General features: G+C 41.8%; 1 protein-coding gene across 2 annotated transcripts; it reads left to right on the forward strand.

Moving 5' to 3' along the window:
• The first annotated feature begins 113,186 nt into the window (after positions 1–113,186).
• On the forward strand, positions 113,187–242,995 carry CDH6 (cadherin 6). Of its 2 annotated transcripts, XM_050939951.1 has the most exons (12): positions 113,187–113,443; positions 165,087–165,440; positions 201,778–202,072; positions 204,533–204,652; positions 213,694–213,861; positions 215,501–215,688; positions 217,851–218,104; positions 224,181–224,317; positions 231,165–231,286; positions 232,152–232,269; positions 232,364–232,615; positions 236,539–242,995. In XM_050939951.1, the coding sequence occupies exons 2-12, from the start codon at positions 165,210–165,212 to the stop codon at positions 237,027–237,029; spliced, it is 2,376 nt and encodes a 791-aa protein (XP_050795908.1). In that variant the 5' UTR covers positions 113,187–113,443; positions 165,087–165,209; the 3' UTR covers positions 237,030–242,995. The 2 variants fall into 2 exon arrangements, with proteins under 2 accessions (XP_050795908.1, XP_050795909.1); XM_050939952.1 differs by lacking the exons at positions 113,187–113,443; positions 165,087–165,440 and adding an exon at positions 175,391–175,557.
• Positions 242,996–243,793: the final 798 nt, after the last annotated feature.

Consider the following 243,793-nt stretch of genomic DNA (forward strand, 5'->3'; position numbering starts at 1 on the left):
TTAAATAAATAAAAATCTGATTAAAAAAAGATGATTACATTTCCCCTTTGAAATTATAGTATCTATCTGTTGCAGATGTTTGTATCAGGAGACTAATTGACAAGTCATTTCTATATTCCTCTTGTCAAGCTACAATCTTCTAATATGATGACTCATGCATTCAGAGGCACTGAGTACAGGAAAAAAATACCCAAATTTGAAATTTGACCTTTCTATCAGAGATCACCCAAAGATCATCTATTTCAATTAGATTTCTATTGCCCTTGCAGCTCAAGTACAAGAGAGTATGAGACCTTAAATATGATTTCTGAGGTCATCAATTCTATTTATCAATGTTTAGATGCAAAAATTGCGACTGGTGAGTGAATGTGCCTGAAGCACTGCCTTAATAGCCACATCTGTTCAAACAAAGGATGATATCAACTATCATTACCATTTACTTGTATATCTATTTTGATGTATAACATGTGCCTGTCCCAGGGTCTAGGTGCATGCATATTTCAGTCTTGAAAACATATACATAAAAATTAAAATTTTAATCACTCCCAACCCGATAAGATTAAAAACATTCTAACTCACTCATTCTGATCAACTCATTTTTTCATGAAAATGTACTGACCTTGCAGTAGGCTATGAAAGTGAACCAACTTTGTTTTACCAACCTATGTGTGGGTTATGTGCCATAACAGCCAGAGATCAGTCATATGATAGTGTGAAGGGTGATTCTCTGACAGCCATTGTCACACCATCATAAGAGGGACAAGAAGAGCACAAAGACATCATCCTCTCTTCTTACTGCTTGCCCATATGGGAGTGCATCTCATAACTTCCAACCCACCAATGCTCAGATGTAGGACACGGTGTGAAACAGAGGGACAATGTAAGTCAACAGGTTTATATCCATTTACACACTATCTGAATTTGATTCAAGGACATCAAATGACATATATAAATGAGATATGTCAAGAAAGCCAAATTAACTCCTGCTGTAACTCCTTTGGCACCAGAGTGACTTCTAGCTCAGAGAAGCATAGCAGAGTTCCTACTGAATTGGTCATTGTTTGGCTTCCTTTTGATTTACTGCTTATGGAGTACAAGGCTCCTGGTTTGCATCTTACTTAGGCTACATCTGCACTTGGAACTAGGCATGTGATTCCCAGCTCAAGCAGACATGCTCATGATAGCTCTCATCTGAGCTAGTGCACTAAAAAGAACAGTATAGCCACAGTAACATGGGCAGCAGCAGCAACAGCCCTGGCTACCACCCAGAGTAAGTACCCATTGGGTCCAGGTGTTTTTGTATTCAGAACAACTAGCCAATGCTGCCACTATCTGTGCTACTGTGGCTACACTACTAGTGCACTAGTTTGATGAGAGCTAGCATGAGTATGTCTACTTAAATTGAGAACCACACCTCAAATGATAGATAACCCCTTCATCACATTTCCGTCTGAAGTGTACACAGTGAACAAGATTTGGATTTTACACAAGAATAGATTAGAGCAACTCTATCCAAACCTATGGAGTTACGTGGGTTCTACACCAATGTTGGAGAGATCAGAATCCAGCTACCAGATAATGGATTTTATTGACTTGTTACATCTACTCTTTTGTCGAGGTCAGTGAGCAGACACAGAATCTGACTTATGAAAAGATGGGGGATTAATGTATGTAGTGTCAACAGAATTTTCTATCACCTCGGTGCTATGATTCAGCATTAGTAGTGTAACTAGTGTAAGACTTGTGTGAGAAAGGAGAGTTTATGTAAAGAGGAGGGACATCCTTCATGGAGTAGAATGGTTGAGTGGGATCATAATTGGTGGAGTTGGGGCCTAAGTCTGCTGTCATTGACAATAAGGGGACCTGATTCTCCATCATTTACATCACTGCAATTCTACATCATTCTAACTCTATTGATAGAAGTGAAGTTACTCCTGATTTACATTAATGTAAGAAGAAAATGAGTATCCCATTGACTCCCTGGAAGATATGATCAGGCCCTCATTGCCATCAGCTTACATGTGCAGGTATACGGTTCTCAATCAAAGGCAAATTGCCAAGGTTTTCTGTACCATTTCATCAGTGGTTGGCTAATACTGTCTGTAATACTAAGTTAACTAACACCTGGTTCCACTTTTGGGAGCATGAGTCTGCTCAGGAAACCCAGAAGTTGCTTTTGCTCTGGAATGATTATTTCTTCCTTGCCTAAATATTAAATATTCTGCACTGAGATATGTATTTTCATCTGTTTTCTTTATACAACTGGGAGAAACTAGTAAAAAAACTTTTCTGGCAGATTTAATAATTTACACATTTTTACTACTAAAAGGTTTTTGGTTTTTTTTTGTATTCAAACTAAATTAATCATAACAAGCAACAATTGATCTAATAACTGCAATTTTGTGACTCTCTTCATTTCATTGCAGTTTGTTTAATAAAATACAAAGGTTTGCCCTAGCCTTGATAGAGAGTAAAGTTCTGTTCCCAAAGCATTTTTTTCTTCTAAAATATGGTTTCTTAGAATTTTAAGACTATTGAACATGCTTAAGAACTAAAAAAAAGCCAGCTTTTTAGGTCAACATTTTAAAGAGTGATTAGTAATTCTGAGCGCCTCAGTTTTTGGACTGCCAATTTAAGACACTCTTCTGATGACCCATGCTCAGCATTTTCTGAAAATCATACCCTTTTAAGGTGTCTCAAGTTGGACTGTAAAAAATAGAGACATACAAAATCATTAATCGCTTTTGAAAATCTTTGCCATAATGAGTGAGGAGTTCTGAAAATAATCAGGTAAAAGCACTGGTTTAAACCAGAAATACCTTGTACGGGTACTCTGCAAACTTTCCAAAATAGTTCAAATATGCTTATGGGAAAATTGCATAGAAAATAATAGAGATTAAACTAAATGGATTCTATAGAAATTACACTAAAAGCATCTTTCATTTAATGACAGGTTTCAGAGTGGTAGCTATGTTAGTCTGTATCAGCAAAAACAACGAGGAGTCCTTGTGGCACCTTAGAGACTAACAAATTCATTTGTGCATAAGTTTTCATAAGTTTTAGCCCATGAAAGCTTATGCCCAAATAAATGTGTTAGTCTTTAAGGCGCCACAAGGATTTCTCATTGTTTTTGTCATTTAATGGACTTTTTTTATATAGAACCATCCTATAGAATATTATAGCAGAGATTCAATTTTCTGTTAAATTCCAGAAGATGTTTCATAAAACATATAGATACCCCTTATTGAATGTTTCTATACATTACCATACTGTAAAGAATAATGCAAAAATGTTTCCCTGCTGTAGCTGTCAGCTGGGTAGAACTTTTAAAACAACAGTAATTCTGTGATGTGCAATAAATCACCAAGTTCATTTCTACTGGGGACATAAGATAAAATTTGGACTCAAGCCTTCAGAGATGAACAACTAACACACCAGTCCTATGGTTTTCTAATCCTGCGTACCCTATCCTGCTATTTTTTTTCAGCTAGCTCTGTACTGGCAGGGGGGTTAAAAATAATTACATTATTACTACATCCTAAAACAGTAGCTATTAATGGAAATATATTTTTCCCCTATAAATCAATGGAGAATAATTTAAAATGCTCAGAAAAGCAGCTCTAATCTGGTCTATATCCCACTATCAGCTAGCTTTGTAAGGTCTTGTTTTATGCTGTCCCCCCATCCTGCCTTTCAGCTGACTATATCTCTGTTCACTCCCTTTGTGGATAAATGATTGCTAGCTATAATCTGCAGTAAAGCTGTTACATCTGTACCACATGCATTGCTTTATTCCAGGTCAACTTTCACCTCCTGGGCATTGCGAAGACTAGATGTGTTGTCCCTGAACTTCTGTGCTTTTCAATTCATCATCTCAGGATCAGTTACAAGGTTTGCCTTTACAGTGCTGGATCTAGTGCTTCTCTGTGTCCCTGGTGACCTGCAGAAGGAGCACACACCTGATGAGAAAGTAAAAATGAGAGGAACAGCTTGAATAATGTTGAAGGAGCAACTAATACACACGCAAAAAAAAAGGAGGAGAGAGAAATAAAAATTGCTAAATTATCGAAAGTGTGATAAGGAACAGATATGATAACACAATCTCCTCCCTCTCCTTTAACTTCTCCTTCTCAAATTTCCTTCTCACATATCTACTTACACAAATCTTTTCTTACAAACGTCAACACCTGAAACCTGGATTCTGCCCTCCTTTGCCCAGGTATTTCAAGCTGGAGCTGTGATTTTTGGGCCCCCCTATTTCCCCTACCTAGCCCCAGCAGCAAAAGCATAGAGCCTGCATCATTCATGTGGAATATAAACGGTGGAGAGGAAAAGAAGACAATCATCTTCTGTGTAGCCATAGGGTCTCAGTTTTTGTTTTGGGGGTGTTGAAGGAAAAGCATAATGAGTTAAGTCATTTGAGAAGGGGATTGTGATTTATCATTTCATTCATTGTATTGTAAGATTATTACTATCATTATCATACTAGTCTACTCTTAGCCCCTTTCTTAAGAGAAATCTAAAAGCACTTGAAAAAATATTAATTAAGCTTCACAAAAAGCTTAGAAGGTAAGTAAGCACTATTATCCCCATTTTACAGAAGAGTAATGAAATGGCACAGAGAGGTTTCTACATAGGAAAATACTCCCACTTATTTCATACACATGGGTAATTCACCAGATATTTTAAGGGCTGTTAGATGAGGGCCAAAGTTTCCATCACATAAAAAATGTGAATCCCCATCCTTCTGTACGAAGGATGCATACCAGTAAAACACTACTACACTGACCCAACAATGTGATCCACTCGGGCAGACTCTTACACCTGTACAGAGTTCCACTGAAGTCAATGGAGTTCTTTAAAAGGTCATAGATCAGAGTGAAAATTTAAGGACTACCTTTTCAGCAAATGCCTTGCAAGGTAAATGCAGGTATTAAGAATTTTCCGGATTGTGACCTTACTGTTGTTTCATGTGTATATCTATTTTTAAAACAGCCATTACTGGAGTTAAGCCCCTTTATATAGAGAAATGGAAGTTTCAAAAGATTTGGGTGAGTAACCCGACACTTGAGTGCCATTTTTTGGTCATTTTGAGTTTGTACTGAAGTACCACAGCCTGTCACAACCTACCTATGTTTCAATCATTATTGAAATGCCTCTGATCTGCCCATGACACTAGCCTCCACTGCCCACTTGTTACATTTTCAAACAAGCACCTTTGTGCTTTCTTGCATGCTACCCTTCATGGTTGGGAGGAGCTCCCTATAAAATACACAAAACTAGCACACTATTCACCTTCAAATCTAAAACTCTTCTTTGCTTGACAATAGCTAGGCTGCTAGTGTGCTGAGACCACTTCCGATTATGCTGACCAGTATCATCTCATCATTTCCTTGTATTCTCCCATCAGTCCGTATCCATTTGCTGTCTCTTGTCTTGCACTTAGATTGTAAGCTCTTTGAGGCAGGGGGTTGTCTTTTTCATCTGTGTTTGTACAGACCCTGGCACAATTGGGTCCATGGCTATGGCTACAGGGCACTATCTCAATTCAAATAATTGATAGATTTAATAAGCAAATTTGTCAGTCTCTTTAAATAAATTGAATTACATAATCTTAAAAATCATAGATCCTCTGGTTTTGGTCACTTGCACAAAGTAACCCAGCAAGTAGTGGCAATTCCGAGATTAGAATGAAAGAGTCTTGATTCCCGCATTGCTGCTGTACGTGCTGTCTCGAACGCACTTATATTTATGGTCAACAGAAGTCTTTTACATGAGTTTTGGTTGTTTTTTTTTGCTATGGATATTTAATCAAATTACTGTAATCATCAACTAATAACTGTAAATCATAGGCACGATCTTTCCAACTCTTTACTTAGGTGAGTAGTCCCAATGAAATCAGTGTGCAGCACAAGTCAAGTGTGTAAGGATTTGCAAGCTTAGTCCTCTCTACCTATTGCTAAAGTCTGTTGTCTGGTTTATTCAGAGCTGTAGTGAGAATTTTCACTATTGCCAATCCCCAACCTTCAAAAATCATGAGTCAGGCCTCAAAAAAGATGACACTGAATTAAAAGAATAAGATATTATAAAAATAATAAATTTGTGGTTTGTTTCTCTTGTCTTTTGGTATCTGAGCCTTCACATGTACTCGGGTCATGTTTTCATGCTTTTCTCCCAACTTTTTATTTAAAACTTAAAGCTAAGATTCTCATGAAAACTACTTGTCTCCAGAATCTGAGGATCGAAGGAAAACATCAAATATCACAAGAGAGCAATAAAATCACAACAGTTGACAACACCGATTTTTCGCAAGACTGATACCATGAGCAATATCAAACTAACATGTTTCCATAAAAGATCCATTACCCATCAATGCATTAGACTGTTTGTTTTAAGGCTAGTTTTGAGAGAGCTGTTACAGTTTAATTCAAAGAAAAATGTATCCTGGAACCATTTAGAAGCAAAAGTTTTTTGACGCACACAAAAATTGACACACAAAATGCTTTACAGATTTTTTAATTTGTTGCAATTAAAATACTGGTGCCTTAAATAGGATTCCAGTTTTGTTTCCAACCCATCCACAACCTTTCCCCTCATATTTTTTCTATTAAACAAGCTAATGAAGTAGCAGGTAATTGTGATAGCTACCCTAGAGCTCTCTTACTTTCTCTAAAAGTAATACTAATAATAAAAAAAAACAGGTCCACAAAGCATATTATCTTTTCAAATCAAAAGACTTTAGGGTATGTGGGAAGCATGAGACTCTGCAAAGTTTGAATGAGATGAACCGTTGGCAAGCTTTCAAACTTATTTGCAGAAAAGGACCTCTTTTGTAAAAGTCTCCCCAGGAGTAAGACAGTTAGGCACCTGCCAGTCGCCTGCAGTGGCACCATCCCACTGTGATGTTAATGAGATGAACGAGAGCACTACCGAGAGCTGCAATAATTACAGGGTGAAGAGCTTGTCTTTTCCTGGACCTCCTCTCTGGGCTGCCTGTTCTTTAAAGCAGGGTCTTTTGTAATACTAATTACAAATGTTAATTAAACATTTCTTTGGAATTTTGCCCTCCATTAATAGGTCAGATAAACAGGGAATAGCAATGACAGACACAAGTCATTAGCAGCTGTTTGAGAAAAATACAGTTTATTTGCTCCCTTGTAATTTTTCTTCCTGCTTTGAGATATTAAACTGATACTCCAAGCACTGAAGCATAGTGTTTGCTTTTTTGAATACAATAAAATACCAATAGTTTCAAATATAATGAGAATATACAGCTAGATATTACCATTTTACTTACATTGAAAAGGCCTTACTCTGCAAGGTATACCATTAATTTCAGTAGAACTACTTGAATAAGGCCAGATTCTGTCTCCCTTAGTCAAGCTGAGTAATTCCTATTACATATATCTTTCCACTGATTTCATTATTATATCAAATGAGAAATGTTAGCAGAATCTGGCCCATAGTAAGGTACTATTCAGCATGAGGAAGGGTAATAAAATCATGTCTTTATTTATTATTAATTATACTATTAGCGGGCCTAATCTGTTTGTATGCACTCCTTAGTCTAAACCATTCATTTCAATAATAGTTTTGTCTGCCTAAGAATCAATTTCAAGATTTGCCCCATAATTATTAGCCATGGACATACCTAATTAGGGCATACTAAGAACCGACTCAGACCAACTGATGAATCTGCAATGAGTTTTGATAGAATCAGAAGATCACCCCAACCTCTCTTTCTACCTTCACTTTAGAAGGAAAGTCACAACACAGCAAACAGGCAGACCTGCCATTTCTGAAACACTCCAATAAGCCCCATAAATCTTACCAACTGCCCCTGGCCCTAACACTAAAGAAAAAAGAAAACAAAATTTCCACTAATTGCAAACCCCATCACATGTGGCAGCCCCTCTATACTAGCACAACCTCTGTAGAAATGAAATCTCACCAGCCTTTTGAAGGGCAAAGTTTCCGTTCAGTAGGACCCAGAAAGTAAACTAACAGACCTGCTTCCTCCTGAAGTTGCCACCCCAGCTGAAGGGTAAAATACACTGGCCAATTCTAAGGGTAGAAATGGGGAGAGGTCTAACCAGTCTCACTCTGAAGACTACCACAGGAGGAAGGTGCAAATGGTTACCAAACCTCTACTCAGAGATCCTGCTGTCTTGCTGGAAGTTTATTCATGCTAAACTTATCCCTGACATCTTTTGTGGTTCACCCATCTCTAATTCTTTAGCTCCTGGTTCAATCTCCTTTGACTCTTGATCATTATTACTCAGAGGTGCCCACATCTTTCAGGATTCTAACATAAATAGGCCATTTGTGGTGTAAATGTGAACCTTAAGTGGAAGACTCAGAGATTTTAAGCCCAGAGGGATCATTTTGATAATCTAGCTCAATTTCCTACATAACAGAGACCTTAGAACTTAATTCAGGACTTTCTGTATCAGGCCATATCTTCTGGATGAAATAGAGTATATCTTTTAAGACAAACACCCAAACTTGACTTAAAGACATCAAATGATGGAGACTCCACTACATTCCTTAGGAAGATTCTGCAATGATTTATTACCCCAGCTATGAAAATGTGCACTTTATTTCCAGTATGAATTTATCTAGCTTCAGCATCCAGCCACTGGATCATGTTATGCTTTGTCTTCTAGATTAAGGAGTTCTTCTTTACCGGAAATGTTACCCCTGTAGGTATTTCTAGACCAGGACTGGGTCACTTTTTAACCTTCTCTTTGATATGCTAAATAGATTAAAAGAACAGAGGTACTTGTGGCACCTTAGAGACTAACAAATTTATTTCAGCATAAGCTTTCGTGGGCTACAGCTCACTTTTTCTTAAGTCTCACACAGTGAGAGGATGAGCCTCCTGAGACAGGGCAAGAGTTATTACTGCACTCAGATTCCCCCAACTGTTATAGTAAAGTTCTATACCATTTAACAGAAAATGATAATTTTCTTGTAGGTTTTTCAAACCATCCTATAAAATACAATAAAGCATTATATTTTATATAAAGAATTCTATACGATTTAAAAAAAAAAAGAAACAAGCCCAAGTGCAGTGGGGCTCTATTGTTTTTCCCCAGATGACTTCTGCAGAGCAACGCCAATGTACACCAGATGAGAATCCAGCTCCATTAACTTAGGAAGAGATATAAACCCACCTCTAATTTATAAGGGTTTAGAAGAAACTTTACCTGCCAGTTAGCTATGCTATTATTGCCTATGGGGCATTCCTCCACAGCATCTGGCACAGCAGTCGGCTAGATGTACCACTAGTCTGATCTGGTATGGCAATTCTCATTTGCTATCACTAGAAAAGGTTTCATTCTTCAATGAATTCTATAGATTTTTAAGAATAATGTATACAGCCTCTATAGGTTTCATCCCTATTAAATTTTACAAGACTTTACAATAAGGGGAGGCCACAGCAGGGAACCTAAGGCAGTTTTATAGGAGTGCTGGGAGAGTCGCTGAATCAACACATCTGCTCATGTCACCCCATCCTCTCATGTGGGTATGTGCCTGACCTCCAGCAGAGCAGGGCTTGCAGGAAACCTGCTCCGCTATAACCCCTCCTTCCACCAAACAGACACTCTGTGGCTGGAGACTAACAGCCTGGCTTGCAACCTAGCCTAAAAGCTTTGTTATGTTCATACCAGCCTCCAGTTATGTCAACATTATTCTAATGAGCCTCAATCTTCAAACTGACTGAACCATCGCACTGGGATAGAGCTTTGAATACAACATTTTGGACCAGCCGCAGTTCATCTAGTCCAATTCTGTTTTCATCATTCTGGCCTTTAGAAGTTATTTGAGAGGAAAATACTTTTGTTCTCACTGTTTCCAAATGCTGTCTCTGCTTCTCTAATTCCAGCACCGGTCTAATGTAGAAGAAATTTACTCCGCTTACAAATGTCTACGTGTTCCTGTGGGTACATAAATTGAAGAGGCAGACAGATACATAGGTTTAAGAAGCAAGCACTGCACATGTACTCAGTGCTTTTTTATAGACCTTTTTAGTGCACACACTTACTGTGAATGCATGGTTTATTGTGTCAATGGTCTGTGGATAATACTCCCTATATACCTATTGGCATGATAAATTATAATGACTTTATATAATAAAGTTAAAACCCTATCACAAATGCAAAAAAGCAAGGAAATTTTATCCCTAATACATCCCTGTTGTGTCTAAATTGGAGCTATGTACACCCATCATTTAAAAAAAATGTGACATGAATGTAAAACTTTTGAACATCTTGTGCATTCTGAAACTTCTCCAGCTTTCAACAGATTTGGCCTATTTTCCATCATTTCACAATAATTTGGGGAAAATGTTATCCTTGATCTCATTGACAACTATTCTGTATTCCAATGAGTTGAATAACATGTTGGGGGAAAAAATCTAGTTTGGTTGCTTATACCGTTGATCAACATGTTAATAACAGAAGAATGTCAGCTCATGTACCACCAGTTAACCCTACAGTGTCATGCATGTGACACTGACACTCATAAAGGAGTTACGTTCCAGCTTTTGGAAGCTGCTAGGATCAGTGGCATGCTTTAATATACCTCAGCCAAGAAGAGTTTTTGTTTGTTTTGTTTTCTGAATAGGAAATGCTTCTAGCTATGTTTCATTGGCTTACTGATTGTCAGCAGGACTGGGAATCAGGAGAAAAGGCTCTACCACAGATTTCTTTTGAAACACTGAACAAGTCACCTGGGCCAATATTTTGCAAACTGTTCTTGAATATTTCATTTTCTAGGTGCTGGACCACTTGAGCCTGACTTTCAGAGATGCTGACCATAATTCCAGCTGGTAGACAGCAGAACTGCAAGTGCTCAGTGCCTCTGAAAATCAAGTCCCAATGTCTCTTAAATTTATCTTCTCCTCAATGTATTCAGCATGAATTAGGATATCAGAATCTGGTCCTATTCTGGTATTTTTCATACTCACCTCTGGAATCTTTAATTATTGCTCCAAAAATGTTTCTCACCAGTATGTATCTTACCCCTTCCAACACAAGAAAAGGTAAGAAACATTTGCATTTTATTAACTGGCTCTGAAGGTATGAGGCAAGATTTTCCTGACCTAAAGGGAAAAGTTTTCAAATTGTTGAAAAGGAAATCAACTGAGAGACTACTACTGCCTTTAGCAGGGAATAAATGACTAAATTATCAGTGATCAGGTGGACAAAAGAAAATCTAGTAACAGAAATGGATGGGATTTCTGACACCACCATGCTACAATGGGAGCTTCTGAATCACCATACATAGTATCATACTATTTATCTATTTTGAACGGATCAAGTACAACTGGCTGTATAAAATAAAATGATGTCAGTGCTGCAAGAATATGTGATGCCAGCATTGGCTTCTTGGAAGTGCCATTACTAGAGGTGGTTGAGAATTTGTTTAACAAAATGTTTTTTCATCAAAAAATGCCAATTTGTCAAAACTAAAAATTTCTGATGAATTTTTCAATTTGGAAAAATGTAGATTTTTTTTAATTGTCAAATTGTTTTGTTCCAACATTTTTTAAATGAAAAATTCCAGTTTTCTGGTGCAAAATGACTTTTCAATCTGAAACATAAGATAATTATAGTTTAAAAATTAAAATACGAAATTGTAGAAATCAAAACATTTCAAAATTATCAAAATGAAACTTTTTTGTTGACCTGAAATGATTTTTTTTTCACATTCTTTTTTTCAAGATGTTGATTTTTCATCTCAATTCAGAAAGGGAAATTTTTTCAATATCTCAGAAATGTTCACAAGGTAAGAAAACAGCTTCCCACAATGATCTACTCTATGGCTATTGAGAATGTTGGTAATGTGCATTTTTAAGCACTTGTGGTATGATGCCTGGGAAGAATTTCAAGAACTTTCACATAGGAAGCAATGGGCATCCTGAGATTTTTGGCATAGTTGCAAATATGAATTTTACAATCTGAACAAACAAACAGCTCTGGCTGCAAGCAGAGAGTGATGTTTTCTTGGTACTGTCACTGAAATGTAAGATACCACAATACAAAATAAAAGTAACTTCTCTTTATAGACTGGAAAAAATAGACCAATATTACTATTTCTGGCTGTGAAACTAAAGCTGTGAAAACGTCATTCTTTCCAATGACTGTGCTTTGCTGCGTGACTCCCACTGTATTAGCAGCTGTCCCGTACTTAGGGCCCACTTGTGTCCATAAGACCTGTGCTGGTGCACTGGAGAACTACCCAAGTGCAGCTAGCATCCCAGCCTCAAAGAAACACAATGCAACCAGAGTCTCTGAAGTGCACACTAAGACTAGATCCATGGCTATACATCTCAAGGGGATTGTCATAAACAGATAGCTAAGGGTTAATGTCTCTTTCACCTGAAGCACCTGACCAGAGGACCAATCAGGAAACCGGATTTTTTCAACTTTGGGTGGAGGGAATTGAGTGTCTAAGGTCTTTGTTTTCTGGCTGCCTGCTTTCTCTGAGCTCTGGAGAAGTAGTTCTACTTTCTAGTCTTCTGTTTCTAAGTGTAAGGACAAAGAAATCAGATAGTAAGTTATATGGTTTCTTTTCTTTGGTATTTGCATGAATATAAGTGCTGGAGTGCTTTGATTTGTATTCTTTTTGAATAAGGCTGTTTATTCAATATTCTCTTAAGAAATTGCCCTGTATTGTGTCATCTTAATACAGAGAGACTATTTGTATTTTTTTTCTTTCTTTTTTTATATAAAGCTTTCTTTTAAGACCTGTTGGAGTTTTTCTTTACTGCAGGGAAATTGAGTCTGTACTCACCAGGGAATTGGTGGGAGGAAGAAATCAGGGGAGATCTGTGTGTGTTGAAGTGGCTAGCCTGATTTTGCATTCCCTCTGGGTGAAGAGGAAAGTACTTTTTGTTTCCAGGATTGGGAACAGAGAGGGAGATTCACTCTGTTTGGATTCACAGAGCTTGTGTCTGTGTATCTCTCCAGGAGCACCTGGAGGGGGGAAGGGAAAAAGGATTATTTCCCTTTGTTGTGAGACTCAAGGGATTTGGGTCTTGGGGTCCCCAGGGGAGGTTTTTCAGGGGGACCAGAGTGCCCCAAAACACTCTAATTTTTTGGGTGGTGGCAGCAGGTACCAGGTCCAAGCTGGTAACTAAGCTTGGAGGTTTTCATGCTAACCCCCATATTTTGGACGCTAAGGTCCAAATCTGGGACCTAGGTTATTACAGGGATGCAGGGTTGTCAAAGGTCATTCCACAAGGTTGCCCTGTTAGTTGGAGGATGGATGCCGCAATTACCTCATATGTCATTCTCTGGGCAGCAACAATCCCACGGCTGTGCCTCTTGGTGTGTCCACTCCCTTCCAAGGGATATAAAGCAGTTCAAACAAAATGGATATTCTTCCACGGCCCTCAAAAGGCCAGGCCCTCTTCCTTGTGCTGGGGCTTTCAACAGATCAGCCTGTTTTCTTCCTCAGAGGGGTCAGGCTGGTGGCATTCACACACTTACTTCAGTTAGTGCCACCAGCTGGGGAGCTCTGGGCCCTAGCTCTGCTTCCTTCCAAGTACCACCCTTATTGCACTGAGCTCCTCCTTGCACTGAGCTCAGGCCTGGCAAGTCTCACAGGGCTGATTGTGACCACAGGAGTTCCTTAACTCCTGTTTTCCTGGTGGGTGGTAGGGGAGGTCACCTGGCCCACCAAAATGGGGCATTTATTTCCACCACTAAAAGAGATTGCTGGCTGGTACAGGAGGAGGTCAGGTCATGGCTCCGTCTATTTCCAGCTTCTTTACTGGATGGCTAGTAGCACCAACTCGGTACAGCTTTCATACTCAGAGAAGTGCAAAGAAGGACCACAGTTATGTCCTCATGGAGAATCCAAGTGGGATCCTTGTGCCATGCCCTCTTCTGCAAATCCACACAGTGGTTGGGCAGATCATGTTCCACAGGAAGGTTGTGGGAAATCTTTATAACTTAAGCAGTACACACTGGGAAGTATAATTGGCTGGTTTGCGACAGTGGTCAGTGCTGGAAATAGAAAAGGAATTAGCTAACTTCGTAGTGGAAAAGAATGAGATAGGGAAATTGTACAATCTTCTGAGAAAATGTAATGCTCTGTTCTTGTTATTCAGTGATAAATTACACCATCAGATATGCAAAATCACTTCTGAAAAAGAACCTTTCATCATGAAAATGCAAGTTTACATTTTCATAATTGACTCACGTTGTAGAACTTTTGTATAAACCATGATATAGACTCTCAAGTTACTGCATGGCAAAGGCACCAAATTCAATATACAGAAAAAAGTATGATGCATCATCATTCAAAATAGATGTTACCAAAGCACGTGCACAGGAATATCCATATGTGGATATGATCTGCTCCTCCCACAACACACAGTCACATACCACCAACAGTTACTAAGGGGTGTTTTTAAAGATACGATTCCATATTTAATATTGTAGTTGTATTAGAAGCACGGGGTGATTCATCAACCACCATTCATGTAAAAAGAAGCAAAAGAAATGACAAAGATTAGAAAACAATCTGTTCTTCATAATAGATCTGATTCTGCTCCCACTGAAGTCATTGGCAAAACTCTCATTTTCATCAATGTGAACAGGATCAGTTCAAATAGGGAATTGTAAAGGGGCTGAGGAAATTGCTGATTTTATGTGCCATTCTTATGTGAAATTCAGCTAGCAAAGCCATTTCATTCTTTGATCACAGCTCATCAACTTAGGACTGCAAAAAAGTCTCTGAACCTATGTTCAGCTCTGCCAGTCTCATTCAGAAGGGACACAATTGGGTCCTATCCCGCTCTGGAGGGATTTTTTTCCCTATAGAGCTGCAGACTGCAATCACTGCCACAGAGGCTTAAGATCACCATTCAAGTGCCCTCAACAACCCTTTTGGGCTAAAATCCATTGTACATTTAAAAAACGTGATTTTACTGTGATCTCCTTGCCAGTGGGTGATATGGATCTTCAGCTCCTGAATAATAACTCTAGCCTTTAATTCACCTTTTCAGAAAATGAATTCAATGCTAGTGAAAACTATCAAATCCATATCTTGGGAAACTAAAGTCAATTTATTTCTAGACCAGATACAATATGGAATGAGGCAGTGCAAGCTCCTCAAACATTGTACTGCCAGTAGCCTTTAAAATTGACCAGTCGGGTTGTCTCTAGAGGGGAGTGAAGGTTTCAAGTCACCATCTAAATTCAGTTCTGGGGATCTCTCTTTTGAAACTGGGATTAGAAGAGTAAGCTCATGCCAAATAGCCTGGGGAGTTTTGTGTGTGATGTGAACACTTGTGCCCTATGAACTGGACTGAGTTCACCTTATTAATTTTCTGAACATATCTATAGGTTCATTTTTCTTCAGTATTTCTATCCATCAATCTCAGAAAGCCCTCTCTCTCTCTGTGACAATGTCCATAACCCTAAGGCAGGCAGTAAAGCATCTCTACCACGCCAGTGCCTCCCAGCATTGAATGCAAGAGTTACAATAGGAATATACTTGGCCCAGTGTTCCTTTAAATCATCCCATATGGCCTATCTCTTGCATTTAGAATACATTATGAGCCAGATCTTCATCTGATGTAAATCAATGTGCCCAAAGAAATTCATTTCTGTGTGCATATTCCAATGATTTTGTGCACCATTATTTTCCTCTCCCATGAGCAATAATTTTATCTGTTAAAGTATTTTTAAGAGAGACAAGATGAGGAAGTAATATGTTTTATTGGACTGACTTCTGCTGGGGAGAGAGATAAGCTTTCGAGCTACACAGAGCTCTCAGTTCATAGGGCACAACAATCCACATCACACAAATCTCCCCATGCTATTTGGCGTGAATTTACTCATCTAGTCACAATTTCAGCAGAGAGGAAGGACTGAATTTAGATGGCGACTTGAGCCTGCAGTTACCTCTGGAGGCAACCCTGATGGTCACTTTTGAAGCCTAGTGGCAGTGCAATGTTTGGGGAAGCTCACACTATCTCAGTCCATACTGCACTTGGTCTAGAAATAAATGTACTTTAGTTTCCCAAGACATGGATTTGATCGTTTTCACTAGTATTGAATTAATTTTCTGAAAAAGGTGCATTAATGGCTCTGTGTAGCTCGAAAGCTTCTCTCTTTCACTAACAGAAGTTGGTCCAATGAAAGATATTACTTCATCCAGCTTGTCTCTCAAATATCCAGGGACCAACAACACTGCAAAAAATATTTTTAACATAAATAGCTTAAAATACACACTGTTTAATCTGATCTTCAAGTAAGTATGATTGCAAATGATGAAGGAAAATATTTCATTTCAACAGCCATGGAAGAAAGAAAAAACAAAAGAAAATAAACATTAGAAGCTTTGTAAACACTATTAGGAAAGGCTGAAAACAACCAAAGATATTTGATGTCAAAGGCACCAAGTTCAACATACAGAAAAAAGGATAATGTATTAGAAGACCGAATAAAAGACAGCGGCAAATGAGAAGTAACAGCTGACAGAGAAAATGGAATTAGAGAAATTCACTGGGTAAGAGAAATGAGGATTTTTAGAGGGTTTGATATACGTAGTATTATGTCAGGGCTCTAAACACATTTGTAACAGCTTTAAAGATGCCAGGACATTACTGATGTTTATTTCATCTCAGAATATTTATCAATCTTAAACCCTTAAGACTCACCTTCCCCACCTCAACATATAGGCTTTTGATTCCCTACAGATCCTCAATCTATCAAAGAGAAAATAGTTTCAGTCTCCCTGCCACCAGCTCCAAGCAACTCCTGGAGGATTATCAGCGGAGTCCACTAATGTCAAAATATGTCACATGGTCTTTGAGGTAGCCATAACATGAGTCTCTGTACAGTTGGCAGAGGGGCTGATTTGGCAGCATCTGATTTCACAGAACTTGAAAACCTTACATCTCAATCAGGTTCTGCCACTGCTGAGACACGCAGCCTCCTCACTCAGCATCTGCAGAGCAAGGCTCTTAAGACAAACAGTGCCGTTCATAGGCAACTGCCAATCAGCTATGCTAAAGATTGTTTCTAACTATTCCTAACCCAAACACATATAGAGTGTGATATCATTTTAAGCAGTAACTGCTTTAATGTTTCCATGAAAACAGTTTTGGAGGAAAAAACATACTGAGTTGAGAAACAATGAAAACAGATTAATCCAGGCTATCTGAGGCCACACTATGTTTATCATTATTTACATAACCTTTAGCTTTTAACAAGTAGTTATCAATGGTGGTGGCTATTCAGTGGCCTATGTGAAAGGAGTTGAGTGGGTCTCCGTCCATTTTCCAGTGTGCAAATGTGAACATTCCATATCAGCATGTGTGTATTTTTAATCACGGGCTGGATTGTATGCAGGGGCGGGGAGGTACTAGCATAAATAGCAACCCTGTCTGTGTCCTTCATTTTGGGAGCTGGCTGAATTGCAGCCCACGTAGATATTTGTGCAAAGGCTAGAACCACTAGCCACCCTGCAGGAAGTTGCAGACAAGATGAGGCCATAGCCTTTCTCCACTACACTGACTGCCCCCATTTAAGAGATTGCAAAACAACTACACTTCCCTGTACTTCTTAGAGTTCAAGCAGACATGGTGCCTTCTTGAGGCACATTGGCTCTTATAGCTTCTGCTGGCTAAGTACAGCTCTTCACCATCCCAACACAGGGCAGTGGCGATAAGACATAGTGTCATACTATTATCATTAATAATACTCTTATCTCTAATGCAAAAAGCCACAACCACAACTGGCACTAATTCACACCACTGTTTTCTGTCTCAGATGACAGGCCAAGGGCAATGGAGACTGAACTATAATCTAACCCCCCTTCCCACCCACAATGATCTCTTCAGCTCAAGATTTAGGCACAGTGTTGGGCAGTGTGATAAGTTTCCCTGTTACTCTCTGTGCTAGGTGTACTGTGTGGAAAGGAGACTTCACTCTCTAGGGCTATTGATCCAGTACTTTTCAACAGCACTAAGTTCTCTCTCTCTCTCTCTTTCTCTCACAGACAGAAACACACAGAGAGATAACAGAAATGTGTTGTTTTGAATTTTAACCAATTGTTCCACAGCTCACAACAGCAGTGGGTGTCATTCTTAATGGCACAGGAAGAGAAGTCAGGACAAATCTTTGTCCTATTGGTCCCATGGCAGACCGACGAAAGAAGAAGCTGTTCTCTCTTTTTCATTCATTCATTTATTTATTTCTTGCTTTCTCTGATCAGCTTGACTGGCAGACTAGAGGATAATCCTATTCACAGTTAATATGCAGTAACAGGATTGAGGAAAACTGACTTAAGCAGCTTTCATGTGAGTCAGGATACATCAATATCATATTTAAAGATATACTTTCTGTTCTCCTGAGCAAAGATAAATGACTTGACATCAGGCTTTAAAAAGAAAACCCCTTGGAGACATGGCTACTTAATTATTTGACTGAGCGACACAGTTTTCTCCCACAGACCATGTTTGCTTTCTTTACAGGTGATGGAGCGGTGTGAGGCAGTCAGTGAAAATGCTTTTCTTCCCTTACAAAATGTAGTATACAATAGGAGCTTGATTTGCCGAGATGCTGATCATCAAAAGCTCCAATTGAAGTCAATGAGAGCCTGTGAGTGCTCAGCACGTCAGAAAATGAGGCCACCATAAGTGTCTATTTTCCAGGCAGCCCATTATCATTGACATCTGGTGACAGAAATGGAATCACTCATACTATGGGGACCAGCAGATTTGTGTCACTTCACGGGCACATGGCACAGGGATGGCTATTTCACCATCTTGGATTTTTAACACAGATATGATTCTCTCTGATAATTGTGGGCAATGAGGGTTCTTTGTTTTCACAGTAATAACATTAACAAACTCCAACAAGCTCAAACCTTTCAGTCCTGGATTGCCTGTATGATGTTGGAACTGAGGGATTTCTTTCTTTCTTTCGTTTCTTTACAGTTTTAAAACAAATTTTAACAATTTTTAAAAAGAAAATAGGAGAAAACAATGCAGGCTTTAATAAAGCAAATTACATTTCCAGTCCAGTTTATGAATGGCCTTAGCAAGCTTTTCAGGAATCTTAATATCAATCTTGCATAGCTTGACTATAAAAAAATTCATATTGGACATTTGCTTTGACTTTGATCCCAGTGTTGTAAGACCAAATTCAGCCCTGGCAGAAGCAAATGCAACTCCATTGGCTTCAGAAGTGTTAAAACTACTTATATCGGGGTTGCATTTTGCTCTTAGGCACTTTGCTTCTAGAAGTTATATTGGCACATTATAATAGAAGTCAATTGGTAACATTGGATGCAAATCTAAGAGTCAGGTAATTTTACTGGAGAATCATTAAGCATATCAATGTTGTTAGAGGATAGACAATATGGACCTGATCTGTCTTCTGTTGAAGTCAGTGGGAGGTTTTCCACTGACTTCAGTGGAAACTGGATCAGCCTGCAGGAAATTTGTGGTGTGAATAATCACTAGCCACCTGACCAGGATGGCTATCCACACTCTGCCTCCCTCCTCAACTTTGTAATCTGAGCTACAGATTTTTTTTGTAGTACCATAGTACCTGGAGCCTGAACAATCATGGACCAGGACCCTTTTGTGCTAGGTGTTGAAATTAACACTCTAAGATCATCCTCCTGTAAAACAAAACAAAACAAACTTGGGAAAGGATCAATTTATACATTTTTAACAATTATCAGTGACTATTTAGGGGAAAACAAGCTTTATTTTATATATTATATATATAGCAAAAATGACATATAACATTTTCCTTATTGGGTGATATTCTGGTTCCTTTGAAGTCAATGGCGAAACTCCTACTAATGTCAATGACACCAGGATTTCACATCTAATTTCCTGATAATACCACAGTATTCAATATAACTATTTGCATGTGCCCTTATTCTGTTAACTACAAGGAGCCAGATTTTGACCCCATGCTCACATTTCTGTAGACTCTTACTCACATTGAGTAGTCCCACTGAATTCAATGGGAGTATTTGTAGAAAAGATACTATTCAGCATGAATAACGGTAGTAAACTATCCCGAAGGAAAGAATTTTTCAGAGCTTTGATACTTTTGATGCACAATCTTCTAATACTAGCTTCAGAATGTTAACAATGTTCAATCAGAAAGTTTTTTTTTCCTTAGTTGCTGGATTTTATTTAACCAAATGAGATTATATCTAATAACAATTTGCTAGAAACATTAATAACATTTCCAAATTGGGTGATGTGAAACTTGCCTTTATATTTCCAAATAAACAAAACCTTCAGGTTATAATAATCCGCATGGACTTCAGCAAAGGTCCCTGTTTGGCTGCAAACTTAACAGGAAACAGAATACTTTCATAAGAAAAGGACTTTCAGTTACTTTCATTCCCCTTTGTTGCAATGTGTGGCAAAGGCTGAAGTTTGAGGCAATCTCAGAACTGTCTAGTGCAATTTACAAATTAAACAACTTTTTGCTTTGCAAAGTCTTTTGATGGGGTTGTTCAGGTCGGAATGGAAGGTCAGCTGTCAAGAAGAGTCTGAGATTTCTGTGTTGCACTATATGGTGGATCGAACACAGTGTTGGCATTGCAAGCTATCATTTTAAGGGTGTGACTTCATCTGAGCAGGGAGGTGTGATTCCCAGTTCTCACAGATGTACCTAGGCTAACTGCTCGAGCTAGCACCTAAAAATATCAGTGTTTCTGCAGCAGCACAGGCAGCTGCTTGGGCTAGCCACCCTGAGTACAATCCTGCCTGACTCCCTGGCTACATGCTTGGGTGGCTAGCCCAATCGTCACACGCGCCAGCATAGACACACAGCTATTTTTAGGTGCTAGCTCAACCAGAGTATAGGTATGTCTTCATGATCTTGGAATTACATCTCCCAGCTCAATGTAGACTTTGTGGGGAGGGGTTCTGAGTTTTACTTGCAGGCTTCTGTAGGGAAGAGTCAGCCCAAAAAGAGACAGCCTAGAACAAGGTGGGTGAATTGTGGCTCTCAGCCTTAGGGAGCAACCTGCTTGTGTCTCTCTGTTTTAGGGAGTTTTGTATGTTGTCATTCTGAAGTCTAAGAAAATAAAAGATTAGAACTGTATGGTCTCTGATCTTCTAACCTCACAAGATCACCTCTCTCTTCAAGTGGTCTGAGAGCAGAATTCAGAGTCCTGCTCATTAATCGCTAGGATGGCCACCACTTCAGAAATTATTCCATAACCTAAGATATCTTCAGCTTAAATGTTCCTTTTTTTAACTTTATCCCTTTTCTTAATACTTTAACTTGTAAATCATGTTGCACAATTTAGAGATTACTTTAAACTTCAATCTTTTCCACAGCGTGTAGCAAAAGTGAAGGAAAGAATTAAGAGTCCTGATCATTATTAGTACTTCTTGAAAGTATCCTGTCATATGTTATGGTTTTGGCTGGACATTACTCTGAATAATACTCTCTTTATTATGATTAATAAGTCCACTGCCTCATTTGTGAATAGAGCCTTCCAGCATTTGTAGATTTATGGCCCATCTTACCCATTGCTTTGTCATATATATTTGCCTCATCACTTTGTACATATTTGCTATGTTGTATTGTACATTTTTAATTCTTTCACTCTTTCTTCTTAGGTCAATTCCTCCAGTCCCTGATCATTTGGAGGAGTTTTTGAACCTCCTTCAATTTGTCAATGGTTTTCTGGTAATGAAGTGCACAGCTCTGAGAGTGGTATTCCAGAATATTGCATCAGACATGAGTTTTGTTAGCTGGGGGTAGGTGGTTTACCCTGTTTACTAACAATGTAAAAACACATCTATATGCCACTAGGCAAAGGATAGTCTGAGTCTGTTTTTTGTCATATAGTATATGTACTGTAGCAGTACTGAACATATTGAAATTTATCATGTGATAACTGAGAAGTAAACTTATCACTCTTGAGAGGCATATCTGCTAGTGGTTAAGGCGGATACACTTACTGAATGGTAAATTCCAATCCTTAGTCAGTGTCAACACTGCATATTCAGTTTACCCAACATCCAATCTTTAAATCTGCCCTTTTGGTAAAAATCCTCCAAGAGTTGTAGCTGCTACTATATGTTGAAAAACTATCCTTTTAGAGGAGGCTCATAAAGGTACATGCAAAATATAAAGTAGAAAAAAAAGAACAGATTCTTTAGTTACTCTCCCTGTTTTTATGTTAGAACCTATGGATAATTCAGTGTTGCCAACTCCCACAATTTTAGTGCTAGTCTCACAATAATTAGTGTCTTTCTTAAAGCCCCAGTTCCCAGAATCAAGTGATTATGAGAGAATCTCAGCTTTCTTTTTAAACAAGTTTCTAGCCCTCATGGTTGTGAAGAAAGGCTGAAAAATTTGCTTCCTAAGAGCACTCTGAAAGCTCAGAAACCAGAAGACAAACAAAAAGAATCTAAAATGAATTTTTAAGCCAGTTTTATGATTTTTTGAGGCCTGACTCGTTATTTTTGAATGCTTGGGGTAGAGAATACGGAAATATAAACACATGTTGCTGTAAATGGGTGGAGTCCTCATCCCACTCTAAAGAAAAACACCAATCATTCCAAAAGATACCATCCTTGGGGCCTGATTTATTGATAGAAAGGCACTTCTGGAATAACTATATGAAACACTAGCCTAAAGATTACTCTTTAGTGTTGGCTGCTTCTATGATTTCTTCTTTCAGGATCTATCTTTCCCAAACCCTAGCTCTGTCTGCCAGAGGCCTACTTCTGCTTTCTCTGCATTGGTAATGAGCCAGCTGCACCCCAGGGTCACCAAAATCCATTGAACAAGGCAGAGTGTCAGAGGCAAACATGGCCTGTCTGTTACAATTGCCTACCCATAATAAAGTATCATCCCATTACATTTGTTTTTTAAGGCTGAAAAATAAATGCATCTTCCTATCTACAGCCTGCAGTTTAATGCAAATATGTATGCATTGCTGTGGTCCACTTTTGCAGAAATTGGTCATAAGTTGGACCCCTTCTACCAGAATGCAGTAACAATACTCAATGTGCTCAGGCTGTGTCTTTCTAATGAGTCCTTTTAACTGATGTGGTACGACGGTGATTTGCAAGTTTACTCTTTCTGATGGACATCTAGAGACATGCAAGAAGTCAGAGTTCTGGCCCCAATGCCTTTGGGCTTTACAATAAGAGCTCTGGCACCACTAATGTAATGGAAATTATGCTAGTACAATGAGAACTTTAGCTTTGTGGTGCCTGCTGCTAAATTTAGACAAGGCCCCCCGATGTAAATGAGACCTCTATTTTCTATTCTCTATGGACTGCTGTTGAGTAACTGCATTGCCTTAAAATAAGGATTATTATCCTCTTTGGTCAGACAGCAGGTGAAGCAATACAGCTTTCCCACTGCTGTGGATATTCAAATTCATTTTCATGAATACAAGCTATACATGTTCAAAGGGAGGAAAAACTGCTGCTAATTAGAACTTGCTAAAGATTTAACTTTATATGAAAAAAATGATTTGCCTCATCATTTTATGCTTTTATACGAGCTCATCAATCATACAACTGTGCTGCAGAACCCTGCTTCCTGAGACAGAGAGGGACTGAGAAATAAAACAAATTCTCGCACCAGTACAAAAGCACATTTCTGGTCCATATATATTAGCAAGATAACGTCTTTCACTGTTTCCTTATTAGGCAGGTTGCAGCACTAAAGTGTTATTCATGAAGCTATGCATAATGATAAAAGCAATCTACCTGACAATATTATGGGTAAGTAAATGTGGAAACAGAGTGGGGAAAGTATTTCCTTGCTTTATGATGCAAAAAAATTATTTTCAGCCTATTGGTCCCTGAAAGACAGATGGTTCTAATGTGGAAAGTTCCACTATACAGCACATTCTATTAGATCAAAGTGTAGCTTGAACCACCTGAATTTTTAAGGCCACTCTGGCTCCCATTTCAGCTGGGTTACTACAAATGCTGCCAAGTTTTGGCCAAGTACAGCCAAGAGGAATGAGATGTCACATAGAAAATTGGGAAAAAGGTGATCTCTGCATTCCCAAAGATGTCTGACGCGGATAATATTTTGCTTTATTCCTCTTTAACTTTGCAGCTACATTCGCAAGCTACATTCTGAATTATTAGGGAATTTAAAGACAACATGGCTTGGATAGATTTGGAAGAAGGCAAAGAAAAATCTATTTTTTACTCCTAACTTCTATGCAGTCTAATGAATGGATATGATCTAATAACCTTTTAGAGCTAGAGGAAAAATAATAAAGCACTGTTGCTGGCTCCTGAATAGGATTCATTTTCAACCTACTTGAATGTTTGTCAGTGCAATAAGCAATGTTCTAGAAACTGGCATGCTTTTCAGTTATAAAAGAGACATACCTGACGTTTCTTCTCTTTTTTTTGGAAGGGCTGATATCAGTCTGATTGGCAGACTCGGTTGTACAATTTAGAGTATCTGTGCCATCTCTCCTACAACATAAGATACTTTTTATGTCAGTTCAGGATAAGGTAGATACTTGTAAAAGACTAAAGTAACATTAATTTTTTTAAAGATAATTAGGAGTTATGATTAACAATAAATCATTTATATTAATACAAACAATGCTTCTCTGTGTCTCTCTATTTCTCTTCCCAAAATAACAATTATGTATGATAATAGCTTGTAAACGGTGTTGGAATTTGTTGTTGGGATTTGTTTTTTGTCTTTGCTTGTTCCAGGTTATCACTGGTTTAACCAGAATTATGGAATTTATAATAGTCATTACAAACATTCCTAACATCCTTCCTTAGGGCCAGATCATCCCTTCCTGCGGTAAAACCTGTGGGAGAAAATCTCTGCAAGTATCTCCTTGTGGAAATCCACCCACATTGTACAATCAAAGTGCAGATTCTGGCATCCATCCCTTGGGGACAAGGCTCTAGAGCCTGCCTGCTTCCACATCTGGTGGATCCCAGATATCCAAGGAAGGTCAAGGACATCCAAGTAGAAACTTTGGCCCAGGCTCTGGTTCCCTGCAATCTTGAAATACTGCATCCATCTCTGGCAACGAGGTTCCAGCTGTCTATTGCTGTCCTCTTGGGGATGTCCTTGAAAATATAAAATCACCCAGGGCTTCATTATGTTCTACAGGGACTCTGCATTTTGCCAGAAAGGAGATAACAGACAGCTTTCCTAGCCCTACTGCTGTTCTGTCCACTCCTTCTTCAGGCCCACTGAATTTTTTTCCTCCCCCTGGCAAGGCCCTGCATGCACAGAGAGGCTTCTGGAGGCAATAGTGTAGGTAGTGGATGAGTGGAAGACAGTACTGCATATGCAAGTCAGCTCTCCTTCCTCACAGAAGTGGGGAGATCCAGGTGTGAGAATCATCTTCACAATTTTTCAGGGGGGGGGTGATCGGAGCGTGAAATTTGCTCATTCATTTCTTCTTGTTTTCAAGATGAGTTTGTATGAGCAAGATCTGAGTAAGGCCTAAAAGCTACTGGTGTTTTTAACTCATTTTATTTCTTCTGCAATTGAAATGCTGAGGTGGGTGCTCTATACACAAACCCAATTACTGTTTGATTTACCTGCTTATTTCATCATTTCAGTTTGTTTCTCATTAGTAATTTAAATGGAGCCTAATGACTGTGAAAAAGAGAATGATCCATTTTTCACTTCCCTTCCAAGTGGGCAGGTCTTGGAATTATTTCTCATCATTAAGTAAAAAAAAAACATTGTATATTCAGCTGGCATGACAATGACACAGGATCTCCCCACAGCTGCTTCAAAGGCAGCTAGAAATTGAAAACCTTTCAGTGTGGGAAACAAGAGTCAATACTGTAATGTTAATGGGAGTGAGGTGGGTAAATCCCCAAAGCTTGAGATAAGAATATGCCTTATTCAGCATCAAATTAATAGCCAACATTTTGCTGCTTTCCCATGGCAACAATGAAATAATGGCACAGGAGTGCAGAACAATCTTGTAAGACAGATTGTGAGTTGGGGACCAGGACGATGAGTATATTAGGGGCAAACAACAATTTACATTTTAAATTCACTCCAATGTGAGATTGGCACAGAGATCAAGGAGAAAATGTAACCTATGTAGCAATAATCAATACTCATTATCGAAATGTATAGAGGTCATTCCTAGATGTCCCTCATGCACTACTCTTTCCTTCAGGGTGAGACCAAGTATAGTAATGGAGAATTCCTCAAGGAATGAGCTGTTGACTTAATGATGGCCATTAATTGCAGGCCCTATATTCCCAACAGACTGTGCATAATTGAGGCCAGGGAATTAAATGATTTACTACAAAACTTGCTTCAAAAGATCAAGGAAAACCTACTTAGCATACCTCATAGTGAGTCACTTCTAAAAGAACACACTGTGATATGATCTGCAGAAGATAGAACAAATGAAAAATAGGGATAGGTTTATGGAAGCATAAACAGCCAGGGAAAACACAATTTAATACTCAAAATGCTACATAATTTACTATTTATTGGTGGCATAGGAAAAAGGAAATTACTTTTCCAACTGTGTGCTATATAAGTTACATTATGTACATTTTTTGCCTTGTGTTGCCTAGTGGATAGATCACCAAACTGGTTGCTCAGGACAACTAGGTTCTACTCCTGGCTCTGCTACTGGCTTCCTGGTTGACCTGGGTAAGTCACTTCAATGCCCCATGCCTCAGTTGCTCTATCTTTAAAATGGAGGTAATGATACTAATCTCCTTAGTAAAGTGCTTTGAGGTCTTCCAATGAAAAGGGCTATGTACGAGCCAGTTATTATTATTATTATTGATTCCACCAAAGGGAGATAATTATGGAGCTTTGAGTTTGAATGGCATGTGCCACTGATTATTTTTAAGCAGAATTGCCCACTAAAACAATATGCCCTTGAATTTAGGGTGAAATTCTGACTCTATTGATGTTAATGATAAAATTTCCATTGTCTTAAATGGGGCCAGGATTTCACCCTGAATATCCATACTCCTTCACTCCTAATTCAGTTTTCATTAGACTCAAAATACGTTTCATGCTTCTGTAGTAACTTCGAGTGGTTCCTCCTGGCCAGCCTCAGAGAGAGGCCGCTAGGCCTCACTATGCCACCTAGCTATCAGTAGTCAATTGGCAGGAGATCAGCAAGATATAGTATCAATTAATGGTCTAGGGCCCTGGCCCTCTGGCATGGGGCTGGGTAACCAGCAATCTGTCACCTAAACTCCCTTGCTTGGACAGACAGCAAACATAATCAGAGTCTAGCCCTCTGGGTGGGGCAGAGCAGTCTTTAGCACAGCTCCCTGCCTCGGGCAGACCGTAAACAAACGGTCAGGTGGGTAGGCTTTGGGCTCAGGTGGGTAGGCTTCCCTTCAGGGTGGGATGAGCAGCAGGAAGCAAGGGGGACCAGGCCCACCCTACTTCACTGAGTCCTAGCCCAGGGCTCTAACAGTGGTGAGTGATCCAACCACTGGGTCAGTGGGGATCCCACTGACTCAACTCCCAATTACGCAACCAGACTAATGTCTGGTTGCCCTGTGCCACTTCCTACCCCATTCTGGTCATAGAGCTCCATCGTTCATGGGCCCTCTGTCTCCTTGGGGTACTTGGTGGACAGAAGTCCCAGAGGCTCCTCTGGATATTTGGCAGATGGCAGTTGCAGCAGCTCTTCCCTGGTGTCGGTCTCTGTCATGGGTCTAGCATTGTATCACTTGGTCCCCAGTCTAGTAGCAAGGCCGAAGCGTCTGCCTCCTTCCCTGGCATTCACCCAACTGAGCAGGAGGCCCTGTCTCTTATACTTCCTGTCCCACCCCTCTGCTTCCAATGCTGGCCTGGTTTCCCCCACCTAGAGGTGGGGAGTGGCTCCTCTGGACCAGACTTGGAAGGAGGCCACTCCTCCTCACTACAGCTTTTTAGCCAAACAGGGTAATTATCAGGAGAAAATATCCATGTGTAGAATCTTTATAGGCACAATGCTTATTAAAAGGACCTAGTATAAAATGGGAGCAAATACCTGTAAGATGGTGCTATGTGTATCTTACAAACAGGAGAGCATCTTACAGGTTGACATAAAGATTTAAATGTACTGGCCTGGCCAAAACAAATCAATCACAATTGTATAATTCATGACCAGAGCAAGTTGATCATAAATGTATGATTTAAAAGAGCCATCATACCATAGTGATGATCACCAGTAAAAAACCCTAGATAAGAAGACAGATGAAGGGGGCAGAGGGAAAGATATGAAAAGAATAGGATTGAAGATTATAGAGGGGGGAGAATGGTTCTTCCACTGTTAACTGGAATCTCCCAGTAATGTCATAAGTATGAGATTTTTATCAGTGCAAAAATCTTGAGAATTTTGCTTGGTGCTTGTTTTTACCCATCATATGGAGTCCAGCATCTTTCCCTATACAACTAGTGATACATTCTGCTAACCTCACATACACCAATAAAGTCCATTTCTTGCTGGTGGGTTGTGCAAACAGAACTGGAGGCAGAGTTTGACCTCTCATCTTCTCTGATGAGTAACTGTGGGGAGTAACACTGATAGCAGGTCTGGTTTACCCCAGAGGTCTTAATCTGGGATAAATACTTTAGTCAGGGAGTGTGTAGGGGGGTTTTTTTTTAAATCAAAATAGTGATAATGGTAAAACCCAACAATGTGCACACAGTTATATTAATACAAAGATGCCTTGCATTGGTACAGCTTATTCCCCTTCCTGCACTCGTACACTTGCCCAGGGGGGATTATATCACTATAACAACACCATTTTAGCTAAAACAGTAAAATCTGTAAGTTTAGACAAGCCCCGAGTGGCATATGGTAGTTCAGAGACTGTGGCACTGTCACTATTTTTTTTATTTAGATGAGTATAAGTGTAAACACTAAACAATCACCCCAAAATCCGCTCATCTTGTTGATACATAAATAAAAAATGCCCTTGGGTATTATTAACTCATGCATCCTTGACATTAAATTCTGTCTTTGTTCACCAATGTAACAAATTGCAAGAGCACTCCTTTTAAAAAACACCTGTGCTTTATATGACTGATACATAAATTTAAAATAAAATTCATACAGTTTTCATCATCCTGTTTGTTTATTCACAAGTAATTTCTTAGTTATAGTTTCACAAAGAGTGCATGATTTTTTAAGAGACAAAAATATAAAACATCCTGACTTCTGTGACTTAAGTTTGTCACCTTCTACAAAGCTCATACACAGCATGATGATAGATTGATATGAAACTTATGAAATGATTCACTTTGTAAATGCCTTCAACACACTGTTTTCATATTTAAAGTGCCATAATCTGGTATAAAGTGCTGTTGCAGACATGTCAGGCCCAGGATATTAAAGAGACAAGGCGGATGAGGTAATACATTTTATTAGAACAACTTCTGTTGATGAAAAAGACAAACTTTTGAGCTACACCGAACTCTTCTTCAGAAGAGCTGAAGAATCGTTCTATGTAGCTTGAAAGCTTGACTCTTTCACCAAAGTTAGTCCAATAAAATATATTACCTTACCCACCTTGTATCCCTAATAATCAGGTACAAGCAGGTGGTAGGTATCTGTTATTATCAATCTAGCCATAATAACAAGTTAGGATTTGGCTAAATATCTGTATCATGATAACACATTTACATTTTACCTTCCCTGCCACACCTTCGAAATTTCATTATCCTCTTGTTTCCAGGAACCATCCTAAGTCTTTCAGACAGATAAAAAAGCAGTTAAGGGAGCGCAACATGCTTAATAGCTTCCTCCTGCCGCCTGTGCCCTTTTCTGCTCAGCCCTCTGCATCCAGTATCCTTTTAGAATCAAAATAATGTTGCTGTAATAACAGCACTATACAGCAATGTGTCTCAAAATCTGCTATGCTACTTGGACTAATAGGTAGTTTTTCCTCTACCTCAAATATAACAGTCACTTTTTCTCAATTATTTCATTCTGTAAGCAAATCTATTTGCCTTATCTCTCATTCCTTCTGAAACCCTTAACTGACCTACGGCAAGGAACCCAGTAGTGTTAGCACATAGTAAACATGTATTTATTCCTCTGAGGCTTGTATTAAAGAGTTTTTAAAGACAAGTGAGGATCTTAACCTTTTTATTTATCCAAGCTCTTGAAAATCTCACCTTCCTTTGACTTTAATCTGGTAAACCCCTGATGTTAGCTGTTAACCCGCTTGTATTTATCAAACACTGAAAATCCACTTTACTTCAGAGATGCTGTAAGAATCCACTCAGTCTTCTTGGGCTTCTGAGAAAGGGGAAAAAAGGGTTTATTGAACCAATTTTCCATAAACACATCCATTACGCTTGAATTGTTTCCTGTTACTGCAGGATATTTGTGCAAGTTACTGCTTGAAACAGTGTGTTGTAAACACAATGGTGTTTATGGAGTAGGAAATCCCAAGACCAACCATGATGAAAAGGTGTAGTTTCAAGAAAAATGGAGGTGTGATTTAGCTGACAACTGGTTATTTCTTTGACTTTTCCCTCTTTATATGCCATCAATTGCTGGGATCATTTTTGATTCTCTTTATTTTCTAAGGGCATTTTACTATTTGCATTATAGAGTTGTCTCAGCCTCCCCTCTGTGGGCCATATTCTGACACCTGTACACATATTGAGCAGCTCCTTAGTTCATGAATAGTCCTGTTGAGCTCAGTGGGAGACGAGTAAGTGTAGCTGACTTTAGCTCTTTGTACTTTGTTCTGCAGTGGCGTTTCTTCTCTGTCTATGACGCAGGAACATAGAATTGGAGGAATTACCTTTGTTCCACCTACTTTGGAATCTTCTCCAAATCAGTACACAGAGTTAGATTCTTCTGAGGAGAAGGAAACCACACGTGGAGATGACTGAGTCTCACAGGACATCTTTTTTCTTTTATATGTCTTATCTTCTAAATTGTAAGTTCCCAAAAGAAGGATTGTCTTGATTACCTGAGCATGTTTTCTACATTTTATAAATGACAATCACCCTGCAACAACTAGTACAAAGTGAATCTCGCAGACCTATGGGGTCTGTTAGCAGTGGACTACCCCTCATGGTTCTCAAGCCCCAGTTCTCATTTCTGTAATCTTCTGTCTGCTACTATCCCTACAATCTTTCCTGCAACATAGGGAAGCACTTCCAAGGGCCTTTTGGAGCATCCCAATTTCCTTCCTCTTTTATGGTCTTTCATAGACTTCAGTGGAGCCAGAAAGAAACTAGTCCTTCTCCACAGAAGCAACAAGAGAGAGAAGACCCCTCTTTCCTGACTCCCAGCCATTAAAACACTAAGGATAATAAGATTCTCATTCAGTTGCTAGGGATTCCTTATAGGATACCTGTGGCAGGAGGTAGTGAGTGAGCTGTACAAACAGCATTGACCAAAGACTTGTGCTGAGGCTTAAAGGCTTAGCCAAAACCACTCTAATTGTTGGTATCTATGGGGAGGTTAATGGATATAGGTGGGAACTCTGTGTTTTAGGGTAATGAAAGAAGAAAAATTTGCAATGAGAGATGGGACCTTGTTAATTACCGGCAAAGGAAGGGCTGTAGCACACTTCTGCTGGTCTCCACTTCATCACCTACATCTCTCAGACTTTGTCTACATTAGGAATTTTCCTGGACACCAGCAATTGTTACCCAGCCACTGACTGTCCTGGTGCAAAGCCTAAATATGGAAAGGGAGCTTACTCTTGCTTGAAGTCACAACTTGCCTTGTCTGCTAGGGGTTTGCATTGGTGAAGCAGTGACTAGTCATCAAAAACTGAGGTCATCAAGTGTAGGGGGATGTCAACCAAGCAACATCAAAATGTAATGTGTCTCCTTCCTTCTTTGCGATTCATTCATGTACAATATTTTTTCACTCATTACAAGACAAAGGTGCCCCTCAAGGGAACCCCAAATCAATTCATTTGACCCCACACAGAGTCAGTAGTATGTGTAGAGTTTTAGGGTTACTAGGGGTGGCTGTCCAAATATCCAAAGAATGGTCTCATAAAGATCCAGGAGAGTGTGAATGAAATGTATTTCTGCCAGACCACCAGGAAAGGTATATTTTATACAAAAAAGGTAGGAAAAGATATTTCGGGTCAAAGGGAAATGATAATTGCTAATCTTTTCAAAAGTCCTTCTCCAGGTTCCAGAAAGAGAACTTGATTCTCTCCCAGTGTTCAAAGCACCCTTGCTGGGCTGGATCAACAGAGGATCACAGTTTGAAGTTGAAATGAGAGATGGCATGTCTGCTGCTCTTTGAAGCATGGAATAAGAAGTAGCAGCATTTAAGAAGCTTGGAAAGGACTTTTTTAAAATACATACTTTTTGCAGAAAAAAATGGTTGAAGTTGTATGAAAACTGGAAAAAGATATTGAGTTCAATGCTACATTTTAACACTGACTTCTTCTTCCTTCATTATCCCTCCAACCCAGTAAGGAGAATCTAGGACTGGACTGCTTGAGGATTTAAATAAATTACGACACTGATCACTGTGTTTTTACCATTTGTTAATAAGAGACAATGATAAAATGTTAGTCTTTCAAAAAATGTATTAATAAAATATGAGCCCACTTCTGACCTCATTTAGACCTTGATCCAGCAGAACACTTGAGTGCACTCTTAATTTGAACATACAAGTAGTTTAATGGATTTCAAACTAGTTTAAAGTTAAGCACATGCTTAAGTTCTTTGCTGGATCAAAGCTTTATAATGATTGATACCTGTGTAACTATAGTGTATTAATTTCATTTGGAGGCCCCTAGTTCTTGTGCTATGAGAAAGAGTAAATAACACTTCCTTATTTAGTTTATCCACACCAATCATGATTTTATAGAGCTCAATCATAACCCTCCTTAGTCATCTCTTTTCCAAGATGAAAAGTCCAAGTCTTACTAATCTCCGCATATGGCAGCTGTTCCATATCCCTAATAATTTTTGTTGCCCTTCTCTGTGCCTTTTCCAATTTTCATATATCTTTTTGAGACACTGTGACCAGAACTGTGCACAGTATTCAAGGTGTGGGCGTACCATGGATTTATATAGAGGCAATATGATATGTTCTGTCTTATTATCTATTCCTTTCTTAATGATTCCCAACATTCTGTTCACTTTTTTGACTGCCACTCCACATTGAGTGGGTGTTTTCAGAGAACTATCCACAATGACACCAAGACCTCTTTCTTGAGTGGCAACAGCTAATTTAGACCTCAGCATTTTATATATATATAGTTGGGATTATGTTTTCCAATGTGCATTACTTTACATTTATCAACACTGAATTTCATCTGCCATTTTGTTGCCCAGTCACCCAGTTTTGTGAGATTCCTTTGGAGCTCTTCACAGTCTGCCTGAGACTTAACTATCTTGAGTAGTTTTGTATCATCTGCAAATTTTACCACCTCACTGTTGACCCCTTTTTCCAGATAATTTATGAATATGTTAAATAGGACTGGCCCCAGTACAGACCCCTGGGGGATGCCACTATTTACCTCTCTCCATTCTGAAAACTGACCATTTATTTCTACCCTTTGTTTCCTATCTTCTAACCAGTTACCAATCCATGCAAGAACTTTCCCTCTTATCCCATGACTGCTTACTTTGCTTAAGAGCCATTATTGTGGGACCTTGTCAAAGGCTTTCTGAAAATCTAAATACACTATATCCACTGGGTCCTCTTTGTCCACATGCTTGTTGACCCCCTTAAAAAATTCTAGTAGATTAGTGTCATGATTTCCCTTTACAAAAATCATGTTGATTATTCCCCAACAAATTATGTGAATCTATGTGTCTGACACTTTTGTTCTTTACTATAGTTTCAGCCAGTTTGCCTGGTTCTGAAGTCAGGCTTACCAGCCTGTAATTGCCGGGGTCACCTCTGTAGCCATTTTTAAAAATTGGCATCACATTAGCTATCCTCATTTGGTTCAGAAGCTGATTTAAATGATAGGTTACAAACCACAGTTAGTAGTCCTGCAATTTCACATTTGAGTTCCTTCAGAACTCTCGGGAGAATACTATCTGTTCCTGGTAAACAGAAAGGCATTATACTCACAAATGGGCATCAATATTAAATTATTAAAATTATAATAAATACAAATATGCCTAACTCTCACTCACAGTGATGTAAATAGGAGTAACTACCTTGAAGTCAATGGAGTTATGTCATTCAAAACTGGGATGAGAGAAGAATCAAGCCCAACAAGGACAAATATTTATTGAGGGCCATGTTAAAAATCCCTCTTCAGCAGATAACATGGACTGAGCTATTACCTTCCATAAAATCTTGAGGCCAAATTCCACCCTCAGTTACACTGTGGAAATTGATGCAGTGGCATGGATATTTGTGAAGGGAGAATTTCCTCCTGTTTCTATAATAAATGTTTCCATTTGCTGTCATAGCTGTGTAACTCTCACCATGGAGGGCTTACATGTTACTGCTGTCTGCATTATTTATGACTTATTATGAATATATAGAGGACTTCAATTTGCAACATTAGTGAGCCCTTAGCTTCAGACCCAACTCCCCCGCACCACCACAAACAAAACAACCCACCATCGGCATTCTCAATATGATCTTCTAATCTGTACAAGAGTGGGGAGAAGGGTCAAAATGGCTTTGTTCTAGCAGTTCTCCTCACAAAGAACTGCATAGAAGAACATCTTTGTCCTTGCCTTCTAAGCTGAACTCCACTGCATCACATCATAATACTGAAGGATTTACTGGAAAGGCATATGATTTTAATGAGAACAATCGGCCTCAATCCATGTCAAACAAGAACACAATGTGAAATTGCCTCCACTAGGATTCAAAAGCCTGTTACAAAAAAACAAAACCAAAAAAAAAGTGTTGGTACATTATTTTAAAATCAAACACAGTGATCATCCATTTGTACTGACTTAGTTGTTTTCTATTTCTTTTGCTGCATTTCATTGTATGTTATAGTTAGACTTGAAAGAATTAGAGTTTTATCATTTCAACAGATAGCATTGATGTTTATTAAGATTTTTTAAATTTGTATCTATTTACATTTTCACAGTTGTGCAAAATTATGGGTTTTACATATTTGTTTTGATTGGTATCTATTTACATTTTCATAGCTGCAGGAAATCATGGGGAGGATCTGACAATGGGGAGTTGGACAATAATTATTTAATGACAGTAGATGTTGAGATTCAAAATGTTAAAGCATTAAAATACAAACTGGCAACATCACATTTCAAAATATACAAAGTAAATATCCTTACAGGGGGAGGGATAGCTCAGTAGTTTGAGCATTGGCCTGTTAAACCCAGGGTTGTGAGTTCAATCCTTGAGGGGGCCATTTGGGGAACTGGGGTAAAAATCTGGGGATTGGTCATGCTTTGAGCAGGGGGTTGGACTAGATGACCTTCTGAGGTTCCTTCTAATCCTATGATTAAACCAAATTCTAACAGTTTCTCAAGCAACATTTTTTTAACTTTGCTTGTCTGTACATCTTAATTATGATCAATGGAAATATCTTTTCATCAGTTTGTGTGTGAATGGTGATATCAGCATTTACAGACAAATATTTAATCCTTCCAAGCCTACTCCCACTAATGAGTATTTCAGGGTCCCCTCCATGCACATCCCTTTAGCCTTTTAAAGGGGAATTCTGTTATGGGGCAAGACCATCGTTTGTTCTATTTCCCTGCATACAGGGACCAAGGGAAGTAAAGTGCTACCCACCTCACGAGAACAACACAGGGAGAAGAGCAGTTTCCATGGAAACGCACAGACGCACTGGCACTGGGAGTGCAGGAGTAAAAGAATAGGCAAAGCCTTGACCTTGTGCCACACTGCGTATCACCATCTAATGTGCCCGAAAGCAGAATGGAGCCAACGTGGATGGGGAGGTAATCTGCTACTGGTTTGGACCAATAACTGATTATCTCCCTACACGAGCAACAGGGAAAGACCAAGAAAGGAATTGTGCCTTCAATTCACAATTTCCTCTCTGGGCTACTGGGACACCACAGCTGGACACTCGTACTAAATCAGGATGGATTGCATTGGTACAGCTAGCCCACAGTGAGGGACCATTGAATCAGGATTTTTGCTGATAACAGTTTTAAAAACTGTCAATTAAAGCTGGTTCTGAATTCCTCAAGGGTCACCAGACCTTTCTCTTCTATGATTACAGTGAGCTCAACCTGCTCAGCACTGACAGTTTTTACACTGGGGCTTGATCCAAAGCCTCTTTCCATTAACTTCAGTGGGCTTGGGATCAGGCCCTATAATTTTTATTGAGATGGGTTAAATTGCCTGAACTAAACTCCTACACTAAAACTTGTCTTTTAGTTGATACCGTGTGAAAATAGTGGCATTGTTTTAATGTCAATGACAGCCAATAATAGGAATTGCCATTCTGGATCCGACCAATGGACTATATAGGCAAGAATCTCATCTCAGATAGCAGCCAGTGCCCGATGCTTCAGAAGAAGGTGTAAAAAATCCTATTGCAGACAATTATGCACTGACATCCCACTGCGGAACATCTTCTAAACCCCAGGCAGTAAATGACTGGCTTATGTTCTTGAAGCATGAGTGCTGATTTCCCTTATGAATCTTTACTCTAGCTAGGGGAACTGAAGGTATTTTTATTAGTTAAATGTAAGGTCAAATCTCTTTTTCAGTGCTACTCAGTCATTGCCTGTGTTGTAAGCTCTTTTACACTGCAAGCTTTTTGGTGCAGGGATTGCACCTTCTTTTATGTTTAGAATATATCTAGCAGGTGGGGAAGTACTGCTGGAAAGACAACAACAACACAAGGTATCTAGCAGCAGCATGGTATAAAGGTTAATTCTGTGTTATGTAAGAATTTTTTTTCTTTTTATGAGTATTCAGTGTATTGATTTGTTATCTCTTTGGGTCTCATCTTGTTCTTGAACATGAAAAAGGGAAAATATCACACAGGAAAACCTTGGCTTCATGTGGGATTTCCAGCCTTCTTGGGAAGCAGAAATCTGAGGACATAGATGGAAAATCTAAAAGTCTTGAGAGGCAGTGCCATTACCACTGAGAAATCTCTTTCCATCTTTCACAAGGGCTGTCCAGAGGGAATTTGCAGGATTGGTCCTATTAGGAAGATATTTGAGTTTGCATTAGATTGGTTAAAGCAAGCACAGTCAGAACCCTGCGTCCTTCAAGCTACAAACAGCAAGATTATTTTCAGCACACACAGTAACTCTGGAAATCTCAGGAGCTGATTAACTCATTGATAATGTCCCAGGCTGACTCGTCAATGTCAGTTATACATATCCTGGTAGCTCAATCAAATGTCTAGGGCTTTCTTATGAAGTCCAGCACTTCATAAAAATGTTGGTGAGCGCAGATAGTAAAAATTAGTCTGTAGCAAATGCATTAAGTATTTTGAGCAGAAGACATATAACGATGTAGTTTGAGACCTTGGTTGTAATGCAGTTTTTCTATTCTTTTAGAAAAAATCATGGAAATTAGAGATCAAAAGAAAACTTACATCTTCTACTCCATCCTTCAACCTATGCAGGATTGTTCCATATTGTATTTATAACCTAAAACACACGCACACACACACATAGTTTTAAACAATTCAGGCAATGGATTTCTACAATGCCTCTTTGGAAGCTATTCTACAGACTAATAGATCTACTGTTTAATTTTTTTCTTGATATTCAGCCTAAATGTTCCTTTATCTAATTTTATTCCAGTACTACTGGTTACATCTTCTTTACTACACTAAATAATTCCTCACCCTCCTTGGTGTTTACATCCTTATGTACATGGTTATCCTAACTCATTTTAAATACCTGGCACCAATCCCTACAGCAACTCTCTACATAGTCCCCCAACTCAGTATATTGTAATTTATTTATATACATTGGCCGTTGTGAATCGTGGGTGACTCAACACTGTTTCATAGAGTGAGAACTGGTTAACTTCAACTGGAATTAGTTTAATAGCAAGATGCTGTGCGATATTTACAAATGTTTCACAAAAGATCATATATTTTGCACCCACTACATTCCCTTCATGCTCTAATTCTGAAATTCCATCCAAGAAAGATATCAACTTTGGCTGGCATGATTTATTCCTCATTATTTCTGTAAGATCAGAAACTATAAAATGTAAAGCTGGTTTCAGTTTTCTGTTGGGAATCTTTTTGTACCTTTCAGGTATGCGTTCTGCTTCTTCACAAACTCAACTCAGTTTTAAACAAGAGATTCCTGAGAAAACTAATCCAAGCGTGACTAAAGCGTGACTAAATCCTTGTCCCTGATACATCTCAAGCCTGGTTAAAAATTAGACTTCCCTTAGTAGTTCCAGAGACAGAGAAAAGTCATGTCATAGCATGGGGTAGTACATCTTATATTGGTTTTAACTGATTCCTTAATTAAGTTTCCCTTTTGTGTTTCACAGCATGTAGTTTGTTTGGAAGGTATGGGGGTTGCTTTTTCTTGTTTAAAAGAAGTCTGCCTTAAAGGACCAAATTTTATTGATGTCACTGGGAGTCTAGCCTAGTGAAGGATTGAGCAAGGATGGCAGGATATGGCCCTAAGTCAACTTGGATATTCCACTGAACATGGTAGAGAAAATAACAAAAGCTATGAATCAGAAATTAGAAAGATCTACATCCATTGTTGGAATTCTGCCAAGGCCCACCAGGGTTGATGCTAAGTAAATCAAGCAGAAGCCCTGATACTTCTAATGATGTTATGTTGCACTGAACAATAGTGCCCTTCTTCCCTATCCCAATGAAGTCCCAGCACTGTGTGCCTCTAGTATCACACTGATTAGAGAGCAGGGACAGTATCAAATTCCAGGGATTAGTGTCTGCAGATTAGACACTCAGATGGCTTGAAAATATGCTTTATCAGTCATTAGAAAAACATCCACAACTTTGATCCTTTGGTTTTATTATGGAGTCCTGTTTCTTTTGGCATATGCTTGTGGTATCAGATGGCACAATACTGATGAACGTTCAAAGGCCATATACTGTCACTTGCACTTTGCAAGCCATGAACAAAAACCCAAATGGCTTGTGATGCATTTTAGGCTTGATGCACTTGCAAGCTGAACCTGCAGGTTTCTTGGCTCGATCACATGTTAATTGAGAAAATATATGTTACTAGGCTTTGAAAGGCTGCCTCTGTAGTGGTGGAAGGACCGGAGGAGTGTGTAGGGGTTCCTTCCCCTTTCCCTTCTTCAGTTTAAAAAATGCCTGTAACATAGTAAGCAGTCATTAACAGAGACCACATTCATCATCTTTAGAAATGAGCTAATGCTGGCTTAGCAAAGCTGCTGTTGATGTTTTACCACCACTTTCTGCTGTCAGTAAAATTTGATGAAGAAAAGATCTAACAAACAGGCAAAGGTCAGTGGATTATTCAGCGTCAAGCTTTGCATTACAGCATGTGAAGAAAGGATTAGAGAAGTACTTTTTAGTTATAGAGAACTCAGAGCTCTGGATTAAAGCGCAAAAGAGCTGGCAGGAAGGATTCTGCAGCTATAGAATTTACTGGTAACCTGTCCCTAGAGTTTTAATTTCAATACAGAATATTTTTATTCCCTTGTTTACCATTGGTGGTGCTATTGGATTAGCATGACCACCAGGCTGTGACTATTTATACCCAAATTAGGCAAATTATGTGTTTAATAGGGAAAAAGTTACATGGCTGCTGATTATTAGAAAGGGTTTATCACTTTGAACCCTGCTCCTTCTGTGCATCTCTACTAAGTTTAAAAGATCATGGGGTGGAGGGGACCCTCCTTTTTGCTTAAAACCATCTACTGAGAATGTCTGTCCATTATCTGCCACAGCAAGAGCTTCATGTGGAAAGCAAAAATAATTTTGATATAGTAAGTATGTCTACACTGGGCTAACATTTTGTTGGTTTGGAAAATAGAGACCAAATGTTCAGCTTGTGTAAATCACCATAACACCACTCACAAATTTATTCTGGTTTAAATTGACTACAGAACAGAGGTAACTGATAGACAGGAAAGGGATCCTACCAAAAAGACAACATGCATCCTTTAGAATTTTCTTTCTGCTTCACTTCCCTGCTTTGCTACTGTATTTTTTCAAATATCTCCTTTTCATACACCCATCTAGCTATCTCAAAGTAATTGCTGTTTGCTTCCAATACATTAGACTTGGATTGGTGGAGACTAGAATAAGATTTCAGTTTATGGGCTGTGATCTGGATCTCTTCTTGGCTGAAGGAAGATAGCTCTACTAGAACTTCCTGCCCCCATTCAAACTGAAGAGGGACTGTCACGGATGGACAATTGAGTAGTGTCTTTTTAATGATCTTTCCATTGATGCAACTGATTCAATAGACTCTGTCCGATGCTACCATCTTGCTTCTTTGCTGGACAAGCTGGTGTCACCTTCCCCTGCAAACACTACAAAGTTGAATAAAGGTTGCAAAGATCATAACTGGTGTCACCCTACTCTACACTGGCTGCCTAAGTTGACCACCAGGATTCCTTATCTTTCTTACAGAATGACTTGATAAAGTTCCAAGGTTGAACCTATTCAGCCTTTGCTTTTGCTCTCAACAAATGTGGGGGTCTTTGAAGACTAAAATTGTAGTCTCGTCTTTTACTTAGCTCCAACTGCTGAAGCATTTCTTCACTGATCCATGGTTGATGTTTGAAGGACTCACCCATCACGTTTGGGTCCTCACCCAGCACTGAGCTGACACTGGTCAGCACTGATGACTTGAAACAGCAATATTCCTTTATCCAAGGAAGTGAGACTTCAATCTGTAATGCTTTAATGGCCTTAAGTAGTTCAGAACAGAAAGCTGTTGAATACCTTGTTTTTAATAAGAGCTTTTGTTTGGAACAGACTAATTTCAAACCATTACCTCGCTGTCTTCTAAGTCGGAGGTGCATTTTTGTCAGCAGAAGCTGATGGTCACTGTCAAACTCATACATCAGAGACCACTGACCACCAACCATTGTTAATCAGGACTTGATCAATAACAGCCCTAGTGAAACCGTCTGGGTTATACAAGGTCTGCTTGTGAATCTTTGAGTGATAGAAGAGCGATTCAGTGATCACCATGTAATTGGCAGCTGCAAATTCCAGCTGTCACTGCCCATTCCTGTTCTTTTTGCCCCATACCAAACTTCCAGAAAGTACTTGCTCAGGATTCTCTGTCATGTTAGTGGCAGATATAGGACATGATTTCCTATCTCCACAGGAGTTCAGTATGGCTGTGTTCTGTCACTACTGTTGTTCAGTATTGGCATAGATTGGTTGATTTATAAGCTTGAGGAGGTGGCTGTCAGTGGCATTGAACTGAATATCATTCTGCTTTGACATCATGACATTGTCTTGTTGGCTCAGTTTGGTGAATTGCTACACCTGAGGGCCAATCTGGTCAGGCAAGAAGCTGCACATATTGATCTGGTTATTAATCAACATAAAACAGTCCCTGGCCATTACCATCGAGCAGCCTCCAGCTCCAGATTACAAACAGCTATAATTAAAAACAACTGGCTTAGTCCGTCCAGGTGGGATACTGAACAGGTGGCACCTGTCAAATATTTTGGCAGTGTCATAGATGATACTGGAGGTAGCTTGAAAGATGTGGACACTCATATAGCAGCAGCTGCTGCCATGTTTCAGGCCTTTCAGCATCCTCTGTAGGGATATCTTCACATCAAACTTTCTGCGAAGCTGCAGATCTATAGAACCACAGTTATACCAAGTTCGGAAATGAGAATATTCAAAGCTGAACTGAGAAGCTGCCTCTTTCAGCACTGGTTCGGTGTCAGTGGCTTTCTTGGTATGGCTATATTATTAGAATGGAAGGCCAACATATTCCAAAGCATGTGTACCAAGCAATGCCACTACATGGCTGGTGATCACATGAGGATGAAAAGTTTTGGTGGAATGACAAGATTTCCAGAGATGGATATAAACTAAATATATAACAAATCCACCTTATGCACCTAGCCTAAGACTGACACAGCTGGCGTTTGGTGCTTAATTTGCAAGGAGGTCATATCCCTTTGTGATTTGCCATGATGATGATGATGATGATGATGATGAAGCAGCAGCAACTAGAATGGAATAAGGAGCCAATCTCACCTGTGCACCTTGCATGAAAAGTAGCAACATTTGCAATGCAGGTACCATCTCCAAAATGTGCTCAGTGACAGGATGAAGTCCTGCTCCTGCTCTGTCTACGCAGACTGTTTGGAGACCTTCAGTTGTTAAATGCCACCATGTAGTTTATTTACATTGCTCTTTCCACCATCTTTACTGATCCATACACCACAGCATTTACAAGTGTTCCTTCTCAGACTTCTGCAAAGAAGAAGAGGAAAGGGCACTCTTGGTTGTAGCTTCACAAGCCTGCCTCTCCCTCCAGCACTTCCTTCCTGTCCCTTCTTCTACATTCTGTGCTAATGACTAATTAGCGCTTTAGTCTTTCCCAGACCATTCTAATTTGCTGATTAGGCACAGTCAGCCCCTCCCCAGGGGGAATTAATTGGTGGTTATATGATCAGAATGATCAGCCATTGATTCCCGGCATTCTGTAACACTCCTCCCATGGGAGCATCTCATTGGAAGGAAATGGAGGCGGGTGGAACTATGATTCTGCCCCTCTGCACCAGCCATTAGAGCTGGCTGGCCACATGGAATGGGAGTATGCCGCAGTATTTAAAGGGGCACAGCAGATTGCGCTTCCCCAGTACACCATGTCACTCCTGGAGCCATTCTGCACTAATACATACTACATGCACAATCTATCCTGAAGTTCACAACAAGCCTCACATATGTTTATAATCCAGAAAATAGTCTGCCCTTTCCTCATTTTCAGAATATGCCCTTTCCCTACACAGGTTTGTGCCCCTCGTTGTCAGGAGCGGCTTCAGGGTTTTTGGCGCCCTAGGTGCAGGGCCGGCTCGCCTGTCCTGCAGCTCCGCTGGACCTCCCGCAGGCATTCCTGCAGATGGTCCGCTGGTCCCACGTCTCTGGTGGACCTGCCGCAGGCGTGCCTGCGGATGCTCCACCAGAGCCGCTGGACCAGCGGACCCTCTGCGGGAGGTCCACCGGAGCAGTCTGCCGCCCTCCCAAATCCTGGCACCCTAGGTGACCGCCTAGGTCGCCTAAATGGAAGCGCCGGCCCTGCTCGTTGTGAGCAGAATATCTCATGCTAATCCACTCAATCTTTTCTGGAATGAATGGTTTTGATTCAGTCACCTCAGCATAAGGAAAATAAGCGGTTAACCTCAATCTAAGCTTTTCTTGATACAAGTTCCTTAAAATCAAATATCACCATAATTATTTCATACTACAACAAACCTAAGGCAATAATATTGTATATATTCTATAGCAACAATATTTCATATTCCTCTTAAAATCCTCCATTGATATATCTTTTTTCCAAAAACTTACAGCCATTCCATGAGTTGATAGCTTCCAAGATCTTTCATCATAAGCTCCTAGGGGCCAAATAATGCTCTCAAATATTTGTCTGCTTCTCCACTGGTGTCAATAAATTGCAACTGCATCCCACAGAATGATTTGTATGCATCACAGAGCAGAATTTGGCTCTAACATTCCTTTCCAGATACATGGCTTTATTTTGCATAAGGTGATTTTGCTATTTCAGTTTGTTGCCCCCATCATTTATATTTTACATCTGATTAAGCTAAATTTTGATTTACTGGTCCTTCACCAAAACATTCAAATCTCTTTGAATCTAATTGCATTGTTCTTCATTGTTTCCCAGAGCAGCAGAGTTGCTATCATCAACAAACTGGCATCTCAGCTGAAGAGTTCAGAGCCAAACTTCTCCAGAGTCTCACAATAGATGCCAACTATGATATTTACTTCTAGATTAGAACTTGTCCAAAGTTCGATTGATAGGATCCAGGATTATGATTTTGGTCCGTCTTTACGGATACTATTTTGAAAACTTTAAGGGTCCTTTTAATTTTGTTTTTCTCTCTACAATTAACATTAACCTATACCACAAGGTAGGTTGTTTACTCTTCTATCATAGAGCTCGTTTCTGAACTATGATTCTAAGTTGTCATGCTCCTATGCTCAGAAACTTGATCCACTTATAAAGAACTTTAAAATAATGGGACGGAAGGATAATAACTGTTAAGACATCAAAAAATCTATCTTTCTTTCTTCCAAAACCTGTAGCTGCATGCTAGCTTTACCAGGTGGTTTATCTTAAAGAGGGCAGGCTTTCCCATTTTTATCTGCAAACTAGTTTACTCCTGAGATTATTTTACTAAAGGTCAGGGTGCTTGACTTAACTTGCTCTCCATTCATTCTCTTCCAAAAAGGCAGAATCAAAATCATTGTTAAACAAATCTGCCCTATCCCTGTTTCTATTCCCCACTATCATTCTTATTGGACCACATCTCTCTTGTCCCTTCTATCTGCTGTGAATATATTCAGTGAATCTTTATTTTTTAATTATTTAACACATCTAACAGGATGCCTATCCCTGGCTGTTAGAACCCTAAGAAAATTGTAAAGGTCTGATAGAGCCTTTACACTCAGCCCGCAATTAAGGATAACACATAATTTCCGTACCCCAGTATCAGCCAGGAATTTCTCTCCTGTTTCCCTCTTGCTCAAAGGGAAGTAAGTTACAGCTTTTTTTGGAAAGATGCAGCTTACCTTCCCCTTGCTCCTGGCTAGCTATTCTGTCCAGAGGGGGCAAAGCTAAGTCTCTGCTTGCTCCCCAATCCATAGTAATTTCTCTATAGCCATTTGTTTACTGGAAGGGAGTGTCCATAAAGCAAGAGCTATCCTGCATACACGATCTGGACTTCCATTCTGTGTAGGATGAGCAAGGTAATTGTTTAGTTGAGTAAAACATGGGCATACTTTAGCCCTATGAGTATAATCTAGAATAAAATAAAATAAAATAATTGAACATTATTCTTTGCAATACAAAGGTAAAACCACCTTTTAACTTACCGCTTCTTATTTCTCTATATCACTCTGTCCTCCTCCTTTGTCAGTTGATTATTCTGTAGTTTAAAGAAGCATCTGTTTAATACTTTGTGCCAATTTTGTTCTGACTTTGCCCCCAATGGCCTTTAACCCATGTAGATTTAATCAGGGTGCATTTTCATTGCAGTCTGTCTGATGGGATCTTAGGTGACTCTCATTTGTATTACAGTAGATTTCTTATACTCAGAAAGAATCCTCATCAAAATTCCTCAAAGCATGGTTCCTCAATATCAGCTTTGCTAACCTCAAATACCTGTGTTTTCTCCTCAAGTACTCACTGGTTTTTCCAACAGCTTTCTATTCGAATATTAGGGTGATCCGTAGATCCTAGCTTCTCTCCATGCTTAGCCTGAATTATCATACTTGGCGAGGTTTCCCAGGGTTAGGTCCAAAATAGCTTGTGACAATGCAAGCTAGCAAACAGCATAAAAATGCAATCTTGCCCTAAACCTATAAAGCATGTCCCCCTTGTTAAGTTGTGCAGTTATTATCCTAATCAATATCTAAGTAATTAAAATCCCCCATGATCAATTTTCCAGCCTTCCTACAGGACTCTCTAATTTAAAAAAGCATTTCCTGATCTCCTTTCTCTGCCCTGATTTCTGTAGCAACATCCAAGAATCACCTATTCTATTTTTACTATCCTTGGCTGTGTCAGCTAATATATTTCTAAAATTTCTCTCCACAGACTTAATAATATCACCTACCAATACCATCACATCCCTGTTTGATTCTGCTTACTCTTCACTAAATGCAGTATTGTGGTAGTAAGTCCCCAGTCATTTTCCCAATTCAGTCATGTCTCTGTTATTTCAATAATACAAACCTTATCTTTGAAACAATGTAGCTCACAGTCAGCAATTTTAGGCCCCAATCCTGCTCCAATTCTTTGGGCCATATTCTTCTCTCAGGAACACCACTTTAACTAGAGTTGGGCCAAAATTTTTAGAGGAATACTTTATTCATTCAAAAAACACAGTATTGAGAGACCTAAAACTATTAATAAATTTGACACAAATTTACCAAATAGTTTTGGCCAATTTGGGGGGATTTGAGGAGCTAGATTCCTGGGGGCATTTGGGCACCATTCACAAAGGAGGAGTCTCTCTCTCTTTCTCTGACCCATTGATTATTCAGATATCTTACACAAAGTGGAACCACTTCAGCAGGAAAAACTGGGGCTTAAGTTCCTGTTCCGGGGCCGGATTTTTAACTTGGGTCTTCTACGTACCATGTAGGTGCCCTAATCCAGTGGACTAAAAGTTATAAAATCTTATTCTACCTCTTCTTCTTACCTAACCCTTTTTAAATGCCAGCAAGAAACTCAATGTTTTGTCTGACCCAAAATGGACTTTTTTCAATTCAGCAAAAATTCCAAAACATTTCAGATTCAGTGCAGGTTGAACCAATTTTTTTCCCCCCTGATTTTTCGTAACTTCCAACAAAACAAACAATTTACCCAGCTCTAATTGTGACCCCTTTGACTAACCTAGTACCCAGTAAGTGCAGATTTTCAGCTTTTCTTTCTGATCTCTCTTTGATTAACTTTCTAGTGTTCCTAGCCAGTGGTTATATTAACTAAGGACATAATTGCTTAACTAATAATTTAAATAAAGGCAAAGGAACTTTCTGTCTATGGGCCATATTCTCTTCTCATTCTATGTACATCCATTGAAGTTAATTGGAATTTTGTTCAAACATCAAGGGTAGATGTTTTAGAGGTCAGTCTGTTTTAGAGGTCAGTCTTTGCTGCACCACACTTCCCTTCTGAATCAGAGCTGGCTGTAGGCACCAGCAAAGCAAGTATGTGCTTGGGGAGGCACATTTCCAGGCGCAGCATTCCAGTTGTCAGCCAGGCTAGACAGCATGTCACGCAGCAGCAGAGAAGGCAGGGCCAGTAGGCCATCCAGCAGCCAGAGCATGGCCAGTGAGAGCAGCACGGAGGCTCGGGAGTGCATGGGCTAGGAGTGCGGCAGCAAGCGCACAATGGCCAAGTAGCACTCGAAAGCTGAGACATCCTAGGCAGAAGGCGGAGGTGAACATGTTGAGCAGCACCAGGTAGCTGCTGAGCTTGCACAGCACCGAGCCAAAAGGCCAGTGGAAGCACAGTGCCATGCGGGCGGCCCACAGCGGCAGTGTCACCACTCCCGCCACTCCCTCACCCCCTGTGGCATGCCAGAGACCAACCCCTGGCTGCTGCTTTGCCAGCCCAGCCCGCCAGGGTCCGGGCTGTCCGGGCCAGGGTCCTGCCCTTCACCCCAGGCACAGCCCTGTCCAGAATCCCAACCCCTGACCCAGGCACATCATTTCTCCCCCGATTTCCAGAGTACCCCCACCTCCTGCCTCCCAGAGCAGAGCGAAGCTTGAAGAGATACAGAAAGGGAACAAGGGGGGCTCCTGTTTGCTTGGGTTGGGGAGTGAGTGGAATCGCTTCAGACCCTACACCGGGGGAGTCATGGACCGGTGGCAGAGGGAGAGTGAGAGTGAGCCCCATTCAGTGCCGATGGAACAATGCACCCCAGCAATAACAACATACATCCACAGACACACTCACAGCAGCAACAGCAGGCACATACACACTGCAGCAACAACAGTACACACACACACAGAGTGGGCACACACACTAACGTCAGTGCACATACCCACACCAACAATAATAGCATGCTCTGCTCACACACACACTGCCACAGGAATCTCACACACACACACACATTCTTTAGATTGACACTCTGTCTCTCATATACACACACACAGACACATTCTGCTACGGGGAGGTCTTACATACACAGCCTTGGGAAACCACATACCTACACACAACACAAATGCTCATAACACACCCACACACAACACATATCCTCATATTCCCCCCTTACTACCCAAACACAGCACCATACTCTGATAGCCCTGCACAATATAACACACACACACACACACACACACACACAGATCATAACACATTCATCTCCCAACACAACCAAACAAATCCACCCTTCACAGCTCAACCACTCATTCCCTCACACACATTTATGAGAAACTGGGCACACCAGAAGACACTAACATTTTTCATTGTAGTGTATAGTTGAACCCATATTGTTTGTAATTGTGATTTTTGTTAAAATTAAATGAGGACTCTAGTAGGAAATTGTTTTATTTCACTAAGTACAAATTCTCTGTTTTCATTTTTTTTTAATTTTAAACAGTCAAAAGAACCAACCAATCAACCAACCAACCAACCAAAACATTGCAAAGTGCAAACGTGTAAAAGACAAAAAAAAAAGGGATGTGTGTGGGGCGGAATGTTTTGCTTGGGGTGGCAAAAACCCTAGAGCTGGCCCTGTTCCGAAAGGATTACAGTTGTTAAACAATCTATGCCCTCTGACCGTTACCAAATGTTCTCATAAATGGGGATAGTAGTACTTATTTATCTATTCTCAATAATTTAAAGAACTGAAAATGTTTGTATATAAAAATGTACTATATTTCTGTCTTCTCCTACCTCACTTCTCTTCTTAGACTGCTTAGAGCTGTTCAGGACTGGGACTGTGTTTTGGTATGTGTATGTACAGTGCCCACTACAAGGGGGTCCTAATCCAAAGGGGGCCCTCTGAGTACTGCTGAAATAAAATACAATAAAACATAGATACATAAATGCATATTCACCCACAGACTCCTGCTTCTGAAATCATAACTTCTACCAACCACTGAGACCATACACTGCTAGAAAATATAAATGTATGATTCCTTTCTTCTCATTTTCTGGGCAAGCTTCCCTTCGAATATCTCTGATCTCCTTTCTGTTAAATTATTTATATCAACTTGTACAACTGCAACAGAACTCTCCTTCGTTCTCCTGACTAACATACAAACTAATTCAGTAATACTACCGAATTTACTTTTTCTGGACACCCTTTTAGTTTCACACTCGGAGTCAGGGCTCCTATTCTCACTTTGATTGAAGTCAATGACAAAACTCCCTTTGAATTCAGTGAGCCAGGATCAGCCTTAATCATCCTCCCTGATTGCCAGGAAATGATTTTGTTTCCCCTTTTTTTGATTGCTGTTGTGGTGGTTTGGAGATTTTAAGAGTCAGATCCTCAGCTAGTGGAAATCAGTATAGCTCCATTGAGGTATGTTGATTCAGACCAGCTGAGGAACTGTCCCTTCAAATTTTTTGGTAAAGTGCTCCTCCCTTTTTTAAGCAATGGAAAATCAGAATCAGTCACTTAAGTGTCCATATTCTTAATCAGATTTGCCTGTGAAGTTGATTTAATACACCATGCACATCACTGCAGCAAGAATAGCAGCGGGAGTACTCACAAATGGGATTTTCAAAGGACCCTAAATGAGCTAAGTTCTCATCTTCCCTTGAATTTCAATAGATGTTTTGCCATTGACTTCAATGTGGCCAGGATTTCACCCCATATGTTCAAATTTCAGTTCATTTTTATTTTAAAAATTATGAATTCACCAGAGTGCCTAAAAACTCTTTAGCTGGAGACCCAATGAAATTGAACTACCATAGAGCTTTGATTAAACACCAGACTTTGCCATTTTAGAGCACTGAATATTATTTGGCTCCTTGGGAAGTGACCCAGTTAAGTAACATTTTCCCTTAACTATACCCTGATTAAGCAAAGTGCCCTGTATCTGTAAGAAATTGCACAGACTTCCAGTTGTGCCCTTGGCTCAGACTTACACCGAGAACTAGAACAATGACTATTCATGAAACAGAACATCAGGTTTGCTACCGAAAATGTTCCACTCTACCTCATAGGTCCCTCATGCACTGTCCTGCATTGTACAATATTTCCTGTTAGCCTGTTACATTCAATAACTAGAACTTATGGAGCAATGGGCCTTATTATTCTAGTCATCCTTTTACCTCACTTTTTTTTGCCCTTACATGGTCTCTTCACTGTTGTTCAGTTTCCTCCCTCCCCTTTTCAGTCATCCCAGTTCAGTCATCCATGATGTGTTTCCAGTGCACTCATCTGCCAATTTACATGGCAGCTCTGGCATTTCCCCTGCCCAGGGATTAAAACACATGTCAGCAGTGAAACTCTCATCTTAAATCATCTTCTGAAAACACCATAGCCATTCAGGTCCCACATCATTGTATAGTACTCTGCCTGAACTAACAGCCACAAACAAGGAGTCTCTTACCTCATCAGCCCCAACAATCACTAAACATCAGCAGTTACGGTGATGAGCCATTTAGAAATAGCTATCAAGAAATATGCAACCTAGTGTAACCTGTTGGCTCATTACTGGGTACTTTCAATGCACCCTGGCTAAACTGGAGGGAAAGGACTTAGCCAGTGGAGCAAGCTGTAACACATTTCAACATCTTGCCTGTATGTGGCCCCATAATGACCAGTGAACAGGAAAAGTATATAATAACTTGAAGTCAAAGGGCAGGAGGGTCAGGAGGGAGCCAGAACCTACATGGGAGCAGAAGCAACACCCTAGAAGTTGGCTTTGGAGGGAAGGCTGGGTAGCAGACAACCTAAGGGGCAGGATTTATTAACTTTATTGTGCCTAGGGGATTTACAGCCTTTATTTCTGAAGCCCTAGTAAAATAATCCGGCATTGCTAGAGTATATGATTATTTGTGGGGCCCCACCAGGGGCTAGAACCTATGTAACCTGGTGCTTAGACAAACTACAGTACATGCCTGCAAGATTGTGATATATGGCACTCTCTACTAGACATCAGAGGGAACTGGGATCTCTCTTTCTCTCTGGGTATGTCTACATTGCCTTTAGGCCCATGACAGCAGACTAAGATTCATGGGGCTCTGGCTAAGGGGCTGTTTAATTGCAGTATAGACATTCCAGTTCAGGTTGGAGCCCAAGCTCTATGACCCTGTGAAGTGAGAGTCTGTGAATGGAACAGCCCAAGCCCAAACATCTACACCACAATTAAACAGCCCTGAGCCCAAGTCAGCTGGCATCGGCTAGCTGCAGGTGTCTAATTGCAGTGTAAATATACTTACTCTGTCTCCCTCTCTCTCTCTTTGTCTGTCTCACAGACACACACAGAGCGAGACACACAAAATGTGAAAATTTTCAGGAAAAAATGAACTTTTGTTTCCTGGCCAGTCCTACTATTGACCCACCTCTCTTGGCTAGACAGCCAATATCTGGAAGGCATCAACAGCCAAGCAGGGATGAGTGAGATCTAGTCATGCTGGTGCAAGCACTCTACCCAGTTTCCCCTTTCTCAGTATCCTACAAACTCATAGACATTAAGGCCAGAAGGGACCATTGTGATCATCTAGTCTGACTTCTTGCACATTGCAGGCCATGGAACTTCACCCACCCACTTCCATAATAGACCTATAACTTCTGGCTGAGTTACTGAAGCCCTCAAATATTCATTTGAATACTTCAAATTACAGAGAATCCACCATTTACTCTAGATTAAAACATCAAAGAACCCATACCCTGTGTTGCAGAGGAAGACAAACAGTCCACTCTTTTGTCTCTGCCAATCTGACCTGGGAGGAAATTCCTTCCTTACCACAAATATGGTGATCAGTTAAACCCTGAACATGTGAGTGAGATCTGCCAGCCAGACAGATGATAAAGAATTCTCTGTAGTAACTCAGAGCCCTTGCCACCTAGTGTCCCATCTCCAGCCTTTGGAGATATTTGCTAATAGATTGTGGCTATGCCATATGCCACTGTTGGCAGTGTCATCCTACCACCCATTTCATAAACGTATCAAACTGAGCCTTAAAACAAGTTACACGTTTTGACCCCATTTCTCCCCTTGGAAGGAAGTTCCAGAGTTTCCTCTGATGGTTAGAAATCTTTGTCTGATGTTAAGCCTAAACGTATTGGTGGTCAGTTTTTACCCATTTGTTCTTGTGCCAGCATTGGTCCTTAACTGAAATAACTCCTCTTCCTCCCTGGTGTTTATCCCTCTGATTATCTCTATCTATAGAGAGCAATCATACAGCCCCCAGCCTTCATTTTGTTAAGCGAAACAAGCTAAGCTCCTTAAGTCTTCTCTCATAAGGCAAGTTCTCCATTCCTCTGATCATCCTAATAGACCTTCCCTGCACCTGTTTCAGTTTAAATTCATTTTTCTTAAACATGGGAGACCAGAACTGCATCCAGTATTCCAGATGAGGTCTCACCAGTGCCTTGTATAATCTAATAATACTTCCCTATCTTTACTGGAAATACTTTGCCTGATGCATCCTAGGATACTTTTTTTGGGGCCACATCAGATTGGTTGCTAATAGTCATCATGGGATCAACCAATACTCTCAGAACTTTCCCCTCCTTTTTGACTTCCAACTGATACATCCCCAGTTTACAGAAAGAATTCTTGTTGTTAGTCCCTAAGTGTATAACCTTGCACTTTGCAATATTCAATTTCATCCTATTTCTATTACTCCAGTTTTCAAGGTCGTCCAAATCTTCTCCTATGATATTCTGGTCCTCATTCATATTGACAATATCTCCCAATTTTAAGTCGTCCACAAATATTATTAACACATTCCCACATTTTTGTGCAGAGGTCATGAATGAAAATATTTAAGAAGACTACTCCCAAGACCAATCCTTGAGGAACTCCGCTAGCATCCTCCTTCCAGCTTGAGAGTTCACCTTTAAGCATGATCCACTATAGTCTCCTCTTTAACCAGTTTCTTATCCACTGACAGGGCACTCACTTCTTGAGTGCCTTCTATCGGCTGGGCATGATGCTACAATCTTTTCCCTGCTCCTGGCATTCCCTCTATGTTGCCAGCCTTGCTAGGCAGGTCTTCAGAGGTGCAGCCCTCCAGACAAGTCACACACACAAATGGATGAACCCTTTCTGGGGTAGCAAACAGTTCAACAAGCTGTTAGCCCTCACCAGGGTCTTCAGCCTCCTCTCTGGATCCTTTAAGTCCTGCCCTTCAATCAGGCTTCCCAATATAATTAAGGGCAAAGTAATGGGCCTGTAGTTCCACAGATCATGTTTTTCCCTTTCTTAAATATAGGTATTGTATTAGCAATTCTCCAGTCACAGGGAATGACCCCTGAGTTTATAGATTCATTAAAAATCCCCACTATTGGGTTTGCAATTTCATACATCAATTGTTTTAACATACTTGGATTTAGATCATCTGAGCCCCCTGATTTGGTCCTATTAAACCGTTTGAATTTGGCTTCCATCTGAGATATGGTAATTTCTACTTCCATATCTTTGTTCCCATTAGCCATCCTGCCACTGCTCCCAACTTCATCATTATCCTTATTAAAAAATGAGGTCTAGTATTCATTTAGATGATGAGCCATACCTACATTATCTTTATTCTCTACCCCATCCTCAGTGCTTACTGGTCTCATCTCTTTTTTCTGTGTTTTCTTTTTATTTATATGACTAAAGAATCTTTTACTATTGGTTTTAATTTCCTTTGTGAGGTCCAGTTCTGCTTGGGTTTTGTCAATTCTCACTTTTTCCCTATACTTTCCGACCTCCACAAGGTAGCTTTCCTTACTGGTCCATCTCTTCTTCCATTCCTTGTCAGCTTTCTGTTTTCTTTTAATAATTTGTTTGAGATGCTTGTTCATCAAGTTTCATCTGCAACCCTTCCCTATGAATTTTTCCCCTTGCTTGGGATGCAGGATTCAGATGGTTTCTGCAACTTTGATCTAAAGTATTTTCAAGTCTCTTCCACGTTCAGATTAGGGTTGCCAGATGTCCGGTTTTCAGCCAGAACGCCCGGTTGAAAAGAGGCCCTAGCGGCTCCGGTCAGCACCACTGACCGGGCCATTTAAAGCTCCCTGTCTGCCATGGCTCTGCGTGGCTCCCGGAAACAGCAGTATGCGTTCCCTCTGGCTCCTATGCATACGGCAGCCAGGGGGCTCCACACATTGTCCTGGCCCCAAGCGCCAGCTCTGAAGCTCCCAATGGCCGGAACTGCGGCCAATGGGAGCTGCAGGGTGGCGCCTGTGGTTGGGGCAGCATGTAGAGCCACCTGGCCACGTGTCTGTGTAGGAGCCAGAGGAGGGACATGCTGCTGCTTCCAGGATCTGCTTGAGGTAAGTGCCACCCAGAGCCTGCACCTCTGACACTCCCCTGCTCCCCATCCCCATGCCCAAGCCCTGATTCCCCCTCCCAACCTCTGAACCCCTCAGTTCCAACCCAGAGCACCCTCCTACACCCCAAACCCCTCATCCTCAGCCCCAACCCAGAGTCTGCACCCCCAGCCAGAGCCCTCACCCCCCCCACACACACACACTCCCTCCTGCCCCAGCCTGGAGCCCCCTCCTACACCCTGAAATCCCCATTTCTGACCCCACCCCAGAGACTGTACCCCCAGCCCTCACCTCCCAGCATTCCAACCTTCTGCCCCACTCTGAGCCCCTTCCTGCACCATGAACCCCCCATCCTCAGCCCCACTCCACAGCCCTCACTCCAGCATCCCAACCTTCTGCCTGAGCCCTCACCCCCTCCCACACCCCAACCCAAAATGAGCCAGCCTGGTGAAAATGAGCGAGTGAGTGAGAGTGGGGAGAGCAAGCAACAGAAGGAGGGGGGATGGAGTGAGAACAGGAGGGGCCTCCGAGGAGAGGCGGGGCAGGGGCGGGGCAATGGTGTTCAATTTTGTGTGAGTAGAAAGTTGGCAACTCTAATTCAGATCTTTGAGTTCTTCCGTCCAGTCCACTCCCCTGACCTATTCCCTGATTTTTTTTTTTTTTTGCCTTTTTCAAATCAAGGGCCCTATGTTTCTTTATGTTTCTCCTAAAATGGATGTCAAGGAGAGGCTTCATTCCTTGCCTTAACCCTCCACACTAGGACTCTCTAGCCATGGGAGGGAAGTGGGATCACATTCTCTAAGAGTCTCTGCTGCCTAATGTACTCAGGCGCCATCTAGCAGCTGGGATAAGATGATAGTCAGGAAAACCATGTCACAGATATTTTCAAAATAAAATGGTAGAGGCTATAGCTACCTTCGAAACTGTGAAAGTGTGAATAGAAATGTGTATATATTACTTTAGTATATATCTATATTATATGTATTCATTTGTTTAAAAATAGGGATTGGTGAGGAAACCCTTCTAATGATAGGTTGGAGAAGAACCCTTCCTGGCTTACTTCTGTGAAGGAAGCCAAAGTGTCTCTTCCTATTTGTTAAAAGCGCCATGGGAAGATATATAATTCAATATGTGATATACTAATTTCCAAACTGAAAATTCCTTTGATTCACCCTCCAAAAAATAACTTGTGGCAGCAGTTCATTACATTAAGATACCGCTGTCCTCCTAACACTCTGCATCTGTCAGTAGGGGTACATTTGCTTGAACAAATGCCTCTAGTGGAATTTTGCTTGGACCAGCTCATTTCTATGGTGATTAGAGGTAACTGGTGCCCATCATACTGTGTTGCATTATTAATGCATCAGCTGCAATTCAGTTGAAGAGAAGAGGAGGGATAAGATTGTTATAATATTGCAGAAGGGAGAGAAGGGTAATGTTTTTAATGCCCAAGAAAAACCATTTGTTTGTCTGATCTCTTTCTTCCTTTGCTGGCAGTAAGTCTTTGCAATCAGGTTCAGAGAGATTATATTTTTAACTCAGTTCAAAAATAAAATAGAAGAACTGAGCTATCAGAGGAGTTCCAGGGCAGAGAAACACCTTGCAATTACTTTGGTTTAGAGGCATTAACTCTGCTGACATGGTGTTTCCTGATGTCTTTGTCTTTCAATCATGAAAGTCATTCTCAGGTTTCAGGCATTTTCAGTTTTAAGTGGAAAGACACGGCTACATGAAAACAAATGTGCATTCACAGATACAGCAGAGGCATTTTTTCAGGAGCTCAGATTTTTATATGGAAGTTTTGCCTGCAAGGGGACTACAGACATGGGCTCTTGAAGGCCAAATATCAGTTCACAGAATAAAGCACAATGATTAAGTTCACAAAGCCAGAATTGCAGTTTGCAAATTCTCATCTCTTTAAACAATAAGGGGTTTCCATTCTACTGTACTATAATGGAATTTCACTGTAAGGGTATGGCTACACTTAAAATTTCAAAGCTCTGCCACGGCAGCACTCCCGCAGCGCTGCCGCAGCAGTGCTTTGAAGTGTGAGTGTGGTCGGAGCACCAGCGCTGGGAGAGAGCTCTCCCAGCGCTGCATGTAAACCACATCCTCTACGGGTGTAGCTTGCAGTGCTGAGAGCCGCGCTCCCAGCACTGTGGCACTAATTACACTGAGGCTTTACATAGCTGTATCTTGCAGCACTCAGGGGGGCGTATTTTCACACCCCTGAGTGTGAAAGTTGCAGCGCTATAAAGTGCCAGTGTAGCCAAGGCCTAAGTGAAACTTACAATCTACCTACCTCTTGCTTATAGTTTAAATAGGTGAGCATTTTATGGGGAAGTAAGTGCCTGATCCTACAAGATTGCAGAGCTTTCTGAGAAGTGCTGAGTGCCCTCAGTCACTGGAACACCATTGCGAGTCGAGAGTGCTCAGTAACTGCCAGCAGTTGCTCAACACCTCACAGGATTAGCGCCTTTATGGAGGTGAGAAAATTGAATCCCTGCCTCCAGCCCAGAGGGAGACTTCAGCACAACTCCTCCACACCAGCACATCCAGCGTTAATGAACCCCATCTCCACGGCATCTTTGCTCATGCCCCCTGATCCAGCAAACACTGACATATCGTACCAAATCTGCTTACTTAAATCAATGGGAGTCCTGAGCAAGGGAAGCAGAATTTGCCTCATATTTGCTGTGATGCAACAGGCTTGTCAATGACTAGGCCACTGGTGTGCAGAGGCCACTGCATCTCATTCTGACCAATATCATATCATTGTTTTCTTGTATTCTACCATCAGTCTGTATCTATCTGTTGTCTCTTGTCTCATACTTAGATTGTCGGAGCAGGGGCCATCTTTTTGTTCTCTGTTTGTACAGTGCCTAGCACAATGGGATCCTGGTCCATAACTAGGTCTTCTATGTGCCACAATAATAAAAAATATATATAGCTCATAATATATATGTATATAGGTCATAATCCAATTCATATCCATGTCACACTTTACTTTTTGTATTGCACTTGTAAAATATATAATCATTCAGCTGTATACAAACATATATGTTTTCCCATAGAGCTTTCCATTGTTTTAAAAATAATAGCAAAGTAAGCAGACAAAAATAATGTATTCTGTTTCAAAATAGAAACTTGGCATATGAATAGCATAAAGGGTAGATGACATAGTATAGTTTGCAAGGCCCATGCCAGTTAAACAGGGAATGCACAAAAGGCAGATTCTGTAAGATTTTCTGGAGTATGGGTGATGTTTGGAAAAAAGTTAGGAAGTCTGAGTAAATCCTTTAGTCAAGTAGAAGCAAAGTCCCAGGCTCATCTGGTGAGTGAAATAAAGATTTGACTACTTTAAGACTCAGTCATTTCTCCCAGGAAGTAATTGGCAGATTCAATTTTGAGTTTGACACCAAGACTTCCAATTCTCAAGAGAGAAACTGTGAGTTTGGGTAACTCATTTTATGAAGTTAGATAACTGGATTCCAATCATGTATAATTTAACGTTGTTTCAGTTTGGTATTCCTGTTCTTCACTGTTGATTCTTTTAGTGATTTATTTAAATATTCTCTCCAAAATGAATTGATTCTTCATTTCTGATTTTTCTATGCAGCCTTTTATCAGTGTTAGATGCTAAATAACTTTTCGTAGACATTTTCCCTTAACTGATGGAAGCTGTTTTATTTGATCTAAATTATGATTAGTAATATAAAAAAGGTGAGAGACAAGTCTTAGATGAGTTCCCGCCCCGCCCCGCCCCGCCACGCTCAGTTCCCCTCCTTCTTCCACTGGTCAACTAGTTGCAGTGTTGCAATTTAGCTGTTTTCCAACTCCCCCTGTAAATTTCCCCCTCTAATTTCAATTCCTGGGGAAAACACTGATGATTATCTCTGAATCATGTTACTCAATAGCTAAAGAGGGATCTGGGGAGACAACTTTATTCCTAACTAACTTTAATCACTTAAAATAAGAGTGTATTTGGTGATAGCAAAAGCCTCAGTTATTTTCTATCTTTTAGCAGATCAACCAAATTGCACCGTGTGACTGGATGTTCAGACAGAGACCAAAGCTCATCATAGCATAATATTAAATAAATTCTAAACATTTATAAATAATTTTGAAATCATACCAAAGAGACATTACTGTAGGTCAAAATTTGACTTAACTAAAGTCAGAATAACTGGGTGGAGCAAATGTTTATGAGATTTCCAAACTCCCATTGAAACAATGGAAGTTAGAGCCCAGGCCATTTGGAAAGTCCCATGGGGCACCTATCTTCATCTTTAGGCACCTAAATATCTTTAAAAACCTGGACCTAGCTCTCTCTTATAAATAGGACTTAGTCCCTTAGTCTCAGAGGCATGTTAGAGTAATTTTCAAAGTGAATACAAGTTAGAATGAGTTACATCCTTAAATATCACCATTGAATTTGGAAACAAATATGTAGTTTTATTTAAAGAGTTGGTCTATTATCAACAAGGACTATGTAAACATTTTCTTGCTAAACAGTTCTGCTCTCTGTGTAGATTCCATTTTATTCTACATAGGTTCTTAGAATATGCTCATCACCATAGTATGTGAGCCCCTTCCAGTAGTGGATTAAGTAATGTTACTAATATATATCATATGCTTGTTCTCTCATACTCTTCCTACAGGGAGAAGCATGTGCAGTTTTGGAATTTTATATTATATACATATACACACAGGCAGCAGTGTGACTGAGTAAGTGAGTGAGTGTGTTATAGAAGGCAAGGTCAAATAAATGCACCTTACACTTACAATAGAAGGTGGATTCTGAATCATATCTGCCAAATCTAAATAAATTTCAGTACTTTTTACTCCCATTAGCTCTGAAGTGCCAACATAGCTAAGTAAGAGTGAGGTGGATTATATTTAATCCTGTATATCAACAGAATTTGTGTGCTAAATTTCAGTCAGTCAGTTACACTGGCAGATAACTGGTTTGCACAGGTGTCTCTGAGGGCATAGAATGAAGAATCTTTATTAGTGCTGCTGATACCTAAGAAGAAAAAAACCAGCTTGACTCTCAGATCACAGGATAAATTTACAGGTCTGGCAAAACACAGCATCATTTTTGCTTGAACAGTAAGAATATTTGATGTGTAAATTATTGTGAAACAACAAACATAGAACCTCATGATGAGTGTCTACAGTTACTTTTTAAGAGTGAAGCAGCACTTCAATCACAAGGAAACTAAACAAACAAAAACAAATAAATGATTCCCAAAATAAATCAAAGTTTTGTGCCAGCTCTGCAGAATCTGTTAGCACAGTACCAATGGACAAGAAAAAGACAAGACAATAAACTGAAGATATGGCAATTGTTAAACAAGCATGCCGAGCATTGTTCATTTCAAAACATAGAAAAAACCATCAGTATTTGCAAATGAAAAAAAAAACAGAAATGAAAAGTATTTTCTTCCTTATTATTATAATTTTTAGAGTTTCTGCCAGCATGGAAACAACAGAAAGTAAATAGTGTTATAAAAAATTATTTGACATTTTTCCCCTCAAACTTATCCACTCTATAGAAAGATAACTTCCAGAAGTATTACTATATTGTGTAACTTTTGAACCAGGATAACTACCATTAATAAGAATGAGACACACAAAGAAATAGCATATTCAAGCTTGAAGATATTCTAGTTTGTTCCTGTTCTCGAAGTTCTTTAAGACAACATGTAATTTAGTAATGTGTATCTACTTGGTAAACTTTAGCTCCTGGACAAAGTTAATCCAACTTGATCTATTTTTTAAAGATATCTAATGCGAAAGATAACTGAAGTGTATAGCCTTTAGTTCTGTCTTTTCACAACCTTGAAGGGTCCATTTTGATACTACCACCAGTTTAATCTTCAAGAATCTATATACCTTTGTTTGGGAGGCTTTTATTGGTGTGTAGAAACTTATTCTGTGGTTGAAAGTTGTAATAGGAATTCAGACCTGCCATGTTTTAAGGAACCAATATTTATGCAATGTAGGCAGAAGGACATCACAGGGCAGCTAAGCATATACAGTTGTATGCTGGGTGTGTTGAGACAAAGTGGTTAGGATACCAACCGGCCACCTCTGTAGATGCCTCCAATTTTTCTGAAAAAGTCTCCTAAGTGTCTCTGTTTGTGTGCACCCCCGCTACCTAAGACATTGGGCTTAATTCCAAAGCCCTAGCAGGATACAAAAAATAGACATTTCCCCACCTAGTTCATCTGCAGGACCCAAGCTTGCAGATGCATTTAGAGTCCCTCTTCATTCCCTAGAGTAGGGAGGCTGACACCCGAGTCTCCCATCTCCCAGGTGAATTCCCTAACCAGCAGACTACAGAGAAATTCTCACTCTGTCTGGCCAAATGACCATTTAAGTATTTTATATAATGTAAAATAATTTCAATTAGAGAGAGACACCCCCAGCTACTATATAGCCCCATGGTTAGGGCACTCAGCTGGGCGGTGGCAGACCTGGATTCATGGATTCCAAGGCCCAGAGATGGTGATGGTGGTCATCTAGTCTGACCTCCTGTACAACACAGGCCATAAAACAGTGGTGGGCAATCTGCTGTATGCAGCTCAACAGGGTAATCTGCTGGCAGGATGCCAGATAGTGTGTTTACATTTACATGTCTGCCCACAGCTTCCAGTGACCTCGGTTCACCATTCCCAGCCAATGGGCAATGCTTCCCACAGCTCCCAGTGGCCGGGAATGGTGAACCATGGCCACTGGGAGCTGTGGGCAGCCATGCAAATGTAAACACACTGTCTGATGGCCTTCCAGTGGATTACCCTGTTGGGCCACGTGTGGGCCATGAGCCACAGGTTGCCCACTACTGCCATAGAACTTCCTCAAAAGTAACTACTAGAGCTGATCTTTTAGAAAGACATGGAGAATCCATTGCTACCCTTGGTAAATTGTTCCAATGGTTAATTATTCTCACTGTTAAATATGTATGCCTTGTGAATTCCACTGTGTGGAAAGTTAAGGATCGCAATGCTGAATCTAAGTCCTCTTTGCAGCTCTAGACTTTAGGCTCCCTGTGCCTAAATTCCCATGTGTAAAACAGGGATAACAACACTTCTCTACCTCACAGGGATGTTGTGGGAGTAAACACATTACAGATTGTGAGCTGCTTAGATACTACACTGCGGGGGGGGCGGGGGGGCGGGGAGAAGCACATAAATACTGTAGCTACTAGCACTCTGTATGGGGGGAATTTTGTCCCTTAAAGATTTTACCTGGTACAAAATTCTAGCTATTCTTGGGTACAAGCTGACTCAGGCATACTTTGATCAGCTCTTTAAGATACTGTACATCTTCGTTAACAGTCATGAAAACTTTGGAAATTATTTACATTGGGCTGTTTTAAAAATATTTGTAACAATCAGAATTCACATGAGCAATCAGCCTTCTTTGTAGTATGGCTTTTTTATTTTTGTCTTATAAAAGCAAATAACTCGTGTATTCAGGCATTTATTTATGGAGAAGAAACTAAGTGAATGTCACACACACACACACACACACACACACACACAAAGAAAAACCCAAACCGTGGTCTCTGTCCTTGTCTGTATCCAAGCTTTGGTCACTACAGCTCAAGAGGAAGGCTGGGCAAAGGTAACTTGAAACCATTTTCAGGGTTCACCAGCAAATGGTGTCCCCTTGGCCTTGCTTCTTTTTCCCTTGTCACAATCCCTACATTGGTCCTTTGGCATCACAGGATTTACTTCCACAAAGGGAATCCTCCACTGGTGATTTAAGATGGGTTTAAGGCTTCTCTGCACTGCCAGAGTAGCATAAAGCTGTTTTATAAGAATTTAAGATGTAGCCCTTAACCTTAGATCCTTCCATAACTTCTCCTCCAGGGAATATATTTTCCCCTTCTCTATATATTTTGCATTATCATTTGTTAATTTTATTATGACATATTATTCTCCTGGGTCTTGAGCTTCCCTCACCCTAGGACTTTCATCTGTAAATTAATGAGGGCATGTTAGAGAGTAAGAGAGTACTCAGCATCAATAGGGTTGGCAGCACTGGGCCATGAGTTTGGATCCAAATCTGCAATCCTTGTGTACCCAAGTATCAGGGGGAATCTTTTGCATTCTTTATGCTCCCAAAACACATTCTCATGTCAATGGGAATTTTGAGTTCTGCAGTGAAATTTATCCCTGTGCAAAAGGTCCAGCATGCACCACTTAAATCCCATGTAAACCCTGATTTCAGTTGGGTTTAGGCCTCAGACTAGGCTTCTGCACTGGGAGAATTTCTAGAGGGATGCATTTATTTGATTCTCTGGGTATCTGGAAAATATAATCTAAAGAAAAATACATTTGCCCACAATTAAGCTTATTTCTCCTACTTTCACAAATCCAAATTTCCATCTGTAATATCACAACTTTGAATCATATCTTGGAGGGAGTTGCTCCTGCATGTGCAACTGGTTTTTATTTGTTAATTTTTAACCTTGTAATTGTTTTAAGATGAGTAGACTGTTTTTATAGGAGTGTCTTTATCCCATGAAGGGCTTATTTCCTTTGTTCCACATCTTTGTCTGTCTTCCTATGGCTGTTTGCTTTATTTAAACCTCCCAATTTCCCCAAAGACTTGCTGAACACTGAACTTTTTGGGGCAGTTTCACACCTGCTATAAATTAACCAAAGTCTATTGATTTCACCCGTTTATACCAGAGACCTGTCTTCAGTAGGTTAACATACAAAAAATAAATGGACATAGTAGGTTTGGCTTATCAGGCAAATAAATACTCCATGCTGTGATTTCCCTGAGTAGCAAATACGATATTTTCAATCAAATGTGAGTGTTAAAAATGACCTAATACCGTGTAGCAAAATACTGAAGGTAATCAGTTATTATTTCCTGAGATGGATGCAATCTGCTGTTCTCTAGCTTCCCTACTAATATCCAGACAAATAATGATGCGATTTAAGATCATAAAACTTGTAGTTCAATTGCGGCAATTTATGTTCCTGTAAAGTGATATAAGCCTGAGTTGCCCAGTTTTTTGGCTGCATATTGTAAAGGATTTTTTCATCTCAAAGGCCAGAGCAATTTACACAATTTTACTTTCAAATTTGTTTTAAGTGAAAAATCTTTGTTTCGCAGAAAGATGTTGAGATTTGCCTCAATCACAACCTGCTTGTTTCATAACTTGAATTTATGTGTATGGAAATGGAAATATTTGTTCAACAGCTAGATTTCTTTCAGAATGACACAACTCAAAGACAAATCATAAGAAGGTATAATACAACCATCAATATGTTTCAATTCCCAAGTAGGAACACTAAGCAACCTCTTGCTCTAACCTTCTCTCCTTCTTCACTGAATGTAATGTTTTCAGATTCTGTTAGGAGTGTGTCTAATTCATTTTTCCAGCTTAGTAAGACTCGCCCCCAAGTCATTTCCTATTTGCTGTCTTGCTGTGAGAGGAGCCACATTCTCTGTGAGAAGTCACTTTGGTTCTAGTGATTATCTCTGGTGAATGAGCATGCTCAGACCTGGTGCTGCAGTCAATGGATTGAAAGGATGCCTGCTCATGCTGGGAATATAGCTTAACAGTATGTTAATATACACACAGGGAATGTGTCATGCAAACAAAGGCACACAGCCCTGAGGCTACAAAACACAGATTCAAAGGCAGTAATAAACTTTGAAAAAAATATACGTTATAATTTAAGGAACGACTTTGTTATAAATGTGCCTCCATTTGCAGTGGGAAGAGTTAGCACTGAGATGCACTATCATTTTCCCTTGCGCTTGCTTTGATAAGTATTACAGTTAGACAGATGGATTAAAGGGACTAAGTCCGTTCTCACTTTTTGGTGAAACAGTTTACAGCACAAGGCATATTTCCTACTAGGCTATTAATTACATTCCATTAAATTCTTTAAAATGTGGGTGATTGAAAGCAAACCTTTGCTGTTTTCCTGCAAGAGACCTTCTGTTTATAGGGTTGCTATTGCAGCTAATGCTAAAATTGAAACTTGTCTCTCAACTACAGTACTTTAAAACTATTTTACAAACACATTTGTTCTAACTGCACTTCTGTGCAGTACCAACATCCTGTTACACTCCCACAAATAAAACAAAAGTAGAAGCAGGCACTAATCTTACAAAAGGATAAAATGTTACCCTTCCACTTACATAATACATATACACATTCCCCTTCTCCCACAATGATCCACTCCTAGACACTTAGAGAGAAATATAAAGCCTCTAAATTTAATATATCACAATAATGCAAGAGAAAGTATAAGGAGCTAAACAAAAAAAATGATGCTGGAATGATAAGAAATATCCACAGACTAACTCGAGACTGTTCTGAAATCAGGAATAGAAAACACAGCAAGATGCAGCATTTACTCTCTCACACACACCCTTTTGTTTTCATTATTTGCATAATTAATTAGGATTGGGGAAGGAAAAATAAAGTTACATTTTACACATTTATTTAGTTCTGAAAAGCAATCAACATCTATAATAGCCTCTTGGTTCTGAAGTTTAACATAAGCTTGTGTGAGTGAAGGAGCAATTGTTTTTGCTCTTTAGAAAAAATGGAATTTAGAACAAAATAATCCATGGGTTTGAGGTCAACAGCAGTTTTTGAAACCAGCTCGTGGTCCCAGTAGCAAGTAATAGACTTGAGAGCTTAGTGGCAATTAAACATTAAATAGCTTGTATTTTTCAGTTTAGAAATGTGTCATTTACCAGCCATTCACATGGTATGAAATACAACAAAAGTAAATAAAAAGCCAACATGACCGCATGCATTAAGACCCTAATTCAAAGCACAGTAAATTTGATGGGATCTTTCCATTGACTTCTATGGGCTTTGGATCAAGCCCTAAAGACAATATACAGTGGTGGCAGGAAGTGGGCCTTCTGAAGAAACTCTATGTTGCTCACACTGGTGGGCATATTTTTACATCAAGGTGTTTTACAGTAAGCACGTTTTACTCCACTCAGTGATGCAGACACCTTTGCATCCCCTAAGGAGGAGGACTTGTTGTCAGCTGCAAAACAAGGCACAAAAGTTTGATTTTGGACCAAGAGTTAGCATGTCCCTATTCTGGCCTCCTTCTTCCCTGTTCACTACTATCCAGCAGCTGATGTGCACAATGCAGAAGATCCTCAGCTGGTGCAAATTGACATCAGCTGAGGGCCTGCCCCAGCGTAAGAGGTGCGAAACAAGACAGTCCAGTCGAGAAGTTGGAGTAATAGGCACTGTGCAGCTCTGAGCTCACCCCGGGGAAACCCCCAGTGGACATAGTTGGACACTGCAGTAGCATCTCATCCAATTAACAAATCACTTTATGGGAGGGAATGCTTGCCCTAAAACAGTCATACAAAACATCAATGCAATGGATAGTTAAATCTGGATACATGAGCACAGTGTGTGGGTGCGTTGCCTCCAGGGCACAGTAACAAGGAGAAAATTTTAATGTGTGCTGGGAGTTGCTGGGACGCAAAATCAGTTGATTTTACACATGCATATTCCTAAGTGTTTTGCTTGGGTGATAAAGTGCACTGAACCACTGGTACCAATTTACATGCATTGGTTGGGGCAATCAAACCTACTGAGCTCCACCCTCTGTGTTTCCTATGGGGCACTTCACAGCTATGCCAGCAGTGTCATCCTACAGTAAATGACTTACCATACTGAAAAGCAGGTCTGTGATAATTCCTCTCGGTTCATTGACATGCTGCAGCTTGCAGCAGAGAGCCGTAACCACTACTGCATAGTACTGCACTGCAAAAGGTCAGGCATATTGTATTGCTGGGATATATATAATTCAGTGTTTGGAGATGTTCCAATAATCTGATGCAGAAAGCAAGAATGGGGCACAAGGCTGCTGTGTGGGCAAAGGCGAAGATTCTGTGTGCTGCTTCTGGAAGCTGCAGCTCAGAACTCCCAGCCCAGGGATAATAAAGGAAAGGTGATTGTAATCTCCCTTTGCTCCCTCCTGATTCCAGATTGCTCCAGTAGCAACCATGGCCCTCCAAAATAATTTTGGCAACTTGATATGGGGGTGGCAGCTCTAAGGGCATCTGCACCATTGATCCTGCCTATAATATTATTGCTACAGGCCCACTCCTTCCAACCCCTGTTCTTGGGTTTGTGGTGAGAGAGGAGAGGTCATAAGCAATCTATAGGAATTCTTCCATAGCTGGCTCTGGGGCTGTTCCAGCCCTTTATAAGGTCCTGTTGCAGTTTATAGAAGACACAAAGGTAGTATCTCTCTCTAAGTCTTTAAAAGCCTTTTATAGCCTCAGGCACACAAGACCTTGCCCATTACATATGCTTGGCCCATGTTTTCACTGTGTGACGTGTAGCGAGCACTGTCTAGGATCTCTCTTTGTGGAACAATCTTTCAGGTTATCCTTTGGCAAGCTGCCAAGTTCTATGTAGCTCCTTGAGTGACATTTTTCAAGGATGCTGGAAAGTGAAATGAACATGCTTTTGATCCAGCCTGTCTCCTCTTCTGGTAGTAATGTATTAATGATAATGCATGACACATCTATACCACCTTCCATCCAAGGTGCCCTGTGATAGAGGGGGCGGACAACTCTCCCTAATGTATGGACAGAGAAAGTGAGGCACGGAAAGGGTGCATATGATAGGCCTACAAGCCACTTCTCCTCACAGCCAGGAATCAGAGGGTTGAAAACTCAGGCCACATACTTAGGAGTCCTTACTCTCAAAATGGATTAAGTTGCTATGTGTAGGTATCCAAGTTTGAAAATGTCAGCCTTTCTCAGTGCAATGCTAGGTAAGACAATTACCAAGAGGCAAGTTCTGTGTTTTAAATAAATACCAAGGCCATGAGAGAGAGACCTGTAAATGCAGCCCCAAATATTTTTTGAACATAGGCAAAGCAGCTCTGTGTACAACTTCTTCACGGTCCTCTGCCTCACCTCAGTATAATCCCCGCACTGAGTTGTACATTAGTCAAAAGGCAGAGAAGGCTACAAGTTCTACCACACCTACAGCAGCACAGATCAGCCAGTGTTTTCAGTTAAATCATTACTTATTTACTTTTATTCCCGAAGCAGCATCTGGTCCTTAATCTCCGAAGCAGAGGGAGCCATTTTCACAGAGCGCAGTGACTGCATGCCAAGGAAACGTTTCCAGAGCTTCGTGAGCTGACCATATGCTACATCTTTCCCCAGCTGGAGTAAAGCCATGCAGTCATCACTTAGTTCTTAACCAGTATGGGTGAAAAAAAGTAAAGATGAATGGGAAATCACTGCGTCGTGTGTGTCAGCGTTGAGGAGAGGGGGAATCAACATGCAGTGTGTCTGTGTAATGAGTGAGAGAGAGGATTACACAGGTAAGAACACTCCAAAAAATAAGGATCTTTGTTAGGGTTTCCAAAGAACCCATAACCACCTGGAATCAGGTTGGGGCTGTAGTTGAATGTCAATGAATGTCTGAATTGAAGGGAGACACACCAACTTGAGGGATAGCTCAGTGGTTTGAGCATCAGCCTGCTAAACCCAGGGTAGTAAATTCAATCCTTGAGGGGGCTATTTGGGGAACTGGGGTAAAAATCTGGGAATTGGTCCTGCTTTGAGCAGAGGGTTGGACTAGATGACCTCCTGAGGTCCCTTCCAACCCTAATATTCTATGAGTCCTTCCAAAGGTTTAATTACTTAAGCAAACCTCAGACCACATTTAAATAAAAGTGACCAAATGATGGGGGGGGCAAAATATAGAGAAAAATTTAATTGAACGATGGGGGAAAAAATTAAGAATAAACTGGCATTATTCATTCCTCACTAGAGCTGTGTGAACAATGAACAAAATATTCTTGGATAATTTATCATGTGGTGGGGAAAACAAATCCATCAAACAAATCAGTCATAAATATTATTTTACTAGTTCATTTCCCATTGGTGGGACAGCAGTGGGGGTCTAGCTAATGGGAAGATGCCTGTGAGGAAGGTGATGAGTAGAGTTGTACAGACACCAGGCTGTGGGATTCCCCTCACCATTGCCTAAGAGATTATTAGAGCAGATGGGTCTGAGATGCAAAATTTGAATCTGGATGCAGATCTTAACCTTCTCAGTATTAAGAGATATCTGGCTACGGGGTTTGATTTGAGCCCATCTCTGGTCTTGATAAGGGAGAAACAATGCCGTCTGCCTCTATGCCCTTATGCTGGCCTTCTGACTCTGGTGGCCCCCACTATCAGCTCTTGAGTCTAAAGAAGGTGCTAGTTGGCCAGTGGCCCCAGCTCATTCTTTAGCACTAGATGTAGCTACCCAATGCAATGGGTGCACTTGACTAAACTCTTCTTGTTATGGTCAAGGGGGTCACCAACCACCCAGAGTAGCACCTTCTACCCCGGCACTCAGCCCAGCATGGAGCGCAAGCCTTAGGCGGGGGCGGGGGGAGAGGGTGTAGAGTGAGCCCCACCCCACCCTGCAGCAGCTCCTGTCCCATGGGGGTGGGCCCAGCTATCCGCTGCAGGCATTGCCTCCATGATGACAGAAGGGCATTCAGGCCAAATTTCAGAGACTGGCGTTGTGGGGCTGCAGTGCAACTCAGTCTGCAGCTTTTGTGGGGGTTGATGATTTCTGTGGAGGCAACAGAACCCATCAACCCCACCCCCAAAGCCACCACTGCTAGCACAGAAGTAGGGTCAGCCTCAAACTCCATAGACTCCTGCAATAAATTGGAACAATCCTAGTTTTTTGGGTTGGGGAGGATTAATTATGATGGTGGAGGGGGGGGGGTTAAGGAGTGATTTTCACTCTCGAAGTAAGTTTTCAGGAGTTGTCCAGAGTCAGTCTTGCAAACAGACACTGAAGGATCTCGTTTGTGTGCCCCACATGAGTCACCCCTGCTTTCTAGCCATTTTTTCTGGGGGATGTTTGAGAGTAAGGTGTGCTCCTAGAGAAATGGTATTAGAATCTAAAGAGAGCTGCTTTCCTTGTACTGTAGCAGATAGTTAATACAATAGCAAAGTAGTGTGACTGTGGTGATATTTACTAGGGAGCAGGCTACTTTCCAGGGCTCAAATTATCAGCACAATTTCACTGCTGCCTCCAGAAAGAGATATGTAATGCTGTTGAATTAGGAGTTTAAAACAGAGGGAAGTGTATGTATTAAATATATATTTACACAAGAAAAATCCCTTTATGAAATACATGTGATGGAATTCCATTGCTTAAATTCCTTAGTTTGAAATGTTACAGGTGCGCAATAAACCATCCAGTGTTCAATCCTCCTCTCTCTATCCTCTGTTTGCTTGATTAGGTATGAATTTTGCATGCAATTAAAGTTGTGCCTATAGCTGCTCATCCTTATCATTACCATGACTAAAACATACCTGATCCAAGTAGAATGACCCGATTCAGGCTGGTGTTTGCAGAGCAACATGATTTTAATGAAATAAAAGGCACATCCTACTATGCCCGGTTTGAGAACACCACCTACCCTGTCGCCATTACAGACAGAGACAGAAATATATCAAAGCCACCTAGGCACTTGAAAGGGAATAGGAAATAAAAGGGATGTGTCCAAGCAGTGCTGGTGGCAGGTGTCGGAAAGTGAACATCAGCAGGATCAAATAGAAGAGTTTTTCTCTGTTGCTTCTTGAAAGGAAATTAAAAAAAAATCCGAGACCCTTACATTTTGATTAAATACAAAAGTAAGTTAGATTAAGGGAACACTCAAGAAGAACCTGGTACCAATACATGGGGATTCAGACTTTGGATCACTCACCTCCTAATACAATACAAAGGCACAGTGCTCAGCTTTACACATCTGTCCTGGTATGCTCCAGTGCTTCTCTCGGGACTGCTGAATAAGTTCATAGGTGGGCCGGGGGAATGGCAAATGGGTTTAAGATTCTTAGGATGCATCTTGAAAGCATCTTGTCTGGTAAATGGCCTTTACTTTCACCTGCCCCAGTACAATCCTTTACAATGATCTACCAAGCAAAAAGCAGAGGCTGTATGCCACAGAGATAAAGCCCATTGGAGGATAGGATGGAAGAGATAGGGGTCTCATCTAATCTTTTAGCATAGCACCTTTACCAGTCTGCCTTTGCTTTCAAAGAACTGTTTTAGCCCCACTTTGGTTAGTGAACAGGATGAAGGCTCAGGAAATCTGGGTTCATTTCTCTGTTCTGCCACTTACTTCCTAGGTGACCTTTGGGAAGTCACTTTCGCTCTGCGTGTACTGTATGCAGGGCTGATAGTTCCTAACTTGTTAATGTTTGAAGTTACAGTCTTAATCATGTTCTTTTATTATAGTTTTGTGTGCGCAATTTCCTAGGTTTTTAAAAAAGCAAAATGAAAATATGGTAATTTCATCCCATGGCCTCACATTTACACCCACATGGGTCATCAACTTGATTGGAACTTTTAGATCAAGCCCACAGACTCTGTCCCGTACCCTAAGTATGACATCATCTACCCTGTCCTCCCCAACCTGTCCTTGCCCCAGTCCTGTCTCTTCCCCACCTCTTGCTACTCATCCCAGCCTCATTCTCCACTCCTACTCAGTCCCAGTCTCCATTCCTCAGGATTCTCATCAAAGTCTCAGTCTCCTTCACCAGCAAGTCCTAGCCTCACCCCTTCCGGACTCTCTGTCCCCTCTACTCCCAACCCTAGTCTCTTAACACAGCCATTCCCTGTTCCCCCAGATTCTTTCCCCCTGTCTCCTTTGCCCAACCAGTCCTAGATCCACCCTCCCCAACTCATCAGTGGATCTCTCTTTCTTCCCCACTCTGGCCTCTAGTTTTCTCCCCAGCCCTGTGTCCATGTTCCCCATCCCCAATGTCTCCCAATCCTTATCTCCATTTCCAGAATCCTCATTCAATCTCAGTGCTCCCCTCCCCACTCTTTCATCCTCCACTTTCTTGTCTTAGGGCTTGTTTACACTACCAAGTTTTGTTGACAAAACTTATGTCGACACCCAAATGTCGACAAAACAAAAATTGCCAAAGAGTGTTCACATTTGCTCCCTCTGTCAACAGATATGTTCACACTGGGGACATCATCATCACAGGGTGAACAATGCACTGTGGGTATGTATGCCACAGTGCAGTGTTGTGAGAAGGAAGAGCTGATTGCTGTGCATCTTGGGATTCTCTCTGAGTTCTCCCACAGCCCCCTCAGCTGCTAAGAGCAGCATCATGAGTAGCTCTGTGAGCTCTCCATAGTGAGGAATGGCAAAGCAGTACAATAGTCTATCCCCCTGCCCCTGCAACAACAGTCTGCCTGCTGCTGTGTTCCTAGTGCAGGGCAGAACAGGAGCATTCCAATGATTTGCTCTTTGTTGTTCCCCAAAGGGAGCAGCACACAGATACTTCCTGGACTTTGAAAGGAGAGGGGCGCACCCCTTTAGGGCCGCAGAGATCAAAACACTGAGCAGAGCAATCAGGGCAGGCATTGTGGGATACTGGCGGAAGCCAGTTCTGTGGACAAAACAATCAGCAGCGTCTATAGTGGCTCTTTGTTGACAATAAAGGGAGGGGAAAAGACAAAAGTCTCTCGTAGGGGTGGAAGTTTTTTGTTGCCAAAATTGGGAGTTTTTTGCGACAAAAGTCCTACTGTAGTGTGAACACTCGTTCTGTTTTGTCACCAAAAAGCAGTCTTTTAGCGACAAAATGTGCCAGTGTAGACAAGTCCTTAGTCTTTTTGGACAGAGAGTACCAGTTCTCCCCTTGCACCCTAGCTAATCTTCAGATCTGTCTCCCATCTTCCACCCCATTCCTTATCAATCCTAGTATTCCCCCTGCCCAACTCCTTATCTAATCTTAGTCACACACCCGCACACTCCAGTCTACTGGCTCCCAGTCCTCTCCTCCCCTCTCCCTTGGCTCACAGCCTCAGTGTTCTTTCCCAGTCAATCCCACTCTCCCCTCCCCACCCAAACTCCCAGTTACAGTTTGCCTCTCTCCCGCCAGCAGCCTTCAGTCCTGATTTCTCCACCACCATCCCAAGCCTCCCTGTCTGAATCTAGCCCTCCTCTGTCCCTCAGATCTGACTTCTATTCTATCCTCTCCTCTGCATTCAGTTCTGGCAACTTCCGCCTCCACGTTGCATGGGCCCAGCAGAGGAGTCATGGAGAGTACAGAACAGCCCATCTCCCTGCTCTCATTTCAAGGGCTTGTACCTGCATACAGAATATCCTGCAGCAGCCCAGAGCTGCAATTGCAGAGAAAGTCTAGCTCAGCCTTGCTCAATATAGACAAATGTTGTGAGGAATTTAGCTGCTAAAATTTAAGGCACTTCTACTGAGCACATACAAACTAATTTTTTCAGTGCTTATCACTTGCCCAAATTTGGGTGGATTTTATCAGGAAAAAGGCACAACACCACCCCCTGCCAAATTTTAAGTCCCTCCTGCTCCAAAACCTGGGGAGGGCTACAAAGAAAAGGTTGCACAAATTTTATTAGCATGGTAAATCAATGTATTTTTCCCTAGCCTTGTTCTGAAAATGGCTGACCCATTTTGACTGAATGTTTCCAAAAATATTCAGCCTGAATCAGACACCTGGCATATAGAATTTCAGCCTAAGTGTTAAAATTTGGTCAAATTTATAAGCAAGTGAGAACAGGATGTTATAACTGGAAATGTCAGGCAATCATAATAACAGGAGGTGCTACCGTCTATAACACACACTCACCAAAGGTGGTGTAATATGGGTCTTGGGGTGTGAACCAAAGCCTGTTGAATGGGGAAAAAACTCATCTTGATTTAAATGGGCTTTGTATAAGGCCCTTCTGAGTGCTTGTTGAGGGGAAAAAAAGGGGGAGTGAAATGTGAAGGATCCCTTTAAAAATAATAATGTAAGTGTCCTCATTGTGCTTTGCTTTACTGAGGTCAGCTGTGTAAATGAGATCAGAATCTGATCCTCTGGATTTGAACATAAGAAAGTTTAGATGCAAGGTCTCCCATGTAGGCTACTATAATACTTGGTTTAATTTTCCATGGACATTTGTGTGATTAAATTTATTGGCCTGATTGTTTGACGGATGTGAATTTAAAAAGGGCATGCACACGATTTTAAAAGTGTAGGTACAGGTATTTATGCACAATTTAACCAAGCAGGAAAAAGAAACGGCACCATGTGATTTAACTGACCAATCAGAACTAGATTCCTCAGCTGAAACAGCAAATAAAATAGCAAATATTCAGGGAGAAGCATTCTTGATCAAATTCTAGATTTAAAATTGCTGCAAAAAGTATCTAACAATTTCAAATACTTTCACAAGCAAAAACTCATTAGATAAATTATTAGTTTCATATTATTCACTTAGATCTATTATTGATAACACCATTTTTCCTGGCCTGTTTAGTATTTTTTGTTGTTTTACATTGTTTGTTTTATGATCTTTTTAATTATTGTTGTCTATTTATTATAGTAATTGCATTTTAATTGTCTTTGGAGCACTCTGATTGCTTTGCCAGGGAGGCACTAAATAAATAAAATCATTATTACTATAATAAACATAATAAATAATAATGGTTATTTCACCATTTATGATTAGTAGGAAAAAAACCAGTATTTCCTGGAGGTTAGAATGGGGCAGGTAGGAACCAAGATGCCATGGTTCTAATTCCACCTCTGCCACTGATTACATCTGTGACCTTGAACAAGTCACTTATAGTCTCTCTGTGACTAAGTTTATTCATCTGTGAAAGGATTATCATAATGTTTACCTACATCACAAGGGTAGCAGGAGAATTAGCTAATGTTCATAAAGCATTTTGATCTCCTCAGATGAAAGATGCTATATAATTACAAAAATAAAATTCTTAATCTTTTAGATTATTAATGATACAACAGAGACACTATTACAATTTCCCAGGCCAGTGGGTGCTACTGTAGATATTGTTTGGTTGGTTTAGAATCTACAACTGTTACATTTAACTGTGCTTACACAGCAAGTAGACTAGTTTTCACTAGATGCATGTGTATTACCATTAACAGGAGACATGCAAACACAATCGAAGGAAAACAGATTCCCAGGTTTCCATGCTAATTATAATTAAGGAAAAAGTTTTTTCGGTCCATGTGATGTGTAACCCTCACTGATTTGTAACACTCTGCTCTTCAAAATACTTCCCCTTCTCACCACAAGATTCCTAAAGGCAAAAATTATTGCTGTGCAGTAATGACATAAAAATGCACTGAACACCAAAACTAGGATAACAGTTCTAAGTTTTTAAATCAAAGCCACTTTGAAAGTTATAGAAGCAGAAAATAAACTTTGAAAATGCCAGTTCTCTTTTTTTGTAGTTGTTATTGGAAATTTTGTCATTTAAAAATATCCTGACCCGATTTAAACTAAATGTAAAATTAGGGGTATTTTTTGGCACTGAAGCCCTGTGCCAAGCTTTAAACAAGACTATTTTTTTGTTAATAGCTCATTAGAAACTTGTAAAAACTGGAGGTTATTTTAATACCAGCTCCTTAACTCTTGTGGCATTAGCAAGCACTACTAGCCATGCATTACAATCCTTACTCCACCTGCTGTCACAAATAGACTGCCCTAAACTGGTGTAATTGAGGCAGCACTCCTCTGTATGCTCACTATCTACAAGCCAGTACAGTGCTCTTGTCTAAGCCACCAGACTTTGGTGCAAGGATGAACTACCTAGAAATGACAGTCAAATTCTAAACTATTCATATCACAGGGTGGTTGGGCCCCCGTAAATGGAGTAGGTACCTCTCTCCTGTTCCAGTATGGTCAATTATAAGAACATAAGAATGGCCATAGTGGATCAGACTATGGTCCATCTAGCCCAGTATCCTGTCTACTGACAGAAACCAGTACCAAATGCTTCAGCACAAGTGAACAGAATAGGGCAATTTATTGAATGATTCATCCCTGTCATCCAGTCCCAGCTTTGGAAAGTCAGAGCTTTAGGAACACCCATAGCATGGGCTTGAATCCCTAGCCATTGCTGGATCTATCCTCTATGAATTTATCTAATTACTTTTTAACCCACTTATACTTTGATCTTCACAACAAACCCTGGCAATGCATTCCACAGATTGACTGTGCATTGTGTAAAGAAATACTTTCTTATATTTGTTTTAAACATGCTGCCTATTAATTTCATCAGATGACCTCTGGTTCTTGTGTTATATGAAGGGGTAAATAACACTTCCTTATTCACTTTCACCACACCAATCGTGATTTTATAGACCCCATCATATCCCACTGTGGCTGTCTCTTTTCTAGGATGAAGAGTCCCAGTCTTTTTAATCTCTCCTCATACAGAAGCTGTTCCACACTCCTGATCATTGTTGTTGTGTTCCTTTTCCAATTTTAATCTATCTTTTTTTCGAGATGGGGTAAGCAGAACTTCACATAGTGTTCAAGGTATGGGCATACCATGGATTTATATAGTGGCAATATGATATTTTCTGTCGTATTATCTATCCCTTTCCTAATGGTTCGTAACATTCTGCTAGCTTTTTTGACTGCCACTGCACAGTGAGCAGGTATTTTCAGACAATTATCCAAAATGACTCCAAAATCTCTTTCTTAAGTGGTCACAGCTAATTAGATCCCATATTTTGTATGTATTGTGGGGATTATGTTTTCCAGCGCACATTATTTTGCACTTATCAGCGTTGAATTTCATCTGCCATTTTCTTGACTAGCCACCCAATTCTGTGAGACCTCTTTGTAACTCTTTGCAGTCAGCTTTGGACTTAACTAAGTTGAGTAATTTTGTATTGTCTGCTAACTTTGCCACTGCCCTGATTACTCCCTATCATAACCTTAGTCCCAGATTTGGACCTTAGCGTCCAAAATATGGGGGTTAGCATGAAAACCTCCAAGCTTAGTTACCAGCTTGGACCTGGTACTTGCTGCCACCACCCAAAAAATTAGAGTGTTTTGGGGCACTCTGGTCCCCCTGAAAAACCTTCCCTGGGGACCCCAAGACCCAAATCCCTTGAGTCTCACAACCAAGGGAAATAATCCTTTTTCCCTTCCCCCCTCCAGGTGCTCCTGGAGAGATACACAGACACAAGCTCTGTGAATCCAAACAGAGTGATTCCCCTTCTCTGTTTCCAGTCCTGGAAACAAAAAGTACTTTCCTATTCCCCCAGAGGGAATGCAAAATCAGGCTAGCAAATCCAACACCCAGATCTCCCCGATTTCTTCCTCCCACCAATTCCCTGGTGAGTACAGACTCAATTTCCCTGAAGTAAAGAAAACTCCAACCGGTCTTAAAAGAAAGCTTTATATAAAAAGAAAGAAAAATACATACAAATGGGCTCTCTGTATTAAGATGATACAATACAGGGTCGATTGCTTAAAAGAATATTGAATAAACAGCCTTATTCAAAAAGAATACAAATCAAAGCACTCCAGCACTTATATTCATGCAAATACCAAAGAAAAGAAACCATATAACTTACTATCTGATCTCTTTGTCCTTACACTTAGAAACAGAAGACTAGAAAGTAGAAACTGCTTCTCCAAAGCTCAGAGAAAGCAGGCAGGCAGACAAAAGACTCAGACACCCAATTCCCTCCACCCAAAGTTGAAAAAATCCGGTTTCCTGATTGGTCCTCTGGTCAGGTGCTTCAGGTGAAAGAGACATTAACCCTTAGCTATCTGTTTATGACACTCCCATTTTCAGATCATTTATGAATTTGTTGAACAGCATAGGTCCCAGTACAGATTCTATTTACCTCTTTCCGTTATGAAAACCATTTATTCGCTCCCTTTGTTTCCTATTTTTTAGCCAGTTACTGATATTAGAGGAATTTCCCTCTTAGCCCATGACTGCTTACTTTGTTTAACAGTCTTTGGTGAGGGACCTTGTTAAAAGTTTTTGAAAGTCCAAGTACATATATCCACTGGATCTCCCTTGTCCATGTGCTTCTTGACCCCCTCAAAGAATTCTAATAGATTGGTGAGGCATGATTTCCCTTTTCAAAGCCATGTTGACTCCTCTTCAACATATCACATTCATCAATGTGTCTGATAATTCTGTTCTTTACTATAGTTTTAATCAATTTGCCTGGTATGGAAGTTACTCATGCCAGCCTATAATTGCCATCATTGCCTCTGGAGACTTATTTAAAAAATCAGCCATCGTTATCCTCCATTTAGAGACTGATTTAAGCAATAGATTATACATCATAGTTAATAGTTCTTCAATTTCATATTTGAGTTCCTTCAGAACTCTTGGGGAAATACTATCTGGTCCTGGTGACTTATCACTGTTCAATTTATTCCAAAACCTCCTCTCCTGACACCTCAATATGGGACAGTTGCTCAGATTTGTCAGCTTGAAAAAAAAGGCTCAGATGTGGGACTCTCCCTCACATCCTTTACAGTGAAGACTGATGCAAAAAATTCATCTAGCTTCTCCACAAAAGCTTTGTCTTCCCTGAGTGCTCTTTAGCACCTTGTTCATCTAGTGGCCCCATTGAGTGTTTGGCAGGCTTCCTGCTTCTGACAGACTTAAAAACCAACAGCAACATTTTTGTGTGTCTTTTGCTAGTTACTTTTCAAATTCTCTTCTGGCCTGCCTAATTATGCTTTTACCAGAATTTGACTTATCAGAGTCTATGTTGCTTTCTATCTATACTCTTCATTTGGATTTGCCTTCCAATTTTAAAGGATCTCTTTTTGTGTCTAACTACCTCTGCTGCCCTGCTTTTTAGTCACGGTGGCTAGGAAGTCAGTGGAGGTGCTATCCAGCTCACCTTCCTGAGCCTGAAAGCCAAGGCCAGAGAAGGATAGACAGGGATGAAGGCTAAGAGTAGCAGAAAGGTATGCTTGCTGACTCTCAGAACCAGAGGGCCAGGGCACCACAAGGGATGCTGCAGTTGCACTGGAGAGCTGGAGCACAGTATATGATGCTAGGGCTGCTCTTGATGCATTGCCTGCATTATAGTGTTAGGATTTGTTATGTGTACTGGGTTTTCTTCTGTAATAAATTAACCCCATTATATCATGATAGGTGGAACTAAAGTCAGAAGGCTCATGTTCTCTGAAGGATTGTTATTGATATGACACAAGGACAAGATGGAACATGAGGAGTTGGAAGCAACTCAACCACATGGCAGAGCATGTAAACCACAGGGTTTAATAAAGTTCCATATGGTTAACATAACCTGCATTCAGCATCTTTCTTTGTGAATGAATCATGATGGCAGCAATTGAGTTGTGAGTTCTCTGCAGTGCAGCAGCTGGCAGCATGAGCCGTAGAACTTGGATCTGAAGACCCCCAGGTCCCTGCATTTTCAAGACACAAGCATAGTCCAGCAATGGACCTGGTGGAAAGAGAAGTTTGAGTTGTACACAGATCTGGCAGCGCAGAGGAGGATGACGACAACAGCAGCAGAATAAAACTGTTATTTTACCTTATTTGGGAACAAGGTAGAGAAATCTGCACCCTTCTGAAGCTCCCCACTGCCTCAAGCCTCACAGCAATCCTAGAATGCTGGGAACCTATTGCTCATAAAAACAGAATGAACTTGTGGAGTGACACATTTTTTTCACAAAAGACCAATCTGAAGAGAAGGGCATAGACCTTATACTTCCTTATGCACACTGGCTGCTGCATGCAATTTTGGGGACTCAACAGATTCCCTGGTATGGTAAAGGATAGTCTGTGGCACTTGAGATCAAGATATCACATTAGACAGATGCTTAAACATGAGGTGTGCAGAGGAAGCCTCAAGAGAAAGGATGAAAGTCCTCGAAAGCACAACACTTCCAGAAGTAAATGCAGTGAGACAACTGCAAAGGAGTGCAAGTGGCCAGGGTTCCCTACCCATAGTGAGTTGCATTTTCTATGGGAGACAGGATAAGCCCCACACTAGGACAGCAGTGCAAAGGATGTAGCAAGCTGATTGATTTTAGCAGTGTGTGCAAGAATAGAAGAAGCTCTCAGAAAGATCCAGTTAGTCTTGCACAAGAAGGGGATGGCACATCAGAAAGTGGTGATGATCATGACTCTGAACGTAAGTCTGTGAGCATATCAGGTTCAGGCTGTTGGGACAGGAAAGCAACAAGGGGCAATACCAACCTCAATGTATGTAAAAATGTTAATAGGGAAACACAACATGCAATTTCAGCAGAAAACTCTCCTGCAATGATTCTTCAGAGTGAATAGGAGTCAAATATGCCCATTACAAAAAGCAGTTGCAATCTAATAAAGTACAATGAGTGCATAATGTAGCCTGTGGGAAAATGTGATCTCCTAGTAACTAACTTGAAAAAGTAAACATACCAACTGAAGTTTGTGGTGCTGGATGGTAAGCACCACAGACCCCTCTTAGGGAGCACAGCCACATAAGCCCTGGATGTGATCATGGCTCAGCATCAGAATTTTATCGCTGCAGGGCAAGAAGCAAAATGGGGAGTCCTATGGACTCAGGAAACAATTTTAAAATCATCAAAGGATGTTTTCAAAGGTGATGGGTGCCTGGAAGGAAAGCTGGGATTGGAAGTAGACACAACAGTGGAATCTGTGTGCTTACCATGAAGGAAAATTCAGTGGAACTACACATTCCAGGTGTAAGGATAGTGAAAATATGCAGGGGAGGTGGAGTATCATGGAATCATAGAGGTCAGTACAACCTGGAAGAGCAACATGGTGATGATAAAGAAGCCACTAGGCAAATTACACATCTGCATAGACCAGAGGTGAAAGGAAGCCGGTACGGTACGGTAAGGTGTACCAGCAAAAGCCGGTATGCCGTGCCAGACCGGACCAGCTTCCCCATGTTGGTGATTTGCCAGCCCCCTGATTGCCTCTCAAGCCCTGTTTCCGAAGCCTCTGGCCCTTTAAATGGCCTTCGGAGCCCTGCCACCACTACCCCAGGGCTCTAGCAGCCAGGCTCGGGCAATGATTTAAAGGGCCTGGAGCTCTGCTGCAGTAGCGACAGCCAGAGCCCTAGGTCCTTTAAATCACCCCTGATCCCGGGGATCCCAGCCACCTCTGTAAATCCAGGGGTGATTTAAAGGCCTTGGGGCTCCCAGCCACAGCCCCTGGGCCTTTAAACCTTGATTTACAGGGCCCGGTATTTAAAGACCCCGCCTCTTCCAGTTGAGGCCATGCCTCTTCTGGTTGAGGTCATGCCCCCTGCTCAGGACTCTGGCATACCGGTAAGTCCTTTAAGTTACTTTCACCCCTGGCATAGACCAAAACCTACTGAAAAGGCTTTGAAAAGATGCCACTATGCACTGCCCACAACTCTTAACATATTGCCAGAACTCTCCAGAACCAGAATCTTTACAGTCTTTGATGTAATGAATGGATTTTGGCACATAAGCCTGGATAAAAAGTCCAACACACTTTGCAACACCATTTGGTTGCAACAGATGGCTGTATATGTTAATGGGCACAAGACCAGCACTCAGAAGACTCACCCAAGTGCTATATGGACTGTCTGAGATGAAAATAATTGCAGATGATATCCTAATTGTATGAGAGGAGAGTTATGATACAGAAGCTGAACAAAACCATGATAACAAACTACATCAATGCAGGAACAAGAACTTAAAATTTAACCCAGAAAAAATGCAACCCAAACTGTGTGAAGTATCATATATTGGACATCTGCTCTCAGTATAGAGGGACTGAAAGCAAATTCAGACAAGAGCAAGGCAGTTAGAGACATACCAGTTACATTGGATGTGAAAAGGGTATAGCATTTCATAGAAATGGTACATTTTCTGTCCAAGTCTGGTCCACACTTGGTGGCTATAGCAGAATGCATATGTCAGCTCAGAAGCCAGGATGCTGAGTGGGACTGGGTGGGTTCCCAACAGCAAGCATTTGACATACTGAAACAAATGATAATGGCTGCCTGCTCCTGCAGTACTACCAGCCAGGAGAGCCACTCACATGCTAATGTGATGAACTTGAGGAAGGACTGGGTGTAGCTCTTTTGCAAGAGCAGCTGGATGCCAGCAGAACCTTGTCAGAGACTGAACAGGCGTACACCCAAATAGAAAAGGAGCTTCTGTCTGTGGTATTTGGAGTGGAGCAATTCCATCAGTAGACCTGTGGCCCCACCAATAGTGCAGTTAGACCACAACTCCTGAGAGAGAATCATGACAAAATCTCTTCTTAGTTCTCTAAAGAGATTGCAGTGCATGTTGATATGACTATAGCAAGTCCATGTGAAGATCAGATATCGTTCAGGGTGATTATTGGTGTTAGCTGATACCCTGAGCAGGGCACATATACCCAACATCAGCAAGCTGGAGGAAGGGGATCAGAACACTAAATTCATTAACATGTGCACTATCTCCCAGAATGAAGCAGGTGTACATCAAAGGGGCGATGGAAAAGGACATCCAACTATAAGCAGTCAAGAGAGTGATACTAGCAGGGTTACCAAAAGATAAAATCCAAGTACAGATAGGAGCAGAAAAATGTATTCAAATTGAAGATGAACTGGATATGGAGACTGGAATCAGATTTTGAGGACAGAGGGCTATTGTCCCCGCCTCATTATATAAGCATGTCATGTGAAAAATACATGCCTCATAACTAAACATTGCAGGTGTCTTTAATGGGCTGAAGAATGTGTTCATTGGCCAGGGAATGAGTTCACAACTGTGCTTTTTGATAGAAAGATGTGAGACTTGCCAGTTGTGTGATAAAATTGCCAGCAAAGACTCTTACCACATGAGCTGTGGCCCTCCCCCAGCCATGGAAAAAGGGTGGGAATGGATTTATTTACCTCCAACGAAAAGCAGTACTAGATTAGCGGACTACTATTAAAATTGTTGGGAGATGATGCCCTGCTTGATACAAGAAGCAAGTTAGTGATTAGCAAACTGAAAGACCACTTTGCAAGAAATGGCATTCCAAACCCTGCATTCACCCACAACAGATCCAGTTTGCCTTGGAAGCATTCAAGGAATTTGTATGCAAATGTGTGTTTGGCCATCAGATCTCCTCCCCAACATACCCTCAGAGCATGGTACAGTGGAATCAGCTGTGAAAACTGCTAAGAGATTGTTACACAAGGCTATTTCTTGTGGTTCAGACCCCTTGTTAGCATTTTTAGTACACAGCAATACGCCATCACAGGATGACAAAACTGTCTGGTGCAGGCACTGTGAAGGCCCAAAACCCTTCTGCTAGCCAGAAAGAAGGAGACGTCACCAACAATCAGAAAAAGCAGGCACTACAGTACAAGAGGTCAGCCAATGACTTACCAGCCCTGGATCCAGGCACTTCTGCAAGATAGAGAGACACCAGAAGGAGCAGAATAAGGTAGTCATGAGGCGTGCAGTGGTCATACAAGGGAATTACCTAAGAAGGACAAGTGATCCAAGGAAACAAGAAGGAATTACAAGCAAGCAGACACAATACCTAGATCATCACAGAATGGAGAGGCGGAAAACCATCTGGAGGCCAACTCCACACAGAGGAATGAGATTCCATGGAGAGAGTTTGCTAGACTTAGAGACAGGTAACAGAATAGGTCTCAACTGCATTAAAAGACTTATAGCATGGCTCACGGCTGACCAGGGTCAGCTGAATCCAACTCACAGGGCTCAGATTTTGGAGCTATAAAATTACAGAATAGACGTTCGGGGTCAGGTTTGAACCTGGGGTCTGAGACCCTCCCCTTTTGTGTGGTCTCAGAGCCCGGGCTCCTGCCCAAGCTCAAAAATCTACAGTACCATTTTATAGTCCTGCAGTCCTAGCCTTATGCACCTGAATCAGCTGACATGAACTGGGACTCGGTTTCATGCATTTTTTATTCCAACATAGACATACCCAGGGAAACAGAGATAGGCCTGTTGAGGAGACCAAATTATTTCAAAGATGATGTACCAGCCCAGTCTGTGGTAAAGACAAGTGTAATGCTGGCAGACCAGGTGCCAGCTCTTGCCAAGGCTTTAAGCCTCAGCAGAGCACTGACAAATTCATTGCTGGAAACCAGTCTCTTTCATCTTTGTGTTAGTACCATTAAGATGGGTATTGGACTTATAACAATGTGTTTAGACTTTATGAAATGTTCGTAAGTTGCTACATGTATTAATCCTACTTATAATGTCTGTATCCCATGCTACTTATGTGTTTGCTATATAGCTGTAAAATGTTTGCGCTGAACTATCTAACTCACCAAACAAGAAAAAAAAATTCCTAGTGCAAAATACTAAATCCCTGTGAAAGGTATCATCTCTTGCCCATAAGGAAGGTCTATCAAACCTAAATGGGCCATTGTTGAACACTGCAATACAAAGACTTTGCTAATTGCCTCTGAATACCCATGAAGAGGCTACATGCAAAAGGACTTGTCCCATTAGCTTGAATTCTGGAAGAAGAAAATAAAGATAGTGGAAAAGAAAATTTTTCATCTCTTTGCTGTCTGGACTCAGACAGGACCGGAGCTATTAAACAGAAGCAGAGATCCCCAGAGTCCACTTGGGTTAGCCCTAAAATACATTCAGCGCTGACAGATTACTACAACTCTGTCACTTTTAAAACCATAGACTATTACTCATTTGTGTATATAAGTTTGCTTGCTTTCACCTTGTAATAATTATCTCATTTCTTTCCTTAGTTAATAAACCCTTAGTTAGTTTACTATAGGATTGGCTACAACTGTAGTCTTTGTGTGAGATCTGAGGTATAAATTGACCTAGGGTAAGTGATTGGTCTCTTTGGACTGAGAGCAAACTGAATCTTTTGTGAACTTTGGTGTATAGCAACCAATTGTTTCTAAGTTCAGTTTGCCTGAGTTGGAATGCCCATGGGGACTGTCTGTGACTCAATGGTAAGACGGTTAGAGTGCTTTAGAAGTTACACTTATTACTGGATTGGTGAAATCTAATTATAGAACATTCCATCAGTTTGGGGTCTCAGCTCTGCTTCTTGATAGTGTGCCCTGAGGTTGCCACTCATGGTCATGAACCACTTCAAACAGTGTTACAGCAAGACTCCAACTTAGCTATGTGATAGCAACCTCTCACTGAAGGGACATGGGGTCTGAGCATCAATTATTTGTTTTTAATCATAGAATCATAGACTATCAGGGTTGGAAGGGACTTCAGGAGGTCATCTAGTCCAATCCCCTGCTCAAAGCAGGACCAATTCCCAACTAAATCATCTGATCCCAACTAAATCATCATCCATTTAATGTTCATATTAAAAATATTTGTGAAACAGGGAAGATATATCAGGATCAGTGGAAATGGAGTCGGGGGGCCCATGTTCCCTGGAGGGACTGATACTGAGGGGACACTAGAAAAATAAAATCAAAGGAGTTGCGCTGGAAGCAACATAGGCACAGGAGCAGAGTTGTACAAAGGGTTTAATAAAGTTCCACTTAGACAACTTAAACCTGCATTCAGCTTCACTCTTTGCTAACGTAACACAAAGGCCATTTACACTAAGAAAGACTGTGGGGGCTGTTTCTGGTGTCTCTGAAGGAGGGAACCTGCTGCAAAGGGGCACTCCAAGTGGGGCTGCTTTATGACAATTCCTCCTTCTGGGCTCAGTAAGTAAATCCACCAGCTTCCTCTGTTCTGAGATACCTAATTTATCTACTGTTCTTTTCCTCCCTTATCCCCTTACTCATATGTGTTTCTCTTATCTCTTTTCTACTGGGGCAAGTGATGACCAGCTAAATTCCAGCATCAGAAAAACTCCCACTATTCAATACAAAGTTTATTTCCCTGCTATATCAAAGGTTCTCTCAACTTCATCTGAATTCATACTTCTCATTTCAGCAGTCTAGATTCAAAGATATGATGCTCTCAGAAGTTTGATTAGAAAATGATGTCTCATCATCCACAGTTGCTTGTTGCTTTTCAGTTATTCTCCCACCCTTTGATCTCCTCTGTTTTGCAGTATTTCACTCACACACATCAATACTGATGCCCGTTGACAGCCAAATTGCTGTTCATACTCCTAATAATTAAAAATGTATGCAGATGATAATTTGTTAACACTAAGAATATTGCAGTTATTATTAATGACATTCGGCTTCTAATATTTTATCTCTTGCTGCCATTTGCGGTCTTATTAATATTACCAACAGGTCATTGGCTGCAGGCCTTGCTACAAAGGGCCAAGCGGATGCACAGGGCCAATTTGTCTAGGTCACTCTGGACCCTATCCCTACCCTCCAGAGTCTCTACATTTCCCCCTAGTTTAATGTCATCTGCAAACTTGCTGAAGGCGCAATTAATCCCACCATCCAGATCATTGATAAAGATGTTGAACAAAACCAGCCCCAGAACCAACCCCTGGGGCACTCCGCTTGATACCGGCTGCCAACTAGACATCGAGCCATTGATCACTACCCATTGAGCCCAACAATCTAGCCACCTTTCTGTCCATCTTATAGTCCTTCATCCATTAACTTGCTGGAAGACTGTATCAAAAATTTTGCTAAAGTCAAGATATATCTCATCCAGCACTTTCTCAATATCCACAGAGCCAGTTATCTCATCATAGAAGACAATCAGGTTGTTCAGACATGACTTGACCTTGGTGAATCCATGTTGACTGATCCTGATCAAGTTCCTCTCCCTCAAGGAATCCATTTTGAAGCACTGGGGACCTGCTCCGTGATTTTGCTGGGGACTGAAATGAGGCTGAAGTGGTGATAGATCCTAGAGGAAGGTCAAGGATAGGACAAAGCCATTGTCCTTTGCACATCCTCCCAAAACAACATATCTACTGTAAGGTCCTGGAGCTTGTTGGGAGGAAATAAAAGAGGGACTTTGCCCTTCTCAGCGCCCCTCCCCCTCCACTCTTTCCCCCCTGCTCACACTCTTCTTAGAATTTGGTGGTCACTGAAGTCCAACTGCCAAGTGAACCTGCAGGAGTTGGTTCTCTTCCAATGGGAGAACAAAATGGCAGAGCTCATTTTGTGAAACCAGTTGCGAACCATAGCCTGCAGGCTTCACGCAGCTCTAGTCAGCTAATAAAAAACATCCAAGCATGTGAGTCACCAGAGGGGTGGTAGTGTCAGAGAGGTATATTGGGTCAAATTCACTTTAACTTTTGTCACTTGGCTGAGGTATTTAAGAGGACTGTTCTGCCTACCAGTTGTAGCTATGGAGGTTAAAAACAAACAAACAAAAAAATCTCATGGCACAATCTTACCCCCCTCAATTAAACAGTTAATGTCCAAAACTATGAATGAGCATAGCTAAGCTGAGCATGTAATGGAAGCTCAATTTGCCTTCTCACTACAATATTTTCCAATATTGCCAAGTACTTTGAGATATATACCTTAAGTGTGAAAAGCACTGTACACAAAACACATTGTATTTTCTGCTCCTGATTATGTTTGGTGTGCCCAGAGAAGAGCTGTTTCAGTATATCAAGGTCTGCCAGCCTGGGAGTAAGGTGATACAGATGAGAACTTGGAACAATTAGCTCCCTATTCTAGGTAGGCCCCCATCCACACTACAGCTGAAAGTGTGATTTTGTAGTCCGTGAAGGGCACAATCAGTTTAAACAAGTTAGACAGGTCGGTTTGCATCCACAACTGTGTCATAGCTCCTTGCCTATTATATTTTTAGCAGAGCCTCCCAGAAGTTGTCCCATAGCCCCTCAGCAGAAGCAGTTGCCCATACCAAGACCATGCTTTAAAGTGCCTCTTCTTCCACTGAAGATTATGGTGTTTCCTACTCAAACCATACAATCCTCTGCCTCACAACTCACAGTGGCCATTTTCCAGCATGGTGATCCCACTACCAACATCCAGTGTCTGGATTACACTGTTTGACATGCGCACCAGGGCAGAAATGGCATATCAATCTAAATGAGAAGAGAATCAGGCCTTGTTTGTTTAGCTAAGCATAGCCCTAACCAATTAGTGGAACAATAAAAAGGTGCTGTGTGGAAGGGGCCTTAATTACACCCAGAATGGACTGGTAACATTGGTAGTCAATTACCTTGAAATAGGTGATCGATAGTCTAGTTCTTCTGTTTTAAAACCATTATTGATATCACATTGTAAATTAATTCATCAATTGGTAAATCTTCACCTCTTTTAGAACAAAAGCAGCATTCTAGAAGTTTAATTTCTCTTCACTGTCTTTTGTTTTTTACACCACCATATACTAAGAGCAACAATTGAAAGGCAGTGAAAATCTAGTTCAGAATGTACTTGTTGTGCTGAAACATTTATAATTAAGCATGGTAACCAATTACAGAAATACCTAGAGTAACTCAGTGATTTGCTCTCACACATCAGAGACTTCCTAATCAATTTGAAATAACCAGACCCTGCTATAGAAAATAAGCAAGATCACAGCACTTGCTAATGAGTCTCAAAAAATGGATTTCACTGCATGAAAATGTTCATTGTCAGGAGAAAGACTGTGTGTGCCCAGAATCTTTAGGGTCATTTTCATTTGCATTTGATTGGAGAAAAGTCCCCTTTGTTCTTCTCTCTTCTCATCCTCTGCAACACTGCCTCCCCCCACCCCCTTTCAGTGATTTAGTATTATTGTATCAATGTGGTATACCAACTGCTAAAAATATACCCAAATAAGACCCTTTGTGCTGAAGCTTCTAGTATCTACTTCAATTATTACTTAATTTCACTATGTTACAGTGGTTTCCTTGAATATAAATTTGCAGATGCAGGACTTTTGGAAATTGTTTGACAGAAGATACAGTGGCAGAGCTATGAAGCACACACCAGAGTAGTGTATTAAACCATGAATAATACCACTTAAACATTTGAAGGATTTAAAGCTGCTCTGAGCTTTTCCCCCTGGGGATTCAAATTCCTAGAGAACAAGAAGTTCCAAACTCACCAGTCTGATAAAAACCTACCTCAACAAAATAGTGTCTAAAAATCACAAGACTTGCAGGTCACTTGTTCTTTTCACAATAAAAGAGTGAAGTATCCACATTACTTACTCATCTTCCCCAACCCAGCCACATTCAGAACAAGGTAAATTCATTATTGAATCTCCTTTTAAACAGGAACTGCAAACTGTCGCCCAGACCCTGCAGTCACCTCTGGATGCGAGTAACTCTGAAGTCAGTGGAATTACTCACTGGGGTTTGCTGGCAAGTTCAGGACCCAGCTCAGAAAAAGAAGACACAGACAATATAACCCATGAACCTTCTCCAAGTCTGCTTACTTTTAAAAAAAGAAAAATCTTCGTTGTCCTAATTATTGTTCATTTTCATTTGCTAGCTGATTTCATAGCTCCAGTTGGGCCTGGAAGTGAGATGCAAAGCTGGAACTGGAAGTGGAGATGCCAATATACAAAGAGAGAAGCCATTCTTATGCTTGGCTGGAAGAGAAAATATCAGAAATCTTGCAAGACAGATAGACATTTCTAGACCAATTTTACAAGATCGAACAATGAATCACTATGAACTATGAAACTTGCACGCCAGCTACCTGCAGCTTGCATGCCGCCATGATCATCAGATGAAAAATCTCTTCATACTGCCAAATTCACAACCACATCCTTGTCTAGGCAGTTTTTCTCAATAGTCCTTTTTCTGCATTCTGTGCTTTACTGTATGTTTCCTCCATACCACTATCATAGGCTTTTTAGTTCAGAGCAAAGTTCATTCTAGTTACAGGCATAATGAAAAAAAAAAGGAGGGGGGAGGGCAATGAATAAAATCCATGCTCCCCGAACACTAAAACATCAACCAACAATTAACTATAGTAGCATGATGTTGCTCATGTTTCCTGAGATGTGGCTATATTTAGTATTGATACTTTTCTGACCCCAAAAAACACCTCCCAGAGAACAGCATTGTGATCTGAGAACTATTCAGATTTGTGTAATGGGGTGGAATGACAGAAACAGATCCAACAGAGGCAAGCTTGCATGTTGTGAAAGAAAATTTAAAATATTATTGGTGTTAGGGTTTTGTTTTTTCCTGCTAACCAACCTCATGCCACCCTCTCTTTCTCTCCCACAAAAAGTCTGTCTGCGGGCTAGTTAAATTCAAAATTCTGGGGCAACAGTTAACTCCCATAGATGGCAAAATTTGCATAGATTTCAATGGGAGCACAACTGATCCCCCTAGTGTGCTAGATATTGCTCCCTCTGCAGCACGCAACACATTTCTTCCCCCGCTTAGAAAGCTGTTATGAACCAAAAAAGCACACAACATATAAGGTGCTCAGATACTCCAGTGATGTGGACCATATAAGTAATTCAGGGGATAGATAAGACTTTTCTTTCTTTCTTTTTTTTTTTTTTTTTTGCATATTGTGGTCACATTCCCTTAATCTGATCACTGCTAAACTCACTCTTTTTATTTCACTCAACAGCTTTGGAACTAAGTCACTTTTAGGGATTCAGTATCATCACATTTTTTTCCATGTAATGTATTGTTTTAAAAAAATAAAACAGAACATATGTATATTCTGCTTTATTTTTTAAAACAATACATTAAATGGAATATATATATATATATATATATATATATATATATATATATATATATATATATATATATATATATATATATAAAAAGGACCATTCAGCCAGGAAATCCAAAGATTCATTAAGAACTAAAGCTTAATCACATTGTAGGCATGTCCTGGGTATGTTTCATGCATAAAATGTTGACCGAGATGTGACACAAAAGGTTGCCATTGAAAGACAAGACAAAAGTATTCCTTTGGTTCTTTTCTACTCACTATTCCCTAAGATCTTTAGTACAGTGCAAATTGGCAGCACACTACAAATTAGACCAGCCTATTGTTAGTGTCTTGTGAAAGAACAGAAACATTCTTCAAGGCTACTCTAGCAGAGTAACAAATGCAAACCACAAACATTAGGAAATGATGTTGATATAAGATACTGTCTCTCTTCATGTGTAGCAGTGCCAGGGGGGTAATTTCCCAGGAGATTCTCAAAGGAAAGGATCACAAAATTTCAGAGAAATCCGGCTATTCTGGTTTTGTGTCTACTTAAAGCTGGTGGTGATCTTTCAAATCACAACACATCCATGGTGCACATGGCCAAGGATAAGGTAATCATGTTGACAAAGTTGACATTGATTCTTACATGGCATATTTTTGCTTTGGGGACATCTACACAACAGCAATGAGCTAGAGCTGATTTTGTTTCTTTGTTTTTAGAAAAGACTCACATGGAATATTTTGCTTCAGAGTAATTTATAGTCACAAGAAATAAAATATGGACTCTAGTGCTTCTCTCTGCAAACATGGCAGAGACTGACAGGTTGAGCTCTTCCTGTGTTTAGAAAACCAGTCACATCATGGCATTTAGGGGCTAGGAACACCTTCAGGTTGACCATAAGCATAAAGTCAACAGCATGGATGACTGCTTATAACCTGAGTGGAAGCCAGGGGCAAGCCATTGAGGGGAAACACTGAAAAGTTCCTTGCATTTTTGATCTTCTAGCCGGATAGCCCATTTTAGGAAACATCACAGTTGTATTTTTCATTTTGTGCCTGCCAACACTGCATCTCTGATTCAGCCTCTTAGCTAATTCAGTATCTGAAGGCAAAATACAAAAAGATGGTGTGCTGACATGTGATTATTAAAATTATAAAGGACAAGGACCTGACTTGGTAAGCTGCATGCAAAAACTTAAATGTTCACAGCTCCTGCCACCACGCCATTTTTAAGATTACAACATAATCCGACAATATTAAGGAAGATGCCGAGAAAGGTAAAGAGGGAAACAGAGCACTCTCTGGACATATGTCGTGACTAGTTTGAGACTCTTGCTAACATTCAGAAGGACCTCTGTATGGGATCAGAGGAGAGAACAGACAAGGATAGCATCGTGCTTGTTGTGACCATGTCATCCACTGCTGGTGAAGGCGATACAGAAAAGGAAGAGCAAGCCTTTTTCCTTTGTCTTTCTGCGCATCAGCTGCATAAGGCTGGACAGAGTCAAAATGATTCTGATGATGGATGGCTTTTAAATGACAACACCAAAATGAGACAAGCAAAAATAACAATTTTTCACCCATTAGGTGAACTTCTACTAAATATTAATGGATGTAGTGAAATTTCAGTGACGTTACAAATATATTAGCAAATATGGACTTGTTTATTATTTTAGCCAATTTCTATTTCTTTTCTGGTTGATACTAATTTGAGCTCTGGTAGGAAAAATGGGATAAGCAATTCCCTTGTTCAAAGGGTGAGCAACTAAATTGGTACAGAGTTGATTAAAATAAGCAAAAATCACTGTACTGTATTCTCACACTTTGGCTCATTCCTTGGGACATATAATTCCCATTTCACAACCATTTTAGCCTCAAGCAGGAGACATAAGAGAGAAAATCCACAGTGTGCGGGGAGGGGGGAGCGTAACATGATCCTTGTTGCTCTCATATAAGGAAGATGGAAGTTTCTGATCATCATACAGGCCTCTCCAATGCAAACTACTTAGTTGAGGTCTGCTCAGCGCTGCCCAGAGGATTCAGGAGGCCCAGGACAAAGCAATTTTGGGGGCCCCTTCCATAAAAAAAAGTTGCAATACTATAGAATACTATATTCTTGTGGGGGCCCCTGCAGGGCCCGGGGCCTGGGGCAAATTACCCCACTTGGCCCCTCTTCTGGGCAGCCTTGGGTCTGCTAACATTTTTGCACATGTATGTATTGCTATGGGACTGTCAAACACATTAGGATTTTCATATTACATTAGGTTGTCCCATGATACTGTTTGCAGTAGAAGAGCAAAATATTTGCTGTATCCCATCCCTATAAAAACTATGCACTTCTCAAAATACAAACACTGAATCAAGAAAGAGTTTTTCAAAGCACAGAGAGCAGATAGGCACCCACCTGCCATTGCACCCATCTGCCCAACTTGATCTAAATGTTTATATTTATTTACATCTACTTAGCATTTTTATTTATTACAAGCAAACAGACGAAGTCCCATAAAGACATAAAAATGACCATACTGGGTCAGACGAATCATCCAGTATCCTGTCTTCCAACAGGGGAAAGAGCTAGATGCTTCAGAGGGAGTGAACAGAACAAGGCAATTATTGAGTGATTCATTTCCTGTCATCCAGTTCTAGATTCTGGTCGTCAGAGGTCTGGGGACACCCAGAGCATGAGATTGTATGCCTGACCACCCATACTGGCTAATAGCCATCTTTGAACCTCTCTTCCATGAACTTATCTAATTCTTTTTTGAGCCCAGTTACACTTTTGGCCTTCACAACAACACCCTGGCAATGAGTTCCACAGGCTAACTCTGCATTGTGTGAAGAAGTGCTTCCTTATGCTGGTTTTAAACTTGCTTCCTATTAATTTCATTGGCTGGCCCCTTGTTCGTCTGTTACATGAAGGAGTAAATAACATTTCTGTGATACTCTATACCTCAGAGTGGCACCCTGGAACCCCCATATTCACCACTGTCATATAATTATGATGCGTTTTGTACAAAGTATACCTTGTGAGGTATCATTTTAAAAGTCTTGAGCCGTTGAATGTTAATATCCTATTGGATTGTATGTGCTATCACTGTATGTGAAGTTATAAAGCTTTGCTATGTGTGTGTTACTGAAATATGTTGTGAGGTTGGGAACACCCACAACCAGCCTTCCAGCTACAACAATGGAGTAGCCTGAAAGTGGTTAATGGCTCATCAACACCCATCAAGGAAAGAATCCAGAATCCCAGAAACTGTATACAGTGGAGACTTCTCAGAGGGAGCACATATACAATGGAGACTGTTTGACCAATGGAAACCACCTGTTCCCCATGTCATAGCAGAAGATCTTTCCAGCAAGCTGGAAGAAATTATAAAAGAGGCAGTGATATAATCACTTGGCCTCATTTCTACCACAACTCAACACATGAAAACAAGACAGTAGTCCTAGGCTGGAAAAGAGTCCCAGCCTGTGTATTGAGGATCTTTGACCTGTTTATACCATCTGTCAGGGTGAGACACTACTCAATTCAAATCCTATTTAGTTTGTAGAACTCAGACTGTGAATTTACTTTTAAAGTAACCAATTTTGATCTCTACGCTTGCTACTTTTCACCACTTAAAATCTATCTTTCTGTAATTAGTAAATCTGTTTTATATTTTACCAAAACAGTATGTTTTGGTTGAAGTGCTTGGGAAATCTCAGCTCATTTTACAAAGGCTAGTGTGGTGTCCTCTCCACATCGAGGGAAGTGAAGACTGGGTAACAAACTTACATTGGCCAGGCTTCTCACCAATGCAAGATGGAACAATTCTTGGGGTGCAGGGCTGGAAAGCTGGGGAGGGGGGGGAGGGAGATTGACTGGAACATCCATATTCATAGTTTATGCATGGCTGGGAGATAATTCATGTAAGTCAGTTGGGTGTGTCCTTGCCTGTGGATGTCTGTGTAAGTGCAGTACCTGCCAGAGGTTTGTGACTTGACACAGCATCACAGTGTGAGAGGGGACTGTGTCATAACATCCTTATTCATTTTCTCCATATCATTAAATATTTTATAGATCTCTGTCATAATCTCCCCTTAGTAGTCTCTTTCTAAGAAGAACAGTCCCAGTCTTTTTAATCTCTCCTCATATGGAAGCTGTTCCAGACTCCTAATAATTTTTGTTGCCCTTCTCTATGCCTTTTCCAATTTTCATATATCTTTTTGAGACACTGTGACCAGAACTGTACACAGTATTCAAGGTGTGGGTATACTATGGATTTATATAGTGGCATTATGATATCTTCTGTCTTACTATATATCCTTTTCCTAATGATTCCTATAATTCTGTTAGCTTTTTTAGACTGCCACTGCATATTGAGTGGATGTTTTCAGAGAACAACACACGATGACTGCAAGATCTCTTTCTTGAGTGGTAACAGTTCATTTAGAACCTATCATTTTGTATTTATAGTTGGGACTATGTTTTCCACTGTGCATTAATTTGCATTTATCAACACTGAATGGCATCTGCCACTTTCTTGCCCAGTCATCCAGTTTTATGAGATCCCTTTATAACTCTTCACAGTTAACTTTAGACTTAACTATCTTGATTAATTTTGTATCACCTGCAAACTTTACTGCTTCACAATTTACCCCCATTTTCCAGATCATTTATGAATATGCTCAGCAGCACAGGTCCCGTACAGATGCTTGGGGGACCCTGCTATATACCTATCTCCACTTTGAGTATTGTCCATTTATTCCTTCCTTTTGTTTCCTATCTTTTAGCAAATTACTGATCTACGAGACGACCTTCTCTCTGATCCCATGACAGCGTACTTTGCTTAAGAGCCTTGGGTGAGAGACCTTGTCAAAGGCTTTCTGAAAGTCCAAGTATAACTATATTCACTGGCTCACTCTTGTCCACGTGCTTGTCGACCCCCTCCTCAAAAAATTCTAATAGATTGGTGAGGCATGATTTCTCTTTATAAAATGAACTTGTCACCAATTAAATACCCAAAGACAAGTTTTTTGGTTTTATTTTGGTAAAGAAATATTGTTATTAGCCTGTTCTGTTGATTTATTTCAAAGTGAATTTTGTACAGGTGAGAATGGCTAGATTAGTACCCCTGAAGAATAAAGTTCTCAGTTTATCTACAGCACAAGTGCAGCATACGCAGCAGCATTATAAGCTTCCTCACCAGTACTCATCAGCTTTGAACCTGAAGGGATTGTCTGTGGTCTGAGAACTGAGATGTTGTTTCCATCTACATGACTACTTGGTCCTCTCCCTCTTTACTGAGACTGCTAATAACAGCGAGAAGCCCTAGTGTAAACAAAGAGGTAGCTGCAGTGGGCCTTGATCAATAGCATTTTAACTACTGTATAATATGATCCTGCTTGGGGCAGTTCTTGAGAACATAATACTTCAAACACTAATAACCTGCTACACTAATACACTGGTGGAGTTATATGGGTGGTTGTGCCACATTGGGAAATTCCTTTTGAGCCAGCTGTAGTGCTGTTTTGGTTATATATTCAGTTGTCCACAATATGATTAACTGAGACTAACAACTACTTTCTCAAAGGCTGCTGAATGGTTACAATATAGAGTGAGAATGTGCCACCTCTACAGTAAGAGAGAGAAAACAGTCTATGTACTTATCTGCTAGAAAACACAAAGATGCAATGCCAGGAAATGCCAGTGATGCCTTCCTTTGGGGTACAGCTGCTTTGCTCTGACAGCGTTAAATGGACAGCCTGAGAAAGGCCTGCCAGGGGAAAAAAAGAACTTTTTATAAGAGGGCAATTCTGTAGTAGGGAGAAGTAGTAGGGATTACAGAAAGATGCTTTCTGCGGAACAGCTTCTTTGGAGTTTTTTCTGTCACCACTAGATCACAGATGGAAACAAGTTTTGGCCATGATCAGGATGAACCAGACTGAAAACACTACCCTAGAAGTGAAAAGAATGAATAGCTCAATTTCTATCTGCAATATTTAGAGGCATTACTTTGCACATTTTAAAGAAAAATAAAACAGATACAACAGCACCCACCCTATTCAATGTGAAGATTTTGGAATCCATGAAGAGGGGGGGAAAGAAAAGACACCAGCCTCCCTCCCCTCACTATGTTCCTCCCCTACAAATCTTCCTTGTACAGACGCCCCCCGACTTACACAATCGTTCCATTCTGGAAAGCCTTGCATAACTCAAATTTTGCATAAGTCAAAAACGTATACCCGTATATTACGGAAAAATTTCCGTAACTCAAAAATCCTATTTCTGGCTTATGGAACTTTTTCCGTAAGTGCGAATTTGCGTAAGTCAGGTCTTGCGTAACCCAGGGAGCACCTGTACTCTATTTTTCACTGGTTTATGCCTCCATTTCTCCCAGATTTTCAAGAGTTAAATGTGTGGCCTCTTTTTCTCTTGCAAAGTACCTAAGAAAAGAAATTCCTATAAATGCTAAAAAAAAAAAAAAAGTCAACACAACATAAGCCAGCAGCCATATAAGAAATAAAGGAATTGGAACATTCTGCACATAAAATGCAAAGGTGGGAAAGAATTCTTGTGTATTTTTCCCCCCAAGAGCAAGTAAAGATTCATTGCAATGATTAATTGCTAGTGCAGATGAAGGAAATAGAAGGGTTGAAGAAGTGGACCAGAAGGAAACAATAATAGAAACTTGACCAGTAACAGGTGTTGATCACTGTTGGCAGCATATATGTTTCAAATTCACACTGTGAACTGAGGAAATAAGTCTTGGCTGGGATGCATTTTTCTGGGATATCCCTAAGGAATATCCATCAGTGATTCATCTAAGCAGCCACTGGATATCATTACTGCTTTACCAAAAATGAAGATAAAACAGCAACTCAGAAGAAATAAGAGAAACAAGTGCCCCAGATTTTTTCTCAAACTATTGCTAGGAGATCATAAGGGAGGTGAAGAAGGGAGGATGAATGAAGAGAAGTTTGAACTTTTCATCTGTAAGTCCTCAGTTTGCCTTTAAGCTATGCACATCTAGTTTACTCTCATCAGAAGCTACAACTGTACTTTGCAGCCCTTAAAGAATGAGATAATTGCTTTTTTGAGTCATATGCTTATTAATACAAAACTTTAGGTTTTTTTTCTCCCCCAGTCCTACACAGTAGGACCTCTATCACTCAAAATAACATATGTTGTGTTAGAGATGCTAATGCACCATCCAAAGCAAATATAGTGCAGCAGCTCTGAGGCCACGTCTACACTACAGCATAAAATCGAAATTATTAAAACCGGTTTTATAAAACTGGTTTTATAAAATCGATTTTACGCGTCCACACTAGGGCACATTAATTCGGTGCGTCCATGGTCCTAGGCTACCATCGATTTCTGGAGCGGTGCACTCTGGGTAGCTCAGTAAAAGAATGAGACCAATAACTTCGATTTCCGTCCACACTAACCCTAAATTGATATAGTAATATCGATTTTAGGGTTACTCCTCTCGTTGGAGAGGAGTACAGAAATCGATTTTAAGAGCCCTTAAAATCGATTTAAAGTGCCTTGTAGTGTGGACGGGTACAGTGTTAAATGGATTTAACGCTGTTTAAATCGATTTAACGCTGTAGTGTGGACCAGGCCTGACAGATTCACATTTTGAAGACCTCTTTGAACTCAGAATCTCTCTTTCTTGCATCATAAAGAGCAGTCAATTATAAAGTATAGGAAGTGAGAAGCTTCTGCTCTCTCCACAGCCCCCACCTTGGAGTGAAATACAGTTTTGCAGTGTGTTGTCTCTAAATAGTTTGTGGATTATTTTCTCTGGTATGTTATCAAAGACAAAACTAGTGGCAGAATACACAGAAAGGGGAATGGTTACAGTAACAGGGAACCAAAGGCATACCACCAAACTTCTTTTGGATCTATAAATATAGAGGGTCAGAGGCTTAGCTGGACTTAATGGCACTTTGTTGATTTACAGCAGCTGAAGAACTAGGGCATAGAGAATCTTTGATTTGCATTCCTAAGTAATAAATTATCAACTGTATCTGGATGCCTTTATGTATATAAAATAAATAGATGATTCAAGAAGAAACCTAAAAATCTATAGCAAACTATATCCAGACTTGATCCCCCGTACCTTTCCATTAATAGTAGGAATTAATAGTTTCTTAAAAAGAGTTGTGATATGAAAAAATAGTACTATTCAAACAAGACAATTAATATTGCAAATATAATACAAAACCAGTGTATCCAGAAATGATTTCTTCACCTACTTAAAGGGAGAACTTGCAAATGCATTTCTAACTCTTTACCTATCTTGAGATTTACTATAGCACACATTACCATAAAATCTAAGGCTCTGATTCAGCAAGGTAGATAGAGCCCATAGCTAATTTTAAGCACGTGAGCAGTCTCATTGACTTCACTCAGACCTACTCATGTGCTTAGAGTCCAGCATGCGTTTATGTAACTTGCTGAATTGTGGCTTAAGCACTTTGGCCAAGATTTCAGTGGGAGCTGATGAGTGTTCAGCACTTTTGAAAAAAAAAAATCACACCACTTATTTAGGTCTCTAAATATCAGTGTAGGAGTCTGCACTGAGGCACCCATGTTTAAAAATCTTGAGCTTAAGTTTATATTACCCAAGGAGGAATAGGTGTTGACTTTTACTTTTCCTCGGGGGTGCTCCAGCCCTGCACTGCCCTGAAGCCCTAGCCCAACTCCACTCCTTCCCCCAAGACCCCCCATTCGCTCCGCCTCTTCCTGCCCCCACTCCGCCCCCTCCCCAAGGCCCCCACTTGCCTGACGCTTGCTGTCTCCGCCCTCCCCCAAGCTCGTGCCCAAGCTGCCTATCAGCTATTTGGCAGCATCCCCAATCAGATGTTTGGCCACGTTCCCAATTAGCTGATCTGGCCAAACATCTGTGGTGCCACCAAACAGCACTGCTGAATAGCTGTGTGCTAAGCACCAACTATTTTTTCCCATGGGTGCTGTAGTTCCAGAGCACATGGAGTTGGCAGCTATGCCTAGGAGGACTTGAAGCCTCACTGTCGAGATTGTGAATAACTGACCCTTGCGATAAGCCAAAAAGCTCACTGTTTTAGCTTCAATCTGGTGTTTCTTTTTGGTGGGTACTTTGCCGTTTTAGATATTGCCAGCTAAATTCATGATGGTCTTTTTCTGATAAGGCCTGAGTCTACCACTCTACTCACAATATGGCTTATTCTGTAAAGTAGGCTCCCTGAGTAAGGAGGGGGCTGAGAATGTTTTTGTGCTTCAATATCAAGACAGCATCTTCTAATGGGAACTAGGTAGATTTCACAAAGTTGCAGTTCTTAAAATAAGTATAGGGAGAGGAGACAGTGAAATAGAGACAGAAAACCGAGTGTTAGTAATTTTCAAGAAAATGATCAGAGTTTGCTACTAATTGTGAAAGTAAATAAATGGGGTCCTGACAACTTTTTCTATCATAGGCCCTTCTCATTAAAAGCAAAGTAAATATGGGGGTTAGGATTTTTTTTTGTCTTGTTTTTTCCCTTCATCCCAAAGAAGTGCCCTCTTGAGGAAGGAGGTGTCTTTCTTTTATCAGAAAAAAATTGAAAAAGGTCTTGGTTTCGCTTTGATGTGAAACAAAAACAAATGCTGAATCCTCAGTATTTTGCAAAGCAGAATTCTTGTTTTCTGGCCAACCCTAGTGCATACCTCTTGGAGCTGCTGTTTCAGGCTGCCTACAGACTCAGACTAGCATCAAGTATACTCTCACATTTTCAGGCTTTTTCTTTTGGCCTTGAATACAGAAGAAAGTTGTACCTATTAACTAAGGCCTGGTCTACACTAGTCTGTTATTTCAGAATTAGCCAAGTTAATTCAGAAAAAAAAAATGATTCCGTTCACATGACCAAACTGGCTTTTTTGATTTAAAAGGCTCTTTAAATCAATTTCTGTACTCCATCTCAGCAAGTGGAGCAGCACTTAAATCGAGATTGCAATCCCAGGTTAAATGTATTGTGGATACAATTCAACGTTATTGGCCTTCAGGAGGTATCCCAGAATGCTCCCTTGCGATAGCTCTGGACAACACTCTCAACCCTGATGCACTAGCTAGGTGTGCAGGAAAAGCCCCAGGAACTTTTGAATTTCATTTCCTGTTTGGTCACCATCAGCACAGGTGACCATCAGCATAGTCCACCATCACAGGCGACCATGCAGAGTCCACCATCACAAGAGATCATGCAGTCCCGGATTCAAAGACGAGCCCCAGCATGGTCCAAATGGGAGGTACTGGATCTCATCGCATGCTGGGGAGATGAGTCTGTTATGGAAGAGCTACATTCCATAAAAAGGAACCCAAATACGTTTGCTAAAGTCTCCATGGCCATGACGGAAAGAGGCTACTCCAGGGACACAGAGCAGCATCGTACAAAAATCAAAGAGCTCAGGAAAGCATACCAAAAAGCCAGGGAGGCAAATGGGCGCTGTGGGTCACAGCCCCATACATTCCGCTTCTACCATGAGCTCCATGCAATTATGGGGGGTGATGCTACCACTACCCCACCACTGTCCGTGGACACTTGCAAGGGGACAGTTGCACGGAGTGAGGAGGAAGAGTCACTGGAGGACGAAGAGGAGGAGGAGGACAGTGCACAGGCGGCAAGTGGGGAATCCATTTTCCCACCAGCCAGGAACTATGCTTAACGTTGGAGCCAGTAGCCTCCCTCCACTCCCAATGTGGGCTCCATGACCCTGGAGAAGGTACTTCTGGTGAGTGAGACCATGATTGGAGCCCCTCTGTGGGGGGGGTAGGGAGAAATCCAGCTGCGCTGGGCTGTTCGCATATAGTCTAAAGGGCTCATCCCTGCTCAGAGACTCATCGGAGCATATTCTACCACCATTCTGCACTTGCTCAGCCTATAGTTGAACTGCTCCTTACTACTGTCCAAGGTGCCTGTGTACAGCTTCATGAGCCAGGGCATTAAAGGGCAGGCTGGGTCCCCAAGGATAACTATAGGCATTTCAACATCCCCAAGAGTAATTTTCTGGTCTGGGAAGTAAGTCCCTTCCTGCAGCTGTTCAAACATACCAGAGTTCTTGAAGATGCAAGCGACATGCACCTTTCCCGGCCATCCCGCGTTGATGTCGGTGAAACGTCCCTTGTGATCCAACAGTGCTTGCAGCACCATTGAAAAGTACCTCTTGCGGTTTATGTATGCCGGGACCAAGATAGGGGTATGCATTCTGTCTATTGCCCCGCTGCAGTTAGGGAGCCCCAGCGCATTAAAGCCATCCACAGTGGTCTGCACATTTCCCAGAGTCACTACCCTTGATAGCAGCTGGTCAATGATTGCATTGGCTACTTGCAGCACTGCAGCTCCCACAGTAGATTTGCCCACTCCAAATTGATTCCTGACTGACTGGTAGCTGTCGGACGTTGCAAGCTTCTACAGTGCTATGACCACTCACTTCTCAGCTATGAGGGATGCTCTCATTTTGGTGTCTTTGTGCTTCAGGGCAGGGAAAACCAAGTCATAAAGTTCCATGAAAGTAGCCCTATGCATACAAAAGTTTCGCAGCCACTGGGAATCATCCCAGACCTGCAACACTATGCAGTCCCACCAGTCTGTGCTTGTTTCCTGGGCCCAGAATTGGAGTTCCACGATATGAACCAGGCCCAGTGCCACCATGATCTCCCAATCGCCACATGCTGTGCTTCTAGGGATGTCTGTGTCCATGTCCTCATCAGTATAGTAATTGCGTTGTCGTTGCTTTCTCGCTTGGCTTTGCAGGTACTGCACATACTTCTGGATAATGCGTGAGGTATTTACAGTGGTCAAAACTGCAGTGGAGATCTGAGCGTGCTCCATGCTTGCCTCGCTATGGTGCCTGCATGGGTAATCCTGGAAAAAGGGTGCAAAATGAGCTGTTCGGTTCAAGATGCCCAATAAAAGGTGGTAAATTGTTGTCTTCTGTAGCTTTCACGGAGTCGGGAAGCTCGTTAGAGCTGCAAGAGAGGGAGAGCAGAGTTTGCGGTGGAAACGTGAGCAGAGTTTGTGGTGGAAGCTGTGCGGCTCTGTTCATGATGGCTGAAAAATGGCAGGGAATTGTTGCCTTCTATAGCTTCCACAGGAGCCCAGGACAGACAATATGGAAAAAGCAGCAGAAGCTGTGCAGCTCTGTTCATGGTAGCTGAAAAAAGGTGGGAAATGGTTAGATGAAAGAGTAGATAGAAAGACGAGAGTACATGTGAGGTGGATTCATAGTACCAGGAGACAGGCGGTGCACCGTGCTGCACCGTCTGCTGGTAGTATGGCGTCTGCTGTAGCTTTCACGGAGGGAGGAGTGAGTGATGACACACACCCAGAAACACCCGTGAGAATGTTTTTGCCCCATCATGCACTGGGAGCTTAACCCACAATTCCAATGGGCAGCAGAGACTGCGGGAACTGTGGGATAGCTACCACAGTGCACCGCTCCGACATTTGATGCTAGCCTCGGTACTGTGGACGCACTCTGCCGAATTCACGCGCTTTAGTGGGGACACACAACACCGAATGTATAAAATCTCTTCTGAAAATTAGAATAAAAGAAGTTCGAATTAATTTCGTACTGTAGATGTACCTTAAGTCAGGAGTTGGCAACCTCTGGCAGGAGGCTCGCCAGGGTATGCACCCTGGCAGGCCAGGCCAGTTTGTTTACCTGCCGTGTCAGCAGGTTCAGCCGATTGCAGCTCTCACTGGCTGCGGTTCGCTGTCCCAGGGCAATGGGGGCGGCGGGAAGTGGCGCAGGCTGAGGGATGTGCTGGCCGTGGCGTCCCGCTGCATCCATTGGCCTGGAGCAGTGAACTGTGGCCAGTGGGAGCTGCAATCGGCTGAACCTGCCGATGTGGCAGGTAAAAAAACCTGGCCTGGCCTGGCCTGCCAGGGTGCTTACCCTGGCGAGCTGCATGCCAGAGGTTGACGACCCCTGAACTAAGTCATTTTGGAAACCAGTTAAATGAGTACAAACTTCTTGGATAGACATGCACTTCATTTTAAGAGTGCCTCACATAGATTGAATTTGCCCTATCTTGATTTAGCTTAAGTCAATAATAAGATATTCTTAAAGCTAAATAAGAGTGCCCACTCAATGTTTTGCGCCCTTTTAGCTCAACCAGTTTAAATCAGTACATCTTTCTCATTGAAATTGGGCCTTTTCATTCATGAAGGCTAAGATTTTTTTTTTAATTAAAGGAAAACTGAGATTCTGATCTCATCATGTGACTCCTGGACCTAGGGCCCCATGCACAGGCCCATAGTGACTATATTTTAAGCCAGCCCTGAATTTTAGGCAAAGCTAATTGCGGTCTCAGTGCTGCTGGTGGATGATGCCATCAATAAGGTCATGAAAGGGATCCAAGAAGAAAAGTCCCTTGGTGAGGAAGGAGGAAAGGTAACCCTGGAATAAATGAAATACCTCACATAAACTCTCATCTTTATGTTAAAGGAGAATTGTCCAGTCCTTGTGCTGGAGCCTAATGCCAACAAAAAAATAATCAAACATAGCATGTCCAGCATATGTCGTGTCCTATGATAAGGCTTACATTTTCATTTTTTGTAGTGTATTCCAAATTAACCCATGAACTACTTTGGATTTTCCAGACTGCATTCAATGCATAGATAGATACACATTCAAAATATATGCACCGGGTATATCCATCTATTAGATGATGTGGATTGACTCTGCATATAAACATACCACATAGATGCTGGAGATATCCAGGTGACAGGCTGTAGAACCAGGTTATATGTTGCCTTTATCATGGAACTCTGACCATTTCAACACTGCAGATCTCTGAGCAGCTTCGCATAGTCACTAGTTTTATTATAACAAAATCTGTCTGCCTCTTCTCCTTCACAAAAAGTTCAAGTTTTCCTCAAAACATTACACAAAGAAGAAGAATACAAATCCAGATATATTTATATTATAACATGTATGCAGCATAACTAAAAATAAATCAAATCACACCACACACACACAAACCCCTGCACATACAGAATACCTGATGATGTGGTATAAAGATTACGTTGGCATGAATTTGCAATGTCTGTATTCCTCTCAAGTGACCCAAGCATGGGTGAATTTTGCAGATCATCTCAAGTGATTGCAAATAAAAATCTACCTCACCTTCATGTGATCTGTATATAGCTACATATTTTACAGAAAAAAATCTTTCAGAAATATATTAAGAGACTTTCTAAATTTTTTTCTGGTACTATTTTACATATCTCTCTATCAGCACAGACAGGTTTTCTTAGTTGTCATGGGATAAATTCAACAGAATTCAGTAGAGTTACACATTTTTTTTTCCTTCTTGGATTTGGATTCATAACCCAAAACCCATCTCTCATGGAAGAAATACATGCTAGAAAACACTCAAAAGGATCTAAAATGTCTTGTCTATACACACTAATCTCTCTGTCTCGTTCTCTGTCTCGCTCATATACACACACAGGTTAGTAGTATTTTTCATACTAGTTTGGAGTATGTAATAGTCTTGCAACGAAAGGATCTAATTGGTAGGGGAGGGACCCATGAGGGATTATGATTTTTCAGCTATATCATTTGAGATGTGGAAGACTTTGTCAAAATGCAACAAAACAAAACACAAACCCCAGAACTTTGGGAAGGAGGCAGGGAGGCAATGAGCTCTGCTGGATAGACACTACCATCAGTCACCTGATGTCTGAGCGTGGGTAAATCACTTCACTTCTCTGGTTCCCCTCCACTTTCTGTCTTGTCTATTTAGATCACTAGCTGTTTGGGGAAGTGACTCTCTCTCCCTCAATGCATTTGTAGAGTGACTAGCATAATAGGGCTCTGGTCTCAGTTGGTACCTTCAGACACTATTGTAACACAAATAAATAATGATCACAATAAAATGCACTGCAAAAGCAAAGCAGTTATGTTTTGGCTTTTTGCTAGCTTCAGGGATTCAGGGAATAAGAGGGTCACTTCCTCCCCTGTAGCCAACAAAATACCTCTGCAATATTATTTTGAGTATTTTACAATAAATGACCATTCTGGAAAATTAAGAATTTCATGAAAATAAATGAAAATTACATAAAATGTTCCCAAACTCTCAACATCTGACAAAGCTAGCAATATTTCACTGTACTTTAATGTCATTGAAATAAGTTTGCAATGAGAAAACAAAGTTTTACCTGAGGAAGGGATGACATCTCCAGCTCATCCTCTCAGTCCTTATATCTATGACTAACAGCTACTATAACGTCAGAATGAAAGGATCACTTATAAACGTGTTACCAGTGACAGGGAAACCACCAAGATACCAAGGATTTATGGTGGAATTTGGTCATAAACTGCTTGTGACTTGTAATCATTATTTAGCCAGAAGAATTTAATCTGACCTTCAACCAGCTACTATCCCATTAGTGCAGATGTATCTGCCCCTTAGGCCATGTCTACACTTACAGTTTTGCAGTGCTGGTAGTTACAGCTGTGTTCGTACAGCTGTGTAGGGCAGGCGCTGCAGTGTGGCCACACTGACAGCTACCAGCGCTGCAGTGTGGCCACATTTGCAGCACTTGCAGCGCTGTTGGGAGTGGTGCATTGTGGGCAGCTATCCCAGCATTCAAGTGGCTGCAATGTGCTTTTCAAAAGAGGGGGGTGGGGTGGAATGTGACAGGGAACGTGGAGGAGACAGTCAGAATGGATTTTTGGAGTTGACACTGTTCTCAGCTCCCTGCCTTGCAAGTTCTAAGGACTGGAAGACACACAGTGCCTACCTTCAATCATTTTAAAAGTTCTAACTCCCTTCCCCCACTGCTCTCTCATTCACTAAATGCAAATTATGTACTTTTAAATACCCGTCAGACCAGATAAGCAACTGCTCAACACGGACTTCCCCCTCCCCCTCTGCCGTGTGAGAGTGCTGTTTCTCTCTTCAAGCAAACAGCTGTGAGCATTCCAAAGTCATTCCCCTGTCTGCCTCCGCTCGCTCAGCAAACAGGAGCTGTGTTTGTTTTTTAAATAAGCAGTTTGGCTGAACTCCGAGCTCTCCCTTTCTTCCGGTTTGTTGTGGACAGGAATTCTGGGATACTTCCTTATACCCCGGAGGTCAATAAAAGCGCTGGTGGGCGTCCACACTTGCTGACCAGCGCTGGATCACCAGCGCTGGAATCCCTACACTCGAGGCTCGACCAGGTGTACAGCCAGCGCTGCAACCAGGGAGTTGCAGCGCTGGCCGTGCTTTGCAAGTGTGGCCACATCCTAAGTTGCAGCGCTGTAACCCCCTCACCAGCGCTGCAACTCTCTAGTGTAGCCATGGCCTTAGTTATCCTGATCAGTTGGTGCTTTTGGTTTTAAAGATTAAACTTAAAAGGATTTATTTGATTTCATGGTGTTTTAAAAGGAAAGAAAATTGTTTGTATTCTAAGAGCCATTCTACTGAAAGTGGAAATGCCAACAGGCTGTTGGAATGCTGATGAGAGTCATTATAACTTCATTGACCTGCCTTGGCACTAAAACACCCAATGTCTTCGCTCCATTGTATTTGTTATGTCCACACTCTCCTGGGTCTGTTGAGAGCAATGAATCAGATGTAAGACTATGGAGGTAAATCTTATAAACATACATTTAAAATTGGTGAGGAATGAACCTCAAATGCTAGTTCAGAAAAACAACCCAAAATGTGTGTGTTTATGTGAAGCTTAGCAGACTCTCTTTAGTTAGTACTCTCATGAGATATCCTGTAGTAGTGGAATGGTAAACACTACAAAAACAACTTTTCTTGTGATAGTTCAGTACTACTGGAATTGGGATAAACAGGAAATTCAGAGGTGTGTGACATGTTTTGGAAAATACCCAAGTCAGTACGAGTTTCATGAAAAGGCTGGGGTTGGTTTCCCATCCCTACACAAATGTCATCAAGAGAAGGCAGAGGAAGAATTTGAGGGAGGGAGGGGATGTTCAGAGGAGGATTGTTCAATTTTTAAGTGATAATCATGTAAGAAATGAATGAATAAATACATTTCATGATGTATTGGCACACTTCAGATGTACACAAAACAGTACAGAAATATCTACAGTGAGAGTCATAACAGAGATGACCAGGCCCATCAAGTAAAACTTGTGTCTCTGATACACCATCGTGTTTGCTGGCTTTCCACCCTTTCATTTCATTTTATTAACACACAGACATTACAGATGTTTTGGGGATTCTCCTGATGTTTTGGAGACTGTCCTCCTAACTCACACTCTCGTCAGTGCTGGAGATAACCAGAAAAAACAGAATTTTGCTTCCATGAAAAATTTGATTTCATCTGAAATCAGGATGAAAAGCCAAAAAATTTGAAATTTGCAGGAGCTAAATTCATTTTGAGAGAAGCAAAATTGAATTTTTTGACTTGCTTCAGGGCTGCCTGATTCCTTGGGGATCTGGCTGCCTGGAGACTTGCCAACTGCTATGCAGATGGAGAGCCTGGAAGCCTAGGGAGCCATGGAGCTTGGGGACTCAGGGAGCTGAGGAAGGTGAAGATCCAGGCAAGTTTCCATCAGAAGTTTTGATGGAATTAACATGATCTTGTAGAACATTTAAACTCCATCAAGTTTCCAATATAAAACTGTTCTGTTGGCAAATTTCTGACCAGTCACCACATAGTCATATCTATAAGCGGAATGGTGTAGGCACTACTAGAAAGGGCTTGTGAAGCTTTGGTAGGATGCACGGTAGGTAAGCCACGATTTAACCTTGTTCTACACTACGGAGTTAGGTCAAATTTAGCCACATTAGGTCGATTTTAAAATGAATGTATCCACACAACCAACCCCGTTCTGTCAACTTAACGGGCTCTTAAAATTGACCTCTGTACTCCTCCTCAGTGAGGGGAGTAGTGCTAAAATCGACCTTGCTGGGTCAAATTTGGGGTAGTGTGGAGGCAAATCCATGGTATTGGCCTCCAGGAACTATCCCAGAGTGCTCCATTGTGACCGCTCTGGACAGCACTTTGAACTCCAATGCACTAGCCAGGTACCCAGGAAAAGCCCCAGAAACTTTTGAATTTCATTTCCTGTTTGGTCAGTGTGACGAACTTAGCAGCACTTAGCAGCACAGGTGACCATGCAGTCCCCCCAGAATCGTAGAGCGTAGAATGTTTCTACTCTCCCGCCTATCATCTCCATCCCTGAGGTTATCGCAGATTAGAAGGTGAGAAAAACGCAATCATGAGGACATGTTTTCCAAGCTCATGCAGTCCACCCGCACTGATAGGGCACAGCTTAATGAATGGAGGCATTCAGCAGCAGAGGCCAGGAAAGAATTAAATGAGCACGAAGAGCGAAGTCAGGACGCGATGCTGAGGCTAATGGGGGAGCAAATGGACATGATGAAGTGTCTGTTGGGGGAGCAAATGGACATGATGAAGCATCTGTTGAAGCTGCAGGAATTTCAACAAGAGCACATACCCCCGCTGCATCCACTGTATAACCGCCTACCCTCCTCCCTATGTTCCATAGCGTCCTCACTCTAATGTCCAAGAATGTAGAGGGAAGGGGGTGCAGCGGGGAGACTCTGGCCACCCAGACACTCCACTCCAGAGGATGGCCGAAGCAACAGAAGTCTGTCATTCAAACAGTTTGATTTTTAGTGTGGCTACAATAAGCAATGTGGCCTTGTCCTTCCCTCCTCCCCCACTCCACCAAGACTTCCTTGTCCATTATCTCTTTTTTTTAATTAATAAAGAAAGAATGCATGGTTTCAAAACAATAGTTACTTTATTTAGAAGGGGGGAGGGTGGTTGGCTTACAGGGAATTAAAATCAACAAAGGGGGTGGGTTTGCATCAAAGAGAAACACACAGAACTGTCACACCGAAGCCTGGCCAGTCATTAAACTGGTTTTCAAAGCCTCTCTGATGCGCAGTGCGCCTTGCTGTGCTCTTTTAATTGCCCTAGTGTCTGGCTGCTCAAAATCGGACACTGGGTGATTTGCCTCAACCTCCCACCTCACCATAAACTTCTCCCCCTTACTCTCACAGATATTATGGAGCAAAAGTCAGCAGCAATAACAATGGGAATGCTGGTTGTGCTGAGGTCTGACCCAGTTAGCAAACAGCACCAGCGAGCCACCACCAAAGGCACATTTTACCACCATTCTGCACTTGCTCAGCCTATAGTTGAACTGCTCTTTACTACTGTCCAGGCTTCATGAGCCATGGGACCAAGGGATAGGCTGGGGTAGATGCAACCGCATGGAGCTGCTGGCTGGGAGAGCAGCCTGAGGCAGAAGCCTCCAGCTTGCATGATATTCCAGTCAGGACTGAATCTCCATGAGCCAAAACTTAAAGAAGAGAATGACCTGGAGTCTCTGGCTCCCATTTGGTGCTCTAAGAGGAGATAGCCATATCTGTCCAGGTGCCCCATATGACCTCACCGAGGTCTGCCAGGAGCACCCAGGAGACATACAACGGTTATCAGTCCTACTGCTCCATCTGCCGCGAAGGCAAGGAGTTGCTGCTGTATAACAATGCAGTACCGCGTCTGCCAGCAGCACTCAGGAAATGTACGGTGACGGTGAGCTGAGCGGGCTCCATGCTTGCTGTGGTATGGTGTCTGCACAGGTAACCCAGGAAAAAAGGCGTGAAACGGTTGTCTACCATTGCTTTCACGAAAGAAGGAAGGGAGGGGGGCCTGATGACATGTACCCAAAACCACCTGCGACAATGTTTTTGCCTCATCAGGCGTTGGGACCTTAACCCAGAATTCCAATGGGCAGTGGAGACTGTGGGAACTGTGGGATAGCTCTGTGAGCTAATGCTAGCCATGGTAGTGAGGACGTACTGCGCCGACTTAATGCACTTAGTGTGGACATACGCAATCAACTGTATAAAATTGATTTCTAAAAATCGACTTCTATAAAATTGACGTAATTTCGTAGTGTAGACATAGCCTTAGTGTTACATGAAATATTTCTCTTCTAAAAGGATGCCAATGCCAAAGATATCAAAACAGAATGATGCATTATAATTCATGGGACTAATTTTGGTGCCCAACTTTGGTTGCATCTGTTCAAGAAAGATAACAGAAAGGGGAAATGTCCAGAAAAGAGTAATAAAAATGCTGAGTGGGTTTCACATGCAAAATACTGTGTTCAGTTGTGCAAGCTGTTATTCCTATATACAGACCAATGGACTTCAGATGAGAATAGCTATATGCACATGAATAATTGTTCACAGAATTGGGTTTAAAGATTTGAAACACTGGGGTTAATTAGTTTGGGAAGGAGAAAAAATTACGAACTTGATTAAGAAACCTAGGATGATGAAAGATATAGTGAAAACTGGCCAGGTGCTTCCTTTCACTTGCTCCCACAACACAAGAATAAGGAGACACTCTTTGAAAGTAAAGGGTGATAAATGTAAAGCAAACCAAAAGGAAATATTTATGCAGTAGATAGCCCACCTGTGGAACTCATTACACCAGAGGGTCAATGGGTCAAACACAGTGTGTCTGGATTTTTAAAGATATGGATAACTTTTTAACCATCAATAATATTGGTAGTTATGCTACGCAAAAATAATATTATTCTAGCCTCATAATTCCTGGCATCAGCTGATTGCTTGCAGTGTTAAGCCAGAAATCTCTTTCCCTTCTTGTGCAGCACTGAAGGAAACTGGAGTGGTGCATTATGGAAGGTTTCTGACTTCCTCTGGAGGATCACAGAAAATAGGGACAGGAAAGGCATATTAAATCATCCAGACCATCTCCTTAAAAATGCACGATGTAGTCACAGGATAGTAGATGCATTAGATCAGCCGTTCTCAAACTTCCTTGCACCATGACCTCCTTCTGACAACAACGGTTACTACACAACCCCAGGATGGGGGACCAAAGACCAAGCCTTCCCAAGCCCTGCCACCCGGGATGGGGGGATGGGGGTGTGTGCAAAGCTAAAGCTCAAGAGCTTCTGCTCTGGATGGGGGACATGTAACCTTAGCCCTGTGCAGTGGAGCTTGGGCTTGGGCTTCAGCCCTGGGCAGTGCGGCTTGGGCTTCAGACTTGCTAGGGCCCAGGGCCAACACCAGCCTGGGCCCAATTTTGCGGTCCTGACTCACAGCTTGAGAACTCCCGTATTAGATATTAAACTGTTCATCAGATAGAACAAGGAGAATTCTGCAGCATTCAGTTCAAATAAGGATTTGCAAATGAAGATCTGTAGATTAGTTTACCAGGCCAAGAACATACAGTAGCTGGCCTCTGCCTATCCTGAGACACTCCTTCACACCAAATCAGCATTAGATCCATCTTTTTATTTCAGATTCCTTTTGGATTCGGGTGCCAGGATTTCTTGGGGCTTGTCAGGCACACTGACTATGGAAGAAGCTGTGTGGAGGAAAGTTCACAGGACAGCTAACCCATGATTCACAAATTTGAGAGATAATGACAGATTCATAGACAATTCAAATTCAAACCATAGGAACATAAGAACTACCATGCTGGACCAGAACTGTGGTCCATCTATTCCAGTATCCTGTCTCTGACAGTGGTCCACACAAGATGCTTTAGAGGAAGATGTTAGAACCCTGCAGTAGGCAGATAAGGGATAACCTGCCCTCTCCTGAAGGTCTCATCCTAATCCTTAATAACTGGAGATTGGTTTAAAATGTGAAAAATGAGCGTTTTATCTCCCATCCACTACTCTTTTAGTGAGCATTAACTATAACAACTCTGGCTACTCTTGTTAGCCACATAAACATCCAATCCTTCTTTGAATCTTGCTATATTCTTGGCCTCAGCAACAGTGCTGTCAATTTCAGACAATGTTGACTTCGGAGTAATTTTTATAAGGCTAGCTGAACATTTCACTCAGCTCAGGTGTCAGGTACAGGACATTTCATGGACTAATGCCCTGATCCAGTATGGGTATTCTAATATCATTATGGTGTTAAAACGATGAATGTCGAGGAGCTAGACCATGATCTTGACAAGGTCACCTTGAAAACAAAAAGAAAAAATCCTCTTCATTAATCCATGAAAGTGCGATTGTTAGTTGCTATTCCATATCTATCTAATCTATATGCAGATTCTTTTGAGTAAACATTGAGTACCTAAATGAGTAATTGCTCACTTTTCACCACAGTGCAGAAATCTATCTTGGAAAAATGAAAAGTGGTCTGAGGAAACTGGGAAAAACAACATGATTACATCCATTCAGCATGAGGGAAAGACTAATACTAAAAGGAGATCTTACAGTCACTGTAAGACATTGACAATGTGACATGGCAGCAAAAGACGGAGGCTGAATATCCATTTGGTCAAAAATCAGGGAGGGAAAATTGTCTCCATAGAAAGTTCTAAACCTGGAATATTGCATTTAGTCCTGGTCTTTTCATTAACAAAAAGATATTGGGAACTGGAGAAAGTTCAAAGAAGAATGACCAAAAGGATCCAGATGCCGAGAGAAATGATCTATGAGGAAATTTAAAATGCTTAAACAGGTACAGCTTGGTTAAGCAGTGACTTCTACTGCTCCTTTACATAAACATGGTCAGCAAATATTTGAAAGGTAGACTGAGGGTGACATTCTCAACCTCACTCTGGCCACTTTATGCTGTTCTCATCTTTTTACCAAGCTAAAGCGGCTCTAAAAGCGCTGTGTCTTACTGAGAGAGAACACCTTAAGGCTGTCTTCAAGGATCCCTTCACAACACATGGCAAAACAGGGTTGGGACTGGAGGCAGGAGGAGGGGCATGTTGGGGGCAGGGCTCCAGCACTGTAGAGATTCCAGGCTGTGGTGAGACCTATATGGCAGGCCTGAAGAGACTGCTGAAACTGAGGCCACTTCAACCTCACCTCCCCTGGGCCGTGAGACTCAGCACACCATTTCCCCCTAGGATGAGGGGGAAAATAACTTGGGTTTGTACTGTGGGGTGTAACTGGGAGTAACAAAGAGAAATTGAGAAAGGCAAAATTATAGGCTGAATAATCAGAGAAAAGATTCATAATAATCCTGAACTGGGCTATGGAATCTCTCCAAGACAAGTGTTGGAAGCTGCACAGCTTGTAACATTAACAGTGAAACTGTTTAAAGCATGAGAAAATCACTATTACAGGGAATAATGATAGATGTGTAAGGGGGATGCACTAGGATCCCGACAGGCAAAATATAACTGACAATTAATTTCTGTCGTCATATTTATATTTCTTACCCAAAGCCTCCTTTCAGGGCTACATTGTGCTAGGCACGGTACAAACACACCTGCCTCGTGCCCCACAGGGCAGACCGTTTTTATGATTCCATGAGCTGTCCATGTAACCTAGGCAGAAGCTGCATGCATGTACTCACACACCACCACCTCTGCGTATTGTCATGCAAAGTAGTATTTCACTGGGAATTCATGATTTGTAGGTCCAGGAAGTTAGGATAGCATGGAGAAAAAAAATCACTCATTTTTGATGAAAAAAAAAAAGACAGAAATTTCATTTCAGGCTTAAACACCCATTCCCTCACACCCCTCAAACAGACAAACACAAACAGAAGTTATGAGCATGTCTTAACCCCTTTTCCATTTTCGGCTTTTACTATTACTACCAGCAGATTAGACAGCTCTGATTGCTTTAGGCTTTAAACAGAGTCAGTCTGGGGGGGGGGGTGTCTTTAACAAAGCCCTCCTCCCTGTACCCTCCCACCGCATTCACTTGCAAATCACTGTGTGTCTGGAAGTGCCTGCTTTCCCCCAGCCCTTAACGCTCCCATACTGAGGTCTCCTGCAGCAGGAGCAGCAGCAGAGCACTGTATGTGTGTGTGTGAGGATGTTTCCTTTTTTCTTTTTTTTTTATTAATCAGGAGCACTGAATGGAAACCAATCAGATAGAGAGCCCCCTCGGCTTCGGCTCCCTGCATGCCAGAGTTAAAAGTGATGCTGGGAGAGAGCGAGCCCCACTTAGCTGCGAGTAGATCCAGCAGTGGAGGTAACAGGCAGCGTGGAGGACAGCAGGCAGAGAAGCAGCGCTGTTTCCACGCTGGTCACTGTATTACTGCCTGAGGCTGAGCACTTGTCCTCTTCCCTTCTCTTCTTACCGGTAAGGAGATCAGGCTTGGGACTGGTTCAGGGCAAGTTTAACGGAGGAGCAGCCGGCAAGCAGCTGCCTTCCCCTTTGTTCGGTCGGGTGTGAATGCTCCTGAAAGCCGCTTCTTTGGCAAAGTTGCCAGCTCGGTGCTGGAGGGGGGCACTGTGCGCCCCGGCCGCTGGGTGTGCGCTCTGGAGGTAGGCACGGTTTGGACGGGCTCTGCAGCCGCTGATCGCTGGCAATTAACGTGTTTAGCTGGGCGTGCAGTTGGTGTCATTTTAAATAGGGCAAAGAGACGCGGCGCGTTGCTGCGAATTCATGGCCCTAGCAAAACACTTTAGCCAAAGGGGGGGGGGGGGAGAAGGGAAGGGGCCGGGGGGAAGCAGCCGCAGCAGCTTGGTAAGAAAGTACCTGAAATGATACCTAGGCTACGGGAGCCAAGAGCTGGTTGTGAGGGATTGCGATGAACGCGGGGCAAGAACGCACGGGTGGCCGGGCAGAGCGGAGGCGCAGCAGAACTGAGCGCGGTTGAAATTAGGGGCGTCCTAGAAGGATGAGTGGGGCTGGGGGGTGGGGGTCGTGCTGGAGCCGTCTAGAAACTGACACTCGTGAAATTCTTTATGGGATGATGGGGTGGGGAAGGTGCAGGGGTTGTATGGTTACAGAAAGACATTGAATTTATGCCTAGTAGTAAATGAGTCTAAGGAACTGGTATCACCCTATCTCTACGTGTTATATAGTGAAATCATGTTTTATATATAAATAAATCTCACACTGTTTTATATGCGTCTTGTGCAAAGAGTTGCAGCAAGAACTAAGCAGTCCCTTGTAGCGGTCAGGGGCTGTGGAAAGAAGTCCTGCCACTGCTACAATAAAATCCATATTTTATGGAGAGTTCAATGCAGTACTTTGTATGTGCAAGCGGATGGTCACCTAAATGACTCCCACTGACATTCAAGGATCAAGAACTTTAATGACCAAAATTACGCCCAGCCTGACGCCAGATCTGCTACTTTTCCAAAAAGAGATGATGAGGCACCTTTTTAATTGACACCTAGGATTTAAGGTTTTGCTGTCACTCTAAAGGAGGATCAGGTAGCCAAATTGCTTACTGAGTGTAAAGTCAGCCCTTCGTTTAATTTACAGTTATTGGAACAAAACTGGAAGGGAAAGGATGCCAATTCAGGAATAGTTAATGACCACACACATACCTACGCCCATGTATTGGACGTCTCTACAAATACATATGTAGCATTGTTTCTGTTCATCCTTTCATGGGACCATATTCAATAGCACCTTGGAAATATCGTAATTCAGGATGGAGTTTGGGTAGGAGTCCCTAGTTTTAATAAAAATAAACATAACTCTCCCCATCAAGATAAAGGCTTATTTCATGCATTTTCTAGAGTGAAATATCTGGTGTGCAGTCAGTTCCATCTGCAGATGCATACATATTAGTTTAAGTAAATCAAAAATTTGTTTAACAGCTGCTCATGAGCAGTATAATGCTATGGGTAATGATGCATCCCTATTTTTTTTTCAAAAAAATCTTTTAAAAGGCAATTGAGTCAATAAGTTTGCATGTGTGAAGAGAGTGGAGCACTGGAGTTCTAAATCAAGTAGATTCCTTCTTCACTGACATATACACAATTTTTTGTAATAGGCCTGGCAGCAGAGATCTAATTGGATAGTTTCCTTCAAGAGCCCAAATGTGCTAATAACATTGGAGAGGAGAGGGATTCTCTGAAATATTTATCTGCCAGGGCAACTGTAAAAATATAATTTCATATGCTTGTGACTTTCCACTGCATTGCAATCTTTCTGGTCATATTTCTGCTGGCTTGTGATTGACTTTGGAGATGGGGGAAGCAAACATAATCAGAAGCAGCAGTACATTTTCAAGGAAAATGGCACTGATTTAGTCTCACTGTAATTCGTTGCAATTATTTTTGCAGTCATTTCAGGATCTGGCAACCTGGGGTCCCTGTAGGGGATTTATTAATCTCTCAAGTTTAGTGTTTCTCAACCTTTTTGATATCAGGGAATGGCTTTCTGCCTTCCTAAACTATGTCAGGGAGATCTCAGGAACCAGGGTATTTTAGCTTTCACACCAGTTCATGGCTCTCATATAGTTCAGTGCTAGCACTCTAAAGGTTACAGTTATAGGCACAGTCATCATTTTCTACCAGGTTGTTCACTGTTAGAAATATGCATCTAATTTCTGCCTCTCTCCACCTGCACAGCTCCCCTGTGCAAGTAGTAACATGGTGCTAAAGATAGTTTTCCCTTTTGAAAAGTAAAGTTTGCATTTTGCACTACTCTGTTCATTTAATTGAAAGACTTCCCTTTTGAAATTGAAAGGAAACACCCACATTACAGAAAAATGTTTTTCTCTGCTGCAAGTGTTTCAATTTATAGAACTTCTGAATGGTTAGCCGAACATACATAGACTGCAGCCCCTACAAGTGATGAAGTTAATGTGGAACTCAAGGATATAATGCATCCCTCAAGTCCTGAGCCTCCTACATCCTCCTTCCGCTCAGTTCATTAAATTTATTTTCATCTTGCGAGTGAAGATGTCAACATGTTGATTTTCTCCTAGTTATGGACTTGAGGAATGGTTAGATTTGGATGGGATCTCTGTGAGGTCACTTAATCCATGCCTGCCTCCACGATAGTAGCAGGGTTGCTTTAATAATCCATGCGTAGGAGAGTATTGGTATTCTATTCATGTTTAAATGACAGTGTTACCCAGCTCTTGCCTGACTTATTGGTGTGCTGTCTGCGTTGACAACATTTGGTTTCTTTTGCAATTTCCCACTGCCAAGGCTCAAGATGCTCAAAAAAATGGCTTATGAAGCTCACTAGAAATGACGACTAATTACTAAGGTGAAAAGCAACTAAAATCTATAAAAACAAACAAAGTTGGTAAAATACTTTGGGAGCAAGCAGCCTGCTGTGATGGTACACAGCATGTTGCATAATGAGTGGTAATTCCTTCAATGAGTCTGCTGCAATGATGCAAAAAATAAAGCAGAAATGGTTTAAGGTGGCTTTTGATTACCATTATTATGCATAAGAGGGAGCATGGAGGGACTACACCACTGAAGCTATTGTCCTTGACAGATTTTTTAAATTAACCCCCTGAAGACTAGGATAGCTAGTGTAGCTGTGCAGCTTTGCTCAAGGGCTTTTAGTTTTTGTAATTCCTTAGCCACACAACTCTCAAAAACTAACCAGTTAGCTTCAGCTGTGATTAATCTGCCCTGCTGTGCAGTGCCATGCATTGTTCCTTTGCTGTATACCTTACCATCTTTAGGATAAGTCCCTGAAACTATGAATTGGAATAGGTGAACAGCTCTGCGCGCTGGTGAATCAGTCTCTTCTGCTGCCTCTGTGCAGGATTCAACTTGCAGTTTAAATATTGGTTCAGAAGTTTGAAATGTGTTCCAGGCAAGATAAAATCTGGCAGAAGCTGGTTTGCTTACTCATGGCAGCCTATTCTGAGGCTCTGGAGAAATCAGGATCCCTGGTTTATAAGGATAGAGAAGTGACTCAGTCTGAAATGTAGGATTTTCTTTTTTAATAGTGTTTCAATTCAGCTGCTGTCTGCCTTATTTGCCTAACAAAAAAGGCACAAAAGCAGATCATCAGTTCCTATTTCAGTTAAATAAAAAACCCACATTGAATAATGCATAATAAATGCAAAGCATCAGGAGTATTATGCTAACAAGGGAACTAGAGAAGAAATAGTTATCTGTCAATTGTATTGTTTGCAACATTGCATTAGAACTTGATTAGAAACCACTGCTTGAAAACAATGCAAAAAGTTGTGTTTTGGGGTTTCTTCCCCCATCCTGTTTTACTTCCATTATAAATCTCATTTTAAAAACTTGTCTCTTCTCCTTTCCTAGGGCCCATCCTACATCTGTTAGAGTCAATGGCAGCACTCCCATTGTCTTCAGTGGGCGTAAGAAAAAGCTCCTCTAGTGCATGGACATTCCTCCTGTTTGTCCTTCTCCTGCTAACCCAGTATTCGGCCTAATACTGATCACGCCTTTATCAGCATTGCTCCATTAATTTAAATTGACACTGGATTCGCAGCAGAATTAAGCCATGGTCTCTACACTGGTTGCTGCTAATTGACAGTGTTGCCTTTTCTTTTCAGCAGATTGGTATAGCACTGGTTCTTTTGTAAATCTTGTCCAGCACTGGGTGTTGAAGGCTGTTTATAAAACAGAAATATGACTTTGTTGCAGAGGGTGTCCCATGATGAGAATGTCTCAGATTATACAGATTGTTCATTAAAACTATCCAAAACCTAGTGCATTTTACTGGAGGCCTCTTACAACCCCAAGGATCTTCCCACACCACCAATCATTTTTCTCCCTCAGGAGCCTACATCTTAGCAGTCATCTCTTGCATCAGAGGAGTGAGCAGGCAGGCCTACCTTTTAAAACCCTCTCTAAATCAGCTGTAAGGGGTAATACTGAGAGATCTGAAGTAGTCTTGCCTTCTCATGGCAAGTCTTCTAGCTGGCAGGGGTAGCCCTCCCAGCATGGAGTGTCTGAATCTAGGACTTTTTGCTGAGTTATTGCAAGGCCACCGCTCTCCCAAAAAGCATCCCCAAAAAGAATTAGCAAAGAATTGATGACTTAACTGATGGGACCAGAACACTTGACAGCACTGTGGTGAGCAGTCCAGGATTACACAGATACTGCATTCCCTTGCCCCACACCCACCTCTGAAAGACATATGCCAGACACCCCCCTTCTACCAGACATGCATGGCATATACATTTCCATATGCTCCCATGCAGGAACTGTGTTTTAAGTAGCCTGTGTGATAATGGCTTTGCTTTAGCATAGGCAGATATTTTATGGATTAATGAGGTTGTCTTGCTAGGTTATACATACACACAGAAAGTGTTTAATTGTAGCCATGTGATTTAGATTTAACTGCAATATAAGTATCCACCATCTCCTCCCAACCCTTCCCTAGTGACACACACCACAGCATAGTTTTGCAGTAATGTTTACAGCAGCTTGCGAGATAATAGGTAGTGTGTCTTTCCAGCATTTCTACTTTTGCACCTAATGATGGACCTAGGAGAAGGGTCAGTGGAGATTGAAAATTAGCACAGAACTTAAACACTTGTCGAGCTTCCACAGGTATTGCAGATGTGTGCTTATTTAAGTGGAAGATAGAGACTCCAATCTGCAAATGCTAAACTTCAACCAGTAGTTTATAAATGCTGTTCAATCAACATGATCATTAGCATGGAGCTTGGCTTTAGCGTGAAGGGTAAGACCTAACATGAAGAAAATTAAAATTGAGATGCAAATATCTGTCTACGAAGATATTTTGTATTCTGTAAGGAGATGGGAACAAAAATCTGTTCTGCATTAAAGTGGGTTAGGCTACCTATACTCTGCTGTGATCAAGAGGATTTGAATCAGGATTCTAAGACCAAACTAGGTTGAGCCCAGCTACAAACACAGAATTTATAGCCTAAGGGGAAATGTTCTTACTTACATCTTGAAAAGGATCAAGGTATTTTTCCATCATATTTTTAAAAAGCACATGGCTTCCTTTAATTTCCTCCGGAAGATTGCAAGTGAAATCTGTTTTCTTAACTGATTTTTTTTCTTTTTGTGTGCACAGTGGTTTGTTATTGTAGAGTTTCTGATAAGTACCATCTTGCTGGTATTAATGATTAAAAATGAGTAATTTCTTTATAAATATAAGAAATGAGAATTAGTACTATCCTCTAGCAAATAGGTTGCTTTGTATTTTCACAGTGTTGTATGGATACTAAGGAGTCAGGTTTGGCTTTGTCCTGCGACAATACGTAGTTCTATCCCGAGATTGCCTTAATTACGATAGTATCTGATCACACCACAATCTTTCAATATGTTAATCCTCATAACATGCCTGTGAGATGGGCAATGCTTAGGCATAGGAAAGCTAAGGGCTTGCCCAAGATCATAGAGGAAGTTTTGGGCAGAGCTTGGGTTTGAACCTTGATCAGCAGAATCCCATGCTAGCACCCTAACTAATTGATCATCTTCTCTTTTCTGCTCATTTATGCTGCTCCAGGAGCAAACTGGAGCTGGTCAAAATATTTCAAAATTATTATTTTTTTAAAAAGTGGGGGGTTCACTAACTCCCCCCCCCAAAAAAAAAACCCAAATGCCTTGCCTTTTTTGGACTAGCTCTAATACTAGCTGAAACGTATGAAAGCTTTGTGAAAGATGTATCCAAGAAAGCGTTCCCTGTTTTGTGACCAGCTTTAGAGCAGACCAGGAACTCGACTGAGTCACAATCTGCTCCCTCTTTGCGTTTTGGGGATAGAGATCTGAGCCAGTCGTCTACATGGCACTGGTCACTTCTCCATCTGTGCTGGCTCAGCTGCACTGGCCAGCAGGTTGGGTTGTGGAGCTAAGGCTTGGCCACTTCCTGCCTATGTGTGTGTGTTGTGAGGAAGTATTAGCCCCATAGAGAGTGCTCTTTCCCCCCATGCTACATTATATGCACCCTGTGCAGCAGACCAAGGAGTCACATTATGACCCTTTTTCCCATGCACATCAAGACAATCACACTTTAACGTCCCTATAATGTAGGTCTATGTTATTAGTTCTGTGGGAGAAACAAGGTGTGTGTGTAGGGGCGGGGGTAGTTGTTCAGAAGTTGGTCTAATAAAAGCTATTACCTCACCTGCTTTGTCTCTCTAATATCTTGGGACCAACACGGCTACAACTTCACTGCATACAAACAGTGAAGGATATAAAATTTAGCTGTCTGAAATGGAAATGCCACAACATGACGAAAACAGGAAGCAAAAAATTTAACAGCGACATCTACTTCTTGAGCAAATGCAAGAAACAAAACATCATCTCCAAAGGTCTCACCAGAGGTCTGACACAAATTGTTCCACCCATGTTGTCTGTCCAGTATCCTAGGACTGACAGGGCTACACCACCACACATTCATTATTTCCATTGCACAGGCAGGGAAACTGAGCCACAAGGAGGTTACTTGTCCAGGACCAGTGTGTCATTAGCACGCAGGTACTGTGGCACTGAAGATAATGTAAATGCAGACAGATTAAATGGGATAGTGGTAGGGCTGGATCAGTACTAAAAAGCACCTGTCTCAGCTGTGCGCTCAACCTACTAGACAAACCGATCTGCAGTAACAGGAGCTAGAGAGAGACCACTTCCCCCTTTTCACAGTTACAGACAGCATTCAGCGAGATCACAGAGGAGGAATACACATATTTAGAATCCCTTTAATGAAATGACAATTTCCTTTTGTGAAATGAGAGCTCACTTTAGCTGTCACTGCTGCAAGGGAGAAGATGCAGAAGAAAGGTTTGAGTCCACCAACCTTGCGCTTTTAGATAATCAAAGCCGTACCAAATAATTTTTCAAAACTGTATATTGTGTCAAAACTCCTTTTAAGTGTAAGTAACCGTTACTGTTTTTCTTTTCCTGTCATTGCTGGTTATTAAGCTTTTCCTTTGTAAACATAGGAATTTTTTCCTAATGCTGCTGGACTTTCTGGTCTCTTTCAGCCAGGCCCAAATCTGGAACAACACTAAGCGCATGCTTAACTTTAAGCACATCAGTAGTCCTACTGAAGTTGAAAGGGCTACTCATTTGCTTCACTGTTTTACTGGAGGGTTCTCAGGAGTTTGCAATGCAATGTGTGACACCACCACAATTGATTCTATGGTGACCATACTGCGACCTCCAAAACACTAGGCGTGGTATCCCTAAATAACAACTTAGGAAGGAGGAGGAAATTAATTAGAAATGAGAACAAATTAGGAAGGAGGAGGAAATTACATTGAAATTGAAAACCTTGCTAAATCTGATACCCACAGTGAACCCACAGAACACCTTGCACGGCATGGGGTTGGATTCCTCACCACAAATCTGCAAGGGTGAGGTGGCCCTTGTCAATTAGCAGTAATGGGGCAGGAAAGTGAAATATAGAAACATACAGAATATTTGGGTGGGGATAGAGCAATATACTATAAGCATTTGCCTAACTGTAGCAGGGATTCCATTCTAGAATATAGCCATATTCAAGAGCTAGAGGTTTGGACGGACGTATGAAGCCTTCAAAGTGGGCCAGATTTGGTCTTCAGATGCCCATGCCTACATCTAGACTTTAATGGAAGCTGTGTGCACACATTACCCCTTGGGGCATTCTGCATCAAAAAAAAATAAAATTCTGCACACAATATTTTAAAATACTGCAAATTTTATTTGTCAAAATAACACTACATAATCACACCAGTTTCAATTATTTTGAGAATTTATTTCAAAATGCCTGTCAGCAAGTATGTCTGTAACAACATAGACACACACAAAAATTCCCCCAGGAGTAGAGCGTTAAAGAAACCCCTATGATAACACCACCACCTCCGCCCCCCTGGCAGTGTCTTCTATGTGTCAGCTGGGCTCTGCCAGGTCCAGTAGCCCCTAGTGGTGACTAGCAGCACTGCAGTCCATTTCTGTGGGGGGAAAGGAAATTCTCCGCATGTTTTAATTACTGCACAATTCTTCATTGTGTAGTGGTGCAGAATTCCCCCAAGGGTAACATAGCCAAGGGCAAAATTAGGCCCAGTGTATCTTATTTATTAATATTTACAAGCAATGGCACTATTTCACAGACACCTGTAATCTCAGGTTTATTTGAAAATGTGTACTGCTTTTAAAGCAATGCTCCCCTGTCAGAAATAAAAGGGTGCCCTTTGATTTCTAGAAAGGGCTTTCTTTTTCCTTTCTTAAAAAAAAATCCAGGCTTCCACTTATCTGCACACAATTTATTCTACTGTGAAATGAAATTTTATTATCATATTTTAACACTTTTAGCATGTCTTTTGCAGAATTTCTAAAATGGTGCCTCATTAATTTACTGTAATCCATTTGTCTGATATGCTTCAAGCTGCCGGATATTTCATTCACTTTAAGGTATCATAATTTTCCTTCGCTACAGGTTGTAATTTCAACCAGGCTGGTAAATGTGAGGTCAGAAGCTGATTGTCACAAATCTAGGAGGTTAAAATATAGCACACATCCTCATTTTCAGGGGAAATATTACACTGAACCCTAACAAAGCAAATTTACACAGTAGGATCTCTCAGGATTTGCTTATAGCTGGTTATGACTGCTCATTTAATGTTAAATAGGCGAGTATATTGTGTGTGTTTACTGATGTATTCAGATTTAACAAGACAGACATTAAAAATAGCCGTCCATCTGAGATCAGCGTCTCAGCTGTAGATTTGTTTCCTGCCCTCACCCCCAACTGTCTGTCTGCTATCTTACAAAGGCCTGGGACAGTCCCTGATGGTCGGAACACAAGAGAGATCCTTAATCTGTGGTGCCGTCTAGGAGGAAGACTTCAGAAACAGGCTTCAGAATGCATTCAGGGCACTCGGCAGCACAGGACAATCTGAAACCACTCCCTAGAGTTTGAGTCCATGAATGTACAGCACGTACTGTAGATTGCTGTCGGAGACCGCAGGTTCACAAAGGGTAGCATAACACTGTGTTTGACTGGAGCCAGGTCAGTATGGTCCAAAAAGACTAGATGACCTAACAGGTCTTTTCCATCTCTGACTTCTATGAAGGGAACACAATATTTCCTTGGAAAAAAAGATTTAAGAAGGAATGAAGTGCATTTAGGTTTAGGATGCATGTTATCAGTCACTGTCCCCCTACATCTTTTCTCATTTACTTACTGTTTGCTATTCTTCCCCTAAACCTCTATGCGCTTATCTATTATTTGATTTTTTTTTAAATGACCCCCTAACAAGCCCTGTATTTGGTGACACAGTCAAGCCACCAAAAAGCAGAAGGGATGACACACTGTAGTGGAGAGCTGTGTCACAACTCTGAAAATTCATTAGACATCTGCTTGTTGAGAACTAGACTGCTTGTCCTTACATGGAGCATCAAGGGCCATATACTGCTTGCCTCTCTCATGCTGCTGGCCCATTGACTCAAGTAGGATGACTCACAAGAGCAGAACAAACAGGATTCAGCCACAAGCTAGGATAAGATGAGTAGAGCCCTGCAAATCCATGGATGTCCAGGGACCATTTTTGCAGATTGCAGATTGGAGGCCGATACAAATTTTGTATTCTCCCAGGGCTCTAAAATGAGTTATTGTAAATAACAGAGTCGGGCCATCAGAAGTAACTTTCTAATTCAAGCAAGATTAACTTGATGTGCTGTCAGCAATGAGATATTAAAGATGATCGGGAGAGATAGAAAACTTTCATTTAGATGGAAACATGACTGATTAATTAAGCAGTAATGAACAAGGAGCCTTGCCATGCATGAGTATGAGGCTCACAGTGCTAATTTAGCACAAAGTACAGCTCCCAATTTGTTATTAAATTAAAATGGCTTTTTAAATTGTTTACATTTTTTTTCTTATCTGCTTCTGTGTGGCAAAATGATTATCCTGCTGGTTACGGAAACCAGTCAGAGCCACAGAATGTGGGGGGAGGGGAGAGGAGAACTGTCCTGTTTTGTAATTAAGAAATACACTCTAATATCTGTGACATCATGAATAAGCACTTCAAAGCAATGAGTGTGCTTTGTGTTGCATATTAAACCAAACAATTAGCATGCTAACAGGAAGCTCTGGACATAGAGCAAAAATGCACCGTACTTAGGGAATTTTTGTTTTTAAATGCAAAAATCTGTTCACCTGACTTACAAGTAAATAAAGGGAAGACATTTTTTTAAATATTCAGAACAGCTTCTTTTTGATAGGCCTCATGATTATGTCACATGGTGAGACTTTTCCCGCCCCATTAGTGTATTATGTTAGTGAGAGATATTTTTCATGAGAGGCAAGTCCTATGGAAAATAGGGGAAGAATAATAATAAAAAAGCAATGTCACTACAAGGATAAGTCACAAAGAAGTTTCACTATGACAGGATAGCTCGACAATAGCAATTTGTCATGCATTGTGATATAATTTGATGGGTTCATTTCTTAAATGAATTATAAATTACCTCTGTATATCAACAACAGAGTTGGATTTTTTAATGTAAATATTCCCTCAACTTTTTCTTCCTTTTCTAATCCATTTTCCTTTATACAGAAATGACTTTCCTCCCCTCCCCTACATCTAATCTTTCCACTAATAAGGTGTTTAATAATTTAGAAGCCTAAAAAATGAGCATATTTCAAAGAGGTTGGTATCAATGTTAGTCTGAGAGCCTCAGGCTATAAAAATGTGGAAGAGGCTACCAAACTTTTAGAGTCAGAATCCCAACTGTCTTTCTGCTGCAGGCAGCTATTTTATTAAAGTTGGTATTAAACAACACTGCCTAGAGTCTGATTAACAATGTATGACTGCCTGAGAAGGATTAGCAGAAGCCTATCATTTTGATATTTAAATCTTAATTTGCATCTAGGAAAAAGATAGAACTTATGCAGGTTTACAGTTTCATTTATTATTTATTTTCTGCTGCATCCGAAACAAATACTCATCTGAGCATTTCAGGCATACTTTGTTATACTGCTCTTTCAGAATCTGATCCCAGTCCCACTTTGAAGTAAATGAGAGCTTTTCTATGGACGTGGGTCGCAGAAGAACTGGCCCCTGCCCTCATGTGATGAGCCACATTCTGCAAAATGAGAATTGCCTTCCACTAGGTGCCAAGCACGTCACCTCTGCGGAAGTTAATAGGAATTGAAAATGCACAGCACCTACCAGGATTGGGCCCCAGTTTTGCATGCCTAAGAACTGACTACATCCAGCAAATGTTATTCTAGAGAGTGAAATCTCGACAGATATGACTAAAATTTACTTGGCAGACAATCCCAGAGAGCAATTCTCTTCTCCTTTGGTCATAATTTACACTGTACAACTAGTTAATCTGTGTCAGTGACTCCGCTTGGGGGAACACTGCTGCCACTACAAAGAAGGAGTGGGGAGGAACTGAGCTGGACCTGCAGCTGCTGGGTGGAGATGGAAAGGGAGTAGGAAGAAACCCCAAAACAGATACTAGGCAAAATTGTGCTCATTTGCAATAGTAGAAAACCAAAGTAATTCCATGAACGTTGTAAAGGAGATGCTCCTCATTTGCAGCTGTGTAATAGCAGAATCTGGCCCATTTGCTTCAAGGCTATTTTTATATATCTGTTTCTACAAATAGAAATAGAAAAATGCTACATTTTCAGTTCTGCAGATCTTTATTTTAAAATGACCTTAATGTCCCCATGTCCAGACCCCCTCAAATTCAGGTCCTCACAGAAAAATTTATTTCCACTTCTCATCAATTCTTCAATGGACTTAATGCTCATGTTTATTTTAGGAGTTAGACATGGTGGCCATACCCTGCAGTGGTAAGGGAAAAAAGAGTGTTCACTAGGGGTTGGTAGCTCAGCTGGCTTGCAGTAAGAAAAATGTTTTGTTCACTTGAGTCTCACTAGTCAGTGAAATACAAAAAGATTCAAAGGAGATGCTGTTATTTAAGCATCGCTGATGCTTTCCATGGCCCTGGATTGAACTCTTAGCTTTGACTCTGCAGCTTCTTTTTTAAATCAACAGCTTAGTTTTGTCTTGAGCTCAAGGGCTTTAAGTTCTAAACACTAGATCCATGGTCTGAAAGTGGCTAGTTCTTCAAAGAAGAAATGAATATTAACCACATTATAAGGGATATTTTTCATATTATTTCTGCCTTTCCAGAAAGCGGTCAATTAACTGCTTCTATTTTTGTTGTGTTCTTTGGTCTGTATTCTCCTTTCAGAGTTGCAGAGTACTTTGCAATCAGGGACTTTAAGCATATCTGTGAGGAGTAAGTCGTTTAGATTCGGAATTTACCAAAGCTCAAGAGTTTGTTCGTCTTGTGCTTTTGAATCATTTTGTAATCAAATTATAGAGTCAGAGCCTCAGCTGGTGTAAATCAACATAGTTCAACTGACCTCAAGAGAGCTATGCTGATTTACACCAGCTCAGAATCTGGCCCATAAAGTAAATCAGCAATAGGAAATATGTATATAGAAGTTATCTGCTGTTGAAGTTCCCAACCATTATCATAATGTGGACCAGATCTTAATAGAGATTATCTCATAGGCAGCTCCCCTCCCATTTGTGATGGCTCAAACCAATTTGCCTCCCATTCATGATTCTGGGGAGAAGCTTCATTTCCATTCACAATACCATTTCATAGTATATTAATAGCATTTTCACTTTAGTTGCTGTTAGTGTATTAAGTGTTTTGTCCTTTAAAAGTTAGTCATATGTTTTATTTTTGATCTGCCTTCTCCAGTTTAAAAATTCTCAATAGTTGAGCAGAAGCAATATCACACAACATGAACAAACAGCCTCAGCCAACAGTTTATGATCAACCTGGAGGATGAATTATTCATCCAAACTATTCTGCAGATAATTATTATTTATATTATATTAGTGCCCACATGTTTGTGCATGGCAGTGGACTAGGAAAATAGTCTCTGGCCCAAAGAGGTGGCAAATATGTTCCCAGAAATAGAGTTTGGTTCAGGGATTGTTAACTGACCAGAAAATGGTGTTAGAAAAAACTGGCTAAACTAATTGTTGTTTAATTGTAGCTTGTAAGCAACATATGTTGTACATGCCTTGGTCAATTTGAAATGCATTATTTTTACAAATACACCACTACCCTGATATAATGCGACCCAATATAACATGAATTTGAATATAATGTGGTAAAGCAGCGCTCAGGGTGAGGGGGGAGGCTGTGCACTCAGGTGGATCAAAGCAAGTTCAATATAACTTGGTTTCACCTATAATGCGGTAAGACTTTTTGGCTCCCGAGGGCAGCGTTATATCGAGGTAGAGGTGTACATTATGTACTTCAGTTAATTCTTTCTTAACGGGCGTGATCCAGATAATCTCTGCACTGTGAAACTCCAACAGAAGTCAATGGGATTTTCACACACAGGGGATTGTAGGTTCCCTTTATTAAGACGTGACCCAAAGTACATAACACGCTTGTAGCACTGTATGAGAATGCCTGATGCGGAGGGCTGCAGGATCAACCCCAGTGTCAGGAAATCATGCTGAAACAGGATAAAAGCAGAACACAAAATTGCAAGAAGTATACTATAAAAATGAGAGAGAAGCAAGAAGTGCATAAAAAGAGTCTTGGGAAACAGCGTGTAGGTCAAGAAATGTGCCTGTAGAGCTCTTCAGGCTAAATTCTGCCTTCAGTTACACACTCCATTGTCTTCATGGGTAGAACGGAGGTTAGAAAATGTCATATTTTGTTAATCCTCAAACTCCAGAGTGTTTGAAACCAGTCTGCATTCCTGTTTTACTGATACGCATTGCACATCAGACAATACGCTTCTCAAACCCATGCCCCTTGATATTTTATAGCTTTCTCTGGTTGATTTCTACATCAGGGAGAACTGAATCCTGTGGCAAATTTTGACTTCATTCTACAGCAGACTCTGATAACATGTCACTTTGCAGTCACAGACACAACCCCTTCCCTCCCAACAGAACAACTGCTGGATAAAAACTTCTGGGAACACTGGCTTTCCACAGACCCAAGCCAGAGCTTTGGATACTGGTCGTGAACTTATTTCTACCACACACAAGTGCACTTAAGTGTCCAATATGGGCTACATTTTCAAAGGAGCTCATGGGATATTACATGCCTGATTTCCAGTTGAGTCTAAGCTAGAGATGGGCTTGAATCAAAACCCTAGCTTCAAGTACAAAAATCTGAACCTGGGTCTAAAGTATGCAGATAGTCCCATCACATCTTCATAATGGGTAGAAAGGAAACCGTTGATCCAAACAACCCAGACTTTTCAGGAGGGGAGGGAGAATTGAAATCAAAATACAAGAAGAAAGTCTCAAACTGAAAAATTTGTCTCAATCTATCTTTAAAATTTATGCCTACAGTTTAGCACACAGCACAGTCAAGCAGCCATTGCCCATTTCAAAAGTGGTTGGCCTGTGCACATTGGGGGCCTGTGCACAGTGGGGATCTGGCCCTACAATTGTTAGAGGATGCTTTGGAAAGTTTACCCCACCACCACCCTTGTTTCTTCCTGACTAAAAATGCTCAGAAAGTTCTAGAATACATTTTTAAGAGTGGCAGACTTCCTTTTGTGGGCTCAGTTTGGATTGACGAAGTTTACATCTGGAATTTAGAGGCCGCTGCACTACCCAAATGGGGTGCAATCCAAGTACTTAAAGGTGCAAGTGCTAAACTTTGCTCAGTTTCCCCCCCCCCCCCCGAGTCAAAAGTGTGGCTAGCCACTGTGGCCCTCAGTCTATCTAAATATATAGCTGAGTGTCATAACTAAATGCAGGGGGAGGGTTGGGGGGGGAATGAAAACCTCACACTAGAAGTGTGACCTTTAGATACTTGCATTTTTGCCTTTGAAAAAGCTAAAAGAGTTAAAAACACATCACTAGCTCTACTGGAGATGGGAGCTGGGCTCTTCGACCAGACTTCCACACAGCGCGAGTAGTGTATGACACCAACCTATCTCATACCACTGTGTCACCGTCACCATTCAGTCTGCCAGCACAGAAGGAAAAGCCCAAGAAACTGTCAGGCGTGTAGGGGTGGACTAAGGAGTAAACTGCTGTTTAAACAGATTTATAAGGAACGTGATTATATTTCTTTTTAACAGTCTTTTAAAAAGGCTTTTAGAGAGCAGTTCATTCTTCCCCATAGTGCTGTCAATTGGCAGATGCCTCTGGGAGAGTGGGGTGGGGGGGAAGCGGAGGACACCACACTTTAAAAGGCTCTTAAATGACATTGTTAAAATTTACAGCCACATTGTTAAAAGCCATTTCAGGAGGAGTTTCTCATCCTTCCCCCACAGCCTGCTCTCACCTGCCAATCTTTTCTTTTAATAGGCTGTATTCTGCCAGCCTCAGTGGTGACATGGTGGCACCTGACTTGCTGGCTGGCATTTTGCATTATTTAATATACTGATATCAACATGGGGACTAGGAAGAGTCTACACAAGGTATTTTACCAATAAGCCCCCTGCTCACATGCAGTCCAGTTCAGATGCTGATGACCAAAAGCCACTACCAGCTGATGGCTGTTCAGGGGATTATGTGAAAGCAATTAGTGGTTTCAATCTATTTCTTAATGCGAAAGTGTCCATATCACAAATGCCTTTAATTAGCACCTTTTGGGGGCAGTCTCAGAAAGGATAAAAACTGAAAGGCCTGGGGTACAGAGCTATCATCTTGCCCCAGACACACTCCTGCAGAACAGGGTTGTGGCACCTAGGCAAGCTAATATGAGGAATCATAAATAGATGTCTTCAATCCCCAGGGCTGTCAGTCTGCTACACTACACAATCATTACATCAGTATTGGGGAAAAACAAACAAAAAACAAAACAAATGCTGATACCAGATCAAATTCTGATTTAAAAGGATACAGGGGAGGGAGAGATTCCTGAATATCTGGGGTTCTGTTCAGAACAGGGAGCTATTTAAAGGGGCCATTTATTCATTACATCTCAGAAGAGGAGACTATCACAGGAGCAAATTTACTTTTCCTATTCTCCAGCCATGCAGGTGAAAGACATGCACTAAGTATACCCAAGGATACTGGAGTACATTTTCAAGTGTGCCCTTTAAACATATGCTTGTGAAATTTCATGGTGAGAGGTACAGCAGGTCATGATTTTGTAAGCACAGACTTAGAGGCCAATTTTGAAAGTGTGAACTAATAACGTAGCACTCAGTCATGCAGGTCCTTACTCTTCTGAATAATTCTTACTCAAGTTCTGTTCTAACACAAGACATTTTTTCACTTTAAACCCTCACATATCATAAGTTGTTGAATTACATGAAGCAGCTGGAGCTTCCTTTTCCACTGAAGCCAGCAGGAACTATTCATATGAGGAAAGCTTTGTGGACTCAAATCTTAATGTTTTCAGATACAGTTATCTGAAGATCTAGGTGTGGAGGATTTTATAGGGACACTGCTGTGGAGAGAGAAAAATCGCGTTGCATGCATACAGTATTAAATAGAATGGAATCTAATTTCTAAATTCTCTCTCTTGGTGTCACACACTTTTCTTAGCTTTCTTCCACAATCCTCTAACTGAGATGCCCTAGCATCCATACATTGTGCTAAATTCCCTTAGGGCCACGTCATCTAGTGTTACAGCAAAGATCAAATGGAGGCTATAGAGCTATGATCTGACCCCTAGTCAGGGATGTATAGTTTCTGGTGAAGTCACTGGGCCTGGATTCTGATCTCAACACTAGTTTTACACTGTTGTAACTCCATTGAGTAAAATCCTGGCCCAGTTGAAATCAGTGGCAAAATTCCCACTAATTTCAACAGGGCCAGGATTTCACCCATTGACTTCAGTAAAATGGGGATAGTGATAGTCATCTCTTTTATAAGTGCTTTAAGATCAACTATGTAAGAGGTAGGTATTGCTTATTAACAACACCGGTGGGAGGGGATTTTTACTTAGATTTTTTTACTTTCCAAAAGCATTGATTTCATTTTTCTTATTCATTTACAGTCCATTATGCATATTTCATTCAGTATTGCCAGCTCTCACAATTTTATTCTAAGTCTCACAACATTTGTTTTTCTTAAAGCGCCAGCTCCTGGAGTGATGAGATTTATCTTTCATTTAAAATAAAATAAGATTCTAGCTCTCATGATTGAAGAAAAGCTTAAAACGTGAACCTTACAAGCTAGCAAATAAAAAAGAACCCAACCTTTATTATTTAAAAACAAAACAAAATCTCTTGACATAGAGGTGGGGGGGTTGTTTTTTTTTGTTCTTTTTGATTTGGGGTCTTTTAGGGCCTAACGCCTGTTTTTTTAGCACATCGGTTGGCAGCCCTATTAATTTGTTTTGATCATTGATGAATTCCTGACTGTGTCATATTTAGTATAACAGCAAGGTTTCCTTTGAACTGACTAGTTACATACAAGAATTTGTAACCTTGCAGTCTCCATTTTGATTGCCTCACAGTCTTGTGCATGTAAATTTACACTCGTGTTCCAGACATCTAGATTTCATGATCACAAGTAGTTAACAAGGAGGAAAGTGCAGTAAAGAAAGATGACTGCTAATAACAACAACACTTAGTACTTACATCGCTCCGCGCAGTCCAAGTGCTTTTCAAACAGTAGCTAATTATGATATGTAAAAATAATGATATGTTCAATGTCTAAAGGATGATGGTTAATTAGGAGGAAAGAACGTTGAAGGTGACTAGAGACATTTTTAATGTACTGTAACAGTGATAAGTGTTGATCTCTTATAGAGAAGTTCTTAGGGACTTTTTATTTAAAAAAATAAATTACTACAATGACGACATGTTCATATTTCACATTTCACAAATAAATAATCCTAAATCCACTCTTTTGGAAGAAAAAAATAAAGTCTTTGGCCTATATGTCTAGGGAAATGCCCAGGTGCAAATGAAGGGAATTTGGCCCTATATCTGTTCTTTGAACCCTGTAACAATAGATGTAATGTGGAATTCCCATAGAGAAAAAAGTTTATCTTGTATAGAAAGTTTGTCCATAAAAGTAAAATTGGGTTTCATATATTCATTATGTTGCATTTTAATAGGAAGGCATGAAATCCAATCCATTTCTATTAAACATATTCCTCTTATTTGTAGGATACAGCTGCAAGTAGAGAGTTAAAAATCAGATCTGAGACCACCTTGTAAAATATTGACTCCAATTATATGCTGTTTAGGCTCTTCTCCCTGTAGAACCACAAAATATAGCCTGTTTCAGGAGGTTTTTGGTGTTGCTTGAAAGACTCCTCTCCTCTAAGGACTTGTCTACACTGTGGGGTAGTGTGTGGTAACATGTTGCACATCAGTTGATCAATGTAGAACCTACTCGTGTGCACCAAGTTTTGCCTAGTGCATGTTAAATTGCATTAGGGAATGATTAGAATGCACCCGCAGGGTCTGCGTGGACTAATTAATGTGCAACATATTGATGTGCTTCAGAAATCAGACCCTGATAGTATGTATTAACCCACTGTATAGGCAAGCTTTTAGACACGACAGCACCCCTTGTCCAGTTTAGCTGATGCAAGAAGGTCTGTGGGGCAACAGAAAATTGTATCTTTAGTCTTTTACATGCTGATAAACAAAGGAGGGGAGAGAGCTAGAGAAGCCTTTGAAGTGGACCTGTGTTTAAAAGAAAGTTGACCAGCAGTGGTGGAATTTTCTCTTGCACATTTCAGGATACAAAGATAAAATTCCTATCTCTGCTGCTCTGCTCATATTGCTTTAATGGAGTCATCTTGTATTTTCACCTTGAAGAATGTGATGTCACAAAAATTAATTGGTAAACACACTAATAAACATTAGGATTGCAGGTGGGAGGAGGGGAAGCAGCTTCATAAAATGAGCCAGATTACAAGTTACTGGTAGGAGAGAGTTTTTTCCATGTATTTTAGGATTCTTAAGGAAAAAAATGAAAAATTAGTACTCCTTTGCCGTGGATTTCTAGATTTACTTTACAATGATGATCCATATTTCGGTGTCCATTTTAAAAAAATGTTGCTGATTGCCACCATTTCATTTTAGACTTCTTTGATAAAATATAAACTTTTTAAAATCCTACAATAAAATGATGTAGTATTTGATTCAGATTACAGTGTATGAGGTACTATCTTATCTTGTGGTCTAATTGACTAGAATAACCGATCTGCTCAAGTACTTATCACTTCGTAATGGTCTGTCACACTAGTGGGTAGAGGACTAGACACAAAGAGGCTGTGACTAACCCCTGCATCCAGCATGCAGCTACACAACCCCTTTGCCCTCTGTGTGTCCTGAAGCAGTGCTGAGTAGATTCATGCATTAATGCAGATGGAGGAGTTGGGAGCATGAGCTCCCTGTCCCCTTTAGAAGCTTCACTTGACCTGATTGCTGTAGATCAATTTGGGCTGACTTGTTCTTTCTTCAGGCTTGGTTAAGCCAGAACAGAGAGCTTCTAAAGGAGAGAGCAATATAGGGCACTCAAGCCCCTATGTAAAATAAGGCCACAAGTGGGAACAAAGTGTCACATCATGGACCACAAGGGAAAAAGGTAATTAGCTGCCGAGCTCCTAGTTATTAAACAGACTTCGGAAACGCTGATGAATAGGCTAGCTCCAAGAGCTAAAATCTACAGCACTTTTGTGCTTGCACATCGCACATAACTAAGATATATTTGGCTGGAGTGATCTTAAACTTGACATTTTTCATGGTAAGGATTGCACACAGGTGATTCCATACCCCCTCGTGCTAGGGTGGCCAACCTTAGCCTGAGAAGGAGCCAGAATTTACCAATGTACATTGCCAAAGAGCCACAGTAATAACTCATCAGCTCCAGCGCCTCCCGCTCACTGGCGCCTCCTCCCCTCCCCAAATCAGCCGTTTTGTGGTGTGCAGGAGGAGCGATTGCATGGCAGGCTCAGGGGAGGTGGCGGGAAGGGGTGGAGTGGGGTCAGGGCCTGTGGCAGAGCCAGGGATTGAGCAGTGAGCACCCCCAGCACATTGGACATTTGGTGCCTATAGCTCCAGCCTGGGAGCTGGTGCCTATATAAAGAGTCACTCGTGGCTCCGGAGCCACAGGTTGGCCATCCCTGCCCTAGTGTATACTTCCAGTGTGGCTGATTATTAAGTTATTATTATTTTTAATGAAGTGGTAGTGATAGAAACCTAAGTTACTGGTAGTACTCAGTAGTATAGAACAACCCCCTCCCTCCAAATCACAATTTTTGTTAAAGCTACAGTTCAAATCTGCAGTAAAACAAAATTAATAACAACATCATAAGAGAAGGAGCTTCTGATCCTCTTCTGTATTTATAATTCAGACAACGTAGACAAATGTTGCTGATTTTGAAGTTGGCAATGTATTTGACTGTCCATTCAGCTGGCCATTGTTTAAAGGGCATTTGATGTTGAGTTATGTTAGGGCCCAATCCTGCAAGACACTGAGCCTCCTTTGCTCCCATAAGCATCCATAAGAATCAAGGGTGCTCAGACCCTTACAAGGCTGGACTTTTATGTGATGATGTAGCTGGAATGCTGACTGGAACAGACTGAAAAATGGGATGAGGGTCCTTTAATTTGTCCTCTTCTACCACAGAGAAATTGGAACATTTTCAACCAGTTCTAATGTTGACATTCAGAGTCCTGTCAGTGGTATAACTTACAAATGAGAATTCTACAAATGATATTTGGAGAAGTTTACCACAGTATATATTGTGTAGTAGTGGATAGTGCAGTTTAGGCTGCAAACCTACTGCTGTGCTAACCCCCTGTTTTTACTCACGGATTTCTGAAACAATAAGCTTTTTAAACTGAGGTTTTTATGCTTGATACGGTCCTAAAACCATGGAAACTATTATATAAATATACACCACACAAGATGTAGATAGGTAGGTGGATAGATAAGGTCTGTATTATGCTAACTGGAAATAATAAATAGTTAACTTTCTAAAACGCAATGTTAAGAAAATCATGGTAAACAGAAGGTGTTTACATCCAGGAGATTAGGGTAATACATTTTTCAAGAAAAGAAAAAAGAAAAAAAACCCAGAGATAAGATAAAAGAAAACAAATATGCTGAACAAAATTGGGATGATTTAAAAACAAAATCTTTGATAAAATACCTGTATGCTAATCCTAATGTTTGCAAATGGAATAACAGTATGGAGAGGAAAAAATCCACATTTAAAAAGAAATTGTGCCGCAAACAAAAATGATTATGAATGGAAAGATCACCATGAAATAAGAAGCAGATTGAATCTGTGTGTTCTTTAACAGTGAGGTATTTGCCAGTGCAAAGTTAGGTTCAGCAGTGTGACTATTATAATTAAAGAGTATGTCAGCTTAGGCAAGATGTTTAAAACCGTCTTGTTAACACAAAGATAACCTGTTACAATACTTATTATAAGAGAAAATTGTACTTTTCCTCTACTTTCAGCTTCCTTTGAATGGTCTAATACATTTAATTGCTCATGTCTCTTCCAGGGAATATTTGCTAGTGTCGCTGTTGATATAGATACCAAGGTGATAGATGTCTTAGGACTTAGAAACACTAGACACACAGAACACAAGCCTATATGCTTCAAGCCAGTGGATGTTTTGCTATTAGTTTGAATAGGAGTCAGATCAGACCAGAAATGAGAAAGGTGAGTAGATCTCTAGCTTGCCATGAAATATGCAAAGCAAGGCAAAAATCTTTCACACCTCTAAATTTTGGATATCATTTAAGATTGACTTATAGTTACAAACACATCATATTACTGCATAATAGCATGGACAAAGATATGTTGTTGTCATATTCAGTTGATAGCAAACAAACAATTATAGCTGCAAAACAATTATAATTTAACTTTTTAAAATAACTTTATGAAGAGTCTTGACCATGACTGGCCCTGATCTTGCAGTACTTGCATCCAAGGATATTTCTGCAGGAATGGTCCCAATGCAACTACTTATATGCATAAGTATTTGTAGGATTTGGTGAATTACTATGAAAAGGTTTGAGGAGAATCTGTTCAGTCATTTTTGAATTATGCAAGGCAAACAAACAAAACACAACATCCACTTTTCTTTCCCTGCAGATAGTTCAAGAATGGCTGAACTTTGAAACATTACAGTTAAACATTGAGGTGTATGTCCATATTAAAAACCTGAGAGGAATTTGCTAGTTAGTAATAAATTTATAAGAAACCGAGAAGTCACTTCTAGGCTTGCTTTGTAGGCACTTGTTAAGATTTTTAGCTGATCTCAATACCTTATCTTTCCCTCCCTCTTCACTCTCTGAGATCACAGTGCATCTTCTGTTGTCCATTATCACTACCTTATGTGTTACTGATGGGAGAGTTTACATAAGGTAATATCAGGAAAAGGAAAAAAAAAATCCATGAGCATAGAAAAATGCAGCTCTTTGGATTGTATGCTCTTTCCATAGCTTTCATTATGAAATATTTTGTAAAAACAATTTTAAGTTTCTCTCTTAGTTGTTAAAGTGCAGTCACCACATATACAAAGAGGTGCTACGGCCCTGTCCTATATCTCTAGGTTTCCAGCACTTCAGTCATCATGTAAAAGCAGCAAAGAATCCTGTGGCATCTTATAGACCTGGCATGCATCCAATGAAGTGGGTATTCACCCATGAAAGCTCATGCTCCAAAACATCTGTTAGTCTATAAGGTGCCACAGGACTCTTTGCTGCTTTTACAGATCCAGACTAACACAGCTACTACCCCTCTGATACTTCAGTCATCATGGTAGTCATGCTGTTAACCCAACCTTACAGAGTGTATCCAGCCAAACAACAGTATAAGCAACTGTATGAATTAGTCACTCCATGGCTCATTCATTTTAGTGAAATGGAAACTGTTTCTATCCCTCTCTCATACTGTTAGTCACAGTTAAAGTGAACTTCTGAGCCTAATTCTGTTCAGATAAATACTCACAGTAGTAACCAGGTGTCTCCTTTAAGAACAATGAAAACACAAATGCAGAGTACTAGGTCAGTCAGTGTTAAGGTTGTACAACGCAATTTAAAAAACAAAGTCAGGACATGCAAAACTTGAATATCTGACATCCCCAGTGCAGATGTGATTTTTGCATCATGCAAGGCTAAAAGGCAATAAATTTCTTTTCTCACTGTTAAACTTACTGATGTCTTTTTTCCTCTGACAGATAACTCAGAAATGGTTGACCTTTGGAACATGCCATGTAAAGAGGAAGGTTTGCATTTCATATGCATTAAACAAGAAAGAAAGTGTAGCAGAAATATACAAGATACACATGTAACTAGACAAACAGGAATAGAAAAGTACCTCATGTCATGCTAAAGTTAGTTTTTGTAAATATAATTGATTCTCTTGATTGTCTTCTGCTATGGCTGCCTTTTCATTGTATAGTAACTTGTGTTCTGGCCTCTTAAAATTATCGACTTTGACACCAAAGATCAATTTTTCTGCTTTTCAGAGTCCACTCATTACCATTTATAAGTTATTTCTGGCTGCTCACTTTTGTTTTAGGCTACTTAATTGGAAATAGTTAATTGGCCTGGGTGTCTTACGGCAGGGAAAATAATGAGTCTTAAGCAGTACTAAGCTCCCATAAATATTTCACTTCATGCTAATTTCTGTGCTTCCAGCTGAGTTGTTTGAAGTGCTCAAAAAGCTTTTTTGTTCACAGTTAAATATATAACTAAAAAAAATGAAACGTGCTGTCACATTTAAGTGTGTATATTATATCTCAGTGAGGGATCCAATTCTTTATTTAAGATTGACAGTCATTTCACATCCATAATCAAATTATTTGTGTAAGTGTGTGCCCCGCTAAAGCTCCGATTCTTGAAATGCCAGTGGACAGGCTCTGACTAGAAGCCTTGTCCTTCGAGCATAGCTGTTTGGAAAGCCTGGAGCTCCCTCAAGTGGACAAATGTTGGTGATTGTGCCTGAATGAACGGAAGCCTCTATCTGTCCTCTTTTCTTTCACTGGCTTGGTACACAACAGAATAAACCATTTGGGCCATATAATTTTATTGCTAAGGTAACCATAATTGATCCAGAATAAGTAGCAGATCATTTTAAATACGTGAAAAAGCATGCACCAAACCACTAGTCAGATACGTGTCATCTATCACACTTCAACCTTATTTCACTAATTTTGCTATTGTTATTCTGCTTACAGGGACAAGCCCTGCCCTGTGTTAGATTAGCATGGCACCATTTCAATGTCTCTTCCTTCCCTCCCTGTCCACCACGAGTGGTACCCAGCCTGTAGGCACTTCCGCCTGTCCATAGATTGTCAGGTGGCATAGAGCCATCATAGCAGTTCTTACACCACTCTCCTTCTCTGCAGTCAATGCAGGGAGATGAAGGCATGGTATAAGTGTCCTTTTACCCTCGTGTACCACAGCTGCCTTTCAATCTGGCTATCAGAGACTGAGCCATGAATTGGAGTCCATTAAAATGGCTCAGCCACTTTTGCACCCAGTCCATCCTCCACAGGCTGCGTCCCCTGCTCTTCAGCTACTGCTTTGAATGCATCAGCATCCATTGTGTTTATTTCATGAGAGCATGCTTACTTTGTTGAAAGAAGATGGCTATTGAAATCCTTGGGAATTTTTATACGATTAAAATAAGAGGAATGGGTTCCTCCCCTCCCCCCCCCCCACAGGGGATATATGCTATGTTGTATATTGACTCCACCACTCCAGATGATGGACAGATAGATGGCACCTTTTATTGCATAAAAATAAGGATCTGGAAAACATAATGTTTCAAAATGGGCCCTTGTTATTGCTATTCTTCTACTAAAATCACCATTCAGTAATTTAATACATTGATTGGCTCTATCAGGCCTATGGGGAAAATGTTGCATTTCTGTCAGTCACTGCAATGTCTTTTAATGAATATGTAAAACTGTGAATGTGAAGTACATTCAGAAATACTCTGTTAGAATTTTATTTACCCTCCCCCACTTGCATCTTTTCCTACTTATCTGGAATGACAGTGACAAGTTATCGATCACCCCGTTAATCTCCCATGCAGATAGTGGGCTGGGTGGCAGGGTAGCAAGTTTTCTGAGTAGATGAGTGATTGAATCCTTCCCTTTTGAAGAAATGAACCCAAAGAGATACACAATTCATTGTTTTGAAAGTTGCTGGAAAAGTCTAAATAGTCACTCATTTTCCTATACATTTATAGATTCTATCTGTAGATGGAGCTGAAAGAAAGACTTATTGGTGCTGTGAAATGCATATTTCAATATAAATATGCCAAAAAACAGAAACCAAAGGTGTTGATGGCTGTTTGTGGCAGTCATAATATCTGAGAGTGATCTTGATGTATCTTTTTATGTACAGAATAAAATGATCACAAAGGTTTAGAGAAATCTTCAAGAAAGCTAATGTAATAACTGATGTGCAGTACACACACAATAATGCAGCCATGTAACATTTTTTTGCCATCTTTCCTGGTGTGCATAATTATTTTTAATGAGTGAGAAAATTATTTCTCCTTCACTCCACCCCACCCCCCCGCCATTATCAAATGAGTAGACAAGGAGATAGGACAAGTTAAATGATAATCCTGTAAAGACAGGATAAATAGACAGTCGAACGCTCTCTCATCCAACACCTCGTTATCCAAATTTAGTTTGTCCTTGGATATTCATCAGCTACATGTAAACCTGCCTTTCTTATCCACACCTAATGAATAAAAAATACAAACAGTTATTCCTTTGAACTGAATGAAAAAGCACACACAAAACCACCCTCCCGCAACACAGAACTGGATAATGCAGCTTTGAAGGTTTATCAGAACTGGTAGAGAGAATGTCATTTTTCCATACAACCTGAAATTAGACTGTGGAACGCATTGCTGCAGGACTTCGCCAAGACCATGAACTCAGCAAAATTCAAAGATGGATTGGACATGTATATGGATAGCAAATATAATCAGATGTAATAGGGAATATTAGAAAAAAGAAGTATTGGAAGGGATATCAAACCTTATGCTTCAAGCCCATTTCTGTTATGGTTAGTATGAAACCTACATGGAGATAGAGGAGAGGGGTTTCTTGCCTCTTCTTCTAAATCAGCAGTTCTCACATTAGGGGGCAGGCCTCCAAAAGGAGGCCTGGGAATATAGTAAGGAAGGCACGAGCTGTGTGCCTTCTCTTCTTTTTTTAAATAAATTTTAAGAGCTCTGGCTATCAGCCCCATGTGGCTGGGGCTTGTGCATAAGGACTGTACACACCCAGGAGGCAGGGGAAAATGGGACAGTGGGAGCCCTGCCAACCAGGCTCACCAAACCCACCCCCAAATCCCTCACCGGGACACAGCCCAAGATATTGACAAATATCACTTTTCATGTTGCCTTCCTGAATTCTGCTCTGCTGTTGCGGTGCTGTCTTCTCTCCGCTCTGCCTTCAGAGCTGGGTAGCGATATATGTACTTGTGAGGGGAGAGGGCTGTAAACAACTACAGACACAAAGAAGGGGCACCTGATCAAACAAGTTTGAGAGCCACTCTCAGAGACAGGACACAGGATTAGACGGACCACAGCTTCACCTATTTCCATGTTATTTATGTACAATGTCCAGCACAATGAGGCCCAAACCCTGACTCAGGCTGATCACTGTTGTAATAGAAATAAGCAATAATGGCCCGAGTGTGTCAGTGGGGGACTAGGGCTGAGTCTCCCACACACCAGCAAGAACAGAGGAGAGCATTACAGGGACAGCTCGCTGCACCAAGCCCATATGCAGCAAATGCCACTGCACGGCATGCTTCCCCTAGTTCTCCTGGAGGAGTGTTTCCTTTAAAAAGCATAGTGCCCCCAAGCACTTGGCCAATGCAGCTCCTCCTCATCTTCAGTGCAGCTCTCTCTCATATGAGGCATAATTGACCCCTTTGCTTTTTTCTTCTAGCCGGTTTATGTTTTTGCAAGTCAAACAAATAGGAAAATTAATGACAGAACATGAGTGTACCACAAAATAATACTACTCAACGACTGCTGTGCCTTTGGCTCCAATTAACCTCAGTGTTCTTTAGAGGTTGCAGCCAGCTGCATCAATCATGGTTTCTTCAGTTGAAGAAAAAAAAAAATCCATCATTACTGCAGCCACACGCAGATATGTACATTATTCCCCTAAAGTATCATAATCCTCCACTTACCAAAAAGGAGTTGTGATAGCTGGGAGGAGATAAAGTTCAATTTTCCCTCACATCTGCTTGATTCTTTGGTATAATCAGCACTGCATGTGCCAGGCAAGGTCACGAACGGTGGCAATGTTCATCACAACGTGCAGTCTCCCAGTTCTAGGGCCATTAAATACTCAACAACCACTCACTCTCCAGCCTACTGTTTTTAATCTGCTAGAGCCCTTCAGAACAGGAACAGGAGAGCTCTGCTCACAGACTTGTTTCCAAGATTACTGTCATAGACCACACTTGGAGAGGGAGTCAGCTGCAAGCTGCCATTCCATTTGTTTCCATGGAATAAGAAAAAGAACATCACAGTGGGATTTAATTTCAGGTTTGCTGCCCAACACCTGCATCTAGGAAGAGGCCCTGATGTAACTCACATTACAGTCTAGCAACACTGCCCTCTGTAACTGCCCTTGCCTTGCTGCAGATGATTTCTAAAAACTTGGAGTTAGTATGGAAACAGTGTTGTAAACAGCGTAGCTTATTCTGTTTTTCTTTTTTGGTTAAAAACAACACCTTATCAAATCTGTATGTTCAGCGTCCTCAGTTCTGAAATAGTTTATGTGCATACATTTAGGAGCAATTTTAACTTTGGTTGTCTGAAAAACACAGTTTGCTTAAACTGCATCGTTTCAAAGTTTTTGACTTGATTCAAACCAGAAGGTCAAGGCAAAACCCACATAACATAAGGGAAAATTCCCACAAAATCCTGTGAATCAATCCAGCCAAGTTTCACACCACTAGTTGTGATAGGGCTGCTTCTTTTTTTAAGTCATATTGCAGGACAATTGGATTTATGGGGGGGAAGGGGTCTTTCAAGAGGGACTAGGATTTGCTGCCTAACTATTCCCTCCCAAACATCACAAGCATAGATGATCAGAGATAAATCTGAGCAACTGATATTTTTTACTGTAAAATCATTTACTGGGGTGATTTATTTGGGGGCACCTAAACCAAAGATGAAGGCCATCCTGCAATGTTCAGGATAAACAGCAATCCTCATTCACAGTCTTCAGTATCTGAATAAAATGCAGAATGGGTATTTGGCCATAAATGAAATAAACTCATTTTTAAAATGTGGCCATTCCTTTCAAGGAGTGAGAGATAAGATTGGCAATCACTTGCAATCCCCACTGCTTGTGTGTGCAGGGTGGGGATTGGGGCGGGGAAGGAAAACAAACAAATCTTTCCACCAGCGTCATGTCATCTCCTGACTTATTCATTGGATGAGGAGTAAATTCTCCTCTGTTACGATCTTCAGAGAAGAGAGATTTGTACCAACGGAGACTTCAGTTCAGCAATGCACTCAAGCATGTGCTTAAATTTAGGCATACCCATTGACGCTAGCGGGATTACTCATATATTTCATGTTAAGTAGGTGCTTGAGTGCTTTATTAAATCAGCACCTTAGATATCTCTGGAAATACTAGTAGAAGAGTGTGCATGCAAGTAACAAGCTAGCATCACTCTCCATCCTATTGCATCTGTTTTGTTCCCTTCAGGGCCAGCGCAATCCATTAGGCGACCGGGCGCTAACATTTGTGGGGCGGTGACCGGATCTTTGGCCGCCCCAGTCGTCATCGGCAGTTCGGGGGTGGGACCTTCCGCTGCCTCTGTCAAGGGCGGCATTTAGGGGGCAGGACTTTCTGCCGCCTAAGGTGTCAAAAATGCTGGCAGCGCTCCTGGTTCCCTTGCTCTTGCTGTGTACAGCTATGGATTGCAGGCAATCCGTCTGGAGGATTTGCAGGTTCAAAAGATTAAAAACAAGGTACAATTTAACAAGCTTTTTTTTTTTTTTGTAAATTAAGGAAACTCCTAGCTCCCAGGCATCTTTAGGCACTTACATACCTTGTAAATCTGACCCTCTGTACTGCTGTTTCCCCATCTTTAAAATGGGGAGAATACCTGGCTGAAAGGCCTCACTCAGTGCTCTTAACTCCTCGGGTAGAAGGGGATATATTCACATAGAAGGCAACCATGAAATTTTAATGATGAGCAGACAGAGTGCTGTGCCATCAAACACATTCATTTTCAAGTCTCCCTAGTGTACATGTTACATACTAAGAGGGTGTGGATTCCCCTGGGCTCGACACATCTTTGGCACTGTGATTAGCTCAGTCCCTATTTCATTGGTTTGTGTGTGACTGAAGCAAGAGACATGGTTGACAGACAACAGGAGGTCTTTTCGTTAAACTAACAGAGCTCATTCTTTGCTTACTTCCGATTTGCTATCTTCAAAGAGACGGCAGATTACATGTACAAATCAACGCACTACAGATAAAAGATTATATAAAGAAACTGGGGAAATGTACATGTTTGGTAAAGTGGTCATTTGTCAATGGGAATATAGAATGCCGCATCTTGTTTATCAGACTGCTCCATTAACCTCTAATGGGACCCATCATCTAGCAGTAATTGGACTTTTTATTTTATTATTAGACATTAAGGGCTAGATTGGCACTGTACAATCCATACCTGGTAATCATGAACAGGAACAGAGATTCTCAGATAGTTGGAGCTGCATGCGGGATGCAAGATGCACCAGCTCTTTTCCTAGGACAACTTACTTTCCCCTCTGTGCTGGTTCAGTTTTGCTGGCTAGTGACGGGGAACCAAAGCTCCATTCACACTCCATCAACCTGAGTGTGTGTGGGAGGGGGGAGGACAAGCAGACAGGAGTGGGAGTAGCAGCCTGGAGTCATGTCAGGAAAAGGACTCCAGGAGCCCCCTTCTTCTGGCTGGCGGCACACTGCAGCAGGAGCCTCTCTCTGCAGCAGGAAAGACTTTGCTTTGCACTGCTGAACATAGCTACACATACCCTACATAGCTGCTGCAAAAGGCATGCAATGTAACTGTAGCCTTAAATGGAACTAATCTGCTGGATAAACAAAGCCAATTAGAGAAGAAATATATTAGAAATGAAAACATTAACTTGATACCTAGCAACACAAGATGCAATGAGGCCCCTTAGTTTTTTGTTATGTATTTGTACATCTCCAAGCACAACAGGGTCCTATTCCATGACGGGGGCTACTGCAATACAAATAATAAACAGTGAACAAAAGAGAACGTCTTAGTCACTGATGTTCCCTGAGAGGAAGTATAATCTAGTGGCTATAGCAAAGAAAGATGAGGAACATCTCCCCCCTCCCCAGGAGGAAGCAAAGATATTCTCCTCCCCCACACACACACACACACACTCGAAGAGATGCAGAAGAGCAAAACAGGGAGCAGAGGTGCAGAAAATGTTCGTTTCCCACACACACACTTTGCACGGAGTAAAAGCTTGCAGGAGCTTCCAGTAGTAGATGGAAGGGCTATTTTGTGAGTTCAATGTGGCCTGTGATGGCAATGGTTCAAAGTCAGCCCTCTCAAGAATTGTTGCACCAGATGATACAAGTCTTTAAGCATCACTTTTCAGTTCTACCCCCCCACCCCTTCTCTGCTGCTAGCTTTGGGCGAGTCATTTCTGTCCACGTGCCTCAGTTGTCCCACTTGTAAAATTGGGAAAATTGTACTGACTTCCTACTGATGAAAAGTGCTATATAAGAGCTAGGAATTATTATTACCCTCAGTCATCAACATATTAAGACATGCAATAACCATGCAAATTAGCCAAGTTAATGCAATAACTTTTTTTCCTGCTGTATTCGCTCTTGATAGGATGAGTTGAAAACTAACTACTAAAACTTGTTCCCAGACCTCTGCCAAATTGTATTATCAATTATGCTTGGGAGAAAAAATGGGCTAGATTTACCTACATAGTGTCAGCAGATGCAAATCCATTGATTTAAATGAAGCTGCATCCATTTCAGCTAGTTTGTTGCAACCCAGTGCCAAGATGGTGTGCGCACCATCAGAAATAAAAGGTGGGAGGGAGCAGTAGGAAGGGGAAAATAAATATGTTCAAGAGCCCAATCACGCTCCTAACAAAGTCAATGATGAAAAATCCATTTGATTTCAGTAGCCACAGGATCAGGGCCAAAACTGCAAAATATTTCATTGCTTTTAAGCCTCTGAGAGACTATTACTAAAATTATATGGTGTGACAAACACAAAAGCTGTAGAAGAAGCTCTTGACATGAATGTCCCTTTAAAAACAAACATTGTTTAATTATCCTTAATCCAGTGTATAATGTTTAATATTGCAAGAGAGATTTTGTTCCATTTGTCCTCAGTATGGTTGGTATGGAGCCAAAATACTGTTACTTTAAAGGCGCATTAAAACAAGCTCAAAACCTGTAGTGGAAAGTTCATTTCTTTTTGCAGCAATTGAAAACTGATCTGGCCAAGGTGATTTTTCAAAAGATGTCAAAACTTCACCAGAGTTCTTATCTAAAGGATGTAAACTCCTTGCAGTGATCTCATTTGCCAGAGTTCTGTGGCATGCGAGGCCCTTCATAAAATTGTCATTTTCAGAGAAACAAACAGGTGCAAAGCTGTGGAATGGATCCTCAAATTCTGCCCAGTTCCTAAGCATTTGAACCAAAGCCACTTTCCTTGGGTGTAGAATAAGGAGTAGGAGGGACTCCTTAAACAGCACAGAGTGGAGGAGATGGTTGGTGAGAGGAGTGGGTGGAATTTCAACCAGGTGTAGAGGTCCGGAAGACAGCCTGGGATTGAGGGTGGTTTCTGTAAGTGAGAACAGCACTGAGGGTAGAGCAGCAGAAAGGAGAAGATTGGATGGAACAAAACCAATGACAATCACAAGGGCAAAGGAAAAAATTAAGGAAGCCAGGATTGGGCTGAAGGTGTCTGGTGGACCGGAGAGCTTGTGTGCATACGAGCAAGGGAAGGTTGTCATAAATTTAAACTAAAAAAAACCCCACAACTGCAGTGCCAACAATTCACTTTAACCTTTTCATCTGAGCAGTTTCAGAGTGACAATAAAGTGGACTCTTGAATCCTAAGTGTTAAGCAAACCAAACTCTCTAGGAAGCTATTTTCTCAACTCAGAAGGAATGATAGTAACTCTTCTCTATCTGTCATGCATTCCCCTATACTTGCCTTTGCTCCTTTTGGGTAGGTAGTTAGAAAATATTCTTTTCTATTGTTCTTCTGAATTTTCCTAACTTTCTCACCTGTATTATGGTCTAGACAGCTCCTTCCTTCTGCCCTTCCATTTTTATCAATTCCTCTGAGGTCCTGCAAATAAACTTAGTGTTGACCACCCCCAAAACCTCAGGCCCCCAAAATCATGAGACTTGCTTTAAAAGTCATGAGGATTTTTTTAAGACATCTTGAATTATTTAGTTGCCTTCTGTCTTTTGAGACTTTAGAATGTACTCAGGTCACACTTTCAGGCTTTCCCTTGCAATCAGTGAGCTAGAAAGGTTTTTTATTTCTTAAATGAAAGCTGAGATTTTCATATAATCACTCATCTCCAGGATCTGATGCTTTAAAAGAAATCTAACATCACTAAATTGTGCCATTTTATTGTGGTTCTCATCAGACAGACACACACTTTTAAAGAGGCAGCAGTCCTTTATTCCTAAGGCTAACTATGCTTTTAAGATATTTGTACAGTAGAGGTCTATAATCTTGATGCAGGATCTTTTCCTTAATTTGTGTTCATTCACAACAAGCAGAAAGATGAAAACTGTGGCAGTGAAGCAAACATTTCAGGAGTTCTCGGGCACTCTGCATCTTAGCAAAGGTTATTTGTGTAGTTGCATCTCTTCCTTTACTGAGCACATCTATAGCAGTCATTGAACCTGAATGTTTCTTTTATGCCACCTTGTATTGTTGAATTAGAGAAATCTGCATATAGCCCATGTCTAATTATGTGACCACAAAGCCAGATAACTCTGATCCAATCAATCCTCAGATAGAAAGTCACCAACAAAGAAAGGGAAACAATAGCAAAGGGTAATGTGCCTGCAACTATTTATTAGTTACAATCTTTTTCTAAAAGATTTTCTTATTAAGGTTTAGTGCAGTTTGGTGGGAGTGACTGGGAAGGCGAGATCAATCCTATAAATAAAAGGTTTACGGCTAGTGTAAGATTTACAGATAGCAGTTAGAGACCCTTTATTAAAAATAAGTAAATCTGAAAATATTTAGCCTACCCCCATGAGATTTGTTCTTCCCCTGGGAGAGTGAAACAAAAAATTGATACAGTGGCTTCAAGTGCAGCTTTAAGTCATCCAGGAAAAAAAATAAAAACAAAAAACCAAACACAATGGTCCAAATTATGCCTGACTCTGTATATCTGCATGAGGGGGTAGAAAGGAGGCACCAGGAATCTCACCACCCTGCTGGTTAGAGACTGGGACTTAAGCTCTGCTCCTTACTAGTACTGCTGCTAACACTAGCCACTAGGAAGGGATGAGGAGCAGGATGTGGTTGTGTCCCAGCTGGCAAGCTGATCAGGTCTGAGGAGTTTATGCTGCACCCATGACAACTGGTAACATGCACACACAGCTAGCTCTAGGAGACATTCTAGCTGACTCAGCCATAATTCCCACTGGGCAGTGTTGTGTGGAGAGAAAGCACAATTATCCCCCCCATGAAAATATTTCACTGAAATTTTGGCAATTAAAAAAAATATGTTGATCACCTGTCCTTCAGGGTTTTCTGCTGCAGTGCAGTTACCTTGGACTACAAAAACAAACAACATCAACAACAACAAAAGCCAGAATTGAACTCACAGCTTGGCATAGAAAGATACAGAAAAGAAATTAAACTGGTCACAATCTCTCAAAGAACATCTTCCAAATTTCCTAACTTGAATTGTCAATCTGTTTATTGTTCTAGTTCTCTCCGTCCCCAAATCCCACTATTTTAGAAAGAATACATGTCAGTTAGCTGTCTCCTTTTCATCCCACTCACCAAACAGTCTTAATAAAAGATTTCCCTGATAAATTGCTCATTGAGCACAAAGGGAAATCTCTTCATTGTATTACATTCTCTATCTTTAAGTAGAACAAATTCTGTTATGTTTCATGCTAGACCTTACGCTTTAAGACTCCCCCCAAACCCCAATTTATTGCAAATATATACAGTAAGAGATTAGTAGCAAATTGACAAGGCTTACACATTTTCTCTAGGAAATCTCTTTATTAACTGGTCTGCCTCTATGAATACAGGAAAAAATTACTATGGGGGAAAAATATTAAGTTCTGATGCTGGAGAAAGTATGGAAGCTACTAGAAGCAGCAATACCCGATAAAAATACTAGTAGTGAAGTCTGTGCTCCATCAAAGTCAATGACAAAACTCTTATTAACTTCAGTGGGGCCAGGATTTCTCACTAGAACTCTAGTGTGAGTGAATAGCATTCAAGAGAAACTCAGAAATTTCAGTTTTGCTGAAGCAATTAAAGAGATCCTGAATTTTTAAAGATAGACAGACATTCAGGTTAGTCTGTCACAACTGGGAAAAAAATGACTGACCAGCGTTTTCCCTTTTATGAGGGAAAGAGCAGCTGCACGGAATTCCATTAAACACACTTTTGTAGATCAAGTTATATTGCTTTATGGAGTTACTGTTCTAGAGAGCTAGCTACACCTGTGATTCTAATGGCAAACTATTTGTAGGATTAAATGATATTATGAGTTAGTTTCCCCTTTGATTAAGGATTTGATTTGTACGTGACAACTTTATAAACTGGTGCATTATAGCAGAACACCCTTTACACTGAAGAGTTTCTTAAGCCAGAAGAAAGTTCTCCTCAACCAGATTAATGTTGTTGTTCTTTAAGAATAAAAGCTCTTTTACTGGAGTGAAGTTATGCAGAAATAGAATTTCTTTTATTCTGGGCCTCCAAACTGCTTCAGCAATTTCTTTGATCTTGCTTGGCCACCCTATTTTACTGAATTAATTCAGAATCAAAAACGTCCCTCCCTTGAGCTAAGAAGGCCAATTTCCCAGTCTTTGGTGGTTTACATGGACTAATGTGCCTCTTAAGTCCTGAGCAGAGAGCAACCACTTGCATCACATACTTTGAGGACTTAGGATAAGCTTCTTCAGATATCTGAAACATAAGAGTAGAGCTTGTCTTGAAAGTGCCTAATCCCTAGTTTGCTGTGTGTGATGTGCACATAGTTATTTAGCATTAAGAATGTTGCCATATTACTCAATTTTTCCCATCAAGAACATTCAGCAGGGAGTCTTGTGTATTAGATTTAAAGAGGCAGGGCTGGATTCTGGTCTCAATTACACAAGGAAAAAATCCATAGTAATTCCACTTAAGTTAGTCTCTCTTTGCTCTACCCCCAAATTTGCAAATGAGCGTACACACCGAATACATTGCAAATGCTACTGAAAACAAAATAAGTAAAATTCTGATTACAGCCCAGTGAAACTGAGATCAGAATCTGGCATAATGTCTGTAATATTAGAAAAAACAACAAGGAGTCCTTCTTTTAGCTAGACAAAAGTCTATAGATAGATAGATAGATAGATACACACACACACACACACACACACACACACACTATAAGTTTTAAACAAACCAGTTAATACTGCTCACAGCAATGATGATTGTGAAGTTTGGTTGGTGGTGGAGTTAGAGGGTGGGATATTTTCCAGAGAATGCCTTGCTACTAAATGATGAGCTAGCACTCGGCTGAGACCTCAAGGTTAACACATTGTTAATGTAGCCTCACACTCTACAAGGCGGCCCAAGTGGAGGGAGGAGACACAATAGATACATGGCAGTGGCTGCAAATATTCCCTGCAGAAATGAATGTGATGATGAACCCATGGTTTCGCACTGGAGCACACCATTCCCTCCACTTTCCAAAGTGCCGGGGGGTGTATGTGTGCGTGAGACAGAGATACGCACCATTTATGTGTATGAGTGAGAGAGAGATACGCATTGCCCCTTTAAGTACTCTGACCCCACTTTAAGTACACTGCCTTTTTAAATAGATCAGGAAGTTGAGATAGCAGCACTGCCAGCAAGCTTCCTCTGTCCTGAGCCCTGTCTTGTCCCCCTTTGCTCTGTAGAGATAGAGTACAGGAGCGGGGGAGGGGGGACCCTGATATCAGCATCCCTCTTCTCCCCACCCTCCACTCGCACAGCCTGCCAAGAGCAGTTCCAAGGCAGAGGGCAGGAGCAGCACACGGCAGTGGGAGGAGGAACACCTGAACTGCATGGCAATTGATAGCCTGCTGGGAACTTAGGGGAGCTGATAGCCCACCCTGGTTCCAAGAAGAACCAAACTGTTAACGAAGGCCTGGTCCTGCATCAAAGCAAATAGGAACTTTCCAATGGGCTTCAAAGGGCATGATCCTCTGCCTAATCTCAGCAGTTCTCAGCCTGTCTACTGTACCCCTTTCCAGTGTCGGATTTGTCTTGTGTATCCCCCAAGTTTCACCTCACTTAAAAGCTCCTTGCTTACAAAAATCAGACATAAAAATACAAAAGTGTCACAGCACACTATTACTGAAACATTGCTTACTTTCTCATTTTTCTCTGTATGAAATCTTAGTTTATACTGACATTGCTAGTGCTTTTTATGTAGTCTGTTGTAAAATGAGGCAAATTTCTAGATGAGTTGATGTACCTCCCAAAAAGATCTCTGTGTACACCCAGGGGTATACACACCCCTGGTAGAGAACCACTATCTGATTACAGATACAAGCACATAGAATTAGTTACCTAGGTCAAGTAAACTTTCCTGTGTTTTTGTCTATATGTGTATAACTACACAAAGCCACTCACACAGAGAAAGAGAGAAACCACACACTGTATTAGATTTTCTCAGTATTTCTAAGTGACTTGTAAAGGACTTTCTAATGTACTAGCATTTAATAATGCTACTTATTTCACCTTGAAAGGTTATTTGCCAAGGAGTAAGGTTGTTCTTACTTTTTTTCTTCTGTAGATTTCCAAACTTTAACAAATATGAAATAATACCTAAAAAGATAAAGTAATAAGTACTTTGGAAAGCAAATATACAAGTATTACATTAAATAATACTTCACACTTACCTTTAAAGAGCTTCAGAAACATGAGTCAATGGCTCTGCACAACACTTCCATTAGGCAGGTAAGTCATTATCAGCTGATTTAGAAACTGACACAGCGGAGTTAAGTAACTTGACCAACATCTCCAAGAGAATTATAGTGTAAACGTGCATTAGAGCTTAATACTTCCTGGCTTTAATTGCTGTGTTTAGACCCCTAGAACACACGTGGTTGAATAGGACTGTATGTAGTTACTCTCTATGAACAATGTGTGTGGCTCATCCCCACTTACTATTTGCTATTTAGAGCTGCCTACACTGAGGTTTTTAGGGAACTTTCACACCATCTGTAACACTCCCACAAGTTTGTTTGCACTCACCATTGCAGACACACCAGTGAAGATTACCCACAACTGTTTTTACCCCCCCTGGGATCTAGTCCTACTTTGTGCTGGGTTACAGGGCATGGTGGTTAAAAAGAGAAAACAGAGGCAGCTGGTCTACATTAGGGATCATTCCATGGAGCTATACCATTGTTAGAGCAATGTTAGGAGACTTTCCCAAAAATCACAGCCTTCTAGTACAGCCAGTTAGTGCTGGTGTCAGAGAAATAAGGCCCTGATCTCATAAAGAGTGTTTGAACTAATAGGTGAAGTACTGCTAACATAGGTCTTATTATTTTTAATACTATATTTGCAGTGGAGCTAAATTTTCAAGAGGCCTTCCTAATTTTTCCTTGTGTGCTATTGTTTGGTCACCCACACCTCAACATCATGTGTGCAAAATGCTACTCCTGGTGTAGGTGTGTAATCTGACTTAATAGCATTCTAAATCCATTTTCACTGATGTAAGAGACTCCACAAAGTAAAAGGCATATCAGGCACTGAGCCAACATGAAGGACTATCTTTGTTCTTCACTAACTTGTTGACTCATGCTCCCTCTGCCTATTGTGCTCAATAAACATCACTAAGAGAATGTATCATTTCCCCTTAACAATAAGAAAAGAAAAACACAATGAGTATTTACCAGCTGGCAAAGAGAAGGATGCAAACATAAGATGATAAATACAAAATGGCCATTCAAGGACTGCAGCTGCTATATCTTATCAAAGAAGTTACTTTTAACTACTTTTTTGTATGTATATTGGTGAACCAGATATCTACTGGAGTCAAAGAAGTTAGGCTTTTATAGGAAAATCTCTTCTTCCTATGGAAATAAGAACCTTGTCTTATGTCCTGGTGTTCTATTGGTCAGACATGTACCTGATGTTCTAGCATTTGTTTTCATAAACACGTTGAGACTGCTTCAGAAAGAACAGGTATAGCACAGTGGTTTGAGCATTAATCTGCTAAAACCAGCGTTGTGAGTTCAATCCTTGAGGGGACCATTTAAAGAAGTAGGGTAAAAATCTGTCTGGGGATTGGTCCTGCTTTGAGCAGGGGGTTGGACTAGATGACCTTCTGAGGTCCCTTCTAACTATGATTCTTCTATAACTGTAAGAACAGCTTGCACATGGAGGAGACCTACTGCCTATAGGTCTCCTTGGTCCTGCTGGAAATGCTCAGCAGGAATTTGCAAAAGGCTCCTGGCCAAAAGTGATATGTGATTTGGGGTGCTTCAATCATTTGGTCCCCAATTTAAAAGACCTTAAAGGGCCTGATTTTCAGAAGGTCAGAGCTGAGCACTCTCCAAAATCAAGTCCCTTTATGGCGGCTCAAGTCCATCACCTAAAAATTGAGGCACACAAAATCACCGATCACCTTTAGATATCTTAGCCATGGCCTGTTGCCATGGGGGCATAGGACACCAGACCATATAGAAGCACAAGGTATCCACAGGTCCTGAGGCAGGTTGGACCTCCTGCTTCTTTAAAGCCAACTCACTGATTTTGCACTGTATTGTCAAAGAAGTGAGAGAGAAAAAGCCAACCCTTTAAAAGAGATATGTAAGTACTGTGGTTGTTTATTGCATGTCTGAAAATGGGTGTACTATTCACACAGTGGTGACAAAGCTGCAAATTTTCGTGAAATGCAGCATGGGTTGTTTGTTTGTTTTTTCTGCAGCATTCATATCACTTCAAGGATCTTTTTTTCATCCTACAGCAAACCTTTTTCAAATTGAAAGCCAGACCTTATTTCACCAACATCTGCTGCTGTCTGATTAGCAGTATTGATTGAAAATAAAAGACACAAACACTAGATATATCCAGTTCTATAAGTACTACTGATTTGTTTTTCCATTAAACATAGTTGATTCCTGTACTCTTTTAGCCTACTCTCTATCAAAGGATGGGCTAATGTTATTTAAACGATTCCTCTTTATTACATATTACTCACATAACAGTCTCTGTTTTAGATTATGATGCATTTAGGAAACATTGCATCAGACAACACTGCTAACATTAGTAGGACAGATTCTGGTAGTTCCTGGTGCAAAGGCACAATGGTGTAACATGGATTGCACAAGAGGTTGGCTCTGCTGCACAGGGTTTGGCAAAAATCCTTTGATAAATCCAGCTCCTTCTTCCTGCTAGAGCAGTGTTTCCCAAACTTGGGATGCCGTTTGTGTAGGAAAAGCCCCTGGTGGGCTGGGGCAGTTTGTTTACCTGCCGCGTCTGCAGGTCTGGCCGATTGCGGCTCCCACTTGCCACGGTTCGCTGCTCCAGGCCAATAGGAGCTGCTGGAAATGGCAGCCAGTACGTCCCTCAGCCCGCGCCGCTTCCAGCAGCTCCCATTGGCCTGGAGCAGCGAACCGTGGCCAGTGAGAGCCGCAATCGGCCGGACCTGCAGACGCGGCAGGTAAACAAACTGGCCGGCCCTCCAGGGGCTTTCCCTACACAAGCGGTGTCACAAGTTTGGGAAACATTGTGCTAGAGCTATGCAGAGCTAGCTCTCTGACAGGAAGCAGGATGGGATCAGGTGATAGTTGAGAAGTGCCATAGTCTGCATGCACACACCCCACTTCATTGACTGGCATACAGAATGAGTAGCACACTATACTCCTCCTAAGGTGGTGGGGCTACTGCTCTGATCTGCATATCCAGGCATTCCAATAACTCTTCCTGGGGACCCTACAACACTGCCCTCCAGTATGCACACAGACTCTTGCCTAGCACATGCAGTCAAGTAGAATTGCATTGACTAAACACAAATATTATGTCTTGGATGGCACACTGTTTCTTAGGAAGGAACAACTGCTTTATGATTAAGGTAGTGGATGATGACTCAGGTTCAAGTCCCTTTGCTGCCTCAGACATTCTTGTGTTACCTTGGGCAAGTAACTTAATAACTCTGCCTCAGTTTCCCTTCCGTACCATGGGAATAACACTTCCTCTGTCTATCTTGTCTACTTAGATTTTAGGCTTCTCAGGGCAGACACTGTGTATCATGATGTGTATGTACCATGCCTCACACAATGGGACCTTTAGACACAAAATAAAATAATTACTATGAATAATAACGTTATTTAAAAGCCAATTGGAATGTTGAAAATATTTTAAGAGCACCATCACCATTTCATCCATTTATCAACCACTTCATGTTCTCATATCCAAAGATTTCCTGGTCATGTGATTGTTTCCCCTCCAACCCCACCCTAACAATCACCAAGGAAACTTTTTTTTTTTCTCAGTTTTTCTTTTACATGTGTTTTCACATTAGGACTAGAGGAGCTCTAGCATGTGTTCAGGATCACTAGCGTTAAGCCAACAGGACTTCTTCTGGGGTCAGGGAATCCAGGCTAGTAGATCCTGAGGAAGGATGTGGGGCTGTGGTTGTTCAGGTGCATTGATTTATTTTCATATCAGTTCTGTACCTTCTTCCTGCTGAGTGAACTGAGTAAAAAAATTCCTTTGAAAGACAGCCATTGATGGCTGCAATGACATTGTGTGTTCAGGGTCTTGACAATGCACCTACCGTTTAAAACACACACCTCTGAGTTTTTATTCTCTCTTAGCCCTGTGTCATGATTTCAATGTGTATCTGGAATAAGCCTGACACTACATCATAGGGATTTGTATTACCAAGATCTCATAACATAGGTGAACATTGCAAAGATTAAACTTTCAACAAGATATCTATTCTCTAAAAGAAAATGATGCTTTCCTTATTTGTGGTTGTTATTTACAAAGGATAGAGAATGAAAGGAAAAGACATTTGGATTTCAGAGCTGTAAAAGCTAATTCACACAAGAAAATTATCAGATGGTGCCTTTCAGATCTAACAGCTCATAAGTTCTAAAGTGTGCTAAAACTCAGCCACTTTTATTTAAGTCCAAATCCTTTATAGATAAGTCTGCAAGAGCACCTGAACAGCTGAAATTTAGCCATTACCCAAACTATCTATCAAAGAATTCTTTAATGCACATGAAAATGACATATTTGGAGACCTCCGTTTTCTCAGAAGAGCTGCAATACCTCCCTTTTTCTTCAGTGATTGCTTCTTCACCTCTTTCTCTCTCATAAAAAGGTAGTTCTGTTGAGGCCTTTTCTTTGTATCTGATGTTTGCGTTAGTAGAAATAGGTAATTGTTGTGTGCATGTGCAGCTTCTAAATGGTTTTCTGTATATGTGTCCTGAACTGATTAGGGCTCTGGTCACTGAAGAGCACTGTCCCTTCCTTATGGTCTGATAAGAACTGAACTTACACATCTGAGCAAATAGGACCAAATCCTCAACTAGTATAAATCATCCTACATCAGTTTATACCAGCTAAGGATGTGCCCTACGGGATTTATCAAGATATGTAAATAGCATAGGTTATATTCAAACTTTGATTACACCACCTTCTGCTGATGTAACCCAGGAATGTGATGGATTTTCCACACCCAAGTGACCCAGTTTTGCTAAATACCCAGAACCCCTTCTCTGCAAATTGGTGTTGGCTAGAAAAGGGGCATCGCCAGGGCATCTAGTAGATGTGCTAATTCAGTGTAGTATCTCACTGTGCATCTCCTATGAGGTCCCAGATATAAATTAAAGCTGCTCTGGTCGAACCCAGCAGGAGGGCAGTGGATGGCAAGTTGCTGTCTTCTCCAGGTGATGCAGCTGTCATTGATGCATGGGGGCGATTTGCCTCATTCTTGCAACAGAGAGGGTAAATCAGGCCCGATGGTGGGGTCAGACAGACCTGCACACAGACACACATACAGAGCATTTACTTGTTGAATTAAACAGCCAGAGCAGAATACCAGCATTTTTTTCCTAACAAAGGCTGAGCACTGGCCCTGCTGATTGAAATAACAGAGGAAAATGTTTCCATTTGTTTTACACAAAAAACAAAATCTAAAAAAGAAAAACTATTAATTCCAGGTGGGATTCAGACCCACTCTACAGTACTCCAACAGCACCTTTATATCAATGCCCTGCTCCCCAGCTTACACCCACACGGCAGCATGCCAAGTGTTCTATCCATTTGCTTCTCTACCGTGAGAACAATTGGGGTTCACCAATTGCTGGGAATACGAACAACATTAATCATTAATAGGGATGAATAAATGTTTATCATAGATTTAATGCGCATGGCCTTGGACCCAGTTTTGGAACAGTGAAGAAGTGGTTAGAGGGGAATAAGCTGTTATGTGAAATGGGGAAGTGAAACTGCTGCAAGAGTCTCTACTAAAATAGCTTAGGTATAGACTCATAATGGACATGCCTGCTGTGTTGGACCCAGACTTGTGACCAGGTGTGTACACACACACACTATATGAATATGTGGTCACAAATGGTGAGGTCAGCAAGCATCTAAAGAGAGGGTCACATCTGGCTCCAGAAGCTGTAGAATGCTGATGGCTGGTGACACCCTTAGAAGTGCTGACCTGTCCTGCTAATCTGGGAGATTGTGTTTTTCTGGAAAAATGACCATATCTAGATTCCTATTGGCCTGTATCAAATGTCTCTAAACTGGGCCCAATGTCAGTTTGTCAAGGTACCATGAAGGAGATGCCATTGGGGGAAGTAACAGAGAAGCAAACACCAAAATATTACTTGCAGGACCAAAACACCAGGGCATTGCTTCCTGAATTTCAAAGCCAAGTCATCATCAAGCCAAAGCATCTGAGAGAATGAGAAGCATGGGAGCATGAGATATGAAAGGATTAATGGCCAAGCGAAAAGGACCTGGGATGTGGTCGGGGTGAAAGTAACTTAGAGGACTTACCGGTACTATGAGGGGCCAGGGCCTCAATGGGAAAAGGCCTGGCCTCTATTGGAAGAGGTGGGGCCTTTAAACCCCGGGTACTTTAAATCAGGATTTAAAGGGGTTGGGGCTGGGGCTGTGGTAGCAGCAGCTGGGAGCCCGCGGCCCTTTAGGTCTCCCCTGGAGCTACCAGCTGCAGAGACTGGGAGCCCCGGGGGTGATTTAAAGGGCCTGAGGCTCCAACTGCTGCTACCACAGCAAAGCCCTGGGCCCTTTAAATCTCCACCAGAGCCCCACGGCTGCTACCCCAGGGCTCCAGCAGTGGGGCACGGGGGGCTATTTAAAGGGCCCCAGAGGGTAGCAGCAGTGGGAGTCTGGGCCCTTTAAATCGCCACCCAAGCCACGTTGCCAGAGCTCTGGGGTAGCAGCAGCAGCCAGGGGCTCAGGCGGTGATTTAAAGGGCCCAGGCTGCCACTACCACCCGGCACCCTTTAAATCATCCCCAGAGCCCTGCTGCCAGAGCCCTGGGGTAATGGCAGCAGGGCCCCCGTGGCTATTTTAAGGGCCAGGGCAGTAGCAGCTGCTGCAACCCTGGACCCTTTAAATAGCCACTGAAGCCATGCTGCCACTACTCCAGGGCTCCGGAGATGACTTAAAGAGACAGGGAGGTAGCTGTGGCAGGAGCCCCGGGCCCTTTAAATCGCTGCCCGAGCCCCACCACCGCTTCCCCAGGGCTTTGGCAGCGGGGCTCTGAAGGCAGTTTAAAGGGCCTGGGGCTCCAGTTGCTGCTGAGCGCTGCAGTCCCTTTAAATTGCCACCAGGGGAAGCTGTTGCCAGTATGCCATACCGGGGTATACTTTCACCTCTGGATGCAGTAACACTGAATAACTCATAAGAACGGCCATACTGAGTCAGACCGATGATCCATCTAGCATCCTGTCTTCTGACAGTAGCTGGTGCCAGATGCTTCAAAGGAAATGAACAAAACGGAAATTATTGAGTAATCCATCCCTGTTTGTCCAGTCCCAGCTTCTAGCAGTTGTAGGTTTAGGGCAGCATTTCTCAAATGCAGCCACCATGTCCACATGCAGCCACCAGGGGCTTTTTTTGTGGCCATATACTACTGGGCAGTGATGTGGGGGATGGGGAAGCGGCCCTTCCCCAGGGCCACCAGCAGGGGTTGGGCCCTGTCCTAACTCTGGAGCCACAAACGCTGGAGGAGGAGGCAATCCAGTGTGAGTTTCCCACCTTCCCCGGGGACAGTGGAGCTCAGGCTTCCAGCTTCTGCCCTGGTGTGATGGGCAGCAGGCTCCAGATGTGGGGCTTTAGGCTCCGGCCACATGGTAGCAGGCATCAGGCTTCAGCCATGGGGCTTTAGGCTCCAGCTCCAGGCTCACTCCTAACCCCCCGTCACAGTTGTCCCCCACTGTGTCCTATGGCCCTGGGCTTTGGCTGCGTAGTGGCATGCTCCAGTCCCCGGCTGCAGGGCTTTGGATTTCAGGCTCTGGCCCAGGGCTCGCCACCTACCCACCCCCATTGCCCCTGGCCCTTGCTGCCTCCCTGTCTACCTCCCCATCCAGGGCTTAATTTGTCCCCCAGTTTGCCAGGATTGAGTAAATCTATTGTGAAAAGTGATATTTGTATGTTTGTTAAAACCGCTTTTCATTGCCTCTCCTCTAGCTAGCAAGTCTACTTCTGTGAAAAAAGATATTAACAAACATACAGATATCACTTATCACAGCAGCAGACTCACTAGTTAGCAAGTCTAAAAAAGAAAGAGCAAGCAAAAAATGAAAGAAGCAAAAACAAAAGAAAGACAAGAACGTGCAAAGCACCTTATTTGTTTCTCTATTCTGTTTTGGTCCAGTATGAGTTTGTAAAAAAACCCCACAATCCTACTGTAAATGTGCCAGACTCACCCTGTGGCCCCTCCTGCTGGTCGTCTTGGATAATTAGCTCTTCGATCCAGGAGCACCCTGTCAGCTGGTGATCTGCTACCACTGCTGGCCCCCCATGTCCCTTCCAGGACCCCAGTCCCTCTTTAACTGGGTGCTGCCCCAGAGGAACCCCCACCCACTATCCCCACTTCGCCTCAGTCTTGGCTACTGCCCAGTCTCCATCTAGCCCCTGTTCACTGGGGCAAACTGCAGTATACACCACTCATCACAGGCAAAGGGGTTTGGACCTGCTGCCTCTGGCTACCCGTGGGCTGCTCCCTGCAACTCTGTACCTAATAGGCCATACTGGGCCTGCAGCCTGGGGCTTTCTTAGGCCAGAGCTCCCCAGCTCCTTGGCCTTTCCCCAGCCCTGCTCCACTCCAGATACCTGGTTAACCTCCCTGCAGCCAGACCCTTCTCTCTCTGAACTCAGAGAGAGACTGTCTGCTTGAGCACCCGGCTTAAGCCTTTATAGGGCCAGCTGGACCCTGACTGGGGCGTGGCCCCAGCTGAGCCTGCTTCCTCCCAATCAGCCCAGGCGTCTTGCCCTTCCACAGCCCGCTCCTGGGCTGTTTTAAACCCCTCCAGGCAGGAGCGGGTAATCACCCCGCTACCCTTACATAAAGAAATCACAATGATTTGAACATGTATATGTGCTACTTCTTTCGGAAAAACAAATGTAATTATCATATATACCTGTTCATAAGCCACATTTTTTTAGTAAAAAAGGGAAGCACCAGTGAAGGGGTTTGGCCTATGAATGGGTATAGAGAGGGAGAGATGGGACACAGCCACTCCCCCCAACAGAGGGAGCAAGGAGAGGAAGACAGCCAGCAGAGACAGAAGGGAAGAGGCGGGGCTAGAGTCTCTCTGCTTCTGGCCATGCTGCTCTCCCCTCAGCCTCTAAAACAGCTGCAGCCATGCTGCTCGGCCCTGCCCCCCAGAGCACGCTGCCGCCGTGCCGCCCGGCCCAGCCCGCTGGAATATGCTGCAGCCTCGCTGCCCAGTCTGGCCCACTGGAGCAAGCTGCGGCCGCACTGCCCAGCCTTCTGGAGCAGCTCCAGCCAGGTCAGAGACATCCTCCCCTAGCTCTCCCCAGATAAGGTGGGAAGGGATGGAATGGGTCATGTGGGGGGGTGGTCACAGGGATCACTTCCTAATCCCCAGCTCCTCCCCCGCAAAAACATTTCCCCACCAGTTGCTGTCCCAGCCCGTCAGGGTAAGCAGCTGGCTCTTTGTTTACTTAGGCTTACCTCCATGCCTGCGGACGCTCGAGGTAAACAAACCATCTTGGCCCACCAGTGGCTTATCTTGATAGCCCAGGAGCCAAAGTTTGCTGACCCCTTAATTATAAGGTCAGTTTATGAATGGGCTGGTTAGTTTACTCGTCACGTCCGCAGGTTTGGCCGATCATGACCCTCACTGGCTGCGGTTCGCCGCTCCAGGCCAATTGGGGCTGCAGGAAGTGGCAGCCAGCACATCCCTCGATTCGTGCCGCTTCCCACTGCCCCCATTGGCCTGGGACTGCATTCATGAGAGTGCTCCTACCAATTTTTAGATTTCTGGATTTTCAGGGTTTAGGCACCTAGCTTCTTTAAGGCACCTATGAAAATCCCAGCTTCACTTACTATATATTTGGTCTGACAGAGCCAATCCAGTTGTTTCAGATAGTCATATGAGATACAGTAAAATAGTTCTGCACTGATATTTCAGTTAATTAATACACTGAGTTCCCAAACACCTGATCAGCTGGAGGTTGAGAAAGGGTCACTTTAAATGTCTTGTTTATTGTTTTGTTGTCTGTTTTTGTATTATTTTGAAAAAAATAAGGAAAACAATTTTTTGTAGAGAAAGGAACATGTGACTTATATTTTCATACAACACCCACAAAGCAAAATATTCCTCTGCCTTGAATGACTGATTTTTGGATTAAAGAAACAATAAACAAAAGAAAGTATAACTATAAAATCTCATGAAGGAAAGAAAGTCAGAACACAGTGACTAGAATATTCTGCATCAGAACTAAAAGACAAAATGTCAGATGCCTCACAACCACCAGCACTGAAACTCATCTGTATTTAAAAGGGCAGCATAGAGAACAGAGAATGATCACATCTTACTTCAGTTACTCAGATAGGTACATCACTATGACCAGATCTGTAAGAGAGCACTAGCACTGGACAAGTCTGAAACTACACCATCTCTAGGGTAAAAAAGCCCTGGATTTAAGTTACTTAAATGGATTCCACGTTTGAGGCTTGATTTTAAAGGTACTGCTGAGAACTTGCCACCAATACAGAAGTCAATAGGGGCTGAGATATACAAAGTATAGATAGCTAGATAGATCCTTTCAGGATCATACCCTTACTGCAGCATTTCTGGCACACTTCAGCTGGGAAAAATAAAAAAGCCGTATTTCACAGCTGTGATATCAACCTCACAAGCTATATTTCACCAAGAGCTGCTATAAAACCTCTCCCATGACATCACAGCTCAGGAATAATTGTTTTCTGGCAATTGACAGAGGACTGTTCCTTTAAATGGCTGGTGCGAGCCCTGTCCATGTTGTTCTGCTCTTGCCAGCACTTCTGAGGAAGGGTTGTGTACAGGAGCATGGAGATAATGCCCCTCTGCAGGATTTGTCCACAGGGATAATGAAAGAATGATGGGGATGCCTAAGAAAATGATAATTTCCACTATCCTGTGCCCCAGTGACACATCCAAACTGCACTAATGGCTAAATAATAGGTTTACTCATATGCTGTGCTCCATACCGCAGACCCTTCCTCCTCAATAAGGGGACCCATGTGCACACAGCCAGAACTAACTTATCATCAGTCATTTCACATCTGCACTCGGAGCAAATATCATGACAAGCATGCTGTCAAATGGCAGCTTGCCAGAGCTGAAAACAGCCATGGTACTAATTAACTCACCTGTAGAATTTGCAGTCACACTCTAAAGCTTGCTGCCAGGAAGATTCCTGACCAGAAAATGAGAATTGCAAATGCCATGGGAGATGGAATATTCTATTTCATACCGCACTGGAGAACAGACCCATTTGAATGGACCACACTCAGAGGTCATGCATGAGTAGGAGTGTACATTGCAACCGTGGTGAGTAGGGGGAGTCTTAAGGCAGGGTTTCTCAAACAAGGGATGTCGCTTGTTTAGGGAAAGCCCCTGGCAGGCCGGGTCTGTGTGTTTACCTGCCCCGTCCGCAGATCCGGCCGATCACGGCTCCCACTGGCCGTGGATCACTGCTCCGGGCCAATGGGAGTTGCTGGAAGTGGCAGCCAGTAAGTCCCTCAGCCCGTACCGCTTCCAGTGGCTCCCATTGGCCCAGAGCAGTGATCTGTGGCCAGTGGGAACCACGATCAGCTGGACCTGTGGACAGGACAGGTAAACACACTGGCCCGGCCCTCCAAGGACTTTCCCTACAGAAGCGGCGACCTGTTTGAGAAACCCTGTCTTAGGGTATATCTATGCTGCAGTCAATGGGGTGATTATAGCTCAAGTAGGCATACAAACACCAGCTTTAATCTAGCTAGTGCACCTAAAAACAGGAGTGACACTGTGGTGGCCAAGGCTTAAGCACAGGATATATAGGCCCACTCAGAATACTGGGAACATACTTGCATTCTTAGTATGCACGGAAGCCTGTGCTGCCATGTCTTCCCTGCTATTTTTAGCCATTCTAGGTAGATTAAAGCTACCTGAGCTGCAATCACACCTTCAGCTGCACCATAAATATATCTATTGTGAGTCTAAAGGGCATTTAAGGTGGTGTAAAATACAGATTGTGCGGACTGGAAGAAGGTAGAAGTTATACCAGTTTCAGTCTCTGTCTGTCTGCCTAGCTTCCTTTCTCGGCATTTATATTAGTATTGCACTTACCATTATACCTTCAAATGCCTTACACATTCCAGAACTTAAGACACATAATTATTTCTCTTTCTCACCATCTAGTCCTCCAATCAGTGGGGCATCTTTCTTTGCATTTGGAGAGAGGGTACAGCGGGTATATTTTCTGATTGCTACATCTGTGACTGATGGGGCAAATTCAGCCCCAGCCTAAGTGGACACAACTCCCATGGACAGCGGGGCTGAAGTGTTCCTGTTTGTCTAATGAATGTTTATGAGAGTTCAGTGCAAAACTCCCCTATGCATCAAGAGGGGACTAGACACTGTGTCTCAGTATCAAACATTCCCTTTTCATTCCTCCTGTTAAAAATGTCTTAGCACAACACAGACTTTTAACTATTTATTGTATGTTACCTTGCAGACTAGTAAAAGGGCATTATTTTAAACAGGCTTGCTCCACTATCAGGTATTCCTCTAAAATAGCTAAATGGTATTTTTATATATAGGAAAGGATTTAATCAAAAAGAAATGTAAGAGTTTTGGGGTTATTTTGTGAAGTTAATAGAATAGTGACAGATTGAAAACAATGGCTAACACCATCCAACTCAGTTGCTGCATCTGAAGGACCAAATTCTGCCTTACTTACATCTTTGGAAGAAAAGAGACTTCAGTTCAGGGCAGAATCTGATCCTTAATAGATGTCATGACCTGAATAGAGCTTTGTGAAATGTTTACAACAAAAACCAAAAACCTTATTCTCTCCTTGTTTTAGATTTTGATATAATATTGAACCATCATCATAAAAATCTTCCTTTGCAAACATTTTGAGAGATGATACGCTGAATTTTAAACAAACTCAGAATGATTTGTGGTTTTGTATTGAGATTAAGCAAAATAAATTGTTGCAGTTTCTTTGAAAAACCAGGTGAAACTCATCCATTTCATACACTTTTTGTTCTGGATTTGTTTGAGCTCGAACTAGGCAAACTAGTCACTCCAAAAAACATTTTGTAGGAAATGTCTTTCTCATTTGTGTTCAGTATTCCTACATGTTCCCTGTTCATTATTCATGTCACATGATATCATTTCTGCTCCCAGATTGGATGTCTGAAACTTTTTAAAAAATAAAAGAGGAAAATTGCAAATAACACACCTGTTTTTGGGAAACACCTATTTATTCATGCTGAAATTCATGAATTTTTAGGGTTTATGATAATTTTCACAATTCCTCAGTGGATGGCCAACTAAGGAATAACAGAGATAATATCAAATAATGACTATCAAGACCTCACAAATCATAGTGAACCAATTCCATGCTTTTATTCATAGATAGATATAGGTATTTAACTATTTAACTAGCTCTAGTTTGGACCTAAAACTCAAAATGAAATTTAGGCGATAAAATATCTGGTAAATCAAAATATTCAGCAAATGCCCTGAAAAGCAAAATCACTGAGTTTCACACATGTCTAGTACTCAGGAGAGATTGAAAACTGTACCGATTTATCCAATTATTTCACTAACCTTTTCAGCTGGACTGGCACCCTGGGGTGAAATCTGGCACAACTGAAGTTAATGGCAAAACTCCCATTGGCTTTAATAGGACCGGGATTTCACCTCTGATATAGTAATTCTGTCCTAATCAGGTTCTTTGACCACATCCATCAACACGGTTTCTGTACCTCTTCCAGCAGTGTATTTTGTGATGTAACCAGTACCTCTCACATGCTGTGTGATCTGACTGAGACCACCAAAATCAGCTGAATCCTGAAATCCAGACATGAAAGAGACAGTGAAGTAACCCACGTCAGCTCATCAAGACAATAACCCAAACTAGTTAAGTAATGGAAGAAAGAGAGAAAATAAGTAGCAGAGCTACTTCCTCCTACTCAGCTCAGATATTACATTCAGTTTATTTGAAGGACCACTTGCAGCATCTTAGAACTGAAAGCAGCTTAGAGCTTTTCAGCAATTACAATTACTGACCTACCTTTTTTGCTTATTTGCTCTAGTGCTGAATGTTAAGTACCTCTGCAAATGCTTAATAAGTTGTCATTTTTTCTTCCAGAGATCCTTTGAGACTGCAAAGAACATTAAAAAAGGAAGAAGGAATGAACCTGGATTCAGTGCAGTAAAGTAGATTGCTTTGAGCCCAAGAAAGAAATCACTGCATAGACCTGTTTGTGCTGTCATGATGATAACTCACTATTGCTTCTGGCTGCTGTTGTGGGTTGGTCAGCCTCACCAAAGTTTTTCATCTCCGTTATCCAAAAGGACTAGAGGCTTTCCAGAAAAGGAAAAGGTTTTGGAACTGTCTGGAACTAACAGGAAGGAGTTTACTCGTTCCAAAAGGAGCTGGATGTGGAATCAGTTCTTTCTCTTGGAGGAATACACAGGCTCTGATTATCAATATGTTGGAAAGGTAGGAGTTCTGTTATGTTCTGATTTTGAAAGCTTTAGGAAGCCAGTTGTGAATGGGCAGGAATGATGAACTGTACATTTCCAGGTGCTGCTTCTCCTCTGATCACTTTGTTATGATGAGCAGTTCTGGTGAGACTTGAAGCTGAGCTACCCTAAAAACAATACAGAGAAATGAAAATTCTCCGATCTCACAAATGAGGCCCACAGCCATTCATATGTGTTTATTCTAGAGATTTCGATTTATTTTTTCTTTTGTCTTAAAATAAGGAATGCAAAGCATTTGTATTAGGAAATTCTGGACCAAATTCTCAGCTGATGTAATCTGCCATCTCTCCATTGACTTTAATGGAGTTATACCAATGTATACCAAATGAGTATCTGGTCCAAGATATTTTAACTATATGTATAATGGATGTATGTGCGGTCTCTGTGAAGTGAGCCAACATCTGTGTCAAGATTATAAACAAAGAGGCTCAAACTAGAGAGCACTATACCCTTGAAGTGCCCTTATTTTGACAAGAGTTCTTTCCACTTGTCAAAAAGTAACTCTTTCACTGCTCATTCCCCCTTCAGCTTCTCTGCTGTTGCCATTTTCTTATGGTGTTGGGAAGCTCAACTGAAATCTCAATGACTCGCTGAGGCACACACAGTACGTAGGGCACTACTGGAAGAGCATTTGACACAATGAGCTCCGCACGTTAGGAAGCAACAAAACAATTCAAACATTTTCTGTGATCAAAGTATGGTAATAGTTAGCCCCTTCTTCCTATATCTGCTCCCCGTGTGCTGTAGAGTCACAGCTACTCCCTTCACTGAGACTATAGAGATAACCCAGTTATGGAAGAGCATGATTGATGGCGCCTACAGCAATATAGAATCTATAAAATTGCCAGCTAAATCCTGAATGCAAAAGCTAATGATAAACAAGGCAGAAAGAACATAGTTTAATTTTCTGATCCAAGATGGGGCTGTGCCTGGTCTAGCTTCCTCTCAGGAATCCTGGACAAGACCGTAGGGGCTTGTAGTTTGATCTCCCTCCTCAGAGCTTAGATCATTCCCATCAGAGTAAGTGCCTGCTCCTGATGCTTGTTGATCAGCTGTTCAGCCAGAGGTGGATATGACATCCCACAACCAGCTGAAAGTCATGATTCTAGTAAAGGAAGATCTATTCACCTGCTGCAGTACTGCTCCAACCAGGATAATCAGCATTCATGAAAAGTCCTCCCAACTAGAGTATATAGGAGTGAGCCAAACAGAGTGAGTGGTCAGGGGGAGGAGGAAGGGAGGGAGGAAGAAAGAGGGGGAGAGGGAGGAGATAAAGAAGCCAGGATAGAGGAGAGCTAGGAAGAAAGGAGGATGAGGAAGAAGCTTGGGGAGAAGAAGGAATCAAGAGGAGAGAGAATGAGAAGGAAGTTAGAGATGAAGAAAGGGTGGGCAAATGAATGGGACAAAAATTTAGAGTTGGGAAAGAGAAGTTACCCATAGACAGAACAAAAACTAAAAAGACTAAAGATGAAACAGTGAGAAAGGGGACAAGAACAAAAGAAAAATCCAAGGGAAACATTAATATTTTTTGTTAATAGAGTCATAAGGTTGTGGAAGAAACCTATCAATATAAATATACACTGTATATACGGATAGAGTAAGGGCAGGTTCTACATACTGCCCTTTGAATGGTAAGTTCTGACATGAAGCCCACACAAATCCCAATAGCCCTCTTCTCCCCTGTGTAGAATTCAGGTAAATGTCATTGACTTCCATCCAGTATGGGGAAAGAATAGGATTGCGGGATGAGTTTGCAGAGTGTCAGTCACAAAAAAACCTCTTTGGACCCATAAACCAAGCGAGTCTGATGTGGAGTCACTGAGAGAGAATAAATGTGGAGTGCCAGAATGTTATTTTTAGAGTTACTCTTCTGTCTGGAACTGGCGATTTACTATACTTACTGTGGCAAAGCATGGAAATGACACATGATATATAAATGTCATTGATTCCGTGTCCCTGGGCTGTTCAGAAGTGGCCTTTCACACATCCTTTGAGTGCCAGAGCTGCTCACGCCCTTGTCGTTGAACAATTAGCCAAGAGGCATGAAAGAGCAACCATTTGTTTTCAGACACAGTTGTGTGTTTGAGTAAGGGTAAAAGACAGAAATAGCTGAATGGCTACAGACAAGGTAACCAGGCAGTTTTAGTGAACAATTAGATTTGACTGGTGAGGATAGATGAAGATTAACAAACTTACTTTTATTTAGCATGTTTTATCTCAAAGGATGTGAGCCTTAACTGGTGACCTGCAAAGGTGAAAAAAATAGGTTTTTTTAAAAAATGTGTTGCTTCTGCTATTTAAAGACAACAATCACACAGTGTGTGTATAGGGGAGAATTTGGCTCATATTTTATGTTAGAAATTCTATTGTGTCTATTCTGTATTTCTGGGAAACTACAGATGGCTGGTGAACTGGTTGGACTTTGACATAAGAGACATCAGACACATGAAATCTGATTTAACTGGGAGGGAAAAAATAGTTTTACTCAAATTGTTTGAAAACCTCTTTTTTGTTTAACATTTATTTAACTCAAACATCTGAATAAAAAGCTAGGAGAAAAGCTGTCTACATTAAAGATTCCACACCTCTGCCCCTCATTTATCTGTATACATTACAAGATCATCATTATAGGAGGAGAGTGGTTTTGTGGGCAAAAGGGCGGGGATCACTTGGGATTGAAGTGGGAGAGGGGAAAGGAATCTTGAAGTAAAAGAGAAAAACAGAGGAAAGAGTCAGAAAGGGGAAAGAATATTGAGAGTGAGGCTGGGTAGCTAAAGGCAGAGGTGGTAGGAGAAGGGCAAGATGAAGGGAAACCCAATCACCAATGGTAACACAACAAACATGGGGAAAATATATCCAGACCCCAAATTTCAGAGTTGATTTTACCAGGAGGCTGTGAAGCCTCCTCCCAGCTACTGTTACTGAGCCCTCTACCCCTGGTAGGTCCATCTGGGTCCAGTGGAGGAGAAGTCAAGGGAAACTGGAAGACCTTGATTTATCTCTAGCTGTTAGCTGGCTGTGGCTGCTTTTGGAAAGGAACACAGATGTGGTCCTTCCAAGAACATGTTAAGACATATGAGAAGTATGGGAGGAAGTATGCACTGCCTCTAACCATGCTCTGCCTATTCCATGAATCAATCAAATATGTAGGATGAAATCCTGCCCTAGGATTTTGCCACTGAATTCAATGAATCAGGAATGGATCCCCCCTCATTCTCTGGGTCTGTTAATGTGCCATCATTAAGGAGCAGTAAATTCACTTTTAGGATAAAGGTCTAAGTGTGAGAGAGGGGGACAATAGGACTCGGGGAGCAGGAAGGACATTATAGACTAGTTTCGGTCCAGATTTTCACAAGAGCTCAGCATCCAGGTTTGGGTGACGAGGTGGGAGTTAAGCACTTTTAAAAACCTGCCCCTGATGATGGATGCTGAGCTCTTGTGAAAATCTGACTGTTAGTGTCACAATTTCAGCTGCCTGGTGCTGGTTAGTATTATTATAAGGTGATCAGATGTCCCGCTTTTATAGGGACAGTCCCGATTGTGGGGTCTTTTTCTTACATAGGTTCCTATTACCCCCCAGCCCCTGTCCCGATTTTTCACACTTGCGGTCTGGTCACCCTGTATTATTATGGTTTGTATTGTGGAGCCCTAGGCATCTACCAGGACCTCCTTGTGCTAGGCATTGTACAAAATACTGTCCCTGCCCCAAAGAGCTTACAATCGAAATACTTTTGAAAATATGTTCCATATTTAGGTGCCTGAAAGAGCACGGAGCTCTTTTCGAAGTTGGGCCCCAGTTTTGTGTGCTGAGCACTTGACAATGAGCCCTCCTAAGCTTTCATATCACACAGGATGTAATTTTGCAAGTGCTGAGTACACCCAATTCCCATTGACATCAGTGGGTTTTGCTTGTATGTGGTGGCTGTATGCTCAGCTCCCCAGTTCTTGTTATCCAGTTACTGCACGTCTGTGTTTCATCCCTGTATATTCAAGAAATGAAAACTTAAAAAAACAAAAGTCTCCACTATAGGTTACTCCTGGACATAATCACAGAAGGAACTTTTAGAAAAGTTCTGGGCTGGAATTATTCATTGTGCTGCTGACTAACTTGCAAGCTGTGGCTATTTGCTGGAGTGTGATTGATGGGTAGGGTGAAACTTTAACCTGAAGATGTCTTTTCTTCTGGTTCAAGAATTATGACACTTGGCAGGGACTCAGTCCCAAAATAAAATACAAGGAATATGTGAGCATAAAATACCCAGCGCCACTTTACAACCTAAAGCATAAATCAGCATAAATCTGAGTTAGGTTTAAAAAGGTACCTCCTTAGTGAGACATAACAGGGTTAGGGGAAATACTCCTTTAAATTACAGGGGGAAGTTGGAGTGTAGGTGCAGCCATGGAAATAAACATTTTGTTAAGACTGAAATAGAGGATGAGCATGGAGATAACATATGGATACTGTGTACAATTTGTACATAGTTTATGCCTTTAACAAGACAGTGTCATGGGCTACATGATGTCCACCAAAAATAACATCTGCAGCATATGTCCATTCATTGGCTGGATAAGTAGGTTTGGTAAAGCATACACTTGCAAGTTGTTATCCAGTAAGGGAAGAGGGTGCCTCTTCTTTTTGACTGAAAAAATATCTGAACAAATCTTAAACCTTATTGTCCACCAAGGAATAGCTTCCTGCACTGGTTGGATTTTTAATAACATGGAGGACAATTGTAGAACTGTGTTGTCACATTCTGGCAGTCTGGCACCCAAAAGAACTTCTAGCCTTGCTTTTCATCATCACTATGTCTTATTGATGTTCATCTCATTCAAGCAGCATGTTTGCCTGTAAGCTATTGGATGTTACTACCCGTACACCCCATCATAAACAATCATCTTCTACTGTCAACTTTATTTTTTCTAGAAAAAATAAAGTCAAAGTCTCTCCTCTACTATGTGGTTTTACAATGCAGAAAGAATCTATTGCATTACTTTGGCCAAAACAAGAATCTTTTTGTTTAGGTTAATTTCTATCTCCTTGGCTGTAATAGGAAGGACCTCTAAGAACGAAGGAGAGATACTACACTGAGTTTACCTTTGATTGTGTCTCTTTCAGAGGCTATTGGAATAGCATGTTCCCCTGAAGACTTGTACCTGACCATTATGTTTTGCAATAATCCACAGAAAGCCAGTTAAAATTTCAAAAGCAGGGAATTTCATCCTTACACACGCCAAAGAAGTGTGCTGCCCGAACTGTGTGTTTCCAAAAATGGTGGAAGTGTAAGATTTTCCTGGACTTTCAGGATCCAGTTCCAAAAGCTCAAGACTTATTTGCTGAACTGGGAGGAGAGGCAAAGTTTTTACAACAACTGATGTATCCAAACTACATTACAAAGAAAAAAAATTGATTACTGTGAACACACACAAAAGGCTCTCAGAGGTGAAGCACAGAACTCACAACCCAGGAAGAGAGAGCTGTTCTGAGAGATGGAAAGGCCCCAAATGTAACCTGGACAGCACTGGGAGCCTGCCTATGTTATAGTAGCCTCCTGGGGCTACCTTATGGTTCACAGAGCTGCCTGGAATCTCCATAGTGCTGTGGCTCCACCTGTTGGGGACCCTTGTACCCCAGACGGCAAAGTTCGTTGTCTGATCGTGAGAGACAGGCAACACCAGCAAGGTTCAATAAAATGCTCTTCATTGAAGGGTGCACAACAACAATAGAGAGCAAGCTCGTCTCCTAAGAGAACCAGCCTGCTCCTTACAACTAGCATAAGTTTATATAGACAGTTCCGTCGCATCATAGATTATTCGTTTATGCAACCAACTTCCTTCTTTAACAATTAAAACTAAAACTTCTACTATACATACATTCTTATGTCTTGCAAGATTAAATGGTCTTTTTGATTGATGATACCTTAACAATTACTAACAACCAGGAATGTAGCGATTAGGAAAAAAACAAAGAACAAAAACAGGGAGTTTTTATTGCCCGGGGTATCTGAAAGTCTGGGACCTTTAAATGAACAGTACCTCCTGTGTTAAACTAGGAATGTCGTTTCTTTCTTATCTCACTTTTTCCAGCGCTTTTAGAAACATGCTGCTTTTTCAGCATTTTCACTCAAGATTGCCCAAAACCCTCTGTTAGCCTGACCTTGGTCAGGTTAGCATACCTGATTTTGTCTGCTATATCTTTATTCAGGCCTAACACACCTATGACACATTCCTCCCGTGATCAGCCCCTGCACACCACCTATGCCAGGCCTTGAAAGGGTGTGTGGGGGTGGGATCCTTGGAATGCAGTTTCATGACTGTCTACCCCAACTGCCTCCACTGGGGGAATCCTCCCATGTCTGGATACAGAGGTTTTCAGGCCTTTTTATGCCTCTCTAACCTTTTTACCTGGTGAGGATCTCATTCGTAGGGTTTTATGTGCTTTTCAAAACAGCATACAAACATTCATTAATTACAGTAGTATATATGATGCCCTTGTGAAGTAAGTATTACCATCAGCTTTTTTCCAACGGGGAAACTGATTCACAGAGAGGTTAACTGACTTGCCAACAACCATAGTGCAAATAAGCAGCAGAACCAGGATTAGAAATTAGGAGTTCCTAGCTGCTGATGCTTTTATTCAGGCTAGCGTGCCTGTGTTTTGCTTCAACAGGCTGAGCAGGAGTAGAACAAATGCCATGGACACTTCTGTACTTCCTTTATTCTTCCGCTCCATCATTCATATTTTATGTTCCATTTGACTTTCCCAGCTGCCCTTCATTCCCACATTGAATCGTACACATACACACATACGCACCTTTGAGGTATATTCCTCTTTGAAAGATTTACTCATGTCGATAGAAGCTCTCTGCATTGTTGGCTCCTGTGGAATAGAGAGAAGTTTTGAAATAAGGGACAATTGAGAGGTCAGAGGCCCAGGCAGAGAATTCAGAAGCAGTTTGCAAATTTCAGATTGTCCCAGTTGTGCTAAGAAAGTGAAGAATGAGACAAAGGATGGGGCAGGTGGATATATGGTTCAGAAAATGACAGGGCAGGAAATGAAGATCCTTCACTATATCTGATCCTTCTTGTTATTGATCTATGTCAATTTGTGTACTGCAGCCATCCTAGATTCCAGGTGTATTAAAGCACTGTATAAAACAGGGGTTCCCAAACTTGTTCCGCTGCTTGTGCAGGGAAAGCCCCTGGCAGGCCAGGCCGGTTTGTTTACCTGCCACATCTGCAAGTTCGGCCAATTGCAGCCCCCAGTGACTGCAGTTCGCTGCTCCAGGCCAATGGGAGCTGAGCTGCTGGAAGTGGCAGCTCAGCCTGCGCCACTTCCAGCAGCCCCCATTGGCGTGGAGCAGCGAACCGCGGCCATTGGGAACCGCGATCGGTCGAACCTGCAGACGCAGCAGGTACACAAACCCACTCGGCCCGCCAGGGGCTTTCCCTGCACAAGTGGCGGAACAAGTTTGGAAACCCCTGGTATAAAAGCAAATTCAATACATTATGAGCACTCGCCAAACCATATCTCCTTCAACTCCAGACAGCATTTCCCAGCACCACCTCCCTATTCTCCTCAACAGCCTTCCCAGCCTAGAAAAACCTAGGCAAACAGATCTTAGAGTGATTTCATATTTTCTCTCTGTTAACTATGTGGCCTACTGTCATTACTGACTCAGTTACTTGATCTTTATCTTTGAACTAAATTATTTCTACCTGAACCTTGCTAATGAGCCACCCATTCCATTACTCACATTTGGGGGCACATCCTAGTCATCAGAAGAGATTCCTAAAAATCTCCTTCTGGGCCCTGCTTCCTGCTAAAGTGCTATAGCATTGCCATGAATCATATATAGCAAAAATGTTCAAACTGTTGTTCACGGGCTACTGGAAGTGTGCAGATTATCTCTGTCTAGCTCTTTTAGGTACCTAGGTGGCCCCATTACTGTGGCATCACACAGTCTTTGATGTTCTTATCCTCTCAACACCCTTGTTAGATAGGGACTTAGGTGGGGAATAGAAGCACAGAGAGACTAGGTTGGGATTCACAGATTTGGTAGGGCCCTACATATGCTGCTGCCTCTCCTCTAGAATTCCAGCCACAAAAATGCCTTAAAAGACAACTAAAAATGCATTCCTATTTTCTCTGGTACACAGCATCATACAGTGCATGGAAAAACTGCATGACTGCAGGTGAAATCAAAGTCATAGATTATTTAGTTTGTAATCTCTTTGGGGAAGGAGCCAACTTTTTGTTCTGTATTTGTATAGCACAGAGCACACTGGCCTCTTGCTCCATGATAGGGCTCCTAGGCACCACCACAATGCAATTAATAAATTAATAATGAACATAATGTCAGAAATGCAGTATACGCAGAGAGCATGGTTACTAACCTGTAAAGAGTCCCTCATTTCAGGCTCAAAGTTCCCTCCATTGCTCAACTGTTATTCCACTGTTAGTGGCTGTAATTTATTCTCCAGGAATATTGAACTATGAGGTTTAGGGAAACTTTGTTTTAAAAATGAAGTCGCAGCATTTCCATCTACGTCCTTTACTTTTGTTGTTCCTGTTTTCCTCCTTTGGGGACCTTGGTTCACATGGGGGCCACAGAAGATTGAGAGCTGTGGCCAGTCAGCATAACATATCAAAACATAAACTTGAAAAATGTGCTGTAATGTGACTAACTGCTGTCAATCTCAATGGACTAATGCAGACTGCAGCTTGCCGACCAGTGACTCCTTTTTGCTTGCGTGTGGTGAAACAGAAACCTCAGCATGCACTACATGTGTTTCAGTGTTCAATGGAGCTTGCATTTCTAGGGAGAATCTGAGATGGCAGATGAAGGAAAGTGAAGAATCCCCCTCTGGATAGTGGTGGAGGGAGCCCCAGTCCCCTCGTTCTGATTTTTTAATCTCATGGAAAAACAAGAGCAACAAAGGTTGTGAAGGAATCAGTTGCTGGTTGGGACTAAGGGGTAAAGATGTAAGTCAGATCTGCAGAGGAGTGGGAACCAACACTCACTCTGCTTTGGTTTCACTGTTCATAGAACAAGTGCATTCTTGAGTAACACCATCCAAAAGATAACCACAACCCTTCCACACCCAGACTTGCTTTTGAAACGCAGGGATCAAAGTTTTTCATGGTGTCTTACTGAGGAGTATGACCCAGAGCACTCTATAGGAGTCTTGCTGGATCGGTTACTGCACATTACAATGATCTCTACCAAGCTGATACTTTTAGAGCCCTCAGCCCTGTAGTATGTGAGCCCCACCATCTCCCTTCACTGAACTGTAGGTGTTGTCATTCACCAGGAGATGTCTGTTGGAAGGAAGAGGCTATTTACTGCTTCCATTAGCCATGTGCTCACTCATGTTCACATAATCTGCCCAGTGTCTCTTTTGGGATGTCCTTCCAGCCTGGCCCATTTTCTCTCTTTATGCTGGAGGGCAAAAGGAAGTCAAGCAAAGTAACTGGTAATATCCTTTGTGTGTGGCTAAATAGAATGCAGCAGATGTATTCGTAATAAAAGCAGGAATGGATTTACCATGAAACAAAATGCAGGACAAATCTTATCTGACAACCAGCCTCCGAGTCCCTACCAATGGCGCAGCAGGGCTCAGGCTGCCTGCATGCCGTGGCCAGTGGCCCCACACCACTCCTGGAAGCAGCTGGGTGCTGGCAGGTCTCTGTGTGCCCCTGTTGGGTGGGGGAGGCCACTCCGCTCGCTGCAGCACACAGAGACTTGCTGCCCCCATTTCCCCAAGGGTGCGCAGAGATGTGCGAGCAGCGCTAAGGCAGCTCCCTGCCCACTTTGTCTCCCTTCTTCCGCACCGCGCCATTCTCGGAAGTGGCCGCCATCATGTCCCTGCGGCCTCTGGGGGGGGGGTATCTCCACACGTGGTCCCCGCACTGAGCGCTACTCTGCAGTTCCCATTGGCCAGATAGTGGTGGAGGGAGCGCTAGTCAGCGCCTGAGGGCAGCGGCATGCGGAAACCCCCCCAGTCCCCCCCACCTAGGAGCTGCTGCCGGAGGGGTGTGTGTGCCGGTCGCTTTGGGAGTCATGCTGCCCAAGGTAAGTGCCCTCCCTCCCACACTCTAACCCCCTGCTCCAGCCCAGAGCCTGCACCCAGCACCGAAACTTCCTCCAAGGGCTCGCAGCCCTCCCGCCCTCCCACACCCTAACCCCCTGCTCCAGCCCAGATCCAGCACCCAGCACCCAAACTTCCTCCCAGAGTCCGCAGCCCTCCCTCCCTCCCACACCCTAACCCCCTGCTCCAGCCCAGAGCCCGCATCCAGCACCCAAACTTCCTCCCAGAGCCTGCAGCCCTAACGCCCTCCCACACCCTAACTCCCTGCTCCAGCCCAGAGCCTGCACCCAGCACTCAAACTCCCTCCCAGAGCCCAGTCCCTGCAGCCCCTCCTGCATTCCCACCCATTGGCCTAATCAAGGCACCTCACTTTATTTTTGTTTACTACCCATTACTGATAATATAGGAGGAGGATGAAGAAAGAAAGAATGAAAAATGGGGGAGGGAGATAAGCGAGAATGTTCTTTTCCTTGGCTGGGTCCTACGGGAGGGGGCGAGAGGGAGGGGTGGAACGGGGAACAAAAATGAGGCTGCAAACAGATCCTCATTAACTCTAAATCTGCCACTGAATAAAAGATTAAGTTTTCCCCTCCTCTTCCAGCAGTATATGGAGGAGGACAAAATAGCTAGAACCTGTAGCCCATGCCATATATCCTCCTACCTGGGACCCCTTGGAAGCCACTCCACCAGAGCCCTATAGAATTGGGCTTCCACAGATCTAAAGGGCCTGAAACAGGAGAGATTGTAGTGGGGAGGAGCCATAGCTACTTTCCACAGCATGGTCCCCTGCTGATTTCATTTCAGATTTGTCTTCTTGCAAGTGGGAGTCAGCAACTTGCAAGAGACATAATGGTGGGGGTCAAACTCCCTGTCCAGAAGATCTCTGGTAAATACAAGATGGTAATGTCTGCGCTATAGTTTTGTGTTAGCATGAGTTTCCAAACGAGCTCTGTTAAGACCTTTTCATTGCCTCATGCCATCATGTATTATTCTCCTTCTGGAAAATATTTTACAGAAGACTAGTTAGTTTCTTTAAAAAATATTTAGGGTGCTTTATGGGTGCTTGGTTTTCTATTGTTCCAACATACAGACTTCAGAGAGAACAAGTATAGCTCATAAACATTAAGCACCTCCAAAAATGTATTATACAGAATAATATAATGAAGCCCAGTACTGGATACTGCACAACCCAGCAGGGCTAGACACAAATGCTGCTGTCCCACTGGGAAGGTTGGGAAAGATTCCTGGGTTTTCAGTGGAAGTAAAGCCTCATTCCTAGTTCATGAAATATTGGATCCTAAACTGTCAGTAGCCTAGGACCAAATATCACTTATCCTGCACTCTGACGAATGTAATTTGGGAATATTTGGTAGATGGGAGAATGTACAAAGGGCAAATGTAACAGGAGAACCCTTGTTAACATGGCCCCAATGGAGCCACTTTCCTGGGCAGGGGAACATCAGGGACCAGAGTTTAAGTGAAAGTACAGAGCCTCCTTTGAGGACAGACGTAGGTCCATAAATAGCCCTAGGGATCTGTCCAGTTTGGGGATGGGCCTTACAGCTTTTTCCGCTAGGGGACAACATTGTGGAATATGATGTTATGGGGGAATTTTCACAAGGGAACCCTTGCAGAGATTTCCTCCTGCAGACTTCCCCTTCTCTAGATCTGGTGCAAGGTGTGTTAATGTAAATAGAGACATTAGAGCTTAGAGTGAATCAGAACTGGGGATCTGAACACCCCCTGTCTCTGCCAACACTGGGAAAGTTTGGATTTGAATATAAACATACATCCTCACTTCTTTAGCTCCATCTCTGTGTTTATATATTATATAAAGCGCACACACATACAGTTGGACATGATTGTCAGCATCAAGCATTCAGACTATCAAGGGGTCACCTTTGACAGTAAGCAAAGGCTGAGAGTTTGCTTTCAAGCGCATCCATCAGGGAATAGTAAGAGGCTGTTAGCTGCTGAAGAAGCATAATGTTTTATTCAACCATCTCCTAGTAAAAACATTTCCGGATTTTAGGACCAAGGGATTGCTTTTTGTTTGTAGTTCATCTTTATGAGTGGGTCTCCCCATGAGGACAGAAGTTCTCAGTGCATCTATATTTCATCTAACCCCTTGAAGCCATAGAGAAGTAAGATCATAGTTGATGCAATAGTATTTAAAGCTAGGGCACTATATTTCCCCATTGTTTGACTGATTGCTGGGGCTTTTTCAGAGGATGGGGAATTCACAAGCAAAACTAATATTATTTTGGAATTAAATAAATCAAGCAAAAATTATTTAAAGTGAATGATTTGAAGAACAATTTTGACACCTGATAAACACTGAAAAGTTTCCCAGGTAAGTGTGTTGAGACAGCAGAACAATCAAAGGCCTGGTCTACGCTGCAGAGTTAAGTCGACATAAGTTGTCTTAAGTTGACCTAATTATGTCAGTGTCTCCACTACAGCCTGGCTCCTGCCAACGTAAGGGCATGTCTACACTACAAACTTAAGTTGACCTATGTTAGGTCGACTTACAGCCACCACAGTAATTACAGTAGTTTTTCATGTCCACACTGCCCTCCTTCTGTCAGTGATACACATCCTCACCAGGAACGCTTCCATTGACTTAAGAGTGGCAGTGTGAGGGGCTGAGAGCCCAGATTCTCAGCTCGACACAGAGTTCCCTGCTGAGAGTCCGGCTGCAGCCCTGGCTCTGAGTGTGGAGTTCTCTGCAAGGCAGCTGCTGGGCTCCTGGAGGGGAACCGGGACCCTGAGGGCAGCTGGGATCCCAGCAGGAAGCCTAGGCAGCAACCCAGCTCAAAGCGGGGAACTGGGAGCCCAGGGGTAGCGCAGTGTCTACGCAGACACAAGCCCTACATCTCTCATGGAGGTGGAGTTACTATGTCAGTGTATTAGGGCACTTACACTGGCAGGAGCAAGGCTGTAGTATAGAAACTGACATAATTTTACATCAATCTAACTATACTGTATGCCCATGGCCTGGTCTACACTACAGAAATTGCTTTTGCCAGTTATATCTAATTAGAATGTTGAGCACCAGATTTTGGATACATTTATTAGTTAGTTGTGTGGATAATCATTTGCAGGATTGGCGGCTAAAGGAAGACACTAATTTCCTAAGGAAACAATTTCTTACTACTACTTCCTGGTTTATGCCACAGCTTATGTTAATAAGCACCCTTTTGACTGGATAATACAGGGCTAGACATAAAACCCAATGTGGTCAGTGGGAGACATTCCATTTAATTCAGTGAGCTTTGGATCAAACCCACAAAGTACTATGCTGTAAAATGTAGAAGTGATGCTTTGGTATACATTTAAACCTGGTCAGTTTGTTTCTGCTTCTGTGGGATTTTGCTATCTGTGCCTTTTATCTCGTGGGGTATCTAACGGAGAGAACAATGGAGTGCAGTTAATATATTTATTCATTAATATATTTATGCAGCAGAGGCATATTAAATATAAATATTACCATCCAGTTAGATATTTCTTCTTGTGTATGTCAACCTTCACGCTTGCCTTTGAGTTGTACAGAGATGTTAATATATATGGACTATTTGTGCTCTGATTTGGAAAAAGGGAGAGATTTTCCAAGGCCAAAATAGTGGTTTGACACCCTTTGAATTCCCATTAAAGGTCTTTGGGAGTTAGGCAATTAATTTAATGAACAATTCTAATCTGAGGAGTGTGAAGATTCTTTGAGGTATTTGCCTAGCTCTAATTAATTTCACGTATTAAGCATTAAGAGAGCATGTGTATGAAATGATTTCTCAAAATGGTCAAGAAACATAACTCACAGTGCTCCATAACCAACATTGCAATTAAACATGTTTTATTGTTGCCAAAATACTGAAATGCCATGAACTTTAATTCATAAGACTACAGGCATTATTTAATTCATCACTGCTGGAAAACAGAAATATTTTCATTTAGTGATAATATACTACTTATGCCTTGGAAAAAAATCTTCCCCTTAGTGTACAACAGGCCCCAGATACACACATGTATTCATTTCTTTCTTTGTACCTCTGGGCATGCATTTTGCCTCTTATGCCTTGAGCACTGACTTTAGGATAATCTCCTAGCCAGTCACCGTGTTGTCAAAAAAATCTCACTGAGGGCATTTGTCTGATTTAGTAATGATTCATGTTATCAGAGCTCAAGTCATGCTGGAACACTCCAGAATGCTATTGGTTGGGGAACGGCAATGGCATCCCAGTACTTCTAGTACTGTCAATTACCGGAAGTACCTTCCAGCATCTCTTCTGTCAGGATGGAAGTGTGTTTTTCCGGCACATCTCTTTGTAGGACTGAAGCACTGCATATTGTGCATGTTTCTCAAAATTCAATAAATACAAAAATGACCAAATTACAAACTCTAGGATTGAGCCATGGAAAATCTATTAGCTTATATCTTGTCCATCCTTCAGATTGTCATTGTAGCAAATTTTCCTGCAGTAATTTGTTCAGGCTAGTTTTAAATTATTTAAGTATTGGAGCTTCCATTCCTAAATGACATGCAGGAGGTTTATGTAATGCAAAGCCCGCGTGATATTCATCTAGTGGCTCTGCCACAGGTGAATGAGTAGCTGCAAGGTGCTTCCTTACTGCTTTGGGCTGGCTGGCTGTAGAATAGGTCTTCTAATATCCCTCTTGCACAGATGGGGAATGGGTGGAGACTTGACTGCACTACTCCAATGTGCTGGCTAGCACAGCTTTTCTGACATGCCAAGAGGAATAAAATAAAATAAAATAAAATAAAATAACCTAGCTCTTATATAATGCTTTTCATCTGTAGATCTCAAAGCACTTTACATGGAAAGTCAGTATCATTATGCCCATTTTACAGAAGGGAAAATAGAGGCACTGGGAGCTGAAATGACTTGCCCACAGTCACCCAGCAGGCCAGTAGCAGAGCCAGAAATAGAACCTGGGTCTCTTGTATTGCAGTCTGTTATGCGCTCCACTGGACCACACTGTAGCCCCTGTACTCTGTGCACCGTATAGGGCTGTTAAAGGGTGTGTTCCTCTTGGAGCAGGAAGAAAACTGAGGCAGATTGTGACTCTCAGAGTTTCCTGATCTGCTCTTGGGGCAGCAAAACTACACATTGCCCCATAGATGAGGCTGTGTCAAAGCCACAGTTCAGCCCTTACTAATCTGTAGTCCAGTCCTACAACCTGATCATGCAAGTATTCTTTTCACAAACTCAAACAGTGCCCCTTCCAGCTAAGGCTTTCATAACTTAACAAACATTAATACAGCACCTCTGTGAGTTCGGCACTGCTAATTATCCTCATTTTACAGATACAGAAATAGAGGCACTATGACAAGTGACTTGCTCAAGGTCATGCAGGCAGTGGTGCTGGAACTAGGGGTGCTGGGTGTGCTGCTGCACCCCCCCTGGCTTGAAGTAGTAATAAGAAACACCAAATATATGGTTTCCACCATCAGCACCCTCACTATAAAAATTGTTCCAGAATCCCAGCCAGTAATAAACCCTGCCAGTCCTGTATTTTAGCTCTAAGTTATCCTTCCCCTTGTATACTTTGTATTCTGTCACGGGGACATACATAAATGTGCTTCATTCCGTATGTGTGTTTTTGTTGTTAACAGACAAATAATCAGTGATATTTCAAACTAATTTTCCTAGTTAGCCTTGAAGAATCGTACTTGAATGCACTATCTGACTGTTGGATTGTGATGCCAAATTTGCATGATGGGAAAATCGCCTGTAACAAATGACAAGTCTCCTATAACAAATGACTTGTATGCTTTTTTGTGGATTTCAAGTCTTCAGAGGCTTAGATTTTAATTCCTGACCACTGAAGTGTATACACTATGTAATAAAATAATTTTTAATCTCTCCCTTCTTCCCTCTCATATATATCTATAATTGAGAGAATACTTAATAGTCAAGTTTTGTTTCATGAGTTCAGAGATGACATCATAGTTCTGCTCTTATACACTTTTAGCAATTGAACACTGATGCTTTACTGAAACTCATCTATAATATGTACTATTTATACACAGTATGAAAAATAAAAAAGGAATGTCAGTCAAAATTACAGTGATATGCCAAGTCACATGAAATAAACAGCCATAGAGCATAAAGTGTTGAAATACATGTCAAACATTTAAATATAGTAGCCCTGGTCCTGGCCCGCACTCTTTCTGATTAGCAATACAAAGCATTGCTAAACCTGGTGGATCCATGTCCTGGGGGAACTCCTCTGAATCTGTGGATTAAAAACTGGCTAATTGATAGATCTCCAAAAGTGACTGTAAATAGGGAATCACCATCCTATGGGGTTGTTTCAAGTTGAGTCCCACCCAATGCAATTCAGTTATGCCCCGTGCTATTCAATAATCTTTATCAGTTATCTAAAAGAAAATATAAAATCATTGCTGCTACAGTTTGCGGATGACACAAAAATTAATGGAATAGTAAATAATGATAAAAGGTCAGTTTTACACACTAGGGCTATCAGGATCACATAGTAAACTGAGCTTATTTGAACAACATGAATTGCATATCTTTCTAGCCAAAGCTCAGAATTGGTACTCCATCCTCATCCCTTCTTGACCTGTCAGCCACCTTCAACACCATCCACGAAGCTTTTTTTGAAATCTTGTCCTCCTTTGGCACCATGGCTCTGTTCTCTCCTGGTTCTCCTCCTACTGCTCAATCTCAGGTTCAATGTATTCTTTGGAGGATACTCCTCATCTGCCCTCCAACTTTCTGTGGCAGTTCTATGGGGTTCTTCCCCTGGTTCTTTTTTCTTCTCCCTCTACATATTATCTCTGGGTAATATCCACAAACAGAAAATCTGTCTCTCTAGTCCATATCTGTTTTCTGCTGTCCAAATTACAACCCCAGCCTGTCACTTTGACATCACATTGTGGATGTCTAGCTATCAGCTCAAGCTCAACATGGCTAAAAGAGAACTCTACATCTCCCTCCCCCCCAAAAAAAGCCCCTCCCCATTAGCTCCGTTCTTGATCACCGTGGGCAACACCATGATCCTGCCTGTTGCACAGCTCCGTAACCTGCCCATCATCTCGGATCTCTTTCACGGTCCTTACATCTAGGTTATATCTAAATCCTGTCAATTCTTTCTACATAACATCTCCATGATATAGCCTTTCCTATCCATTCAGACAGCAAAACATCTCCTCATGGCTGTCATCATCTCATGCCTCAGTTACTGCAACATCCTTCTTTCCGGCTGTGACAAATGCAATCCTGCCCCACACATACCCCTGTGAAATAAGAGACCTGAGGTACAGAGGGATTAAGTAACTTGTCCAAGGTCATAAAGGAAGTCTGTGGCAGAGAGGGCAGTTGAACCCAGGACTCCCACATGAGCACCCTTTGCTGCAAAGATCATTTCCCTAGCCCGTTGCTCCGACCAGGTCACCCTCTCTTTCCTCGCTCTGCCACTTCTGTTGCATCAAACATAAGCTACTTGTTTTCACTTTCAGGGCCCTTCATGGCCTACCCCTACCCTACCTATCATTCCTCATTCAGTATCAAGGGGTCAGCTGCACCCTTTGATTGGCCCATGATGTCAGCCTCCCTCATTTACTTGTACAGTGCCTAGCACAATGGGGTCCTGGTCCATAGCTAGGTCTCCTGGGAGCTACAGTAATACTTTAGAAGCAGATCAATCTATTCAGTTTATCCAAGAGAAGATTAAGAGGCGAGTTCATCATGATCTATAGGTATCTTCAAGAGAAGAAGGTTTATAATAGTAGAGGGCTGTTTAAGTTAGCAAACAAAGGCATAACAATAGCCAGCGGCTGGAAAGCTGAAGCTAGACAAATTCAGACTAGAAATAAGGTGCAATTTTTTTGAAGTGATGGTAATTAGCCATTGGAACAACTTACCTAAAAATGTGGTGGACTCACTGTCATTTTCAGTCCATAGATGAAGATTGGATGTCTTCTGAAAAAATATGCAATAGCACAGTCACTAGTTTTTGTGTGATATAAGTATTACTAGGTGAAATTCTATGGCCTGTGCATGCAAGCAGTCAGACTAGATAATCACAACAATCCCTTCTGATCTTACATTTGAAACCCTGGATAAGATAGCGCCACTCAATGCCGGGGCCTGTGGGGCATGGCCAGGATAACTCACTTATCCCTGGCCATTGCAATAGCTCCTCAGGGCCGTTGGCAACTGGAGCAGATTACAGTAGCCTGTGACAGGGGAGTGCACCAGCACAAAGCAGCCCTAGGATCAGGAGATCACAAAGGTACCTTTGTGTGTCAAACTTCAGCTGTGCCAAACATCCTCTGTGTACAGGAGAGGATCTGGCTCGATAGAGGCAGCCAAGAAGAATGTAAGACCTGGATAGTCACATCAGTCATGGGTTACATATGAGCACAGCACCAGCACTGTGCTGTGGAGAACAGAAACTCCTGGCCACTATCACTGCTTAAACCACACCAGCTGCAGAGTCCAAGAGAGAGAAAAGGTAGTAAACTCTAGGAAGTGAGAGTGCTGACACCTTCCAATTGCTCTCCTGCCCTATCCCAGTAAAGCGGATTAGCTGTTGAACTTTCTGGGCAAGGATGGACGCTCAAGAGCACAGTAAATGATGAAAAGACAGGATGGGTTGCTGCAACCTAAGGAATCATGACATACTCATTGCAGAAATGTTGGTTTAGAAGAATTGCATGCGGCACCATGTGGATTGCAAGCTGTTCTCTGCATAGGAAGAATTGGGAGGCAGGTAGCTCTTCCTTACCTATGCACAGCCGTCCATGGGAGAAGGGATGAAAACACTTGCAACCACCACTAATTGGGTGGAGGGGTTGAAAGAACAACAGTTGCCCATCAAATCAAAAACAGTATCCCCAAGAGAAAAATAATCTATCTAAAGTACTTATATGATAACACCTCCCTCCATTACCATTGTATTGGAACACCTAATTTATGTATCCTAACAATACCCTGTGAGGTAAGGGACCTGAGGTACAGGGGGATTAAGTGACTTGGCCAAGGTGACACATGAAGTCTGTGGCAGAGCAGGGAATTGAACCCTAACCACCAGACCATCCTGCTTCAAAATTTAATATCTATCAGGACCTAGCATTCCAGGGTCATAGGGTGAACAAAGGAGGCTGCATGGTGATAAGAGAGGAAACATAGTAGGAGAGAGAGAAAGGAATGAGCAGTAGAGAGAGGAGGAAGACAGGATGAAGGTAGAGACACAAATGGAAAGGGATGTAATGTGACAAAGGGAAAGATTTAGGGTGGCACAGAAAGGGAAAGCAAAAGAAGGAAAGGGAGATGCAAAAGGAGTGAGATCTAATGGCCAAAGGAAGAAGTGTGATAAAGAGAAGAAAATGAAAGTGGTATCCAATAGGAAAAAACAAAATATTGAAAGATAGATAATGGGAAACAAGGAACAGATAGTGGGAAACAAGGAACCTGGGGCTTGTGCTGGGGGTGGGCAGAAGCGTAAAAGAGAAGAGCATTTGGAGAGAAAGGCAACATGAAGGAAGAATAGTCTTAAGGAGAAAACAAACTTGTCTGAATAATACCTGCCTCCTTTGTGTGAGAGATGTGAGAATTAGTTAATGTTTGCACTGCACTTTAAGGCTGAAGATACAAAGCATTATTTAAGAGCTAAGTATTGTTATTTTACCTTGAAAAGATTATTGACTAAAGAAAAATACACTGAAAAAGCCAGGAGCAATCCCCCAAGATATACAGCAGAAGGAAGGGAAAATGGAAAAGAAAAGGAAGCGTAAACTCAAGGGAAACAAAATTGGTCAGATTCATTCGGGGTCTAGCTCCATTAAACTCAGTAACACTAGGGTTGTTTGACACAGTAAGTTGAAGTTTTATAATTTTTAGAAATATGAATGGCAAAATTCACAATGAAATGCATGTATATGTTTGATTTCACATATCCATAGACCGGAAGAGGGTTGAGGCCCATTTGCTGCTGTGATTTTTGAAGGATGGGTCTGATAAATGTGTGACACATCACAGTACTGATATTTATTTGTTGATTCAAATTTTTAAGCTGACATATAGGTGCCCATCCAGTGCTCTGTGGACCTATCCCATAAATTGTCAATCGCATAGGATTGCCAAGTCTCCACTTTTTGAATGGAACAGTTGAAAAGGGATCCTGGCAGTTCTGATCAGCATCGCTGACCAGGCCGTAAAAAGTCCATTTGGCAGCGCAGTGGAGCTAAAGTAGGCTCCCTGCCTGCCTTGACTCCAGGTGGCTCCTGGAAGCAGTCGACATGTCCCTGTGGTCTCTAGGCTCTCCCACCCTGAGCGCTGGCTCCGCAGCTCCCGTGGCTGGGAACCACAGCCAATGGGAACTGTGAGGGCAACATCTGTGGGTGGGGGCAATGCGCAGAACCCCCTGGCCGCACCTCTGCCTAGGAGCCAGAGGGACATGTCCCTGCTTCCCAAGAGTCGCCTGAGGTAAGCACCACCTGGCGCCTGCTCATCTCACCCCCTCCCTCACCCCAACTCCTTGCCCCAGTCCTGATCCCCCTCCTGTGCTCTCAGTCCCTCAGCTGTAGTCCCATTTTTATGTTTGGCAGTATCTGAGCTTTTCTGATGGCCATCCATCTAGAATTACTTTCTCAAGCTCTTATAAGGTTGGGTCATTTTGCCTTTCTCATTTAAGCTTGTCAGAAAACAAAAATTAATGTGGAAACGAGTAGTACTTGAGTCCTATTTACTTCAAACCCCTGTTCCTGCAGCTCTCATGGGAATGCACTGCAGCTGTCTAATGCTTCCGCACCTGCCATATACTGCAGCATGGGGGACACCTCAGTGTGGCTTCTTTGCAATGCTATTTGGAAAATTTGGAAGCAGAGCAGCCACTTCCTCCCATTCTTTGCCAGGATCCATGCCATCCATTCTATTTTTGCTGAAGATTTAAGCCAAAATTTTCAAAACTGTGTGCCTGCAGATAGACTCCTAAGTTTATATATAGTCACCTAAATATATAGCCTGATTTTCAAAACTGCTGAATACTCAGCAGCTTCTTAGTCCCTCAATCTGTAAGCACCCGTTTTTTTAAATATTGGCCGTAGTTTTTTCCAGTAACTATGTGATGAAAAGAGCATGAGCTTATTTCCTGGCTCCAGTAACAGTTGAGTCAAGATTACCCAGAACCCAGGAGACAGACTAGTGGTCCTATGCTCTGAAAAGGGGACAACCCCACTTTAGTAGGTGGAATTAATCTTATATGGTTTGGAATCAAATATTTGTGTGTGTGTTTTTGCAGTGCTGATGCAGGATTTTTATATAAGTTTTTGCATGTGTTGGCAGGCAATACAGAAGAATATTTGGGACTTCTTGGATTTAGTAGATCCTTTTTCTCCCTTAAATGCTGGCTGGAGTGCCAAGCCTCAATGGGCCAAGTGAATTTTGGGGAGGGTTTATGTTTTTTAAATAGAAAGCAGGTATAATTCTATAGCGCTGGCAGATCACACTTTGAGTGTTTGGAATTTTCTGAGTACCACTTAACCTCAGGTTACACACAGGACTGAATCAGTTCATAGCCAGTCAGCAGTCTGTTGGTCTGTAAATATCCAGTTTGAAATGAAGGTATTAGCTGGAAAAGCCAGTGCACAAGTGACTCCAGATCCTGCCAGGAGTGAACCAATGACTTTATCTGCCATCTGCCCGCGTATTGTCTATTTAATATTTCAAACAATTGGGCACATCTTCACTATCAAGTTAGTAGAGAGACAAAAAATTAGATTACAGCAGAACTACAATAGTAACTATACCGCATAACTACAAGTAAGTAATAAGACATAATCGGCAATATATATTTCTGGATTATTATAAGGTGGTGGTATCCAATAGAGACTGAGGGCTTGGCTACACTTGCAGCTGTCGAACGCTTTAAGTTAAACCAGCCTTCGGAGAGCGCACTAGGGAAAGCGCTCCAGTCTGTCCACACTGACAGCTACCAGCGCACTGGCGTGGCCACATTTGAAGCACTTGCAGCTGCATTGGGAGCGGTCGGGGCAGCTCTAGGCACCAACAAGGCAAGCACCTGCTTGGGGCAGCCCATTTGCAGGGGTGGCATGGGAGCTGAGAACCAACAGGGGACTCTGGGAGCTGTAGTTCCTTGGTTAGCTGCCTGCCTATAGAGCCAGCCCTGGAGCAGTGAAAGAACTACATTTCCCAACATTCCCTTGGACACTGTCAACTGGAAAGGAAAGAGGGGGACCTCGTGCGGCAGTGTGCTGTGAGTGGAGAGTGGTAGGGAGACTATATTTTAGCATTCAAAAAACAGGACACTCCACGGGGAGAGAAGCCCCACCCTGCCACCATCCACTCCCTCCGACTGCCCCCCACAGAAACCCCAACCCATCCAACTCCCCCACCCCGCTCCCTATCCCCTGATTGCTCCCTCCCAGGACCCCACCCCCTATCTAAGCCTCACTTCTCCTTGTCCCCAACTGCTCCCTCCTGAGACCCCCCCCCAGCTTCCCCTGAGAACCCCACACTCTACCTGTCCCCTGACAACCCCCTGGGAGTCCCATGCCTATCCAACCGCTGCCTGTCCCCTGAGTGCTCCCCTGCACCCCTGACCAATCTAACCCCCCTTCTCCCTGCCCCTGACTGCCCTCCCGAACCTCCACCCCATCCAACCCCTCCTGCTGCTTGTCCCTTGACTGCCCCCTCCCGGAACCCCCTACTCCTTCTCCAACCCCCAGCCCCCTTACCGTGCCACTCAGACCAGCATGTCTGGCTCCGCGCAGCTCCAGAAACGCTGCTGCATACATGCTGCTGTGCTCCCCGGTGGAGCCCACAGCCTCCCCCCCACCCCACACACACACACAGCACTTGCCTTCCAGATTTCAACACCTCAAAATTCAGGAGTGCTCAAGCTCAGTTTGGGCAGCTGTTACGCCATTTCTCCCAAATCAAATATACTGATCCACTGTAACTTACTGTAGAAAAAGTAGGATAAAATTGAGCAAGAAATGCTTCCCAGTGGTTATTAGGACTGGAATTGATATTTTCAACAGCCATTGCCTTTTTGTTTGTTTGTTTGAAAGGAAGACAGTGATATTGTGTTGGCAAATTCCCCATGGAAAGAGTCAAACAAAAGAATAATAAAGGCACCTCAACTTTTCCTCATTTAAGGAGGACAGTCTTATAATATGCATCCAGATATCCTCCAATCGTACAAGCTGAAAATTGTTCCACTTTACTGCAGCTCTGTAACCACATGGGAACCAATCCCGTCTGTGTTTTGTGCACATCCAAAATTCCTGCTGAATGACCTGCCCTGGGAGCGAGTTACCATTGACCCAGGGCTGCAGCGGAAGGAGGATGCAGGTGTGTGTGGGGGAGAGCTCAGGGCTAGGGCGGCAGGAGGTGTGTGTGGGGGACACTGGTGGGAGGGTAGGGGAGAGCCCAGGGCTGGGGCAGCAGGGAAGTGCAGGGGGGAGCCCAGGGCTGGGACAGGGGGCAGCTAAAATTATTTTTTTGCTCGAGGCGGCAAAAAACCTAGAGTAGGCCCTGGGAGTGGTGCATTATGGGCAGCTATCCCAGCGTTCAAATGGCTGCAGCATACTTTTCAAATAGAGGGAATGGAGTGTGACAGGGAGTGTGGGGGGAGAGAGAGTGTGTTTTGGGGTACTGAGAGTGTGTCAGCACGCTGTCTTGTAAGTTCAGACCTCCCTGCCTCCCCCGCCTCTCTCTCACTCATTCAAAGCAAATATTAGCTGTTTGAGATTTTTTCAGACCAGATATGCAGTCGGCACTTTGAAAGGGAGCTTTGAAAGGGCACTTCCGTGTCCCGAATTCACAATAAAGACAAGAGAGCCCACTTCAGTAAATTATGGGACCTTTCCGGAGGTCAGTTAGAGCATTGTAATGTTACTTCTCATTTACACTGGCACTGAAGCACCTCACCCAATACACAACAGCTGTTAATCCTCTCGGGGAGGTGGAGTATCAGAAGCGCTCCAGCCAGGGAGTCAGAGCGCTCTACGTGTCTTGCCAGTGTGAACGGGGAGTAAGGTAGAGCGCTCTGAGAGGCTTTATTGTGGTATAATGTGCAAGTGTTGCCAAGGCCTGACTTTGGCTCGTCAATAAGTGCAGTAACTGCTCTGACATTTAACGAATAGACTGTTCTATGTGTAATATGAAATGGAATTTAGACTGTAGAGTGGAAAACATTACCCATAAAGTTCTCAGGCAATGTAAAGAGGTCTATGGCAATAGTGACAACTGAACAGGAAGCTGCTGTGCAATCCAAAGCCACTTTAAAAATGTGATTAGTTACACTGTTCAGAACAGAGTGTGGTAAAAGTTGTTTGCTGCTCCATGTCTAAATATGCCATTAGCATGGGATTTAAGCTCTTTGGGGCAAGGACCGTCCTTTTGTTTTGAATTCATATAGCAGCTAGTACAATAGTGTCTTGGTCCATGTCTGGGGCTCCTAGGGACTACCCTAATAATACAGATACTAATAACAATACTTAACAAAATATTATGTTAAGTCCACATTCTCTAGCTCCCTAATGCAAATAAGTGCTCTTTATTACATAGTCCTATAAAATATATGCCAAACACGTAGAGCCTGATCTAATTCCCATTGAAATAAGTGAGAATTGTCCCCTTGAATTCACTGAGGTTTTAGATGGGATTCTCACTTTCACTGAACAATTTTCTCCTAATTAGAGAGGTTGCCCTTGAAAATTATTGCCATTGCCCATGGAAATGACATTTTAAAGAAAGTATCAGTGTTTCCATTTCTCACAATTTCCTGGTGAGTCATGTGATTTCAGACAGGACAGTAGCTGGTCTCATGATGATGATAGATGCTCCAGCCCTCTCATGAAGGGGGTAACCACCCTTTAATTAGCTGCCTTCCCCACTCCCCTGCCTCCTCAGAAAGAGCAGCCAATCAAAGCTGCTGCAGAAGCCAGGCAGAGTTTTCCCCCTTACCTGCAAGAGACAGAAAAGTTTTTAAGTTGGAGTTGGGGGCAAGAGGGAGCACCCAAGGCCCATTCTCACAGGTGGGAGGAGGGAGCAGAAAGATCCTGGCAGCTCAAGCTAATTTCATGATTTTGGGGGGTTTGTCACATGAGTTTTGAATGTTTAGGGTTGGCACTATTGAAATGCACTTCCACAGAGCCACATGAAGAGCAGTTTCACATATTAGGATAGTTATTATCTTATTCCCGGAAATATGCGAAAGGCACATTTAAACTTTTTCTGCATACTTTGCTGGAATATTTTCCATTTGTGCTCTATGGATTAATTTTTTTGTTTTTAAAATCTCAGTAAAAATTTGCTGGCATTTTTATGTTAAGTGAAATTGTTTATTCAAGATAAATAGACAAGCTGTAAATGTATTCATGCACCTGGAAAAAAAATAGTGCAGAGACTTTGGCCAAAACTTCTCCTTATGTCTTTTTCTTTCTTGCATTCTTTGTATCTCTGTGCATATGTCACTGTCATTGCTTTTGCTTTAGGGCAATATTGCCAATGACATTTCTAAGGAGGAAGGTATTAGTTATCTCAGATTCCAGGCAATTTTGAAGCGGTGCTACTTTTTAAATAGTTATTCATCTCACAAGGAAAAAAAGTCAAATGTAGGTGCTTAAACTTAGGCTCCTAAATCCATATTTAACCAACTACAGAATTCTCTAATTGGGATGGCTAAATCTGGATATAAGAGTCTAACATTAAGCACCCACATTTGAACTTTTTGGCCCTGGATAATTCTGGGGAAGATGAAAGAAACAACCGACTAGTTTTTATTTAACAGTGAATCATTAAAAGTGAACCAGATGGCTAAATTTAACCATGGTAGTAAAGTGAAATTAGCTAAAAGTATGCTTAAAATCTTTTATTTGTTGTTCATCCTCAGTCTTTTTCCAGTGACTGATGATTTAGCAGAAACAATTCCGATTAAATTTTTAATATTAAGCAAATTAATTTACTGTCATATAAGTATGATATAATTGCTTCTGCATTCACTTTCCATAGCAACAGCACTCAGCTTCTCCCCCCTTGGCTTCCTTTGTCATATTCAGTTCATTTGACCTGAGAAGTGAATACTGTTGAATAACACTGAGATCCTGTAAAAAAAGGTATATTCTTCCTGAAGAGGAAGAGGAGTTACAAAGAGCTTGGACTGAAATGGCTGTGCACTAAAGAAACAATAATGAGATACAGCATAGCTGAGAAGGGTATCGGGGAAATAATGAACACACTCTTCCAACGTGTGACTTAGCTCTTCATGTGATGCATGACTCCACAACTCTTTTGCCATCCCACCCCTAATTTTCACACCCTCCCCTCCCCAGTTTGCCAGAGAGTCCACCATGACATGCATGGAGGCATAGAATCCCACAGAGCAGTCAGTATAAACCATATAGACCCTAGAACATCCCAAGCAGCCCTATATGCAGGGCTGTCTGACACAACAGAAATATTCAGTGTTGTTGAAATAATGTTGGACCCTGGATATTAGAGAGACAAGCTGGGTGAGGTAATATTTTTTATGGGACCAACAGAAGTTTTTCCATTGTGTTTTGGCTTACATAGATATACATGTCCTCTTAGAAACTCAACCAGTAGACATAAGAGATGGCAGAATACTAAGGAGAATGAGGATTAACTATGTAGTGATAAACTGTGCAGTGAGGTGATGACAAATTCTGAGTTCTTTTCTACTTATCTAGGAAACTTTAGAGTAAGCTAATACAGCATTACCCTTAAAATGAAGCTGAATATGGTAAAATTGCATTTATAAGACCCAGCTTTGGGAGGAGCTGAGCAACCTCAACTCCTACTGACTTCACTGAACATGCTGAACAGTAGCTGCTAGGGGGCACTCAGCACTTCACACAGTCCAATTCATAGTGAAGCAAAATTCTTCCCAAATTCTTCTAGTGTACTGTAATATGCATAACTGCTGATGAACATTCTCTTCTAGGGGCAGATCCTCAGTGGGTATAAATTGTCTCAGTTCCATTGAAGTCATCACACTGAATGGAGCTATGGCAATTGACACCAGCCGAGGATCTGTCTTATTGCAAGAATGCTATAGGGCACTGCAATGATCATTCTACCACCAGCTAGCAGCAAACTCCACTGCTGCCACATTGCTAGTGCTCAGAGATTTCAGTGCTGTGACCAGCTCTGATTGAACTGAGTATGAAACCATGATAGGCCCCTTTGGTTTGGGTTCCCCAAATGACACCACCGCTCAGCTTTTAACATTGTGTGCCACTGACAGTTTGTCTGTCATGGGCTTCTGGTTCAGGTGCCTCTATAGCCATTGCTGGACCTGGATTTCAAATAATGGATGTGCCATGAAAAAAACTGACCATATTCTTAGTAAAAATCGCTCTATAATGAAATCTCACTGGGTCTTCGGTGGCACAGTAGCTCCAACAAACTCAGATCATAGACTAGTTGCCGCTCTGTTCTCACGGCACCTTCCAACTCCTCACAAGCCAGATGGTCATCAGCAGTACAATGTGCAGCGTCTTTCTGTGGATCCTGTTGAAATACACACAGGCTTTCGAGGATCTCATATATAACTTTGGTACCCACTCTGATGACAGAGATTGCATGGAGTGGTATACATAATGCTATATCACACACAGCCACTGAAACAATCAGCTTCAGATGGTCTCACAAGAAACACTGGCTTTCTGAATACCCTTTGATATATTAGCAAAAAAAGACAGATGCAGGGAGATGTTCAAGAACATAAACAATTGCAAGGCATTTCCCAGGCCAATGCAAAATGTGATCATGTGATCTACATCAACTCTGCGGTCAATGAAGCAGATGACAGCTGTGTCCTTCCTCCAGAACCATCATGTGCCTGCCTGGCAGCCATGAGCGGCCTTCTAATATTCTCTTCATGATCATCAATGAATGAGGTCCTGAACAGATAGAAAACACATTATGAAAGTGTAATGAACCATGCACCTGCTGATGAGGGTCTAGAACTACATGACTTTGCAGACCCAGGGATGGACACTGATCCTCCATTACTAGTGGAAGTACAAAAAGACATCCAAAAGTTATGGAATAGATAGCAATAGGTCCCAATGATAGTCCCCCTTAGGTGCTCAAGAGTGCCTAGGAACCAATGAGCATTGGCCTGCATCAACTGTTCTTAAAAGGGCAGTATAACAGGGTCAGCACCCACCTCTCATGAGTGCCCCCCCTTTTAGCCGATGTGTGCCTGCAATCACTCAGCTTTGAACAGGGGTAGCACCCACTTCTTGCGGGCGCTCCCTTTCTGGTCAGTTGTTCAGCAAATCAGTCCTCCCGTCGAGTGACACAAACTGTTCCCTCTTCCAGGATATACAGTCTCTAGTTCTTTCTCACAGCCCTGGTTGGGGCTATAGCACCAAGGTTTCCTTCCTGGAGATACTGCCTTCTTTAACAGCCCAACAGGGGTCCGTCTTGGTACCCTCAGTTGGTGTCCTTTCAGCAGCCCTTCTTGGGCTCAGTCTTCAACCAGACCAGCAGGGCCCATCCTGGTATCCTCACCTAGTCTGGCTAGGTTCTGGGCTCAGTCCCCTGGTCTCAGCCTGCCCGCACTGACTTGTCCATGGTCCTGCTGCTCTTCCAGACACCCACTTCTTCTTCTTCAAACTCCAGGCAGCAACTGACTGCACTGCCGCTGCTGCTTCCTTTTATGTAGTCCTTCTGGCCCCCAATTGGTCACTCCAGCAGTACCTTTATATGCGCTATAGGTGCCAAATTCTGAACATAAAGTGTTTCAGTTTTGTTCAAAATGACACAAAGTCACAGAGATCTGGCCTTCATCCAATCACTCACTACATTCAAAAGCAGCTTTGCATTCGCTTTAGCCATGTTGCCAGGATGCCATGCCTCAAACTCTCCATCAACACAAAAAGTGGTGTATGCTTTGACCATATCTGGAGTCATCAGTAGGACCACCCCAGCGATTCATGGATTCTCATGACTGATCCAGAACTGGGAACTTCACTCTCTGATGGCTGGTACAGTGGTCCTCAGTAGACTGTGTGTGTTTGATGATGATGAATGGGCACATCTGGTTATAGTGAACTTCCTCATATAATGAAGCTTCTATATGGGGGAAATGACTTCACATTAAGAGAAATATTTTATTATTACTATTTAATGATTGTATTCTACATGCCAGCCATTGTGCTAGGCACCGTGCAGGCACAGAATACAACACTATCTGTTTATTTTTAACGGTATCTTCAGGACTAATACTTTGGTTTTCCTTTAAATTTTATTTTTACAACTCTTCTATGTGGTTACAGTGGCAATTTCCCTCCTCATGTAGGTCACATAAACAGCATATCGCTGCTAGGACATCTTGACACATAAGAGAAAAAAGAAACAGATTGTTTGGTACAGCAGTTTTATTCAGGCAAAAAAACAGGCAAGGACAGATATAGATAACAGAATCTAGAATAACAGATCAGGTTTTCAGACATTCTCCTCACAGGAGAATATTACAAATTTATCCTCTGCAGAGATAGTTTTCTTTTTAGATAGTTAAATTTCTGATTTTTTCTAATGTATTCAAGTGTGTCTTATTAAAGAAAAAGAAACAAACTCAAAACTACGTATTTAAAATTCTGTTCTGATGCTGTAAGGATCATCAGATCTTGAACGCAGGTTTTCATGGCTACCAGGCAGTTGACATCCCCACACTGCCGTAGCCTGGCTGCGCTATGCAACCCACAATCTACAGTGGATGCATGTCACGGGACATTCCTCGAGTGATCTGATTGGCAGTTGTTTTAGCAATCCCTGTTTGGCTCCTTGATCCTATAGAAGCTCATGGGGCATAATATAAAGTGTCCAGGCAACAATGTAGATCCTTAGCTCGTTGCCATGACTGCCCTGCTTCTCTGTTTCTGAACTCCCAGTATTGACTTTGGCTCTGACTTGGATTCTGACTCTTGATCAACCCCTGGGATCCCAATACCGAATCTGATATCTGGTACTGACCCTCAACCTGATTCCTGACTCTATCTCCAGCTCTCACACTCAGCTTGATACCTGATTCTGATTCTGGCTTGATCCTCAGCTTGGCTCTGACCCTGATACTGGGTCTGACCCCTGGCTTCAGTTCCTGGCTCCCAAAATCCTGCCACTATTCCTGTCTTCCTTCATCCAGGATCCTGACAGATGTGAGAAATTTGATACAAGACTTATTCTACAGACACATCCCTCAAATTCGTATTATCAAGATTTTGGGGAAATATCCCAATGTACTGAATTAAACAGATTCCTATAGAACTTTTTTAGAATTTTTATGAATGAGATTCAAGGAGACTACTCATAATAGCAAGGTCTATCTTCAGTAGTTGCATGCAAGATAAGGATAACAGCTAGTCTCAGGTCTATGCAATATGTGTTGTTACACAGACATTGATCTGTTGCACTTCTCAGTCATGTAATAAATAAATAATTTACTTACTGCTTTGCCAACAAACTGGTGTCACTTAATGTTATGTATTTGGTTGTCATGGTTTTTGTTTCTTTGGCAACTGAGTTAGATTATTAGGGGATAGCCCAGCCAGCTTCGGCTGGTTAGGCGAGCTCTGTGTCTGTAAATAAATGGTGGTTTTGTTAGCTGTCTGCTGTCTGGCCTCAAGTGATTTCTTGCTAAACCGGCTGCCTCCAACGATATAACAAGTGACAACGACGGTGGGATTCCGATGCTGCTCCAGTAACAGAAGGAAGTAGAAGTCAAGGTAAAGAACAAACAAACAAAAAAAAACTGCTTGTTTGCACTGACTGTGAAAGTGAAACTAAAAATCATGGCTACTCTGACCGGGCCACTGGAACCTTTTGATGAGAATATAGTGCAATGTCATGTGTATACTGAGCGTTTTGAGCTTTTTGTTATTGCAAATGACATTACAGAAGCGAAGAAGGTGCCAATATTCTTAAGTGTTGTAGGGGCTAAAACCTACTCCCTGCTACGCAGCTTACTACACCCTGTTAAGCCTGAGACTAAATCTTACAGTGACATCATGGAAATCCTGGGGTCCCATTTTTCCTCCAAACCACTGGTAATTGCTGCAAGCTATCGGTTCCACAAAAGAGACCAAAAAGAAGATGAAACAGTTGTACAATTTGTAGCAATTTTAAAAAAGCTAGCAGAACACTGTGAATTTAAGGAGATGTTAAATGATGCCCTGCGTGACAGGTTAGTGTGTGGCCTCTACAGTGAAGCTATACGGAAGCGCCTACTGACAGAGGCTCAGCTTACATTACAGAAGACTGTTGATATTGCTGTCTCCATGGAACTGACTGCCAGGGAGGCGCAATATATCGGTGCATCCCCTAGGGTGCAAAAGGTGTCACAAGAACCTACCCACAAAACTGTGCAGAGTCAAGAATGTTACCGCTGTGATAAGCCAGGTCACCAGGCATCAGAATGCTGGTGTAAGGACCTGGTGTGCCGACACTGTCAAAAAGGGACACATTGAGTGTGCCTGTAAACAAAAGAAAAAGAGGCCTATGGTCTGGCCGACAAAAAGAGGAACCCTGCATACCCTAGAGCAGACCCAGGATGATCAAGGTGACACCTCATCGCAAGAGGAAGTGCCACTACATGTTTTGTCTTTGGCAGTGGGCTCACATGAATACTGGGTAACCCCGTTGTTGGATGGCAAACCTATACGCGTGGAACTGGACACCGGTGCAGCCGTCTCACTGGTCTCCGAGACTGTGTATAAAGAAAAGCTACAGCACCTTCCGCTTAAGGCAACAAAAACTGTTCTGAAGACGTATACGGGAGAAGCTGTGCCCCTGTTGGGTACTATTGATGTTAAGGTGGAGCTCAATGGACAGGCTGCTAAATTGCCACTGTTTGTGATGAGAGGTAACTACCCAGTCTTAATGGGTAGATCCTGGCTTGGGAAGATTCAACCAAGCTGGGCAGAAGTGCACCGGATGACTAAAGAAGAAACCAGTCTAACCCCTATACTAAGGAAACATGCTGCTGTTTTTGGAGAGGATTTGGGACGTATGAAGGGAATCACTGTGACATTGAACATTAAACCTGACAGTCCACCAAAATATCTGAAAGCCCGAACTGTGCCATATGCCATCAGGCCAAAAGTTGAAGCAGACTTGGAGCGCCTGGTCACCAATGGAGTCCTAATACCAGTTACCTATAGCCCATGGGACACTCCTATTGTTCAAATAGTGAAGAAAGATGGCTGTCTCCGGATTTGCAGTGATTTTAAAGTCACTGTCAACCCAGTGTTGTGTGCAGAGTAATATCCACTTCCCCGCATCGATGACCTCTTTGCAGGCCTGGCGAAGTTCAGTAAGATTGATCTGAGTCAAGCATATTTACAGATGCGCGTCGATGAAAAGTCCCAAGAGCTGTTGACTATTGTGACTCATAGGGGGCTTTATCAATACTGTCACCTACCCTTCAGACTAACGTCTGCTCCCACCCTGTTCCAGAGGGCTATGGACCAGATCTTGTGTGGCTTGTCAGGATTTCAGTGCTAGCTGGATGATATCCTGGTCACTGGAAGGAATGAAGAGGATCACTTAAAGAATTTAGAGGCTCCCCCACCTCAAAATGTAAGCCAGCTGCGCTCGTTTCTAGGACTTACTGAACTATTATGGAAAGTTCATCTCACAGTTAGCCACACTGCTAAAACCACTTCATGAGCTCCTTGGGCAGAACAAGGCCTGGAAGTGGACTAAAGCCTGTGATGTTGCATTTAACAAAGCTAAGGATGCATTGCTAAATTCTGAAGTTCTAACGCACTCTGATCCATCCTTACCCCTACAATTGGCCTGCGATGCCTCCCCTTATGGAGTGGGAGCAGTCGTGTCACACATTATGCCTTCTGGAGAAGAGAGACCTATTGCTTTTGCTTCACGCACTCTAAGCAAAGCAGAAACTAACTACGCCCAAATCGAACGTGAGGCATTAGGAATTGTTTTTGGAATTCGGAAGTTTCATCAGTACCTGTTTGGGCGGAAGTTTACTCTTCTCACAAACCATCGACCTCTGACGTCAATTTTTGGACCCTACACAGGCATTCCCCCATTAGCTGCTAGTCGTATGCAACATTGGGCATTGCTACTTTCAGCACACACATATGAAATCAAATATCGGAAATCCACTCTGCACTGCAATGCAGATGGCCTCTCAAGGTTGCCTTTGCCAGTCAAACATCAAGATAGTGCCCAAAAGGAAATCTTCTCCTTTGAACAGGTAGAGAATACACCCATCACTGCTACTCAGATAAAGAAGGCAACTCGCATTGACCCAGTACTGTCCCAAATTATGGACCTGGTGATGCATGGAAAATCTCGACAAACCTCTCCGGTCTCACCCGACCTTGTTACCTACACGTCCAGGAGGACAGACTTATTGATCCAATCTGATTGTTTGTTGTGGGGGAGATGTGTCATTATTCCACCACCACTGAGATCACAGATGTTAGAACAGCTACATTCTGGTCACTGTGGAATAGTGCACATGAAGGAAATTGCACGAAGCTATTTTTGGTGGCCTGGATCGGACAGTGCTATTGAAGAGAAGGCAAAAGCTTGTATGTCATGTCAGAGTGTGAGGAATGCACCCCAGTGGGCACCCCTACACCCATGGGACTGGCCTGAAAACCCGTGGCAATGTATTCACATTGACTTTGCTGGCCCCCTTGAAGGAAGCATGTTCTTGGTGGCAGTAGATGCCCATTCTAAATGGCCAGAAGTCTCTATAATGCAGTCCACTACTGCAGAGAGTACTATCCAAAAACTACGGGGACTCTTTAATCATTTCGGTCTGCCAGAACAACTTGTGAGCGACAACAGACCGCAGTTCGTCTCTCAGGAGTTTCAAAATTTTATGAAGGCAAATGGGATATACCACATCACGTCAGCACCATATCCATCCACCAATGGATTAGCTGAAAGATTTGTGCAGACAATGAAACACGCTTTGAAATCAGCAAGGGGACAACACTCCATTCAAAAGTGTCTGGATACCTTCTTACTTTCCTACAGAAACACATCTCATGCCATGACCCAGGCATCCCCAGCCTTTCTAATGATGGGACAACAGCTGCGCACTTGCTTTGTTCTGCTGAAACCTTCTGAACCCCGACAAATTGTGCAAAATCAGCAGCAATATCAAGTCATCAGATGGGCACCCAGAGCGAAAGACCGAACCTTTAGCCCAGGACAGCCAGTTTTGGCTCGGAATTATACTTCCAGAGCTAAATGGGTCCCTGCCACGATCATCACTCAAACAGGACCTGCTTCCTACACAGTCCGGACTGCAGAGAATCTTACCTGGCGGCGACATGTAGATCAGCTGTTGCCAGGTCATGCCAGTCCTCAGGACACATATGCAGTTGAGTGGTCTGACTTCACCTCTTCTGGTGAGACACCGAATCACGAATCACCTGTTCCTGACTGTTCTCCTCCATTACTGCCGGCGGCTGAGATACCCCTTTGCCCCGCACGAGCTGATACCTCCTCACCTGTTCGTGCTGCGGACCCTGAGCCCATAGTACTTTCGGGTGCAACAACACCAGAATTTCGCCGTAATCCACCTAGAGACTGAAGGCCTCCTCATCGGCTGGATCTTTAGCTAGGGCGAACCCATGGTTATGGGGCAAAATAATCCCCAGGGTTTAGCTGGGAATGGAGGCAGTCTACCCTCCTTCTCTAGTCTAGTGTGTGTTTTATTTAGGGGATGTTCTTATTAGGGGGGGAGGAATATGTTGTGTATTTGGTTGTCATGGTTTTTGTTCCTATGGCAACTGAGTTAGATTATTAGGGGATAGCCCAGCCAGCTTCGGCCGGTTAGTCGAGCTCTCTGTCTGTAAATAAATGATAGTTTTGTTAGCTGTCTGCTGTCTGGCCTCAAGTGAGTTCTTCCTAAACTGACTGCCCCCAAGGATATAACACTTAATATATTCGCTCAGGTCTTTGGGAAAGTTGTAAGACTGGTTGCAATTACAAATCTGGTTTAGCTATAAATGTGTGTTTAAAAAAAAAAACCAAAACAAGACTTCAAATATTTCATCCTTAACATATGTTGGTCAGTTTGCTTACTGCACCAGAGCCTGAATAGAATAGAATGTCTGTTATTTACGTGATCAAAGATTTTTCTTTTTCACACTTGTTTTGTTACCTTGGAAGTAACAGGAATGTCAAGCTGGTCTTGTCTTCCCAAGCTTTGCTGTACAATCTGTTGGCAGTTTCAGAACATGTTCATTTTGAGCTTTAATCCTTTATCTGAAGGGATGGAGGTACTGAATTGTTAACTAAAACATGCAGAGATGCTAATTAATTATTGAAGTCAGATATCTGAGAGCAGGACCACAGGAGCAGCAGAGATACCATGGTATCAAAGGGGGTGGGAAGAAAGCAGGGTGGAGTGTCAGAGGTTGGGGAATTTCTTTCCCAGAGAATTTCTTGCCTCTTTCACAGCCCTCCAACATTCTTTCATGGGAAGGCTGAAAGGAATCTTTTCAAACTACAGGAGAGTTCCTTGGCCAATTGTCATCCTGCTATGGGTATTTCTTTGGAAAAAGTATAGTTTGGTTCCAGGTGCTTAATAGAGTCGCTATATACAGATAACAATAGTTAAGAAATTGGGCCAAATTCACTGCTGTATTAAATTCTATTCAACCCAGCTGAATTCAAAGCAGCAGTGCATCTGGCCCACTAATTCCCATCTGAAACTGGAGTCTCCTTGCACCGTGTAAAAAACTGATGGTGCATTACTGCAGCTTGCTCAGTCATGCTCTAGCCCGCACAGTGAAAACTCCCTGAATTTGTATTGCTCACCTTCAGCTAGAGGGAAGCTAGTTTGTTTCCATGTGACATTTCTGTGAGGTTGCCTTGCTTTTCAGCAGTTATGCATTTCCTTGGAAGGGGCACTGGCCACCTTCTTTTTAGGACAATTCTCTTCAAAATAAAGATCTCCCTACTGAAATTTGGCTGATCTGAGACACTGCTTATTGCTTTTTGGAGAAAGGACTAGAGGGGATACAAATGAATAATACAATACAAAAGTCAGGTAGACCACTATGACTTGGAATGAATACTGGTAAATCATGCATCATGATGACAGATATAGACCTTAGAATGGTGTCTCAATTTTATTTTTTCCTTTTTTTATTATTCCCATTTCACTACTAGCTGCATTCAGACCAGGACAGAGGAGATGGCTCACTTAAGTACATCCTTTCTGGAGATGGAGCAGGAGACCTCTTCATTATCAATGAAAACACTGGAGACATACAGGCCACAAAGAGACTAGACAGGGAAGAGAAGCCTGTTTATATACTTCGTGCCCAGGCTATAAACAGGAGGACTGGACGACCAGTGGAACCAGAGTCTGAGTTCGTCATTAAGATCCATGACATCAATGACAATGAGCCAATGTTTACAAAGGATGTTTACAACGCCAGTGTTCCGGAAATGTCGGATGTCGGTAGGTGTCAGCTCAGTAATTCACTGTCTGATCTGGGTTCTTTTGGGGGATTTGCATCAGCGTCCATTATTCAGCGGTGTGGGGCAGATACCTGCTGTTGAGTTCATTTGGAGTTGTGGAGCATTCAGAATCTCTGAAAATCAGATCCCTGGTATATGGGCTGGAGCTGGAACAGAAGTCCTAATGCTGTTCAGCTCTGCTTGTTTATGGTTTAGGACAGAAACAAACTGGAAAAAGGTGGGGTGGGAGCATGAACCGCCCACAAGAGAAAGTCAGCGTACCTCTCAGCTCTTCTCTGATTTTGAGATACAATGTTAAATTTCCTTTGTCCCTCCACAATCTTTTGTTTCTCATTGAAGACAATGGGAGTTCTCCATTGCCCATTGAAGTGAAGCCATATCTTTCCACTCACTTCACTGGGCTTTGGATAAGGCCCTCAGAATTAATAAAAGAACATACAAATCAAATTTCAAATGAATGGATTAAAAATTCACCTTTGGAGATTCAGGGGGCCCCTATTTAGAGTTTTCACATGTTAACATATATTTGTCCCTTGTTTCTTTTTAGAGAGAGCTGGGAGATTGAATAGCAACACAGCTCATTTGTAATCTGAAACAATGTCCATTGAGGGAGAAGCATTAATTAAACAACATCAAGTAGAGGATTAAAATAACCGCAAGCAGTATGCAAAAAAGAACTAATGGGCATCTTCTCTCAGCTCTTCACGGAGTTTGTCATGTGAATGAAACCTTACCCCCATCAAAATCAGAGCATCCCCCTAACCTTTTACATTAGGACATGGCATTATTTAATCTGTGGAGTGGATACTTTGTTCAAAAAATCTGTTTTCAGTCCCAAAACCAACACTGGTTTGGTACAAGAAACACTTAATTCAGAACTGAACAGCGGTTATTGTTCTTAGAGAGATGGATTCAAGATTCCAAATTCCAGGCTTGTTCAGATCCAAGGTTTTGATTTGACCCATTCCAAAGATGAGACACTGCAAAATTCAGTTCTTGACTTGGGTTCAGATTTTAAATACCCACCAGCATGAGGGTGTTCAGATCCTTGGGTTTTGGTACCACTATACATTTCATAGAAAATATCAAACAGAATTTAACTTTCCTCCAAAGTCTAGACTATTGACCTTTTTTTTTTGGCTCCAACAGCAGCTGGAGTTTGTCCTTCCCTACAGTATTGGGCTGGTGTCTGTTAAGTAAAGGAGTGGGCAAAGCAGCTTAGATGAAATAAGAATGTCGCTTAGGTTTTGCCCAAAACTTGAATTTATCCAGAACTGGATTTTCTTTAAATCCAAAAAACTTCAGCTGTGTTTAAAAATGTACTTTTTTTCTTTCCTTTTTTCCCCCCCCCAAATTGCCACACTCCCAGGTTCCCACTGGGACTGAAAGGAGAACTGCCAAAGTGTCACAAATAGAGGCTGGTTCTTGAATTCCCAGAGCAGTTTTCCAAACCTAAGATACCCAGCTAGTTATAATAAACATCCAAACTCTGGACTTGATGAGATTCCTCCAGGACTGAATTAAACAGTCTATTCTGGATCGCGGATGTGTTGGCAATAGAGAAGGAGCTGTTCAGTGCTTCATGATGAATAGATTAAATGCAATGGGGCTTGATCTTTTGGCTCCCAATTAAAATGCCCACAAGCGGGTATTTAAAAGGCCTTATTCAGTTTCCCAAAATTCTTTCACTGAGGACATAGCATTTGTCACCAGCAGTCCAGTCCCTAAGCTTTGTAGATCTCACTGGTTTCCCCTGAGGCACAGGGCCATTTGTGCAAACCCATCCACATCAGGGCCCTCCATGGCTCCCTGGCAATATAGCACTAGGAATTCTTCAGCTAGAAGCTACTCCTGGGATTCCCATGAAGGGAATTTCCCTTGCACAGAAAAATAATAATAATACTGAATAAAGTTGAATTACTTTTAGAAGATTAGCCACAGAGGTCTTCCCACACCCACTCCCAAGTCCTCTTCATACCCAGGGGAGCCACAAAAGTGGCTGATTATTCCAGTCCAGCTTGGAAAGACAAGATCTATATGCACAGTACCCCATCTCCAAAACATCTCCTTAATAGAAGAGACAAATTACTTTAACTGTCTGTTAACGCTCGCGTGGGCAGGGAGACGGATTTCTGAAAGGCCAGTATCACAGTACCGTTCTTGTTTTTGAATTACAGTAACTGTACTATATTCAAACCAAATGTTTTCTATAAATGAGCAAGCAAACAGTAGGTACAGGGAAAGAATATTTTTCAACCACACAAATTGCCTTTTGTTGAAATCATTTTAAAGCATTTTTGGCCCCTGTCAGAGTAGCGATCTAACTACGCAAAGATCAGGAACATTAAAGCACGTCCAGCTGGATAAATGCACAGGCAGCTATACTATAAATTGCTCTGTCCACTGACAAAAGAGTACAGGTTTTTATTTATCATTGCAGGTACATTTGTTGTGCAAGTCACTGCGACCGATGCCGATGATCCTACCTATGGAAACAGTGCTAAAGTTGTGTACAGCATTCTCCAGGGACAACCGTATTTCTCAGTGGAGTCTGAGTCAGGTCAGGAGACCTTATATCTGTCATTCTCTGACAGTGTCTGTAATTTAAAATGACATGTTAAGCCAAGCTAGGACATATTAAACAAAAACTTCAAAGAGATTACATTTTACTAAGTGCAAAATCTGACAAACCCAATAGAGCGATACATCTGTAAACATGACACCTACATTATTGTAAGCTTAACATCAAAGCCTAATAAATAAATTAGAACTGGATGTGAACTAGTTTTCAATCATTTTCAACAAGCAGTGGGCACGGACCCTTTGCAGAGCCTTAAATTAAACCAAGTGTTGCTCAGTTCAGGAGTTTGGCTCCAGTGAGGAAAGGAGAAGGGAAGGCGGGTGGAAAGATTACTCATGGATCATCATAACAGCTGAATTAAGCTGAGTTTTCTTTTCTTCTTCTTGGTGTTTATTTAAAACTTGTGCCAATAAAATGATTAAAATTATTTTTCTGTGCATCTGCAATGTAGAGAGATATTTTTATGTTAATCTTCTGGGGGAAAATCTTCATTTAGAATCATGATAGAAGAGATGTATTTGGCTCTGCCTCACTCAGTATAACATCTCTCAGGATCCAGCCTTTTTGGGTTCTGTCTTGGGCTGTTGGGGAGATTTTCATCAGAAAATATTGATTTCTCAAAACTGAAACTTTATGTGGCAACATATCTGTATCAATGAAACTTTTGTTAGGAAGGTTTCTCAGGTCCAAGATGGAATTTCTGGAGAGAATGAGAGACACAAACACACACCCAGAGTAGCCCGAGGTGAGTGGGAGACCGAAGTGAGTGCTGTTAGATATTCTAGCAAGGGTCTTTCTCATTTTTGGAAAGGTTTTGGTATCATTCCAATGTGTAACACAAACAAATTTTGAAACCTCATAATTGTTCATAAAATGGAATTCTTGTTTTCTGGCCAGCCCTAATTCTATCCTCAGAAGGGCATCAAGTCAGATAGTGCAAGGGGGTAAATAACATAGGACTAGGGGGGAGGGGAAGATTTAGGGATTGCATTAATAAATAAAGGAAACCCCGAATTTGGAACAAAAACTCGTTTAATCTCACTTTATGAAAAGTGGATGAGTTTACTCATGGTACAAAATTACTCATTAAAGTGATATTCAACAGCTTGATTATTATTTTTAACTCTAGACACACACACCCAAAATTAAAAAAAAGTTGTCTCTACCCCTGTAACATGGCTGATTTTGTTGTTGTTGAGGTTTGGATAATCATATGTCCAATAGTTTCTGTTCTTCTTCGAGTGCTTGCTCATATCCATTCTAGTTAGGTGTGCGCGCGCCGCGTGAACATTCGTCGGAAGATTTTTACCCTAGCAACACTCGGTGGGTCGGCTGGGTCGCCCCCTGGAGTGGCGCCACTATGGCGCCGGATATATACCCCTGCCGACCCAACCGCTACTCAGTTCCTTCTTACTGGTCGTTGGAACAGTGGAGCGTGGCTTAGCTGTCCCCCACTTCCCTAGCTACTCATAGGTTCTTCAATATCTTTGTTGTATATAGTTGGAATTTATATAATTACAGTTAGTTTGATAGTTCTTTAGATAGTTAGTGTATATAGTTAAGCGGGGGTTGGGCATTAGCCCCTTCCCCGCACCCGATGCCAGTGCCCATGCCCGGTTCACCGGGATTCAAACCTTGCTCGGCCTGCCACAAGCTGATGCCTACAGGAGATCCCCACGACTCCTGTCTCAAGTGCCTCGGGGAATCGCACATTACAGATAAGTGCTGTATTTGCAAGGCATTTAAGCTGAGAATGAAGAAAGAGAGAGACTTTCGCCTAAAGAATCTCCTCATGGAGGCAGCTCTGAACCCTCCACACTCGGCACCAAGCACTGTGCTAGAAGTGCTCCTCCGGCACCGGACCGTGCCGGCACCGCTAAGACGCCGCGTCACCAGCCATCTCCGGCGCAGGGACCTGCTCGACACCGATCTCTCCTCGAAACTGAGGAGGTCAAAGTCCTCCACTACCTCTGTGCCCTCTGCGCCGCAGACACAGCCTCGTTCGGACTGCCCAGCACCTACACCTGCCGCGGCACCGACTGCTGCGGTACTGTCGACTCCGGTCCTGCCTCAACCCCTGGCACCGCCGGTGCGGGTATTACACTTGATAAGTAAGCTAGCCCTAATGAGACCACCTTCAGTCGACCCGGCAGGTCAGCACCGATCACGATCCAGGTCCCGGCGCCATTCACAGTCTCATCGACGATCACAGTCCTGATGCCGCTCGCCTCTTTGGTAGCGGTCATACTCACAGCATAGATCGACGTCTCGGCCTCCAGCTCGGTACTCTCAGTACCGCTCCAGCTCTCGGCACTGCTCCTGGCACCAGGGCTCTCGCAGCTGTTCCCGACGCAGACCTTCGAGATGCAGGTCTACCTCCCGGCACCGTGCAGATCGCAGGTCCTGATCTCATTCTCGGTACCGGTATGGCTCCAGCTACCAATACCCAGTGCCGAGGAGGTCAGCAACGGCGAGAGAGAAGGATTCTTACCAGGGTCTTTCAGCTCCTCCCTGGCCGTCCCAGCACCCGTCCATGTCTTCGCAGGCGGACAGTTCGTACGCCCAGGACAGAGACTCCAATGTATCCGCCAGGATATTCCACGAGCCCCAGGTCCAAGATCATGGCCCTCACCAGTGGGCATTCTGGACACCTTGGGCATATCATCAGGCTCAAGGTGCACATCCAGGCCCATCTCGCTCTGCCACATCGGAGCACCGGGTGCCAGAAGCCACTATAAGCCGACCTCCTTCTTCTACTTCGGAGGAAGTGCCGGTCCAGCCACAAGACTCCCAGATCCCAAAGGAGACAGAGGCTGGCCACCAAGAAGAGGCCTCAACTGACCCGCTTGTCCCTGGTCTCTCCTCATCCTCCTCCCTTGACGAGGCGGTAGCCGGAACATCATCTGTAAGCCCTCCGCCAATTGACCTGAGGGCCCATCAGGACCTCCTCAGGCATGTGGCACTAAATATGAACTTGCAAGTCGAGGAGGTCCTGGAGGTAGAGGACCCAGTGGTGGACATTTTATCATCTGATGCCCCCACGAGAGTGGCCCTCCCCTTTATCCAGACGATTCAGGCCAATGCCAACACGATCTGGCAGTCTCCGGCCTCTATCCCACCTGCTGCCCGGGGAGTGGAATGTAAATATATGGTGCCCTCCAAGGGCTACGAATACTTATATGTCCATCCTCCTCCCTGCTCCCTCGTTGTCCAGTCGGTCAATGAGAAAGAACGCCATGGCCAGCAGGCCCCAGCCCCGAAATCAAAGGAAGCGAGGCGCATGGACTTGCTGGGGTGCAAAGTCTACTCTGCAGGCGCACTCCAACTCCACGTGGCTAATCAGCAAGCCCTCCTTAGCCGCTGTAACTATAATACCTGGGCGGCGGCAGACAAGTTTAAGGAGTTACTCCTGCAAGACTCCCGGCAGGAATTTGCGGCCCTCCTGGATGAAGGAAAAAAGGTGGCTAGAACTTCCCTCCAGGCTTCCTTGGACGCAGCGGACTCTGCAGCCAAGACCCTAGCCTCCGGAGTTACTATGAGACGTATCTCATGGCTGCAAGTCTCAGGCCTTCCCCTGGAGCTCCAGCATACAATCCAGGACCTCCTCTTTGAAGGGCAAGGCCTCTTCTCCAAAAAGACAGACCCTAGGCTGCAAAGCCTAAAAGATAACAGGGTCATTATGCGCTCACTGGGCATGCACACGCCAGTGACTCAGCGCAGGCCATTCCGCCCCCAGCCACACCGCTCTTACCCTCAGCCCAGGCTGAGACAGGACTTTGCCAGAAGGCAGGGTAGAACCGGTTGTCAGAGGCAGTCAGGCACCCAAGGGGGCCAGAACCAAGGTCCCTCCAAACCATCCACAGGGCCAAAACCCATCTTTTGAAGGTGCGCCCGAGGATGAAGTACCAGTTTCGTTAAAGGCTCCATTCCCTCCTTTCTCCAACCACTTCTCCCTTTTCCTCCCTGCGTGGTCCCAGCTAACGTCAGATCGCTGGGTCTCACGCACGCTGGAATTTGGGTACCACCTCCAATTTATTTCACGCCTCCTCTTCCACTTCCCTTCCTCGTCCCTCTTTAGGGACCCCTCTCGCGAGCAATTCCTCCTTCAGGAGGTGCAGACGCTCCTTGCCAAAGGAGCCATAGAGGAGGTACCAAAACACGAAAGGGGAACAGGGTTTTACTCCCGCTACTTCCTAATCCCCAAGGCAAAGGGGGGGTCTCAGACCTATCCTGGATCTGCGGGAACTCAACAAATTCATGATAAAGTTGAAGTTCTGCATGGTATCCCTGGGGACCATCATCCCATCCCTGGATCCCGGAGACTGGTATGATACCCTCGACATGAAAGATGCATATTTTCACATAGCCATCTACCCTCCTCACAGGAGGTACCAACATTTTCAGTTCGCGATCCTACCGTTCGGCCTCTCTGCAGCCCCAAGAGTATTTACGAAATGCATGGCTGTAGTCACGGCCCACCTCCGCTGCTGTCGGATACACGTTTTTCCATATCTAGACGACTGGCTCATCCAAGGGACCTCTGAGGCACAAGTCACCCATCACATCGGCATTGTCAAGGACCTTTTCCTACATCTAGGCCTGATGACCAATGCGGAAAAATCCACTCCTATTCCCACTCAGAGGATAGACTTTATTGGCGCCACCCTGGACTCCAGTCTCGCCAGAGCCTGCTTACCGCTGCCCCGGTTCCAAGCAATGGTGTCCATCATCCAGAGCCTGCAAGCTGTTCTGTTGACTTCGGTTCGCACTTGCCTCAGTCTCCTGGGTCACATGGCGGCCTGCACGTTTGTGACGAAACACGCTAGACTGCGCCTCCGTCCCCTCCAATCGTGGCTCAACTCACTGTACCGACCAGGCAGAGATGCCATAGACATGAAAGTCACCATTCCCCTGAGCATCCTAGGCTCCTTCGAATGGTGGCTGACCCCCTCCCTGGTGTGTGCAGGGCTGCCGTTCCATCCGCCCCAGCCCTCTATGTCCCTGACGATGGATGCGTCATCTCTCAGCTGGGGTGCTCACCTTGGACATCTACGCACTCAAGGCCTTTGGTCGTCTCAGGAGCTGGCCTTGCACGTCAATGTCCGGGAGCTGAGAGCAGTCCGCCTTGCATGCCTGGCATTTCAGCAGCACTTGCAAGGCCGTTGTGTGTCAATATTCACAGACAACACAACAGTCATGTACTATATAAACAAACAGAGTGGGACAAGGTCCTCAACCCTTTGTCAGGAAGCCATACAACTCTGGGACTTTTTTGTAGCCCACTCTATAGACCTCATAGCGTCCTTTCTCCTGGGGGTTCGAAACACTCTGGCGGATCACCTCAGCAGATCCTTCCTTTCTCACGAGTGGTTGCTTCGCCTGGACGTTATTCTTTCGGTCTTCCGGAAGTGGGGATTTCTCCGTGTAGACCTCTTCACGTCCCGTGAGAACAGGAAATGCCAGATATTCTGTTCCTTTCAAGGCCTCTCCCAGGATTCGATAGCGGACGCTTTCCTGATACCATGGACGACTCACCTGCTCTACACTTTTCCACCGTTCCCGCTCGTCCACAGGGTCCTGCTGAAAGTACACAGGGACAGAGCCCGCTTGATCATGATCGCTCCAGCGTGGCCCAGGCAGCACTGGTACACCATGTTGCTCGACCTGTCAATAGCCAAACCCATCCCTCTACCTCTTCACCCGGACCTTATAACTCAGGACCACAGCAAACTTCACCACCCAGACCTACAGTCCCTCCATCTCGCGGCATGGCTCCTAAGTGGTTGACCCAGTCTGAGTTGGGTTGCTCTGCCTCAGTGCAACAAGTACTCTTGGGCAGCAGAAAGCCTTCCACTGGATCAACATATCTGGCCAAGTGGAAGCGTTTCTCATGCTGGTGCAGAGAGCAGAACATTCTTCCCGCCGAGGTCTCGATCCCAACCATCTTGGACTACCTCTGGTCTCTTAAACAGCAGGGCCTAGCGGTATCATCATTGAGGGTACACTTGGCAGTCATCTCTACCTTCCACCCAGGGGAGAACGGCCGCTCAGTGTTTTCACTTCCTATGGTATCTCGATTCCTCAAGGGCTTGGAGCGCCTATACCCCCAGGTACGCCACCCCGTCCCAACCTGGGACCTCAACCTGGATCTTACCAGACTTATGTTGGTCCCATTCGAGCCGTTAGCAACTTGCTCCCTTCTGTACCTGTCCTGGAAAACCGCTTTCCTCGTGGCCATCACATCAGCAAGACGAGTTTCCAAGCTTCGGGCTCTCACGGCGGACCCTCCATGTACTGTGTTCCACAAGGACAAGGTGCAGTTGTGACCACATCTGGCCTTTCTCCCCAAAGTGGTATTGGCCTTCCATGTTAGCCAGGAGATCTTCCTTCCGGTCTTCTTCCTGAAGCCACATTCATCGCACAGGGAGCAACAATTGCACTCCCTAGACGTCCGTAGAGCAATCACTTTTTATATCGAGCGGACAAAGACCTTCTGCAGAACACCCCAACTCTTCATCACGGTGGCAGAGCGTATGAAGGGCCTACCCATTCCCTCACAAAGGATTTCATCCTGGGTGACATTGTGCATCCGCACCTGTTACAACTTGGCTCATGTCCCCTTGAGCCACGTCACTGCACACTCTACCAGGGCTCACGCCTCATCTGCTGCCTTCCTGGCTCACGTGCCCATCCACGAGATATGTCGCACAGCTACCTGATCCTCGGTCCATACCTTCACCTCTCACTATGCCCTGGTTCAGCAGTCCAGAGACGATGCAGCCTTTGGCTCAGCAGTATTACACTCTGCGACATCTCACTCCGACCCCACCGCCTAGGTAAGGCTTGGGAATCACCTAACTGGAATGGATATGAGCAAGCACTCGAAGAAGAAAAGACGGTTACTCACCTTTGTAACTGTTGTTCTTCGAGATGTGTTGCTCATATCCATTCCAAACCCACCCTCCTTCCCCACTGTCGGAGTATCCGGCAAGAAGGAACTGAGGAGTGCTTGGGTCGGCAGGGGTATATATCCAGCGCCATGGTGGCGCCACTCCAGGGGGCGATCCAGCCGACCCACCGAGTGTTGCTAGGGTAAAAATCTTCCGACGAACATGCACGCGGCGCGCGCACACCTAACTGGAATGGATATGAGCAACACATCTCGAAGAACAACAGTTACAAAGGTGAGTAACCATCTTTTATAGGTTATAGGGGGATGTGGGTTCACCTTCCTCTGAAACATAAGGTAGTGGCTACTGAAGGAGGTAGGAGTCTTCCCTTGATGGACCAATGCATCTTACATTCTTCTATCCAAAGGGATAATAAAGATGAGGGATCATATGCTGTAGTTGGTAGTGCTATGATTTCTTAGCAGAGAGTGTATGGGGGTGGCGGGGGAAATAGATACAGCAAAGGTTTGATCCTGGTTCCACTGAACTCAGCAGCAAAACTAGGGATTTCATTGGGACCAGAATTTCATTCCTACTGACTACTTAAGAGACCAGATAAATATAGCGACACAAGGTGGGTGAGGTAATATCTTTTATTGGACCAACTTCTGTTGATGAGAGCACAAACTTTCAAGCCACACAGAGCTCCCCTTCAGGTCTGGGAAAGGAACTCCCAGTGTCCCAGCCAGGGGTTGGTACCACCATGTTGCACAACGGACACTTGACAAAATTACCAAACTTAGTGACGGACATGAGGGCGGGAGCGGAGGGGGGTGCATTATGTCATTCAGTCATTCAATGTTTTGAAAAATTACCACAGACCTCAACATTTTTACCAGGGACACGTTGCTGACCCCTGGTCCCAGCTAAATGCAAGGTAGGACAGATTGTTTAGCATAAGTAGTTAGCACATATTGTAGGGGCCATTCAAGGTGGCGTGGCCCATTAACACCTCTGCAGCAACAGGACAAAAAGAGAGAATTAGTGGGTTACAGATTCTTGTAATAACTCATAAATCCAGTGTCTCTGTTCTGTCCATGATTTCAGTGTCTAGCAGAGTTATGAATTTAAGCTCCCTGGCTCATCTTTTGAAAATGTTGTGCAAGTTTCCTTTGAGGATGAGAACTGATAGGTCAGATATAGAGCGATCACTTTGTGAAAAGTGTTCACCCACAGATGATAGGATATTTTTGTCTTTCATCATTATCCTATGTGAGTTGATTCGAGAGCACAGTGATTGTCTGGTCTCACCTACATAGTCATTATTGGGGCATTTAGTGCACTGGATGAGGTATAGCACATGTTGTGATAGGCATGTGTAGGATCCATGGATCTTGAAAGATGTGTTGTGTGAGGCATTGATCATTGTAGCAGCATTGCATCTGTTGTTTTGGCAGGATCTGGTGCTGCTTTGAGTTGGTGTGTCTGCATACAGATAAATATAAACATTTTGCTTTATTATAAATATAAATTATTGAATTTCAGTGGGAGCTGGGTGCCTAACTGACATTTATGCCTTTGGATAAGAAAGTATTTAGGAGGAGAATTTCAATCACTGTATAAATAGAAATAGATATCATATGCTTGGGTGCTTGCCACTTTCTTAATTAATTTCCCTGCCATTTAATGTTGCTGTACTGCCTCTTAATGATGCCTTGCTGAAGTTTGCTTGTTTTTGCCTTGTCTGTCAAAATAAAAAGTTGATGTGATGGGGAAAATAACTGAAGTACCTTATAATGAGAGACAACCCTTCTTCCAGTTCAACAAGAGACTTTCCCCACCGAGTTAAAGGGGGATAAATAGTCATATAAAATAACAATGCATGCAAATCACTTTAACATTTTTCTGGGGATGTCGTTAATATTGTGTCTGTCACACAGGCAGCAGCCTGAGATACAATATGACAAGTCTGCAATTTAATATGCCATCTCATAACAGTAAATATTTATACTGGGCAAAGTTTACTGATTACAGAGAGACTGTCATCTTTTTTTTCTTTTTTTTTATAAATAAGCATTTCTGTCAATACATTACCAACTATGTTCCTCTCCTTAATTCTCACCTTCCCAGGTATTATCAAAACTGCTTTGCTCAACATGGATCGAGAAAACAGGGAGCAGTACCAAGTGGTCATCCAGGCCAAGGACATGGGTGGACAGATGGGTGGACTCTCAGGAACCACCACAGTGAACATCATACTGACTGACGTCAATGACAATCCACCACGATTCCCACAGAGTGCGGAACATTTTTATTTCTTTGAAAGTCTTTTAGGAAGTCTAGATAGGAATTAACATTTTTTCTCCCCGGTTATTTCTTCTGTCATAAACTGTGAGCCTACTGCGTATCGGGCTTCCACAGAGTAAGTGAGCAGTAGTTTGATACTAGTGCTTAACTCCAGTGGATGGAAAACATTTTTTGGTAATGTTTTCACTGCTTTGCTAGAGCTAGTCTGAGATGAACATTACTAAACAGAAAGCAGCCTTATTTCTTCTTCTCATTAAATGGTACTGCTGGGGACCCCCATCACACTCTTTGTGTCAGCATGTGTCTGCAATTATTTTTAGAGCAATTTCTGCTTTGTTCTAATGTCTGTGTTTTGAAATATACTAATTTAAATGATTCAGATCTGTCCCTGGAGTAATTCCATTGAAATCAATGGAATTTCCCTGCTGGTGTGCTTCAACATAGTGCTGTTTGAAATAGTACTACACCTCTACCTCGATATAACGCTGTCCTTGGGAGCCAAAAAATCTTACCGTGTTATGGGTGAAACTGCATTATATTGAACTTGCTTTGATCTGCTGGAGTGCGCAGCCCCGCCGCCCCCCCCCCCCCGCCCCTGGAGCACTGCTTTACTGCGTTGTATCCAAATTCGTGTTATATCAGGGTAGAGGTGTATGTGAAAATGCACTAGGAAATGTTTAGCGTGCACCAGCAGTGTCTACACAAACCAATTAATGTACAACATGCTAGTGCGCTTTAGAAATTATACCACCATAAAGCGAATTACCCATCTGTGTAGACAAGCCCTTAGAAGCAACAGTCCTTTGCATCATTGACTGATTATGGGCGTAAACTGATTAAAAATCTCCCACACCATTTTTTTTGCTTTACCTAACCTTTGCCATTTGAACCAAGAACAGTAGCAGCTGTTTGAGATTCTAGATACTAACAGACAAATATGAAAGCTTTGACTGTTAAATCACCAAAAATGTTATTGAAAGCAACTTGTCATTTAGGTCCAAAGTCTGCCCTTTGCTGTGGGCCAACAGCTCCCATTTAAATTGGTGGACTTAAATTGAAATGTCTTTTCCCCATAAAGTCTTTTATACACCTTTGCACATGAGCATCTCTTATTGCCTGAATCAATGCTGCATCAACACACACAATGCCAACATTCCCCAAATAACTTCTCTTAGGGGTGTAGGGAGCAGTTTGTGGTGCAGCACATTTGCACTAAAGACTGGCCTAGATTTGGTTTTAATGTCACTATATCACACAGGCCACTGGCAGTTCTCTATATTGTGTGCATCTTTTAACATCTAGAGGTTGTTTTTTTTTCTTTTCCTATTCCATCTTCAGCTGGCCAAAAGGAACCCAAGATACTATCTGATATTCGATTGCAGGGAGAAAGGAAAAAAAAGTTCATTGTAATACTAGGGTCTTGTCAGGGAATCACTGACTTCTATTGTTTTGAAACTAAGGCATGGGGTGAAGTTTATTTCTTGCTAAAGACCTGGAGAACAGCAACTTCTTAAATCTATTGATCAGAATATTGGTGCATCCCTGGCTGGCAAGCAAATACAGCTTTTATATCCAGACTCCAAAATACCATGGTCCTGGCTGACCAAAACTGCTCTCTCATTTACTGTAGGCACATACCAGTTCAAAACACCTGAATCTGCTCCACCTGAATCACCGATTGGCAGGATAAAAGCGAATGATGCCGATGTGGGTGAAAACGCCGAGATCGAATACAGCATCACTGAAGGAGATGGATCAGACATGTTTGGGGTTATCACTGACAAGGACACACAGGAAGGAATTATAACAGTCAAAAAGGTACATGTTTTAATAAACTTAATTCCAACTTTTAGAGTTCCTTTAAGAGCCTAACATAATGCACATTTAATTTGTCATGCAGTTGACATTGTTCAGTGATTTACACATTATTTATTAGGAATCTCCTTCAAATCCTCTATACAAAGCCCTTTTACCAAATCAGTTAGGATTCCTTCCCCTTCCCACTCTCCCCAGTCCTGTTCCCTCTTAGAACCACTTCATAAAACCTGCTTGCATAGACTTTGAATGGGAAGGAGCAGCATTTAGCCCATAAAGAGGGACAAGTCTGAGAGAAAATTCTACTGCCTCAGAAGATTCATTGCAAAGGCTGGAGAAGTGCTCTTTAGCTGTGCTTTTTCTCCCTAATGTGAGTAAAATATATGTATATATATATAAAAATAAAAGATTTACTCTACTTATTAGGAAAGTGCTAGGTTGGTCAACAGAAATAATAAATGTCCCTGTACCATTTTGCCTATTTAAATTACCTTTGACCTCTCAGAAGGTGTGAAATTATATATGCTCTAGTAAATCAAAGCACATGATTTATTGATGTACATTTTCCATATAATCTAATTAATAAACCCATTAGTGTACATTCACTTTAAAAAAAAACACAGTGCCTTATTAGATCACAATGTGCATCATCTAATAGATTGCACTTTGGCTGTCGGAAAGGATTTGGATAATCTTGTTAATAGTGAGTTATCAAGCAAGTGTGATAAGGTTACAGATATCAACTTCCATCAGTTCAAGTTTAGTCAACGAGACAGACATTGTGTGGATTTTCAAAACATACACTTTTCTTGCTGATATCAGTATGACATCCGTCATTACTTGTTCCTTAACAAACGCCTTGTAGGGTATGATCATTGACATCAGTCTAATTCTGTTCATGTTCCTCTCTGCTTCTGACAGCAACTTTGTTCCTGTTAGTCTTGTTCAACAAAATGAAAAAAAAAAGGGGGTGACTACTCTCTGCCTAAGTTGCTATAAGTACGTGCATACGCATAATCCCCCAAATGTTGTTTCTTCTGTATTTTTAAGAGGACATTAGAACTGTATGATGTAGTCATAACCTATCATAACATGATACTCTATTTGATAAGTCACCCTAAATCACTTTTGACACCACATGACACAATGTTACATTTCAGTAATTGGCTGCCAATATTTTAGCACAGGGCCCTCACAAAGTCTTTTCCCCTGAGCCTGTGGTACTTAGGGAGCAGGGGCAGGAGGGGAAAGACAGTAAATGTGTTGAGGCTGTTCCAGAGTGAGGAATTTGTTTTCCAATAATTATGTCTCATAATGAGAACGGTCCAAGGAGGCAAATTCATTTGGCAAAAGGGTGCATGTTAAGTGCACTCTTCCTGACAAATATTAAGGGCTAGATTCTCAGCTAGTGTAAATCAGCGTTACTCTGTTGCTTCCACTGATTACTTCTGTTGATTTCAATGGAACTACACTTATTTACGCCAGCTGAGAATCTGAACCTTAGATAGTACGTGCTTCAGGACAAGACTGTGTCTACTCCCAGCTTCTAACACAATGTGTCACAACCTGACTGGGGCTAAAAAAATATGGAGGTATAACTATATGTCGTGCAGTATTATTATCATGTTATAACTTATTTTCTGGGTGGCAGCACTCAGAGGTCCCAGTCAGGATCATGGCTCCCGTCTCTTGGGCCTGATACAAACATACAGGAAGACACAGTCACTGCCAAAAAAGAGCTTAATTTGAAAAGGGGTGTAAGTAGGAAATACACCATTAATCAAACATGGGATTCCGGGCATCCTCCTGGAATTGATTTGAAAATACCTGTGACAGCTGGCACAACCAATACGATGCCAGTGTTTTGTATTGGCTCAGCATAAGTTTGTATGAGTCTCAGGCATAGTATGCCTCTCTGGCCCATGAGGTTTTTGTAGTACACTCCAGAAGTAGCAGGGAGTTTAAAAAAAAACAAAACCACCTCATACCATTGTCTAGTAATAGATTATTAAGAAGGGGGATCCATTAGCTCTCCAAGCCCCCTTCAGTACATCATCAGTTCATTCGGTACATCAAGATGCTGCCTGAAATGGCTATAAATGGTTGACCCCCATAAATCTCTCTCTTTTTTTGGTTTGTTTCATGACTCTTATTTATTTTCCAAGGCTTTGGATTTTGAAAAGAAAAAGCTGTATACTCTGAAAGTGGAGGCTACCAACACTCATGTGGATCCCCGATTCCTCTACTTGGGGCCATTCAAGGACTCCACCACGGTCAGAATTCTGGTGGAGGATGTGGATGAGCCTCCAGTGTTCAGCAGACCAGCATACATACTAGAAGTGAAAGAAGATGTGCCCACAAACAGTATTATAGGAACCGTAACAGCCCAGGACCCTGATGTTGCAAAAAATCCTGTCAAGTAAGCATAGACTATTTCAGCTCACTTCTACTGTCTTTTTGAATGCTTTATATTTGTTTCTATTTGAACATCTGCATGCAAAAAAAATTCCCTTTTAATAATGAAGTATATGTTAAATACTGTATATGGTATAAACATATACACATGTACACATTGTAAATACATGAGTGTGTGTGCATGCTCATTACATACAACTCGATTTGCATTTCAATTGCTTTTGTAACTACTCACTACTCCTTAGACATTAGCTGCACTAACTAAGAAGAAGAGAATCTTAAAGAATACCACAGTTACATTTTCTAGTTGCAGAAAGGCAAAACTGAATAGTTCCGGTACACTATGGGTACAAACTCAGATTCACACACACAGTCACAGAATGTGAGCTCATGTATGTTAGTGCAATTACATTCACTTCAGTGAAGTTATTCACTGGTGTAAGCAAGTTTACAATCAGCCCCACAGATGTTGTAAATTATGTGTCACTAAGCAATTAATTTTTAGAGGAAATTTGAAATTCAGTCATTAAAGTTGAACCCGTTTTTCATGAACTAGCAAGTGATACGAGCAAGAACACAACTACAATGTAGTTTAGACTATGAAGGTCTTTCTAAGAAAAGTGATCAAAAAGTGTTGTTTTTTAAATGTACGAGACTCTTCTTTTACACTGAACAGGAGAAGACTCTTACAATGTGACACCCTCTTGTTAGTGTATTATAACAGGTCACCAGTCGGGGTGGGACATGGAAAATATGCAGTGTAGTTACATGCAATAGCAAGGCACTTTGCCACGAGCATTTAAAATACAGGCACATCTTGATTTTATAGCAATCATGGGTGGGAACACTCAAAACTTTCCTAAAACAGGGGGTAGGGGAGAGAGAAATACAAAGGAGAAAAGGGAGTTTGATAAAATCAGAGGTCATAAAATTAAGGTTTATGGGTAATACACTGCACTTCTACAAAGTACCATCCATCGACATGTGTCAAAGTGCTTTTAAAACATTAATAAGTTTCAACCCACCTTGTGAGATAGTTTCCTTATCAGTAAAACGGAGATAATATTTACCTAAGGCAAAAAAGATTGTAAGATCTTTTTGTTCTGTGTTTGTACAGCACCTAGCACAAGGGGATCCTAATTTGTGTTTGGAGTCCCTAGGTGCTATTGCAATACAAATAAATAAATAATAATCCTGTGGCTGAGGCTGATTCCCACACTTTTGTTTTAGCCTCCCAAACAATCTTTCTGTCATATGACAAATTTTACATAAGAACTAAGAATTGCCATACTGGATCAGACCAGTGGTCCATCTAGCCCAGTATTCTGTCTTAAGACAGTGGCCAATGCAAGATGCTTCAGAGAGAGTGAACATAGCAGGGCAATTATCGAGTGATCAAGCCCCTGTTATCAAGTCTCAGCATCTGGCAATCAGAGGCTTAGGAACACCCAGAACATGGAATTACATCCCTGACCATCTTAGCTAATAGCCATTGATGGACCTATCCTCCATTAAACTATCTAATTATTTTCTGAACCCACTTATACTTTTGGCCTTCACAACATCCCTTGGTAATGAGTTCCACAGATTGACTGTGCATTGTGTGAAGAAGTACTTCCTTATATTTGTTTTAAACTCTCTTACTGTTAATTTAATTGGGTGACCCCTGGTTCTTGTGTTACCCAATTCTCTTATTCACTGTCTCCACACCAGTCATGATTTTATAGATCACTATCATATCCCATCTTAGTTCTCTCTTTTCCAAGCTGAACAGTCAGTTTTTTAATCTCTCCTCATATGGAAATTGTTCTATAACACATATCATATTTGTTTCCCTTTTCTGTACCTTTTACAATTCTAATATATCTTTCTTTTTTCCCTGTATTTTATCCAAGGAGAATTAAATGACAAAGTAAAAGAAGAAAAAAATAAAAATTTACTAGAGAAAAAAACATCTCTCATCAGCACAAGCTCATGATGAAAGAATGGTACCGCATAGGCTGTTTGTCCTCTATTGCCATGGCCTCTAGTGCCATGTTGGCAGATCCCATTTTTTTTAAATAAAGGTTTTATTTTGTTTTTTACAAAATCTTACAGTATATAAGTTTCCAGAAGACTAGAGTATAACTATCTGCTCTGCCTGTTGTAAGGGGCAGCACATTCTTGTGCTGGTCCTGGAGGAACCCTATGAGAAAATAAACTGCACTGTGTCTATACTTGGCACAGTGCATGTTCTCCAGCATGTCAGCTCATAGACATGCTGGCTTGTGGAAGGCCCCACCTAGTCCCCATCTTCTCCAACCATCTCCCACCCAGTGGCACAGGAGGGGCCGGGAATGTAGTGCCTCTGTGGATCCTGCTTCCTGTACATTAAAAGCTGTACACAAGAAGCCACATGCAGCACCCACCAACAAGTTTTATTTGCCCTACAAAAAACAGGAACTATGCTGTATAGTTTTGAGCCCTATCTACCTTATCTATAACTATCTATCTATCTGTAACACATTCTTGTAACACCATGGTATGAGTAATCTGCATAAGGAGGTATCAGACACCTCCTTACTTCCTGGTACAGCCATGCAAGCCAGGCCGTGATTTGCCCCAGAAAAATCAGATGGGACAATGCCCATACAAAAGGAATTGACTCATACCAGCAGAGAATCTGACTCACTAATACTACATGCAAACATAACAATGGATTGAAAACATCAAAGGGAAATATTTATATTTATAGTACAATCCAAGGTGATTGCTATTATTTAGACAGAAAAGCATTTAATTTGCATGGTGAGGGTAATCCCCTTATTTGAGAGCAGTGTAATAAAAATCAATTAACATCTCATTGATTTGTCCAAAATGAAAACAAAAGGAGGAAAAAGAGAGAATTGAGGAAGAGATTGAGACACTGGAAGGAAGTGACGGGGGACCAGGAAGAAGAGCAAGGGGAAAGAGGAATCCAAGGAACCACTAGCCTATGAGATGTGGGCCTGCCAATAAATTATGATCCTCATGGGGCTTTCATGGTGCCAGTATCTTGTGGGATCTTCCAGGATGTGGGCGAACAGTATGAGGTTCCATATTCTTGACAGGATGATTTTTTTCTATGACAAGTGTAGATGCTAAATCTGACTTCCACTTTGAGCTTGGGGGAGGATTCAATTAGACTGTATGTGCATTACTTGTCAATTGCCCTTGACAGTCAGAAATAAAATCTTTAAACACTTGACGTTACAGTGAAAACCTTCCATTTTTTCCCACTTAAGTGCAGTTTTTTCCTTTTTAAATAAAATGAGCCCTAAGTCAGTTAGCTGAAAGACCCTTTGATTTTCCATTACAGAATCCTTCGTAATATCATTATGAAAATGCATTATGAAAAATTTACACACACATCCCTTTCTGACCCACAAATCTGTTTGACTTGTGCTTGCATTAGACAGCAGGCTGCTGAGTATCAGAAGATAATGAAGCAAAAGAAGACTAAGAAATATCTGCCATAGCCAGAAATAAACTGATCACCATGTACGCAATATCAGTGGAGCCACATTTTATCAGCCTACCCCTGATCAATCGGTCTCCTAGCTGCAGAACAACATTAAGAAAGGACAAAATTATACAATGAATGTATACATGGATATACAAATGCTGATACACAGCCAATATCACTAGAGTGTTAAATAACACTCCACCATCCAGTTGTTAGTGAAAATGTGTTGTTTGCACAATGCTGACATTCAGAGTAAACAGAGATAGTAGGCTGAACCTCTGAATTCTTCCCATGTAACAAAATAAATTGTGCTGCTTCTGGCATTATCAAATCCTTCTTTAAATCTCTAGTTGAGTTTTTTGCTGTTGTAACTCCTCAGAGGCATACTGTAGTTCATCATTTATTGGAACTGCCTCCCTGCTGTGGCTGATGTATCTAAAGTATCCCAGATGAAAATAATCTGCAGATAAATGCAAGACTTTATTTTGTTTGTGCATTTTACTGACGACTTACTTGCATGTATTGGGTTCTCTCTCTTTCCCCTCCCCCCTTAAAGTTATGTTTAAGGGCACAGTGGAATATACATATATTCATTAACTTTCTAGCTTGTCAATTACCCAGGGTTTGAAGGGTATAAAGTCCTGAAATCTGACATATATGCACCAGTAATTTCATTAAAGAAATGTAAAAACAAGTTTGATGTTGTCTGCTTAATTCATAGTAGGCTATGATCCATAAATTAGAATCTCCACCAATTCCACATAATTAGCAGTCCTTGATCAAGAGAGACCCAGGATTATATAAACTGAGACAGAAATGACAGTCTAGCTTATTAAAAGCATCCTTCTAGGTCAGGGTTAATGGTATAATTAGAATACAGTTGTAGCTGCACTGATCTTGTATGTATTTTCGCTTGAATATGAAGAAATAAAATTAGTATTTCAAGACACTGTTCTCTATTATTGCTTTATTGAGTTCAACACCTGCCATACAAATAACCTAATGTGCATAGAGACTTGTGACAGCTCAGAGTTTTAAATAATAAATATTAATATATTGAAGGAAGCCTCAATGTTATGGCTGTGATAAACTCAGAAAAGCTCAAGAGTTGGATACAAAAGGTTTCTCCATTGTTCCCAGACACTGTTATCACATGTAGGACTAAATCCTGGGAGTTTTGCTATAGTAAGGACCACAATCACAGTGTCCCACAACATTGAAGCCCCAATTGGGCAAGGTATTTAAGCACATGCCAAACTTTAAACATGAGTAATCATGGGGGTGGGGTAGGAAATAAATGCACTACACACTACTTAAAGCTAGGCACATGCTTAAGAACCTTGCTGAACCAGCGCCATGTAACTGGAGCTGGTAAGAAAAGGGAATTTCAATTCTGTGTGACATTCCAATCTTTTGAAATTTCTTTTTATTCCAAATCAGCATGAAAGGGTCAACATTTTCTGTGGGATGGACATTCTGAATCTCCGGGGGAAGTAAACTTCACCAGCCATTTTCCTGGCATAACTTACTTCCCTCAACATGCTGGCTCAACTAGGCTCTGCCCACTCCCCACTTCTACCCACCCAGCCGCACAGGAGATAACACGATGGCTGGTCTCCTTGGATTATGATGACCTGTGATGCCCGCACAGGAGAGTAAGGGAGCACTTTAGACCTCTTCACTCATCTGCACAGGCATATAAGTCAGCTCATGACTGAGCCCAGAGCAGGAGCAAAATAATAGTCTAGTTCTGCCATAGTGATCTGAGTGGAGTTTTTCCGCCACATCTTTGTTCTGTGGTAATTTCATTTTAACAAGAGATAGACCTGAGCAGCAACATTTGGATCTGGGTGTCAGAGCTCCCTCACAGGAATCGAGGACATTCATCTCCAAGGCTTAAATTCAGCTCAGTATAAAAAGAGAGAAAGGCTAGATAAGACATTCAAATCTATATTCAGATTCTGAATGCCCCGAAAGTTCAGTGGTGTTCAGATCCATCTGTACATATTACCAAGGAAACAAGTTGGATTATCCTTTAACGTGCTAGAACTTACATTTACATGGCATTTACTATGGAATGAATCATCAGCTACACTGATCTCTGTATCTTTTTCTTATTTTATTTTTAACCAATACAATTTTGGGAGGGAGTGAAGGTAAAACTTGCACCCCAGCTGACAAATTTTGTATCAAAAGTGATTTGAAACAGTTGAGATATCAAACTATGAGAAGAGGGATTTATAATGGGAAAGCCAATTAAGCCTTAAAATAAATGAATGTCATATCTTTCAAGATACAGACTCCACATTTCTCACTAAAAGGCAAACCTTTGATGCTTCTCAGAAGTATGTAATTTCTACAGTAATTCATTTATTCAGTGACAATGCCCCACCTTCTAAATCAAACCCTCCAATATGTCATTATCCAACAGCTCAGAATAGACTCTTTGTATGAATATATCAAGATGCCAAAGTCTGCACAGAAAACAAAAAGGCAGCTCATTTACTAGCTATTTGATGTCTAGTCTTAGGAAACAGTTTCAAAACAGAAATTAAAGTAAAGGCATTTTTTCTAACCATGTTCTCTGTATTTTCAGATATTCTGTAGATCGGCACACAGATATGGACAGAGTATTCAACATCAATTCCGGAAACGGTTCAATATTTACTTCAAAACCCCTTGACCGGGAAACATCGCTATGGCACAACATTACAGTAATAGCAGCAGAGATAAGTAAGTCAAACCTAAATACCACCGCTGTCCCTGATGTAATGAATTCAGCCTTCTAGCTGAGTGTGTGTAAACCACTGCTGGGAAGATGTCAGGCTGTATGGATGGGCCCGCTCGATACTAATCAAGCAAGGGAAAGGCTGAAAAAGATGCTCTGCACTTCCTTTTCTTTTTCCTAGGGCTACTGCTTATGGAGAGACAACTTCTATACCTAAACAGGCAGAAAGTTGATGCTTATGTGTTTCTGAATCAACCTGCCTGGAAAAATTCTTCTAGCCATTCTTTAATTACAGTGGGATTTGCCGACTTCTGAAAAATTGTATACAGCAAACAAGATAGTAGGAAAATAGTCCACACAGTGCTGCCAAAATCAATTCTGTGGCATAGCCTGAGAATTTTCAAGTGAGCCAAAAGGTCCCCAAATCCTATTAACATGCAATGAAAATTAGACGTCTAACTCCCCTAGGCACTTTTGAAATTCCCATCCATAGATACTAACCCAGTCCATTATTTTAGGCCCAGACATAGACTCATAGACTCATAGGTCAGAAGGGACCAATCTGATCATCTAGTCTGACCTCCTGCACAAGGCAGGCCACAGAACCCCACCCATCCAATTTTATAACAACCCCTATCCCAGGACCGAGTTATTGAAATCCTCAAAAATGGTTTGAAGACCTCAAGCTGCAGGGAAACCACCAGCAAGCGACCCATGCCCCACGCTGCAGGGGAAGGCGAAAAACCTCCAGGGCACCTGCCAATCCGCCCTGGAGGAAAATTCCTTCCCGACCCCAAATATGGCGATCAGCTAAACCCTGAGCATGTGGGCAAGAGTCACCAGCCAGCACCCAAGAAGGAATTCTCCGCAGCAACTCAGTACCCATCGCATCCAACATCTCCCCGCAGACCATTGAGCAGACCTGTCTGGTGGTAATTCAAGATCAATTGCCCAAATTAACGATCCTATCATAACATCCCCTCCATATACTTATCAAGCTTTGTCTTAAAGCCAGGAAAGTCTTTTGCCCCTACTACTTCCCTCGGAAGGCTATTCCAGAACTTCACTCCCCTAATGGTCAGAAACCTTCGTCTAATTTCAAGTCTAAACTTCCTAATATCCAGTTTATACCCATTCGTCCTCGTGCCTACATTAGTACTAAACTTAAATAATTCCTCTCCCTCCCTAACGTTAACCCCCTTGATATATTTATATAGAGCGAGCATATCCCCCCTCAGCCTTCTTTTGGCCAGGCTAAACAAGCCAAGCTCTTTGAGTCTCCTTTCATAAGGCAGTTTTTCCATTCCTCGGATCATCCTCGTAGCCCGTCTCTGAACCTGTTCCAGTTTGAATTCATCCTTCTTGAACATGGGACACCAGAACTGCACACAGTATTCCAGATGGGGTCTCACCAACGCCTTATATAACGGTACTAACACCTCCTTGTCCTTGCAGAAAATACCCCGCCTGATGCATCCCAAAATCGCATTTGCTTTTTTAACAGCCGTATCACATTGGCGACTCATAGTCATCCTGCTATCAACCAGTACCCCAAGGTCCTTCTCCTCCTCCGTCGCTTCCAACTGATGCGCCCCCAACGTATATCCAAAATTCTTATTATTAATTCCTAAATGCATGACCTTGCACTTTTCACTGTTGTATTTCATCCTATTTCTATTACTCCAGTTTACAAGGTGGTTCAGATCTTCCTGAATAGTATCCCTGTCCTTCTCCGTGTTAGCAATACCCCCCAGCTTCGTGTCATCCGCAAACTTTATTAGCACATTCCCGCTCTTTCTGCCAAGGTCAGTAATAAAAAGGTTAAATAAGATCGGTCCCAAAACCGATCCTTGAGGGACTCCACTGGTGACCTCCTTCCAGCCCGACAGTTCACCTTTCAATACGACCCTCTGGAGTCTCCCCTTTACCCAGTTCCTTATCCACCTTACAACTTTCATATTCACTCCCATTTTTTCTAATTTAACTAACAGCTCCCCGTGCGGAACCGTGTCGAACGCCTTACTGAAATCTAGGTAAATTATATCTACCGCATTTCCTTTATCTAAGTAATCCGTCACCTTCTCAAAGAAGGAGATCAGATTGGTTTGGCACGATCTACCTTTAGTAAATCCGTGTTGCAATTTGTCCCAATTACCATTGACCTCTATGTCCTTAACTACTTTCTCCCTTAAAATTTTTTCCAAGACCTTACATACTACAGACGTCAAGCTAACAGGCCTATAATTACCCGGATCGCTCTTATTCCCTTTCTTAAAAATAGGAACTACATTAGCAATCCTCCAGTCATACGGCACAACCCCTGAGTTTATCGATTGCTTAAAAATTATCGCTAACGGGCTCGCAATTTCACGCGCCAGTTCCTTTAATATCCTCGGATGGAGATTGTCCGGGCCCTCCGACTTCGTCCCATCGAGCTGTTCAAGTACGGCCTCTACCTCAGTTGCCGTAATATCCACTTCCATATCCACATTCCCGTTTATCATCCCTCCATCATCGCAAGGTTCCTCACTAGTCTTATTAAAAACTGAGGCAAAGTACTTGTTTAGATGTTGGGCCATGCCTAGGTTATCCTTAACCTCCATTCCATCCTCAGTGTATAGCGGCCCCACTTCTTCTTTCTTTGTTTTCTTCTTATTTATGTGGCTGTAGAACCTTTTACTATTGGTTTTGATTCCCTTTGCAAGTTCCAGTTCAATGCGGCTTTTAGCCTTCCTCACTTTATCCCTACATGTTCTGACCTCAGCAAGGTAGCTTTCCTTACTGATCCTGCCTTCCTTCCACTCCCTGTAAGCTTTCTGCTTTTGTCTAATCCCCTCTCTGAGTTGTTTGCTCATCCAGTTTGGCCTACAACTCTTGCCCATGGTTTTTTTCCCCTTTCTCGGGATGCAGGCTTCTGACAGTCTCCGCAGCTGTGACTTAAAGTAATTCCAGGCCTCCTCCACATTTAAATCCACTAATTCCTCCATCCAATCCACTTCCCTAACTAATTTCCTTAACTCTTTAAAATTAGCCCTCGAGAAGTCAAAAACCCTAATCCCAGATCTACATTTGTTTCTCCTTCCATCTAGTTTGAACTGAATCAGCTCATGATCACTCGAACCAAGGTTGTCCCCTACCACCATTTCTTCTACGAGGTCCTCACTGCTCACCAACACCAAATCTAAAATGGCATCCCCTCTGGTAGGTGCTTCAACTACTTGATGAAGAAATCCATCCGCTATCACATCCAGAAAAATCTGACCCCTATTATTCTTGCAAGAACTCGTCCTCCAGTCTATATCCGGGAAGTTGAAGTCCCTCATAATCACACATTTCCCCTTTGTGTTTACTTCATTAAAGACATTAAAGAGGTCTCTATCCATATCCCAATCCGATCCCGGCGGTCTGTAGCACACCCCAAGCACTATCTCAGGGGAAGCTCTAGTTGCTTTTTTACCCAGTGTGATTTTTGCCCAGACAGACTCTGTCTTGTCCATTCCATCGCTTCTTATTTCGCTACATTTAATTTCATCATTGATGTACAAGGCTACTCCACCACCTTTGCCTTTCTTCCTGTCTTTTCTAAACAGCACATAGCCTTCAATACCCGTGCTCCAGTCATGAGTACTATTCCACCAGGTTTCGGTAATCCCTATAATATCCGGCTTCACTTCCTGCACTAGTAACTCCAGTTCCTCCATCTTGTTACCTAGGCTCCTCACATTAGTGTACAGACCTTTTAATTTTTGGCGTTTGGCGTCAGTGACATTCTTTCCCCCGTCGTGCGCAAACTTTCTACCACCAGCATCACCCGTTACTCTGGTTTCTACTCCACTATTCCTCCTTGGATCAAATCTTGGGGTCGCAAGGGTGTCCCCGCTCACTTTGTTTACTTCCCTCTCCAGGTTATATTCTGGCGTGGAGATCTCCCGAACATCTCCCAACCATCTCCCCCAACTTCCTAGTTGAGTCTAGGGAGTCTCTCTCTGTGGTGACACCACGTGTGTTAATTGTTTTGTTATCTAGACAGCCAGAGAGGTAGACTGGGTCTGTGTGAAACAGGCAGTCTCAATAAAAACATCCCCTTGATACTAATATTTTAATTACATGTCTCCTTTCTGTCCTGAGGCATGCTGCAAACGGTGGCATCAGTTGGTGCAAAGTGTATTTATTTCTTTGGAGTTGCATACCTTTATGCTAGGGCTGGATTTGACTGAAGCATGATGGAATGGATGGATCACCGGCTGTAGAAATGTACAAAAGTTTGGATGCTGTTGGGAAGCTTCAGAGCACTTATTTTTTAACTTGGTATAAAGCAACTATAGGCCCTACTTTCTCCTATATTGTACATAAGTAGATATATAGCTGAAAATAACCTATATCCAAGCCATGCTACAAGGCCGGACTAGCTCTTTCAAAGATGGGCAAGCTTTATAGTTTCTTAGCCCGGCCCCCACTAAAGCCATTCGGCAGTTGGAGTTAGTCATGGACTATTCCATCAGATTGCAGATGCATCTCATTGAACTAATAAAGCTAACTGAAGCTAAAGAAATATTGAGACAAATTAAGAGTAAGCAAGTACATTCCCACTGAAGTGTACTCCCTTCACATTAATTACCAGTACATTTGTAAACTCATAAAGAGAAGCACTTTACAATGGTGACTAGAGTTACCCTCATTTTACAGAGGGGGAAAACCATGAAGATACAGAATGGTTATGGCCAACATTTTCTAAAATATCTAGTAAGTTTGGGTGCCTCAGTTTTTGGGCGTTCCCTTGGAAACACTTTGACCCAGATCCTCAAAGGTATTTAGGCACCTAATTCCAATTTAAATCAATGGAAGTTAGGTACCTATATACTTCTGAGGATCTGGGCCTTTGGGCCTCTTGTTCACAGATGCACAGCGCCTCCAACTCTAAGTGAAGTCAATGGGAGCTTCAGATGCTTCCAGTTCACTGCCACTGGACCATACTGCCTCCCTAGTGAAATTCTGAAGGTGGTTTAAATCTTTACATTTAAAATGGGAAAGGTACAGTAGATGTTGCACTGCAGAAGACACTCAACAACCAGAATCAGATCAATTTTAGGATTTCAGTATGTGAATTGACAGAAGCTACATCCAAAACTAAGGAGATGTGTTAACATTATGTACCAAGATGAGGAAGCTGCCTGCTCCATACAGTAGCACTTCTTGCTGGACAGTCTAATAACAATTAAGTGATTGTGAACAAGGAGAAGTTAAGCATCTCTTATTCATTAATGCAAAAGGGTTTGGAAGGAGAAAAAGAGCAGTGAGGTTTGGAGATTGTATAAGTACATTGGATCTACATACCTGTTACAGCTCTCTGAAGAAAAAAAGTGTGAGAGAGAGACTTGGAATTATATATTTTTCATGGAAGTTCTCCCAGTTACTATATTGTTATTTTGAAAATTTTTTAGACTCAGAGCCAGCTAGAAACAAATAAAACATGTGTAGTTACTTGTACAAAGTAGCATGCAGAATAAGTATAATTAAACTCGATAGGAAAACCCTTGCACATATTTGAGTGAATTCCTAGAAAATAAATATGTGAAACCTTCATAGCCATGCAAAATAAAATTAGCAGCTGGGATTTTGCCCATTATAAAGACTCAAAATTTGTATCTACCTTTTAGTGTAGATTTCAGCTTGGTCTATATTATTCTTAGACCCTTAGTGTTATTTTACGTGTGGGATAAATTTAATCCAATGGCCCAAATTAAAAATGCTTTATATCCAGTTCAATCATATTAACTTCAATGCAACTGTAGAGGTTTAAAGCACAATATTTGGCCCAAACCACTAAGTTTTTTAATACAGTACAGAGCAGGCATTTCCAATTTTGTGAATTTAAAGTAATAAAATAATAAGTGAGTATTAAAACCAAATTCTACCAAAAACACTCCAGTGAATTCTTTTAGGTATATGAAAGGCTCGAGAATTGCTGTATTTTATTCATCTGTTTTATTATAATATTTTTGCCTTTGACTCTTGTTTAAGATTCATTAATAATCTGTACAATCAGTATTATGGAAGGTATGGTTCTTTGGAGCAATTTAAACCAATCCAAGAAATGGAGAAATCCCAATAAAATAAATGGCAACTTGTATTTGCAGATTTTTATTTTGGTTGTGATGATGCTCTCACTAAAACAAAAGGGTTTTTTGTTGTTTTTTAAACTCAAAGAGCCAAATTCATTGCTTGTTTTTATTTCTATATCATTGAAGTTGATATGGATTTATGAGAATTTTCCAAATTGCTTCTTTTTTATGAAGTAAACAGTATTTCCATAAAAAATGTAAACTCAGGAATTTTTTTTTAAAAAAGTATATCACTCTTGCTGCATTATACAGCTCCTATGAGAGAAGTAAGCAATGCACTACATAGGGCTTATATTCCTCAGGTGACGTGTTTTAGTGTCAACCCTGGAATAGCAGCAAACAAAGATCAGTCCACAAAAAGTCAAAAAACATCTGTCATAATAACAGTTGGTGTTTATATAGCACTTTATATGAAAGCACTTTATAAACATTGGGCCCATTCCCACCGCCCACTTCTCATCCAAGTAATTTATCCACATATAGGACCTGATCCTGCAAACATTTACACGTATGCAAATGTGAATAAAGATATGAGGAATGCATAAAGATATGAGGAGTGGTCCCACAATTAGTCCCATTGACATCAATAGATTCTATGAACATGAATAAAATCTCCATGTATAAATAAAGACTTGAATTATTTAGCCCCTATTCTATCTTTTTCTTCCCCAGCACTGAGTCCTATGTGCACTATACCACTTTCCCTTTCTTTCTATTTTTATCATTACAGACAACCCAAAACAAAGCAGCCGGGTCCCTGTGTTCATTAAGGTTCTGGATGTAAATGACAATGCCCCAGAATTTGCTATATTTTACGAGACCTTCGTCTGTGAAAATGCAAAGGCAGAACAGGTGTGTTGATTGTTTGCACTCCATAATTAAAAAAAAACCTATTAAAAATGAATTCTGTTTATGCATTACTCTTGTGTCACCTCATCAGGAGGTGTGCTTTGTGTTGGCACAACCTGTCACCGTGCAAAATTAAATTAAATTAAACAGTGACTGTGTCATATCTGATTATATTTAGCATTCTTGTATCCAAAGTGACAGTGTGTTTTACATAGTTAAATGTGGTTGCTTCTTGTACTGTGTCGTGCTATCTACAGTTCAGTTCCGTCTCTCTTCCTTTGAATATGGGATTTTGCATCTGTATGTCTGGGTGCTTCCATCTCTTGAAGAACGGTTACAGGTCTGAACAAAAGTCCTGCCTTGTAAATTAGCTGCAGGCTGCCGCATTGCTCTAGTTCCTAGTTCACATTGCTTTGCAAGACCTATTGCTTGATGGTTCAAAACAGCAGATATCCCAGAGGATTCAGCCACACAACTCCTGTTTAAAATTAATAGGATTTGTGTGGTTAAATAGCCTAGTCAGCTTTGTTATCTCAGCCTTCGTTTCTGCAGCTTGTTCCCATGGGGGATTTCCCACTCACCAATCCATGCAGTCCCCAGAACTCCGCAGAATTCTCAAGCCACTGCCCAAGTCATTAAGTTATTGCACTGAAGGGCTGCAGCATGACAGCTTGGTGACGCACACACACAGACCCAATTTTCATTCACAGTAAAGCCCCTCTGGCAGCATCAAGGGCCTTAAAGTGGAAGAAAATTCTATCTATCCCCTTTTTAAGACAAATTTAATAGTTCTAGAGCCAACAGCCTTAATGTAAATGCGAATCAGGCCCACAGTCATCGAAGGGTAATTTTGCTGTTATCATTTCAGCTGATACAGACCCTAAGTGCAGTTGATAAGGATGATTCTTTCAGTGGACACCAGTTTTCATTCTCCTTGGCTCCAGAAGCAACCAGTGGCTCAAACTTTACAATCCAGGACAACAGAGGTGAATTCCTAGGAAGACTTTATTTTGTTATTTATTCTTTGTTTTTTTCAGCACTCAGTTGAGAACTCCTGTACCATTTGCTTTGTGTTTTCAGACAACACAGCAGGGATCTTCACCAGAAAAAACAGATATAACCGACATGAAATGAGTACTTATCTCCTGCCTGTGGTGATATCAGACAGTGACTACCCAGTCCAGAGCAGTACTGAAACAGTGACAATCCGAGTGTGCGCCTGTGACCATCGGGGGAAGATGCAGTCTTGTAATGCAGAAGCCCTGATCCATCCAACTGGCCTTAGCACAGGGGCTTTGATTGCCATTCTTCTCTGCATCATTATATTGCTAGGTAATAGACCTACATGAGTTTCTTTCCTGGGGGAGTAACAGGGTTGCTGAAGGAAGAGGGGGCATTACACATAAAAGACACATTGGAGAGATCTCTCCTGCGTTATTCTGTAACAAAGGAGAAGTCTATAAAATCAGTGCCTAGTGTGTGGAAGACACTCCCAGATCACAATTCTCCACTCACATAGGCAGCAGCATTTTACACCCACTTTGGCCAGATGCAAATGACTAACCAAGGTGCAAGGCAATATATAAAACTCAAAGCCACCAGATGTGTCATGCTGCATTTACGGTGCTACGTTGCAGATTATGAGGCATGCTGAAATTAGGTGACCAGACAGCAAGTGTGAAAAATCAGGATGGGGGAGGGGAGATTATAGGCACCTATATAACACAAAGCCCCAAATATCAGGACTGGCCCTATAAAATCAGGACATCTGGTCACCCTAGCTGAAGTAGAACCTGTGGATGTGCTGGAGAAGCATATCAAGTTGGGACAAGTACAACACTCTTTAAAAGGACACCACCTGCTCTCCTTCCAGCCCCAGAAGATACAAATGAGGTGGGGCCCTTTTGGGGTTTGCAGCCCTCAGGGCAAGCTCCAGCTCCTCTTCCTTCCATTCTGGGTAGATGAGGACTGGTATTCTGGCTGCCCCCATCAAAACAGTAGAGCTGGGAGAAAAAAAACAAACCTTCCCTCATACCCTTTCCTTTCCTTGTACACGCCCATGCAAACCCAGTCTGGCCCTTAGCCTTTCGCTGCACTCAGTGCCCACTGTGGGAATATGAGGAATTTTGAAAATTGGTGCGATTTTAAAAAGTTGACTCTTAGGGAGACATTGTCATATGCTCTACCTACCTGCCCAGGGAAGTAAAGGGGGGCATGCAGTACCCCCTCACATGAGCCAACTACCCATGTCCTAGAAATAGCAAGGGGCGGAACAGAAAAGGGGATAGAGCAGCCTCTGCAGGAACCCACAGACCAGACCACGTGGTGGCTCCAGATATGCACTGCCCCTCGCTCAGGGCAGATTGTTAAATGACAGTCTTGCCCTTAATTTGCAATTACAGGGGGTTTTTATGTCATTACTTTTAAGGGTGGGAGCCCACTTAATATCAGCTCACAGAACAGGAAAAAATTGTCCTGTGCTACAAACCATTTTGCATATGTTTAGTATAACTGTGCTTAGTAATATCAATCTGACATTAAATGATTTCCAGGTTAATGTCAATTGAAAATAATTGATTTCTTCCTCTCAGCAGCACTTTATGTCTATTATTGTGCATGTCACCATGCAGCGTAAGCAGATTTTCAATTAACTAGATGATATCATTTTCTGTTTTCCGTCTAGCTGCAGGGTTTGTAAGTGCAAACATTACTCCACGTGATGCAATGACCTGGGCAGATCCAAACCACAATTTCAATGTTTATAGTAACAAAAGGTACCTCCAGATTGGTGATTTTATTTGCAGCTTGAAAAAGCTCAGATTACTTCCTAGAAACTCCCAGTTAATGTTGAAAATTGATTTGGATATGATTGATTTGGATAGCTTGACTGTACTTTGATTTTTGCATCTAACTGGTCCTGAGATTTGTATTTGCAAGTTCAGCATAGAAGAAAATTCTTGGAGTATCAAGTACCTAGTATTAGTTATTGTTCATGAATTTATCATTCTGCTATCCCTTTGTGGAGTAACATTTTTGTTAACCAGATGCCCCAACAATAATTACATACATAAAATACAAAGAAGCAAGACCACGTTATCCCTCTCTTTTGAAATGAAAGTCAGCGGAATTTCTGAGTCCTATTAAAAAACTGACCTTCTTGTTTTTCAAATCCTTCATGGTTTTCTCTAGACTACCTCACAGGCCTGCACTGCCTCTTTCATCAAACATCAGCTTTCCACATAGTCTCTAGATTGTATACTCTTTAGGACAGGAACTGTCCTTCAGGCGGTGTTTCTATGGCACATACAGAGGGGCTCCCAAAGTGGATTAGGACCTCCACAGGCTACCATGATATAAATAATAAGTCATCATCTTCATCATCATCATCATGTGTGAGAACCTGCAATTTCTGCCATCTAGACCAGTGTCCATCACCACCATTTCTCCCAGCTTCATCAACTAACCCATTTCTTTTCAAATCATAACTGACACTATCATCTGTTACCCAAGCAGTAAAGACATAACAGCAATATTTTTGAAAAAAAGGGAATTTGCACCTGTTCAGTGGATAGAGTTGCCACTGACTTTGATGGGAGTTTAGTGCAGGGGCTGCAGAAGCAGACACTGGCACTATGTCCTTTAGCTATGTAAAGAATCTTGGAATACAGCTGGCCTGAGATATGATCTACAAAATAAGAGCCGAATCCCGGAAATGCTTGCATACACTATTGGGAGTCAATAAACGTTTTCAGGGCCAGGCCCAGAAGACTGTATGGAGTAGTATTTAGTAGAGCTGGGCAAAAAATTTCAACAGAATTTTTTTTCAGCTGTTTCAGTGACACCAGAACATTTCACAAATTCATGTTGATTTCACAGAACTGTTCATTTATTAAAAGTTAAATTTAAAAACTAACATTTTGTTCTAACATTTTCTGACACATTTTGATTTTTCAATTCAAAATGACCATTTACAAATTTCCATTAATTGTTTTTAAAAAAAATTAAACACTTTAAAAAAAAGTTTGAAATCAAAGTTTCATTTGGTGTTGAATGAAACATTTGACCCAAAACAATTTATTTTTTTATTTTTCAATTTGCTGAAATTAAAAATGGTTCTGTTCAACCCCAAACAATTATTTCCCAATTTTTCAGAAGTGCCAACAACTTGACAAATTTGTTTTTTGAACAGATCACTATGAGCACTGTAGCAAGAACCATCTTTCTGTAGTGTGTTTGTACAGCACCTAACACAATGGGGCCCTGGTCGATGATAGCATCCTAGAATACAAATAAGAAGAATACCAGTGCCACATTGTTGCTGTTGATAGGTTTTCAGTGATAAACATTCATATGTCATTTAACAAAAATGAAAAGTAGGGTTAAGATCAGTAACTAAAGTTTGGCTTCACAAGGTAATAGGAAAGTTTGTCTTAGGCCACAGAGCTGCACTGAGTTATGTGCAAATGGAGCTCCCTCAGAACTTCAATAACGCTAGTGAGACAGTATGCAGGTACAAGACTCTGTCCACTTAGAGACGGTTGTAGTATCAGAGCCTTAGGCACAAACCAAAAAAAGATGATTCACCTAAGCGTTAAAAAGTGCAAAAGCTGTTTGAGAAATTTTGTGGGTTTTTTTGGTGATTACATAATAAAAAAAAATACCTGTTCTCTGGGGACAGAGCCGCAGCTCATGTTAATTGTCAATGTTCCATGAAGTCAACAGAGCTATGACCATTTACACTAGCTGAGAAGCTTCCCGATGTTCTGCACTTCTTTCCGGGAAAAGAAAAAAACTACTGAAAAAAAGAGTTTTGGTATGCAGCTTTGCTAACCTTTCATCACACCCCAATAGGTAGAAGCCTTGTCCTTTGAGCAAGTTTTGCAGCATTTTAGCTGCTCAGCCTAATTTTCACTCTCCAATACAATATTTTTGGGGAGGGGTTTGCCCTGAGACTAGGCTGGCAATTTCAAAGGAGCAAAGCTGCTACACGACTAAGGGAAAATGCAACCACTGATAAAATATGGCTCTTCCCGCTAGCTTGAAATCCTCTTTCTTCTAATATTTATCCCACTCTCGGCTCCCAGAGTGATCACAGGCAACAATCAGAAAACTCCCAAATTCTGGTTTGCAATTTTGCAGTGCAACTTCTGAAAGTTAGAGTTCAAGCAGTACAATCTTTCTTTCTGGCTTTAATTGGGTGCCAAATTAACTCTTCTGCCCGCACCCCCGTCTCTCCATTTTATTTTTGTTTCCAGTTACAGTGGTGCTGTTTGCAGCTCTGAAACGGCAGCGGAAGAAAGAACCTTTGATAATTTCCAAAGAGGACATCAGAGACAACATTGTCAGTTACAATGATGAAGGTGGTGGAGAGGAAGACACCCAGGCTTTTGATATTGGCACACTGAGAAATCCTGAAGCCATAGAAGACAATAAATTACGCAGAGACATTGTGCCAGAAGCACTTTTTATGCCGCGCCGGACTCCAGCGGTACAAGATAACACTGATGTCAGAGATTTCATTAACCAAAGGTTAAAAGAAAACGATACAGATCCTACCACGCCCCCATATGACTCGTTAGCGACCTACGCGTATGAAGGTAATGGCTCTGTGGCACAATCCCTCAGCTCCTTAGAGTCGGTGACTACGGATGCAGATCAGGACTATGATTACCTCAGTGACTGGGGGCCTCGATTTAAAAAGCTGGCGGATATGTACGGAAGCGTGGACAGTGATAAAGACTCTTAATATGTTGCCTTTGTTGATTTCCAGAAACAGCATTGAGATATGTGAAGTAGCTATTTCTTTCTGTTTATCCATGGCTCTGTGATAGGGCTCTCTATTCTATCGGTTCCAGTTGTCTAATGACTGCAGTCTGTGTGGATCAAATGTCAGAAAACTTTTTTCTAGTATAATTTTATGAGCTTCCAAGAGGCAATTTTTTTTTTAATGCATCCACTTTACCAAGCCTGTCTTACAGGCACAGTGGTAGGGGAGGGAAACAGGAATGGAGGGAAGCAATATTTGTACTTGTTCTGCTTATATTGTAAATTGGAGTATATTACTGTTCCAGCTCACTTAATCTTCTTACTATATTCAGATTATTCAGCTCAGATGATTGCTCTGTCCATTTTGTATTGCACATCCTAATGTACTGAGGTATTATGGTTTAACCTAAATATTATAGTAAAAGGTAGTGGGAGAGGAATTTATTATAAAATTAGAATGAGCTGACAAGGCTATAAGACAACATGAGAGTAAATTTATTCTTGAATTTAAAGATGTCTAATTGCCATTTAACTATAAATATTTTTTCTTGAACCTGCCATTGTCCCCAAAAGCATAAAATCATACCAACTCCATGTATATAATTCCCTGTGGACCACTATATCTGTGTCCTTCTTATCCAACATTCAGAGAGATGTGTGTGGTCTGTAGCTCTGAGCAAAGAATTGCTAAGTACTATCCCAGTTCTAATACTGACTCACTTTGTAACATTGGGCAAGTCACCTAATTGCCTTGGATTAGACCTTGTGGTTTTGAAATAAGACTTGAGCATGGAGCAGAATGTAGTTGTGCTGTATCCTATGTCTAGTATAGATCACTTAGCTCAGTGTGTAGGGAGGCAGAGTGAGGCTTCACCCATTCCTCTGCTTCTGCCCACTCACCCACACGGAAGGGGAGTAGCAGTTTTAAGAAGGCAACTATCATCCTTGTGACATGGATAGTGAGTGAAAAGGAGAACAGGGGTACCTTGCACCCTTTACCCTTTATGCAGGGTTGCATAAAATTGGTCACGTTCTTGCTCTGTCTCAGTTTTGCCATCTGTAAAATAGGAAAATAATGCCTACTTCACAGGGATGTTGCAAGGGTTAGAGAGAGTTTGAAAATTGCTTTGAAGGAGGAAAGTGCTAAACTCTCATCCTAGTAAGTAACTTCTAATTTTTTTATTTATTTTTTGTGCTTGTATTTGAGCCCTGAATGCACAAGTAAATGAGAAATGTTCATCATTCTGGTTACTAGAACCAGGAGGGTTTTAGAACACTGTCTTTACAAATGTATCAACCAGAATTGTTATAGGTTTCAATTACACCAAGAGGTGGCGTTTTAAACATGAATCTTTCAGTTGGTTTCCTTAATTTCCTTGCCAAACCTGCCCTTTTGCCCAAGCAAGAACAGTAGTACCATAGGACTCAGTACAGGCCAGTGTCTCTTCTTTACATGCATGAGGCAAAAGTAATCAGCAATGTATCAGAATGACAAGAGGAATATGTCATTGATTACATTTCAGATCCAGTCATCTGAAATAGATTATTTTGAAATAGATTATTGCAGCTTTTATAACCCTAAGGTCATAGCCTTATGACACCTTAACAAGAAAGAGTGAAGTTTCTCTTTATACATCATATACAACCAGTCTCATTCATTCAACATAAATAGAATAATTTACATAGAATAATTTTATGTGATCTGTTGCAGTTGCTAGGTATTTGTGTTCTTTCCTTGAAACCATAAAGAAACCAGTTTAAACATGAGTCAGTGGCTCCAATTTATCCTTTTCAATAATACAAGGATAAGACACACATTACAAGGCAGCAAACTAAAAGGGATTAAAAAATATTTTACCATATTTATACCATCTGCGGAACTCATTGCTACAGGATAGTAAGACAAAGGTTTAAGTAAGATTTCAAAAAGGATTAGACATTTACAAGCATAATATGTGCTTAGAAAAATGAGGATTCAGTGTAAAGGGCTATCAATCTTCGTGTGTTCAGGACATAAACTGGCATCAGGAAGGCATCTCCTGCCCGTTGCTTAATTCCCAGTTGTGCAGTGCTGGACAACTAGCACCTTTAGAAAAATCCCACTAAATGCCTATGTGCATCTTTAAGCACCAAACACCTTTACAAATCTGCCCCTTCATGTCTTCCTTTCAATAGTCTGGCAGTAGCTATTGTCTGAGGCAGAAGAGCAAGTTAGATGGTTACTAGTCTGTTCTAGTATAGCGTGTTTCCTATTTTCTTATTTCAGATGTTTTGTTTTTTCTTAATTAATGATACTTAGTAGCAGTTCAGGCTAGAATTTTGCATTTTATCAACCAATGATTTTATCTTGTCAGGAACATGACATAGTGAGTGTACAGAGAATGCACCACACAAGCCTGATGTGTACATATATAGAAAATTATGCAATCTACTGACACCAAAATTATGGTGACAAACTGAATAGCAAGTGAATTCCTGTAAGAAATTCACGTGAGGCAATTGGATCATTACTCATGTCTGAATTATTCTTTTATCCATCCAGCTTATAAGTGCTGATTTTTCCACAAATGAGACTCATTTACCGACACTCACAGATAGCAAGAAGGGTCCAATTCAGTCTTGTCTTCTTCCTCTATAGCTCCACAAAGTGCAATTAAAAAAAACATTGCCATTTAAATTGCCATATTGCAGTAAATAAAATATTTGCGGTAATATTGTTTACTGCACTTTGTGTGCTGCAGTGGCAAAGGATGGAAACCACTGTGCCACATTATTTTTATTCGATGACTGGGATGTTAAAATTGTCCATTATAGACAAAGAAGTGTCAGATTACAGCTTGAAAAGTGGGTTTCTGGGCTGTGTTAAGGAAGTGGACTGCTGCCTCAATCACTAGGATATCTGTTCAAGTTGAAAGAACTCCTGAAATGATGCTAGGAGATTCCACTGAACAAGGTGAAGATGAGCTACACAATCAGCTTGTAGTCTCAATAGTGGCAAACTAGATGACCAGCTAATAGGAGAGGTACTGAAGGATACCGAATAGTCTAGTGAGATGAGTGTGAAGGGGAAGGAGGGACGTGGCATAGCAATAACGGAACAATGATTGGAGTAGTCATTCCAGAAGAAAGTCATTTTTCATTCCAGAATAGTGTCCACATGGGGAATTATACAGGAATATCTGTAGCAGAATAATTATTCCACTATAGCTATATAGGAAATTTCCCATGTGGATAAGCCCTAGGAGGAGATCTGAGGCTGGATGCTGCAATGAGCTCTGTGCGGGAAGGATCCCACTGCCCAAATAGAGCCCCACTGGTGTCATCACAGGATGGGAGTTCAGTCCCTAGACCTGATGTTTCCTCATATGCTGTCTGACCATGGGAAACTCATGTGATCTTGGTCATTTCCATTTCCTTTGCTATAAGATAGGAGGAATAACACTCATAACCCTTTAGAAAGTGCTTTGAAATGCTCAGATTAAAAAGCATTACATCAGGTAGTGCCAATAGCAACATTTTCAGAATAAGCCCTAAAAGGTGGGCAGACTTTTCCTATTTATTTTTTGGTTCACTGCCAGGGCTGTCCTGATTATATACAAACACATTTCATATTTGTTAAACATGAAAAAAATTAAAAAGCAGTTTTCAGCTCTCCTAATTTTTCAAGTAATAGGTTACATCTCGAGGCACAGAGTTGGCATCTGTCTGTCATACTGAATTATGCAGAAAAAAAATTAAATTGGGTGTTTATAGCTCCCATGGTTGTAGCAAATAATAAGCAATATATTAATAGGCAAGTAGGTAGAATTAGGTATGGAATTATATGTGTGTGTGTTTCTATGCATGAGAAGGAAGAAATAATGAACATTTAAAAAGAAGGCACATTTGTAAATTAGATATTTCCATCTTCATTGGGGACAGTAATGAATGCTTAGTCAATTCCTTGGGGCCAGATCTTACACTTTCAGAATTCCAATAGGAGTTTTGCATGTGTGAGGAGCAAAACAGACTCCCAGCTGTCTTGCTCAGAGAAAATAACTCAGAATCAGTGCCATTTTGGTGCAGAGCTCTAGCAAAGAAAGAACCAAGCTGGAAAGTTTAAACTGCTGTAAGACAACATTTTACTTTTTTTTTTAATTATACTTTAAGTTTATATATCATCTCTATCTCATGATCTCTTATCTAGAAGTTGCCATACTAGCAGGTGGTCCAAAGTCCCAACGGCACATTATGTTTAAATTAACACCGCAATCTGGATTTCTTTATCAAATTATGAGACCTGACAGATCAACAGTTGCTATGTTTATCTTGACTGGTGCAAACTGTTTCAAAAATTTTGAAAAGGCAATTTTCCTTTCAGCCCTTCAGCCCCCCCACCCCATGAATGTTAAAGCTGCAGCATTTTAAATTTCACTTCAGAAGTTAGAAAAAAGGCATTTTCTAAAAGGATTTTTCTATAAAAAAGGTAGAACAAAACCATATTTAATGTCTGTGGCTTCATGGTTTGATCTACTAGGGAAATACGGTAGCTGTCTCACTTTTTAAAAATTAATTCAGCAAAGGATCTTTTAAAAAGATTGCTTTATGGTCCCACCCTTTCCAGTTTAATTTAGACATCACTGAGACAATCTTTAACCTGCCCATCATTTTGTAACACCATGTTTATGGCCTGGTCCTGAATTCTGTGCATATGCAACACTTTCCTTGAAGGGGAAGATGGCAGGGTTGAAGTCAAGGGGAAATTGGCAGGGTTGAAGTCAAGGGGAAATTGGCTGGATGCTCAGGGAATTCAGCAGCAAGTGGTTATGGTGCATATTTGGAGATTGCTTTGTTTTTAACGAGATGGAGGGTGGGGAGTTGCAGGTAGGGTAGTAGAAAATGGGGGAGAAAAACCAAGAAATCAGTCATATGCTAAGCAGGACCATTGTGACACTTAAAGCAGCAGAGATACCATATGACACAGAGTATTATTAGATTCCATATGAACTTTTACAATTACTGCAATTTTTTTGCAAGTATTTATTTTAAAAGGGGACTGCAAACTTAAATGTCTCCTTCAACAGGGTTAATTTGAGAAATAAGGCATGAGCCCAGCATTTAGGGAAATCTTTCTGCACCAGTGGGCTCTTAGCCTTTCCTACAAGACTGCACTATTAATATAAATACATCTGGAGACACTTTCTATAAGCTTTTAGTTTTCTATGATCTATTAGTTTAGTGTTTATTAAAGAATCAAAAATGTATAGAATTATTAGACATTCAGGTGAACACAAGAAACAACACAGCAAACATGACATTGCTCTGGTTTTTGACAGCAAAAACAAAAACAAAACCTCTTCAAAACCACTGTACTATTTTATTTCTGTGATTAGTTTCATTGCTTTGCAAATTATACTTAAAAAAATAGGCCTTATAATAAATGCTATGTCATCCTAACTGTGCTGCCGAGCTAAATCAATCTGGCAAACCCCTATTGTGATTTGTGAGTTTTTTTCAACCGCTAAAATAAATGTTTTTCGGTATTGATTTTTTTAATTAAAAATACTTCCAAGCATAAATTGAAATTGATGCCACTGCCCAGGAAGTTTTACTAGCTGGAGTGTTCCAGTCATGCAGTTACTCTCAGTTGTCATTCCCTTGTTCTGCAGAGAGAGCGTGGAGTCAGATGGAAGTAGTCACTGTTCAGAACAGAGGAACGTTTGTGGGTGATAAGATTTTCATAATTTAAAAAGTTTACATCTGGAAGGCTCTCTGTATTACAAAGAGCCCCGTGCTGGAACAGTTACTTTTATCTCAGCGTGGCTGGGCCATTTATTACAGTCAGCTGGCAAATGTGCATTCTTTCCCCTTATATTTCTTATTCACTGTAATGGCTTTTTGGGGGGGGGTTACGATTTAATGAGAAACCAATTTGAACAGCAGTTTCTCACAGAAAGAGTGAATTTGCCTTTTCGCAAATCAATTTTTGTAACAAGTTATTTATATGATACTAAATAAATTGTTTTTTTTTAACTTGCTTTTTTTTATTCTCTCAGTTTACAGTCTATATTTACAAAGTTAACATAAAATAATGGTACAAATATTCTAAAGTAATTCAGCATCCACCACCATCCTGACATTGCTGCCAGTTGGCTTAGCCCATCAAATTTCATTGGTAAATGCTTGGCTTCTAACACAACTGTGTGAGCGATTGGGCCGATCTTGTGATTGGTGGGGCCTCAGGGAAGAATGATGTAATTGGACAAGGAGTCACTTCCTCTTAGGGACTCTCACTTGTAGAAGGAGATAGGAATGATCATTATATTGACAAAAGCATAGAGTTCAGAGCAGCTGCTTATGTTTATAGGAAACTTCAGTTAGAAAAAGCTCTCATTGAAGTCAATGGGAGTTTTACCTCAGTACTGGGTGTGGAATGTCCTCCAGCTTGAAGCATATGAAGATCATAGCAGAGAAGTCAGATGTAATACACTTATACATATTACTCCTTGGTTATTTCTCTTTCATTAGAAGAGTGTCTCAAAAGATAATTTAGGCATAGGCCTAGGTTGACCGTATACTGAAGATGAGCACAAACCTCAACTAAAATATCTTCTTATGCAAGCAGAGCTACCCTCCGAGGAAATTCTTCATATTAGCACTTCATAAAGGAAAACACCCCATCTTATTTAACAACTTTTGTGAGGAAAGGGGAAAAATATCACTGAAAAGCAGTGCTTCATCAAAAACATGGGTATGGATACATTA

This window comes from Gopherus flavomarginatus, chromosome 2 (genome assembly GCF_025201925.1).
Source record: "Gopherus flavomarginatus isolate rGopFla2 chromosome 2, rGopFla2.mat.asm, whole genome shotgun sequence".
NCBI classification, from domain to species: Eukaryota; Metazoa; Chordata; order Testudines; family Testudinidae; genus Gopherus; species Gopherus flavomarginatus.

Excerpts from the sequence above, each read along its gene's own strand:
- CDH6 (XM_050939951.1), top strand. The coding sequence starts at position 165,210 with ATGATGATAACTCACTATTGCTTCTGGCTGCTGTTGTGGGTTGGTCAG. Across the intron at positions 224,318-231,164 it reads AGTAATAGCAGCAGAGATAA|ACAACCCAAAACAAAGCAGC; the intron begins GTAAGTCAAACC and ends TTATCATTACAG. Across the intron at positions 232,616-236,538 it reads CTGCATCATTATATTGCTAG|TTACAGTGGTGCTGTTTGCA; the intron begins GTAATAGACCTA and ends TTTTGTTTCCAG.